At 37.1% G+C, this 288,358-nt stretch overlaps 14 protein-coding genes, 1 long non-coding RNA gene, 2 other non-coding genes and 2 pseudogenes across 30 annotated transcripts; 9 read left to right on the forward strand and 10 right to left on the reverse strand.

The window, feature by feature from the left end:
* Nucleotides 1-295: 295 nt before the first annotated feature.
* On the forward strand, nucleotides 296-51,157 carry LOC128029087 (ephrin-A2-like). Its single transcript, XM_052616590.1, has 4 exons — nucleotides 296-1,657; nucleotides 43,102-43,394; nucleotides 47,988-48,062; nucleotides 49,855-51,157. Exons 1-4 carry the CDS (start codon nucleotides 1,548-1,550, stop codon nucleotides 49,977-49,979), a joined length of 603 nt encoding a protein of 200 aa, XP_052472550.1. The 5' UTR covers nucleotides 296-1,547; the 3' UTR covers nucleotides 49,980-51,157.
* Nucleotides 51,158-62,174: 11,017 nt separating this feature from the next.
* LOC128029096 (geranylgeranyl transferase type-2 subunit beta) lies at nucleotides 62,175-65,392 on the reverse strand. Of its 2 annotated transcripts, none has more exons than XM_052616637.1 (9): nucleotides 65,270-65,392; nucleotides 64,888-64,995; nucleotides 64,591-64,788; nucleotides 64,396-64,501; nucleotides 64,249-64,301; nucleotides 64,037-64,147; nucleotides 63,822-63,947; nucleotides 63,185-63,334; nucleotides 62,175-63,039 (listed from the first exon to the last, which is right to left on the reverse strand). In XM_052616637.1, exons 1-9 carry the CDS (start codon nucleotides 65,270-65,272, stop codon nucleotides 62,899-62,901), a joined length of 996 nt encoding a protein of 331 aa, XP_052472597.1. In that variant the 5' UTR covers nucleotides 65,273-65,392; the 3' UTR covers nucleotides 62,175-62,898. The 2 variants fall into 2 exon arrangements, with proteins under 2 accessions (XP_052472597.1, XP_052472587.1); XM_052616627.1 differs by having other exon boundaries at nucleotides 62,791-63,113.
* Nucleotides 65,393-66,048: 656 nt separating this feature from the next.
* On the reverse strand, nucleotides 66,049-69,916 carry LOC128029104 (medium-chain specific acyl-CoA dehydrogenase, mitochondrial-like). The gene is made up of 12 exons (XM_052616650.1): nucleotides 69,790-69,916; nucleotides 69,173-69,281; nucleotides 68,995-69,092; nucleotides 68,828-68,897; nucleotides 67,978-68,078; nucleotides 67,762-67,842; nucleotides 67,519-67,649; nucleotides 67,327-67,435; nucleotides 67,065-67,205; nucleotides 66,881-66,976; nucleotides 66,502-66,750; nucleotides 66,049-66,411 (listed from the first exon to the last, which is right to left on the reverse strand). Exons 1-12 carry the CDS (start codon nucleotides 69,802-69,804, stop codon nucleotides 66,340-66,342), a joined length of 1,272 nt encoding a protein of 423 aa, XP_052472610.1. The 5' UTR covers nucleotides 69,805-69,916; the 3' UTR covers nucleotides 66,049-66,339.
* An 818-nt stretch (nucleotides 69,917-70,734) lies between these two features.
* Nucleotides 70,735-77,860, forward strand: LOC128029112 (E3 ubiquitin-protein ligase HECTD3). Of its 2 annotated transcripts, none has more exons than XM_052616672.1 (21): nucleotides 70,735-71,385; nucleotides 71,627-71,787; nucleotides 72,145-72,237; nucleotides 72,516-72,651; nucleotides 72,755-72,873; nucleotides 73,155-73,268; nucleotides 73,525-73,607; nucleotides 73,894-74,059; nucleotides 74,155-74,236; nucleotides 74,433-74,615; nucleotides 75,163-75,215; nucleotides 75,323-75,387; nucleotides 75,462-75,565; nucleotides 75,690-75,803; nucleotides 75,896-75,985; nucleotides 76,370-76,576; nucleotides 76,730-76,859; nucleotides 77,109-77,183; nucleotides 77,285-77,366; nucleotides 77,452-77,523; nucleotides 77,634-77,860. In XM_052616672.1, exons 1-21 carry the CDS (start codon nucleotides 71,038-71,040, stop codon nucleotides 77,716-77,718), a joined length of 2,562 nt encoding a protein of 853 aa, XP_052472632.1. In that variant the 5' UTR covers nucleotides 70,735-71,037; the 3' UTR covers nucleotides 77,719-77,860. The 2 variants fall into 2 exon arrangements, with proteins under 2 accessions (XP_052472632.1, XP_052472623.1); XM_052616663.1 differs by having other exon boundaries at nucleotides 70,736-71,385; nucleotides 72,752-72,873.
* A 2,332-nt stretch (nucleotides 77,861-80,192) lies between these two features.
* LOC128029132 (40S ribosomal protein S8) lies at nucleotides 80,193-83,432 on the forward strand. Its single transcript, XM_052616693.1, has 6 exons — nucleotides 80,193-80,253; nucleotides 81,937-82,043; nucleotides 82,279-82,378; nucleotides 82,585-82,760; nucleotides 82,962-83,091; nucleotides 83,274-83,432. The coding sequence occupies exons 1-6, from the start codon at nucleotides 80,250-80,252 to the stop codon at nucleotides 83,381-83,383; spliced, it is 627 nt and encodes a 208-aa protein (XP_052472653.1). The 5' UTR covers nucleotides 80,193-80,249; the 3' UTR covers nucleotides 83,384-83,432.
* LOC127940135 (small nucleolar RNA SNORD46) lies at nucleotides 82,095-82,200 on the forward strand. Its single transcript, XR_008148944.1, has one exon. It is a non-coding gene; the product is annotated as a small nucleolar RNA SNORD46 (small nucleolar RNA).
* Nucleotides 82,807-82,876, forward strand: LOC127940124 (small nucleolar RNA SNORD38). The gene has a single exon (XR_008148943.1). It is a non-coding gene; the product is annotated as a small nucleolar RNA SNORD38 (small nucleolar RNA).
* A 1,680-nt stretch (nucleotides 83,433-85,112) lies between the features above and the next one.
* LOC128029126 (bestrophin-4-like) lies at nucleotides 85,113-87,944 on the reverse strand (annotated as a pseudogene).
* A 3,351-nt stretch (nucleotides 87,945-91,295) lies between these two features.
* LOC128029134 (leucine-rich repeat-containing protein 52-like) lies at nucleotides 91,296-97,255 on the reverse strand. Its single transcript, XM_052616707.1, has 2 exons — nucleotides 97,122-97,255; nucleotides 91,296-93,997 (listed from the first exon to the last, which is right to left on the reverse strand). The coding sequence occupies exons 1-2, from the start codon at nucleotides 97,132-97,134 to the stop codon at nucleotides 92,802-92,804; spliced, it is 1,209 nt and encodes a 402-aa protein (XP_052472667.1). The 5' UTR covers nucleotides 97,135-97,255; the 3' UTR covers nucleotides 91,296-92,801.
* Nucleotides 97,256-102,248: 4,993 nt separating this feature from the next.
* On the reverse strand, nucleotides 102,249-110,656 carry LOC128029142 (nucleoporin NDC1-like). 2 transcript variants are annotated; one of them, XM_052616720.1, is made up of 18 exons: nucleotides 110,492-110,656; nucleotides 110,092-110,212; nucleotides 109,033-109,134; nucleotides 108,742-108,916; nucleotides 108,258-108,387; nucleotides 107,723-107,831; nucleotides 107,582-107,633; nucleotides 107,340-107,472; nucleotides 107,143-107,235; nucleotides 106,746-106,827; nucleotides 106,502-106,666; nucleotides 106,102-106,362; nucleotides 105,754-105,866; nucleotides 105,473-105,523; nucleotides 103,497-103,560; nucleotides 103,301-103,401; nucleotides 103,041-103,201; nucleotides 102,249-102,907 (listed from the first exon to the last, which is right to left on the reverse strand). In XM_052616720.1, the coding sequence occupies exons 1-18, from the start codon at nucleotides 110,537-110,539 to the stop codon at nucleotides 102,844-102,846; spliced, it is 2,025 nt and encodes a 674-aa protein (XP_052472680.1). In that variant the 5' UTR covers nucleotides 110,540-110,656; the 3' UTR covers nucleotides 102,249-102,843. The 2 variants fall into 2 exon arrangements, with proteins under 2 accessions (XP_052472680.1, XP_052472689.1); XM_052616729.1 differs by lacking the exon at nucleotides 105,473-105,523.
* A 603-nt stretch (nucleotides 110,657-111,259) lies between these two features.
* LOC128029154 (uncharacterized) lies at nucleotides 111,260-112,417 on the reverse strand. Its single transcript, XM_052616742.1, has one exon. The coding sequence runs from the start codon at nucleotides 112,105-112,107 to the stop codon at nucleotides 111,361-111,363; it is 747 nt and encodes a 248-aa protein (XP_052472702.1). The 5' UTR covers nucleotides 112,108-112,417; the 3' UTR covers nucleotides 111,260-111,360.
* A 3,170-nt stretch (nucleotides 112,418-115,587) lies between these two features.
* LOC128029161 (transmembrane protein 59-like) lies at nucleotides 115,588-118,969 on the reverse strand. The gene is made up of 8 exons (XM_052616755.1): nucleotides 118,743-118,969; nucleotides 118,453-118,558; nucleotides 118,250-118,344; nucleotides 117,980-118,132; nucleotides 117,781-117,853; nucleotides 116,895-117,027; nucleotides 116,680-116,797; nucleotides 115,588-116,227 (listed from the first exon to the last, which is right to left on the reverse strand). Exons 1-8 carry the CDS (start codon nucleotides 118,896-118,898, stop codon nucleotides 116,072-116,074), a joined length of 990 nt encoding a protein of 329 aa, XP_052472715.1. The 5' UTR covers nucleotides 118,899-118,969; the 3' UTR covers nucleotides 115,588-116,071.
* A 748-nt stretch (nucleotides 118,970-119,717) lies between these two features.
* Nucleotides 119,718-138,641, reverse strand: LOC128029167 (U2 snRNP-associated SURP motif-containing protein). 3 transcript variants are annotated; one of them, XM_052616763.1, is made up of 26 exons: nucleotides 138,487-138,641; nucleotides 137,427-137,525; nucleotides 136,993-137,104; nucleotides 136,391-136,512; nucleotides 136,238-136,305; nucleotides 136,062-136,150; nucleotides 135,874-135,909; nucleotides 135,668-135,750; nucleotides 135,408-135,573; nucleotides 133,592-133,803; nucleotides 131,595-131,638; nucleotides 129,850-129,954; nucleotides 129,403-129,469; nucleotides 129,151-129,323; nucleotides 128,864-129,026; nucleotides 128,695-128,774; nucleotides 128,516-128,603; nucleotides 128,294-128,431; nucleotides 128,013-128,193; nucleotides 127,729-127,803; nucleotides 127,543-127,606; nucleotides 127,132-127,288; nucleotides 120,837-120,947; nucleotides 120,642-120,763; nucleotides 120,371-120,538; nucleotides 119,718-120,225 (listed from the first exon to the last, which is right to left on the reverse strand). In XM_052616763.1, exons 1-26 carry the CDS (start codon nucleotides 138,529-138,531, stop codon nucleotides 120,087-120,089), a joined length of 2,907 nt encoding a protein of 968 aa, XP_052472723.1. In that variant the 5' UTR covers nucleotides 138,532-138,641; the 3' UTR covers nucleotides 119,718-120,086. The 3 variants fall into 3 exon arrangements, with proteins under 3 accessions (XP_052472723.1, XP_052472732.1, XP_052472739.1); XM_052616772.1 differs by lacking the exon at nucleotides 135,874-135,909 and having other exon boundaries at nucleotides 138,487-138,639; XM_052616779.1 differs by lacking the exons at nucleotides 131,595-131,638; nucleotides 135,408-135,573; nucleotides 135,668-135,750; ... (5 more) ...; nucleotides 137,427-137,525; nucleotides 138,487-138,641 and having other exon boundaries at nucleotides 133,592-133,780.
* Nucleotides 138,642-143,771: 5,130 nt separating this feature from the next.
* LOC128029181 (alpha-tocopherol transfer protein-like) lies at nucleotides 143,772-148,340 on the forward strand. 2 transcript variants are annotated; one of them, XM_052616801.1, is made up of 5 exons: nucleotides 143,772-143,973; nucleotides 145,898-146,051; nucleotides 146,134-146,327; nucleotides 146,544-146,654; nucleotides 146,742-148,340. In XM_052616801.1, the coding sequence occupies exons 1-5, from the start codon at nucleotides 143,872-143,874 to the stop codon at nucleotides 146,949-146,951; spliced, it is 771 nt and encodes a 256-aa protein (XP_052472761.1). In that variant the 5' UTR covers nucleotides 143,772-143,871; the 3' UTR covers nucleotides 146,952-148,340. The 2 variants fall into 2 exon arrangements, with proteins under 2 accessions (XP_052472761.1, XP_052472752.1); XM_052616792.1 differs by having other exon boundaries at nucleotides 143,776-144,060.
* Nucleotides 148,341-150,450: 2,110 nt separating this feature from the next.
* LOC128029192 (aspartyl/asparaginyl beta-hydroxylase) lies at nucleotides 150,451-171,685 on the forward strand. 5 transcript variants are annotated; one of them, XM_052616843.1, is made up of 11 exons: nucleotides 155,657-155,882; nucleotides 157,612-157,767; nucleotides 157,891-157,935; nucleotides 159,995-160,063; nucleotides 164,732-164,803; nucleotides 165,466-165,531; nucleotides 165,780-166,090; nucleotides 166,205-166,838; nucleotides 168,203-168,247; nucleotides 169,151-169,195; nucleotides 169,663-171,685. In XM_052616843.1, the coding sequence occupies exons 1-11, from the start codon at nucleotides 155,837-155,839 to the stop codon at nucleotides 169,668-169,670; spliced, it is 1,497 nt and encodes a 498-aa protein (XP_052472803.1). In that variant the 5' UTR covers nucleotides 155,657-155,836; the 3' UTR covers nucleotides 169,671-171,685. The 5 variants fall into 5 exon arrangements, with proteins under 5 accessions (XP_052472778.1, XP_052472795.1, XP_052472803.1 ...); XM_052616818.1 differs by lacking the exon at nucleotides 155,657-155,882 and adding an exon at nucleotides 150,451-150,618 and having other exon boundaries at nucleotides 165,780-166,838; XM_052616811.1 differs by having other exon boundaries at nucleotides 155,663-155,882; nucleotides 165,780-166,838.
* A 1,420-nt stretch (nucleotides 171,686-173,105) lies between these two features.
* On the forward strand, nucleotides 173,106-175,229 carry LOC128029230 (inositol monophosphatase 1-like; annotated as a pseudogene).
* Nucleotides 175,230-176,015: 786 nt separating this feature from the next.
* On the reverse strand, nucleotides 176,016-185,875 carry LOC128029219 (uncharacterized). 4 transcript variants are annotated; one of them, XR_008187316.1, is made up of 22 exons: nucleotides 185,427-185,875; nucleotides 184,442-184,532; nucleotides 183,598-183,663; nucleotides 183,325-183,491; nucleotides 183,069-183,235; nucleotides 182,841-182,932; nucleotides 181,684-181,854; nucleotides 181,488-181,592; nucleotides 181,010-181,249; nucleotides 180,824-180,915; nucleotides 180,550-180,732; nucleotides 179,683-179,862; nucleotides 179,499-179,597; nucleotides 179,307-179,396; nucleotides 178,815-178,929; nucleotides 178,625-178,743; nucleotides 178,429-178,542; nucleotides 178,267-178,330; nucleotides 177,915-178,008; nucleotides 177,641-177,809; nucleotides 176,987-177,068; nucleotides 176,587-176,735 (listed from the first exon to the last, which is right to left on the reverse strand). XR_008187316.1 is itself a non-coding variant. In XM_052616864.1 (21 exons), the coding sequence occupies exons 1-21, from the start codon at nucleotides 185,469-185,471 to the stop codon at nucleotides 176,565-176,567; spliced, it is 2,628 nt and encodes an 875-aa protein (XP_052472824.1). In that variant the 5' UTR covers nucleotides 185,472-185,875; the 3' UTR covers nucleotides 176,016-176,564. The 4 variants fall into 4 exon arrangements, 2 of the variants coding, with proteins under 2 accessions (XP_052472824.1, XP_052472814.1); XM_052616864.1 differs by lacking the exon at nucleotides 176,987-177,068 and having other exon boundaries at nucleotides 176,016-176,735; nucleotides 177,915-178,010; nucleotides 178,275-178,330; XM_052616854.1 differs by lacking the exon at nucleotides 176,987-177,068 and having other exon boundaries at nucleotides 176,016-176,735; nucleotides 185,427-185,874.
* A 6,020-nt stretch (nucleotides 185,876-191,895) lies between these two features.
* LOC128023981 (uncharacterized) lies at nucleotides 191,896-192,843 on the forward strand. Its single transcript, XR_008186039.1, has 2 exons — nucleotides 191,896-192,029; nucleotides 192,618-192,843. It is a non-coding gene; the product is annotated as an uncharacterized LOC128023981 (long non-coding RNA).
* A 51,069-nt stretch (nucleotides 192,844-243,912) lies between these two features.
* Nucleotides 243,913-246,239, reverse strand: LOC127939939 (serine/threonine-protein kinase pim-2-like). Its single transcript, XM_052536137.1, has 7 exons — nucleotides 246,101-246,239; nucleotides 245,848-245,942; nucleotides 245,659-245,709; nucleotides 245,189-245,567; nucleotides 244,930-245,106; nucleotides 244,669-244,790; nucleotides 243,913-244,215 (listed from the first exon to the last, which is right to left on the reverse strand). The coding sequence occupies exons 1-7, from the start codon at nucleotides 246,237-246,239 to the stop codon at nucleotides 243,913-243,915; spliced, it is 1,266 nt and encodes a 421-aa protein (XP_052392097.1).
* Between the last annotated feature and the right edge of the window lie 42,119 nt (nucleotides 246,240-288,358).

A 288,358-nucleotide genomic window follows, 5' to 3' on the forward strand; every position in this document is an offset into this window, starting at 1 on the left:
ATTGGTCAGCTATCCAGTGTGTTGTGATTGGCAGAATACCTTAAGCATGTGATGGAAATGTTACGCCCCTTATAGTGATGCCCTGTACAGCCTGAGAAACGAATATGAACATGATTTCTAGTCGTGTCCTTTTTTGGAACAAAGTAGTTTCACTTTCACACACAGCATCTACACAACATGGTGGAGATGTTAGAGCATGCTCGAATGAGCCATTTTAGGAGGGTGTGGATGAGTCTTAACTTTTTTAAAGAATAACTCCTTGGATTTTAAACTTTAGTCTTTGCAACTTTATGGGTCTACTTCATGCCCCAAGAGCTTTTAACACTCCAAAGACAAAGGAAAAATTTAAATGGCGTCATATGACCCCTTTAAATAATTTACCTCCATATTTTCTGCTTGATATATCAAATGTGTAAGGTGCAAAGGGGAAATGTAGTTCGTTTATTCTTTCAAGGCATTTCATTATAAAGCAGAAGTTTTTCCAGCAAACATTCGAGGGGACTGGGATAGTTCGCCCAAAAATGAAAATTGTCATTATTTACTCACCCTCATTTTGTTTCAAGATGTTTCTTTAGTTTAAGATATTTTGAAGAATGCTGATAATCAGTTGATGGTCCCTAATGACTTTGATAACTAGTTGACAAGTTGATAACTGATGAAATTCTCAAGAAAGTAATTTAAAGACGCATATTAGTAGTCTTGAGATGACCAAGTAAATTGCAGAAGTGAGTTTGAAGAGAGCTCGCTCAGGCCCCGCCCCCTCCTGAAGGTACACCGCAGATGATAACTGTCGCACACGAATCAGATTCAGGATGAATTATGATGAAGTGCGCGAGTTGGATGCCTTAGAAAGCTTAAACGATTTTGGCGATCGAAGCTAAACATTTATCAGATCCGAAAAGCTGATGCAAAGATTGAGATATCTGTATAAGGCAGAATGGGGCAAAATTGCCTTTGTTCCTCCTGGACACAGAGGTCTTGTGCAAACGGCGTGAGATGTGCGTAGGATAGCTGCTTTTCAGCTGGAGCCAGCCAGAAACAACACGATACCGCCAACAACTAACATAACTTGTGCACATAAGATGCCTGGGAAAAGGCGTGCGTTACAGACGGGGATGCGTTTCATGTGAGTTTCTCGCGCAGACCACATGGGGTAGAGGTATCTGGAAGTTGCAGCGGTGCAAACAGGGAGCATCGAGACGCGCATCTCACTGTCCCGCGTTTAGATGATGGACGGATTTCTGACAGAGCGCTAGAAAACGACCTTGGACCACACTGGAGACTTTTGAAGCATATAAAACAACTGTAATGGATTTCCCCCTAAAAAGAACATCAAATGCGTGCAGTTTATGAAGTACGCGATAGAAAGTGATGCTGCTGGTTAGCTCGGAAGGAATGAAAAATCGCCCTGGATTATACAAGCCTTGTTATGATGTTCAAAGCTGCGTTTATACGTTCACTCAAGCAAGCAGGTATTTGAAAAGGTGTCTCTGAAGTAAACCACCGTGATTTTTCGTTTGGAGGTGAGGACTAATATAACAACTCAAATGGAGTTGCCGCTGGTGGTTTTTACGGTAGTTTGTTGGGTCTCCGTCTGGTCGGACGACCGGATCATCTCAGACAGACATGCGGTCTACTGGAACAGTTCAAACTCCAGGTGAGTGTACGCTATGGCAGGCTCTTTTAATATTTAGTGGTTAAAACTAGCTGGTATATGTTACTGTACATCACGTGTTAGTTAGCCTATTATTTCTTTGGTAATTTTTTTTGACCAGTGAATCTGTATTTGTGTTTCATGTATTTTTTAAATGTAAATGTATTAATTTCTGCCTAGTCCGATTGTTGCTGATACTGCGTGTTACTAGTAAAGAACTAGTTACTTCTTAAGTATGCTTATAGTGTCTAAATAAATATTTATGATACATTATCTTGATATTTACTGTGACATTTCTCGCTAGATATAATTTGCTTGTTTATTAGTCACATTTGTAATGACTAGTCAGAATGGCTTATTCATTCTTATTAGCAGGATTGTAACTAAAGCGATATATGCTAATAGGAAAACTGGAATATATATATAAAGCATTTGAGTAATTAACTAGAAGCTAACTAGTAGAATAAGAAGCTAACTCAAACGTTTGAGTACCTTAATAGTTATTAGTTAAAATTTAGTGCCAGCAACTATTTGAATACACACTATATATATATTATATATATATATATATATATATATATATTATATATATATTGAGTGGAAAAATAAATTTTTCAAAGGCAAAAGTTGCAATTACCAGAACTATTGGGATACTCACTTAAAACAATTGACCTCTAGATATAATAAATTCTAGTCACTAGAGACTGTTTGAATACACTTGCCTCTAAAGAATTATTAGTAATTAAAATAAGTTCTACTTAGTTTTAAGAGATACACTTTAAATTTGCCTGCCATACTCTGTTCAGACCCCAGGCCATATATTATCATTGCTATAAGGCACAGATGATGAAGATTGGCATTTCTTGTGTTTGCAAGGTATTACATTTATAAATGACAAGATGCGGGCTAAGCTACATTTTTGTGTGGATTGTAGAATTTGTGTCATTCATCAAAGATTTGTGACTGAGTGTGGTTTAGCACTTCTTATCCTCTTAGAAATTACTCAGGTTTGAGAAAAAGCAAGTAGTGATCATATTTGCCAGGATTTGTTCACTCTTGCTGATGCTGTCGGAGCTTGGTACCGTAACATTTTCTTAATTGATAATAACAGTAGCAACACTTTAGCTTAATCCTTTGAGATGCCAGAAAAATACATAATAATCATGGGTGCACATAAGTGGTCCGCAGTTCTGCATGTGCGACCAAAATAAAAAATGCATTATATAAATATGTTCTGACAGTGCATTTGCGTACAGACATGGTTGACAGCTGTTAATACACAATTACAAACTGTAGTATATAAGTTTTATTTTTTTTTAACTTGAATTAATAAATCTAGGCTATGCCATGGCGTTTCAAAGCATGATGCAAAACTGTGACATTCATCCACTGACACTCTTTAATCAGCAGCAGTGCTAAATCCGGAAGCGCGTATACTTACTTGCCAGCAACCTGCCAAAATAAAAGCATGCTGATTTTAAGTTTTTAATACGATGAAAGCGCTTTCATTTATTTATTCTTAGACTCCTTTATCCAAAGCGACTTAAAATTGGGGAATACATAAAGTGATTCTTCTTAAAGAGGCAAACAAAGTAGTAGTAAATAATAGCATTTTATTTTTAAGTTTACTATAAAATAAATGTATTTGTATTTAATACCAGGACTGCCTTTTATTTTTAATAATATTGTCACACACTATTATTTAGTTTATTTACTATTATTTTATTTAAAAAAAACTAAATAAATAAAGTGCAATAATATTACAACTAATATTATAACTAATTATTAATTCATTTTTTTAAATAGTTATACTTAATGGGTCACGCTATATGCAGTGTGAGGATCAAACCAAATCTCCAGGTTCTCTTATGAGAACCAGGCTTAAAAAAATTATGTGCACCCCTGATAATTATGCTCCATGCATGCAGCTGGAGCTAAAAACTCATGGTATTTTTTCAGAAGCTTTGCATGAACTGAATCAAGAATTTCAGCTATTATCTTGATGTATTTTTGTCAATCAAGAGATTCATGATGAGCAGCGACCCCAGACACTTTCACAGACTGACAGGTTTTGACCTGATAGGTTCTCTGTGAAGTTCCTTGACATCGCTCAGTCCTCCTTATTTCAAGGGTATCTGTTAGCAGGGCTCTCTCACTGGCTTGGAGGGTTTGCTCAGGGGATGTCAGCCTAATGGCTTTTGACATGCAGCTCCTCAGGTAGAGCTTGGCTAGATAAATAAACACGGTGAAGGTGCTCTCACGGCTGAATTAACAAAGTTAAGAGTGGCTGTCGTGCAGTACATCAGTAGTCTGCCGAGGTTTCAAATATTAAACAGGCTCAGAGGAAGATTTCTCCTCGAGCTGGGTGCAAGCTCTTCCACCTCAACAAAAATATAGGGCTAGATTTAATTTTTTTATTATTTATTTATTTGCATCGAAAAACCACCCTAATGGATTCAATCTGCATTAATCATTATTTAGCAGAATACTTTACCCTTTTCCCACTCTTAGGATGATAAATGTGCAGAGTCCCTAACCCATTTCCCTCAAGTATGCTTTTGTTTGATTTGATAGATTTAGCTTACAGTATGTTTGTAATATATTTATACGCTGCAGTAGTTTTCAGAGAAACTTCCCCAAATGCATTTCTTAGCCTGTAACCCGGTTGCCGGCGTTCACAAAGAACATGTATTTCCATTATTTTACAGCGACTCTGGCTCAAAAAGAGCTACAATCCCCCACCAAGGTATTGTCTGAGAAACAATCCAAAAAGAACACCCAGGGGTCAGCTTTACTTTTCAGTGTGTCCTGACCTCCCTTCTAGTCCTCTCGCTGTATTGTAGTCACAATCGAGGTGAGCTTTTTGCAGGGCAATTCACCTTGAGCATTAAAAGCTTGCCATGAATCATATTTTCTCTCTCCTAAGCTCCCTGTCAGGGGTTTTCTATTGAAGCCCACGCTGAAAAGAAGATGGACATCCCCTCAATGCCAATATGGCTGGCCTCTTGGGGGTCCAGATTAAAAAAAGGGAAGATGCCCAGCTCTGTAACCCAAGAGGATGGACTAATCTAATCCTGTGGTTTATCCTTCAAAAGGCCCTCTCTTCTTGAAAGCTTTGAGGTTCTTAACAGAAGTCCCGGCTCATAGCCCCTCGCTCAAGTTGTGCTGCGGTTGGCTGGGGACAGCTCAGTGCTGGATGTTGTCTCTGCCTTCGCAAAGGAAAGAAGAGAAGAAGAAAAAAACAAGTGGAGCTGAGGAATCCAGTGCTCACAGTGATTCATAGATGGCTGCTGTCATTATTCCCTTGACAGCTCACACTGCTTTTTTCGGAGACACTCTGCGGCTGCCTTTTGGGGCCTGCAGTAGTGCTTTCTGTTGAATCCTGGCACGGCAAAGCAACTTAGGGTTATTTGCATGCAGGTTTATCTCCAAATTATTACCATTATGGAAACAATGAATATATGAAAAGGTCTAGATGGAAGCCACGGATAGCGTGGGTTCTGAGAAAGGCTATGAATATCTTAAAGTAAATTGCCTGCGCAACACACAATGCATCGACGGGGCCAGTTTGCAAGTCATTATATCAGCTTATTGTTATTCGTGATTGAATTTAATTAAACATAACCTCTTGTCTGGTTGTTTGCTGTCAGGTGGAGTTGCACAACCCCGTCTAATGATTTTGACGATCCACAGCTGTGTTGATGATGTAATGACTTTGAAATACTCGACTTTGAGCTCTCTTTACAACAGGGAGAATCTTAAGCACCAGATTTGTACAACACTCTTGACTTGGTCAGTTCATTTACTCTAGTTGTTTTCAAGTGGAATTAAATTTTTGAAATGAAACTCATTTATCTCTTCATGCCCGTTTTTCCTTATGCTGAGATACGGTTCTGAGTATCCAAGCACTATTACATTTTCTCTCGTCAGACAAAGCAGAAGCTCAATTAGCCGTTTGCGCAGCAGAGAGGTTTAATACCCATGCTCTGATTTGTCATTCCTGTCTATCTCAAGTTCTCAACCTTCGTGGCTGAAAAAAAAATATTTTCAAGATGTTTCACCCAGCTGTCTTTGCAGAGGCGGTCCCGGTATGAGGCCACAGTGCTGAAATGTTTCACCAGGCGAATTGCGCTTTCAAAACACAACACAATCCTGTCAGGAAACAGGAGGCTTTTGTAAACTGCGGTGGTTGTTCGTTAAGTCTCTTTTTGATTTTACTACACTCACCAGGTGCTTCACCAGTGACTCATCGTCACATGGGAATACGTCTTGAAATATGTAGGTTCATTGGTTAAAGATTCATCCCCTTTGATTTTTTTTTCATTTGGTTGTTATGCGTTAGAGTGCTTTGTTCTGTTTTTAATTTTAGCCCTGATTTTGTCTCATTAGTGGTAGTTACTTATTTTTGCATTGTGAAAGTGTTTCAGTTCTTTAGTTTTCACCTACTTTTACCCTAATTACATCTTAGTATCTGTTGTGTATCAATCTAGTTTCATGGTTTACCCAAGGCTTAAACATTTCAGCATGTGAAGCAAAAGTGGATGTTTATCTGAGGACTACAGAGTAAAATGTGTATTCTGAGATAGACATGGTCTAAATGTAGCTATTACATAAAAGTGATGCTTTTAAACATTTAAAAATAGCACAAGGTGCAGCTTTAACCCTGGGGCTGCAGTAAGATCTGTGTCAAACCGCTTCATTAATGCGTGTTTTTCATGCTGGGGGGGGGACTGGTCTTCTTCAATAAACTTCATTAACATGGCTAGGGTTGTGAATGTTGTGGATGTTGCTTTTGCTTTATATCTTGCCTTCACTGCTTGCACAGTAAGCTGTGTCTGTCTTGGGGATACAACTCAAGGAATTTTTCAAGCTTTCGGAAAACACATGGTGGAACAGAAGCTCGGCATTGTTTTAGGTTGTGCAGTTTCAGACCTGACACATGCTTGTTCAGCAGTCATTGAATAGAAATGTAAAAATCTGATTGCAGGATTCTTGTGCTGATGGAAAGGGATTTGTTCTTTTGTGATTTATTTCTGTTAATTATCACTTCTCTTATGTTGCCTTCACACTGCAGGGCACAATAGCTGAAGAGGCAATGTACACAACAAAAAAAATGCATTGGCAGTCTAATTCTGCACAAAGGATGCATAAATTATATTTTTGTTATGAAATTAATATTTTTCAAGTATTCAATTATTCATGGAGTGTAAAAAATGATTTTTTTTCATTAAGTAAATACTCTTTTATGCCACATGATATTCCATTTTGTTGTAAAGTTGAATTAAAAATGTTGTGATCATTTACTCACCCTTATGTTGTTCCAAACCTGTATCATTTTTCAAGAGTTTTTGGCCACTTTTTTCCATATTATGAAAATGAAAGTGACTGAAGTTGTCCAGAAACTCCCCAAAAATCGAATTGACTTCAACCAGTATACACTACATCAGGTTTGATATCAGATAAACTTTTTATGAATATTATAGTGGTTGTTGTCACTTTAAACCTTGACAGTCCCAGTCCCCTTCATAAAAAAAAAAAAAAAAAAAAAAAAAAAATTCCTCCAGAAATTAACTTTTTTTTTTTTTTTTTTTTTCAACGAGAAAGAGAAAGTCATGCAGGTTTGGAAGAATGACATGAAAGTGTTTGAAGACACCTTTAGACAAGCATTTTGGCATAAAGCTGAACCGTATCTCTCTCTCTTTGCTTTCCCAGCTAATTAAGTCCACTCAATAAATTGTGATAATGTCCTTCACCTCGTTTTAGGTGAAGAGCGGGATTCATGATAAAGGATCCAATCACTGAATCAAGGACTGAGTGTTTGCAGCTCATCAGCCCTCGCTGATTAATAACATCTCAGCGGCACTTCACATTATCGGCATCATATAATGAAGCGTCTATATATCTCTCAGGCACTTCTGCACACCAAGCGGGATGTGTTCTTCCAGCCAGCCAGTGTGCTTCTTTACATGTATTAAGGCAGGTTACAGTTTTCACCCAAGAACATTTGTGATTTAGAGTTTCCTTACATAGATGATTTGCTGTGAGTTAGGTAGCGTGAAGTTCTCATTTCTGTTGCCTTAAACCAAGCTATAACTCTCCATTGTGCTCAGCACTGGAAAGTGGTTGTTCAATATCAAGCCCACTGGTGTCTGTGTTTTTCAGCCCCTCGCAGACATGACCACAGTGGCTCTTAATTAAGAATGTTGTCACAGAATAAAACTTCAACAGATTGGTTATTGATTGAACCTCCTTTCTTTGGCAACAGTCTCCAAATCCCCCATGACTTTTTTGCCAGTGGTAGCTGTTACACATAAGCAGTAGGTACTGCATGTTTAACGCCAACATTATTCTCCAAAGCCATTTTGTGTGCTATATTTTGGTTTGCCCATTTATCAGATTCTTCTAACTGAGGGTTGAAATGGGTTGTAGCATAACTCCTAAATACATTACACACAGCTCTGCTTCGGTCTGTGCGTTTAAAGGCAGTTTAAGATATTAAATGAGATAAAAGCAAGATACTAAACCTGTTTGCTGTCCTTAGGCCTAGATTTCAAGGTGTGGCATAAAATCCCTCCCCGAGGCTTGGTCTCACATATGATTAAAATATGACACTAGTGTGAGATAAGATATGATTTAACATTTGTGTTTTAGACCTCGGCTAACCTCAATGATTAGCACCCTGAAACCTACTCCAAAATGACAAAGATGCCACATATATTTAACATGAAATGTTTAAAATAATAAATTCCTCAGATTTGATCTCTTCTCTATCCTTTGATATATTCCATATTAATATATATATAGTTCTGTGTTTAATTTGTTTCATGGAATGATTCATTTGTTATTGATTTGAATCAAAAATATGGCATACATGAGAATGTGTTTGTTGAAAAGTTGGACTCAAAAACATAAAATGCAGAATTTTGGGGGTGAAATTTGTTTAAAAACACAATAGCCAAGTACATTTTTAAAAAAAAAACTATAGCACTCCAGTGAGGCTTCAGGAATTAGAGAGGGACAATTATTGGCCCCTTTTGCCTCCCTTTACTCTCTGTCATGCTCTTTCTGGTTTTAATGCCAAATGTACTGCTAAGAATATCAATGAAGTGGATGACGGAGAGAGATGGATGGCATCGCTAATTTTCAATGCCCTGGGGAATATTTTATGCATCATATCAGAAAGAGCTGTATAGTATTTGATTGATTGGATGTACATTAAACACAACAGTGTGGAGGTTTCACAAAACATGCAAGTGTGTATGTTCATGTGTCTGTCTTTGAGTCAATGTTGAGTCAAGAAATGCTTTTTCATATTTTGTTTTTCTCAGCGGTTAAGGATCCAGAGAGATCTCCAGTGGTAGCCTGTGGTCAGAAATGCTGCATTTTGCTTTAAACTGAGTGGACTAGAAGGTTCTTTCGCCTGCAGGCAAGTGCCCCAATGCCACACAAGGTGCCAGACAAATTCTTACCCATGGGACATCTTTGCCTGCTCAGATTAATGACCGTGATGTTCTCTAATGGACCATAAGAGCTGGTTCCTGCAATGCACTCAGTGACCTAGTAATCATTTATTCACCTTTTGCCAGACTGTTTTAAACATTTGAACATTTCTCTAGCGATACATGCCAACAACTCTGCAGCCATTTTTTGGGAAGTTTTCCTCCACTAAGCATGTGCCTACACCCCCCAGAGAACTAATTAATTGACTGAAATGGTACTTACCTCGGTTCTGTTTTCTAACAAGATGGGATGTAGGCCTACATTTGTTGTAGGAAAAAGTTTATGCATTTGGAAATCCATTGGATGCAAAACACAACATGAGTATTTCCAGAATTGCCGACTTTTGAGTCAAATATTTATTTGTTTAGACAAATGACATATGAACCTTAAGCCAAAAAAACATCCACCCAGTTGTTTCTCTTGTGCAGTTTAATTGTAGGATGCAGATTGTGTTATTTAAGTAGAATGTATTAAATTGCCAGTAGTTAAGTACAGAGAAAACATATTAACTAGCTTTACCGGTCTCAGAGGTTAGGTGATTAGTCAACAGCATTGGGTAAATAAACAGTTCCCGTAATTTTTTTTCTTCAGTGGCCTGAATAATATCAGCTATCAGAAATGCAACTGCCTTTGTGTTTTGCATCAATTTGGTGTGTGTTTATGTGTGTGTACCTGTGTTTGTCGCTCACAGTGTGTTTGCTCTGAGCTCCTGTCCCTTTCAGCTCAACGTTGGGGGAGTCTCATGGTGCTCACTTTAATTCTGAAAGGCAGGCCTGTATAAATAATTCATTTCCCCTTTGCTAGCCTTATTTCTGCATGTGGTACAAGTGTTACTGGCAGTCTGCAGGGGAGGGTTTTTGGGGAAATGCAACAAGGCTACAAAGAATGTAAAAACAGGGGTTGGCAGTCACTTTTCCTCTGCTCCTGCTTCACTCTTTCTCTTGACTCCCTTTCCCTCTTTCTCTAGCTCCGTATGTGTTTTCTTTTGTTTACACATTGTCTTTGTTCAACATGTCACCAATGTGCAGATTGTTTTTTCTGGAGCCAAGAGCGATCAAACACTCAAATACTTTGACGCATGAAATCATCAGAGCCTTACAACATTTACACACAGGTCGCTAGCAGTGAACATTTTAGAAACCTCGCCTTTGAAGAATGTGAAATGCCGTGTTGACCTTTAAGGAGCTTTCAAGTTAATGTTGTCAGAAATAGCAATGCTCTCAACTCTTGTCTAGTTTGGTCACCAGAAATGTTCTGCATTAATAAGGGAGGACAACTTTCAGTTTAATGGATAACCTTGCAATCACTACATCATTTATTTGCATTGATAATTCACCCAAAAATGAAAATCTGACTGGTTTTAGACCCAACTGACTGTCATTGTACAGACAAAAATGGTTGAAAAGTTCTTCAAAATATATTTTGTCCTTTCCACAGTGTTATATTAGGTTAGCTATTATTTTTTAAATGCATATTTAGTATTTTGAGCTAATTTGTATGTGTTCCTGTCACTCAGGATGTAACTAGAAACACAGAGGTCAAGGGTTTGTTTCCCAGGAAACCTACATACTGATAAAACATATGCCTTGAATGCACTGTAAGTCACTTTGGATAAAAGCATCTGCCAAGTGAGGGAATGCTGGCATGCTTTTCCTCTACAGAATGAAGTGTCGCCGCGGTCTATATATGTCATCCCATACCTGCTTGTAAAGTATAGTCCACCTCTGTTCTACCTAAACCTGAAATCGCTCCCACAGAGAGCTCTGTTAGCTTCATACCCACAGAAGAACTGCTCAATAACTCCATTCCCTCTTTGGGAATTGTAAAAGGCCTCTTTTAGAAATTGTGTTCCCTTGAAATCTGCTTGCAGAGATATGTAATAGTCCCTGTATTCTTTCTATTCTAAGTCCGTGCTGAGTGTTTAAAGCAGTGCTTCTCACCTGGTGGGTCACAATGTTGGGTTGCAGGTTTGTTCTGTCCTGTTCTTGTCAGTGAAAAAAAAAAAAAACTTTCTAAATGCGAATATAATAAAATGCAACTAGCCATATAGTTAGTAAAGCTAAATAAATAGACTCATTAACTTTTAAAAAGGAGAAACCACTTTCTATATATTTTGCTGTTAACACCATGCAACTAATTTAAACTCCACATTATTCTGGTGCAAATTTATTTGATAGCCAGCAAATGAGATGAGTGCCAACATGGAGATACTGCTTAACATGCATTCATCCTAAAAAATGTATAAATAAATGAAAATGATCTAAGGCAAGAAAAACAAAATGTTGTGTGAAATAAAAATTGACTTAGACTGCATTAAATGCAAGTTATGTTATTTATGCATTTATAAAAGTGTCCGTTTTTCTATTCGGGATATGCTGGTGTGCATGTGGACCTTTTGTATTTCATGGTGATATTATTGCATTTCAGTGTTTGCTTCCTGAAGTAACCAATTGCGAACCACTGCCAAAAAGATCAATGTTTTCAATGATCAATGTTGACCCGGACTACAGTCATATGAAATTGAGTCTTATGTGAAAATGTTGTAATGCAAAACTGTAAATGGGGAATGTCACTGAATGTGCACAGATGGCTCCTGCTATGACTTGAAGCACATTAGCTGTGATTGCTTTTAAACGATAAGTGTCATTGAGAAGCCACTTTCTCAAAAAATTGCCTTGGCATAAGCAGGGACATTGAAGAAAAAAAAAAAGCAGTGCATTGTGTGGAGGGAACAGTGTGCGGTTTACAGCTTTTGACTTTATAACCAAATATCTTCCCTGGACACCCCCTGTAACAGACCCTGCAGTCTGTGAGGCTGGAAGAAAAGCGGTTTTCCCCTTGAACCCGCAAAATTACTGTCTCGTTATGGTCTATTTGTGTTGGATAGTTTTCCTCAGTGCTAATCTCTGCCACAGAGGACATTGATGCAGTACAGTGATAGCGATGCATTATGTCCAGGCCCAATCCTGCACCACCTTGTCTCCTTAGAGGGTTATTTCCCTTCCACTCTCCCCTAGTTTAATGTCGCTCCATACAATTATACAAGCCTTTCATGCACACAATGCTCTGCCCTGCAATTTCAGCCCCATTTATGATATGGGTTATTATGCAGGCTTAGAGGTGACTTGCAAAAACTTCTGCTGGTAAACAGGGCCTGAGTGGGAACACAACGCGCATACTTTTTCTCAGGTTCTTCGCTCAGCGTTGACATTCAAGAGTCTGGCAGGGAGTGTGGGTGGACCGCTGGGCCACAGGATATAGTTTCCACAACTGCTCAAGCTCACATTTCAAAATTCAGATATGGATGCTGCTATAAGACATGGCACTGTTTTCTCAAGCGGAGCTGCTGGTGGTCTCGGTGTGCGTGGGGACATCTTATATACGGAGGTTATTGTAAGAGTGTTGTTGTTCTGTTGCAAGAGCATGGCTGTTCTGTTCACCTTGAAGTTTTACAGAGCTGAAACATTCGTCTTGATTACTGACAGATTTTATTGTGTTTTTTTTCTGTTACACTATATGTTTCTTTTGATGTTGCTGTTTGAGAGTGTGCAGAACACTAGAAGTGGCACTTAAGAATTTAAGAAAAATGTGTTGTTTCAAACAAATACACTACCATTCAGGCTGAAGTTTGGGATCAGTTAATTTTTTTTTCTTTTTAAATGAATCGTTTTATTCAGCAAGGACACTTTCATTTGATCAAAAGTGAGATTAAAGACATTTACTTTGTTACGATTTCTATTTCTATTTCAAATAAATGCTGTAAAAAAACATTTAAAATATTGAAAGAAAACAAATAAAAGCCTTTGATCTGTAGACAATTTAACTGTTTATATGGAAAATTATTAAAATTACATTTGTTGCAAATCAACTATTACAAAGTCATTTTAGACATAAAATGCTAGTTAAACTTAATAATATACTATGTTTGTATATTTGCTTTTAACATGAATTAAATGAGTTTTAAACACTCTAATACTTTATTTATTTTAAATATTTTTAAATACTTTAAATGCTTTATTTATTTGATGATTTATTTGCTTTTTTTTATATTGAATTAATACATTGACGACTGATTTATTCATTTTATTTGTACGTGGCACTTTTAGTTCTCCATATGCCAAGGACCTCATTAAAGCTAACAAGGTGCTTGTGGACTAACCATCTTGTCTTCAAGGATTTAAAGGGTTTTTTCACCACCCTAGCAAAATCAATCCATTGCCATTTCTTCTGAAAATAAGTATTGACTCTTCTGAATTGGAGAAAGCACTCTAGTCAGCAGATTACAGTCAAGTATGGTCAAAAAGGGTTGAAGAGGATCTTTAAGGAGTGTGCATTTCAGAAGAGCTTGAACTTGATAATTTCTCTTCATGCTTTTCCACTGATGTTTTTTTTTTTTTTGTGGGATGAAAGAAAAAGCAATCACTCTATATTTGCAATGCATTTAACCAGACTGATTAAACATGAGAGGGCTTACAACATCTGTCACATCAACCAATCAGGATTTGTGTTTATATAGCGTTTTGGATGTCTTTTGACTGTTTGTCAAGAATCTTATTAAATCCTCTGAACACCCTTTGCAAACGAAACACGTTCACCGAGTTTTTCAAAATGATCTGAGAAGATTTCAGACCCCAGTGTTTGTGCTGATTCATGGCATTCATCCGTCAGCCACTGTAATGAGCTTCTTGAATCAATATCAATAAGCGGAGGATGAGAAATGTGATGAGGACGAGAAAGGCCGATTTAACACTGCCTTCTGCCTTCTCACCGTTCTCGCTCACCCATTTATTGTATTAGATTGGAATCATCTGTCCATCACTGACACCAGCCTTAACAGACTCTCGTATCGTTTTCTCAGACAAAGAAAACACGATTGAGTGCTCTTCAGCCTCACTTAATCTTGCAGAGTATTCATACATATAAAGCAGGCGTGTTTTCTTAATAAAGATATCTTTCTGTGCTGGGATATAGATTATACCCAAAATAAAGTGGAGCTGATTTGTAAGAGAAAACTGACAAATATCTTTGTTCATTCCTCTGGACTCTCTAGCAAAATGCTGACCCGTGGCACTTCTGTATTATTAATAGAACTGTAATTGTATTGATTAGAGGCTTGTGCCAGAAAGTTCTGATTTTTCTGACATGTCCTTGAAGATGAGTTATTTTATCCATGATTCAAGCGTTGCGGCACAGGTACCTGCTGAATTCCTGGGTTGTTTTAGTAAATGTCAGGCTGACTAGCTTTACAGCAACATGCGACTCAACACGCGGCCCTCGAGCCTTTGTTTTGGTGCTCGCTTGATGTCATCAACTTGGCAACCTCAACTGCAACAATCACAAACATGTCGTCTCAGCAAGGTAATACGCAGAAGGCTGTATTGCATTATAAGGAAAGGTAGAAATGTTTCAGGTGCCAGAGATTGTGCTGAACAACCTGTTGGGTTATGCACACTGTCAAGTGAACACTTCAAATGTAGACAGCTTTGTTGATTAAAATGGGAGTGATTTAGTTTTCACTTTCAGCCTGTGTCCTGTATAAAACATGAAGAAAATGTAGCGGGGTGTTTATACTAGGGTCCGGGGGCCTGTTAGGGGGTACATAGAAAATTTAATAGAAAAGAAGAAACATCTTTAAAAATTCATTTTTGTAAGACTGTCAAAGTTAACTATAAATCTGCCCTGGATTTACATTTATTGTGAGAAGTGTTAATGTTTTAACACAAAATAAAAGTTTATGTTTTTTTGAAAGAACAAAATAATTAATTATTTTAATCAGCAAGGAAGCATTACATTTATCAGTAAAGACAAGTAACAGTAAAGACATTTATAATGTTTATAATGTTTCCTGTTTTAATAAATGCTATTCTTTCGAACTGTCTATTCATTCAGAGAATTATCAGCTTCCACAAACTGTTTTTAGCATTGATATATATATATATATATATATATATATAAAATATATTTTATTTTAATAATTTGTTTGACTTCAGTTCAGTAACGTTATAAAAGCCTAAATATTTTTTTCCCACACAAACATTATGTTTGCAAAAATTGAAAACCCTTGTTTAACAGTATTTAATTCAATACAGTATTTAATGATGTGCAGTCACAGGTGTGTTTATATATTCTTTTTTTTTTAAGTGTTTCAAACATGGCTCATTTAATAAAATTTGTAATGTATTACGGTTTGGAGTATTTTAAGTGTTACATAATGTGCAGCTGTTTTTGCCCTGATGCTAGGCTTAATTAGCATCTATTAAGTTTTAAAAAGGGGCTAATGAGATGAAGTGCCCTTCATTTTGTGTACTATTTAATTCACTGGATAATCAGACAATAGGTATTAATTCATGGTTATGTAACAACATAACATTTTTGTGCAGCAAGAAAAAAATGATATAATGAGATATACAATTAATATAATACACATTTTTGGTGTTGCATACTACAAACAGTAAGAAAGAATTACAAATGTGGCCCTAGAGGCTATAAAGACCTGCTTTGTGCCACTTGAGTTTTCCAAAGTAAAGTAAATATAACCCCAGAGTAAGCAGTGGATAGAAAAATATTTATAATTATTTTTGGATGGAAAGAGGATTTTCCTCCAAAGCAGGGGCAGCAATAGTAAACACACCTCCTCGGAGCAGGCACGTGTAGGGGATCAGAGAGCATGCTGATGGCCCATTGGTACATTGTGTGGCGAGTATATTCAAGGCCCCAAATCTGGAACAAGGGCCCCTCTTGGCGAATAGTGGGTCAGATCCTAACAGAGACGGCTTTCCACTCTGAGTGGGCCTTGTTTCCCCTGGCAACATCACAATCCAGGAGGTCACAAAGAGCTGGGGGAAAGAGGCTTTAGAGTTCAGTCCTGATGCTTATTTTCTCCCCTTGTCTGTTAGATGCTGAATGAGATGGGGATCTGGGATTACACTGGACAATTCCTCCCTCTCTCGCTCCTTGCTCTTGTAATGTGCATTAGAGCGGCAGTGAGAGAAAACGTACACGATCTGCGCTTTTTGTTTCCGCCTTCTCGCTCCCCGCTGAGTATGGACCACCACCAATTCTCAGAGCCGTAGTGTGGAAAGCGGGCGAGGGATGTTTCTGTTCTCGCTCATTTCAGTCCTCTCATTCTCTAACACAGAAACAAATAGGCAGAGAACAAGATTTGATTGGCTATTAGAAGAGTTTGCGTGAGTCGGGACAGGAGTGATGGAGAAACGATGGCAGACTGCAGAACTCTGAGATAAAGTTCCTATGAAACTTTGAGGTTAAGCGAGCTTGAGCTAATGCAGTCTGAGAACAAAACAACAGATATAACAAATGATCCTCCCTTTGAGCCTCGAATTCGGCAACATGCAGGGGTGTTCATTAAGTGCAAATAAATGAAATCCTCTCAAATCCCCCTTTCTGCTTTTGTAGAGGCGTTGAAATACAGAAGCTAATGCTAAAAATTGAAAAACAGCAATAGAAGATGGCGATGAATAATTCATGAGGCGTAAAGTCACCGTTTTGTGTTCCTGTTTATACTTGGCTCTCTGGAGAATGAGAAACAAACATGAACGCCAAATGCATGTCAGTTTGCTTATTGGAATCACTTACATTTATTGTAAGTGCATTTGTTTTGTCATTTTGTTTGACCTCCTGGGAGGAGAGATGAGCTTGTAAATCTCTGAAAACATTTCGCTGAACTTCATTCCCATGGGGTGTGCACTCAATTTACGCGATGAGCTTTTAGAGACCTTTGCATATCAAATGAGTCCTACAAAAAAAAAAAAAAAAATATTGTTGATGTTTAATTGTATTTAGTATACTCTGCTCTAAAGATAACAGTGGTGTCCCTTCAGGCCTCCCACAATATCTAACTGTTATTCTCATCAAATTGAAAATACTAATAATAATGATGATGGTCGAACCGGAAGTAGTCAGTGGTCTACATAATGTTCTGTCTTAACCAAAGTCTGTGTTAAACAAGGGGAAATGATTTAGGAGATTTAATCTCATTGTTCTGCTGATGTATCCAGGAGGTTTAAAAATTATGCATAACGCCTGTGGAGTAAAACTACTAGAAGTTTTGGCCATAATTGTCCTTGCTTTGGATTAAATGAGCTGCTTTTGTAGATTTCCCAGCAGCTTCTCTTTGTAGACGCTGTCTCTGTAGATTTTCTTTGCTTATTGAACCATAGATCAGAGAGCTCACCCTGGATAGAGTGATGCACTGCTGCTTTAAAATGCAACAAAAACAGCGACCATGTACATGGTGCATCAAATGTGACCCATTTTATAGCAAAATGATATAATGGGTAGCCTATGGTTTGTGAGGCCAGACTTGTTGTATTAAAGGGTTAGTTCACCCAAGAATGAAAATTTGTCCATCTGCTACTCACCCTCGAAGCAGATGTATGTGACTTTTCTCTTTCAAAATAATCCAATCGAAGTTATATTAAAAATTGTCCTTGCTCTTCCAAGCCTTTCAATGGGGTAAGGGGGTGTTTGTTGTCAACAGTTCAGAAGAATTGAAAAAAGTGTGCGCAATAAAACGTGAATTAGAAGCACAAAAACATCTGTGGATTTGAAATAAGTAGAGAGGAGACTGGTTTTCCTTTGCTAAATTAAGGAAGCCTTATTTCCTTTGCTCCTACAGTTCAGAGGTACACGCGTAATGCACATGTCTTCCATCTTCCGCCTGCACGTCTTCCGGTTCAATGAAGCAGAAGTGAGAAAAAAAGTGTTTGTTACATTTGAAATCTGGATATTTATCTTATAAAAACGCATGGATTCGCTACAGGAGGCCTTCATTCACCCTCCGGAGCCATGAGAGGGAAGTTTTATTTCAGATGTGCTCACTTTATTTCACATCTTCTGAACTGTTGACAACAAACACCCCATTGAAAGACTTGGAAGCAATTTTTTATATAACTTTGGTTTATTCTGTAAAAGGAAAGTCACATACAACTAGGATGTTTAGAAGGTGAGTAGAAGATGAGTAGAAGACATTTTCATTCTCGAATGAACTAACACATTAAGGTTATAAGGGCCCTATTTTAACGATCTGAAACGCAAGTGTCAAAGCGCGAAGCGCAAGTAAGTTTGTGGGCGGGTCTCGGCGCTGTTGCTATTTTCCCGGCGGGATAAATGGCTCTTGCGCCCGGCGCAAATCTAAAATGGGTTGGTCTGAAGTAGCTTCATTATTCATAGGTGTGGTTTGGGCGTAACGTGAAATAAACCAATCAGAACTTCATCCAACATTCCCTTTAAAAGCAGGTGCGCAAGTTCAATTATGGATTGCTATTATTATGGCGTATTTACCAGGCGCACGCCAGGAGCGGTTCACAGCCGAGGAGACTGATGTTCTTGTAAGAGCAGTGAAAGACAGAGAAGTTGTGTTGTATGGGGATGGGAGAAACCCACCCAAAATAGCGTCGGTTAAACAGGCGTGGGAGGAAATAGCCACAATTGTTTCATCGATTTTTTTTCCTGGTTCTTGACGGACAAACCAATTTGTCAGATGTCCTTATATACATATATGTCTTGCCACTATTGGTCAAACAGGTCTGATCCTTAATTACTACAAGTAGCCTGAATAATTTGTAAGCTAGATTTATGCCTATTTTTTTCACATCTTCGTGGCACACCACAATGATTTCCGTCATCTCATGTGTTAATATTTTTTTAGTGTAACAATTTATGATTTGCAAAAATAACTGTTTCATCTGTGTAGATTACATGAGCAAAGTGTATGTGCGTTGTGCACGCTATACATTATGGTCAAGCATGCGCCCTTAAAATAGCATAATGAACAACGCGCAACGCGCCACTGACTTTAGACTAGGTTTTTTCTGGTCAGTGGCGCAATTGTTTAATGGAACAGCAAAATAGCACCAGGGATTGTTTGCGCCGGAACACGCCTCCTTTTTTGCGCTGAACCGCCCAGGGAGCGCAAGTTCATTCACTAGTTTAGCGATGTGCTTCTGTGGAGGGAAAAGCGCGCTTTGCGCAGGTGCAAAATAGGAATGACACATGCGTCGGTGTACAAAGTCAATTGCGCTGGGTGCAAGATAGGGCCCTAAGACTACAATTAACATTATCTTGCAATTGAACAAAAAAATCACATCAGTTCTCTTTTTTAAAGCAGTTGGCAGATGCTTTTGTCCAAAGTAATGTAAATTATGTTAAAAGGTAGAAATTTTCATTTTTCGTGCATTCCCTGGGAATCGAACCTGTGACCTTGGCTTTGACGTGCTGTACTCTTTGAGCCACTGGGTTTGTTTTGTTTTGTGAACAGCATTAACAAAAATAGTTGTTTGGACACTATAAATATTAAAAGATGCTATTAATGGCACATTTCCTAGCATGAAATGAAATTAGACCGAGAAACAAAGTGAGGGGCAAACGTTTTAGGGAGCAGGACATGACAATTATATTGATAGATGTACAGTATTTACATGCTACTTTAAAAGTATGATGATGATGATTACAATATTTATTACAAACCCTTCTGGAATATTTTATTCTGGTCAGTTATGACATTCTGTGGTGAATGGTATTAAATAATGACCGGTTGAGCTGTGTAATGACCATTGTCACTGGCAACCATGAATTCATGTCTCTTGTATCACTTAACTGCCTCTTCTCATATGATGAAGTAATTGAAAACTCAAATCAATGTGTCATGTCCATTTATTTATTTATTTGGTAAGTAGACATGTAATAAGCACAATAATGAACATCCAGCTTGTCCTGATCTCAAAATAAACCACTTCAGGATTATACAAGACCCTCCTCTTTGTGTCAGGATCACGGCTCGCTTTACATAACAGCTATTTGTTATGCGATCAAATGGCACGACTTCTAGCATGAAATGAAACCATGGAGAAATTCAACATCAAAATATAACCATCAAAAAAGGAAAAAACCTCAGAGAACAAGAGTTGAAAATATAGTTATTTAAGGAGATATGTTGAATTTTTGCTTTTTGAAAAATATTTTTTAGAAGCTATTTGCACTAAGTAAACGGAAATTATCATTTTTACTAAGGGAAAATAGTCTTAGCAGTGTCAGGCATGTTGGTCAAACTTGCCTTTGTCAACAAGGTCAGCCTACTTGAACATGGTCCAAAAAGACTCTGCCTTTTTTTTTTTTTTTTTTACCTTTTTGACACATTTTGCCAGGTTTGAACCTTAAGACTGTTATATGATGTGGCAGAAATATTCGATTCACATGGCAGTAAGCCTGCAGGCTGAGACATGTCTCTTCCACAGTTTTCCCATCAGTTGAGCTACAGTGTGTTTATCAACCAAAGACTGTTTTTTTTTTTTATCACAATCATCTACTGGACTTATACACTTAAAAAAAATGGTGTCAAGGTCACCAAAAATACAAGTTTGACCAGATAACCGAAATGACATATAGATTTTTTTTGCATGCAGCAACCATCGTGTGCAGCACATCAGTTCTTGTGTGATTCCATCTGCATTTATTTGAGGGACTGTCAGAATCTTCCTAGCAAATATTACATGTTTCTGTCGAAGGCATCAGCGCGATGGTCTTCTGTATCATTCAGGACGTGAAGTCTGACAGAACGCTGAATACCTCGCATGAGTTACCGTGTCTCTCGCTGATTTGTATCTCGCCGTTACACTCTCATCCATTTTGTTGTGAAGGTTAGAGAGTTGGCAGTAGTCCCGTGAAGCTCTCCGGGAGCAAACAGCAATCTTTCCTGAGGCCTTTCAAACATTAAAAACAAAATGCCAGTAGGATTTGAACAGTTCTGTCAATAACACATGCTCCCTCTCAATTCTGTTTTGCCAGTCTGCATCCACACTTATTCCAATACCATTAGTGCATTAAATGAGTGGGGTGTCACTTTATTGCAATTCCATTATTTCATCCATCCAAGTGTAAAGACAAACATCACAGGAACTGATACACTGATCTGGTAATGGAAAAGAGGTCAGTGCTCAATATGTTATTCCAGCATGCCACAGAGTAGCAATCAGAGCCCCCCGTTCAGCTTCTGTTGTTGACAGCATCCTACTTATGAGATGCAGTTGGTACAGTGACACCTGTTTGGAGTTTCTCTCTCTCTCTCTCTCTCTCTGCGTGGTTGTGTTCCCTTGAGTGTTCTGAGCCCCAGCTGTTGAGAGTCTCTCATCTGAGAGATGATTAATGAACAGGCATACAGAAGGCTGCCCAAAGAGCTCTTCAGGACCCCTCCAGACCTCACAACAGCTCTGCTTTGTAAATCATCAGTTACCGGTAGCATCCTGCTGTCAGTGCTTTAGTTTTAATATGTAAATGTGTGATTCGTGCTTGTTGGAAATCATTGTCCGTGGAGGATAATGTATATATGTTGATTTACAAGCTGTTTTCTGATTCTGTTCCAGTTTCAATTAATTTCCAGTAACTTTACACTTGACGTTGATTCAGCAGCCATTATCATAGTACATTTATTACCTGAGAGCTGTATCAACTACTATATTTGCAAAGCGCTTAGAAACAGCTTAAAACTACACTACAAAGGCAGAGCAGAGAGAACTGCTCTGCAAATTCCCTTGACATAAAGGAAAAATTGTTAAGAGTGCAAAAGACTAAACATAAAAGTGCTAAGGTAATTCTGTATGAAGGACAGGTGAGAGCTCATGGGAAAGCTGGTTATGTTAAGCTATCCCAGTTTCATCAAATGATTGCTTTGATCCATCTGGTTCTTACATAGAATCAGTTTTTCAGAGGAAATGTGAAAACACAAAAATCTGATATCTGCAGTATTCATTTATTGTAATTTTTTTTTAACCAGCGTTTTAACTGTGAGTACTGTATGCTTGTCTATTAGTGCAAACAACTCAAATACTAGGCCTATACGCATAGTTTATTTAATCTTTATAGGTTCTGAAGAGTTCTATGTATTGAACATAAATGTTATGTTGACAAGCAGGTAGGCAAACTCGGTGTGCGCCCAGCTTCTTGAAAAAAACAAAGGAAAGGAAAGACATTTACTAGAGTGTTTCCCACCTGGCCATTTCCTCTGAATTGTTCACTCTCTTCCTGTTTCTGTGTATCTCATATGCTCTCGTGTGTTCTGGAGTGTAACAGTCCATCTGTTTGACTTGATCACACGGGGAATGCATTGTGACTTCTCTCGTGCAATTTATTACAAGTGACATTTAAAAAGCTAGAATTTAATTTGCCAGAATCCTGTAAATGCTAACAAAAAAAAAAATCGAGCAGAGTCACCAAATGTGCCCTACAGCAGTTATGTAAGACTGTCGTGTCCCTAATGAGTCAGTAAGAGTCACTGAATCACTGAGTCATTGCACATTAGATTGTGTGGGTAAATGTTTGTTTAAGACCACATCACCACCTGCAACTGAAATGAGTTTGAACTTGCAGGTGGAGATTTGGTACTAGAATACATTAGTGCCTCCAAAATTACTAAAAGTTATTTCATTCAGTTTGTACCTGCTCGAAGCATTAATTCAATGGTATAGTTTCTTCAGCACTAGTGGCAACAAATGGAATTGCAGTCTATTTGTTTCACTGGCCTGACTTGGCTAGACATACCAACTGAACTAATAGGCTCAATTAATACATTAGCCTGAGTTGGGCTACCTGTCTGAACAGTAAAGAGCGGGGGATTAATTTGAAATGTAAAATTACACTCTTTATTAAGTTCAGACGCTATGCAAAGATCAGCTTGTTATAAAATGCATTTTTCCTTTTTATACTGATAGGATGAACAGTTCAAAAATGTGACATTAAGCCCAGGCTCACTGGAAAAACATGCCTTTGGTGACATTTCTGCAAAATTATTTTACATTGCTTCTTGCACATTTCACAAAACAAAGTGAAATGTCCAGTAAATGGCTCTAAAAGTGTTTTCAGTTATATTTAAAACAGATGAAAATAAGTAAATTTTGTATAGCACTTCATTATGCTTTTATAGCTTTTAAAGTACTTTATTAATGATTGGTTGGTTGGTTGGTTGGTTGTTTTACAGGACTGGTACCCTAGTGCTTTGCAGTGGTGTACCAGGTGAGCTACTGAGCAAGTTTACACTGACAAAAAAGTCATACATATGGAGCTGGTTATGTAATGCAAATGTATTCGTTTACTCAGTAGAAATAAGTCTTTATTGATCAATAAGTCATTTATATTTTTGTGAAAGAAGTAAGCAGTTGAAATTTTACTGCCATAGTGTAGACCTTATGTGTCAGAGAAACAAGTGTGCAGCCATTTTTAGAAATTTTGTCTTTGTACTTCCATTTTTGCAGTAGCATGAACTGAATTTACTTATTGTAGAGTTAACAAAAGTTCTCGTGTGTATTGGAATGTTTGAAGCAGATGTCATAAGAAACCTACATGCAGTGGAAATACAAATGAAAGAAAACAAAGAGCACAGCTCTGAAAAGGGGCAGAGCTATATATAATTAAATTTTTAAAGGTTACATAAAATAGCTGATACAGACACAGCTGTAGCCTCACGTATTCCATATATGCTGCCGCTTTGGTGTTCTCGGCTTACCTATAATGTAAAATCACTATAGTGCATGATCTCTTGTGGATTAGCACAAGAGATCATTAGCTTTCTTAAAACAAAAAGTTTAAGGGCACTGAGTCATGCATAGTTTAACATTTTGCCTATAATTTAAACTCTGGTAGGCCATTGTACCTTTTGCCCAACAGAACCATTAGACCATTATAGGATGAGGCATAAAATGTTGTCTTAGATCACTATGACAGATTTTGTGCTATGTGCTAATGTGGACCTCTTTGCCCCTAGCACTTAGCTTCATGAATGTGAACTCTTGACAGCTGCTGCCAGTAATAACACTACACTCACACAACAGTATCGGGACAGATCCCCCAAGCATAATGGTCTGTAGGGGTAGAGATATATTACAGTAAGCCTCATCAATGCTAATAAGCTCCAGAGGGGCTCTCAATAACAATTAGTTTCATCATCTGATCCCCGAGCTATGTGGCACACTCATGAGAAACTCTGACACTGCTGTATGCCAACAACTGTAGATATGTGTGCTCGATGCAATGGGTGAAAATACCATGGCATGGTCATTAGTTGATATTAATGTTATTCTTCACACTGTCACCAGGGTAATAAAGAAAATTCATTTTCTCAATTCCTAGAGATTATGTCTAACCATGATGATCATTTACGGTTGTATAGAAACAGAAAACAACACTGCAAGTGCAGTGAGGGTTCAAAAGTGTTAAAGTGAGTTTACAATTTAATGCAATTAATATATATAGAGAGAGAGAATGAGAAATATTATAAGTATACCAATTTGAGTGGGAAGTTTAATTGAAAAATTTTATGGAATTATGATATTTAGTATTGTCCATTTTTGCTTTAATGACAGCAAAACTCAAATTGCATTAACTGCAAAACCTGCTGTTTAGTTTTATCACAGCAATGCTTTACAAATGTTGTAGAATATCTGACCGTCTCTTATAGGTTTAACTTCGATTTGGAATCCAAGATTCAAATTTCTTCAAATACCATATTAAAGGGGCTGTCATATTAGTGAAATTTGGGCTAAATATTTCGTACAAAAAGGTCCTATTTTCCATCATGTACTGATATTTGAGGCATAGCTCACAAAGATTTCACTTAATTTCCTTGTCTCAGTCTCAGACGTCACACCCACAGACCGTTGGCTAAACATCTGATACATAAGGGAAACAAAAGTGGAAACACGTCAGTAGCATCAGTCTCAAACTAGCATCAGATTGGTTGAATTCTACAGGATTTCTGTTCAGAATTAGTTATTTTGAAAATCCAAAAATGCACAAAGTTTCCTGTGAGGGTTAGGTTTAGGTGTAGGGTTGGGGTAGGGAAATAGAAAATACAGTTTGTACAGAATAAAACCCATTACGCCTATGGAGAGTCCCCATAAACCACATATACCAACATGTGTGTGTGTGTGTGTGTGAAATAGAAAATGTCCCTTCCCTTTTTAATTTGAGTTAATTCAGTGAAGTTCATGATGCATATTGATTTCATATGTAATCGTTCATTTTCAAGCACCTTTTGATGTGCCGCTACCCCATGGGCTAATTACTACAATGTATACATTCATTCTCCCTAAACGCAAGAACAAGCTTTTGTTTTCTTCAAACAATGGAAGAGAAAAAGCATCTGGAATCGGCGGAAGGCTGACAGGTATTTATATTTCAAATTTATTTAAACAATATTTCCTCAAATGACTCCACACACTCAGCCACAAGCAACCTGAGATGAATCCTTTCTCCGCTGCCTCCATAACCACTGAGTTAAGTTTCTTCTGAGCGGCATCAAGGTGAATTTTGGGTAGAAAAATGCTGTGGTTGTGTTTTGCTACTCTGTGTTGTTGACAGGCTGGTCAGGTGTGGGAACTCTTGAGGGACAGTGCAGACACCCTGGGTAACTCTAATTGGCCTCTGGTGAATAGTTGTGTCAGCGAGAGAGAAGCATGGGAGCTGTAGAGGGCCCTATGGAAGAGTTGTGCACTAATCAGTGAGATTGAGAGGGGAGGATCGATCACGATAACAGATTCACTCATATCGACTTGGGGGAAGTCATGACCTAATGGTTAGAGAGATAGAGTTGTAATCCAAAAGGTTGTGAGTTCGAGTCTCTGGCCAGCAGGAATTGTAGGTGGGGGGAGTGAATGTACAGCGCTCTCTCAATCCTCAATACCATGACTGAGGTGCCCTTGAGCAAGGCACCGAACCCCAAACTTCTCCCTGGGTGCCGCAGCATAAATGGATGCCCACTTTTCCATCTGTGTATTCAGGGTGTGTGTGTGTTCACTGCTGTGTGTGTGCACTTTAAAATGTATGTCTCTTCACTTTGCTAAGTGTCACATATCAAAGTGATTATGATGACTGTGAGGAGGATCGGAGGTGGAGCAGTTTTTGGCTAAAGCCAGTGTTGTTTGCTCTGCTGATTAGCTTGTGATATCACTGTCACCATAGTTCATCATGATGCCACTTGATGGGATGAGTATGAGTAGTGTGTGCTGTCACAAATGAGGCCTGTTTCACTCTGCATAAAAAGTGCATTAGCAAAAAGCTGCAATCTGACTAAAAACATCTCTGGAGAATGATAGAGCTGCGACTGTATACAGAAAATAAAATGATTTCTGAAAAGAGAATTCATTAAATAACAGGTATAAATTATGGAATGTAAAGATACATGGCACATAAATGATGGAACCATTCTGGTTGATTGTCCATATCAATCACTTAAAGTTAATATTCAAAAAGATGTATTGCTTTAAGGGTTAGTTCATTATTCATTGTCGTCATTTGCTTACCCTCAAGTTGTTCCAAACCTGTATGAATTTCTTTTTTCTGCTGATCAATTACCTGAATTATGGAGGTAACCAGTTTCTGGTCCCTGATGAAGTCAATGGGGACCAGCAACTATTAGGTTACCCACATTCTCTTCTTTTAGGATCACATGCTGAAAATTCAGCCTTACTTAGACAGAAAACAATTTTTATTACTTTTTTAATAAAATTAGGTCAAACAAATGCATTGAAAAAAACATTGAAAAAGTCTTACAGACCCTAGAGTTTTTTGCATTATATATGAACTTAGTACACATTATAATGTTGTGGAATTTAAATGAATTTAATTCACTTTAATTTACTCCTTACTCAAACAATGAATAGTTTGTGGTATTTTGTGGAATGTCATAAAAATATTGCAAAAGGTTGTGTTCATAAATAATTTTATGTTAGTTATGTGTTCACAATTAGTGCATTTTCAGTGTGTTTTCTCCGAGCTATTTAGTCATGCTACTTACGTGAACAGTGTGAACACTGTGACCTGTTAATTTCTGATTCTGACATAGGTGCCAAAATGCATAAACGCTGCTTATGTGCTGGTGTAAAAAAGGGTTGAACAGAAGAAGAAAATGAGCTTCTCGCTTGAGCATCGATTTTGGGGAGGTAGTAGGCAAAATCAATTTGCCTTTTTTTTCTCCTTCTTTTTTAAAGATCATTTATGTGCCAGAGGTGGGGTGAAAGGTTGTTAAAAACTGTGAAAGGAGGTGGAAATGAGCAATATTGTCAAACTGGAGGAACTTCCTGAAGGTTGGCTAAGATCAACTGAAAAGCTTCTCAGGGGAATTAAATCAAAGCTCGGTTCAACATCAGCTTCAGTTAGCCTAACATTCTTTAAAAAGCGCAGCGCAGTCAGGCATCTCATTTTGAGGAGACTAAACCATCAATCTCTTTTATCAGCAAGTTTAACCTACACAACAATTAACATGCTACTTTCCTTATGATGACTAGCATCTCTGGCTGCTTTGATGTGGAAATGAGTGGAGGTTGTTCTTTTTTTCTTTTTTTCCCATCACAGAGTATGTTTACATAACGCAGAGCACTGGGAGCCAATGAGAGGCAGCGTGCCAGTGCTGCCAGGAGAGGACCGATAGATCTCAGTGTCTGATCTCCGCTTAGCCATGGGCACTAGGAGGCGGTGGGAGAACCCGGGAATACATTATCCACTCAGGGAATTTTAAAGAGGGGGAGAAAGGTGGAGGATGGAAGAAGGCGAAAGATAAATGGGGGAAGGGGGGCTATTGGGATGGGAAGGAAGAGGGAAGATTCCCACAGACCATTTGGCTGGATTCACCCACCCAACCCCCTTGCTCTCTCTTTCTCTCTTTGCTTTTCACTTCTTCACTGTATGAATTGCTCCATCTAAGTGCTCACTAATGTACTGTACTTTTGTCCTCATTCCGTAGTTTGCTTTTACTTTATTTATTTACCGTAACAGGAGCTTCTATCCGCTCAAGGTCAAACTCACTTAAGTACCTCCATCTGCATTACGTAACCCCAGTAAATATTCTCTTTGTTTCTCTTGCCTGACTCGAATACTAAATCGCGAACCAAGTTGTGCATGCTGATTTGGAAAGTTAGAGAGGAATCTCATCTTGCACAGCTGATTGAAGTTTAGCACCGCTTCTAATTAATTCGATTTAAATATTTCATACACATAGTCTGATTACTGGTGCAGGCGGAAACTTACGTAATCAGCCTCTGCTTCATTGATTACCCTACTGGGAAGACCAGTTCTGAGCAGCTTTCATTTACACGTTACAAGGGATGGTTTGGTGTTGGACGTTGTTGGTTGATAAAAAAAAGCCTTGCTAGTTAGTCCAGTGACGATATGTGGTTAATCAGGGTTTGTTTGGTTTGCATTGCATAGTTGGATCCTGGAACTACACCACCTACATAAAATAAAATACTGGCAGTTTACTATTTAGTTTGATTCAAATAGATTTTATTTTTAAATGTTATTTTATTTCAAGCAATATTTAAATTGGTAATATTTTACGTTAGGTTTTTTTTTTGTGGGGGGGGGGCAGTGCACTTGTTTTTCTATTGAAGGCCTTTCAAAGGTCAGATTATTTTATACTATTTTTATTTTCCAATAAAGTTTGAATTATTAATATTTTGCATTATGTTTGTTTTTTGTTTTTTTATGGCCAGAATCAAAAATAATTTATGTTGGATTTTTTTTTTCAATACATTAATTGCTGGCTGTATTAATGGATGTAGAAATTCTATCATATATTTTTTTTTTTAATCTTGAGGAAATTATTGAATGGAGGCTATTTCTAAATATTCTTAGTTGAATATATATTAAGAGATTTGTATGTAAAAATCACTTGTAGGGAATGTCTTCTAAATCACATAAAGTGAAGAGAAATCCTGGAGTGAGGAGAGTGTTTATGGAAAGTGCTGTAGTGGGGTGAAAAAAAAGTGTCTCAAAGTGCAATACTTATCCCAGACCTCGATCATTTGCTGGACACAGACCAAACCTCAGAAACAGCACAGCACCAGGGACACGGAAAATCAATCGATGTGACAAACTGCTTGCCATCTGTATAGGGGAGTCTTCCTCCTATGAAACCACCTGCTGAGGGGCATTGATCTCTGAGACTTGTTCGGGAGATCATTAACATTATTTTTGGACTATTCCAAGAATTAGCTTATACAAAAACTTTTTAGTTACTTTTCTGTGATTGTGGTACCATGGTATTTTGTACATGGTACTATTGTATTGTGACAATAGTTATACTATAATAGTTTACTATAGTTATACTGTATTTTGATTCTTTACCGTGCCATTACCATAGCATTTTAAGCAGGTTTTTGTGGCCATGCATTTAAGACATCTTACAATAATCTTGCCATGTTTTTATTACATGCCCTTACAAAAAAGTTCTGTGGCATTAATGTGGTACAGTAATGGTATCAGATGATAATACCATAGTATTATTTATAATACTATAAATATACTGCTACTAAAATGTATGCTATGGCACATGCTATGCTAAATCAACGTTACTATGTCTAAAAATTGAAATAGTTTGTGGTATTGTATTAAATGTGGCCATTTTTAAACAATGATGTAACCAAAGGTAATACTATAGTACTGTGAACCATGGTATGACTATATGACTATACCATGGTACTGATATTCACATACCAAGAATTGGTTCACTGCTGACCAATGAGTTTCACTCTACAAATTTGTTTCTTAATTGTTACAATTTTGGAACTGTTGGATCAGAAGATATTTTGAAACTGGTCATGCCTATGAATCCATCTACATGCCTTTTGGATCCTATGCCCCCTGAGGTATTGAAACAGTGTGCAAGATTCCTGGGGCCCCTCTATTACTGAAAACTTTAACAACTCTTTATCTACTGGAAAGGTTTCTTCAGTCCTCAATCTAGCTGCCATTACACCAGTTCTAAAAAACAACTGACTAATCCGGAGGATTTGTCAAACTACAGGCCTATTGACCATCTTCTGTTTTTAGCTAAGGTTCTCGAACGAGTTGTTGCCGGCCAGCTACAACAATACCTATAAACAATATCTTAGATCAATATCCCTTTCAATCCAGATTTAGATCAGTTCATAGCACTGAGACTGCTCTAGTCAGGGTTACAAACGATCTTCACATTTCTGCTGACATGGGGGCTGGTAGTATTTTACTCCTATTAGATTTTACTGCTGCTTTCAATATAATATCTCATGCTGTTTTTCTTGAAAGATTGCATACATGGTTAGGCATTTCTGGTATTGCACTTGAATAGTTTAAATCCTATTTTACAAATCACTTTCAATTTAATTGTTTGGGTAAATGTAAATCTAAACCAACATTAGTACAGCATGGTGTTCCACAGGGGTCTGTAGTTGGGTCTATCCTGTTTAGTATTTATATGTTGCCCCTGGGTCAGATCATTCGTAAGTATGGGTTGGGGTTTCATTTTTATGCAGATGATACTCAGATCTGTCTCAGCACACACCCTAATCCTCATCTTGCTGTCACAACACTTACTGCTTGCTTGAGCGAGAGTCTGGTTGCACAATAATTTTCTCAAGCTCAATGAGTCAAAAACAGAACTTTTATGTATTGGTATGACAGCAGCTTTACATAAATTAAATAGTTCTGATGTGATTACTGATTGTGGCTTCACTACTCTGTCCAACCAAATAACAAAACCTTGAAATATTTTTAACTATTGTTTGATGGCCATATTAAAATGGTTTCAAAAACTGAATTTTTCCACTTAAGAAACATTGCAAGACTCCGTACTTCTCTATCATTGCCTGATACTGAAATGCTCATTCATGCCTTTATCACATCAAAGCTTGATTACTGCAATGAACTTTATGTTGGTCTCCCTAATAAGTCTATTAAGAAATTACAATCTATTCAGAATTCAGCTGCTTTGGTACTAACATATACAACTTCCCGCCAACATATGGGGAAGTCGTGGCCTAGTGGTTAGAGAGTTTAACTCCTAACCCTACTGTTGTGGGTTTGCCTGGGGCTGGCAATACCATGACTTAGGTGCCCTTGAGGAAGGCACCGAATCCCCAACTGCTTCCCGGGTGCTGCAGTATAAATGGCTGCCCACTGCTCCGGTGTGTGTTCACAGTGTGTGTGTTCACTGCTGTGTGGGTGCACTTTGGATGGGTTAAATGCAAAGCACAAATTCTGAGTATGTGTCACCATACTTGGCCGTATGTCACGTCACTTTTTAACATATTACTCCGGTATTACATTACTTACATTGGCTTCCTATTCAAGCGCATATTGTTTTTAAAAATCTGATATTCTATCGAACTGCCCCTGCCTATATATCCAGTTTAGTTGCTCCTTATACTCCTGCTCGCTCTTTGAGCTCAGGAGGGTTGTGTATCCTCCAGCAGCAGCCTGCAAATAAATTAAAAACTATGGGTCGTAGAGCTTTCTCTGTCTCAGCTCCACAACTGTGGAATGCTCTACCAGCCGGAAGCAGAGATTCTCCAACTATGGATTTTTTTAAGAAATCTTTAAATACTTATTTTAAAGTTGCTTACAGTAACTGAGTATGTTTACAATGTTTTTTATTGTGTTTATTGTTGTTATTTTATTATTCATGTTGTTGAGCTATGGGTTATGAAACTTATGCTTTTTGTTGTTATCAATGCCTGTAATTGTAGCGCTTTGGGATAAGAAAAGCGAATGATAAATAAAATGCATTATTATTATTATTATTATTATTATTATTATTATTATTATTATTATTATTATTATTATTATTACAATCGTACCATGAACAAAAAAAAGTCTTTTTTAGTACTCTTCAGTAAATGTGGTACCATGGTATTTTGAACATGCACCATACCTATTATAATTTATTTATTTATTTATTTTACATTTTACCATTGTGTGTGTGTTTGTTTCAAACCAAAGTCACGGTGTGTCTATCAGTCATCTGTCCATTAAGTGACAGAAGAAATGAGGAGTGAAGGAAATGGAAACAAGCTCAGCGGGCATTAACAGAGTGTGTCGTAAATTAAATTAGCATTATTTAAGCTATTCAGTTATCCTTCAGAGGCCTCTGAAAAGACCCAAGCATAGATCAGTGATACAGTATTAGCCATCCTCTTTCGCTGAGCTCTTATGCCTATCTGTCACTGTCCTGTTTTCAAGTAGCACACACTTGTACTTCTTCCTCACAGGTGTGAGTTAGGAGATAGCAGGACACCACTTAATTCAGATGTTTCCCCTCACAGTTATCTTACTGCGATCAATGCAACATGACAGTGCTGCTTTTATCAGGGGTATTTATAGGCCAGGCCCTGGTGGTCCATCCCATCCCCTGACACCACAAACTCGTTAAGGGCCAATCAAAGAGCTTCCACACCTACAATCTAGAGTCATGGTAAGTGAAAAACCGTGTCTGTATCTATGCAAGCCTATCAGTCACCTGACTGTCCTCGCTGTGATCATGTAAAGGATCTGGAAGGACTCAGTTCATACTGCAGAGTGTTAGTCAGGCATGAATTGCTGCGAACTGATTGAATGCTTCATTGAAGAAGATCATTCCTGACGTCACCCTCACGGCTCATCCCTACTGAGTCAAATGTTTGTTGCTTGAAAATAATTCCTGCTTTGTTTACTGAGAGCCCATTACACATGCAGTTTTAGAAACAACAGCGCATTCACAAACCAAGTCAACCAGTTAATTAAAAAACAACAAAGACTTTGACAGTTTACATTTAGAGTTGCACGTAAAGTGTCAAGTATTACATATGTTTGCTGTGGCTAATCCACACTGTACACTGCAATGGCTAACAGGGCTACTCCCACAGATATGTGGATATCACAAATCGGTTGCGATGCTACTTTCAACGCATGCCAAACATCTTTTTACGCTTCTCTTTACAGGCTGTTAAACGGGAGGAGAAGGATCGGCCCTTTTTGAGTCTAATTAGCTAATGGCATAGAACAAGGGAGCGAGGGGCTAAAGGAAGGAAAATAGGACGAGGAAAATAGCAGAGCTAATTAATGAACTTCAAAAGAAAATATTAATAAGTGAGTTAGACCAGGAGCAACAGTTTGATTAAGTGAATAATTTAGCAGAAGTGCTTACCCTGGTGCCCACATTTTTGTTTTGGGATGTATACTACGAGGCTTTGTGTCTGCGTTGTTGTTAGCATCAGTTTTAATCTGAGGGATTCAATTACTATTCAGAAGTTAGCCTAGCATCAATGCTAATACTCGAAAGTCACCTACTGTGTGCTAACTAACATAAAATTATGTTTGTTGAGCTTTTATTTGAATGGCTGTCTTCCATTGACCTTGATATAAATAGATATAAAAGTCGGCGAGTTCTTTTGTTGTTGAGTCACCTCTTTGACAGCTATTCCCCTGCGTTTGCGTGGGAAACATCAAAAATTGATGTTTGTAAAGGGACTCTTTTATTTTGAGCTGATGCCCCTTCATTCTGTACTTCTGGATTTCAGTAAGCAGTCCTCTCATTCAAACAAAAGGAAACAAAGCATTGGCCCTTCAATGTAAGTCAAGAGGAAGCTAGCAGAGCCACTGTTAAGGTGACTGTGGTGAAGTTATTAAATGAAACTAAGATGTGAATGACTGAATTTATTTTGTTGAGGAAAGTCAACAAATTTATGAGATGAAGAGAAGATTAGGGAAATTCAATATTCATCACCAAATTATTTATCTACATATGTTATGTTTTGTTATATTATGTTACATAATAACATAACAACATAGCAATAAATCAGAAACAGCTCGGAAAATGGTGTTATGTTTTATCCACATTATGTTTTGCTGATATTTTCAGTAATGTAGTTTTTGTATTCTGTTTATATAAGGAGTACAAAAGAAAAAAAAAAAAACATCTGTAGTCTCAAGGCAGCGATTTATTCATTTGCTTTAAAATTAGGCTATTGCAGGAGCCGTTTTCCCCTGGAGTATGTACCTATTTCAAGAGCTCTACGAGGGTCAAGGTTTGGTCAGTGGAGGAGAAAAATAGCGGCCTCGTTTAAACAAGACCAACTGCCACTTTAGAGCCCTGTACTTGCAATTTAGAGATTAGCCAAACCTCCCACAAACTGCTGTAGTGACAGCGCCAACACTCCAAAGACCCCATCTACAATAACCAGAGATAAATAGAGAAATTATTCATGCTTTAATAGGGCGGTTGACATGACACGTTGCAGATATGTGACAAATACAAATCTTGAATCTTGAAAATTTTAAACTTTAAACTTTAAACATTAATCTAACATGTCTTATATTGTATTAAAGGCTTGTTATATTTGTCAAGAGTGATTTATATTAAGTTTTCGTGTGTGTTTGTTTCTATTGTTGCTGCAGCTACTGAAGGACTCTATAGATTTAATTTAGCTGTTTAGGTCCTTAAAGCACTTGGTATTCCGATCACTTTCTATACCACCTCTGAAGTTTGTAGCCTTGTGCCTCTGTGTTAAATTGACCATTCGGTCTCAGACTAGTCATGCATTTCACTAGTGAGGACAGTTTTCCACAGGAGCCCTCCTGATTAGAGCCAGTCAACGGAGAGTCGATGGAGGGTGAAAGCAGAGCAAAGTACTGTTTAGAGCGTACACACATTCATCTGGAATTTTCTGAAGCTGTTCGGACCGTGCCGTATGGTCGCTCTTTTTTATGTGTGCAGCCGGCCCGTGTTCGGCACACTCATTTGCAGCAAAAGGAGAGCTGGCCGGGTCACTTACCTCACAAGAGATGGATCTCCCATCTTCCACCCGATTTTTCAGCTATGTTTATGAGACACAAAAGAGAAATGAGGAAAGTGGTCAATTGCGTCTAACTGGCAGGACTGCTGAACACATGCTGTATTTGTTGATTAATTCTTTGAAAAAGGCAACAGATGGTAATGTTTTGCATCTGTCAGTGCAATTTCAAAATCTATCAACCTATCCTGACCTTCACTTCAAATAGTCCTAATTTATTTATCATCAGTGGCATACGGGTTGCATAGAAAAATTTGTTATATTTACTGAAGTATGTTTATTTACCTCATGAGAGTGACAAAGATGTGGTATAGAAGATATAACCAAAGTTTACTTCATATCTCATTATATTATCTCACCTATAAAAGGGTTCTCTGTCCATCTGAATTTTCAGTGTTTTGCAGTTAAGGTGCAAAGCAGTTACTAAATCATCTGGAATATATTGCTGCTTTATACGATCACAGTTACAGCTGGCACATAAAATAGCTCCTAACTCACAGTACTCAGTTTCTGGAAGCTTGACATGTATAATTTAAGGTTTGTGCCCAATTTTTGTTATTTAGTTTTTTTTTTTGTTTGTTTTTTTTTGTGGTTCATATGTTACTTATATCTGTTCTTTCAAACCACATATAATCTTTTATTTTCAATTCTAATTTAGGCCGCCTCCATATGTGGTATTAAATCAGATACAGGTCAGATATTTTGCAATGTGACCAGAATTGTATCCAGAACATATGAGAATTTTTGCAACAGTTACATTGGTCACAGTTCTACACTGACAGGAGTCACTTCAAATATTTGTCATATATCTTCAGTCACTCAGTTGATATGGAGTGATGCTGAGAAAGTATTCAGTGGAACGATGCTGAGATGTTCGAACTCATAAGTTTTATAGTGTCAGCTCTATACAAATAAAACGAAAGCAAAAATTTGAATGTAAGTCTTCTGTAAACGGTTAGAAATCGAGAATGTTTCTTCCCCCAACTGTTTAATTACCAGAATTTTTTTTTTTTTTTAAATAGAAAACATTTATTTGTGTATTTGAAATCTTATAGAATCTATTTGAGATGTATTATATACTGTTAAAAGCTGAAATTTGTTTGCAAACACTTAAAAACTAAAATGAGAATAGTCTAGAATCATTATATTTGGACACATTTTAGTTTGGGCACTAACTCTCACTTTTAACTATTATTATGCTTCATTTAACTCCTAATGTGTTGCTTATTGATAGTTAGTACGGTAAGTTAGTTGTTAAGTTTAGGTATGGGGTAGGAATTAAGGGATCTAAAACATGTTCATGCATAATAAGCCATCAATATGTGCTTTATAAATACTAATAAACCACCAATATGCTAGTAATATGCATGCTACTATGCAACTACTTAATAATGTGAATTGAAGTGTTACTTTAATTTTCCATCCCTGCATCCTTGTTTATCTTTAGAAATTTAGCAATTTCAGATTAAATCTTTAAATTTGACAGCAGCGGTTGTGTCGAGCCACAGTGTCTTGTTTATAGGCTGTTTTGGCATCAGCTCATCTGTGTGGCCATGTTCAGACCACTCAGCAGTCACCTTCACCATGCTAGTCCCTCTGAGTGTAGAGGCAATCAAGGTAGTCATTCTCTCTCCTTCTGCACAAAGTTACAATCATGTGTTGTAAAGTGGGTGATGATGGCTGTCGGGTGAGCTGTGTGTGGGGGCACGGCCTCATTGGAGTCCTGTCAGTGGAGAGAAGAGGCCCTTTCACTCAGTTTTCATCCAGTGTGGGAATTCAAGAGTCTTGCCTAGTTTCAGACATGAGTGTAAAATCCACTCCACGACAGCTCTGAGCCTTGCTTTGCAGGCGGCTTCATCTGTAGGACTCTCACGCAGAGGCTGAGTGTCTCCTCTGTGGACAGCTGTCCAGCATCATTAGGTTTCCTCCATCAGGGAGACACGTGACCTCTGCAGGTGAAGTGAGACGAGACTCAAAACCTCTCGGATCCCTTCAGCAGAAAGCCTTTGTTCACACTGCATGCAAATCCGATTTGGTTTTCAAATCCGGTCTGATCTGTCCACCCCATCGTTGTGCGTGTGATAAAATCTGATCCGTTTGTTCAGACTGTGTAGTCTATATCGATATATATATCTGTTCTCTGTTGCTACAGTATGTAAGCGTCAGCACAAATCTAAGAGACTTGCATTTAAACAACTGGGGGTAACTGTCAGTGTGAAAGGAGAGGACATAAAACTGGAAATTACGCCTCTGCTCATGTCCATCATGATATCTCGCTGCAGAGCCGAACTCATGAAGCACATCAGACCACATAAAATGGAAGTGTTTTATGCATATAGTTTGGCCAAAACTGCTGACACTCTTGCTCATTCTCTATTCACTGCATAATGAATGTCACACAGTCGATGCATGATGAAATAGTGAGCAAATAAGAGTGTATTCAAGCTCCAGTAGTGTGTACTTTGTGTTTTTTTGCATGTATGTCATGTATCGAATAAGAAAAAAATGACCTGACACTTGATATGACTGTTAAAACCGAGATATTTGAAATTAGATAAAAAATACAAATCTGCTTTTAAACCACATATTGGATCAGGTTTGTAAACATTGACTTGGTTTTGCAAACACAATAGTTTTTTTTGTTGTTGTTGTTTTTTCACTATACTACAAAAATCTAAATGACTTTATTAGTAATAATAAAATGAAGAATAATAAATGTATTGCTGGATGTCTGAACAAAGAGACTTGTTTTTTCTTTTGATGTTTTCACCATTACTTACTTGAAGATTACAACAGTACACTACAGTTCATAAGTTTGCAATCGATAAAAAAAAAAAAAATATATATATATATATATATATATATATATATATATATATATATATATAAGTCTGCCATGTTCACCATGTATTTATTTGGTCAAAAAATAATATTGTGAAAAAAATTGTAATTGTAAATGTAATTTATTCCTGTGTTGGCAAAGCAGCGATTTAGCTGTCACTATTCCAGTTTTTAGTGTCATTTTCGAGTTTCAGTTTTCAGACTTCTGAGCCTTCAGAAATAATTGTTGCTGTTTTAGTGCTCAAAAAAACATTTTTTTTTTGTTATCAATGTTGAAAAGTGTTGTGTTGCTTCATATTTTTATGGAAATCGTGATGTGTTTCTGTGATGGATAGAAAGTTCCAAAAGAACAGCATCTATGCTAATCTATTATAGAAATCTTTTGTAACATTATAAATGTCTTTACTGTCCCTTTTGATTATTTTAATGCATCCTTGCTGATAAAAGTATTCATTCTTTAAAAAAACAAACAATCTGACCCCAAACATTTGAACATTAGTGTACATAACATAGACATAGCTTTAGGTTTTTACTAAAGCAGTGATTTGCTTTGTTCTTTTTTCCGTTGATGGATTTTCTTATCCATTATTACTGTTCCCTCTTTATCAGCAACCCACGTGGCTCTTGACAATTTACAGACAAAAAGTACTATAATTGTCCCCCTTCGTGTCATAATCCATATTGTAGTCTATTAATAAGACACTTTTGGACTGCTTCTGTTTGACTTGACATTCTAAGATTCATTCCATGAGAAAAGAATAAGAAAATGATGCATTTTTCATCCCCTGCCCTCTGTAATAAGTCACACAGGAGCCAAAGCTTCGGGTCCTGCCTCCAGTACCATGCTAAAGAGCGGACAAATCTCCTCGTTGTGACTTCCGTACGTGAAAGCTCATAATTTCACGTTTAAAATGATTACGGCCCCTGCGTGGTTGCACAGACTCCCCGCAGGCGTTTCGCTCCCTATTCAGTGTCGTAGCCAGCCGTGCAAACTGAGCTGCCTAACAATGAGTCGGATATTAGGACCGACGCTGCCTGTGGTAAGATGCCACACTCCCAACCCGGTAATTGTATCCAAAAGTATTATTTCTTCCCATGGAGATGGTGCAGTATCCCTGCTGTGTTTCCGTCTGAGCAGAGGGGAATAATGAGGCCGGCTGTATGCTGCGAGGAGGCTGTGGATGGTCTTCATCATCAGGATGGGTCGCTCCCTCCAGAGCCCAGGAGCCTGGCTGCAGATCTCTGCCATTGTGACCAGGGGCAGAGTTGCAATCCAGACGCCATCTATCATACAGCAGCCTGCTAAAGCAGTCGATGGCCCTGATTAATCACCTGAGCTGAGCATTGCTATAGGAGGACTGATTGAGACTGGATATTAGGGCTTTATTTATTTTTGTACACCCTCCATCAATGCCACGTTATAGATTCGATTGCATCTTGCCTGGATTCAGTCACTCGCTGTGATGTGCGATGTAAACTCATTGAGGATCCTGCTAGAAAATTTCTGTAATTGGGTCAATTATGTATATTAAGAGTGTCCACGAGAAATTAAATGAAAAATCTTTATACACCCCTGCCAAGTTCTTAGAAATGGACTATTTGCATTTATGATTACAAGTCATGTGGTGAGATCAAGTAAAACCTTTTTTAATATATATTTTTTCTTACACCTTGAATACATATCAGCATGCATGTTTAAAAAAAAGTTTTATAAAATATTGCTTAAAATTAATATAAAAAAATTAAAAATTAAATGAATATTATATTTATATATATATATATATATATATATATATATATATATAATTTTTTTTTTTTTTTTTTTACGTTTTTGAAACACCAGCCGCGGTGACATCATGAAGGCTAGATTTGGCTCTCTCATCCAGCATGGATGTCACTTGGTGAAACTTGTTTAGAATGGCAGCACTCTCTCTCTCGCTGTCCCTTTCTCTTTCTCTTTTGGCAGCACCAGTACATGCTCGCTCCTCTTGACATAACAAGGTCCGGTTCCCAAGCCCCCACATCAGATGCGGGCAGCAGATAGCTCCAGCGATAAGTGGCTTTTCTCCTCTCTTTTATCTCGCATGGAAGAGCTTTGCCTTGGAGCTTTGCATTCACAACATTGTGGAAGCCCCTTGCTTTTCCATATCATTAAAAGCCCCCAGTGTCTAGCAGGGCTGGCATGATGGCAAAAGGCCTGCGTGTGGCAAGAACACAATAAGTGGGGCTGGAAAGTCTCCAGAATCACATCGTACCGAGCTGTGGCAGTGCCTCACCATAATGTGTAACGCAAGTGTGTGCAATGCCAGAGATTCAGATCCACCACCTTCGGATTTATGGCTGTGTGTGTGTGTTTGTTTGTGTGTGTGTGTGCATGTGCCTAAAGTGATCCTTTGGTACAAAGACTCGGGTAAAAAAGTATGCAAGACTTCCTGTGAGGCTTAAATAAATGCTCGCATGCTGCCGTCTCGACTATTAATAGCAAAATCTGCAAATTCACTGAACTCTGCCATATGAAAAATGTACTTGCTTTTGTGTGTGTGTGTGTGTGTGCATTTATGAAATGTATTTTTTTGTTGTTGTTGTTGTTTTTCAATTTCATTTTAAGTCAATTTGAATTGTCAAAAGTTGTCAGAGAAATATATTAGTTTAACCCATTGATGCATGGTGTCTATTTTTAACCTTTGAGGTTCTGAAGTAACATTCAGAAAACCATTGATGGTGACCTTTGACCCTTACTTATAGATCTATATGTCTGTCTTCTTTATTGTCTTTTTATTTTTAATAACAAATTTAACATGATTGTTGAAAGTGGTGAATTACCTCTTTAATATTTTCTGAAATCGTCTACTGCAGTGAACTCTCTCAAAACACATTACTTTGATATAAGAAGAACATTGAGAATAATTAAAAAAAAAATTGTTTTGAGGGAAAAAAAGTAACATGATGTTTTTCTTCTTTTCTTGTGACTGAATTATTCATGCATCGCAGGGTTAAAAATGAAAACACTGGACGTTTTCTACCAGTGCATTTATGTCCTTCACAGTGCTTTTGTGTGTGAGCAACGTTTCAGATTTTCTCAAACGATGTTTACCAGAATATCACTGTTCATCTCCAGGATTGTTGCATATTTTCTCCAGTTTAGATCTGTCAAGGTCTCTGCCTAAAAGCAGCTTCAGATAGTTGAATGTGAAGATCTTCTGAATATCAAAGTTTTAAGAGACAAAGGGAAGACGACAGCAGGTGTACGAGGAGCGGCGTGCTGTGAGGAACTGAAGTGTGTTTGTTTAGAATTCTCCATGATGCTCCGCCTTTTTGGGAAAGCAGGAAAGTGTGTGTGTGTGTACATGAGAGAGACATCTTTTTGATATTTCTGAGCACGAGCATCAGTCTGTTTATGATTCAGCTGTCTCCTCATCATGTCTGTTAACACCCGCCCGAACCAGCGGTGCAAAAAAAATAAATAAATAAATAAAAACCCCAAAATCGATTTATTGTGCAATCATGTGTTTGGCGATGGAACCAATCAGCGGTTATTTTTGATGAGGTTATGGAAGCCACTGTAAATTCGCAGATCGATATTTCACCATGAACCATAAACAAGTTCCTGATGTGCTTCAGGAGAGTTTGAGAAGGTCAGAAGCAACAGGAGAAATGTGTTCCTGGAAAGATAGTGAAGGATGGGTTTCAAGCATGCGCGCACACACACACACACACACACACACACACACACACACACACACACTCACACAGTTGTGATCTCTCAACATATGCTGGGATGTTCTGCTCAAACTGATATACGTCCCATCAGTAATCTGTTCATGCTTGATTAGAAAGAAATATCTCCGCAGCGTTTACGTTGAAGGTCAGGAGCTCCAAACTTTCAGGAGATTTATTCCTTTTGATAGTATAAACAAGTGATTAGACAAACAAGTCTCTTGGACTTGTTTGAAAGGACCTAAAATAAATTTGTCCGCTTAATGTAAACGTGGCTGTGGAGAGATGGAATTGAGGTAACAGTTTGGGAGTGTGGCTAATCTATAACAGGTGGACCTGATTTAGACTGTGAGAGCTGAATTACAGTAACATATCCAGAGATGGTCTGCCACATGGAAGTCATTTACGGCACGTTTTATGGTACGTGAGTGTGTTTGTGTGTGTGTGTGTGTGTGTGTGTGTGTGTGTGTATGCATGTAAATGAGAGTGCAAATATCTGAAAGGGCTGTTAACCGAGGACAAAAAAGCAACCTTTAAGAAAGCATCTGATGTGTGTTGCACTGAGGTAATGATTGTGAAATAGTTTGTCTAGTTAGAGGACAGACAGGCAGGTGCTGGAGAGGGCAGCTCATCTAGATGAGAGGTCAGGACCTTCTACTGAACACTGAAGGCAAATGGACCAGTGCCTGCAAGTGCTTCCTCGCTTACAGAGGTGTGAGTGCTTTCTCCTGTTCTCACTTAGATAAATGTTGCTTTATAAATAATTAAAAAAAGGACTTTTAGAAAATATTGTGCTCTTGGTTAAATTTTATTTATTGGATGGATGGATGCACCTCACAAAAGCATGTTTTTATCATATTTCATCAAAACCTATACACACACACACACACACACACACACACACACATATGTAATTCATTCCTTTGATGGCAGTCAGTTGATCAGTTAATGCAAATGAATTCTTCCACCCAAAAAAAAAAACTTTTTTTATTTTGTCAACCACCATTTGTTTTGCAGTCAAAGGCATATACTCACAGGACTCATACATTCACGCATTCGCAGCTTCTGTAGGTCACACTGACTTTCAAACTGATTCACTCGTGCTATCTTTTGCCTCTCCTCCTGTTCTCTCTCTCTCTCTCTCTCTCTCTCTCTCTCTTTTCCTTTCTTTTTCTTATGCTCTGAATGCTGCATTCTCATGAAACGCATACTATGTAGAGAGAAAATTGAATGCAAAGCATGTCAAATTCTTTTATGGTGCAACTGTGTTCAAAGCTTAGATTAAGGGAGCAATTAAGTTTATGGTTTATATGGAATTAACTCACTAAACAAAATTATTGTTTTTTGTAAGCATGATCAACTTTTTTCATTGATAACTGTTGCTATTGCACTAACCCAGAGAAACGAACAAATGCAAACTAAGTAGTTTTTAAAGAGATCTATTTTAAGCCCTGAGATATTTTTCAAACATTCCCCTTCTCACAACAGTATTACAGTGTTTGAGAGTTTGGTTTTCCGTGTGTTCTGGTTTGCTATTCTCTCTCAGCATAATGGTGACCTAGATAGAAAATATGCATTGTGGTTATTCGTTCCAGCTTATTCTGTTGTGTTCCCTATGATTTTCTGCCCAACAGATTTAGCCTTTGTACGTTTAACATTGCTCTTTGCTGCTGTTCGGTTTGAATAGAGGCCAAATAAAAAGCTGAACTACAGAATATTTCAATTGCCCGTGTACAAGAGTTATGTCAGTCATCCTCATGTTTGGCTTCGGCAGTCTAATGCTCTGGATCTCTGTTGCAGGTTCTGGCAGGGCGAGTATACAGTGGCCGTGAGCATCAATGACTATCTGGACGTGTACTGTCCGTACTACGAGAGCCCCCAGCCTCACAGTCGCATGGAGCGCTACATCCTTTTCATGGTGAACCATGATGGTTACCTCTCCTGTGAACACCGCATGAGAGGCTTCAAGCGGTGGGAGTGTAACCGGCCCCAGAGTCCAGACGGACCCCTGCGCTTCTCTGAGAAGTTTCAGCTCTTCACCCCCTTCTCACTTGGTTTTGAGTTCCGACCTGGACACGAGTACTATTATATATGTAAGTGTGCATTTTCAGTGCTGTTTCAACAGTGACTAATTGGTTATGATTAATTTCTGAAATGAGAAGTCAAAGTCTGTTGTCACAGTTAAATCCCCATTGTCCACAACTGTATACAAACCTTCATTTCTTCATTTGAAGAACTGAATGTTCTTCAGGGACCCCACTTTTTTTCAACCAATGAATTAACATATTTTTTTCAGTTGTTCATGATTTATTGGATAAGGACTAAGCAAAATTAATTGTAATCTTTTTTTCTTTCTTTTTTTAAAACTCACGATTTCAACCCGCAATCAGTGTTATTTTAGTGTAATAGTTTTTATTATTATTTAAATTTTTTCCAATGTTTTTTCATTTTTAACATAATTTATATTTATATAATATAAATATATTATATTTTCAGTTTAAATTTTTTATTTCCCTTAATAATTACTTTTTTTTTTAGCTTTTTTCATTTCTATATTTTTTTAAATAGTAGGTTTTATTTTATTATTTAGATTCATTTCAGTTAGTAATCTTAGTACTTTAGTAGAACATTTCTAGGTTTGTTTTATGAAACAATGAGGTTTTCAAGTAATAATTTAACATTTCAATTAATAAAACTTTTTTTTTTAATCATTTTTGTTTTAGATAATAACACTGCCACATATTTCCAGGTTGAAAATAAGAATGAATGAATATATGAAATGTAAATAATTGAGTCATCTTTTGGCCCCCTTAGAGGTTTGCTGGGGCCCCTTAATGTCCCCCAGACCCCTGATTGTTTTCTTTTAAGTCCAAAATAAATTCAAGCTCCATTTCCATTTGATGTTTACTACATTTTGAGGTAAAAGGCATATTTAATGTAATTAATGCTAATATTATTTTTTATTTATATTGATTGAAGTTTATCAATAAAAATACTGCAATTAGGGATGTAATGATTAACTCAACTCACGATTCGATTCAAGATTTATTTATTTTTAACAAAATTAGATTTAAGACAAATTATCCTTTTATTATTGCTTGGACAAAATGCTGCACATTTCTTTGTGAAATTGAAATATAACACTATAATAATAATATACTAATATAGCACTTGCATATTATTGCTCTTTTGTTGGTTTTGATTGCTTCTTTTGTCCTCATTTGTAATTTGTTTTTGATAAATGTGTCTGCTAAATAACAAAATGTAAATATAATGTAAATGCAAATAACAGATTGAAAATTTAAAACAAGCCCCAAATCAAATACATAAGTAACACAAATAAAATAAATCTCTTCATATAAACAAAATAAGGCTTTGTCTGTGCTTTTAAAATTAGAGGCAACCCCTGCATTTTAATCATGATCCAAACAAAGATGCAGCATACATACAACATGAGCAAATTAGACCGTATAATTTCAAAATCTGAAGCAAAAAACCAAATGGTTTGTCTTCAGTTTTGTGAAACTATATATAAAAAAATCTGCATGAAACAGAAACAGCAGGTTTCTCCTGTAAACAAAGCAGCCCTGCACTTATGAACTTTAATGTGCTTTATACAGAGGCAAGATGAAAAGAAACTAAACTTTTCTAAAGCAGTAAATTCCCCTCAGTCAACCAATTTGAATCGTCACATATTTGAATTGATTTTCAACCAGCTTGCGATTAATTGTTACATCCCTAACTGCACTAAAACATGAGCACATTTGTGTAGTTATTACTGTCTGCAACTAGCTGTTTATTTATACATTTATTTATAGTCAACAAATGCTTGATAAACTATATTAACAGTCATAGGCACAGAGGTACATCTTTAATTAAATCAATCTGAGTGATTACTATACATAATTCCACATTTATTTTGATTAGCGTATGAGTTTGTTTACTTTGTGATTAGTTCATTTCCACCACACTGACCTATTCATGTGGATTTGTGGACCAGCTGTGAACACATCAGGCAGGCATTATCACACTGACAGGGTCAATCAGCCAATCACAGAGACTTTCTGTGACTTTTCAGACTCCCTTCATGTTCATGATCTCTGAGAACACAGTGAGCTCCAGGGAAGCAAACTTCATCCGCTGGTGAACTTTAGAAAAAATTGTGCTTTATGAGTGCTTTGAGCTTCTATTTCATACTATTTGTTTTGCTATTTCTGTTCTGTCATTTGAATTTTTTTCTTACGTCCTCAGAAAAATATTAATAGTTTATGCGAAGCAATAGAAATTAAGAAATAAAGATAATTTAATCTGAAAAGCTTCAGCGTTTCCTAAATGAGAAACGTCCAACAGCTCTTTCCCATTAACCTCACAAAGCTTTAAACTGGTATGTTCAAATGGGAAACTTGTCCCTCATGCGTTTTGACAATTTGGTGTGGCTAAACCAAAAAAAAAAAAAGCATATTTATTTATGTCAACCGCCTAGTTGTTTTAATAAGATAACATGGAAGACTTGTATCAGGAAGATGCCGGGAGAAAACAGGGAGAGGCAAGCAAATCAATAATTTATATGGTAATTACAATCCCTGACATGGGAGGCTGTGGCCGGGAGCCACCTGTGTACAGTACAGAGACCCTGGTGACTTTGAGCTCTCGCCGGCTTTGTGTCGCGGCCGCCATCCCCCATCTGCACAGCGGCTGGACGGGCCTTGCTCTCTCCCATGGAGATTGCCACAGATCCTGCATGCTTTTCATTTGACTGCTGATAATTCCCTGATTGACAGCTCAGACTGAAAGGGAGTGAAGCAGGCGCAAAGGGGGCGTCGTTCTGAGTCAACATCCCCTCCACCCAAACCCCCCTAAATCAGCAGGGCATAGCGCTGCTTATCATACATGCACAGTGTTGTCTCCGCACACAAGAGAGAGAGAGAAAGAGAGAGAGGAACAGATGCCACAAAAAGCAGGCAAAAAAAGTTCAAAGATACCCTTCAACTCTGTTTCTGCCCCTGTCCCCCTGAACTGATTTTTAATGCATCTGCTTCCTAGCTTCCAGCCTGACCTTGCTTTGTAAAGGCTTTTGTTTCAGGGCTGGAAAAAGGCCTTCGGACACCCCCGCTCCCCCACCAAGGCAACTCCATTCAGCACCCGAGCCACTCCCTGAGGATTGTTTAGATACCGGTAGCTCTATGGGTGTCAGGGGATTGATGCTTTGCAGTGGGTCGGTGGGGTCAGTGGTGAGAGATGGATGTGAGAGGTTATCACTGGGAAGAGGGGGCTGATCTCGATTGTCTGCTAGTAAAAGAACACGTCCATCAGACCTGGTCAGACTTACCCCCGGACTTCCATCTCTCCGCCCGTATTGATCGGCTGTGATGACATTTTGACAGGCATCTTCTACACAGCTGCCGGCGGTTGAGGTTGGGTGCTCTCCAGTGAACCTAGGAGTCGGTGTGGTGAACATGCCACAAGAATACACAATGACCTGGGATGGGCGATGGGGCACTGGGGGGGTGTAGATGACAAACACTAGACAAGAGTTGGATGGTTTTTATTGTATTTTATTTTCAGGAATCTATGTAAAATTTAAGTAGAAATTCTAAAATCATCTAACATTATAATAGAGGTTAAAAAACAGATGCATTATCTACTTAATATGTAAAATAATAATAGTAATAGTAATCATTTCAATTTAGAAGAATAATTTGATAACCTTTAATTATTATTTTTATTTGTGGTGATAATACAAAATATATACTATAAATAAAAGCCAGTAATTTATTTTTTTAAACGGTATGTAATCTCTTTATCACACTTAATTAGTTTAAATAAACAACAACAAAAAAAGGTAAATATAAACAAAACAAAAACAGAAGTTTGGGGACAGTAAGGTTTTTTAAAATATGTTATAAGGAAGTCTTTCACTGAGGCTGATTTTATTTTTATTTTTATAAAAATATAGAAAAAGTTATAATATTACATGTTAGTATTATGATTTGTAATAAATGTTTTCTATTAAAATATATTTTAAAATGTATGCTTTCGCTGAATAAAATTATAAAAATTTTAAAGTGTTACAGACTCCAAAATTATTTAATATTACACTTTACATAAAATTTATATACGTTTTATCTTTAAGATAAGGTAATAAAGGAGATGGTGAAGGAAACACTACTACAAAAGCTTGAGAAGGACATTAACATAGGCGGCTTTCTTCATGTGCTGGGTTTTCTTGGTGGACAAGTTCAAATAAATGATTTCACTCTCCCCTTCTATCTCACCAGACCCTTATAAGGAAATAAGCAGTAGATGTGTTGTCTGTAGAACCCAGATGAATGAAGTAATCCATCAGAAAGCTGAGATGACAGTGTTGCTGATGTTCTGTTGGCTGACTCAGAAGTGACTCTTTGCTCTCAGGTCACTGAGTGCTATGTGGGGTAATTTGCTATGGGAACATTGTGTGTCACAGACCATTGTAACTGGTGAGGGTCACAGCAATTTCGTCTGAATGAAGAAAATCTCAGACTTTGTTCTTGGTTTGGTTGTCAAGGGGTCAAACTCGCTCAGAGGCTTGAGAGAGGTTCACAAGTGTCACCAAGAGGATCTTAACCAGATTTATTGGCTTGTTGAATGATTCTGTTTGTCACAAGCACATTTAGCTCATTATTTCTCTTCAACTTTCTTTTCAACAGCCTCTCCTCATCCTAACCACGCTGGCAAGCCGTGTTTAAAGTTGAAGGTGTACGTGAAGCCCACAAGTAAGTCATGTTCTAACTGTTTTAAAAATAGTTTTACATGCCAGCCTTCTGTAAGACATAGCAGGAATGCAAATAAGCAGTGTTTGACGCATTTTCCAGGAACATTGTGTTAATGAGATGTCATATTTATTTTCAAGCTGCGAAAATGTGTTCAAGTGCAGTTTACATCCATCAAAACAGCAGCTGAGGTCTAATGGGAACCATTTCAATTTACCTTTAAATGGAAACCTAATATTAAAGGGTTAGAAAAAATGCTGTCATTATTTACTCACCCTCATGTCATTCCAAACCTCTATGACTTTCTTTATCATGTAGAACATACAGGAACAGGAGATATTTTTAAGGAAATGTCTGAGTTTTTTGGGGGGTTATGTCCATATGATGGAAGTTAGTGGTCATTAAAACAGACAAAACATCATCTTTTGTGTTTCACAGTCTTACAGGATTAGAACAACAAAAGTGTGAGAAAAAATGATGACAGCATTTTTATTTTTGGGTGAGCTATCCCAAATGCAAGTCAAATTTGAAAAGAGTGTCAGATAATGGCATCGTAAGTTACATTGCTAGTTACAACTGTTCTTGTTTTCCACATTTTAAAAATAACAGCTCAAACAACATTTTTACTTGTTCACAGGGTTATTGTTTCTGCCAGTGATGTAATCGCTGGTGCATAGTTGCAGTATTGTTGGATGCTATTAGGGATTTCTTCCCAACTACATTATATAGTACACTTGTAATGTGGATAAATATTTTATCTTGTAAGAAAATAAGTGAATAAAGTAAAATTGAAGCAGTTTTACTTAAATTCTTAATCTTTGTTCATGTTAGTTAATGAAAGTACAGTCATTCATTGTTTGTTCATGTTAGCTCACAATACATTAACTAATGTTAACCAGCACAACTTTATATTTTAATAATGCATTCATGTTGAAATTAACATTAACTAAGAAGTAGCATTAACTAGAAGTATTGTTCATTCTTAGTACTTAACTAAAGTATTTAACTAATGAACCTTATTGTAAAGTGTTACTGGTACTGGTAATAATTGGCTGAATAACCTACTCAGAGAAGAAAAATTAACTTTTTCTTCTTTTTTGTGTGTATGTGTGCCAATTTCTCCACATATATATCTCCATAAATCTCTTTTGAACACAATATAAAAAATGCTACTTTATTCACTTATCTTCACAAATCATACACTACTGTTCAAAAGTTTAGGGTCAGTAGGTTTTTTAAAGAAAATAATTAATACATCTATTCAGCAAGGACACATTATATTAATCAAAAATGACAGTAAATTCATTACAAAAATATACTTTTATATTGTTTTAAAGAATCTGTTGAAATTAATGTTTTCTGAAGAATCCTGCGAGTCTGAAAACTTTGCATCACACGAATGAATTACATTCTAAAATAAACCGTTATTTTAATTTGTTATTTTTAGTTTTAATCAGTTTTCACTGTATTTTTGGTCGAATAAATGTATTCTGGGTAAGCATAAAAAAAAGAAAAAAGAAACAAATCTTAACAATCTCAAGTTTCTGAATAGTATTCTTGTCTCTTTGTCATTTCAAATAGTTTAGAATGACAGCACTCCCCTTTCCAAGTGGAAATCTAGTGTTTGTTTGAAATGCATTGGCACAGATACGTCAGGTCCGTGTAATCTATGAAAACGGGATGTGTGAAATGTAATTAAACTCTAATTAGGTCAGTGCTATGGGCCCATGCTGCTTTGAGTAAAGGTATGCATTTCCTAGCGCTTCCTCTCCGCGTGCTGTCTCTCTGTGTTTGCCTGTTTCAGATGGTTCGGGCTACGAGTCTCCAGAGCCATTCCTGACTGATCAGAGCCAGCGCTGCAGGGCAGACGGCCCGTGTCTAGCTGTGCTGCTGCTGTTTCTGGTGGCCTTTCTGCAGGCCTGCGTTTAAGAAGCTCCGCCGCTGCCCAGACTGCCTACCGCTCTCCCTCCATCCATACTCCCTCAGGGAAGCCCTCTCATCCAGACCCCCGGCTCACAGGCTAACACGCAGTCGGATTCACCTATCTTTTTTTTTTTTACTGAGGACAGAGACGTTCGCCCTGCTTAGCGGCTGATGTAAAGCTGAACACCTGGAGTCTGTCGTGGAATGTGACCTTTTATATATGCTGTCATGTAATCGAGGCTTGTATTCATGTGCCATTTAGTCACGTTTCAGGGCGTCGTGGTTTACAAAAGATTTCTGACACTCATTTGGATAGCTATAATGCCCCCCACACCGTCTTTACACCAGAAATAAAGGGAACTTTATCCTCCTAATAACAAATGACACCAAAGGACTCTCTTCAGAGTTTTAGTTTTATTTTCCATTTGAAGGGAGAGAAGAAATGTTTTGTGGTAGCCAGCAGCTGGGGAGTTAGTGTTAGACATTCACACGCATGTGAAACACTGTGAAACAGAGAAAAACTGACCTTCTTACAATAGTAACAATATATTTTTATTAGCAAAAACAAAACAAGAGTAGACCTTCTAGCCGCTCTTCTGGTGGAGTTTGGATGCAGCCAAATGTCAAAACTGTGTGTCTGCTGGCGGGACAAGGACTCCGAATCTCTGAGACTGCTTTGGTGCAAACCCAAATGCCGCTTAATAAAACTCTGCATTGGTTTTTCTTTCCAGCTCTGTGGGACAAACAAGCAATGGAACGCAGTGTGCTTAAAAAAAAATAAAAAAGAGATCTGTGAGGATCAGAGACTAATTCACCGATGCACGCACTGCAGGCATGGACAAAAAGGAAATGGATTTTTTGTATTCTATTCCATGTTATTTTTGTAGCATTTAAAAGCAACATTAATTATTCATGTGATACGAGGAACGGTTTCAGCGTCTTGAGTGGAGATACAGCGTGTGAGTCAGCATTCGGACACATTCAGAAGAGCCCACTCTCTCACTCTTTACTGTTGTTATTGTGATCTTGTCAAACTGTGTTCAGTATTTAAAGAGACAGAAAGCATTTCTTCCCATCTGATTCAACTGCGTTCTCTTTTTCATGTGACGTTTTGTACAGCCAACATGTTCTGTCAAACTGAAGAAACATGCTGAAATAAAAAAATAAAGCTTTTTTGTCTACGAGATGCTCAGATAGAGGCAGTGTCTGAAGCTACCAAATGACATTTTGGCTCAGCTTTGTATAGCATAGATGTAAACCCTATTAAATATTTAGAATGGGATGCAGACATCAGTGCTAAAGAGCCCCTTCTGATTTTCCCACCTTCCCAAATAACTAATTGGCAACAAAAACCACTACAGCATCCAAACATTGATTTGAATTCTGCAACAATTTAGAAAAATATGCACTTATGAGAATACCTGATATTATTGCATATATTTTGAGACAAAAAAAAATATTTTCACTTTTGTTAAAGGTAAATAAGTTCTTCAGTGGCCCTCTTGTAAGAAATGAATACTTTTTTTTAGCATGGATGCATTAAATCAATCAAAAATGACAGTAAAGACAGATTATAATGTTACAAAAGATTTATGTTTCAAATAAATGCTGTTCTTTTGAACTTTCTATTCATCAAAGAATCTTGAAAAAGTGTCATGGTTATCACAAAAATGTTTTTTGAGCATCAAATCGGCATATTACAATGATTTCCGGAGGATCATGTGACACTGAAGACTGGAGTAATGCTGCTGTAAATTTAGCTTTTTTTAAAATATGGAACTTTTGTTTTTTACACATTTATTTCATTGTCTGACGTATGTTTACGCCATTTATTTATACAATATAGAAATTGTACAACCATTTTAAATAACAAAAACAAATAATGCTAATAACATATATATTGTCATATCATATCTTTTTTTTTTTTTTTTATCATACTTTGAGATAAGACATTTTTTCATAGCCCTGTTATGCCCAACCATTATATATATATTTTTTTTTCATCCACTGTCCCGAAATAAGACCAGCTTCTACCTAAACAATCTCCTAAATCATGTAAAATGTGATGAAACCTAACATATTTAATACTTTAGCAGCAGTTATACAGAATATCACACTGACATTTAATATATGATTGGCATTTGATGTCGTGTTTTGGGATGCGAGACGGCTGGAATGAGTCATGGTCATACATGACTTGACATTTAGGCGGGTGTCTGTTGACACCGGCTCTGGGCTTTGGCCTGGATGCTCATCCAGCTATTAGCTGAGGGATCAGTAGCCTAGCTGGGCTCAGAAAAGTGAATGTCCTATCTGAATATTTTATGCTATGTAGACTATGATAAAAAATACATGCGTTAGAAAAGCATCAGTGTAGGATATGCAGACTTGGAGATGGCACTGCAGATGCAAACCAAACAGCCAAACAGTTTCAGGCGGATATTAGTCACAATGAAAATGATCATTACAGATGATAAAAACTGCTTTATGGTGAGTAAAAGATTTATGACTCGCATCTTCAGTCTGTGTCACAGCATGATGTGCCTTATGCTGTCATTTGTCATTATTATTTTACATAATTTTAATGTAATGTTAGACTCAGGATACGTAACACAGCATGTCTATTACATGATGATTTCCCAGTGAACAATAGCTGTCTGCTGCCCCCTTGTGAATGAGACCTTTTAGCACCATTGGTCTGTTTTGTTCATACTTGTATTGTCAAAGGTAAATTTGACACATATAAAAGCTAATATCTTATAGAACTTTACTTTTGAATATTTAAAAGAATAGTTGACAATTCAATCAATTGTTTACTCAACCTCATGTCATTCCAAACCTGTATGCATTTCTTTCTTCTGCTGAACACAAAAGAAGATATTTTACAGAATGCTGATAACCTAACAGTTTCCGTTCTCGTTGACTTCAGTTGTAGTCATTAGAAGTCATTGGGCCTGAAACCATTTTGTAATTAACTTTTTTCAAAATATCGGAGGAATATGTGTCATCATTTACTTACATAAAGGGGTGGACTGTTTCCCATTAACCAATCACAACTCTTGTCTCTCTTTTGCCTGTATCTCTGTGGTACATGGCTTCCCACAGTTCCCTGAGGTACAACACAAACACACACGTCTCAGGGCTCTTGAACAGTCAGTACATGTTGAATCGGTCGGAATCATGAGTTCTTTGAAAGCGAGAAAAACAAACACATCGAGAGTCGAACATCTACAGAGAGCACACTTCAGAAACTATTATGAAATGAAAAGGTTTGTGGAAGAGCGGGAGATTCTGTGCAGAGATCACAGGAAATCGATGATTTTGATCAACAAAGAAATACAAGAGCTTCAAAAGACCTTGATAGACATTAACCTGATAAGCGGATACTGTCATGAAGCCTACGCTGTTCATCTGAGATCAGTGAGTACTGCCTTTTCAACTAGTAAAGAATCCAAGAAAGCAAAGAAATATGGTAACATTGATTTGAATGTTGAAAGTGGCAACTCAGTGAAGTCCAACTGCATGTTTGTCCAGAAGAATGACGGTCTAGCTGATGAAACCTCTGGTGATTGTGAGAGGGATCTGTCAGAACTCAACCAGCACGCACCGACTCCACATCAAACATGCAGCACTAATACCTGTGTTCCACCACATAAGGGTTTTAAAAACAGAAAGCATGATTATTTCAAAGCCTCATCGTCTCATTTTGAGTTATCCTCAAATGAATGCAATGAAAAAGATGAGGATAAAAGTGATGGATGCCTTCAGAAGACTTCAACCAAGAACCCTTCACATATCGCAAAGACAGATCTGAAAAACAGTTCCTCGCCTCCTACACATTTCTCCCTTCAGAGAAGAGCAAAACAAGCGCATCAAAGGCGACAAAAAGTTGCGCTTCATATGCCTCCTGTACTGAGGACATCCTTAAGTGAGCAGAATGGTTCTTATGATATGGGTATACAGCAGCAAGACCAACATGGCAAGACGTTGTCAACATACTCACAGAAGAAAGACAGCATGAACAATGGCAGAAGTCACATATCGAAGGCAGCCATTAAACACAGCCTTGAGCTGCTTATCAAAGAATACAATTGTTCTCAAAATGCTAGAGTTTTGAACAACAAGCAGAGGGATTTGCATGAGGAGGTGTCTAACTTTGTATCAGAGCGTTCAGCGATCAGATGTTACGTGTGAAGTTTAGTAGTTTGGTTCTTCTGTCTTCAGAACTAGTACATCATAGCATTTCAGATACCTGTGATAATCATCATCCTGAAGTACATTAGAGCAATCCATCCCTTGTTTCATGGGCTATGGGGTCTTGAATTTTAAAAGCTTCCCATACTGTTATCAAACCCATCATCCTCTGAGGGATTCGATTCCTTTCTATCTGATTCACAGTTCATGGATAGACATAATGCCCTAAATTCAGTTTATCAATAGAGGCATCAATACTTTTCTGCAATGTTTCCAGGCTTGTAAAAGAAGCAGAGACACTTTTTATGGAAAAGATGTACTTGTTTTACAACTTTACACGAGAGGCTGCTGCTAATAGGATGTCTTTCCACATGGCTTGTAGGTTAAGAATGTGTGACATTTAAACACAAGATTTATTTATTTATTGCACAGTGGTTTCTACAGCAGATTAACATGCTTTAAATAAAGCATGTTTGAAGATAAGAATAAATCCAGTGCAGACAAAGCTAATGTACTGATTTCACCATGTCTTAATTTGTTGTCATAATCCGGTAAATCTCGTACTGATATAAAGCCAGCTTAACATTTTAAAGGTGTGTAAACATTAGGTGAGAATTATGTAGAGAGCAAACTTTCCTTGGCAGAGAAACCAAACAGATGAAATCTTGGGTAATGCATTTTAAACACATCTTTGTATCCCTGTCACACACCTCAAGGTTGACTCTCAAGGTTGACTCTTTGACACTTTTAAAAACAAAGGATTTATTCATTGATGCCAAAGAAGAAACTTTTGGTTCCCCAAAGCACCTTTCAGTTGTTAAAAGAACCAATTTTCTTAGTGTGAAGAGGTTCTGAATAGTCTAGTAGGGGTGCGCGATAAATATCGTCCGATATTACTACATCCTGTTACTACAAGGAGCCGTTGTTAACTGACAAGCTGTGCAAATTAACACTGATAATGAACTTGGATTTGCGCAGCTTCTCGGTGTCACATCCACACAAGGAGAGGAGAAGACGGGTAAGTACTTTCGTGAAGTTTTATTAACATAGGATTTCAACAGAGCAGGTAAGTGTGGTCACAGACGGTGAATCTTCAAGCACTGATCAATAGGTGAGTTCAAGCACAAAGCTAGGCCTGACAACAAAGAGTCACTTCCCTTAATCGCTGTAACTGAATCTCCACAGAGTCATAATGCGGTCCACAAGAAGCAGGCAGAAGATCCACAAAGAGCGTCCATGTAAGCTTGATTCCAGCCGGTGAGTGAATGAGTGAGGTGAGTATTTAAAGGTGTGGTGATTGCTGGTGCAGGTGCAGGTGATCAGTATTCAGGTGACGGTTCACGTGAGCGGTGCATGGGAGATTGAGTGGATGGTGACTGGCAATGGTGACTGGGGCTAAGGGAACGAGCTGAGGGTGTGACACTACCCCCCGCCCCACGGGTGACTCCAGGCATCCTAGAGCGGCGACGGGGACGACCACGACCTCTGGGAGCCGGGCGGTCCGGGTGTTGTCGGTGGAAATCTTCGAGGAGAGCCGGATCCAGGATGTCATTGCGTGGTATCCACGACCTCTCCTCGGGACCGAACCCCTCCCAATCTATGAGGTATTCCAGGTGGCCGTTCCGCCGCCGGGAGTCGAGGATCTCTTGGACCTGGTAGATGTTGTCTCCGAGGATTTCGGGTTGGTCTGGAGGGGGAGGCGGTTCTGGTTCTGTGGAGGAAGGAGAAACTGGATCAGTGTGACGTTTTAGCAGTGAGACGTGAAACGTGGGTGAGATCCGGTAGTGTGGTGGTAGGTCCAGGCGGTAGGTGACGGGATTTATCTGAGAGTGGATGGTGAACGGCCCTATGTAGCGGGGACTCAGCTTTTTGCAGGGCAGTCGGAGGCGGATATCCCGAGTGGAGAGCCAAACCTTGTCTCCAGGTAGATAGACGGGATTAGGCGATCTGCGTCGGTTAGCGGTCTCTGTATGTCTCCGAACTGCCCGCTGGAGATGGACGTGAGCTGAGTCCCACACCCTCTCGCTCTCCTGGAACCAGTGATCTACCGCGGGCACTTCAGAGACTTCTCCTGACCAGGGAAACAGCGGTGGCTGATAGCCTAAAACACATTGAAAAGGGGTTAAGCCTGTAGTGGTTTGGCGAAGGGAGTTTTGGGCATACTCAGCCCACGGCAGATACCGGCTCCAGGTATCCTGGTGTTGGGAGCAGTAAGTACGGAGGTACCGTGAGATCTCTTGAATCTTCCGCTCGGTCTGGCCGTTGGTCTGAGGGTGATATCCAGAAGATAAACTGACGGATGTTCCGAGGAGTTGGAAGAACGCTCGCCAGACCCTGGAGACAAACTGAGGTCCTCTGTCCGAGACAATGTCCTCTGGAGTGCCATAATTCCGGAACACGTTGGTGAAGAGGGCTTCGGCGGTCTCGAACGCTGTGGGAAGACCCTTTAATGGGATTAGTTTGCAGAATTTAGAAAAACGATCAACAACAACTAGAATGGTAGTGTACCCCCCTGAGGGGGGAAGGTCAGTGGCGAAATCCACCCCTAGATGGGTCCAGGGTCGGCGAGGAATGGGTAGTGGTTGTAATTTTCCCACGGGAAGTTGCCGAGGTGTGGTGGTAACGGCGCAGACCGAGCATCCGAGGATGTACCGGGTAACGTCACGAGCCATGTTAGGCCACCAGTACTTCTGCTGGATGAGCGAGAGGGTTCGCCTGCTGCCAGGGTGTCCTGAGCCAGGTGACGTGTGCGTACTTTCCAGTAGGGGGAGTCGCTGGTTGGTGGGCACGTACATTAGACCCGTGGGTACCTCCGGAGGTGCAGGCTCCTCGAGGGTGGCGGCTCGAATTTCCTCGTCGATCTGCCAGAGGATAGGCGCGAGGAAAACGGAGGGTGGTAGAATTGAATCAGGCTTGTCGGTGTCTGGATCTGGTGAGTACATACGGGACAAAGCATCTGCTTTAGTGTTCTTGTGACCGGGTTGATATGTGATCTGGAAATTAAAGCGAGCAAAGAAGAGTGACCACCGAGCCTGACGAGCATTGAGTCTCTTGGCATTTTGCAGATATTGGAGATTTTTGTGGTCGGTGACAACAGTGAATGGGAACTGAGCTCCCTCTAGCCAGTGCCGCCACTCCTCAAGGGCGAGTTTAATGGCCAACAACTCACGGTCTCCGATTCCATAATTGCATTCGGCAGGAGAGAGTTTCTTAGAGAAGTACGCACACGGATGGAGTGAGCAAGGTTCACCAGACCTTTGAGACAACACGGCTCCAATGCCGTGATTGGCCGCATCAACCTCTACGACGAACGGCTTGGACGGGTCAGGATGTCGAAGAATGGGTGCCGAGGTGAAGAGGTGTTTAAGATGGCTGAAGGCCTCTCGAGCTTGGGGTGTCCAGCGCAGCCGGCGCTGACCTCCTTTTAGAAGGGATGTTAGAGGAGCCGAGTGCAGGCTGTAGTTCTTGATAAAGCGCCGATAGAAATTGGCAAAGCCAAGGAAACGTTGGAGTTCTTTCACCGTTGTGGGCTCCGCCCAGTTGGCCACAGCATCTACCTTGGCTGACTCCATCTGAACTCCCTCCTCAGAGATCACGTATCCGAGGAAGGAGACGGTAGTGCAGTGAAACTCACACTTCTCAGCTTTTAGGTAGAGGTGGTGGTCTCGAAGTCGTTGGAAGACGTGGCGGACATGGGTTTGGTGTTCTTCTATGTTCCGGGAGTAGATCAGGATATCGTCTATGTAGACAATGACGAATTGGTGGAGATAATCACGGAATATTTCGTTCATGAAACTCTGGAAGATGGATGGACTGTTAGCAAGCCCATAGGGCATAACCTGATATTCGTAGTGCCCGGCAGGGGTGATGAAGGCAGTCTTCCACTCGTCTCCCTCTCGGATACGGATCAGATTGTAGGCACTGCGGAGGTCGAGTTTGGTGAACACCTTGGCTTCCCGCAGTTCCTCCAGAGCCGCCGGAACGAGTGGTAACGGGTAGGCGAACTTGACGGTGGCGTCATTTAGCACTCGGTAGTCGATGCATGGTCGAAGTCCGCCATCCTTTTTGGGGACGAAGAAGAAACTGGATGCAGCTGGAGATGTGGACGGCCTGATGAACCCCTGATCGAGAGCCTCCTGGATGTATTCCTCCATTGCCACCTGCTCAGGACGGGAGAGTGGATATATTTTCCCATGAGGTAGCTTGGCACCTGGCAGCAGGTCGATACAACAGTCCCAGGGCCGGTGTGGTGGTAATCGGGTGGCTTGTTCCTTGCTGAACACATCGGAGTAGGAGGAGTAAAGGGCAGGTCTACCCATGGAGGTGGAGTGCAATTGAAGGTGCGGCGGCGCAGACTGTGAATTCTGGACTGGTGGATGGTGAATGTGACTCTGGCATCTCGGGTCCCACGCCTGGATCTCCCCTGTGCTCCAGTTGATTTGTGGGTTATGTTGGGCCAGCCACGGCCTACCCAGGACGACGTCAACAGTAGCGCGAGGAAGTACGAGGAGGGCCAGTCGTTCCCGATGTCCGTGGGGCAGAACGAGCTCCAGCTCGTGTGTCCTTTTAGTTATTTTGCCACCGCCCAATGGTGATCCTTGGATGGTAGTGATACGGTAAGTGGTCTCGTTCTGGACGATGGGTATACGGTGCTTGGTTACGAAGTGAGAAGAGACGAAGTTGCTTGCGGCTCCGGAATCCACCAGGACATGGATGGAAAGATTGTGTGAGTTAATTGTGATCTGGGCTCTGATATGAGGTATGTGAGATACAGATGGGGTAATGGAAACTGTACTCACCATTGGGCGAGGCGGACGGACCGGGCAGGCGTGGATCAGGTGAGTGGCCTCGCCACAGTATAAACATAGCCGCTGCTGAATGCGGCGTCTCCGTTCAGAGGCATCTAGGCGGTAGGAGTCGGTGTTCATGGGTTCCTCCTGGTCTCGTTGGGGCGAGGGCGTTCTGGCTGATGGAGAGATGGTATATGAGGCCGGGGAGGCACAGGCCGAGAGGTGTTGAGCAACATTTATAGTTTTTCTGATGAACGTTTCGAGATTGACATTATCGTCGTAAATGACCATTTGCTTTCTGATCTGGGGCTTTAAACCTTTACGGTATGCAGCTAGCAGGGCAGTTTGGTTCCAACCACTGGTGGCGGCTAATGTCCGGAAACGGAGAGTGTAGTCATGTATTTCCGTGGCTCCCTGGCGGAGATTTAAGAGTTCATCATGGGTTGAAAGAGGAGTTAGAGCCACCCCGAACACTTCCTGGAGGTGGGTGACGAAGGCGTCGAATGAGGATAGAACCGGACTCTGGGAGTTCCAAAGGGCCTCTGCCCATTGTAGCGCTCGTCCGGTGAGGAGAGAGATCATAAAGGCGACTTTGGTGGCCTCATTGGGGAATTTACTGGTATTTGCGTTGATGAACAGTGAGCACTGCAGAATAAACCCACCGCAGCCACTCGGTTCACCCGCATAGCACGCGGGACGTGCAAGGGGCGTGCTGTTGGTGGTGGTAGCACTAGTTTCGGTGGGTGGTGAAACTGACTGTAATACTTGGCGGAGAGCAGTCACCATTTCGGTGAACGGGTCCGAAGCCGCTCCCTGAGCAGCAGCGTTAACATCCATGGGAGATATGAAGTTCTGTTTTTCTGGGCTGGAATCCTGTCACATCCACACAAGGAGAGGAGAAGACGGGTAAGTACTTTCGTGAAGTTTTATTAACATAGGATTTCAACAGAGCAGGTAAGTGTGGTCACAGACGGTGAATCTTCAAGCACTGATCAATAGGTGAGTTCAAGCACAAAGCTAGGCCTGACAACAAAGAGTCACTTCCCTTAATCGCTGTAACTGAATCTCCACAGAGTCATAATGCGGTCCACAAGAAGCAGGCAGAAGATCCACAAAGAGCGTCCATGTAAGCTTGATTCCAGCCGGTGAGTGAATGAGTGAGGTGAGTATTTAAAGGTGTGGTGATTGCTGGTGCAGGTGCAGGTGATCAGTATTCAGGTGACGGTTCACGTGAGCGGTGCATGGGAGATTGAGTGGATGGTGACTGGCAATGGTGACTGGGGCTAAGGGAACGAGCTGAGGGTGTGACACTCGGTTAACAACGGCTCCATGTAGTAACAGCTGCTCTATGTGAAATCATGCACCTGATGGAATTTACCGTTGAATAGATAACGGCTTTACTGACGAGATGCGCATTAATTATTGGACGATATTTATCGCACCCCCACTATACACTTTTTTAAAAATTATTATTATTTTTTTTTTTTCCAATGTTGTTGTAGATGAACGATTTTGGGTTTTCCAAATAACTTTTCAGTGAACAGTTCTTAAAATTACCCTTTTTTTTCTTCTTAGAGTGAAGAACATTTAAAGGGTTAGTTCACCCAAAAATGAAAATTGGCCCATAAATTACTAACCTTGAAGACATCCTAGGTATATATGACTTTCTTATTTCATACAAATCCAGTCGGAGTCTCTTTTAAAATGGTCTTTGATCTTTCAAGCTGTTGGATGCCACTCAGCGGGTGTTGCACTCCATCGGTTCATGAAACGTTTAATAAAAAGCAAAGATTTCCTTCCTTTATCAAAATACTCCAATATTCTTATTTACAAATCCTCATTTTGTACTTCTAATTAGTGACCGCTGCGTTTCCGCATGTGTCACTTCTGACTGGTGTATGTGCAAAACTGACCTCATACATTAACTGTGACCGCAAGCTAGATTAAAGTAATTATTACATTTTGAATATGGATATTTTTCCTACAAAAACACAACGATTTGCTACAGGAGGACTTTGTTCACCCCCTGGAGCCATGTGAGACAATTTTATTCAAATGGTTGAGTTTTTTATTAAACTTCTCATGAACCGATGGAGTGCAACATCCGCAGAGTGGCATCCAACAGCTTGAAAGATCAAAGACAATTTTTTTTATAACTCCAACAGAATTCATCTGAAAGAATAAAGTCATGTACACCTAGGATGACTTTAGGGTGTGTAATTTATTATATATTTTTGGATGAACTAACCCTTCAAATAATCTGAAAAACCTTTTCGCAGTATAAAACACCTTTTTGGAATGGAAATGTTCCATGAATGTAAACATTTCTTCATTGTTGTAAATTGCTATTTGTTAATATAAATACAATTAAACAAAAGTTTGCAGAAGCCCTTGTTCTAATTACTTGTGCTTAAATGCATTAAAATTGTTTTACAGAAAAAATTATATTGTGCCTTTTGATGAATTTGTTAAAAATGTTAAATGCACATTTGTAATGAGTTGGATTGAAAGTAAAGTGGCCCAAAATAAAAATGAATTCCAAAATTGCCTTGTTTTGTCCAAAACAAATGTGATGGCATATTTATTCATTAAACTGATCATGTCTTTACTAAACTAACAGAGGCATTAGATGGTTGTGTGTGTCTGTGCGTGTGTGAGGTGATTTAACAAAAACACAAGTGCCAGGAGACTGCGGTGACATGTGGCACATCTCCCACACGCTGAACAGGTTGTAATGAGAGCCGGTGGGGTTTCACCGTAACCTAACAACTCTTGTGTTTGTTTCTGCAATCTGTCAGGGGTCTGTAGATTGCTGCTCTGATTTGATTGCCTCTTCACTTTTCCAACTACATGCTCATCTATTGAAAGTTTGGAGCTTTTTTTTTTTTTTTGCTTTTAACTAGCAAATATGAATATAAATTTAAAAAGCATATGTGAAAAGCCTATTTTGAAGTGAATTTTAGTAAACACAACCTCATAAGATAATTGGTGACATTCAAAGCTTGATTGACTAACACTGGCACTCTCATTGGTTTTATGAATCTACACCAAGCAAAGAAATGTACAAGCACTACGGATGAACATCACGCATCAGCATGCCAAAATCGTTCATCATAATCAGTGTCAGACGCTCTTGGGGTGATTAACACTTGATTCCTTGTGAAGAAAACCAACAGTTTACCACCTGACATTGAATAATCCAAATTACACCTTGTCGTTTTTTTATATTAAAGTCATGTTTATTCCATCCCACATAACCGGCATCTCACTGGCAGCAATGCCAAAGAGAGAGAATTCATTCACACCGCAACAGAATTAACCTATCACACCTATTATCCTTAAAAATAACAGCAATCGCAAAGAAAGCATGACTTTTAAAATGGTTACACAATAGTTATGAATGCTTTAGAGATGTAAGGACCAATAAAACATTGACAAGTGATGTGAACGAAGGACAGTAAGAGAATTTGTACATAAAAAAAATATCTCATGCATAAAATCCATATTTATGATGTTTAAAGTATGATGTAACATTTAAATACTCACTTTGGAAAAGCCATCAGAGAGGAGTGAGTGACCTCTCCCCTCAATGAATAAACACTCTTTATTGACACAACGAAAAGTAACCTGCTGAATTAATCATAAAAATAAAAAGTTATGTTTTAATACACAGTGAAAGCTGTAAATAGCAGTTATCCCTCTTCGAACCGTATCTTTAAATAAAGAAAGCCCACTAACAAAAGCAAGCATTGTAACACTGTGCCTAAATGATGATGAGAACAATTTCCCCCAAAAAATGCACACAACGTTAAGGGTCTTTTTAAAGTCCTTGGTCCCTCTAAACGGTGTGCCAATCATTAGTTGAAGATGACAGCTTTCCACGGTTTGCTGGCTGTGGAGGGGTAGGAGAAGAGGAAAATGGCCATGCTGAAAATGTAAACTCAGTTCAGCAAGTCTGGTTGGAGGCCAATCCTCTGAAGCACATCCTCAGGCATGCAAAACACAGGGTTTACTGGTTTGATCTGCTCATCTCCCAGCAAAGACAGACCAGCCACACCAAACAGAGTGTGGAAAGGATCCACCTGGATGGAAATATGGAACACTGGCAAGAATGTACCACAGATACTGATGAACTCTGTATAAAGAATGGCAAGTCCTAGAGAAATGACATGCAAAATATTTATGCATATGCAAAATTTTATGCGACCAATCCCAAAGAGAGCTTACCACGTCTCCAGGCCTATCAGCGAAGCCTCCAGTCTCTTCATCCTGGCAAGCAAGAATAAAACTGCACAGCTTTGCTTTGTCAATCCAGTGAATTCTGCCAATGATCTTCAAAGAGGCAAGAACCCACCAGGAATAGCAGACATCAGGCAGCTGAAATTATCAGAGACAAAACAAATATCATCCACAGATGTGTTTGTTCTCTCATCAATAATAACTCCTTATAAATAAATGAATACAAATTATAATAATCTAGTATTAAGTTTTGAAAACATTAAATAATTTCTTTTACAATTTTGTTTATTATTTATGGTCAATTTTAATTTGGTTTTAATATGTTTTATGGTTCTCAAACAGTTTTAAATGAATCTATATTTTAACTGCTATTTAAAAAAAAAAAAAGTTTCATTATGCTAATCATTTTAGTTTTAATCTTTTACATCTTCAGGCTGTACCATTTATGATCCAGCTACACTGACGGGATCAGATGGTCCCTTAATGAGCACAAAACACTGTTAGTCAAAAATCTGACTTGGGATTCAATTAAATAACCAGCACCATCTGAAAATATAACTAGTTTTCACTCTTTTAAGTCACACTTTTTAATTTGTTGATGTCTTTGATTTAAAGGACATCTCACCTTCTCTGGCCTTCCATTCAAGCCTCCTGATGGTAACTGTCTTTCACAGAGCCACCAACCCAAAAGATCTGCATTTACTTGATGAAGCTGCCCAGTGATCGACAAGAAACCTGTGCAGCAGTAAATCTAGAGATGGGGAGAAAAACATCTGATTACATTGTGTGGATACACTAAACTGGTTTAAAGGTGGTCATAAAATACCTCAAACACCTCACCTGACCAGCATGGGACTCTGAACCAGGCCTACAACCAAACCCACCATCAAAGTTCATACAGGACAGCACAAACCCCACGGCCTTGTCCATGTTGATCACATCCAACTTGCCCTGCACAGAAATTTATCTCATGTATTTAAACCCTTGAAAGTTTGCAAGAAACACTATAAAAGACAATAGAATACAATATTTGAATAGAAAGGAATTCAGACCAGTAGTGCCAATGTTGCAACCGCACAAAAGGAAAACCGTGTATCTATTTCTCCTGTTAAGGAACAAAAGCGAGTATTCATGAAGTCATATAATACTTAAAACTTTTTAGTCCAGTAATGACTGATAAAGCAAATAAATAAATGTACCCCATTTGTCTCCTGCGAATGAGCCATCCTCTTGCTGCAGTCCTTTAACATAGTCAACCACTTTGTCCACATCAATGGCATTAATGCTGTCATACAAGGACAGGATCTAAAGGTAGTAAAACATTTTTTTTTTAAATATATAACCATTTATTAATTATGATGATTGCCTTCTTGATTTTGTAGATTCCTGCTGACCTGTACAGCACTGAGGGTGTAGAGGAGGTGAGGGTCATGGCCAGTGCTGGCGCTGATGCCTCCACAGTCGTGCTGACAGGACTTGATGAACTCTATGATCTCCTCGCGGTTCATTCGGGACAGTTGACCCATCAGGTCCATTACTGTCAGGCCCCAGTAGATGCCACTCATTCTCAAGTACTCTGACAGCGTGTACTCCTGCAGGAGATGGTGCAGAATACATGGGAATTAACCTAGAATTCTATTCATTTTTGGAGGAAACCCATTTTTGCATTTTTTTGTAAGCCATCAACTTACATAGTCATCCTTCTTGGAGCCATAGGCTGCAATATAGTCTGCATGCTTGTCTAGGAGGAGCGTGTGTGGTGCATCAGGTTTAATGACCACGTCTTTAACCTGGGTCCCCTGCAAAATAAAGTTGTCGTTATCACTTTCTAATAATAAGCTCAAACCTGCAGTCGGACACATTCATTTGAGCCCAGGCTGTAAGCTGTGCTGAACTGACTGCGCGCGGGGGTGACATGGTTCAGCTGCTATCGTTCTCATCTTTTGATGTGTAACATTACTTCACAACCTTCACAATCGCAGTTGACCGCATGCTCTTTCTTTATGGGGAAAACATGATCACATATGATATGATTAAATAACTATAAAAGCAAAGTAGTGTATTTTACATTACCATCCTGACGGAGAAGCAAGAGAGTGGACTACAAGCGGACTTCAACAGTCACGCACATATTACGTCATCACATTCCTCGTCGTTTCTACGGATGCCAGTAAAGGACATTATAGACGTGTTATTATCATAGACAGTAAAAGAAAAAGGTTATTATGGGGAGCTAAAGCGCATTTAAACAAGGGAACCTCAATAGAATATTTGCTGGTATGACATGATACAAATTACCTCAGTCACCACAACTGCATTTTTTTTCAAAGATACATAAATGCAGTTAAAGCCAGATCTATTTGGATTTGAAAATTTGACTGTGAATAGTGACTAAACATAACTTTTTTTTTTCCAATATATTAACTTTAAATATATTAAAAGTTGCATAAGTATTATCCAAAATTAATTTTAGCCCAATTTAATCTATCACTCAGTATGAACTAATTTCTGTAGTTCTGTAGACTTAGTCGGTTCAGTTGCTAATAAACATATATTTACCATAAATTAAAAAATACTATTTATTTGTGTATTATTTTTCAGTAGCTTGGTTAATATAGTTTTTTTTTCTATTTAATGTAAAAAAAAAAAAAATAGAAAGGGATTACAATGATACAAATACTTTGTGTAGGTCCAAATTAAGTTGCTTAGATGTTTTTTGTATTGGGGGGAATCATGAAATCACACTCAAAATATTAAATTTTGTCCTATATTATAACATGTAGGGTAATTCAAATTCATTAATAGCATTTTGAAAGTGGGGTATAGATATTTGGGCAAGAAATTGACAGATGTTTTCAAAGTAGATTATTTATTTTGATTTTGAAGACATCAGTTACAAAAAGAATATGAGGACGTGCTGTGTAACTATGTTACGGTTCAGTTTAACATTTGATCAACACAGTTGTTTAACACAAAGACGGCAAGGCATAGATGATATGACATAAGGCCACTGGAGCTCTGTGGAGGCAATTTACAGTCCGTGAGATACAATCCTGAGATCTATTGATCAAACGCATCAACATGTAAAAAATACGATCTAACAAACAATTGGCTTATGGCATGGAAGTCCTGGGTTTACAGGTTCACTGTTTGAATTTCCCAAGGTGTTCTCTTGAGATGATGAGCCTTTGGATTTGTGCGGTCCCTTCATAAATCTGTGGATGCAGACAATAAGACATTCAGCACATTTTAGCACATTGTTGGTACCAATTCAAATAAACAGGGTTTGTGTCTACAATCCTTACCTGGTAAATCTTAGCATCTCTCATTAGCTTCTCCACAGGATATTCACTATTGAAACCGTTCCCACCAAAGATCTGGACAGCATCAGCAGCACACTGGTTTGCAATATCTCCAGCAAAGGCCTTGGCAATCGAGGCATAGTAGGTGTTCCTGCGGCCCTGATCCACTTCCCAGGCTGCTCTCTGATAGGCCATCCTGGCAAGCTCCACTTTCATGGCCATCTCAGCCAGAAGGAATGCCACTGCCTGGTGCTGGGGGTCAGAAGACAAACGCAGTTTATTCATTAATTACGCGAGTAGATTTATTTTAGAATTAACTGTCTTACTAACTTAATGGAATCAGTTTGAGTTGTTAAAAATGTCTACTGAAACAGACACCTACCTCAGCAATAAACTTGCCAAAAGTCTTTCTCTCCAAAGCATACTTCGTGGCCTCTTCCAGTGCTCTCTGTGCAAGTCCTGTAGCACCTGCAGCCACCTGAAAAACATCAGGAGATGGTTGACATGACGTGACGTATTAGACAACTGCAATTTGTTAGCAATAATAACTGCAAAAAATCACTTACTGGTGGTCTTGTCTTGTCAAATGCACCCATGGCTATCTTGAAGCCAGCTCCTTCTCCAATCAATACATTCTCCTTCGGGATTCTTACATCCTCAAATGTGATGCCCCTGGTGTCTGAGGATCTTTGGCCCATGTTTAATTCCTGGTGAACAGAAGAATGTAGACATAAGCAAGTAGTGCAGAATCTTATAGTGTTAATATAATTAATATAGTGTATAAGTATTGTCTAAATGCATCAGACTGCAGTTGACAGCAGATTGTACCTTTCTGCCTGGCTGGACTCCTGGGGTATCAGCTTCCACAATAAAGCCTGTGAAAGCCTTGCTAGCAGGGCATTTGGGATCGGAATCTGTGCGGGCCAGCAGGAAGTACCTACAAATGCAAACAGAAGGGTTTATAATGAATCCAAAACACAGTTATGAATTACTGAAGTGAAACTGAAGTAGTTTACCAACCAGTTTGCTTTTCCTCCATTGGTGATCCACATTTTCTGACCACTGACCACATACTCGTCTCCTTTCTTAACAGCCCTGGTCTTTATCCCAGCCACATCAGAGCCTGCTCCTGGCTCAGTCACACAGTACGCCTGTTGACAAAGTAACATATTAACTAGCAAAAGTGTGTGCTCATGTACTGCTTTCTGAATGTTATATAAATCCTAAAAATATGGATGATTGGAAAAACGATGACACACTTACACACATTAATGGTTCTTCCGTCATTCTGCCCAAATATTTCTTCTTCTGGGCATCATTACCAGCAATAATGACAGGCATTTGCTGTATAGAAAAACAACATTAAAATTAAAACATATAACAGTAAGTTCTGGAAAAAGTCCTATGGACAAATGACAATTTAATTGAAATATTAAATGAAGCCTAGTTAAAAAAATATGTTCATAAACCCCAACTTACTCCCAGAGAGTTTGCCTCAATGGCTGTCTGTACTCCAGTGCAGCCAAAGGCCAGTTCCTCTGTGATGAGACAGGCATCAAATATGCCCAGACCCAAACCACCTGGAGCATATGGCAATATGGTCAGAATTAAAGGAATAGCTGTCCTCATGTCCTCAAACTCCTATGACATACTTTCTACCATTAAACACAAAGTGTAAATTTGTGAAGAATATCTTAGGGACTCTTTTTACTATCATGATGAGAAGGAAGCCTGAGGTTGCCTAGTCTCAGTCTAATGCATCAGACGTCCAACCAAAATAGCAAACACTTTGGGAGTTTCAAAGTTGTCATCTGATTGTTTGAATTCTACAGGATGTCCGGGATATCTGTGTGTTACGTTCTTTGAAAGCCCACCTGGAAACAAAGCCTTAGTGAGCCCAAACCCCCTCACAAAAGAAGAAAGCTGTCGTGTTTATATCTATGACAATGAGCGCTTTGGCAGCCCTTGGCTAGTGAAAACTGCAATGAGTCCCGACATTCTGCGATCAGTCTGAAGGCCTGGCTTCGCAAAACTTGACACTGCCAAGCACTAAAATGCCATAAAAGGGTTTCATGTGACTTTTGTGCTACATTTCAGCTAATACCATCCTAAATATCAGTCTGTTCCCAAGCTTTCATGTGGTTTCAGATATGATTTTGTAATCATATTATTGTAATTGTACAGAAACAAGCAATCAGTAGTACATTATTAATAATCTACTTTTATGTTTCACAAAAGAAAGTAAGTCATGCAGGTTTTATAGTTACATGAAAGTGAATAAATGATGACAAAATAATCATTTTTGGCTATCAGTCTTTAAAGTACCTACCACAGTCCTCTGGAATATGTCCATTCATTAGACCCAACTCCCATGCTCTCTTAATGAGAGGAAATGGATACTGCAAGGAGGAAATCAGAGATGATTATGATTATTATTTTACAAATCTAAAAATATGTTAATGCAAAATGGTGGACATATGGATTTAAATAACCTACTTCACCACTTTTGTCATATGACGGGGCAGCTGGGACAATCTCCTCCCGTGCAAACTTTCTTGCCACCTCCTGGAACTCTTTCTGCTGGTCAGTTAGTTCTGTTAAATTGAGGAATAGTGTGTTGGGACGGTGTAACAATGCTGTGGTATTTTTAAAAATACAGGATCATTATACACACCAAAGCTGAAGCCTCCATGAGCTTCTCTCGAGGCAGCAGCTGCTCTGGCACCGGCTTGAGGGCCAGTACTCTGAAACCTGCGTCCAGCCTGAAAACCTGCCCTCAAAACCTGTACACAATTACAGATCATTACACATTCCTGCACTGACACAACTGGTTTAAAGATTTACCACAGTGCAGATAAAGTCATTCTACAGTCATCAAGGAAATGTTCATTATTGGACTTAATCACTTTTATTTTTTTTTTATTGTACAAAGTAAAAGAATAATAAAATCGTATAAAGAATGAATGTTACAGTATAGCCTATTTATGCACAGTATGACAACATGAGGTTAAGCACTTTTGTTTATAGGCAGGGTTACAGCAGTCAAAGTGAACCTACGAGCAGGGGAAGAGCTAAAACTTTCTCAACTTCACCAATTCACGTTAACTCATCACATTTAGGATAACTACATAATCCCAGATGCAATGATTTTCTCACTAACACGCGTCTAGACTAGCTGTGGGAATTCCTAGCGCTAGGCTAGCTATCTCTTAATATGACATTATTAAAAATGGCAAGTATGTGCAAAATAAAAACCGTTTAACAATTACGTCAACAGAAATGCGTATTTACCTTATTAAAAATCATCTTAGTGACAATGCTCAGATCCTTCAATGCCCTTACAGCGTTCACCTCACAGTAAACATGAAGGACCAACCAATCATCGGCCTCCGTTTTATCACGTGATTAAATACCGTCGTTCTAGTGACTTTTGCCCTACTTTTATTATATAACGTATATATATATATATATATATATATATATATATATATATATATATATATATATATATTATTATTATTATTAATATGTGTGACCCTGCCTGTGAACACCCAGCTGATTTTTTGTTTGTGTGATTTACTTTTTCTACATAAAATCATCCTTTATAAAGATCTAGAAGATTCTGTGAAAATGTACTTTGTAAGGCCATGTCAAAGATTGAAATCAAAGTGAAATTAATGGTTGAAATCAAACGTTGATTTTTGTTATCTCATAATTAGATTTTGAGACTTTAGCTTTGATTTCACAGACAGGAAATGTGTCCGAGGGTCAAATTTTGTATAAATAAATACAAATAAAAATCTCTTGCTTCAACCTACTTTTCTGTTTTACAATAAACATCCCACTGAATAGAAATTAATTAATTCAAAGAGTACAGTATACTACTTTTAATTAATTAACGAACTTGAAATATACAAAATATGTAGGCTTATGAGGGCTTGAAAACTCTGAGGCCCAATCGAATATTATTTAATTATTTTAATAATCCTAATACTTATGTAAAAGGTAGGATTTTTTAAAGCAAATATCATGACTTAAAATAAGACAGAAAGAAAAACAAAAATATCAAATAATAAGAAACTCCAAATATAATATTTATATTAGTGTATACTATGTTAATAATCAAAATGGAAATAAAAGATTTCGACATTTTCAGTGAACGTTTTATTCAGTTTTACTCTAATTTAACTAACAGGCAGTGTATCTATCCAGTAGGGGGGATGAGGTAAACACACATCCGCCCTTTAGACCCGTTTTATTCTACAGTCTATGGTGGAGATACATAGCTGTCTTGACAGATGCCAGTATCCGTGAGAAAGCTCTGGCGGGAGTAACAATGTTCAACTAACAGTGTCTAGACTGTTGTCGTACAGGTCGTTTATTACATCGGATCTCAGTAAAAGCGGCCAACCCGGGAATAAAGGGAAAGTCTCTGTGAGTGTAATGCTCGCTAACGGCCGAGCCGCTCTGTCGGTCTTGACACATCCTCAGCTAGCTCTCCGGCTAAGTTAAGTTAGCGCACTCAAACTTGAGCAGGAGATGTCTCGGGACGACAACCCTCACACCCTCCTGGGAAGGATACGGTTTTTAAACAAATGCATTGAATGTTTCCGAAAAAGTGAGCCTCTGCCGGAGTCCCTGTGTTACGTGCCGAAAGAGGTTTGCTACAAAATCTGTAAGGATTCGTCGTCGGGCTCCGCTTCCGCGTCCTCTTCAACAACTGGCAACTCCGGCGGCAAGAGTGTGGTGTCGGTGTGGGAAGGCCCACATCAGGCTCCACACAAGAAATTGTGCAAGTGTAACATCGAGCCTAAAAAAGGGACGTGTATACGGACAACGGGGCAAGAGTACTGCAACAGCCATGGCCTGTGGGTCAAAATAAGCAAGGTATGGATTATTTGTATGAGATGTTGTCGAGAACTGGTGTCAGGAGGGGTTTTTTGATTAATCTGCTGTATCATTACTGCTACCCGAATACACGGGACTTCCTGGTCCGTGACGTCACGGCAGTAACATGTTGCTCTGTTTGTGGCTCTCAGAATGTTCCACTCCTCGGATCAATGGGCACGAGGCAGCCTATCTTGTGTTGTTTGTCACTGTGATTGTGTGATTCGTCTGTCCATCACAGGAGCAGCTGGAGGAGTATCGTCCTGGTCTGGACATAGAGGAGGGCTGGATCCTGGTGTGTAAACACACTGAAGGTGGAGACAGGCTTGTGCCAGTGGAGTCCCCTGAAACTATCAGCAGACAACAGCAGCTGTTTGGATATGACCACAAGCCTTGTAGCAGGTCTGTGTCACCCTCAGCCCAGCATTCTCCAATTCACTGATCCATGATGTACATACTTCATTTCATTGAAAAGACCACAAAACCATTTCCTACTTTAAAGCAAATGCTAAAGTTTTTAGAAAAGCTTTTAATGCTCACCGGGATTGTATCAATCAATCAAAAATAAAATAAAACAATATTATTGTAAAATATTATTGCAATTTAAGCTGCTATTAAAATTTAATTAGGCAGTCTGACATATTCAGCTTCGTGTTTGAATTCACAATTACAAGATATTAAACTATTGATTGTAAATAACTGTATCCTGACAATTTATTGGATGTCAAGTTCCAATATTTTTCCTGAATTGCTTTGTAGGTGGGAGCAGGTGGTGGATGTGGAAAACTGCTTACACATGGGTGTCAAACCCAAGGTGGCAGAGCCGGACGAGGGCGCTGTTCGAAAGCTGAGGTGAGTGGATGCTTTGACAGAAATTTACAGGTAGAAATTTTCTGCGTGTTTGCACCATATGACTTGTATTTTTGGCGAACAAGAGTCTAATTAATATATTGTAATATTAATAAGCAGTAAAGCAGGTTTATAATTTTTCTTCATTGTAGCAGAGGTGTATCTAACTGATTGCATGTACAGTATGAATTGCATTTTATAAATTAACCAGGAAAAAATTATGTTATTGACCTGGCTCTGCCTAATCCTTTGATAGACTGCATGCAACCTCTGTTTTCTAGGTATGTACCTCCTACATGGACATTTGAATGCGATGAGGACCTTGTACACTACTTCTATGACCAAATTGGGAAAGAAGATGAAAACCTTGGCAGTGTGAAGCAGTGCGTGACTAGCATTGATGTTTCTTCTAGTTCGGTATGTGTGGGCTTAGTATTGTTCTACGTTATAGTGAAGAGCAGAGAGCCGTGAACACATCAGGTGTTCTGGACTAGTAAGTGAGTTTTCCTGTTTGAAGGAGGACCCCAGTGGTGGTGCAAGCTGCCTGACAGATGGAGACACTGAGACATACTGGGAAAGCGATGGCATGCAGGGACAGCACTGGATCCGGCTGCACATGAAGAGGGGCACTGTGGTCAAGTAAGGAGAACTGATCTGCTAGCCACTCTATTTATCATGGACTTTGTTCACAATGCACCAAATCCGACCTTTGGGACTGACTGTCTGAACTTTCATTCTGTAAGTGATAAAATGAGAACAATGTTTCTAAGTCATTGTATGAAATCGTTCAGATTTTGGGGGCATTTCATGCCATTTGATCTGTCTTTTGCTCATCAGACTACAGAAAACTAAACCGATTTGAGTCTGATTGAAAAAATCTGATCATAAACAACATAATTTATTATTTTCTCTTTCTTTAGCAAACTGATATTAACAGTGGACTCAACAGATGATAACTACATGCCCAAAAGAGTGACTGTTTATGGTGGAGAGGGAGACAATCTCAAGAAATACAGTGACGTAACAATAGATGAGTAAGTCGCTTTTTATTATTTAAACTTAACAAACTTTTTGGGTGCAATATTTTGTCTGGAAAATGTTTTTCTTCTAAAATAAATGTCACTTTGATATTTTGTTATCTAATGTAATAAGATTCATGCATTTTTTTTTATTACTAATTACTTTCTGGGGGGGCCAAATACCAGAAGAACTATTTTCAAGTTATATATATATGTAAAGGTTATATAAGATTCTGAATATTTGCAACAGCATGGTTTATTTCTGTCACAGCAACTTAATTGGAGAGGTTTGTGTTCTGGAGGACATGACATCCCATTTGCCTGTTATAGAGATCAGAATCGAGGAATGTCGAGGTAAGGTTTATCTGACATGACGGGGTGTCAAACTCAATTCCTGGAGGGCTGGAGCCCTGCAGAGTTTAGATTCAACTCTAATTAAACACACCTGATCCAACTAATCAAGTACTTCATGCTCAGTTGTAAACTACATTGTATGTGTAATGGAGCAAAACACTGCAAGGCTCCGGTCCTCCAGGAATTGAGTTTGACAGCCCTGTGACATCACATGCACGCTGTCATCTGAAAGAGAAAGTCATCTTGATTTATAATGTTTCTTTTCTATAATTACATTTTGCTGTAGATGAGGGAATTGATGTACGGATCAGGGGTCTAAAGATCAAATCATCCTGCGAGCGTGACTTGGGCCTGAATGCAGACGTGTTCCAGTCTCCCAACCTAGTGCGCTACCCGAGGTTGGAGGGCACACTGCCTGATGTCCTTTATCACCGGGCACTGGTCATTCAGAGGTAACACCCACCAATGTCTGACATAATAAGGTCTGTTACGTGAGCTTTTGGCAGCTCTTAGTGGTGTTGTTTTTTTTTTGTGTGTGTGTCTGTAGGTTCATTACACTCCTGGACAGTCTGTTGCCTCATATGGTGCCTGCATGGGACTACAGCCTTGGAACATTCAACCAGATCAAAGTTAGTACTCTTATCTTGGGCAAATTTATCTTGTGCCATTCTACACCTTCAGTGAAAAGTTTGCGTCTATGTGTACGTGTTGTCCTTCATCTTTCCCATCAGTCACTTAAATGATCAAGATGAAGTTTGCACTTTCTGCCCTAATTTGTGCCCCCCCAAAATATTCTGTTTCCTCAAACTGTGTTCTGCCCTTTAGAGCGTAAAGCAGTTCCTGCTGTTGTCAAAGCGTCGCTCTGCCCTCATCACCCAGTGCCTGAAGGACTCTGAGACCAGTAAGCCTAACTTCATGCCCCGCCTTTACATCAACCGTCGCCTTGCCATGGAGCACCGTGACAATCCCACTCTGGACCCCACATGCAAAAATGCTGTCTTCACTCAGGTAGTACTCAAAACAAGTGTCAATACCCTTGCAAAATTAATTGTTCTGTGGTTGCGTCAAACCGTTCGAAAGTTGGTGTCAAATAATTTTTTTTTTTAAGAAATGAATGCTGCATTGTTCAGAAAGAACACATAAAATTGATCAAAACATTTAAATGTATTACACAGTACATTTAAATTTTAAATAAATGCTGTTCTCTCTATTCACCACACAATCCTGAAAAATGATGTCCACACAAATATAAAGCAGCACAACTGTTTTCAATATTGATCGTAATAAGAAATGTTTCTTGAGCACCAAATCAGCACATTAGAATCATTTCTGAAAGATCATGTGACAATCTAGCCTTGTCAACACAGGAATATTACAATATTTTCAGTAAGATAAGTCATTTTAAATTGTGATCATATTTCACAATATTATAGTTTTTTGCATAAATACAGCCTTGGTAAGCTTAAGACATTTAAACAAAAAAATAATAATAATCTTCTTGACCACTACCATTTGAAGTGTAACAATGTACAGTGAATACTCCAATGTTATGCAGGTTTATGAGGGTCTGAAGCCGTCTGACAAGTATGAAAAGACTCTGGACTACAGGTAGTTTTTTTTATTGCATCTATTCTTTTTAAATAGCCAAAATGCGCTATAACATACTAATTATGATTGTGAAACCAATGATACCAATATTTTTCTCTTTCTTACAGGTGGCCAGCACGATATGACCAATGGTGGGAGTGTAAATTCATTGCAGAAGGCATCATCGATCAAGGTCATATAGAGATAAGCGTCCTCACACCCACTCAATAAAACACAGTATCCTCACCTGAGATCTCCGTCATGTAGGTGGTGGTTTTCGAGACAGCCTGGCAGACATGTCTGAAGAACTTTGTCCCAGCTCATCAGAGTGCCCCATGCCACTTCCATTCTTCACGAGAACTTCTAACCAGGTAACAACTAACTTGACCGATGCAGTCATTTTCTTTCTATAGTCCATAAGAGTTGACTCTAATGGAACTGACGATGTAGTTGTTCACTTATCATTATATAATGATTAAACTGTTTTTGGATCAGGGGGCTGGAGAGGCCAGAGACTTCTATGTGCCAAATCCTTCATGCCGAGAATTCAACAAGTTGGAGTGGATTGGGCAACTAATGGGCGCAGCTCTGCGCGGAAAAGACTTTCTGGTCAGTGCTGGTCTTGTGGTGTAATTGCAGTGGGACTTAGTGTTAATCGATCGTTCTGTAAAGAATATGCTTTCATAATATTTATCCTTTAGGTTCTGGCTTTACCAGGGCTGGTGTGGAAGCAGCTGATTGGAGAAGCGGTCAGCTGGACCAAAGACTTTCCTGCAGTAGATTCGGTGATGGTAAAAAGCCAAAATATCTCTCCCTCAGTCTTAACTTTGCATCTTGATGCTGACCACTCTTTTGCCAGAGGAGAACTAGTCAGTCGATAGAGCCTTTTATTTTTTCTTCGTTTCTGTTACCTAATGGAGTTTGAGTTCTTTGCCACTATCTTCTTTGGCTTGTTTAGTTGGGTTTTAAAAGACAATTATTATAGTTTTATTATCAATTTGACTTTCTGAGACTATATAAATTGAGAATAAAACATGAACTGAATTGAGCTGAATTATGACACTTGTCTTCTGTATAGCCCAATTAAAATAATTTGTATTGAATAAAGCACTATATAAATGAATGTGACTTGATTTCTGTGGAACTGATTACACATGTTTGGTTTGATTTCTTAGGTGAAGCTGTTGGAGGCTATGGAGCATATGGACAAGGAGACATTTGACTTTAAGTTTGGCCAGGAGCTTGTGTACACCACACCCCTGAGTGACGGCCGGCTGGTGGAGCTGATCCCAGGAGGCAGTGGAGTGGTGGTCCGATATGAAGACCGCATGGAGTTCATCCGCTTGGTTCAGAAATCCAGACTAGAAGAGAGCAGAGAACAGGTAATACTACACTACAGAGTGTATTGAGACTATTATAATTGGGATTAACAGGAAAAAAAACAACATTCTTTTTGAAGACATACTAAGCATATGGTTTGTTTGGTTTTTTTTCGGTCATTCAGTAAAATTCTGTGCTGTGTTTCTGCACCACAGATTGCTGCCATGCAGGCAGGACTGGTGAAAGTGGTGCCGCAAGCTGTGCTTGATCTCCTGACATGGCAAGAAGTGGAGAAGAAAGTGTGTGGAGACCCAGAGATCACAGTGGAGGCCCTTAAACGCCTCAGTGAGTTATACAACAGCTGTGACATGAGCATTAAATAATTGATGTTCTCTGCTTCAGGCACTGGAGCGAACAGTGGATGAAACTGAAAATATTACAGCTCTGTACACAAGTCATTCTCAGCTTGTTTTACTTTAGGTCCCGAATTTCAAGAGGCACATTTCCAAAAGAATTAGTTTTGATTGAATTTTATGTCAATGTTTGCTAATATAGTGCATGTATACTAATATAAAGTGTTTTTCTATTTATCAGCACGATATGAAGACTTAGAACAAACAGATGTCAGAGTGCAGTACTTATGGGAAGCCCTGATGAACTTTACCAATGGTTAGTAACTTAAGGATGCTTGGTGTACATGAAATAGCCGTTTCTAGTAATTTGCAAAATTAAGTATTTAATTTTCCCATGTTTATTTCCACTTTAACCAGAGGACCGCAGCAGGTTTTTGAGGTTTGTGACTGGCAGAAGTCGTCTTCCTGCTCCAATTTACATCTTCCCAGACAAACAAGGGTAAGTTATGGAGAAAATAACACTGAGATCACATACATTTTGGTTGTGGTCTAAATAAACCTTAAACAAAAGCATTTTTGTCTAGATCTGAAACCACAGATGCACTTCCTCAATCTTCTACATGTTCCAGCACCCTTTATCTACCCAAATACCAAAGGTGTGATTATTTAATATAATATGTGTAAGAAATTGGTCTCTTCTGATGCATAATAACTCAAAATGTTGTCACCTCTTTTTGACTGCATTGTTATGGTGTTTAATCCGCAGTGCTAAAGTTTGTGAAGAGAAGCTTCGCTATGCTGCATATAACTGTGTGGCCATCGATACAGACATGAGCCCTTGGGAGGAGTGACCTGATTTTGCCATGTTTACGAATTTTACACACCGGGATTTTGGCATAAATTAACTGTAGCCTCCAGCACCGTGCACATGACCATGACTACAATATTGCCAATTACATCTGTGAGGTATAAATAAATATGTTATAAACAGTACCTGGTTTGCAGTTCTTTCAAATTTATGGCCATAAAGTCTGAGACCACTCAGGAACATTTTTATTTAGTAGGTTTCAGCATTGATAGAATTCTATCAATATTATTAATATATTAAGATTTCAGCATAATATAATGATTTCTGAAGTATCGTGTGACACTGAAGACTGGAGTAATGGTGCTGCAAATTCGGCTTTGCCTCACGGAAATAAATTATATTTCAAAGTATATAAAACATTTTATCAAATAAATGCAGGCTTGATGCAAGAGTCCATGAACTTCAAGATCCATCATGATCCAACACTTGATCCAAAGAGCATCTTGTGCTTCAGTTCAGAAGTCAGTCAGAACATTTTTCAAGGGCTTGTTATGACCAATAACAAATATTAACTTCTGGTTAATTACCTTATTCTGGTAAAATTCATATACATAAACCTAATTACTTGAGAATGAAGTCTAGGTTTTGTGTGTTTATAAGTGTCTTTCTTATACAAGAGCCCTCAAAGTGATTGATAAAAAAACTGCAATAAAATGTCTTGCCATAATAGGATATATATATATATATATATATGTAACGGGATAAATATTATAGATGAGGGTTCTTTAATTAAATCCTGCTGTAATGTGATCGCGCTTCCTATTGGCTGCGCTGGTGGCGCTATAGCGCACGGAGTTCGAATGAAATGCAGCAGAGCTAGAGGGAACTGCTGTGGGTGAGTCGTTTCTGTTGCAGCTCCACAATAAAAGTCTGAACAGATGGAGCTGTATTAGCGTGACTCACAATTCTCTTCTTTCCACTGCTCTGTGTGCAGGTAATTTTCATAAAGCATTTAAGAATTTACATATGTTTAGAATGTTTATTGTAAACTGTATTTTGTAGAGCTCTCAATTCATTGTTTTACTTTTCCATTAAATTTTATTCTACTATTACCGTAAAATGGATGATTATTTTGTACTCTGTATATTATATGATCACAAAACATTACATCTAGAAAGAGTATTGGAAAAAGTGTGTATAATTTCCTGGAGAAATTACATTTCAAAATGTATTTTACTTTTGTTGTTTTAAGTAACGTACAACAATTTGAGTAAACCGTTATAGACGGTTTCAACGGCATCAACATAAACAAACGTTAATGCGCGTGAGCGCTTTTGTGGACCTAACTTAACTTCCGGTAGACTCCAAACCTGGCCGAAATAGAGTCAATAACAACAGCCAAGTCCCTCTAGAGTAGATCTTTTTTGATAACAAACAAAATGTGTTTTCTGTGTGGATCAGGCGGACTTAATGAAAATGCTAATTCATTACTTGCCAGCAGGAGATGTTTTAAAGCACAGACATAAAGCGCGAGAAATAGAGGTTTCCCCAGTAACAGCTGTAAACAAAGCAGAGCTACGCTCACACGCTGCTTTATCAGGCATATAACATGCAAATTTTCTTTCAGAAATACAGCGATATAAAAACACCTGTGCCTCGTTTTGATATTTAAACATAAATGTAAGGAATTATTGTTATTAAACATGCAGTACGTTATGCAACGTTACTTACTCATGTTTATTTAACGAAGCCTTTTTGAAAATCGATCAGTTTTAAAATTGTGGCGAGTCTCCAAAAATAAATAAATGTATGGGAAACACATCCAGCAGCACAGCCACCTGAGCCCAACTTCAGTCTACTCATCACCTTGCCTTTAACTGCGTTTGTAGATGGCACCGCAGCCAGACCGATATACACAACACAGACCGGAAGTTAACTTAGGTCCAGACGCGTGCGCCCGATGAAACCGTCTATACTGAGAACAGCAGAGCTAGAGGGAACTGCTGTGGATGGAGCTGTATTAGCGTGACTCACAATTCTCTTCTTTCCACTGCTCTGTGTGCAGGGAAATAAAGTAAAACATCATCCACAATCTGAGTGTGTGTGAGTGCTGTGGAAGAATGGGGCAAACCGGGCCAGATTAACCAAAGGTTACATATATATATATATATATATATATATATATATATATATATATATATATATATATATATATATATATATATATATATATATATATATAATTGTGATTTACAAGAAAGGACCTGGCCCTTTCCTTTTTATGCACCCGATCCTACTGTTGCAAGAATATATATTCTTGTTGTCAAGTTATTTGTACAAACTTTCCAATAAATAATAAATAAATAAAAATGATTATTCATTATATATTTAGCAGATGAGTTACAGAACACTTACTACGTTTATAAACTACTAAACGCGTGGTGGCAGTCAAGTGTTTTCCCACTGAGCCCGAGGAACCACTCTCGCGATTTCTCTAGTTATTCTCGCGATATGTGGTTGCTTGAAACCCGCCCATGAGCGTTCGCGAGTTCTCTTTCTAGCCGGCGCCTGAGAATGGGTACGTGTTTTGAGATTGTGGTCGCTGGAATAATCCGTCTTCATCTGTCCTGTCCGATGACGCTTTTGATAAAATTCACTCAGTGCTGTATCACAAAGACCGACTGCAAGCGATATAGTCGCAAATTGGGAGTTTCGATGCCTTAAAAAACATTTTTACGAGAAGAGATGGGAAAATTGGCTGGAGACATTTTTCTCAAGATGGCTGCGCGCACTATACTATCAAACAGCGTTTAGAGTACTAATGAGGCCTGTAGGTGTACTCCGAGACCTGCACAATTCGGGTTTATTCGTAGATAAAATCATCTTTGTGGTTGAGTATATTTTAAGTGAGAAACTGATCAGTGTGAGGGGCTAAACGGTTGATAGACGCATGTGTCCGCTACTGAAGGCTGCATGGCTAGCTAACGTGAACTGAAAACTAGCTTTGGTTATTTATTTTGTTGACCAGTTGTCGTTTACTTCGTGTTTCTTTCGTCACAAACAGAGTTGTAAATAACATTAAAAACGTTTTTTTCTGGAGGTTTGTGATGTTATAGCTAATGACGTCTAAAACCGTTAACTTATTGCTAATGTAAATCTCGAGGCATTTGTTGCGAATCTGCTGTTTAATATCACGGTGTTTAATATCACGCACTTTACGTACACAAATTAGAAAAAAATTGTATGTACTGCACCACCTCATGGTCCAAATCTGTTTCATGTGACTTTCATGAAGCACAAAATTGAATTTTAGGCCAGATGACTCGGGGTCGTGTTCTAATGGACAAGTCGAACTAGTGTGGAGCAAACGATGTTAGCTTAAGGTGAGACACTGCAGGCAAAAACACTGTTTTTTCAAGCACCTGTCAATTTTGCGATTTTGGGCTTTTTGGTTTTTCATAAAGTGCTTTTTCAAATTAGTGGAAGGAAAACATCTAAAAGACACTGTTAAGTGTTTCTTTTATAGCACTTTATCTGTTTGTGTCAATAATTTCAATTACAAAACATATTTTTAAAGGCCGTTTTCTCAAAATGAGTTTTTTCTTCAACATTGAGCCATAAATCTCCACTTCAGTAGCACTTACACACACCAAACTTGACATTTTTATTCCTGTCTATATTCTGAAGGTTTTTACAGAGGGATTTGTTCATATATATTTTCCTTGATTATATACAACATTTTATTCCCCCCAAAATTGTGAAAATATATTGTTTTCTGGCTGTTCAAAGTATTTTCTGAATTATGGAGTGACAAAAAAAGATAACCAGAATTCCCTCTGTAAAAACATTTGACTCTAATATGTCAAAAAAATTAAACAAAAATTTTGAAACTGACTTCATCTAGTGTTCAGATTTTTGCACTAGAAATTTATGCAAATTAGCACATATTTCATTAAATAATGCCTCATTTGCATATTTAAAAATAACATTTTTGAAAACTTATAATACAAAAAATGTTTGCAGTAATCAAGGTAATCAACTGGGTAAGTAAGGTGATAACTATTAGTTATTTTTTTTTTCCTATTCACCTGCAGTGTCTCACCTTAAAATGTTTAAGCTTGAGTGTACATGATGAATCCTATTGCTGAATCCGATTATTCATGCGGATAAACCTTGGAGAACTGAACACTCAAGTATGCTGTGGGAAGGAGTAGCTTAATTTCACTCAGATCTGTTTCTAATGCGTCTCTGTACTCAAAAGGTATCTCAAGGGACAACTGGCACAAACGCCGCAAGACCGGTGGCAAACGCAAGCCCGTCCACAAGAAGAGGAAATATGAACTCGGGCGTCCTCCTGCAAACACCAAGGTAAATCAAACTAAAATGTGTTTCGCTTTCTCTTATGTAGATCTTTCCGACAATGTGGGTGATGAAAACACGTCCTTAGGTTGGTCTTTTTTGGCCGTTTTGGTCAAAGCCTTTGACCTCCCAATGTTAGGATTCGTCATAGTTACACTGACACATGGACAAGCTCAAAAGTTTGTCTTCAAGGGCCTTTCTGTTCTCGCTTTACATAAATCTACAGTTGTATGTCTCTCCATAGATTGGACCTCGCCGCATCCACACAGTAAGAGTCCGTGGTGGAAACAAGAAATACAGAGCTTTGAGGCTTGACGTGGGCAACTTCTCATGGGGCTCAGAATGTAAGTTTCTGATCAATGTTTTGTGCTGCTTGTGCAGGTGCAGCTTTCTGTGAAGATAATCTGTCCAGTTCTGCTACTGAATTCGCTTGATGGATATCATTGTTCTCTGAGAAAGACATGTTCACCCTGTTCTTCAATGCATTTGCTGAGCTTTTGTTGGATGTTTCATTATAAGTAGTTTTAATGTGGTTTAAATGACATTTCAGGCTGTACCCGCAAGACCAGGATCATTGATGTGGTCTACAACGCCTCTAACAATGAGCTGGTGAGAACCAAGACCCTGGTGAAGAACTGCATTGTCCTTGTGGACAGCACTCCTTACAGACAGTGGTACGAGTCTCACTACGCTCTTCCACTTGGCAGGAAGAAGGGTGCCAAGCTGGTAAGTTTTCTTTATTATAAAGTCTAGGTTGCTTTTAATGATGGTCTTTCTTTGATGATACCATTGTCCAGTTCTGCTACTGAATGAAAGTGATGCAGTTTAAGACTCTGAGGAAGACTTGTATCTTATAAACTCTCTTGATACCAGAAACCTGTACTGTAATCAGTATAAAGATAATTCTTGTTTGATTTGTCAATCCAGACCCCTGAGGAAGAGGAAATCCTAAACAAGAAGAGGTCGAAAAAGGTCCAGAAGAAGTTTGATGAGCGCAGGAAGAAAAGCAAGATCAGTCCTCTGTTGGAGGAGCAGTTCCTGCAGGGGAAGCTTCTTGGTAAGTCGTGTTACGCGGGATCTTAATGTGACATTGATGTGATCGTGATGAAACTTTAACCAGTTCTGCTACTGACACAACAGTGCTGAAGCTATACCATTTCTGATAACCACTGAAATGCAGCCTGCAGCTCCACTGTCCTCCAGTTGAAGTGTTTAATCTATGGTTCTGTTTTTCCTCAGCCTGCATTGCCTCCAGACCAGGACAGTGTGGCAGGGCTGATGGCTACGTCCTTGAGGGCAAAGAACTGGAGTTCTACCTGAGGAAGATTAAAGCCAAGAAAGGCAAATAAATGTACAGCTCTTTGATATGACCATTAAAGAAAATACCCCAACACTTCACGTCACTACTGCTGTTCTTATTTTATACAACACTTTAGTTGTCATTCCAAATCTGGCTTGATAAGAGTCTCTCCTTGTCTATCTTGAAGAAATTATTTTAATGACTCAATTTTTTTTCTCATACTGTTTTCTATCATACACTTTATTGGAAGGAGGATTGAGAAAGTTGAGCAGCATTTTTTTTTTTTTTTTTTGGTACTGCATTAACTGGTTTCTAAACTAGGGAGGGAAAAAAACAAGTGCTAAAGTGCTCTCTTTTCTGTATAAAAGTATTAATTGCATTTTTAATATTGCAATTAATATTGCAGTATTAAATGAACGTATATATTTTTTAGATTAAGTTTAAAAGAACAAAATTAAAAACCCAACATAATTTCTTAAATGTCAGTTTAGAACAATTTAGTGCAGCTTTAAAGAATGAACACATTTGTTTAAAAAAAAAACATTCAGACCCCAAAACTTTTTGAATGATAATGTATACATAGCAAGTATCCTCTCATCCCTGATCGTCCCAACAAAAACATGCCAAGTAAAATCTGATCGGGCAGTTGCCTATTTTTCTATGGGTCTTGGTTTGTCTGTCCTGTAGTTTCAGGCGACCAAGTGGACCATCAGGTTTTGTTGCCGCTGTGGTGATGGGATGATGGTTTTGGAAGGCTGTTAGAGTTGTGAGCACTTGCCTTTACATTTAAATCTGCAGCAAAGGCATAAGCTCTTGTTCTTCTGCTTTTATTTGTGTAGTCGGCCACACGTTAAAGGCAAGCATTTGTGTCTTGGGGGCTGCTAAAGGTTCCTCGTTATCCTCAAGAATCCTAATAAATACAGAATGCTGATCAATATTGTAAGAAATCCCTAAGAGAGTAAATCACATTTTCAAGGATATATACATTAATTTACAACATACAAGTTTCAAATATCAATTTTGTGCATTTGATTAAGTTCGCTACTTCGTCAGAATGGTAACAAATAACTTTAATGCCATTCACTATGTGAAAAAAGTGGACTTGTTTCCAGGAATCTAAATGAACTTGTTGTTCGAGGTAAAAAAAAAAATAAGCAAAAAGTGCACAGAAATGAAGGTGACACTTTATATGAGTGCAAAAGAGACCCGCACACTCACATATAGTGTGACTGTAACACAAAGCATGTTCTATTCATCAATTCAGCCACAATGCAGTACAGACACCAAGGAAGATGTTTTCTGAAACATCAAGAGTACAAAAGGGACACAAACATACACTCACTTACAAAACGCACTATTGTACACACAAATGGACTGATGGGGCTGTAACAATATGGCAAATTTGAGCCAGAAGACTCAAATAAAAGGATGAAATCAGATTTATTAACCTCTGATAAAGCATTCTTGTTAATTTTTTGTTACATTTTTGTTGAATCTTGATATGGGTAACAAAATATTTCTTTCTGTGTTCAGGTTTGACTAGTAAAATTAATGCAAAAACTGACATTTCGAACAAAAAAATCTAAACCTTTACAAAAAGTTCTAAATATATATCCAAATCCACAAAGTCATAAAAATAAGGTTTTATAGCTGAGAACGGCTAGAATTTATAACCGTTTTTATATCGAGTCCTATCTAGTGGTTTTTCTTAATTTACTTCCGCCAGATGGCACTAGACTGCCTTCAAAACGTGATTTTTTAAGGCATCGTCTCTATTTTATCATGAAATACTGCCATAGTTGAAAAGAAATGTAATAGAAAAAATATATAATTATTGCATGATTATTAATTAGTATCATGAAATTAAAAGAAAAAATATTGAACAAAAAATAAACGACTTTTTTTTTTTAAAGTTACATTTCAGGTGTTCGGACTAATGACTGTGAGCAACACAAGTGTGCCCCCCAAATGAACAATACCGGAGGATTAAACAAACAAATATTGCATACTTGACCTGTACATTTGCTTATTAGTTAAAGTTAAGTGACCAACGACTTTCATGACTGGAATAATACATTGAATGTCGGCAGTATAAACATTACATATCTTTTTTTTTTTTTTTCAAACATATTAATCTAGCCCTTTGATATTTACACATTTTAAATGTTAATAAATTATGGACAGGAGTTGCAGTTCGTCATAGTCATAGTACCTCATGTCATGTGTGGAACCCATGAAGACAGGCTTCATAGTACCTGAAGGATATGAAGGACCCTTGTCCTTCCAGTATTTGTCCTTCTCAAGGAGAGGAGGATTTTGAGGCATGTCATCTACAGCTAGCATGGACACCTAGATAAAATCGAAAACATTGCCACCTGTGGTTATTATCCATTATTATGCATACTTTGAAACGGAGTATTGATTTACTAACCTGAATGTTTCGATCTACGAGTTTGTTGGTCTCAAAATCATTGTCATCTCTAAATGTTTTGGTTGATAATAAGTTTGCCTACCTTTAAGAACGTGTAGCCTACCCTTAATTTTAGAGAAATCAAACCAATTTTGTTGTACTCTTGTATTCCCAACCATACCTTTAACCAGCCAGTGTAAAAGTGAAGTGACATTCAGCCAAGTATGGTGACCCATACTCAGAATTTGTGCTCTGCATTTAACCCATCCGAAATGCACACACACAGAGCAGTGAACACACACACACACTGTGAGCACACACCCGGAGCAGTGGGCAGCCATTTATGCTGCGGCGCCCGGGGAGCAGTTGGGGGTTCGATGCCTTGCTCAAAGACACCTAAGTCGTGGTATTGAAGGTGGAGAGAGAACTGAACATGCACTCCCCCCACCTACAATTCCTGCCGGCCCGAGACTAGAACTCACAACCTTTCGATTGGGAGTCCAACCCTCTAACCATTAGGCCACGACTTCCCACTGAAGAAAAAAAGAACTCCAGTAGAGTGAAAAGGGGGACATAAAGGTCCAGATGAAATTTGTCTTCATCAGGTTTCACAAACTGGTGACCGATTAGGCAGAATGTAAAAAAAAGAATTACACAGCCACGGTCACTACCTGCATCCAAACAGAAGTGAAATGACCTGAGGTGCACACACTGAGTCAGAGATCTGTCGGATGAGCTTCACCAACGGAATGCTGATCCAGTCACAGTGGAAGAACATGCTGCATTTTGATCTATAGTTGTTTTGCTCCTGGCAAACAGGAAGAAAGAAATGAATTATTCTGCTTTTATTGCACATATGACAGTTTAAATGCACTCACATCCATGATAAGTCGCAATGCTATATCATCTTTCACACGCCCTTCTTTTCTCGCTTGTGATGCCAGATTAGCAAACCATGCAAGTGACATCCAGTATTTGTTAATGGCAGAGTACAGATGGTTTAGTTTCTTGAGCTCGTCTGCGTTCATGAATCCTGCAAAAAATAAAATAAAAGCAGTGTCAAATAAATGGTTTCCAAATATTATTCTGACAAATGCACTGGTTTGGAATAAGTGGCTCAGTATTTCTTACACACTTCACTTTAAAGGCAAAAGAAATCATATTTTTCCTTAGTCTGTATTGAATGCAATGGTAAGAAATGTCTTCCTATTGAATTGTCCTTGCAAAAACAAAACAAAAAAACAAAACATAAAATGTGAGCACAGAGTAGTCTAATTCACAAATAATTGATTCTTATTAACTGGTGATTTTTGTTTTCCTTGCACACATTTTCTGATGCAGAGTTCTTACCAGCCTCCACAATGTCCTCCAGATTTGGGAATCTCTTGCGTTCTCGTGATGGAGCGCAGGATGAGGACAGACGACAGGTTTGCATACCCGATCAAAGTTCTCCTCAGCAGACGGCCGCTTTCATCTGTGCTATGGACATTCCCAGATATGACCATCATTTGGCAGGGGAAAGCTTGTATACTGACCCCACCAATGCTGAAACGCCTGGGTGACATAGAACCCTGACCAAGACCACAGACCAGTTCAACAAGGAACACAAGGAGTCAGTAATGTTGCTATGGTCAGAACATATATGCTCACCAAGAACAAATGACATAGGAATGAGTTTAGCAAACTTGTTGCAATGGCTTGCGAGTCGCTCAAACACCTCTTGTTGTTTGTTAGTGAGGACACACCTGTAATATAAATTGATTGAGTTTTTGAAGGACAAACAATAACCAAGGCCATTTATATCCTCAAACATTACTTAAAAATAAATGTCTCTACTTTCTACTAAATATAATTAGCATAAAATTTGTTTCCTACAGTTAATGTTAAAACTTGGCTTTGCAGCATATACTGCTGGCAATACAAAAAGTGGCATCTCTTTATGACTTTGCACTCGTACCATAGCTTGCTTGTAATTTGCTCTGGATAAAAACCATGAGCCAAAGAAAGTGCAACTGTTAAACAATGTTGATTTTGGAATGTCATTATACCTGTATAGAAAACTGATGAAGCCGTACAGTAAACAGAAGACCAGAAATACTCTGTAAAGAAGCTTGTAAATGCTTCCTTTCCATCAGAAAAGCAACTTTGAGAAGCCTCCAAACTTAGCATTGGCCACCTTAAGTGTGTAGGATACGGTCATAGTGGAATGCTAAAAAACAACAACAACAACTCAAAGAATGGAGACGTTTTCACAATTCAGTGACACATATTTTATGCACAATTGTCCCTTTTTTTTCTTACCTTAGTGCTTCAAGCTCGTCTTCTTTTAGAAAGAAAACACACCTCTTGTTTTCTTCTTTTATATCTCTATCTTTAATGTGGAGCTAGCAATCATTCCTCTGGTTTATGGTTTGGGAACCCAGTTTTAAAGAACATGTTCATGGTCAATGTCAGTGTCACACAGGTCTGTCTCATCATTATGAATGATTACTGTGGAAAACCAACATTAGAGGTATAATTTACGACTATAGGTATTTATCTATTTGTCTTTTAAGTTAATCTATAATTGTTTTATTTAAACAAAAAACTTTTTTCTTATTGTAGTGATTCTATAGAACCATTTTGGGTTCCCCAGAGAACCCTTAGTGGACAGTTCTTAAAAGAAGCACTTATTTTCTTAGTGTAAAGAACATTTGAATGATCTAAAAAACCATTTGTGCAATGGAAATGTTCCATGGATGTTAAAGGTTCTCAATGGAACCATAGATGCAGCTAAAGAATAACCATTATTTTTGATGAGTGCATGCATGTTAACATTGATATTAAATAACAGCGAGTATATACAGTCTTGTTCAAAATAATAGCAGTACAATGTGACTAACCAGAATAATCAAGGTTTTTAGTATATTTTTTATTGCTACGTGGCAAACAAGTTACCAGTAGGTTCAGTAGATTGTCAGAAAACAAACAAGACCCAGCATTCATGATATGCATGCTCTTAAGGCTGTGCAATTGGGCAATTAGTTGAAAGGGGTGTGTTCAAAAAAATAGCAGTGTCTACCTTTGACTGTACAAACTCAAAACTATTTTGTACAAACATTTTTTTTTTCTGGGATTTAGCAATCCTGTGAATCACTAAACTAATATTTAGTTGTATGACCACAGTTTTTTAAAACTGCTTGACATCTGTGTGGCATGGAGTCAACCAACTTGTGGCACCTCTCAGCTGTTATTCCACTCCATGATTCTTTAACAACATTCCACAATTCATTCACATTTCTTGGTTTTGCTTCAGAAGCAGCATTTTTGATATCACCCCACAAGTTCTCAATTGGATTAAGGTCTGGAGATTGGGCTGGCCACTCCATAACATTAATTTTGTTGGTTTGGAACCAAGACTTTGCCCGTTTACTAGTGTGTTTTGGGTCATTGTCTTGTTGAAACAACCATTTCAAGGGCATGTCCTCTTCAGCATAGGGCAACATGACCTCTTCAAGTATTTTAACATATGCAAACTGATCCATGATCCCTGGTATGCGATAAATAGGCCCAACACCATAGTAGGAGAAACATGCCCATATCATGATGCTTGCACCTCCATGCTTCACTGTCTTCACTGTGTACTGTGGCTTGAATTCAGAGTTTGGGGGTCGTCTCACAAACTGCCTGTGGCCCTTGGACCCAAAAAGAACAATTTTACTCTCATCAGTCCACAAAATGTTCCTCCATTTCTCTTTAGGCCAGTTGATGTGTTCTTTGGCAAATTGTAACCTCTTCTGCACATGCCTTTTTTTTAACAGAGGGACTTTGCGGGGGATTCTTGAAAATAGATTAGCTTCACACAGACGTCTTCTAACTGTCACAGTACTTACAGGTAACTCCAGACTGTCTTTGATCATCCTGGAGGTGATCATTGGCTGAGCCTTTGCCATTCTGGTTATTCTTCTATCCATTTTGATGGTGGTCTTCCGTTTTCTTCCACGTCTCTCTGGTTTTGCTGTCCATTTTAAGGCATTGGAGATCATTTTAGCTGAACAGCCTATCATTTTTTGCACCTCTTTATAGGTTTTCCCCTCTCTAATCAACTTTTTAATCAAAGTACGCTGTTCTTCTGAACAATGTCTTGAACGACCCATTTTCCTCAGCTTTCAAATGCATGTTCAACAAGTGTTGGCTTCATCCTTAAATAGGGGCCACCTGATTCACACCTGTTTCTTCACAAAATTGATGACCTCAGTGATTGAATGCCACACTGCTATTTTTTTGAACACATCCCTTTCAACTAATTCAACTAATTGCCCAATTGCACAGCCTTAAGAGCGTGCATATCATGAATGCTGGGTCTCATTTGTTTTCTGAGAATCTACTGAACCTACCGGTAACTTGTTTGCCACGTAGCAATAAAAAAATATACTAAAAACCTTGATTATTCTGGTTAGTCACATTGTACTGCTATTATTTTGAACAATACTGTATGTATTTAGAAATTCATAGATACAGCTAATGCAATAAAACACGAACTTCCCAAAAGACCTTAAGTCATAATTAATTGTAATAGTAGATGATATCAAGTGCAAACATATTTACATAACTGGTAAATATAGCTGTGTTATAAATTCACTTTGTTCCCTCCCTTGTTAAAAAACAAAACAAAAGCTTGATCACATTTTATTATAACACAGACTTCCCATTGAGAAATTGTTTACATATCCTGTTTTCCAGCTGAATTCATTAGTTAAGAAGAATTATGATAACATTTTCTTTAGGTATCTATCGTACATGTATTGTTCAAACATAAACGATCCATTCTTAAATAATAAATGAATCAGTAAAATGCAATAATACATGAGAACCTTTTACTCTTAAAGGAACATGTATTCTTATTCTATTGAATTGCTATCTTAGTTTGAAGCGGTTCTCCAGGAAACATTTTTTTTTTTTTTTTTCATTTTAGCAAAACCCTTATGGTAATCCCTAAATTAATGTATTTGCAAAAATTAGCAAAACTGTGACAATTTTTATGAACTAATAAATTAAATGAAGGCATGTTCATAATTGCAGTGATGGTTTAAATAATTAGATCGCCAAATAAAAGAACAAGCTTTTGGTCTCGGTGGTTGTATCTTTGTATCTGATCAAGCAAGCATTAAAAATGTAAATTTAAAAATTAAAGTGCCCACAGAGCCCAAAATATAAGACGGTGTCCCACATGTCCGTGAGGGCATAACAGCTCTGCAGGTTTTACTGGGACGGAGTAACCCAATGATATAATTACAAACTCCCACACAGGAGGAAATCAGAGCTGGCTTTCTGTAACTGTTGAGTGATTTCAGAACAGGCTGGGGCCTTATGGGGACACAGAAGCAGATCTTGTGAAGGCCGATGTGAGACACTGGAAGGGCTATATTCATTTCATACTTGGTCCCTTAGGATTGAGTAAGGACTGATAAACACATTTGAAATGTTTTCACAGCTCAATGATTAGAGCCTGCAGTCCGATTAAATAACACTAAAAAGTGTTAAAAATCTCAGAAACATGCAAAACAAAAACTTCGTGAAAAAATAATTTATTTGAAGCCAAGATTTAAATATAATTTCTTCTTTCCACAGTTGTTTGATAATGTCGCAAATTATAATAATTTCACACAGAAAGTCCAGTGTAACTCATATAAACCCAAGATAACAAAAACTGTGTGTTTGTTCAGTGGTGTTTGATTATTACTTTTATTGCTGTCCTCGATAGGAATTGGACTAGATTTGTCATTTTGTCAATATAGACATGGACCGTGTTATAATAATAATACTTATATACTGTTATTGTATTAACTGTATGTAATGTAGTTTTAATGTTGTCAGTTTAATTTCATTTGATGTTTTATGTACTTCTGTTATTTATATTAGTTTATATATATATATTACTGTTTAATTTTCATTTATTTATTTTTAGACTTAGTAATTTAGCGCTTCATCTTAAACCTATTTTACTTCAGTTACAGTAAATGCCATGGCAACACTTCTCATTTTCATTTAATATTTAAATTTTATTTGATATCAGCTTTATTTCAATGAACAAAAAGACAGTAAAAGTCATTTTATAGGTGAAAGTTGAGTGTTATTTGTTCTGTATGGTGTACACAAAATCTGCTTTTTACTTGCGGAGTCAGCCTGATCTTATCTGAAAGCCACTTCATTTTACTAGTTTAGCAGTTTCTGTTTATTTGATTAAACGAGTTTTTAACTGGCTAAGAATAAATTAGTTTTTAACAAGGTCAAAATAATGATTACATCAGCTATGGCCAGCTGAGGCTAGATACTACATAGTTACATAAACAGTAACCCTCTGAAATTCTATATAGGAGAGAAATGTTAAGTCCATTATACATCAATATTTCTGTTTAATGTTCTCTTGCTCTTTACTGTTACTTTTCTTCTTCATGATGATATATATATTATGTGTGACACCAAATACATTTTACATTGACACTAAACACTGTAACTGAAGGTGAAACACAAAGTAATATTACAATCATAAAACTTCCATCTAAGTTACAGTAGAGGACAAAGATATAAAAATCTCAATATAATGAAAATATCCAGCTGACAGCTATATGATAGCTTATCCTGGCAACAGACTGAGACTTTATCAGTACAATAATTCACTCCAATTGTATGCAAAAATAATGGCTTTGGACTGGTGCAGTGACTTCCTTTAACACCAGTGTTCACAGTGCATTTGCAACCAAAGGGAACACGTCCTGACCGGAGGTGCTGTCACATTAGCGAAATTTCAACAGCATTTTGTGTGGTCCATTGTCAGTAGTGCTGCTCACACAGATGTCATTGTCTGTCGGTCAGTCAGGAGAATTTATGTCGTCCACTTGAACATGAGACGTCTGTTTCGCCCTGTTTTGCAGATTCTTATTGGAATGACTGGATTCGCCCATGAAATGTCACCAAGCGATCTGTAAATGTGGCTGCACCTTCAGACTTGACAAAACTCCAGTGTACTTGATAGAATCTCTGCGTGTGTCAATCAAACGCATCATTTCCTGTACGGTCACGAGAGGTCCACACTCTCATACTCTCCATGATCGGAGTCCTCGATCTCAATCCCAGGAACCAGGCTGTAGTATTCAGTGGATTGGGTCAGGTACGCCTTCTCCCGATCGGCTGAGTCCTTCATCACTTCACTCACACTCACCGTGTCCAGGTCTTGCTTTCCCGCGGTCCCTTCTGTGGAGCAAGTGGACGGCGGAGGGGCCAGAGAGTCCACAGAGCCCAGTTTGATCTCCACCTCCTCATAAATATCATGTGTGCTGTCCATCAAGTTGGATGAGGGCTGAAGCATCAGATGGTTCCTCAGGATGACCTCCTTTCCACCGTCTACAGACACTGCTGAATCCCCAGTGGGCAGTTTGGCATGTGGCCACCGTCCGTTGCAATGGGAGTTGTTGGATCTGTTGCGAGTCGGGCTGAAGGATGAGCTCGCTTTCCTCTTCTTCTTCCTCCCACAGCACCAGCAAAGCACCAAACTGAGGAGGAGGAACAGGGGAAGCAGGATGAAGAGAGCGGTCAGGTTGGCCAAATGGCACACGTCACTGGTCTGCAAAACCCAAACCGTCTGTCCTGCAAGATTCTGAGGAGAGGCACAGGTCAGATTACCTACGAGGTCATGAAGGCTGCTGGAGTTGTCATGCAGACCACCTTCGAGACCCTCCCACAGCGAGCATGTGCAGGCCCAGGGGTTTCCGGTGAGCTCCAGACGCTCTAGTGAAGGCTTAAGCACTGAATGAGGAAGAGCGCTCAGCTGGTTCCATCCCAGGGTCAGCGCTCGCAGATTGTTCGAGCTCTGCAGAAATTGCTCAGGCAGATGTCTCAGATGATTCACTCCCAGATCCAGTACTTCCAAACTATAGGCTTTAGCTAGAAAGTCTGCTGGCAGTGATGTTAGTCTGTTGTGGCCAAGATACAGCTCTCTCAATAAACTGACAGCATCGCCGACCTCACTGTGATCAATGTGACTGATATTACAGTTAGTCAAGTCCATAACCTGCAAGTGTTTATGTGACAAAAAGGCTGCCCAGGTCACATGGTTGAATGTGGATCCGGAGTAGTTCAAGCAACAAGTGTCATTGGGTACCTCAGATGGAAAGTGAGACAAAATGCTGGCAGCTGGGCACCCACATTCCTTAGCGCTTCCTTTAGTCACATGCACCATTTGAAGAATCACCAGCCAGCATAAAAAGACAAGTCCTATATATAAAAAAAAAACAAGGATTAGAAAAAGGTTCATACTTATCATATATTTAAACAGAGAAGCATTGCAATACACTCCTAAAACTGAAACATTAATTTACTCACATCATCTAAAACAGGTTGAGAGATGTAGGCTACAAATGTTTACAAATCCTCATAAAATACCTAACTAATAGGATGATTGCATTGTATTATTATGTGTGCCATCAGATTTACCTAAACCATTTAAATAATTTGACATTATAATAGTTTTTTTCTATGTGGAATCCTGGTGCCATTCAATCATTTATTTTCAAAGAATTATATTATTTTGAACAAGCTTTAATATGGCCTAAAATATAATTTTAATCATTATTTATTACTTTTTTTATTTGTTTGCAGTGGGACAGCTATTTTTTATAAACTATTGTAATATAATTATATATTTTATAAATATATAAAATGATCTAAATCTTGTTGTTTATTGACTTTTATTTCAGCATCATTGCAAGTAAGGATGCTTCTCATTAAGAAACACTGAATAATTTTGCTGCTACCACAAAACACCAATACCATTCAACCTCAAAATAACTGCTCTTTTAAAACAGAGTACTGATCTAACATATGATATTTCATATTATGTAATTTCTAAAACCCTTTATCATTTTAAAATCTGCACATATAACATACAATAAACATATAATACAATATTTATGTGTTTTACTAAAAGATTGAAAAGTTGAGAAGTTTTTAGGTTAGGGGTTGAAGACTCCAAAGATTTGTTTTATTGTCAATAAAACTGATGCTGCCAATAACATTGGACGTTTCAATGCATATCAAAGATGATCAGAGATAATGCCGACACATCGGACCACTAAAGCAAACAGTCTTGAAAGTGCTAACCAAAAGTAGAGTTTACACAGTCACCCAACAAATGACTGATTCTACATCTTAAGAGTGAAATAGCACATGCACACTTATTATGTTCTCTCTCTTTCTGTTGTGTTCTAGCTCGACCTCCAGGGATCTGCTCGCTCAGGTTGAGCATGAAGAGAGGTAAAGATCCCGTGTGCATAGTAACATGGCTGGGGCTTCGGCACTGTTGTCATTTGTGTGAGAGTTGGCATGGCAATGAGGTGAGTCTGGGATCAGGAGTCCACACTTCACGGAGAAACATCTTATCTGGCAACCAGCCAGCTCACGGTTGATTGGGAACTGAACAAATATATCACACACATCCTTTGTTGGCTGTGCAGCAATAAGTGCTTTCTTGTTCATGTAAATAAACAGAAGTGTGTAATATAATTTCTGAACCTTTTAAAAAAAATGTATGCTCTACTTTTATTAGTAGAGAGACTGTAGATGGTTCGCACTCTGAAAGACTAGACAATGTCTAGTCTGTCTAGTCTTTCAGAGTGTGAACCATCTACAGTCTCTTCAACATTTTACTGGTTTTCACGCACCTGGACTTACAACTAGCTTTCATCTGAGCGCAACAATATTCCCTTGTCTACTTTTATTAGTAAAAAATAATACTTTTAGGTTTTAGACTACTTATTTGTTTTATTAGTAAACACTTTTTCATGATTCGTTTCACAAAAAAAAAAAAAAAACTAATTAATCTTCTGTTATCTTTAAGAGAACTTTGCTCCAATATCTCTTCCCCTGTTGTGGAGAGGACTACACGTTTTTGTTCCCCTGCAAGTATAGGCCTGGCATCAGACTTTCCTGATGTAAACAATGGGAGTGGAATGTGCAAACCCTCTGACAACACAGACTATCCAGATCAGGAACGAGGGGTGAGGAACCAGGCCAACCCAGCCTTGCATCCAAATACTGCTGAAACACTCATTTTAGTTCAGATATCATCAACAGCTATTTATTTACCCAACACTGGCCAAGAGATTTTAAAAGTCTACTGAAATTAAAAGCCTATGTTTATCTGCACCACTGACGAACATCATAAATCTAGATTAATACAGAAAAACAACTATTAAGTTAATTCTATAATGAAGTAATGATAGGTAATGGAGTATAACTGTTGAGAAATTTGCAGATTTATTCTGAGATGCCCAAATCCACATTAAGTCCTTGATAATGTGCTCTAAATTCTTTGACTGGAGAAACAATACTGGCTTAAGTTCAGCAAGTAAGCCTTAATAAAACAATCACCTACATTTTGATCTCAGTAGATAAGTGCCGATCTCTCTCTTACATGCACACAGGTTGGTTTTCAATCACGATGGAACATTTCCATCAACTTTTATTGTTTGATAGTGAGCTAATGATATTTTCTATCCCGTAAGCATAAACCGGAGCATCACAGAAACCTTTCTGTGGTGTGCAGGTTCCAACAATGTAGGAAAAACCTGACCCAAACAAACAACTGGATCCTTTTAGCTATGACTGTATTTTTTTTTTTTTAACTAACTATTAATAAAAGAGTTCCGGTCTTTGTGTTTCCCTTCTATTCGAATAGACAGTGACAACAAGAGAGAAGTTGAGGGATTCGTTCGTTTATTAGTAAATTTAACTGTACTAGTCCTGCTCACATAAAAAGAAAAATGACTAAAAATTTGGTCCTCTAAAAATAAAGATAGCTTAAGCTTTGTAGAATAAAGAGACAATTTCTTTAAAACCATGACAGTCATTTTGACTGACTGATTTATCCATATATTGTGAAAGGAAGATCAATTCAGTGAGGTTAAAGGTACAAGTTGGGGTTGTTCTTATACTATATGATGTGCATAGGCTACTAAAAGTTTTCCTTATGCACAAACTAATGTATTAAGCGATGGGTATGTTTAAACCTATCCTACATGATCTCACGGCAGAACAATGTGCTGTTACACCCAGTTCCAGCAGTTTCCTCTCAGATAGCGGATCTTTTATTTTACTCAAGCGCGCAACTTCACAATGCGTCTGCTCAACAACATAACATAAAACAACTAATCAATACAAAACACTATCCAGTATTGAATGCAAAGCAGAAACGGTCAACGTATTTATTGTTCATAGAATTTGACTAAAGGAGCTCTCTCCACGTAGTCTTCAAAGTATTTTATCTAAGCAATTTTAAGTTCACTTAAAATCACATTGGTGCAATCTTACCGGAGCAAGAAGTGTTAAAAGAGATTCTTACCTTCACGTGTCATTATTGTGATGTGTTTGTTGAACTGTCATTCATTCAGATCACCGCGACACAATGCGCGCGCAGAGCAGCAGTCCCATCGCTCTCTACTGTACAGTGTGTGTGTGTGTGTGTGTGTGCGCGAGCGCTGGGTGTGTCCTGATCAACACAACACAGGCTGGAATTGTGTGGAAATTCTGCTTCCTGTGTGTGTGTGTGTGTGATGCGGAGGGAAAGTGTGTGAGTGAATAAAGAGAGGGAAAGAAACTTAGTCAGACCTCCATCATTTACTTGTCTGATCCCCTCATTATTGGCTTGAATGGTAAGGGAGAGGAATATTTTAAAACAGCATGTTCATTTTACATAAGACTGCATAGGATGTTCATCTCAACAGCATTTTCAAACACATATGCAGTCATCCCAAAAGTTAGATTTAAGTCCGCAAACCATTGTGTTAAAGACGCTCGCTCGCTCTCTTCCACCGAAGAGGTAACCATAGCAACATCACGCATGCTGTGTACCTTGACAAAACATAACTCCCGCTAGTCAGAGTATTTATCACTTTATCATAAGTAAATGTTTATTTTTTTATTATTTACATCTTTGAGCGTGATAACGTTTCGCTCGTAGTTCACGCCTTCACGGCGCTGAAATTCACGTTTTTACTTTTATAGTGTTTTTCCTTTGTATTTGTTGTTTCATGGCAACTTAAAAATCGTACCAAGAGCTGAAAAACAATGTTTTACGAATAATATAATAATAAGAGATGGTTTTCAGTTTAAAATAAACATAAACTAGCCTACTGTTTGAGTGTAAACAAAAAAAGGACAAACTTTACAGGCGTTATATTCGAATTAACAACCACAAGATGGCAGAGCTAGCATTCTAGTCAATTCTAGTAGCATTTCTTCTGTTAGTCTGCAGACGAGCAAGGTCAAACACCTGAGAGAGAGATACAGACAGATAGAAAGATGATGGGCATCTTTAAAAATATATATAAATAATAGTGATTTGCATACAGTATAAATAAATGGTGAGGCACTAATAATGCAAGTGCTTTGTAAAGAAATATCATGCAAAATTTAGGTTTTAGAAATGGTGTAAAATATGGTGACAAAGTTTCAGCTATTATGGGATGGCATATTTGTGCTTGTATTACTTTATAACCATATATTTCATGAAATGAAATAAATATACAATTTTATTTAAGCTATCATTTGGCATAGTTACATTATTTTACAGTAAAATGTAATATGTGATGCTCAGTTAAACTCAGTTAACAGTTTTAGCTTTATCTATAAAAATAAATTATATATATATATATATATATTAGGGGTGTAACGGTTCACAAAATTCACGGTTCGGTTCGATACGATACACTGATGTCACGGTTCGGTTCGGTTCGGTTCGGTACGTTTTAGATACAGCAAAATGCAAAAACATCTCAACTTTTCAGAATGCCGCAAGCGCACCGCGGGTCATGTGACAAGAACTAACCAATCAGCTTCATCCTTTCCCGTAACAACGTTGAAAACTCAGCCAAGATGAAGGAACAGCTGATTATAGTTGTATATGGATTGCAATTTTGAAATAAATTTAGTAGCAGAGCTACTGCAAGCGATTTTTAGAGCTGCAAATCCATTTATCCTTCGCTGAAATTTCCGCGTCTCATGGAGAGAGCACGTCATTGTTACTTAGCAAAGGCAGACGCCTCATGAGCGCTTCTGCCCGAGCGCTATGGAAAGGAGGAGAAAGACGCGCTTAGCGTTTTCCACGCGTTTTTAGGAGCGATATGTGAACGGACCCTAAGGCGCTCGCTCACTCAGCACGCGCTGAAGGCTCATTGCAAAATGTCTAATGCATTTAACAGACCAGAAATATAAGATCCTAAAATAACCAACAGGTCTGGTGTTTGGGTGCACTTTGGATTCCCTGTAAGCTATAATACTGGTGTCTAAATGCTGCAGGCATAGTTTGTTGCGTGCATGTTTCTCCTTTTTTTCGTCTTTTCCCAGATACTGACACAATAAGGTGATGTCAGCGTAAATGAGTTGACATGTTTCAAGTATTCACGCTGGTGTTTTTTTTTTTTTTTTAAAGCAACGAAGCAACCGCGCGAAGCCCTCACTATATAGGATTTTAGATAGAATGCAGAGCACTAGTGTAGTGTGCAAACTTACCACAGTGTGGATTTCAGAAAGTGTGCAAAGACTTCACGTGCACACTTACCATAACATGGATTTACAAATAATGTTCTAAGGAGGGGCTCTCATGTCACTCTGATCGAGCAGCTCATAGATGGAATCATGCATCTCAAACAATATGTTTGAGAGTCATCTTCTTTTTCTAGTCTGTTAAACGCATTGGCCATTTTGCAACGAGCCTTCAGCGCGTACTGAGTGAGCGAGCGCCTGACTGAGTCATAACATAACATAAACATAAGTTGGTGTTTTTTTCTTCTTCGGGAGTGTCAGGGGCGTTGCCTGTTACGTCGTTTGGGTTATTGGGCTACCTTGTTGAACGCATATCATTATATTTCTCTTTTTTTTTTTCAAATATAATTAATTAGTCCAACGAACCGTTCGGTATGCATAATGCGTACCGCGTACCGAACCGAAAGCGTCGTACCGAACGGTTCAATACGAATACGCGTATCGTTACACCCCTAATATATATATATATATTAGGGGTGTAACGGTTCACAAAATTCACGGTTCGGTTCGATACGATACACTGATGTCACGGTTCGGTTCGGTTCGGTTCGGTACGTTTTAGATACAGCAAAATGCAAAAACATCTCTACTTTTCAGAATGCCGCAAGCGCACCGCGGGTCATGTGACAAGAACTAACCAATCAGCTTCATCCTTTCCCATAACAACGTTGAAAACTCAGCCAAGATGAAGGAACAGCTGATTATAGTTGTATATGGATTGCAATTTTGAAATAAATTTAGTAGCAGAGCTACTGCAAGCGATTTTTAGAGCTGCAAATCCATTTATCCTTCGCTGAAATTTCCGCGTCTCATGGAGAGAGCACGTCATTGTTGCTTAGCAAAGACAGACGCCTCATGAGCGCTTCTGCCCAAGCGCTTTGGAAAGGAGGAGAAAGACGCGCTTAGCGTTTTCCATGCGTTTTTAGGAGCGATATGTGAACGGACCCTAAGGCGCTCGCTCACTCAGCACGCGCTGAAGGCTCATTGCAAAATGTCTAATGCATTTAACAGACCAGAAATATAAGATCCTAAAATAACCAACAGGTCTGGTGTTTGGGTGCACTTTGGATTCCCTGTAAGCTATAATACTGGTGTCTAAATGCTGCAGGCATAGTTTGTTGCGTGCATGTTTCTCCTTTTTTTCGTCTTTTCCCAGATACTGACACAATAAGGTGATGTCGGCGTAAATGAGTTGACATGTTTCAAGTATTCACGCTGGTGTTTTTTTTTTTTAAAGCAATGAAGCAACCGCGCGAAGCCCTCACTATATAGGATTTTAGAAAGAATGCAGAGCACTAGTGTAGTGTGCAAACTTACCACAGTGTGGATTTCAGAAAGTGTGCAAAGACTTCACGTGCACACTTACCATAACATGGATTTACAAATAATGTTCTAAGGAGGGGCTCTCATGTCACTCTGATCGAGCAGCTCATAGATGGAATCATGCATCTCAAACAATATGTTTGAGAGTCATCTTCTTTTTCTAGTCTGTTAAACGCATTGGCTATTTTGCAACGAGCCTTCAGCGCGTACTGAGTGAGCGAGCGCCTGCTGAGTCATAACATAACATAAACATAAGTTGGTGTTTTTTTCTTCTTCGGGAGTGTCAGGGGCGTTGCCTGTTACGTCGTTTGGGTTATTGGGCTACCTTGTTGAACGCATATCATTATATTTCTCTTTTTTTTTTTTCAAATATAATTAATTAGTCCAACGAACCGTTCGGTATGCATAATGCGTACCGCGTACCGAACCGAAAGCGTCGTACCGAACGGTTCAATACGAATACGCGTATCGTTACACCCCTAATATATATATATAATATATATATATATATATTTTTTTTCCCCCTCACAGTGTGAATGGGGAACAATTTTTAAAAGCCCGGAATGCATTTTCAATGTGCACATTGAGTTTTGCTACATTCATTGCGGGACACCGAATGAAAATGCAATCGTAAGTGTCTTGACTGTGAGTGTTAATGCAATTAAGAAAAATAGCATTTAAATGATCATTTTGCCACAGTTTTTGCTTTAACATGTTAGACATATCTAATCATTTCTGTAATACATTTTCATTTTAATTTTGCAACTTATAAAGCGTTAAAATTAATATTCATTTTACATTTTAAAACTGGTGTAGTAAATGGCAAATGAAAATTATGTAATTTAATTTTCATTTTCATTTTGCACCAAACGTTGCACAAATGTATTGGAAAATGTAAATATAAATACAGAAATGCATTGCCATTTTACATATTGCATTGTCATTTTGCATATTACATCCCAAATTGAATAATGCTACCCATATGCTTCCATACTAGTCATCCTTCCCTCAGTGTGAAAACGGACCCCAAGCCCCAGCAACTGCTCAAGCTCTTAAATTCCTTCTTAAAAACGAATGAAAGTGAAATATAACAGCCTTCACATCCTTAAAGCGTGTAAACCAGCACAAATGTAACGCATAAAACTGACAAAAACAAGAGCTCATCTTTCGAAGGATCTTGAAGTGTACGGATTTGGCGGACCATCGACTGCTTTCGGCTCATTTTTATGCACAAAACTTCACGAACTACGAAACTTAAGTCATGAAACTTCTATACACACTTTCGCAGGAGACGTTTAAGAAATCAGCGTGTGGACGGTGGGTCAGCTATCACTATTTCATGTTACCAACGAGTTTGTGGGGGGGGGGGGGGGGGGGATAGCTTTTATAATAAACAGAATCATAAAATCTATTTTTAATAGGAGTTTTCTCTGCATGAAATGAATATTAAGTGATAAAATCCAATTTGCAATTTATATTCACCATTTAGTCAAACGTGTAGCGAATCATAAACTGCCGTCGCGCTGAATACAGAGACATCTGCCGGATATCGGAGGAAATGCACATTTCGCATGCAACAAAACTTTGTCTGCACCCATTAATATAACATTTTAGAAAAAAAGTTTATTTAATTATATGAAGATTTCAAAATGTGTAATATTTGACATTAAACAAAATCGATTCTCTTTTGGCAAAACATGTTTATGGTAATCAGAATAATGAATGGATTGACGTGGAAGCAAAGATCGTTGAAAAATTACCATCCAATCAGAGTGCTATAAAACATCACATACGTGAACAATTAAATGACGCAAGATGCAAACGTTGGACCCCCATTTTTGTAATATGGGAGCATAATACAAATTAAATATACTGAAAATGAAGTGTAACAATGCCTTAAACATTTACTTAAGTCCCATCATGATTTTGAAGTCTAATCACATTGTAGTTCGCAGGCACATACAAACAAAATTCCCAGTTTATGAGAATGACTGTTATTTATAAGGAACATGTAAATGTTACTTAGAATGTGACTGGGATTTCAATGGGACATAAAGTGCAGCACTTGGCTGTAAAGTAAGGCCTTGAGTGACAGTGCTGAACCTCCAAATCAGACCTTCTGAAGAAGCATATTGTCTCTTTCGTCTCCTCCTGACACACACATATCCAAAGCTATTGAGAAGAGCTTGTGTGTTGCACTATTCCTTAAATTCCAAGAACTGCTGAAGCCTTTTTCTATGTTCTGTTGAAATATTCACAGCACTGTAAACAAAGATTAAATCAAATTAATTTGATTGAGGATAAACATGTACCACTGCACTGTGATATGAAACATACAGCAGGTGCCCAAAACAAATGTATCCTGTAGATTACTGCACATTATGATGGGACTTACTTCAAGTGCTCTCCAAAAGATGTAGTTATCTTGTAGATGGCGGTCTTCAGCGCCGCCCTCAGTGCAAACCTTAGAGTTTTGTATGTGGAGTCACCCATACTGCAGATAGTCCTCCCAGGTTTGCTGGAGGCATGTGGCAGTTTAAAGTGTCTGTCAACAGCCTACAATCAAAAAGTAAGAATAACCAAATGAATTAGTGTCTACATTTGAATTCACTGACTATCAGTTTAACTCTTGTGCAAAAATGACTTTTGTTTGACCTCTAGCAAGACCACCAAGCAGCTAAGGATACTGGGTAATGTTGTCTGCACAACTCCAAACTGATCCTCAGAGAAAGAGGCAGCCACCAGATGAGATAGTCCTTAAAAACAGAAAGCAACACAAGGCAAAATACATTTTTTAAATGAATAAACATAATATAGGGCCTTTCTGAATAATTAATCACCATATTCTGACCTTGGAGAGCCCAGATATGAGCCTGGCTGTCAGCAAACAGAGCTTGGCTAGAGGCTTCTGGAAGCTGTACATTAGAAGAAGACATTTTACTATGGGAAAAATCATGATTCAGACCTTCAGACGTTAGACACCAAGCATACGGACATGGTCAGTTTGTACCCTTGGTAAATATGATCAAAGTTGGCTTTGAAAATAAATCTGCTTTTGATCCATTTAAAAAAAAAATCTAACCTTTCATTGAAGAGTAAGAATTTAAAATGGAAGGAAATATCATTATGAAATAAATGTTTTTCTCTAATACACATTGGACACAATTAACAGTACCCTTTTTATTCAATACTTTTCGAAACCTCTATTTGTCAAAATAGTACAGAAGTTTTCTCCTATAAAGCCTGATGAGGTCAGAGAGCACCAGACACCATTCCTTCATCCAGAATCACTCCAGATCCTTCAGATTCCCAGCTTCATGGCGGTGCTTCTCCTCTTCGGTTTTTCTATAGGGTTCAGGTCAGGGAACTGGGATGGCCATAGCAGAAGCTTAGTTTTGTGCCCGGTCACCCATTTTTGTGTAGTTTTTAAGGTTTGTTTTTGGATTATTGTTTGGTTGAAAGATCCAAACATGTCCCTTTATAAGATTTTTACATTTTTTATCTGTTGGTATTTGACAGAATCAATGAAGCTATGTGTCTAAACAAGATGTCCAGGATCTCCATCAAAACTACAGCAGTATATTTCATTTTACACATGGGGTACTTTTTATCAGTGTTCACCAAAAAAGGACATTTTTTTAGTTACATCTGACCATAGAAGCCAGTCCCTTTTGAGGTTCCAGTCGTGTCTGACAACTGAATAAGCTGGAGATTGTTTTTTGGTAGAAGCATTTTCTTTTCTTGAAGCCCTCCCAAACAACATGTGGTGATGTAAGTTCTGTTTGACAAATGTTTCTGGACCAGAGACTATTTTGTGCAATTCTCCAGCTGTGATCTTTGGAGAGTCTCTGGCCACTCAAACCCTCTTCCTCACCGTGCATTAGGAAGATATAGACATTTCCTCCTCCAGGCAGATTCATACATTTTCTGTTGATTGGAAATTCTAAATTATTGCCCTGATGGTGGAAATGGGAATTTTCACTACTACATCTCTTTTCTTAAAGCGCTTTTCTAATTTGTGAAGCTCAATTATCTTTGGTTGCACATCAGAAATATATTTAGTTTTTCTCATTGAGATGGCTGATTCATTTGGAACTTGTCCTTTGTTTTCCCTCCTATATATATATATAAGCAATATCTGGATAATTTCATGTTCATAATCACCCTGGTGTGCTCAAAATTGTGAATATGAACGGGAATACATTTTACTCTTAAGAATTTCTAGAGGTACCAGTAACTGTGTCCAACATGTATTTATTTCATAATGATTTCTCCCCATATTTATAATTCTTATTCTCAAATGAAAGGTTAGATTTTTTTTTTTTTAATAAAAGTTCTATACACACACACACACACACACACACATACATATATATATATATATATATATATATATATGATTTTTGGAGCCCTTCACCTGACAGCGCAGTGAGAGAGAGACAAGGACCCAGTTAACATAAAGACCCAGTTTATCTACAGTTCCTCCAATATTGTTATTAAATGCACTGTAAAATAAGTAGATAAAGATTTAACTGATTTTGTATAAAGTAAAAACTATAAAGCATAATCTTTAAAATTCCACACTTTTATTTATTTAAACTGTGTAAACTGGGTCACTATAATCTAACACTACAATCTAAACACACAACCTTAGACAGAAACAGAACCAGAAGACAGGGGAGACGAACGGTGTTGATGTTAATTTAAACATGGACAGAATCTAGACACATGCATTAATGATTCCTGTAACTAAAAATCTGTGGTGGGAGCATGCAACAAGTAGCTGTAGACATATCCTCCATTCATCTCATTTCTGCTTAACCTTACCTTGTTAAATAAAAACACTATCAGCACCCGCTTTGCCAAAAAGCTTTTAACCTGAGCAGAACAATTGAGAGTATGACAGGAACATGAGTTAACAGGTGTCCCTAGGTCATGTAATGGTATCACAGTGAAACGTGAACTGTCTTTTTTCCCCAGCAACAGAACTGGACACTCAAAAGCTTGCCCATTTTGGTTCCTATGGATACACATGCTTGGAAACCAAGAAAACAGTATGAAACAAAGGAATCATTTACAGCTCAGGTGTGATTAGATGAAGATGCTACCTGCTCTCTCCTGTTCTGCAGCCACTGGGCCAGGAAACTGGGTTTCTGATCGGCTGCAGGAGAACTAGGAACAGTGGCAGGGGAGGCAGGAGGACTGCTATTGGATTGTGACTCTGAAATAAGGACAAAGAAATAAACCAGATTATTTTAGAGTATACAGGTTCACAAGTGTGTGGATGCTTCTCACAGTATTTACAAAAAATACAGGAAAACCATAAGAATAATCACAAAACCATATCCAAAAACAGTAGCTAATTACATTTAAAATTATATTTAAATAGATTTTAATAAAGAAAATTATATTTTTTATATGTAAATGTGATTTTATATGTAGTCTTGACGTCTCACCTGTGGAGGCACTCCACAGTTTGGGCCCTCTCCTCATGACATGGGGGCTTTGTACTGTACCGAACCAGGGTGACCGGGGTTCCTGTTGGCCAACCAGACGTCTGATAGCAGGGGAAGAGAAAGGGCTGTCCAGATCTGGGGTGAAAGGAGCAGTCAAAGCACTGTGCCAAACCCCCACCGATGACCTGAAGACTGAACCAGGGGTCCTTAGCGGGACACTGAGTCGAGGGCTCTCAGCAATATCCTCGGTTCCTGACACCACTACAGATAAGACAAAAAAATAAAATCAACCTCTCTGGAGCAGTTTGATTCTTCTAGTATGTCACCGTGGGCAGTACTGGACTTCATATTTGAGATTAGATTTTCCCTTTGCTGGATCTCATTATCTCATTGGCTTTACCTGAGCTGCTTGAAGAAGCTGATCTGGTGTCACTGCTGGCAGACTGAGACTTGACTCGGCCATTAGAGGCAACCGCATCCTGATGAGCCACCAGTCTCTGTGTCAGCTCACTCAGCAAAGACAGACATTCCCCACTGATGGCATTCCAGTTATGAGGGTGACCACCTACAAATGCAGGTTGCATTAGTTTACCAGTCTTAAAAAAAAAAAAAATTAGAATTCTCTGAGAGTATTTCATTTGTACCTGGCTGACTCAGACTGAAGACTTCTAGTCTGCGTGAGAGAGAATGTTGTGATAACAGAGCCAGGTCTTGCAGAGCCAAGAACTGTAAAACAGTCAGTTAATCAGTTAAGGAACTGTAACATCTTTAAACAGGTATCAGTGACATTTAGGATCTGTTTTCAGCGTTTGACAGCATGCTTTGACAAATTAATTTATGAATTCCCAATTTTTGATGATGACTGGCTAACAAATTTTTAATGCAATAAAATTTACAGAGGTTGTTCACAAAAAGCAATATTTAACAGGTAAGTTTCATTTAATGTATATTCACTATAGACATTTTCATAATCCTAGAGATCATTTGAAAACTTTCTGACCCTAGATTTCTTTGAAAAAAAAAAAAGAAAAAAACCCTAACCTTCATGACTAAACTGTTCGTCCCGGGCAAAACTTTGGGAAGACATTGCGCTGCATCCTCAGTAAATGTGGACTGCACCGGAAAACTGTAGGCCTGAAGATGCACAACCAGCCATCAGGGTCATTTTAAAAACAGGTACTAGAGATTATGTCTTTTGCTTTGATATTTCCTACAATAAAGCCTTCAAATTTAAGTACCTCTGTGACATAAATCCTGAAGAGAAGCACAGTGAGATACCAGGTGAAATACAGGAAAGAGCCACTGATCGACAGGTGATAAAGGAGGGAGAAATCTAGAAGTCCAGTCAGTGCATCCAGTGGTTGGACAGAACTATAAAGTTGTGAAAGCGGTTTAAAGATTTATGAATATGGGTTCATGTTCCTTTAATTCACATTAGTTAAACATTCCAGTTTTGGCAGTCTAAAGTTCCCAATCTGACCTGTCTATCTGCAGATGAAGTGTGCTGGAGATCCAGGTCTTAGGAACATACCCTAAGAAAGTTAAAACAACATTTAAAGAGAATCTAGCAGGAAAATAGATCATTTTAGAAGCTTTATCTCTGATCATCAGTGTCACTTACCAAAAAAGAAATAGAGAGCAGCAAAATTCCTGGCTGAATACAAGGACTGAATAACACTGCACTTAACCACCATTGACAGACAGCCCTTGAACCGTGGATATTTGTATTGCTTCACAACCAACATGTGAGGGACAAAAGAGATTTGCATTAATAAATTATTCGTGGAAGTATAAATGATTCAAGTATTTCACATTCAGTCCTACTATGGATACTACAAAGTGTTAGACTTGTATACTGATCAGCAGTTGAACCTAGGGATTCTTGTTTTCCTAATTATTTATTACAAACAGACTAATTTTCTAAATATTTTGAATTATTTGACTAAATACTGCGGAAAATAAATATCAATAACATTCAGCATTTGCTTCACATGTGTTCTATGGCAGCTTTAAATTAAATAGTGTAATATCATATATTGGCCATATCTGCCACCCTGCTTCCAAAGACATAAGTATCAGCCTTCAAAAAGCAAAAACCACATCACTCAAGCACTGTGTGTAACATTTACAATTGATCTGAATAGCCAAATACTTACTTGTATGGGTTGAAAGGACACATAGTACATATTTTGAACCACTCCCAAGAAACTATGACTGTATCCCATGAAGGCCCCAGCCAGGAGAAGAAAGAGATGATACTCATTCAGACAGGCCACTACTTCACCACTACAGAAGCAAACAGAAAATAAGGGACAGTTACTTTTCACATATTGTTGGAAATTGCATAAAGCAACAATAGCATGTCATTAAAAGCCTAACAAAGACAGAGACTGAATTTCATCTGTATTTTAGAGGTGCACTTGGCCTATTTTATGGATAGACTGACCTTCCGGTAATTTTGAGATAAGATTACTCACTCAGAGTTAATTAAAACAACTTAAGATAACTGTATGAGTGTCAATCTCTTGGCCTGGGGTCGAATGAACCGCAGTGCCTGGAATGCAATTAATGAAACCCGAACCTCCGAGAACGTCGATGGATCAGCGTTTGTGGGACAAACAGATTCAGGTCATAACCCACCTCTCACTTTGCCTGCAGGGAATTCCCAGAGTGCTGTAACGTCCACCGATTGTAACAGAAGCACACCACATCATCAGCATGCCCATGCTGCAGTAGACCAAAGAATGGACACATTGTCGTGGGTGAAGCACCGTCCCCAGGAGAGCCATGCGTGAACAAGGAATGGAGGGAACCACTTAATAAAACACAAAGAGTGAAATAAATAAATATTCAGCATGAGTGTAATGCAATGCAATAATTGCTAATTTAAATATTTTGCACATCCATAAAAGACTAATATATTTTACTCACAAGTGTAAAACTCCAGGTTGAAAAGGCCAGTGATCAGAACTACTCCACATAGCAGCACAAGGGAAAAGATGGTGCTTGAGGCCGTAAGAAGATGTATGCATTCTGAAAGCAATGTTTGAGATGCTGACTAATGTGCAATTCACAGATCCATATAAAACATACATTATCATAACTGATATATGAATTTCTAATTTAATCAACATGATCAGAACTTTGCTGGAAAAAATGTCGCTGATTGATAGTATGTCATGTAACATTTCATCTGATTGATAGTTTATATTTTTTATCAAGTAAAATCCAAAAAATGTCCCCCTTTAGGTTGTGGTACACATGTCTATTTGTTGTGAAGTTTTAAATGGTTTATATAAAGTGAACATAAACACTTTTGTATTGTTTTAATTTTTTCCATATTGAATCGCCTTTGGTTTACTTGATTATTCATGCATCATGTTTTATAAAAACGAATATTACATGTCAATGATACAACAGGTTTTTGAGGAAAATGTATTTGTACATCTCTGTCATTATTGTATTGCATATGTTTTACACACTACAATAAAATAAAAATAAAAGACAGAGCTCTGATAATAAAAACTAAGCATTTGAATATCATTAAGACATATTACTAGTTTAAAAAGAGACAACTGATATTTATATGCATTTTATGTATGTAGTCTATTCTACTGATATAAAGATCTCTTTGATTTACAATACAAGCCAAAATAAATTAATCATACTATAAGGATCAAATGGAGTTCTGATTAATCAAATATGATACAAAACATGCAAAGTTTTTATATATATATATATATATATATATATATATATATATATTTATATATACAATCTAAAGAATCAAAAAGTCGTTCCATTATAAAAAAAAAAACTGATTTCTCACTGTTATTTTATAAATCAAAGTTTAGCACAGTATGTATATTATGTCCCTTAAGGTCAGAACTACCGCTTCTATAAATAATGCATTCACACTCGAGCACGTCTCAGTATCAGTAACTTATTGTAATTATGCATTTTGTTAGACACTCGAACTTGTTTCCTCACCTGAAATCCACTGGATGGGGTGAAACAATCTGAATCTACTCAAGAGCACAAATACTGCAGTGGTCACGGGCAAGAGAAGCACTGACCATGCAATGCTCGCCACTGCCCTCCACATCACCACCTGGACATAAACGAGATGAGAATCATGTGGTCTAGCTCAGGCATCTTCGCTTGTCATTAACTCTAATTCCGCACAAATAAAAATAAATTTAAATACAACTGATCAAAAATCACTTTATCATAAACGGACAAAAGAAGACAATACATGTCACTTTAACAGTTGAATGATAATGTTCAGAAGTATTTTATATTCACTGTCGAATAAACACTAACTATCTAACTTTGGTGGTTAGTTCCCGTCCAGTTATTTAAACACGGATTGTATTTAACCAGTCCTTACCTTTCTTATAAACCAACAATTTTGTTTCGGCGAAAACATTTTTATCATTCTTGTTTCAGTTCAGCATCACTTCAGTAAAATCCATATCAACATGCCAAAAGTGTGCAGAGGTCCCGCGCCACACATTCGAAGGACCTCAAAAGGACCACTGCGAGTGCGTCTGATTTACTGCCTGAATACAATCACACGTAAAAGTAAAGGGGTTCACCTCAAAATTAAAATCGACTCAATTATTAACTCACCCTCGTGTAGTTTAAACCCGTATGACTGTCTGTCTTCTGTAGTACATAAAAGATGATATTTGGATAAATATATCTTTTTTTGTTATTTGTCAATGGTCAACGGTAAAACAACTTCTTTTGTGATCTGCAGAAGATCAGAAAGGTCCTACATTTTTGGAGAGACTTTATACGTAAATGTTGACTGAATTTACATTTGTGGGTGAACTATACCTTTAAAGAGATAAAGTTAGTTCATCCATAAATGTAAATTCTGCGCAAATTTATAGCCGTTCTTTTTAAAACTATAATAACGCTACTATCGTGAAGCATATTAATGACATTTAATTAATTGTATCACTTAATTACATAATTATCCTAATTAAAAGTAAATAAATGAATAAATTTCATTTATATTTAATGTTACAGTATTTCATTATACACAGTGTTTTGTGGGCATTACATCAAACGACATTGAGTCAATACGTTATAAATAATGATATACTCCTTAATTTTCTATCATGTTGTTTCTTAATGATTTAAACATACATACTGAAAAACACAATACATTTATTTTAAAGCATTATAGGCACGGCGCAGCATAACGGGGCATATAGACAGACACAAAAATGTTTAATGAAAAAATAATTGTCAGTTGTGTATTCCTTTCGCTTCGTTCTGAATGAAAGCGTTTTTCTCTCGATGAGTGCCGTTTGCTAAAGTGAGGTTGCGTCTCTCCAGACTGGTTCTGCTTTTATCACTCTCTCGGCGGGTCTTGGTCTCAAAAGCGTTGGTGGGTAATATCTGGGTTGAACTGATGGACATCTCCGTCTGCACGCCTTTATGCAGCAGCGGTTTTTGTCCGGGTCTGTGCGGTATCGCGGGCAGAGACAGCTGCTCCCGCTGAGCCTTCCTGTCCTCCCAGAGCTTCAGGAGACGTCGCTGGTTGTTGGTCATGTCCTTCAGGTTCTGTTGCAGGGACTGCACCTGGTCCTCCAGCAGAGTCTTCGAGGTCACGGTGTTGGCCAGTTCAGAAGTCAGTTCATCAATCGTCAAACTTAATTTGCCCGCTTTTTCAACTAGTGAATTGCACTCGCGCTCCTTCTCGTGCAGGTCGTTGATTATATCCTTGGTGGTTTTCCCGTGAAATTTAGGACTGGACTCTAAACCAATTTCAGCCCGCAGGACTTTCACTTGTTTCCGCAGCTCCTTGTTGTCCAAAATCAATTGCTTTAATTTCTGTTTGAGCGCCTCGGTTGATCTAATTCGAGACTCGTATTGTCTCATTTTCTCCCTCATCATATTCTCGCGGTGCAAAGCATCGTCTCTTTCCTTCCGGCACTTTTCCAAAAGCTTTAAAGTTTCGTATTTAGACACCTTTTCTACTTTCCCAGCCATCCTTCATTTGCAGTCTTAAATCCAATGTTGAAAAGACATGTTCCTTGATACAGGTCGTTGGGTCAAATCCTCTTTAAATAGGTTTTCCATTTGCAGGTCATTAAAATAACAATGTCAAGAGTGCAGTATCCAAAAATCAAGTCTTCTTATTTTTGATCAACTTCGTGAAGGGAAAGGGTGACTTGTGAATCTTCACAGAGGTTATAGGTTTGGGAGGCAGCTTCGTGTAACTCTAAGCTAGGGCTAGAATGACCATTAATTAGGACACGCCACACACTGGCACAGTTTCAAGTGACACACATTTTCTGTTTGTTAATTTGGAAAATGTAGCTAAGCATAAATTTATAACACCAGTGCCTGCTCAATAATAATAATAATTTATCTAATTAATCTAATGATTTGATGAATAAAGGTTGAAAGTAATCTGCTGATTTTGTTCTGATATATACCTTGCACTGTATCAGATACTGACATCAAAGACGAGATATATTTGATCTATAACCTTTGTTTGTGAATCTTGATGATGCAAAGAATTAAATTCTATGATCTGCTTTAAAAACACTCGGCTATCAATATCATCATCAATCACTGAGGCATTATACATGAAAAAAAAAAGAAAACACAATTTTGGTCTGTATTTGTGTGCATGTCATTTTAAAAAGGACCAGTTCAGTATTGCAATGTGACTTTCTAGGCATTGGGTTTTATCTACAAGAATCTTGTTTAAAGAAAACGTACAGATCTATTTACAAATCTCTTAAAAATAGCGACACAATATAAAAATAAATAAATACAATTAATTGGCCACCACAGAGAACTGAACATTTATAAAATATTTCATTAAACTCTAACTTTGCTTTCCAATTTTAATAAAACTGAAAAATGTAAGCAGTTTCTGTGTGCATGTGCAATTCAACTCATATTTTATTTTATTTCCCCCCCAAATAAGCACATTCATCAAGTTTTAAAACATTTTATGTACATGTACACGTTTCCAAAGTGGTAGAAACAGAAGAGTGACCCTTTGAAAACAATCTCAAGCTCAATTATCAGATTAATATTTAAAGCACAGCTACACAGTATATCCATGTCCTCTACTTTGTAAACAGTAAAATGTGTCTGAACCTCAAATCAGAAAACATCAAACAAAATGTTGTAGATGATTATCTCCTGGTTTCCCTGCTCACCTACAGACATAATCATACCATCATAAAAGCTTTACCTTCACAGACTAGAAGATGAAGAAATCCAGACAACCCACAATCTCATTATCAAGATACCTGATTCTCTAATAAGGCAATGGGAGAAGCTGCAATTACAGAAGAATAACAGTCTCTTGAGGAGCACAGATTATGTACAGGAAGTCTTTTCTCATGTTAACATCTCGTTAAATGCAAATGTCTTATTTTCAAGCTATCAGCAGCTACAATCAAATGATACATGGCTCATCTTAAAGTGCTGGCATTTCTATGCAATTTCATCATTATTAAAACAGTGCAGCAGTCAAAGCAGGTGAGTGCCTGTCATCTCACTGAACTCTGGTGTTTACCCAAGGCTGTACTTCAGTTTGCTTTTGTGGATGAAGTGTTGGTCGCTGACAACGGCTCATTGTGAACCTTTGATGAATCCATCTCATATGTACTGAAGAAACATGTCTGAAAAAAGAGAGACGGCACAAATCCTTCAGATTCTGACAGCACTTTTGTCCCCTAAACACTGCATTCTCTAATTAAATTAAGGTAACTGATGGCACATGATAGCCATAAGGACATGGTTCTGCTCTCAAACTGGCATGTTTCCAAGCCAGTCATTGACTGACTACTGCTAGTGTTTCCAAGAACACACCCCTCCACTGAGGAAACAAATATGACACCAACCTGTTTGATTCTTTAACACTGCAAGAAGTTATGCCCAAAATGCTGACATTGAGTTACTAGTACAGCTACACAACTTTGCAACAGATGCAAAAAAAGCTGCATTTTAGTCAAAGTTTCAGCTAACATGTTTTACTTGTATTGTTTTAACGAGGGCATAATCACGTGCATACATGTTAGGGATGCAAAGATATTACAATACAGATAAGCCAGAAATTATGGTAAAATTATTTAAAATTTATTGTCTAAATAAATAAATTACAAAATATCCAATCATTTTAAATGCTACCAGTCAATCTAAGCATAATATTATTATAATGTATAGTATGAAAAAATATATACTTGTTTTGAGATTTGATAAAGATCTTAACATTTAACAGTGTTATTATTTTTTTATATATATAAAAAAAAAATAGTAAGTGTGTATTAGGTGCCAGGAAAGCTAATCTAAATGTAAAAATAAGGAAAAATGACCATACAATACATTTTGATTATTCCCTTTTAATTTTTTTAGATGGAAGAGAAAAGTTTGTCCGAGAGACATTAAACTCCTGGTCTGGGACAAGTGACATCACAAAGAAAGACAAAGTTGTGACCATTCACTCTCATAGGATTGATCTCTGTGGCACGAGTTCAGCAGCAGAACACAACACACATTCAGCAACAGTGGCAGCCGTTCAGAAGGGCAAGAAGAGGAGACTATCAGCAGAGGAAGAGCAAAGTTCAGCTCCTCTGTCTAAGCGTCAGTCTCTGTCTGCAGAGGACTCGGATCTGATAAATAGATACGGAGTCGACATGTTTGCAGTGCATTCCTCTGTGAGGAGCGTGACACTGAAACACTTTTAGTTAGGATTCTTCACAATTAAAAACAAACACACTGGCTGGCAAACATGGGAATAATCATGGAGTAATTCCAGAACAGCTTTGAAAACATCAAGCACTTACCAAATGGTTACAGAAATAACTCTAAATGACTGAGGATCAAACACTACCAGACTTTCAAGTCATTGTTAATGCAACAAAATGCAGAAACGTGTGTCTCAGGTAGACTTACCTTTTATTTGGGTTCTCTCTAATTTTGGGATAACTGACTGCATTTGTTTGAAAAATAACAATTATTATCAAAATTATTTATATTGGTTTAAATATATGTATTCTTCTCAAACAATACAGAAGAATAGATAACATTTCTAATTCAATTAACTGTCATTAAAGTCCTATTTAGCCTAATTTCCTTACCTGAGGTTATGTCCTGTTGGGTTTCACCACAAAAATATTTATTTTAAAATATGACCATATGCAATTCTTACATCTGGTATTCATAAATTTAGAAGCCTATATAAATGGTCAGAATATGGCAACTTGCCAACAACATCAGCACGTAATATCTTTGTTGTCAGTGTTGACATGCCCACACCGACAAAGATCATGTCAGGTTTGACTAGTCCAAACAAATGACAAAATACACACTAAAACTGTGCACAACAACATATCTGATTTTCATCTTTCATCTATTTAAATATATCAAATTATTACTGAAGATTGTTTTCATCCTTTGAATATTAAATGGACAATAAAGTGACAAAATAAAAACATGACGAGAGAACAGTTTATTAGGTTTGTTTATTAACAATATCATGGTGACATATGAGAGGTCACAAAATCTCTTCATTTACAATGCCTTTTACTGGCTTTACAACTGTCTCTATGGCAGTTAAAAAAAAAAAACACCCACTGCAGCAGAGATATTTGTACTAAAGCATAAATCAAAATGTTAATGTTTCATTGTGCAACACATGTTGTACCCCAAATCACAAGCTGTTATGGATCACACTCGAAAACAAATAAAAGAAACAAAAGTTCTCATCTCTACAAATGGGCAGTAAACTGAAAAACGGAGATCCTACAGAGCTTTCATTGAGATAGGTAATGCCTTTAAAGTGCCAAAAACATCAACAGAATATATTCCCCACAGTCCACTCTTCTCAAATTTTAAAAAGGAGAAACAAGAAACCCATAGTCAAAGCAATAATCACAACTTTGAGAGAGAAAGCCAAAATATCTATCGGTTTCTCTGAATGTTAGACTGGTTAAATGTTAGACTGATCCAGATTGACCTTTGATGGAAGGGGTCCGGCTTCCTGCTCCTCCACTCCTGGAGATCTGATGATGACCAGAGAGGACTGGAAATACGGGGTCAGTTTCTTCTCCTTCATGTACTCCATATCCCCGTAAATGCTTAGCTTCTGTTGAAAGGAGGAGAACAATGTGGACGGGATAGTTAAACATAACTTGTCTTAAAAGGACTTTGGTTATGTCACTCTGCGGCCATCTTTGAAACACTTCTCAGGCATGCAAGTGCAACTCCGATCTCTCTGAACAGGGAAACAGCAGTGTCATAAATGTTGTTACTTTTGCTCATATAGTGTCATTAAAATCTTGTTTTTCAGGCTAGATCAGCCAGTGCAGTCCTGAGCACGTTTCAGAACCGCAGCTGCAGTGCTGCTTGGTGACTTTACTGAACACACCGTTTGGCTCTTATTCAGAAAGCGGGGCTTACTGCGATTGAGTGGCTATTTTGAGCATTGCATTTTTCCTCATTCAAAACTATATGAGTGACATGTTTTTGGTTGTTCTATAGTCTTTGACATAACCATCTAATCAGTAATTGTGATCGAGTGAATGTGAGGTGGTTTACCTCAGCAGGGACATACTGCTCAGCAGCAGTGGACATTGTGGCACAACAGATCCAGATCAGAACCAAAACGGACAGAACGAGAGTGGTGGTCAGGATCCAGCCAGGCAGCCATGGGTTCCTACCGGGACACAAGATCAAGATGCTTCATATTTAACAAGATCAACGGACTGCAACAAATCATTAGAGATCAAGATCCTGGTCAACATGTGACCGACCTTGAGAGACAGCTGAAGAGGTTGTAATCGTCCTCGGAGATGCTTCTATCGACGAACATGTCTCGGTCTCTCTCCTGAATGAAGCTTCTTGGGTAGTCTTTATAAACAGGGCTTTTCATTCCCTGATCTACAACTATTAAAAATACAAGGGGTCCGATATCAGTGTTGAGATCTTGAAACTAATTTTTGTTGAGAGAATGATGCTGTGGAAAGTGACATGGTTAAGTCAGCCTTTGCTGGCCAATCTTGACTGTTATTACATATTTACAGACTTCATAACATGACATCTTTAAACTAAAGTGTGTAATTTGCAGTGGCAAAACATACGTTTCTCTAAATAAAATGACCTGGCCAATTAGTTGAGCAAATGCTGGTGTGTTGGGCTGCCAAAACATTGCATTCTTGGTTATATTAATGGCACAGATCATGAAATGGTTTCTCTTAACATATGCTATTGATCTTATTGTAAACAATTCATCCATGCATTTTTTTATTGAAATATTCCTGAATCTTCTCTCTCTGACATATGCCAGATTCTCAAATCATTAACAAATCGCTTAAATCCCATGCCTCTCTTAGAATTAACCTTAATTTTGCATTCAGATTACCTTCATTCAATCGACAACCCACGGACAGAACCAATTCCCAGCCCTACTGTTATCTTTTAGTTTGATTAGTTTGATTAAATTGATTAAATTGATTAAAATCAATTTCACTTGGATGTAAGAAGATCAGCTGCTACTTCCATTACACTGCCAATTTAACATATGCTATTATGATTATTAAAGGGTGGAAACATGTAAAACAGTCATACAGTGTCACACTTTCCAAATTTTGTTTAATTATCATAGAGGAAAACATTGTGTGTGTTATGTGAAGTGCTCACAAGTGCTCTGTGACTCCTCAGTCTCGTCGCTCTGGAATTCAAACTGAGGGATAATCTGAACTTGTGGCTCAGACTACAAATGAGAGAAAGACAAAATCCTGATCAATGACACTTAGAAATAAGCTTTTCTCCTTACTTTGCACCAGAGGTGCCCAAACGTTTTACTATGAAGGGCCAAAGCACATTATCACCACATTACCTGGAAAATGACCACTTTGCCATCATCTGCCTGGAGGTAAAACGTCCAGGATGAAGTGATGAAACTGTGAGCTTGGCTCATCATGTCTTCCCAGAAACCCCTCACCAAAGTCAGCGGGTACAGGACATGGATTCTGGGTATCATCATCAACAACTTCCCACCAAAACAAATGAACAACAAATGATTTCAAAGAGCAAACTGGTGAAATTCAAGCAGAATTTATGATCGAAAACTAAACATGTAAAGAAATAATTGAAATGTTTTCCACACCTGCTCCACTCTTTGCTCTGCAAATGGCTGTTGACTCTGGCATCCTAGATTGCATGCGTACAGCTCATCTGACTGGGTGTAGGCTTCTCGACAGGCTGCAGGAAGTCAAACACATTCAACCGGTTGCATAACAAACACACTGTTGTCAACACAGAGATAAGCGAATGCTGTAAGAATTCAGAAAGACGATGCTTTAATATTACCTGACTCGCATTCAGCTTTGGTTTCGTTGAGATCCTTGCTGTCCCCAACAAACTGACAGATGGAAAAGAGACGACATCCTCTCTGACAGGCGTACAGCGCCTCTTCCTAATCACAAAACAAACGGGCCAAAATGAAGTAAAAGCGTCTAATTCCGCTTTACTAATTGTTATTGTTCGAACTTTGCACTGCACAAACTCCTAATAACACAAAATTAACGACTGGCTAAAAATCTCAACAGCGTTTCTTTGTTAGTAAACAAGCCTTAAGCGGTTGAATGTCTCGCACTCACCCGGGGATAAGTGTGCAAACTGTAAGTCATCTGACATGTGTCATGACAAGAACCCGTGTTACCCAAAACCCCATCGAAGACGTCGGAAGATGCATATGTGCTCAAAAGTATGCAGCAAAAACTCATCAAAATCCCGCAGAACATCATCGAGCTCATTTTTGAGGATTACCAAACATCGGCTGAAAGACTCTTCCTTGTTTGTGTACTCGCGGAAATGTCGTGAGATTGACGCGTGCGCACTTCCTACCCTGCGCAAACGACGTCACCGTGGTGAAGACACCGCATAAACAGTTTTAAAGACTGACATACAATAACGCTTGAAGGGAAACAGATTATTACATATTTTGATTGTAGTAATAGAAGTTTATGTAATATTGTAAATCTCTTTATTTTACTAGGTAAATTCCATTTTCATAAAGCTAAATTTTCCAAATCAAGACCATGTTTTAATTTTTTCCAAATTGAAATTGATATATATTTTGAGTCTCTTAAATTTGTAAAAAATAAGAAAGCTGTGTCAGTAATTGATATATACTCAAAACTTTTCAATTGAAACTAGAAATTTATTTTATTTTATTAAAAAATGAAGTCTGTAAAAAAAAAAAAAAACACAGGGAACACATGATAGTAGAAAATTGTTAGCTTGAATGCAATTTAAGTTGCTTTGGTTAAAAGCGTCTGCTAAATGCATAAATTTAATTTAATTTTATATATATATATATATATACATATACATATATATATATATATATATATGTATATATAAATATATACACATACTAAATACAGATGGAGGGAACGAGGATGATCATATTTGGGGGTCCATGGCATTCATAAGATTGAAAGACCCCCCGAGTTAAAATGAACATTTAAAATTGATAAAATAGTTTAATATTATTTTGCTATTTTGATACACTAAGTTTAAAATGTTTATTTGGGATGCACACACAAAAACTAGGACATTTCAAAGAGAAGTCACATAAATTGTGTCTTTATTGAAAAGCAAACATCTATACAACTGAAACTTACACTAGTTTAATTTAAAGTCAGTTTCAAGGGATCTAAAAACAATGAAAAAAAAAAAAAAAAAGAAATGATAAGACAATAGTTTTCATGTTGACGGAGTTCTGTTTCAGCCACTGCAGTTATCTTCTTTTGGGAAAAGGAAGCTCCTAAATGACATAATAAAACACCCTAAAGATGGCCCTTGAACACCGTTCTTCTGCCAATGAGAGTGAGCTTCAAAAGGAGGGGTGAAAGAGGGAATGTCCTTCACACTGATTTACAGGACAAATTTGAGGCACAAAATACAGCCCAGGCATCTTCTCATAACAGCCAGAAGTCTCAGTGTTTACTTTTTTTTGACTTCTTGTGAGAACGGTGAGGCGATCGTGACCGGGATCTGGATTTCTTTGAGGATTTTTTGGGTGTTCTTGATCTGGACCTCCGTGTCCTCTTGGGTGTTCTTGGAGGTGAAGGAGACCTTAAAATAATTTTTTAAAATGACACTATTAGTTTAAGTTTCTATAAACATGCATGTACTGAAAGCTCAAGACAAGAAAAGCAAGCCACAGGATTGAGTTTTTAGCTGTGAAAATTAAGATTAAGATATGATACTGTTAGTTTACCTTTTAGATGACCTGCGGTTAATGTCTCTTGGAGAGTCTTTATAAGATAATCGAGAACTGTCTTTTGTGTGGGATCTATCGGAGCGCTCTGATCGTGGTGAGGGCGACCTGCAGCGCCTACTGCTGCTACTTCGGGTGGGACTCGGGGAGGGACTATGCCTCCGTTTTCTGGGGAGGAAATAAATTTATTTGAAGACAGACAAACACAAACCGAATGCATTCAACGATATCTCCACTTCTTAAATCCTAAAGAAATGTTGAGGTATCTCACTTTTCTTTTCTGCCCGGTGTGGAGTCATCTTTGTCCTTCTCTTTGTGGGACACATCAGATTTCTCTTTGTCTTTTCTCTCTTTTTCTTTCTCTTTGTCTTTCTCGGTCTCTTTCTCCTTCTCCTGAAAAACGTGGTTTCTATCAGAATAGTAACACTAAATAAATGCAAAAAAACAAACTAAATTTCATACTAACCCTCTGTAGTAACTTGTCCCGGTAAAGCTCTACTTGTTCTTGGATACTCGGTCCAGATTTTTTGGGTCGTTTTCCAGATTCAAGCTCATCTTGAAACTTCATGACTTTAAGCTACAACAGACAAAAAAAATATATAATAATTCACTGTGATCTCTAAACTATGGAAGTCCTAAGAGGCAATGGATTATTAATATTTTTCTTATTTTCTCGTGATCTAGACATAAAGGAAGTATTTTTTTTTTTTTTTTACAATGATTGTTTGATCTACTGTTGCTATAGTAATGAACAACGATGCTCGTCTGATTGATAGATAAACCGTGCGCTCTTACTGTATGTCGTGGATATTTCAGCTGATTTTTCATCGCTTTGTAATAACATCTACAATAGATAAAGGCTGATCACTGTTAATATTTCCAGAGAGTACACTAAATATTTTGTTTGTGTAATTAACATTGAAATGGTCAAAATCTTTTAAAGCTGCTTGGATTCAACTCAGTTTAAATTTTTTGCTTATTTTAAATAAAATTATATACCATTTGTAATTTTTAGTAGTCATGATATGCTGTGACAGATATGATGTGCGTTACAAGCTTGGGATGGCGTTTGAAAATAGTGTTTGTGTACGTGGGTGTGTGTGGTTTCCACAAAGAAATGTAGAAAACAAAAGATTACAACACTGTAAAACGGGTGCCCAACCCTGCTCCTGGCTATCCACTGTCCTGCAAAGTTTAGCTCCAATCCTAATCAAACACACTTAACTTCGGGTTGGAGCTAAACTTTGCAGGACAGTCGATCGCCAGGAGAAGGGTTGGGTAACCCTGCTGTAAAACATCACTGAATTAAATTGGCCTTTACACCAGGGGTGGTGAACGTTGGTCCTGGATATATGGAGCCAGAAGAGTCTCAATAAAGATAAATGCACACACTACAGTCACATATGCACACATAGGATTCATACATGCACACACATAATTCATAAATACACACAGGATACACAAATGCACACAAAATTCACAAATGCACACACAAAATTTAAAAAGCACAGAAGATTCACAAATGCATACAAAATTCAGAAATGCACACAAAATTCAGAAATACACACACAATTTAGAAATGCAAACAACATTTACAAATGCACTCAAGATTCACAAATGCACAGGACAAGATTCAGAAATGTATTTCTGATGCACACACACATATATCTTGATTTACAAACTGCTTGCGGTCTGTGAACTTCACTGCATTTGTGTGTGAATTTTGAGACTCCCTTGACTCGGCTCGACACACAAATGCCTTTTTTTAAACAGGGAATGATCTGCAACCAATCAGATATCTCCCTTGTTTTAGCCAATCACAAGAATGCACCCCACGTGGGGGATTGTTTACTTATAAGCCAATCAGCGAACGACTCCCTTTCCTCAGCGAACGACTCACTTACCTCACACAGCCGGCGACTCACTTTGCGCAGCGAACGACTCACTTTCCTCACGAGTCACGCAGCGAACGACTCACTTTCCTCACGAGTCACGCAGCGAACGACTCACTTTCCTCACCCAGCGAGCGACTCACTTTCCTCAGCGAACGATTCACTTTCCTCACGAGTCACGCAGCGAACGACTCACTTTCCTCAGCGAACGATTCACTTTCCTCACCCAGCGAGCGACTCACTTTCCTCAGCGAACGATTCACTTTCCTCACGAGTCACGCAGCGAACGACTCACTTCCCTCAGCGAACGATTCACTTTCCTCAAGCAGCGAAGTTGAGCGAACGATTCACTTTCCTCACGCAGCGATCAACTCACTTTCCTAAGGCCTGGTTCACACGGGACGATTTTAAAATTGTCGGCCGATTTTCCAAACCTGAGAGACCCCACACACGGCGATAAAAAATCACGGGTCTAACAGTTTTGGTCGTTCAGTGTGTGGTGTGCAGCCACACGGCAATATCAACACATCACACACGAACCGATTTGACTGCCGAGCATTCCCAGGTAAGACGGGAAATCTCGCAAAATCCCTCGAGATCAAACGTGACTTCAGAGTAAACAATCAAGGCGGACGAAGAGGATGCAGTGGCCGTAGTTTGTGCTTTGTTTTTAACGGAAAAAAACATAAGAAAAACAAGAAAAGGCGATGGTCAAAGAGGTGGAGACAACGCGAGCATGGACTATACTTGCTACATCATGATATGGAGGAAAGTTGTTGTTTTATCTCATAGAAATGTTGTTACGTACTACACAGATTAATCGTTGAAATAAACATTCATATATTCGTTTCCATGTACTCTGGTGGACTGCAGCTGTGGATGTAGTTATGCCCATCGACTTTATTTGTATTTGTTATATTATATACGCCGGCTGTTTTGATTTTGTTTCCCGGTACTTACTTCCTCACCGCCTTGTCACCTCACTTTCTATGGAGTGAGTTTTGGTTCTTTATTACATGCGATAAAATAAAAGATCTGAGAGAAAAAAAAAGTTTGAGAGAAAAAGTTATCACACTGATAGCAAAAAAAACATTTCATGAGAGAAAAAAGAATATTTGAGAGAAAAAGTTTTCATGCCAATAGCAAAAAATAATTATATTTGAGACTAAAAAAAGGTTTGAGAGAAAGTATTTTTTCATAAAACATAAAAAAATATACATTTGAAATTTTTTAGATTATTTCTGAGAAAAAAAATCTCTCTCAAAATACTTTGAAAAAAACTCTCAAATATATATTTTTTGCTATCAGTGTGAAAATATTTTCTCTAAAAAAAAAAAAGTGTTTCTCTCGAAACGCTTTTCTTTGCTCTTGATGCATTTTCTTGCTCTCGCGTCAGGATTTTGCTTTCACTGTGAGAATTGTGTCATGGGCGGGGCCACGTTCCTATTGGCCAGTCGGGTGAGCATCGTCTTGTCTTGGGAGTCGAACTGAATCATTACACCATTGTTCGGTTCACCTGCATAGATGCAACCTCTGCCTTATGGCTAGTTGAGTTGAGCAGTGAGCACGGACACTCCAATGTTTGGGTAAGATGATGACACACAGCTGGCTGAGCAAGTTCAGTATCACTGAAGATTTAACATTAAAAAATAGCACTCATATTCATGAATGAATGTGTATTATATTATTTGCTTGCTAATCGCTAGTAAAGCTAACCAGCCATCATGCTAGGTAAACTTGCTAACTCACCTGGTTTATACTATGTTTAAATCAAATGCCAAATTAATGTTTTGATTTAGATAGTTTCACGCCTTATTTAGTGAGTAATGATTGATATACCGTTTGAAAGTGTCCCACCTAGTTTTGTTTAAAATAGTCTTTGTATGGTTGTTGCACATGTTTAGCTACACTGCATGTATAGCTCACAAACTCAGCTACACGGGGCTTATTCTAAATATTTTTTACCATCTAGCCGAGGTCTAGAGCTGACAAGGTAAATTGCAGGTCTAGGACTAACTCTTACATTAGCAACCCACAAATATGTTTGTGCCTGTACTTTCATGGTAATTATTTTTTTATTTTAAATCTTTCAAACGGTATATCAATCACTGTCTAACGTTAGCTAGTTGTAGGGTTGCCACCTTCCATGCATACTAACGTTAGTTGAAAGTTGTACCGGAGGTTGTAAGAACAAGCAGTTACTCTTCAGGTGCTTTGAGGCTAGCAAGTGCAAAGGTAGAAACTAGCTCACTACTCACTAAATAAGGCGTGAAACTATCTAAATCAAAACATTAATTTGGCATTTGATTTAAACATAGTATAGACCAGGTGAGTTTGCAAGTTTACCTAGCATGATGGCTGGTTAGCTTTACTAGCGATTAGCAAGCAAATAATATAATACACATTCATTCATGAATATGAGTGCTATTTTTTAATGTTAAATCTTCAGTGATACTGAACTTGCTCAGCCAGCTGTGTGTCATCATCTTACCCAAACATTGGAGTGTCCGTGCTCACTGCTCAACTTAACTAGCCATAAGGCAGAGGCGGCATCTATGCAGGTGAACCGAACAATGGTGTAATGATTCAGTTCGACTCCCAAGACAAGACGATGCTCACCCGACTGGCCAATAGGAACGTGGCCCCGCCCATGACACAATTCTCACAGTGAAAGCAAAATCCTGACACGAGAGCAAGAAAATGCATCAAGAGCAAAGAAAAGCGTTTCGAGAGAAACACTTTTTTTTTTAGAGAAAATATTTTCACACTGATAGCAAAAAATATATATTTGAGAGTTTTTTTCAAAGTATTTTGAGAGAGATTTTTTTTCTCAGAAATAATTTTAAAAATTTCAAATGTATATTTTTTTTATGTTCTATGAGAAAATACTTTCTCTCAAAACATTTTTTAATCTCAAATATTATTATTTTTTGCTATTGGCATGAAAACTTTTTCTCTCAAATATTCTTTTTTCTCTCATGAAATGTTTTTTTGCTATCAGTGTGATAACTTTTTCTCTCAAACTTTTTTTTTTCTCTCAGATCTTTTATTTTCTCGCATGTAATAAAGAACCAAAACTCACTCCATACTTTCTGATTGGCTACACGCCACAGTCCACAGGCTGCGTGATTGTTTGTCCTCGGGGGACACCACACACGAGAAGAAATCGGGCCAAATAAATCCAACATGTTGGATATCCCCGATTTGAGATCGGAGCGGTCCCGACGTTCTTCCGAGCACAGGAGAGCGGTCTTAACACACCACACACGGCAGGAATATTTGATCAGATTATTTTACGATAATCGGAGCATCCTAAAATTGTCGGAAGGGGTGAATCGGGGCTAAAATCGGCCTAATTATCCTGCCGTGTGAACCAGCCTTAAGCGAACGACAGCCGGAGACCCACTTTTCGCAGCCAGAGAGCCACTTTCCTCTCGCAGCGGACCACTGACTCTCTCTTCATGTAGGGACTGAATATTATAATTAAAGTGACTTCTATATTGCATCCAAAAGAATATTTAGATATATTTAAATATTCAAAAAGGTTTAAACATTTTTTTTTTTTTTACTTTCATTAAAATATTTCAATAAAATGAAATAATTGCCTATTGCAAATTTATGAATACATGGTTAACTTTTTTTCTGCAGTCACTGGGCTATATGTATTGAGACATTTTTAAATTTATATTTAGTAAAAAATAATAAAAAATAAACCTGAATTGTAATCTAAACATCTGTATTTTCATACAATTTAATACAATTGCTGTGTGAACAGGTTCATGTGATTGGCTTATAAGTAAACAATCCCCCCACATGGGGTGCATTCTTGTGATTGGCTCAAACAAGGGAGATATCTGATTGGTTGCTGATCATTCCTTGTTTAAAAAAAAGCATTTGTGTGTCAAGCCAAGTCAGGGGAGTCTCAAAATTCACACACAAATGCAGTGAAGTTCACAGACCGCAAGCAGTTTGTGAATCAAGATATATGTGTGTGTGCATCAGAAATACATTTCTGAATCTTGTCCTGTGCATTTGTGAATCTTGAGTGCATTTGTAAATGTTGTTTGCATTTCTGAATTGTGTGTGTATTTCTGATTTTTGTGTGCATTTCTGAATTTTGTATGCATTTGTGAATCTTCTGTGCTTTTTAAATTTTGTGTGCATTTGTGCATCTTGTGTGTGTATTTATGAATCATGTGTGTGCATCTATGAATCCTGTGTGTGCATATGTGAATGTAGTGTGTGCATTTATCTATATTGAGACTCTTCTGGCTCCATATGGATAGCCCCAGACCTGCAGAGTTTTGCTTCAACCCTAATCAAACACACCTGAACAAGCGAATCAAGGTCTAAAGGGTTGTTAGAAAGCTATAGGCAGGTGAGTTTTAATTAGGGTTGGAGCTGAACTCTGCAGGGCTGTGGCGCTCCAGGACTAAATCAATCATCACATTTAAATTTATCCAAAGCGACTTAACAGTGCATTCAAGATATCAATTTTTACTTAGAAGTATACTGATTCAAGCATTTAACATTTATGAATTAAATGTCAGTAATGAACAATACTGCCCAAGTTATAGCGATCACGAGGAAGGTCCTTATTCGGTCCCAAAAGCGTACAGTAAAGTGGATATACAGTATACTACACACCATCAGTTTTCAGTTTTATACTGCTACCGGTTGGCAAAGTTGTGTAACTTGGAGAACAACTTTCGTTATGTTGAGATCACAAGAAAATTAAGTTGTGATCACGACAAAACAAGAAAGAAAAGTATAGAAAAAGTATATTTCATGGCCTTTTGAGACCTCCATACTAAACAGCTTTCAAGCATGTGAAGAATTACACTTAGCACATTTTGCATTTAGGTATACCTCGATTTCTCGTAGCTTGGCACGTTTCTCTTCACTCATCTCAGAAAACTTCGCAGACTTTGAATCATATTCTTCTCTAACAGGATTACTATAAGACTGCTGGTCTGCAGTGGAGGAACTCTTGAGAGAGTCTTTATTCTCAGTTTCATGTGTAGCACTATGACAAGAATGTGAAAATGAAATCAAAACATGGCAAAATGTCATCCTGAAAAAAACCAACAATTCTGACACCTATTTAAAAAAAATTCTGAAATCATTTTATACAGATTGCATTCACAAAAGCAATTTCTAGCCAATGAATTATTTTAGAGCTAAACTTAGCTAGAACAACTTATCACTATGAAAAATATCAAGACATTCCTATGACCTTTCCATGAGATTTCCAAACTTAGTAGAACCAATAAAACTTACCCTGTTTTACTTTTCTCAGATTCATCTGGCAGATCAAAGATTTCCCATTTTGACGTGGTTACAGCTAAAACAGTGATGTGATCAAGAGATAATCATGATGTGATTTCAAAATGGTCAAATTTGTTGATGCGTATACAAGGTAGAACCTACGGTTTAGACAATGTCTTAACTTTCATCTGGACTAACCTTGAGCCTCCAAAGCAGTACCATCCACTTCCTCCCATTTTGATGGGGCTACCTTAAAGCCTGGTTTTTGATCCACTACAAAAAAAAAAAAGTAATTGAACAACAAATTTATTTTAGAAAATATGCCATGACATTCAGCAACAGTAATGTAATTGAAAAAGCTGTAATCTTTTTGATCTTTGAAAAGAGTGATGTGTCAAATATACCAAGCAGGATACTAAATGGGAGTTGAGTGTATGAAAGGTTAAAATTTTTTTTTAAATAAATGTTGTCAGCATTCTTACAAGGAACACCATCCAGATCATCATCCGTTCCCTTGATGGGCATTCCGTCCAGGTCATCAAGTGGTGCACCATCAATTGGCAATCCATCTATGGGCATGCCATCAACATCATCCAAAGGAGCACCATCCAGCTCCACCTCCACAATAGGAGCACCATCAATGTCCTCCGACCTCTCTGGTTGCTAAGAAAAATTAATGTTCAGGTGAACTGTGACTCAACTCAAACTTGACCACTGAAAATGATCAATCATAACTCAATCAGTCAGTCTCTACAAAGCTAACCTCTGGAAGCAGGTCTGCAGTCTCCTTCTCAGAATCGAGGCTGACGAGTCCCAGGAAGATGTTCTGAAGTTTAATCAGGAATGGATCAGGATACACTGCCCAGTCTTCCCATGCACGGAAACAGGACATTACTCGTTGCTGTGAGGACCAAAATAGAAAAACATCAATTCCAATCTTAAAGTTAGAAAACTACTGTGTGTTAAAAAGAGCAAGATGGCGCACCTTGAAGTTCTCGGATTGTAAATGGCCCTGTATTGTCTTATAAGTGGCATTCAGGTCAGAAAATATCTGGCAGAGTTTTGTTTCAAAGCTGTAAAATAATAAAAGCAAAACAGATTGAATAAACCGACAAACAAGAATGAATTCCTTGTTTATGCACTCAGGATAATTGTGAGACTTACAATTTTCTGTAATAGGAGGCATTAGAAACTTTTGCAGATGAGTTATACAGCACATCTGAGACCAGATATAACCTTGCAATCTGAGGGAGGGAGGAAATGCACATGTAAACAACAGTGATGAGACATCTAAAATTCTTTGTTAGTCGTAATTCTGCTGTGTAAGAGTGACCTTCTTTGGCAGAGGTGTTTTAAGTATGGACAGAGACTCAGCGATGCATTCCACAATCTCTTCGGCCGCATCAGCACGCGAGAGGCAGAAAAACATGGCGTTAGCTATGTCGCTTTTCCTTGGTGTAAGACCTCGGAGTAACTCCTCCAGTTTATCCCTCTCACTGCAGAAGAGGAGAATATTAAGTTCACATAACCAACAATTTTGCCTATGGCCAAAAGCTTAGTAGCTCCCTTCTAGAAGAATCAAATATCTCCATAAACTCCAGATTTTGATACGACACATACTCGTCTTTCAAGGAGCCCTTCTTGCTGGTTTCTTCATCTTCTTCTTCATCATCATCATGCTCCTCTTCTTCAGGAGTGCCATGTAAATATGGGTTAAGAGGTGGCGGTCGCCAGAGGGATCCATTCTTAAAAATTCTGAAGTCTTCCGTTTTCCATTTAGTTGGAGATTCGCCCTGTAAGTGGGGATTTTGCATTATTTCATCTGAACACATTTTAATATGTTTTTGTCAAAAGACTAAAAAGAAGTCTAACCTGTAAAATGGTGTATAACTTCCACCTGTAATAAACATGAGCAGGACCCTGATTTTCAAATAAAAACCTGTTGAAGTCAAACAAAAAACAAGGTTTGACTTAAAGACATTCTCAGAATACAACTAAATTGGAAAAATCTCTTCCGCATGACTTAAATCACTTGAGATGATGTCAGAACCTTAAAGTTGTGATGAAACAAGACGCGTGAGATCTTTTATATTGTGACGTACATTTTAGTGAAACATTGAAAAACAATGGGACATGGTTCGATTCATTTTATGTTGATTGGATAGAGGGAGTTCTTAATGGGAGATTGCAGTCAAAAGGGGCAGCTTTAAGATGAGTGAAGAACTCTTTAAACATGCATTTATAAAACAGATTGGGTGAATTTTTATTTCATACCTACCTTAAAGGCTTGGAGTCAAAAGAAAGACATAATGTTCTCACCTGTAAAGCGGATTGTTGATCTCTCGGTTCATGATCATAGCTTCAAACATTGGACCTTCACGCACAACAAACTCGATCATTCGATGGATGAGAGAGAGCAAATTCCTACGAGAAAAACACAGTTAAAGCGAAACAGATTCAGCGCCATCACCAGCCACACCTAAACAACTTCTGCTACAATATGACATCTGATGAAATGCAACATCCTTGCACTTACTATCCAGGAGTCAATAAACATGTTTAAGCTTTTAAGATTTAAAACTGACTGGCAGTGTGACAGCTTTAACAATGAAAACATTTAAATACTCTCTACATCTACATCTGAGTCTCAGCCATAGCATTCTGCCCTCATAACTTATAATTGGACGTGCTACTTAGATACTAAATGTGAGGCCAAGTAACAGTGATCTTTCTTGCTTTTTGACAATAGACAAGTGTGGATGGAGAGGGATAAAATCATGTATGCACTTCTAGAGTCAGTTAAAGGATAGGGACAACAAATGGCTTCCTGACTGGCTCGTGAAGTGGCCGATAAAAATCAACAGATGATGTTTTTCAAATGTACTGAAACACATTTCACAAGTATTGGAGCCGATCATACCAATGTCAGGCAATCATTCTGTATACTTTCCCCAATCCATCCTGTGACGCTTTCTGGTCCCTCGCTGCTGCAGACAGTTCAACTTGTGCTGCTCACCAAGGCCAATGTCAAAGGTCACTGAGACTATGGGGATTGGGTGCCGCTTTTGTGCCATGCTACTGGGGCAGCTGAAGTGAGCAATAGCCAGAGGGCTGTTTTTTTTTTGTAAAACTGACACTAGGTGAATGTGTGTTGTGTAGCGTTTTAGTAGCTAAATTAGTAGTGTAATGAGTGCAATCAAATCTGATGTAGTCTGATGAAATATGAACAATTCTCTCTAAAACACCCAAACTAGTGGAACGACCTGTCAAGCATGCTCCAACACTGACATCTAGAATAATTATGTCCAAAAAGATGGACAAACACCAGACTGAATTAAATCAATGTACACTACTGCCTGAAGTTGGGGGCTGGTAAGATGTTTTTGAAATAAGTTATTATGCTTTTTTATAAAAATAGTAAAAACAGTGCTAGTGATTTTTTTAACACATTTTGAAATGTAATTTATCCCTGTTATGGCAAAACTGAAATCTCAGCAGCCATTATATGCCTTATATATTCAGTGTCACATGATCTTTTAGAAATATTCCAAAATGCTGATTTGGTGTCCAAAACTGTTATCATGGGTTAATATTTTTGTGAAAACTGATATTGTCTTCAGATTCTTTGAAAAAACAAAGTATAGAAAATCAAAATCTTTGCAACTTGCCTTTACTGCCATATTTTTATCAATATAATAAACTCTTGCTGAATACATTTATTCATACATAATAATAATAATAATAATAATAATAATAAAAAAACTTACTGATCCAAAACTTTTGAATGGTAGTGTATATCAACAAAAACAATAAAATCCACAGAACTCTCTCTACTGATATGAGCGTTTCTATCAGAGCAGTATGATGCAAACCCTTTACAGAGAAATGCGATGCATGTGTGTGCCTTGTATCTAGTAACTGTTCCTTATTTTCATGCAAGGCCTCAACTATTGCTCACTCAAACCAGCCTCTGGTAGCATGGATATGACCAATCTTTCAAACTACAGAGATGGGATAAGTTCTCTACATTTCATAAGAATTTGGAAAAAAAGAAAAACATGTACCTTTCTGTTGGGATAACCACTTTGACTATGGCTTGCGACAGAGTCTGGATATGAAGTCACATCAGATAATAAACATAGAATATATGTGAGTATTGTTAAAAAGAAACAGGCATAACACTAAATGCAACATACTCCTACAACAACAAACGTGTTCTACTGTGTCAGCTTTAAAAACTTGACTGAACACATTCCTTAAAGAAAGAGCAGTGAAATCATATATAGTGGGGGAAATATTTATTTGATCCTCTGTTGATTTTGTAAGTTTGCCAATTTATAAAGAAATTAAGGGTCTGTAATTTTTTTGGTAGGTTTATTTTAATGGATAGAGACAGAATACCAACAAAATAATCCAGAAAAAAAAAAAAAAAACATTACATAAAGGTTAGAAACTGATTTGGATTTCAATGAGTGAAATAAGTATTTGTTCCCCAACCAACCTCAAGAATTCTGGCTCCCACAGATTGGTCATGTGCTCATGTGGAACACAGATTAGTCCTGTCACTTTAAGAAGTTACTCCTAATATCAGCTTGTTAGGTGAATAAGACAACTGTCCACACAATCTGTATCTTCCATTCCAAGAAGCTTGGTGAAGAGGAGACAACTGTTGGTGTGATTATTCGGAAATTAAAGAAATACAAAACAACCATCAATCTTGCTCCGTGCAAGATCTTGCCTCATGGGGTAAGGATGATCGTCAGAAAGGTGAGGGATCAATCCCACACTACACAGGAGGAGCTTGTTAATGATCTTAAGGCAGTTGGGACCACAGTCACCAAGCAAACCACTGATAACACACTACGCTGCAATGGACTGAAATTGAACAAGGTCCCACTTCTCAAGGCGGCACATGTACAGGCCCGTTTAAAGTTTGCCAAAGAACATTTAAATGATTCAGAGAAGGCTTGGGAGAAAGAGCTGTGGTCAGATGAGGCCAAAATTGAGCTCCTTGGCATTAACTCGACTCGATTGAGGGGCAAATGGACAGGGCATTGTACTGTAAAATCTTGGACGAGAACCTGCTTCCTTCAGGCTGAACACTGAAGATAGGTCTTGGATTGGTCTTCCAGCATGACAATGACCCGAAACATACCGCCAAGGCAACAAAAGAGTGGCTCAAGAAGAAGCACATTAAGGTCATGGAGTGGCCTAGCCAGTCTCTAGACCTGAATCCAGTAGAAAATCTGTGAAGGGAGCTGAAACTTTGAGTTGCCTAATGACAGCCAAGAAACAAGTCAAGAAACCTTAAGGATTTAGAGAGAATCTGTACAGAGGAGTGGATCAAAAACCCTCCTGAGATGTGTGCAAACCTGGTGATCTACTACGAAAAAAAAAAACATCTTAACAAGGGTTTCTGCACCACGTACTAAGTCATGTTTTGCTTGGGGATCAAATACTTATTTCACTCACTGAAACTCAAATCAAATTCTAACTTTTATGTGTGTTTTGTTCTGGATTTCTTTGTCTTTACATATTAAAATAAACCTACCATGAAAATTCTTAACCCTTAATTTTTTTTGTAAGTGCGCAAACTTACAAAATCAGCAAGGGATCAAATAAATATTTTCCCCACTGTATCATCTGCATCCATTATATATATTTATTTTAATCTCTTTACATTTCTTTCAAACAGACAATATTGAAAAAGTATAGCTTCATCCTAACTAGCAGCCAAAACCTATAAAATGTCTTGTGCATTGAATAATCTATACTCCAGAACACTTACCAGCACAATCAGCATGGTACATATGCATTTTATATGAATTATTATTATAATTGTTTTTTTTTTTTTTACAAAAATTTCTAATTTAACAAATGCTAATATAGTAAAACTGCAAGATTCTCTATGGGCAAAATGTTTTTCACAAAGAAGATAAAGCCGAAAACCTCTTTCACACAAACAAATAAAATACATATATAAATATATAAACAAATTACTTCTAACTACTTTTATTACCATGCTAACCAAAATCTTTTTGTCCCACATATGCCAAGTTACCTTCTCAAACTCCTCTTTGCACTTTGGAGGGGGAGGCATAGGAGCATTGGGGTTCTTCAGCCTCTCTTTGGGCTGGGCATTGAAGGGCAGTCCAGAGGGTGGAGGCGGGAGGGTGTGCTCCATCATTGAAGGTGGAATGTATATGGGGTGAGGAGGAATTGGTACACCTTTGCCCCATCCCAGTTTCATTTCAAAATTCATTATCATTTTGCCTGAAATAGACAGCATTTGGCAAATTATTCATGGATTTTATGGGAAGGCAAATTATTTTTACAGTATCTTAGAGAGAAGGATGGCCAATGGCCGAGATAAAGCACCTGATACAGACCTGTTAACACTATTAATATATGTAAGAATCACTGGCATAATTTTGGCAATTAAATTTATATTTAATATTTGCTTTAATATTTCCTAAAAACAAACTATAAAAAACTGATTTGAATAAATATGGGGTAAAAAATTTAAATAAGAAAGAAATCTGTAAAACAATCAAGATGTAGATTTTAGATAGCAACTTCTTGATTTTGTAAAAATGATTGTATTTTTCACAAATGAAGTTAATAAACATTAATATGAAAAATAGTAATATTAGCACTAGGGCTGCCCCCTAATATCGACGAGAAGAGGCTTGGCCAACCAAAATTTTATTAATCACAGAAAAAAAAAAATCCACAGGAAGTGGTGAGGTCACGCAGTCCACAACGGACAAATTGTTAATGGCTGGATTTTGTGTCAATACAAAACATTCAAAGCACCTTTATCATTCATCGACCTCAAATATGGCTTATCAACTGAAATATGTTAGTAGTAACTTTACATGGCCGTTCAATCTAATGTTAACCCAGAAAGATGTGCGCGATTCAAGTGTCTGTGCGGAGTATGAAAGCTGAACAGTAGCGTGCTCACAGCAGGACAGATGCAGGCGCTGATGTGGTCACTTGCTCTGAAAGTACTCCGTCATTTTGGTCATCCGGATAAGAGTAATACAATACATCTGAACCTTTAAAGCCTATAAGTTTATTTGTGTGCACTCATTATAACAAAACATTGCACTTTTGTAAAATAAAGTCTACTTTCAAATACCCCCCCACAAATAAAAAAAACCCCTAACATTCTTAGATTATGTGATCTGTTTGAAACTTGAATGCAGGCACATCCACTACTGTAGAGATGACAAATCAAGGCGGTCGCACACCGGACAAGAAAAGCCACATCGCGCCACATGTAGGACAACTTGAGGTATCGCACACCAGACGCGCACATTCTATACGGTGGAGCTCAATATGGAATCAAGTTTTGAGCAGCAAGATGAATGAGATTTCATTCATTTATTATTTTAAATATTATTTTAATTGAAAACAGCTAAGTTTTGAATGTTAATGAATGAAAAGAATCAGTGTTATACACGTTTATGGCTTCCTCATGTTATCTTTGAAGAACCTATTGTTGGTTGCATACAATTCTTGTTATTTCCCTGCATTGTTGATTCATTTTTCATCTTTTGCGGTCCACTACTCCGCTATTTAAATGACCTGAAGAGTGTTGTGATGGCTGTGACCTGGTAAATCCACTAGGTGGCTGCCGACGACATTGAATGTAATCACGACAGCCAATACTGTAATATTTTGCATATGTAATAATGTCTCAAAAGAAAAATAAAAGGTTAGAAGGACTACGTTTATTATACATTTAATTATATGTGTTCACATTTTAAGCTGTAAAACTAAAGGAAGTAGTATTTTCAGCAGAACATCAGCTGATTCATCGCCTTGCATCAGTCAACCACTAGACAACAATAAACAATAAATATATTTACCATTTAAATGTTTAAGTGCACGTTCAGCATCTCTCCTCGTCATGAAGGCTACAAAACCACAGTTCCTTTCCCTGGCCCTTTCCTCATCAGTCCTGGGCCACATAATTTTCACACTGGCTAATGGACCATAGCGACCGAATTCTTGACAGAGCATCTCCTCATTCATCTGGAGCATGAAAGGAGTAAGTTTTAGCATAGGAAACTCTGGGTTTCAGACGTTACCTAAAAACAATTATCAGTAATAAAGAAAGACCAATTACCTGAGGATTTATGTTGCCCAAATAGAGATTTGTAGTTGTCGGATCACCAACATCGTGTGAGCCAGGTGCAGATTCATCCAAGACTGAAAAGCAAAAAAAAAAAGAGCTCTGAATAACAACTGATGTTTTACCATCTCTTCTTCCATGATGGGATACAGAAAAAGCAGAATGGCCATTGCATTACACAGTATATAAAGCAAAATTACCACTGGACGGACGGTTTCTTCGTGAAGAACCATCCGCTAAAAGCAGAAGAAAAGCAGTGTGAATTTTGTTTCCTGAACTTAAAAAAGACATGTGGGAGGGGCACAAACTTCACTGGGTCCATGAGTGAACATAGGGGGAAACAGACTGTTTTGGTGAGAAAAAATAAATTGTTGAATAAAGAACTTACCGGAACGCCTTCCTTCCATTGTGGGAAGAGGCTCAAAACGACTGACTCGGCCCTTCAACCGGTGTCGTTCATCACGCTCCTCTTGTATCCTAAAAAACAACAACAGAGCATTAAACTTCAAATTATCATTTTAAAGGTGCTGCCATTTATTGAAAAAGAATTTAAAGAAAACCTACTGTTTCAGTTCTTCTTTGAAGAGTTCAAGGTTGCTCTTTTTCTTTTCTTTGTCTCCCTTCTTTGATGCCTAGGTAATAGAGAAAGAATGGCTTATATGACAAAATACATGCTTTAAAATGAGGTCAGATGGAAATAAATGACAAAAGGCTCACATTGCGTTTATCTAATGCTATAAACTGTGGAGGAGTTTCCAAAGGTAAAATGCTTTTAGTCTCCAAAATCCTTGATTTTGGTTTGTAGAGCTTTCCTTTCTTCTCATCAGCTGCCACTTCCTCTGGAATAGATATGCAACACAGATATCAAAGCAGAGACAATTAAGAAGAACATAAAATAAAAATATTTGCCATTTTGCATAATAAAAATAAATAAATTAAGAAAAAGTGATCAGCTGTTCGAAAGTTTGGAATCAGTACGATTTTTTTATGCAGCGAAATGTATTCATAACAAATACTTTTATTCTGCAAGGATGCATTAAATTCATGAAAATCAACATTTTAGAATGATTTCTGAATGATCTTGTGACACTGAAGTCTGGAGTAATGGCTGCTGAAAATTCAGCTTTCCTATTACACTTGTGATTGAATATGTTATATTTTAAAAATATATTTGAAAATTGTTATTTTAAATTGTAATAACATTTCACAGTATTATAGTTATTATTGAGTTTTGAATGAAATAAAAGCCTTAGTGAGCATAAGCAACATATATATATAAAAAAAAGATCACAGATAAAAAGATCAAATAATAATCTTACCTTTAGTAGCATTAGCGATCCCACCACGAACAAAGGTCTTTACTTTTCCTTCACCTCCCTCAAAAGCAGCGAGAAATTCCTCGTAGATCTCCGCAGCTGCCCTTTCATCCTCCTGTGAAAATCAGATCGTGTTAGATTATGTATCAAGGTGATCTAATGTTAATCGTGTGTCATAAAGCTAGGAGATGAAAGGCAAAATGAAAACAATGTCTTCTAAAATAGGCCAAAAATATCAAACATTTTTGATATCCTGGAATCATAGTCTGACATTAAAAATCACAGTCTGTGTCCATCATACACTATGCAATTCTCTGTGAAATCTGTCTACTCCAGCCGGCCAACAGCTTTAGACTGGATCTGACTTTCGGCAGCTAGTGTCGACTTCAGACCCTAGTCACATAATGAAATCCAGCCTTTAGACCTCATCTGCTTACCTTCTTCTTGAGTTCATCCTGTTCTTTCTTACTTAGTGTTCTTTTTGCAACCGCCATCTTGCCAATACTGAATGCCTTTAACTTACTTTCCAATAAAGCCTGCAGGAAAATATGAAAAGAATGAATTACACAAGAGATGACACGAGTTTCCTCTTGTAATATAGACATTTGGTTTCTTGGCTAAGGGAAAAAAAGTAATGTTAATGCACTTATATACAGTCCAAAACGCATAAAAACCAAACGCAAAAAAGTAAGGAAGAATACAACATGAGGACGGAAATAAATAATTAAAGTGTCCATATTAGGTAATGGTTTGTTTAGGCTATCTGAATTAAAGATGTAACTGTTCACCATGAATAAAGTGGTGCACTTTGCAGCAATCTTTCTTTGAGTACATAACAGATGAGCTGGAGTGGCTTATATAACACCAGAAGTAGCACGATCGTATATACTACACATATAGCAGATGTGTTTCCATTTCTGTTGACACGTTCACGTGGCTAATAACGCTAACTAACGTTACTAGCGAACATGATTATGTTAGCTGGTCAAAGCAAAACCAGCAAGTTCACCACAACTGTGCAAACACAAATGCGCAATTAAGACATTCTTAATGCTAATAAACAAAGTACATCTCCTCTCTATAGGAGTAAAACGTCCGGAAATCAATGTAATACAGTAATGTTTGTAGACTAACGTCATGCTCGTGTTAGCCCTGTCATCAAACAATGAACTCAAATCAACTTATTTCACGTTCTATGGTGGTGTCAAGGGCATGGTGAAACATAATATAAGAAGATCAAATTCGGCATATTTGGACAACAGATTTTAGTCTGTTAATGTGTATTATAGAAATGAAATCTGTGCAGCCGCTGGTTGTCTAGCTAACCGCACTGCTAGCGAGTTAGCATCACAACCGAGCAGCTCAATGGACCTTTCTCCGTAACACACATCGACACACTACCGAATGGAATTCAGTATCATTACGCTTTTATTATCGTTAACAAAAAATATTGATTTTAATATATGGATGTAAAGTAGAAAAGTAAAAGAAAAATACCTTCGAGTTAGCTTTCTGCGCCCCACCTGGCGTTTTGTCCGCCATTTTGCCCGACACTGTGCGCGAGGCGCGTTCGTTCACTCTTTCCCTCCGAACGAGTCTATTGACGTCTGTTACTGAAGACCGATCTGAGTGAGTCTGACAGTCTATGTACTGGTATATGTGTGAGTTTTGTGAACTGTTATTGATGCACAAGACACCGGAATTCAGCATGCACTTTTAAAATAATTATGCAGTGCATGTGGAGTCTGAAGCTGGCCTTAACTCTGCTGGTAAAGATTGTCTTAGCTGGTTCAAGCTCGTCTCCTAGACTGCCCAGATGAAAGCCTGACCAAGCTGGGAGACCAGCAAACCATCTAACTACCCACTTTACAGTGGTTGCACGTCTTGAACTGCTGTGCTTATTGATTTGCAACAAGACATGACATGCCAAGGTATTTCACCTTTTGCAACTGTAAATTCATTTTCAGTATACTAATATTCATAGGCCTATATTTACATCTATTGACTTGTAGCTCCAGATTCTATATAAAGATGCAATAATGCATATAAGTACCAGGGCCTACTAAATAATGGTAGCTTAGCCCACCAGAAGCTTTGCTTCTCTGTAAAAATGAAATGCAGCATCAGCCTTCAACTTGGCAGCATTTCACGATTTTCTTTCATAATTTAGAATTCAGCATATAACATTTCTGCAGCAGTGATTCCTGCATTCATGTATGCAACCTCTGTGCAACATTAATCAGTGCACTTTCTTATATATTTACACACACCACATTAGATGCATACTATGTGCAGATGGTAATAAAATATTAATCATTTCAACTCACAAAATAAATGTAAATATGTCATTCATGTAGACAGTGAGGTCGATGTTGTCATGCTGTAAGCTGACAAAGCTGAATTGCTTACAAATTTCTCCTTTTATGCAAAATATTTCACACATCAGTAAAGGATAGCCTGTATAAGAACTCCAATGAAACTGATCATATTAGTTGACAACCAAAATGTATTCTGTATTTAAGTTACTCAGTTTCGGTATATAACCAGTACTCAGTTTAAACAGTTCTCTGTTTTAATATTCAGGCATAGACTTTATTTGTTTTCCAGTTGTTTTCTGGAATCATGTTGTAGTTGAGGTAGCTGACATGATTGAAAAAAAAAAAAAAAATCTAACGATGAGCTTGAAACTATTTATTCTTTATAGGGCAACAATTCACTCTCAAAAACACGATGCACAAGTAAAAAAAAAGAAAACTGTAGAATTCACATTTTGACACATTTTTAAATGATTTTATTATTATACAATTGAAAACATAATCCTATCTGTAACATAATATTAAACAAATACACAATACACTTTCATTGATTTGTTTCATTGATCTAATCAGCATGAAAATTATTTTTTCTTTTGAAATTTCACCAAATTTAGTACACTTGATAGTGGTAGGCAAACTAGTTTGTAAAAGAAAGTTTGCTAATGCAAACAGACGACTAAAAAGCTTTTTCCAGTCACCATGTATTCTCACCTACCTGTCTGACTGAATGAACAGTACACGCTATTGTAAATAGAAAGAGTGTATGAATATTATATACATGCTTTTCAACCTACATTTAAAGAAACAACATTAGAATAGTAATAAACAGGCATTTGTTGAAGGATATGTGGCTTCGCTCTTGGCATTCACCGCGTGCCTTAATTGAAATACATTAAATCAAGGTCCACTGTGAACACGGACAGCGAGGCTAAAGTGCAAAGAGAGATTCATCTGGGCCTGAAGAAAATCTGAATCATCGTACATCATGACTTGGTCCATCCACCGCAGGCCACACAAATCGTATTCTGCCAACTTGTGAATATTTTCAAAAACCTTACTTAAGGCCTATTTATTTATGAATCTCATCCTGATTAAATAACGCTGACTGTTTCCTTATCTGCTGAGCCATACTGGAAACCTGTGTTCTGACGGTCAAAGCACACAGCCGGGGGCAGTGCATTCAGAATGCTTGCACATCCAAGGCATCCAAATGCAGCCTTCCATCCCTGTAACCTATAAACACCAAAAACATAACCGTTATGGTAACCAGGCCTATTCGACATGCAATACACAGAATAACGTCGAACATTAGACAACACACGCAAATAAATCCCCAAATATATGCCTCATATAAGCATTAAAAGTAATACGGATTATTGATCCAAATATTCGCTAATTAAATCGTACCAGAATACGCAGTATTCATAAGGTTATTATTTAATCCCACTGCTGTCGGCAGGAAGCATCCGCTTTAATTCCCGCATCACTGCATCATCCCACAAAGGTGAATAAGACTTATTTATTATCGACGTTTGTTTTAAGATTTTGCAGTTCATGTACATACCTCCGCGAAGCCATGCAAACCTGTTCATATTGCTGCATAATACTAAATCGGACTTTCAAATAAATGACGAGCCAACGAAATATAAATATGGAAACTGCGCCGAGCGCTACATCGCGAGGGAGGCGCGTGACGTCACCATGCAGCCAGATGTTCAATCCCTGCGTCCTTGAGTTTAGCTATAGGCTATGTTAGCCAACAAATGACGTGCCAAACGATTGATTGATTGATTATAACCCTTAAATGACAATACTACTACTACTACTACTACATATATATATATATATATATATATATATATATATATATATATATATATATATATATATATATATATATATGTATATATAGTGTTATTATATATATAATAACACTACAAACAAACAAAACTAGAAAAAAGTCGCTGGATGGCATTAGTGATTATATTTGAAATACCTTTGGGAAGAACGCATTCAACATCAAAACATGAAATGGAGAGCTGCTATGATTATGTTATCTTTACTGAAAACATCCAAATCTATAGAAATCTATTTATTCCAGCGTGTCATTGCGTATATTAATTTCGCTTTTTTGTGCTCCGTGTGGAAAGGCCTTGGTAAGCTAATCGTAGGTCAAACTAATTCCTAAAGGCCACACTGAGCGCGAAAAGGTATTTGAGAACAGACTTCTTCTAATAAGCTCTTTATACAAAATAACTTTAATTATCCACTGAATTTCGAAATTCTTCCACGTGCGTGAGTGTGATCAGTCAAAGCCCATTCACATCTTTTTCTTCACATGAAATGTGAAAGCAAATAGACACATGATTGTGACCAGTATATTTTATGTATGTGTTTTGTATGCAGCTCGTTGTATTTTTTTTTTATAGCAATAAAGGATGTTAATGACAAATATTAGTGTTATTATACAAACCCAGTAGAGTGCATGCGTCTGCTTATTAATCAAAATCAATTATAGACCACAGTTGGAAGTTATTACAAGCACTCGAAGATGGTTTAAAGTGGGTAATCAAATAGATGAATACTTACATTTTCAAGTGTTAGCTTGAAGCTAATTGTACTTCTAATTATATTTTAGGATGTAGACTTTTCTTGTAAACATTATATATATATATATATATATATATATATATATATATATATATATATATATATATATATATATATATATATATATATATATATATATATATATATATGTGTGTGTGTGTGTGTGCATATATATATATATATATATATATATATATATATATATATATATATATATATATATATATACATATATATATATTGTTTCTCGTGTAGAACCTTTTTTGTCTTAATGTAATGCTGTATGTTGAGCAGCAGATGATGTTAAATCCATTTACGTGATACATTTCTGATGAAAAATGCATTGTTGGTCGGCGCCACCTAGCGTGAGGCGTGAAGTAGCAGAAGAAGAACAATCATTTCGCCTTCGGTGTAAAAGCACCGTTCGTCGGCGATTCGCCTCGCGATGAGGCTCATTATCTCTTGGCTAACTGCTAGTTGGTCAAACTAGTTCTTAAGACACAGTCTTAATGTAGTGGCCATGTTTATGTAACTGAACTCTGTCTGTGTGTACATGTTCAAGTGATATTCAGGTAGGTGTGAAGTAGTGTGTGTGTGTGTGTGTGTGTACCTCCTTAACCATATTTTGGGGACAAATTTGTACCCAAAAGTGAGCTTAACCTGACAAAATCCCTTTGAGGGCACCCTCAGGTTTAAAACTGGTTAAAAAATAAAGTAAACAGCTTTTTTTCTTTTTTTTTTTTTAAATGGAGAAAGTTTTCTGTAAGGGGTAGGTTTAGGTGTAGGGTGATAGAATATATGGCCTGCACAGTAAAAACCATTATGGAATGTCCCCATTTAGATAGCTAAGTAAACGTGTGTGTGTGTTCAAGTGAATGTTTGTTAAGTATTCCAAGTGTGCATCTGGATGGGCAGGTATGTCGTTATTTGTGTGTGTCTGTTTGTACAGTACATGTGTTGTAATTTATACGTGACAGAGAGAGGGTAAGAGACAAGGAAATTAATCTATAGCTATCAGACTCTAATAAGACTGATTTTTTAAAAAGCTATTTACTTAAATTAAAAAGGGGAGATACCAGACTATTGAAATTGTTTTTTTTATTAATCCATAAAATTACAGTTTTGTTATGTCATGGGGATGACAACCTTTTACATCAATGTTGTGATTAGGGACAGCATGTTGGGAAAGTTACAACAACATGTTGCAACTATACTGACCTGATAAAACTTGCTATGCCAGCTTCGTCACGTATGCTAGCTATGCCTGTCAGAAGCTAAGACACACTGAATAAAAATGGTATGACTTTGCAAGCTTCACACAAACAGTTTAGACAGTAGGACAAATAATTATCTATACCTTGAAAATGTTATTTATTTATTTGCAGAAGAAATGGTCAAATTTGGCTGCTTTTTTCCAAGAAAGGATGAGGGGCTAATTGAGCATGTGCAGCATGAATGCCATTATGGTCCTTCACTGATTAAAGGAAGTTAATCTTGTTGCAACCCTCCCTACTTCTCTCTCTCTCTCTCTCTCTCTCTCTCTCTCTCTCTCTCTCTCTCTCTCTCTCTCTCTCTCTATCTCTCTCTCTCTCTCTATGTATATATACTACACTGCTGTTATAGACGAATATATGCCTAATATGCGGTATGACAAGATGCCCCACTATTAGTTCAATTCACTATATTTATTGCTGGAAGTGGAAAGCAATATTATTCATTAATTTATCTCAGTTTTAAAAAAGGCGTGGGTCTTGTGTCTGTTTAAGCTGGTGAGAGACGATTCAGTCTACAGAGATTCCTTGGTTAATGTTTGATAAAACTTGACCTGTACGAAGTTGAAAAAAAAAAAAAAAAAAACATTAGCTGTCATTAGCTGAGATGTGAGGGGCTCATTCCCTGCCCCCTTTTACGCAACACCCTGCTCAGAGAACATGACATTCGATCGACTCGCGTAGATATGAAGTCTGAGGAAGCTGACAACATCGAAGAATTAAATAATTTACCCGTGGATTCTATTCGGATTGCACCGTATTTGTCTGAACTGAAAGAAAAAGCAGAAGTAAGCATTCGACACTTGAATCTGTCGGCAACTTTTTTGATACGGTTCCTGCAGGCGAGAGACTTTGATGTGGCTCTGGCGCTCAAGGTTTGTTACTCGACTGATATTAACTTGTAAACCATGCCGCGTGATTTCTGTAGTATAGTGATACTGTTGGTGATACGTGATTTGATTAGTTATTATATTTACTGGCGACAGGCCCATTGACACAATTAATGCGAAAGAAAAGAATGCATGATGCATTTCCCAAATATATCATCGCAATTTTGTTTTTTATAACTGTTGTTTTTACATAAGATTTATGATTACTGAGTATAGTTTGCTTATTTTCTTCATTATATTGTGTTTGTGTACTTGAGTTTATTTAAACTGTACGTTATAATCTAGGTCCGGGGTGTCACTCCTTGCCAGTTGTGCAAAAAGTTCTGAATTAGAATGATCTGGATTTGGAAATCCCATGTTTTGATATCTAGGATCAGGAAACCCATATTACTTTTGTGCCATTTTTTTTTTTCTAAACTGGATTAGATCACCCTGAACCAGATACACGCTATTTCAGATTTCCAATGCTGCATTACTAGTGTTCTACGGAGCCCCTAAAGGGACATGCTGATAAAAATAAATAAAAACATGACACGAAAAAAGAAGCCATTGTTTTTGTTCTAGTTTTGCGTTGCATTTACACTGGTCCATCTCGGATGATTGTAGTTTACAATCAGTGATTAAAAAAAAAACACAAAAAACTTTCAATTAAATTTTTGTTTGATATTGACAGCAGCTGTTTGGTGATGTAGGCTTATACTACATGTTACAAATGTTGAATTTTTTGGATCAGTTTTACAGTTTAATTACATTTTATTTTGTTCCTGAAATCCACCCTAATGCTGGGATCAGAGTAATCTTTTTTTTCTTTTTTTTTCTTTTTTGTGGATCAAAAGTATCCAAAATGTTTTGAACAACACAAACTGAGGATGGATTCCAGATCAAAACCAGATTGGATTCAGATTTAATTTTTTTATTTTTTTGAACAGCCCATTTTCAAGATTTTATCCAATCTGATGGCTACAATCTGATCAGATTACTTTTGAACAACTGGCCCCTGGAGGGCAGGAGCCCTGCAGAGTTTAGATTCAACCCTAATTAAACACATCTGATCCAACTAATCAAGTCATTCAAGATTATTTGAAAACTACATTGTATGTGTAGGAGCAGGGTTGGTTCAGGAGTCCGGCCTGTCAGGAATCGATCTTGACACCCCTGGCCTAGAGTAACCTATTTACTGCAGTTTTCTGCCTCTTCATTTTTATTTATTGTGAATGTAAATGTCTGGTCCACCAACATGTTCTTTCTTAAAGGGTTACTCCACCCCAAAATTAAAATTTCATCATTGATCACTTACCCCCATGTCGTTCAAAACCCATAAAAGCTCAGTTCATCTTCGGAACACAATTTAAGATATTTTGGATGAAAACCTGGAGGCTTGAGACTGACCCATAGACTGCCAAGTTAATAACAGTGTCAAGGTCCATAAAAGGTATGAAAAGTCATTGTCAAAATACTCCATCTGCCATCAGACGTGCATTCTGGGTTATATGAAGCGACGTGAACACTTTTTGTAGTGTACTGTAAGTGATTAATGACAAAATGTTCAATTTGGGGTGGAGTAACGTTTTTAGCCTAGAATTTAGATATTTCAGCAATGTTAGCAATCCGATTTACACTAATTATTCTACACAACTGTATATATTTATAGCTGACATTCAGATGCATTCAGATGTCAACCTAACTATAATCAATGTAATGAGCAATGCTTCTTTGTATTAAGATATGTCTTATTAAGATTTTGTCCCAAAAATATTCTTAAATTTAAAAAAAACTTGAGACTAACATATCGCTGATTTTGTATTTTTTTTTTTTTTCACAGCTTTTGATTAACTATCATAAGTTGAGACAAGAATGTCCAGAAATAACAGCTGATTTGCGGCCATCATCCGTCATTGGACTTCTGCAAAACAATTACCATGGAGTTTTGAGATCCCGAGATGATGCTGGAAGTCGAGTTCTAATTTATCGGGTTGGCAAGTACATAGACCAACCATTTTTGAAAAGTTGTTTGGTTCATTATAATGGTGAATATCACAAAACTTCTAATGTTTTCAGGTCAGTGGAACCCCAAAGAATTCACAGCTTATGAGGTTTTCCGTGTAAGCCTCATTACATCAGAGTTGATTGTTCAAGAATGGGAGACTCAAAGAAATGGACTCAAAGCAATTTTTGATCTCCAAGACTGGTGTTTTGCACATGCCCTGCAGATAAATCCTTCTTTGGCAAAAAAGATATCTTCTGTACTTACAGTAGGTATCCATTAAGAACATTTTGATGAAAAATGTATAAGACGTCACTTATTGAGATTTCTGTAAAAGACCGCTTTAACACCCTTAAATTACTCTGCTAAGACTTGCTTATCAATGTCCTGTATAGTTTTCTTGTGATTATCTTTCTCTTATAGCAAGGTTTTAATATCACCTAATAGAAAATGCATTCAACAAAATATCAAATCTATTTTGCAGGACTCCTTTCCTTTGAAAGTACGTGGCATCCATTTGATAAATGAGCCTATTTTTTTCCGTCCCGTCTTTGCTATGATCCGTCCATTTCTTCCAGACAAAATCAAACAACGGGTTAGTCCCATTTAAGTACATATATGTGTGATTTTACGAGTTTTCACTTTAAAAGATTTAGTATCTGTGGTGTGTTTTTATTTATAGATTCATATGCACGGGAGTTCATATGCCCAAAGTCTCTGTGATTACTTTCCGAAAGCTATCCTCCCTCCGGAGTATGGAGGAACCGGACCCATCATAGATGAAGTGTGCCAAGATTGGACTGAGTACATCATGCAGTCTGAAGACTATCTTCAGAGGCTCTCTCTAGACTTAGGTGGAGGAGATGCTTCTCAGTCGTCTGCCTGTGAGTGATTACAATGAAGGCATTTCTTACCATGTTCTCGTCGTTAGATGATGTAACAAACTCCGCTGGGGCAGGTTACATACAGTCTCTGAAAATTCACCCAAAAATTTAAATGCACTTGCCTTCAGGCCAATTAAGATTCTCCACTGGAACAGATTCTTAGAAATGTAGCAGTACATCACTACAGTGAATGGGTGCCATCAGAATGAGAGTTCAAAGACCTGATGAAATCATCACAATAATCCACTAGTAATCCATGTGTCTCCAGTCCATCAATGAACATCGTATGAAGCAAAAACCTGCATGTTTGTAACAAATTATTATTTATTTTTTTAATCTATCCACAATATTGCTTTCTCCAGGGGAAAAGGCATCTAATATGAATAAGGAGAGAAATAGATTAAGCTGTGTTTATAAGTGAAAAAAGTTAAAACAATTCTAAACAAATGTATCTGTGGATAGCCTGAGAGTGAGTACATTTTAATTTTGGGGTGAAACATTCCTTTAAATTGTAAAACATGTTAGTGTAAACATATTTGCGTTGCTTATATACTTGTACTTTTTTTTCTCTCCATGTTGTACATTAATTAATAGTGCAACTTTTTAAATGGTATGCCTAGCTCTCCTAATATTCCAGACTGGAAAAAAAGTCATCTTTTTTTAATTCTTTAGCACACAAATATTCACTGCAAATACTTGGTATACCTCTGAAGTTACAATATAGCATCAGATAGCATATTTTGTGTTTACTTTCAGAAGGATTCCACAGTCACTTGTAAATAACTCAAGTAGTGTACAATGTTGTTCTTGACCAAAATATCAAAGTGCCTTCTTTTCTTCTTTTTCTTTGGGAATTGTATTTATTGTTGTATTTTCATAACAATGAACATAACTCAGGATGTTAAATAAGTCTCTGTGCTTCTAGAAGTTAAATATCAGTTATCATGAACTGCTTCATTATATTGTTGCTCTTCAGTCAAACTGCAGCATTTATTAGCCTTTGCTGGATTTTAAATAAATAAACAGCTGAAGACATGTCCTTGTTTAGTCTAAACCAAGTGAGATTACAAAATTGCACTTTGGTCTGCTGCCTTTTGCTCTGACTCTTAAACAAATATAAACAGAGACTAATGACCTTACTGGAGCTCTTCATGTTTACAGATTTTACTAAAATGTGAATTTCTGAAACCATGTATATAAATTAGTTCAGTTTGTTGCATTCTTTCTGTCAGACAGTGTGTCTTAAGACAGAAGAAAATGACTGTTTTACATTATTGTGCTGTCCTCACTTATTATCAAACTATGACTATTGTTTTTTATGTTAATAAGTTATATACAGACATATCAATACACAATATGCAACTTAAAAATAAACTTGGCAGCCAAACAATTACAAAGTTCACTGTGTGAAATTCTTTCCCCAATTGATTTTTGAAAACTTTGTTATTCAGTATCTGCAATCCAACTGGGTCAGGGGCGTAGATTACGCAGGGGACGTGTAGTTCCTTTTAATGAAGTCTCTTTTGTTCACCAAGCCTGCATTTATTTGCTCCAAAGTACAGCAAAACAGTAAAATTTTGAAATATTTTTAGTATTTAAAATAACTGTTTTCTATTTGAATATACATTAAAATGTAATTCATTGTGATTTCATTACTCCAGTCACATGATCCTTCAGAAAACTTGTTGATATTCTTATTGGCTGCTCAAAACACATTTATTATAATGATGATGCTGAAAACATCTAGATTTTTTTCAACGTTTCTTTGATGAATAGAACTTTCAGAAGAACAGCACTTATCTGAAACAGAAATCTTTTGTAAAATTATAAATGTCTTTATCATCACCTTCAATCAATTTAAAGCATCCTTGCTAAATAAAATTATTTCTATAATTTCCGAAAAATAAAAATATTCTGACTCTAAGCTTTTGAATGGTATAGTCAGTGTATTATGCTACAAAAGCTTTTTATTTCACATAAATGCTGATCTTTGGATCTTTCTATTCATCAAAAAATTCTGAAAAAAATTTACTCAACTGTTTAAAATATTTTTTTATATTTTAGGCAATATTTACCTCTGCTGGTAAAAAAAAAAACGCTAGAACATTTTTTTTTTAACAGCATGCCACACTATACAAAGCACTACTGTGCAACATTATATAGTGGCAACTACCACTTTAAAATGTATAGGCAAATGTATCCTGAAGATAAACACTGTTGATTATAATGTCAAATGGTAGGAGAAGCCCAAATGGTTCCCACACCTCACTATCCCAAGCATCCATCTAAGAATTTCTGACGCCAACACAAGAAGAGTATTGTGCTATGTTTATATTTGAGTAACAATATACTAAATGTGTTAATATAGTTATAGTTAGTTTGCACACAGAGCTGCAATCTTTAATCCAGTTTGTAAATTACTGTTATAATAATTATCTTTAACTTTAATCTTTGTCAAGAAAACGTGGGGCAAACTATTCCTCAACTGTTTTGTTACTTAATGGTTGTTAAAAAGGATAGAAAATAGGTTTTACTGTTACACTGATCTAATTAATTATACATAAAGTTAATCTTGCTGTATCTTTATCTTTTATCTACTTATCTTTCAGTTACTATGATTGACATGCATGAGTGGTGTGGTGAGGTTAGAATAGTTCAAATTCAATGAAAGCTTTTTGACAAAACATGTAATTACAAATAAATGTGTTCAAGTACACTCATATATATATTCTTAAATGGTTTGTGAAAATCTTTCAGAACAATTGTTTGAAAAATCTTAAGTTTCTCCTACATGAATGTATAACAGTTTGAAAACAAATTAAAGTTTCAACAGATTGAAAACTCATTAGTATAAAACTCCCCTCTACTTGCTACAGTCCCTTTAGGATGAGGTGGACAAAAGCAGAAAGGGGGCGGGGCACAACTTATAGTAAATGGAACCATTTGTTCCAAGACAAAAGTACATTGTTTTCGTTGTTAATTTCACCCCCTGTCAATATAAAGCATTATTAGGACGAATTCAGTTGCACTTGTAAAGTAGTTTGATAAGACTAACGTACTGTGCAACTGGACTGTTTCCTTCATCGTTTTCTACAGGCTAATTTTTCAAGCAAATTATAGGCAGAAAAGATCTCACTTCCAGAGTCCAGGCAGCAGTGATTGTGCAAATCACAACCTACGCTCTATATAGTTCACACATAACACGACAAAATCAAAGACAAAAAAATTATGATCATTGAGTGAATTGTTTTGCATTCACCGCAATGTATGAAAAACTATGGATTGGATCATCAACATTAACATTTATGATCTCGCGATAAATCCAACCTTCCATCTTGCCACGTTCCAGTGCTGGCAGAAAAACACAGAGGCAGGACTGGGCGGTCTTACCTCGCAGGTATCCACACGATTGAATAAGCCATAGGCTACTGCTAAGCGATTGGATGACATTTTCATTTGCCCCGCCCACAGCGTATTTCTCTGGACAGTATTGGTCGAATGTTCAGTCAATCAAAATGGGGACGGTTTATTATGGGCCTCGGTGTACGTACGGAGGCATAGATATTTGATTTCGCAGGGCATCCGTACCAGAACGCAGTCAGTCAGTTTACAGAAACGTCGAAGAACTTTTACTTGCAATGGCTAAGAAAAACGCAAAAGGAACAATTAAAAAAGGTGTGTATGTTTACATTTTCCTCCCGTCAAAAATACGTGCATTTCTGTGAAGGCCTGAAAGTTAATCGGGCGACAAGATTTTTATCTAATTTAAATGCCCTGTACAGAGATTATAAACAAGCAAAATAACGCGAATGGCCCCAGTGCATTGTGTCGACTACAGTCGTGATATATAAACTGAGTTAGTTGTGTTACACTGTAACCACAAATAGTTCTTGAATCGTTCCTAACGTTACATTCTGAGCGAGTAAAACTTTTTTTATCCGAAACAGTCCGAGAGGGGTGTAATAAACCCCACTGAATATGTCTGTGCACTTGGAAAAATAGGACGAAATGGTTGCAGAAATTCTGCATGCGTTTATTCTTACTGGCACCACAAGACCTAGTTTATTGCACTGTTTGTTAATTCCGACAGCAGCAAATTACCTATATTTTTGTATATAAATGTTTGCACATCGCTGGAATCAGAGTTGCCCCAGACAGTGTGAGCTCTTAAATGCTCACGTGTCAATATTGGGAGAGCATGGGAGGGGTTAAACGTGGCCTCTAGGGTCCCATGTCCCCACCGAAAGTCTTCAGGACCCCGCTCCTGGTTAATAACGTCCGGGCGTGGGGTTTAGCTATCTTGCCATGATTTTTAACTTTAGTAACTGCGTGGTTATTACGCAAGATTAACTATCGATTAGCTGTTGAAGGAATATGAACCCCCTCAGTTACATTTTAGAAACGCGTGTATAGAGTTATCATAAGGGCTGACTTTACACTGTACTGAGGGTAATTTTAACTCAAAAACTGTAAAATGTTACCGTAAAAACATTTAAATAGGTTAACTGTAAGTTACTTCACCATATACGATGAAAGTATGTATTTACACGACAATACGTGCAATTATATAGTAAAATTGCTTTCAGTATTTAGTGTTGTGTACCTTACCTTGTTATATTTGATAGCTACTGTTAATGGTAAAGCCTATTTTCTTCATGCAAAAGATTAATTTATCATGTGGCCTGAATTATTATGGTGGTTAGCTCTATATTTTGAGTCAATAAAGCACACCAAGCTGATGAGAATACATGCAGTTATCAATTGTATACCTGAATACAGGAATCAAATGCCATCATGTGATACCTGATTTGTAGGCCTATATGTTTATTTATTTATTTATTAATATGTTGGTGTTAGTGATGTATAACACTATGTATTCCATTTATCTCCATGAAACCATTTCTTTTTACAATGTTAATCCATTATGGAAAACTTTTCATGCAGTGATAATAATCCAGAGCCACACCCATTTAAATGTCTACTGAAGGTTAGCAATTTCAAAGCCATTATCCTCAGATTGATGCATTTCTAACGCATTGCTTTGTAAAGGTAATTCAGCTGTTCATAAATTGGTGGAATGCTCTCTTTCATCAAATGTCAAAATCATTGCTTTCAGGAATCTTTTCAGCTGCACATAATAACTTGCTGAGTGCAACAGGAATGGTAAAGGAATGACAGTCTATCATGACATGCTTGCATTTAGTTTTTTTCTCAAGCAGTTTTCCAATGATTGTACTGTTCTGTTCAAATAACCTAGCATGTTTTTTTCAAGGGCATTTAATCCAATGCAATTCACTGTCATATGTGGCAAATATTTGATTTTAGTAAATGCAGAGTGCATATCACAATATTAAACATTCTGTTTCATACAAAAAATGAAGAATGCATTTATGTGTTTAACAAGTAACACTGTTTAGTCCAGATATTCTAATAAATTAAAATTATTTATAATATATATATGTAACATTTGAACTCCTGTTGTGACATCAGACAACCCACCGGATTTGTGGATTGATCAATTATGATAAATTAATCAAAATTATGAAGTACAATCTATTATTCTAAAGCAGTGTCAATGTGCTGGTCATTCAAGATTCCAGTCGGGGTAGTATGCGCTGGAATGGCTCGATTATGGCAAAAATCATATTTACGATTTTTTTGATCAATATTTTAGTCACGATTATTTAACGCGATTATGAGGGGGCCATATGACCAAAACTTTATATGAGTGATTTATTGAAATATAGTGATGCAAATCAAATACACATTTCCTGTATATAAGGTTGCTATGACATATACATTGTAGCGACCAGCGGAATTGCAAACAATTCCTCAAAAACAAGTCCTCAAAATTATTGAAAATAATTAAACGGTCAGTAATAAAAAAGCATAGGACAAATACAATAGAAAAGATACAAATGGAACAAACTGTGCTTAAATTTTTTGTTTTATGCAAGTCTCAAGCAGTATGATTATTTCATTTATTCACTATACTGTTTATTATTAATGTCATTTTAGTTTGGCCTTAGTTTTGTATTTATTTTAGTTTATATAAAAAGTTCATGTAGCGTGCTACAGCCTTCTACAGAAATGAATAATGAAACGTAAAATAAAACACAGCCCGCTGTCACTTTAAGAGCCGCATGGATCCAAATTACTATAACACGCGTATTTTCATTCTCAACTCTTAAAGTTCATTTATTACATGGCTGATGAAGTCTAGGTACACTTGAATAATCACCAAGCAAAGAATTTTGACAAATTTTTGTCCGTATTTGACCGTTTAGGTGCGCACCTTGAGTTAAAAGATGACTTTACATGTCCATGTTTTGTTCAGTCTCTTTTGTTCTCTTTGATGCTTTTAAAAAACATGAATAAATATACTTCGATAAATCAAGTGTCACATATGGAAGTTCTAAGCGACCAATGCTTTATTATTTTTTCCTACTTGTTTTCTCGTTATCTCGACATAATGAGAAAATTAAGTTGTGATAACAAGAAAACAACTTTCGTTAAGTCGTCATAATGAGAAAATTAAGTCGTGATAATGAGAAAACAACGAGAAAATTAAGTCGTGATAACGAGAAAACAACTTTCGTTAAGTCGTCATAACGAGAAAATTAAGTCGTGATAACGAGAAAACAACTTTCATTAGGTCGACATAACGAGAAAATTGTCGTGATAACGAGAAAACAACTTTCGTTAAGTCGTCATAACGAGAAAATTAAGTCGTGATAACGAGAAAACAACTTCCATTATCTCGACTTAACGAAAGTTGCTTTCTCGTTATCATGACATAATGAAAGTATTTACTGTTGCTATAGTAATGAACTCAACGTTGACAGGCATCTGATGGACAACCATGCAGGCGCTCTTACTGTAGCCTATATTTCAGCAAATTTTGCTTCACCTATGTAATAATGTCTACAGTACATAAACAAAGGCTGATCAATCAATGTTGATTTTTTCAGAGACCGTACACCAAACATTTTGTTTTTGTAATTAACATTTAAAAACAACACCGCAAACACAGGCTAAACACCTTCAGAAGGATACAGAACTATTCTAAGATCTTTAAGAGCTGCTTAGATTAAGCTCACTTTTAATTTTCCCTTTATTTTAAATACATTTCTATGTAATTTGTAATTTTTAGTAGTCATTATATGCTGTGACCGATATCATGGGCATTACAAGCTTCTGTTTGAAAAGAGCATTCATGTGTATGTGCAGTGTGAAATAAAAGATTACAACATTATAGAACAAAATTTAATTCAATTAGCCTATGCACTTTACATATACATCACATTTCTCATCAATATGATTAACAATAAAGGTTAATAAAAAGGAAAAGAGGCACATCACAAATAGCCTACATCGTTAAATCCCATCCTACGGTGGATAAACGGAACATATCTGGTTATTAACTAACAATCATGTGCCTCAAAGAAGCACAAATAAAGATATAGGTGCAAACAGAATACAGTGATGTCAACCTTGGTTTTGATAAGCAGTTATTTTATGACACAGAACGCGTTGGTGAAACGTATGCATCTAGCAACACAAATAATCATATAATCAAACAAAATAATCATATTGTTTCAAGCATTTAACATTTATGATTTAATTAAATGTCAGTAATGAACAATACTGCACAAATTATAGCGATCACGAGGAAGGTCCGCGTACAGTAAAGTGAACAGTGTACAACACCCCATCAGTTATGTTCAGGTCTATAGTGCCACCTGCTGGCACAGTTTTGTAACTTCTTAGAGAACAACTTTCGTTATGTCGAGATAATGAGAAAATTAAGTCATTATAATGAGAAAACAACTTTCGTTATGTTGAGATAACCACAAAACAAGAAGGAAAAAAATTGAATTCAAGTGACGTTACACGATTTTACTGATTTGCACAGAAAATTGGGCTTTTATGGAGGAACAAAAGCGCAGCACTGCAAAAGGGGGTAGAATGGGGCGCAATAATCGTTTTATCCCGATTATTGCATTTTCATAATCGTTGGAGATCAAAATCAAACCATTTTTCCGATTAATTAAATAAAAGATAATAAAATATCTACTTTTTAGTAAGGATGCTGATAAAAGTATTAACCAATATAACTGTTTTCAAACTGATAATAAGAAATGTTTCTTGAGCACCAAATCACCATATTTAAAATGATGCTGATAAATAAATAAATTTAACCGTAATATTTCAGTGTTATTGTTTTTACAATATTTTTTTATCGAACAAATGCAGCCCTAGTGAGCAAAAGAGAGATATTTTTGGAGTAAGTGAAATTCTTGATTTTGGTAATTTCACTTTGCTGATAATGTTAGCTTGATGCAGGTTTTTCTGTTTCAGCTATATGGCTAATTAGTTTTTGCCAAATCCAAGCAGAAGACACCACTTACATGTTTATTATTTCAACAAGAAGCTCGGGAGTCTGGTCCTTTTATGGAAAATAAATAGCTCCGCGTCAAGAGAGTCGCTGTAAGTTTGCCAAGATTTAAATGCTCCTTTGCCTGGAGGCTGAAAAACACCTCCAAAGTTTGATTTGCATGTCATTAAAATGCATGCATGTATGTGACGAAGCAGTGTATCCTCCATTGTGTGCTACTCTTTTGTCAAGTATAGTCATTTGGGTGACCAATCAGCCATTTCAGTTTTCGTATGTGACTAAAAACAGCGGGATGGAGTGGGATTTGCTTCTACCCTTTCCTACGAGGGCTTGAGATTTTCTGGCTTTCAAGTGGACTGTTCTAAAAATAATCCATTTGCTGGTGGAGTTCCATATTAAGTTCTGGCTCTATTCACAAGGAACAAAAAGGCAGGAGACCTGCTGTTGTACAGGGGTTTGGGGTAGGATCTCTTTTTCCCCACTGTGCTTGGAGGAATGGGGGAACCGAATGCAGAGGTCAAAGTGGTGAACGAAGAAACCGGTATTGTATTTTTATGATTTGGAATAACCTTTTATGATGAGAGATTATGACCTTTAACAAATCAAGGGGGTGTGAGAGAAAACCTTAACATTTGAAAATTAATATATAATATTATTTAATACTTCATTTTTAGGTTTTATTTTTATTTTTTTAAATATATATGAACAGCAACAATTGATGGTTTTTTTTTGGGGGGGGGAGGGGGTCCTTAAGTGCCTAATGTATTGTTATAAAGTTTTACTGTTTAATTTAGTTTTTATGTGACACCTGAACAAACTATAAAAATATAATTTATTTTGTTGTAGAACTTAAGTGTTGTTGTTGTTGTCTGTATATTAGTAACTAACGTTTGTGGAGTGCGTGTGTGCATGAACAAATGTGTGGCTTGACCTAGCAGAATGTAGCGGACAAAACACCTGTTCATTCTTCCCACTAGAGCTCCGTATGCAGATGTATTTATACCACACTTCCATGAGAAGTATCAACAGACCTCAGAATAACTGCACTCTTTTAGAGTTTTGTCACCTCACCTTGAAATTAATTTAGATTAGAGGTTGACCGATATTGAATTTAAAATGGATACTGAAAAAGAAAAAAAAAAACTAAAACAGTGCTTTATTTAAAAAAAAAAATGCATGGAACCATACTAATAGTAATAATAACAACAGTAATAGTAAATATTAAATGTTGAAATTACCACACTCTAATCGGGCCCTATGAAATGTGTTCAATTTCTTTCCTAAATTCCATTTTATTTATTTTCAAATTCTGTTATTTACATTTTCTGCATTCTGTTTTTTCCATTTTAATTTGAATAAATATGTTGACCAAAAATAAAACATATCATAGGGCCCTAATCATGTAATTATTTCTTAAAAAATAATGTTTGTTTCATTTTAGTAGTAGAAGTAGTAGTAGTAGTAGTAGTAGTAGTATGCAAAATACATTCTACTGAAAAAATAGACTTCAAAACCAGACTTTTATTTTGGCTGGTTGCAAAATAAATGAATAAAATTTTGTGCATGTGATATGATGATATGAAGTCAAATGGTCAGATGTTCATGAAGTGTCTCTCAGAGCAGTTCTGGAGATGTTGTTCATGTGTTTTTCGTCCTCATTTAGTAAAACGGCAGATGCTGAAATCACCGTGAGCGTCACGCGATCTAAACTTAATTCCATTTTTATGAATGGTTTCCGCAACTCTGTCCTCGTTTTCTGCATCGCGGGAAAACAGAGCCCTACAATTATACCAGCACAATGTTTGAGCACTTCATCTGCTTCTATTCTTGAACACTTAATGATTATCTAATCAAAATAAAAGAGCAGCGCTGAGTACGAGAATTCACCTGTGTCACACACACTCCGGACACGTCGCGTTCAACTCGAGCAGCGCTCTAAAACAGTTTATTCAGAACTATGTGAATGGTGCTATATAATGAAAACCGACCCTTCTCAGCCGCTTCAGCAACGGACGAAACGCGTCTAATGTTACATAGTCTGTTGACTAGTGGCCTTGAGTGAATACTTGTGTGTACCGCAATACTAAAGAGCTAATCTTACTTTTAAAGTCATGGTTTAATTTTGAGCATGTATTCCTCATTCACACAGGGTTTTTTGCTTTTGCTGTGCTGCACTGATTTGATTTTGTTAAATAAATGCATCTTAAATTAAATAACTTTACATTTGATTTTATTTGTTCCTGATATAATCTTATTCTTTTATCCTTCAGATGCCAAGCCACAGCAGGTGCATAGGAATGGAAAGAAAGCAGAGGTTGGAGGAGGAACCTCGTTTTTCACCTGGTTCATGGTTTTGGCTCTCCTGGGCGTCTGGACCTCTGTAGCCGTGGTGTATTTCGACCTTGTTGACTATCAAGGTGTAATTGGTGAGTCTTTGGTTTCTCTTATTCAGATTTTTCGTATAACTTAATTGTAGTGTTTAAACTTACTTACTACTTAAATGTTATATGTAATTTCTTTTTGTATATCTGGCCTTAATTTGCATGCAGCAAAAGCAAAGGACTTGCGCTATAATCTTTCAGAGGTATTACAAGGTATGACATCTGAACCACAGAATAGAATCACCACCATAAACCTCATTTGTTTGAACCTACCATCTTCAATTGCAAACTGGGGAAGTAAAGCTGCCATTTACTTGTTAGTTCCGTTTTAGTCTCATTTTCCATACTTTAAATATACACTACGTTTATATAAATAAACTCTTAAGGTTTGGGGCTAATAAGGTTTTTTTTTTTTAATTAATTTTATTTGGCAAGGATACATTAATCAGGGATTAGGGACAGTAAAGACATTTATAATGTTATATAATTTTTCTATTTAACACACACACACACACACACAAACACACACACACACACACACACACACACACACACACATATATATATATATATTAGGGGTGTAACGGTTCACAAAATTCACGGTTCGGTTCGATACGATACACTGATGTCACGGTTCGGTTCGGTTCGATACGTTTTAGATACAGCAAAATGTAAAAACATCTCAACTTTTCAGAATGCCGCAAGCGCACCGCGGGTCATGTGACAAGAACTAACCAATCAGCTTCATCCTTTCCCGTAACAACGTTGAGAGCTCAGCCAAGATGAAGGATCAGCTGATCATAGTTGTATATGGATTGCAATTTTGAAATAAATTCAGTAGCAGAGCTACTGCAAGCGATTTTAAGAGCTGCAAATCCATTTATCCTTCGCTGAAATTTCCGCGTCTCATGGAGAGAGCACGTCATTGTTGCTTAGCAAAGACAGACGCCTCATGAGCGCTTCTGCCCAAGCGCTTTGGAAAGGAGGAGAAAGACGCGCTTAGCGTTTTCCATGCGTTTTTAGGCACGATATGTGAACGGCCCCTAAGGCGCTCACTCACTCAGCACGCGCTGAAGGCTCGTTGCAAAATGTCGAATGCCTTTAACAGACCAGAAATATAAGATCCTAAAATAACCAACAGGTCTGGTGTTTGGGTTGGATTCCCTGTAAGCTATAGTTTCTAAATGCTGCAGGGATAGTTTGCTGCGTGCATGTTTCTCCTTTTTTTCATCTTTTCCCAGATAGTACTGATGCATATATCCCAGATATTCCCGCTGGTGGTTTTTTTTTTTTTTTTTTTTTATTCCCGCTGGTGTACCCTGTCATGTTGCAGATGCGACATACCGTTGTTTTTTTATCCACCACTCTCTTGCCATCACCATTATAGCTTAAAGGGAATCCAAAGTGCACCCAAACACCAGACCTGTTGGTTATTGGAGGATCTTCTCATTTCTAGTCTGTTAAACACATTGGCTATTTTGCAACGAGCCTTCAGCGCGTACTGAGTGAGCGAGCGCCTGCTGAGTAGCCTAACATAAACATATAAGATGGTGTTTTTTTCTTCTTCGGGAGTGTCAGGGGCGTTGCCTGTTACGTTGTTTGGGTTATTGGGCTACCTTGTTGAACGCATATCATTATATTTCTCTCTCTCTCTTTTTTTTTTTTTTTTCAAATATAATTAATTACTCCAACGAACCGTTCGGTATACATAATGCGTACCCGTACCGAACCGAAAGCGTCGTACCGAACGGTTCAATACGAATACGCGTATCGTTACACCCCTAATATATATATATATATATATATATATATATATATATATATATATATATATATATATATAATATATGGATTTTAGATTCCACAAATCCGCAATCAAATCCGCATATGATTTCTGAAGGAGTAATGATGCTGAAAAAACTGTAATTTTTTATTTTGATTATAATTTTTATAATAAATAGAATATAATATATTATATAAATACTTTAAAATGTTTTATTTCTTTCCAACACTTTTAAAAACTGAAACTGGGAGTGTATATTTTCTAACTATTTGAATATGATAAAATGTTAATGTAATTACTACGGAATTTTTTAAAATAGGATTAAGGATATTTCTTAGTTCTGAGTATTACAGGAAATCTTGTACTATTTGATAGAAGACAAATAAGAGCAATTTAAAAGTGCTGTAGGACTTTTAGTTCCATATATGGCACAATTGATTATTCACAACCCATGTCAAAAGACTAAATCAGATTCTCTTTACTTTCTAGGTAAACTTGTGTCCTATGATGCTGATGGTGATGGAGACTTTGATGTGGAAGATGCAAAAGTACTACTAGGCAAGTGCTGTGATTCCAATGAAATTTTACCAGATGTTTTGCATGACTGACTTTGGTTTACTTTTGTGCAGTTTCAAATTAAATCAGATGCACGTGCATGGTACCTTTTCATGCTTTTGTAATCATCATTATATTCAAACAACATGCATTTTGAAGAAAATTGATGAGAGAATAATGCCTTATTGCATGCTTTTGTAAATCAGACCAACTTGCTAACATTATATTTAAGGCAAAGTCATGTAGTAAGGAAAGAAGGTAAAGAGATTTAGCATGTAGTTCACAAATAACTGAGCTATATATTTATCAAAAACAGCCCCATTGGTCCTTCTCATGCATGTCCCATTTCTCCTTTACCTCATTTTACACTTTAAAAGCATCTTTACCCTTTTTTTTTGTAATAGCACTGAATCTTTATCTACTAAACCTTGCAAACAAACACCACCCTCTCTCTATTTTCTTGCTCTCCCACTGTTCTTTCTTTCTTTCCCTCTCTTTCTCTTTTTCCTTATTCTCCCATTTGTATAGGGCTGACCAAAGATGGCAGCAAAGAAAACTCAGACTCCCTTGAGGAAGTCCTCGATATTTTAGCAGAAGAGGGCACTGATTGGTTTCAAGGTTTCTTCACCTTCCTTTATGACATTATGAGTCCTTTTGAAACGCTAGAGGATGAAGAAACCGAGGCAGCAGCAGAGGATGTTGCTGGTGCGTCACAGACTGAAGGGGTTCAGGGCCAAAAGACATGCGTTATTTTAGGCCTTCAAAATCAATAGTCGTGTTTTCTACCCCAATTGTGACGGAAGCACTTTATTAGAGGAAGACATGCTCCTTTGACAACTTGATTCTGTTCCCAACACTTGAAGAAATATTTTGTTGGGAAGATCGCCAACACAGTCACTTTGGGACTTGCGAACTCTTGAGAAGATGATTTCATTATGAACATTTACATATTTGTAAATATTGAACTTGTGTAGTTTATGCTTCATTGCAGCTCTTTTGCAACGGTTGTTTCCAACTACTAATACCCTATTTATCTTTTGCATATGACTTTTACATTATCACTTTTGCTGCATGCCTCAGTTCCCTTATATCATGAACGACATATGTATTTCTATTTGAGTGGTGCAGTTTAACACTGTACATAAGACATCTTGTTTATAATCTGACTATCACTTCCAATAGTTTTGAGCTATTTAATATTACACAATAACTGCATTTTGGGATGATTTGCATCCTCAGCAACTCCTGGAGATAGATCTTTTTTTAGTTTTATATGTCCTTTTTAACCTTTTTTTTTTTTTTTGGTACTGCTCAATACAGAATAGGTAGTTTTATATATCACTGTCAGTTACGTTGTTGTGATTCTTCATTGTCTTGTGAGTTGCCTTTGCTGTCCTTCATCAGATATTTGGAGAATTAGATAGATATTAGATATTGATAGATTAGATACACAGCACCTAATATATATCTCTCCCCTCTTCCAGTATTACCTCAAATAACAAAAGTTATGCACGAAACTTGGTCTAAACCACTGGTATTCAAACCGGTCCTGCAAGCACCCCCAACACTTCACAGTTTCTATGTCTCTCTCTCTCTCTCTCTCATCTTTCACACCTGATTCAACTCATTAGTAGAGACTGCAAGACCTGAAATGGGTGTGTCAGATATAGGGAGACATACAAAATGTGAGGTGCTAGGGGTGCTTGCAAGACAGGTTTGAAAAAACCTCTGGTCTAAACGGGTTTATAGCTGATATAATCAAGAGATTGCACACAGCTGTCAAATCAGGAACTTCATAAGTTCATCAGCCAAAAACTAGTTCAGTGGCATGTTTAGGAGATGTCTCCTGAACCCCTGATTTCTGTAACTGTCAACAATCAGTTCCTACCTGCCAATCTAAAGCGCCTGATAAGTAATATAGTGCTTGTATATGGCTTATGTATTACTAGGTGGGAATTGCGAAGGCTATGAATTTGTATACAAGAAGTACAATATTTACTGCTGATATCATTTAAAAAAAGGCTTCTTTTGTGTCTGGAAATGTATTTTAAGAAAATTAAGTGCGTGTAGAGTTAGGAATTTAGTTTGAAAAACAATGGTATTATTTCCTTCATTACCACTTTAATACCACTTATGTCACAATTTATACCTTTAAACATTTCAAGAACAGATTTAGTGTTTATTTTGGTAAATGATTTTGCAATTGTTGCCATATTTTTCAGTTATCTGTGCCGTTTGGCTTTTTGTTGTTAACAAGATTGCTTAACCTCATATATTGTACAAAAAGCCACTTATTGTAGATAGTGACTTGTTGACACACACTGATTTTTTTTTTTTTTTTTTTATCAATAGCATCTGGATTTTCTATAATAATTCGTCCGCAACCATGATGTATTTTACAGAGCATTGCACATGATTACTCAGACAATAGATTCAGGGCAGACATGGGAGAATGGGCTGTATACTCTTTGACATCATTAGTTAAATGTATGAAGAAGACCTCACAGGACTTTATATTGTACAACTGTTTTAGATATCAGTCACTGAATTTATTTGTCTGTCTCGTTTACACCAGACGAAAAGAAAGATGTTTCCAGGAGAAACGGAGGTATTTTGCATACTTGGTCTGAGTGCATGCAGCTGACTAGCCTCTAGTGTGGTTTGGGATCTTGAAGGATTTACTTGATTGACTTGTTTGTTTCCATTTGCCTGACTTAGCTGAAATAGAATATTTTGCTATGTATTATTTTTCTGTTTAACCAAGGAGTGTTTTACTATACTACCTTTTGTAGTTGACTTTTATGAGTCTGCATGGACAACGATGACATGACAAAGAACTACATGCACACGTAATTCTGGTGTATAGTTTTTCCAGGCTATTTGCAAATAATATTAGGGAGCTGTGGACTTGTTATAAACATCCTAAATACACCATCTTCTAATATAATGTGTACAGTAGTGATTCTCAACCTGGGAACCATTGCAGACTTCTATTGGGACACAAGACTACTTAAATTATTTAAATTAGGTTTATATATATATATATATATATATATATATATATATATATATATATATATATATATATATATATATATATATATATAAAATGTGTGTGTATATGTATTATATGCACACAGTTTCTTAAACTTAAGGAATCGCACAAATTATGTTAAATTAATTTAACATCAAGGCTCAAAGTTTCTTAAAAAAATGAAGCATCTTTGTCATAATTACCGTAGAAACACTTGAAGTATTGTAGCCTGTATGGTAGGCCTTCGACTATGCCCCAGCAGGCCATTAAATAAGTTGAGAACCACTGGTATAGAGGATATCTGAAACATACTAATGAGGGAATTCTAATGTGAAATGATTTGCATCATGCCAACTAATTGCGTTGTGGCTTGAGGTGTGTGTAGTTATGATTTAGTTACCATGACCACAGCATCAAACAAAGTCTCTCCCCAGAGCTTTCCCACGCCAAAGATGTTGGATTGAAGCTAAGGGAAGCTCTGAAACAGCAGCTCACCATCATTCACGAAAGAGTGGAGGCTAGGAAGATAGCTAAATTGGCACTGGCAGAAGTGAGGGACATCCTAGCCAAAGAGGAGGAAGAGAGGACCCTGAACCGTATCAGGGAAGAGTCGGAGGCCAAGGCTTGGGAGAGGGCTGAGGCTCGGCTGAAAGAGGAGGGGGAGAGAATAGAGAAAGAGGATGTGGAAAAGGCCATGGAAAGAATTAGAAAGGAGAAGGAGGAAAGGGAGAAAATGGCAGAAATTGAAGAAGCAAAGAAGATTACGAAGGTGGAAAATGATGAAGTGAAGAAAAAGCCAGAGGCTGAAAAGAAATCTCTTGAGAAACCTGCTGCTGATGATGATGGTAAAAAGGATGAGAAAAATGGAAAAGGCAAAGAATCCAAGAAGGCTGCAGCTAAAAAGAAGCTCTAAGGCAGCACATCAGCTACTGTTAGATATTTTGTGTACATTTGTTAACATTTGGCTAAATTTAATCTCATTGTGAGTCTTCAGAGACCACATCTTATAAACCGAAGGCAAGACCTTTTGTCTCTATGAGAGATAACCAGTGATGTTAATAACATTGAGATTAGTAGAAGCAAAAACAGAACAAGGTGCTATATGCCGATCGTTGTGAGGAAGTTCTTTATTTATCTTAAAAATGTTTTTATTTGAGGGTAGAATTTTGGTTTACTTTTACAAAATGCTAGCTATTATCGATGTTTCTCTGATTTTTTCTTTCATTTATAAGAAATATAACAGCTAGCATTATTTTACTAAGTGAGAACATTCTTGTTATCAATAAACTACATGAATCCCCTGATTTGTTTTATCAGTGCTTTGAGTGTTTTTTTTTGCCACAAGAATACTTTGCTGTTTCCAAATAATATCTATGAACTCTTCTGAAAATTTTCCTTTTTCTTCTCCTCCATTTCCATATTGGTCTGTTTTAAACATAAAATGCATACATTTGTACCTGTAAAACAAACTACAGAAAAAGCTCTAGTGCAAAAGTATACCAAATGTCATAAGGTTGTTATGGAAATCCTTTTTTGAAAGTGTAAAGGTTATTTAATGCACTTCATAGAGGGCTTGTTTCATGTGACTGTATTCTACACTTGCCTCATGTATGCACATCCACATGTAAAATCCTCAGGGCTGAAAGAGAAATCCACTACTGAGACCAGTGAATCAGCTGAGGGAACCCCTGCTGAACCTGTGGAAGAAGGTAAAGAAGAATCATACATAGCAGTTTTATGCAATAAACAAGGGTGCAGTGAGAATTTGATGCATATAAATCTTTGTCAATAGAGGTCAATAAAATAAGATGCAGGATTTTATAACATAAATTGAAATTTAATATGATATGCAAGTAAGGAAAGTAAATGTACAAGCTACTGCCATTATTACATGATGAATTTCCATGATCCTGAAATTAATAAAGATTTTTTTTTATGTAAACAAACCTATATTTTTAGTAGGTTTGTTGGCCTTATCTAATGGATCATTAAACATTAACCGTGTTTATAAGGATGGTGTTCTGTGTGTATATACGTACCATCTGTGTTCTGTGTAGAAATTACTTTATATTTCCACTTTAAATTATTCTGATGGACAGTTTTGTAAATGAAATATATGCCAGTGATGAACGAGTCCTACCACATACCACAAAAGTTCATAACGTAACATGAGAGTAATCGCATTGACCTGTTAGAGCAGACTTATAGTATAATTGAACATATACCTTCAAATCTTAGTAAAGCATTATTGTACAAGTGTGTTTTTGACAAACAAAGGCTTTCAGTTCAGAAAAACAGACTGTTTTTCTTAAAACAATGGTTTAAAAAAAATGTGTTCTTTTTTTTTATTTTATTTTTTTTTCTTATTCAGCTCCTGAATCTATTGAGGAATTAATCCAAGCCACTACAGTTAAAGAAGCAGCTCAGCCACCACCGGGTATGGCTTTTATGACCTTTGAAATTACAATATACAATTGTTGCTATTTGTTTACTCATACATATAACTGTATATATGTTTGTATATACTACAAAACAATGGAGTATAACTAGACCTATCCTCTGAACTGGTGCATTCACAAAGTTATACACATCTCCCACCCCTTACATGTTCATCTAGGAAATATATTGGCACCTAACAATACAGTCTGTTTAATAATTTACTATAATTATTTTTTCCCCTTGCAGAACCAGAGACTGTGGAAGAGGAGCCTGTTCCTGTGGAAGAAGAACCTCTGGCAGTAGACGAAGAGCCCACTTCAACAGAAGATGAAGTAGCTGAGGAGGAACCAGAAGTTGAAGAGGAGCAAGAAGTTCCTGAGGAAGAACCAGAAGTTGTGGAGGAAGAGCCTGAGATTACAGAGACCGATTACAGAGACCAGGCTTTTGAGGAGGTAATGGAAAAGCCTGCAAAAGAGGAAGAGGTCATACCAGTTGAAGAATCGGTTGAGGAGGCTGCATCAGTGAAAGAAACAGCTGAGGAAGTGTTGGAGGAAGAGGCTGCACCAGTAGAAGAAGTAGTAGAAGATGCAGTGCCTAAAGAGGCAGTAGAAGAAGTAGCTGAAGAGGTTGCACCTGTGGAAGAAGCAGTCGAGGAAGTGTTGGAGGAAGAGGCTGCACCAGTAGAAGAAGTAGTAGAAGATGCACTGCCTGAAGAGGCAGTAGAAGAAGTAGCTGAAGAGGTTGCACTTGTGGAAGAAGCAGTCGAGGAAGTGTTGGAGGAAGAGGCTGTACCAGTAGAAGAAGTAGTAGGAGATGCACCGCTGGAAGAGGCAACAGAAGTAGTCTTGGAAGAAGAGGATGCACCAGTGGAAGAAACAGCAGAGGAAGCCACACCAGTAGAAGAAGCTGTGGAGGAGGTTGTAGCAGTAGAAGTTGTGGAGGAGGTTGTACCAGTAGAAGAATTTGTGGAGGAGGCTGTATCGGTAGAAGAAGGTGTGGAAGAGGTTGTACAGGAAGAAGATGATGTTGAGGAGCTTGAACCAGTAGAAGGAGCTGTTGAGGAGCTTGAACCAGTAGAAGAAGCAGTAGAGGAATCTGAACAAGAGGAGGAATCTGAAACAACAGAACCAGTGGAAGAAGTAGAAACACCCAAAGAGACCGTTGAGGATTCAGTCTCTGAAGAAGAAACCGTAACAGAAGAGGAAGTTATAGAGGAAACAGATGAGCCAATTCAGGAAGATGAGGATGTACAAGACTACACATCGGAGGAAACCGAGTTTGAGGCAGAAAATATGGAAGAAGAGGGTAAGTTTTCTTGTTCTCTCAAGTTCACTCAGATTGTTATTATACAGCAGCAAAAATAATACCCACAATTTCTTGTATAGTGATCAACCGATACATCGCCAAGGCCGATATATCGGCAGATATATATATAATTTTTTATTTTAAATATTGGCATCGGCCATTGCGTTTTTCTGCTCGGCCAATGTGTTCAAAGTGGGACTTTTATTTTGACGGTGCTGAGGGGGCGGTAGCGCCTGAGCACACAGTGCTTACATTCTCCCTCTTGTTTACTTTCGTTGTTCCTAGTTCTGTCTAAAAACGGATAAAGGTCTGTCTAATAATAAGATGGAACAGTTAAACAAAGGAATTAATGTATACAAAATGTATTATGACGATTGCTTTTATATTATTAGTAATAGAAATTTATGTGATTTTAAACAAATCTTTAAATAACTAATGAACTAATTAACTATTTTCACAAACCTTGCAAATCCAGCTGTGAGATCTTGTGAAGTGTGCATGTGACCTGCATGATCACATGTCCTCTTTTTGATGGTCGGCCCATGTGAATTGAATGCTTTAGACTTTAAACTCATGATTTCAAATTATGCTGCACTTTATGCTTTGCCCACTGTCTTATTCATGTCATTTTCTCTGTGTGCGGTATGCAAAATGAGTGCTACCCTGGCTTTATTTGAAAAATTTTGTTCCCAATGCAAACAAATTTCCCAGAATACTGAGTGCTGTGTTGGCTACAGTTTACTTCCTTTTATTTATATTTTTATTAAATATTTATTTATTTGTGAAAAATATCTTGTTAACCAAAGTATGTTTATTATACACATTTAGTTTTGAAACTATTGTCAAATGATTTCAAATTTCTTAAAAATGTAAAAAAAAAAAAAAAAATGTATTTATTATATTGGTCCCCTGCTTTCCAAGATATTGGCATCTGCTGTAAAAAAACAAAAACAAACAAAAAAAACAATATCGGTCGACCACTAGTGTTTACTTCCTTTTTAAATTATATTTGTATTAAATATTTATTTATTTATTTGTGAAAAATACTTTGTCATCCAAGGTATAAGTATGTTTATGTTAAACATTTTTTTTTTTTAATCCATTGGTAATTATTTCAAATTTCTTAAATATTAATTAAAATAATTTAAAAAAAATATATCGGCTACCACCCAGCTTGCCAAGATATCGGCTGTCAGAAAGAAAAAAAAACAATATTGGTCTACCACTAGTCTTGTATGTTAAAATAGTACAGTAAGTACAGTAATGTGGATGCTAACATTATCTATTAATATCAGATACTACACAGAGACAACAGGAAATTAGTTATATTTGCTTTGTTGTGAAAAGTGTCTGTCTTGTTACAGAGGATGCAGCTGCTGAAGAAGAGCAGGCTGAGGAGGATGAAACAGGTTGGTAATGAAACTTTATGGTTATATAAAAGATAAAGAATGGGAAGATTTCCTAATCTGTACAGAAAGTTGTTGAATAATACAATCTATGCTTAATAATGGTGTTTTTGTTATTTATTTATTTTTTTACTATATTAAAGGGATACTCCACCCCAGAATTAAAATGTTGTCATTAATCACTTTGCCCCCATGTGGTTCCAAACCTGTTAAAGCTTCATTCGTCTTCGGAACACAATTTAAGATATTTTGGATGAAAACCGGAAAGCTTGAGATTTCAACCGTAACGTTATAAAGTGACAAGAATATTTTTTTTTACACAAATAGAACAAAAATAATGACTTTATTCCACAATTTGTCTCCTATGTGTCTTTACATCACCGTAGTGCCATTTTGGAGAATATTAGTTGAACACAGGCAGCTTACCCTCTTCTGTGTCAGCCGCACCACAAGGATAAGTTTTCTACATGTAGTTATGCTTTGATTTGAAAGAAAACAGATCTTCCTTGTGGTGTAAGCTGCCTGCCTTCAGCTCATATTTTCCAAAATGGTGCGATGGTGATGTGGAGAGACACAGGAGACAAATTGTTGAATAAAGTCGTTATTTTTGTTTTATTCGCCTTTAAAAAGTATTCTCGTCACTTCATAACATTACGGTTGAACCAGTGATGGCAGATGGACTATTCTGATGATGTCTTTCATAATTTTCTGGCCCTTGACAGTGTAATTTACTTGGCAGACTAATGGACAGTTTTCATCCAAAATATCTTAAATTGTGTTCCGAAGACAAACAAAGCTTTTCCCGGGTTTGGAACGACATGGGGTTGATTAATGACAAAAATTTTGGGTGGAGTATGTCCTTAATGTGTAATTGTATTTAATTATTGCTTATTATTCATTTAACAGAGGATATTAACCAAACAGAAGAACAAATTGAAGTAGAGCCCACAGGTAATCAACATTTTCAAAGTGATATTCATTTTCATCACTATGTTTTTCTCATGCAGTTTAATTCTCTGCTCTTTACTTGAATTTGCATTTATATTGTTTCTGTCTATTTATCTATAGATATGTTTGTCTTATTTTAATAATTATTTATTATAATAATAATTTGTTTCTGTATGTGAGTATATGTACGTAAAATTTCTATAGCTGTGTTCAAGGAAAGCCTTCGTATGGCTAATTTATTGTCTCAGCAGCCACATAACCCCACCAAAATCTGACAACAATGTGGTTCCATAAATTTTGCTTAAGCTCAAATGTATGAGGAAATCCAGTTAATGCACATTGTAGAGTAAACAAACATTCACATATGTACAAATGGACTGTCTCTGCCTTATACAGCATCTCCTTCAACTGAAAACAAAACATCATACAACTGGTTAAGTGTCTTTAAAGCTGATAATTTTGTTTTACAGAAACATAAAATATTAGGCAGTAAGATGCAGAGAGGACCAGCACCACATGGCAGTCCACTAGAAGTGTGCAGCTGCCAATTCCCACCATGGAGTAAAAAAGAAAATAGCTACATTTCTATTTCACATACAAAGTACAAATACATGTTTATTTGAATGTTTTGTCCACTTTCGTTTGGTGATTTGACTCCTACCCCTTTTCTCTTTTGAATCCTTTTTCTTTAATTACAGACAAAGCTTTTTTCCCCATCCTCTAACATAGATGTGAAGTAGCCTTTTTTTGAATTATCATTGATGATAGTTTGGTTGTATTTTCTTTTCTTGCATGTAAAAACACCTTAATGTTGCTTTATAGCTCAGAGATCTTTATATTCCAGTCAGCACTGAATTCATCAGTGTTTCTTTCTTCATCAAATCTGATGTTTTGCTTCATTGTGACAGTACTATGCAAAGCTGCACTGATCTTTTGCAATTTTTTTTTTTTTTTACCCTTTTTGTACTACCAATATGTATTGAATCTACATTTCCAATGTTGCATATCAAGGAAAAGTTTATGCTGGCAGGTTAACCAAGATAATTGCTAAGTGAACGATGTATAGAGTGAATGGGCGTGTGTGTGTGTGTGTGTGTGTGTGTGTATGCATGTATGTATGTAATGAAAATTCATGTTTGACTTTGCGAAAAATAATTTCTCACTAGTACGTTTTCACTGTTTTCTTATGCAACTTCCAGCATACAGTCAACATTTTGGTACCTCTGTTGTTGTTGTTTTTTCCTCAATACTGTAACTGTTTTGCTAAGAGTTTTTGCAGTTCTTCACATTTAGGAAATTTCGAAACTCAAATGCTTAGTGTTGCCCCCATCCTGTTTTTTTTTTCAATATATACTTGTCTTTTTCAGTAAGTCATGTATCGCAGGCTCATGATTTGACAATCTCTGTTTCAGGTAGACACTCCACTGCTGTGCAGTATGCGTATGATAAACAGTGTTTTACACCGTTTACTACTTTACACCGTTTTATTTATTTTTTTATAGCAGGGTAAAGGTCTTACCTAGTAATTTTTGTGGGACATCACAAATCAGTATATGCTTATTAATTGTCAAATGTAATGAGCTGGCTATGTACTGACTACAAGGTGGATTTATTCTGCCCCTTTCAACTGTTGCAGGCACATCTATAAGAATACAAGAAAATTTTGTCATTGTACATTCAGAAAGAGAGATGGTTATTTTGTCACTTTAATATCATAGCAAGTCAACATTAGTTTGCTTTTACCATCAATGTTGTCTTGGTTTTTATTACAACACAATGTAGCTTTCATCCTTGACGCAGAGTAGTTGGTTTAGAAATTGAAAACTTGTTTGATCTTTTGAAAAAAGTCAAATTCTGGCCCCCGTATTGTTTCACTGTGGAATATATATATAATTTAATTGTAATGTTACACTGTGGTTTTATGGGGCCTGCCCAAATGCTGCAGATCTCTTCAAAATAATGGTTTCATAACATATACAAGTGGCTGAAATATAGATTTAGGGTTTCTTTTTCTACAACACTAAAGGGCGTTTTGGACCCCTTATACTTTTAAAGTCAATGTGAATTTTTAAAGTGTATTGATTTAACTTTTTTTTTTTCTTCTTCTTTTAGGATTTTTAAGGATTTCTTTTATTTAGGATTTGACTTTTTATGGTCAAATTAAATGAATTTTATGAAAGTGTTAACTTATCAAAGCCATATGTGAAAGGTTGGATATAACAGCCTTAGTAAGGTTCAAGGGACAAGCACCTCACAACCAGCAATAACACCATTTGTGAAGAGAATTTTTTTTTTTTTATTGAAATCCAGATATAAACAGAGATTTACTCAAGGCTTTCTATCCAGAGGTTTACATGGAATCCTGCTGTATAGGATAACTCATTTTAAGTTATTGAGGCAATGCAATTTAAGGGAGTTTTGGGTGACTTTTCACGAATCTGTAAACAATGTTTTGTTTGAGTCCTGCAATAAAGGTTGGGTTCATTAAAATCACATAGTAATGATCCTTTTTATTTTAGTTCGGAAAACCATCCATCCCAATATACACAATACAACAAAATACAACAAAAAGAAGTATGTTCATCTTCATGTTGCTTTCTTAAATTAATCTTATTTGGTTTTATCATTTATTTATTTGGTTTTGTTTAATATGACTTATGTTAAAAAATAAATAATCTGTGGACTGAATGACTTATTTTGACACCGGTAAAACGTTTTTTAAAGCTTGTAGGTGGTAAACATTAAATTGAAATTTTTACTATTTATCATACATATAAAAATGAAAAATGGGATAGTTCATTGTACTATGCTTCGTTAGTTTTCTAAAAACAGCCAGATGTTTTAGGGTTAATCTCGTCTGGCCCTCCAAGAACCCGAAAACTCAACAATTTGATAGCCTGACTTTATTTCGCCGGTCATTGATAAGAATTTTGTCGACTTGTTTATTTTTTCGTCAAGTTTGAAATGTCATCATATACGTTATGTGCATAGATCATGATGCATTGTTTGCACCGCTTTTATATTTGGCTTAACCATAAATGATCCAGTAATGAACGGAAGCAGATTTGTAGGGTTTCTCCACTAAAGATTAGCTAGAATTCATATATCATATGTTATTTGTGAGGAAAACGTAGCTCAGACATGTAGTTCATGGACTATAAAATACTTAAAATGCTTAATACTTAGTTGTTGAATGTTTATTAAAGCAAATTTAATTATTAAAGCTATTATTACATTTCAACTGATTGTCTAAACAAAGTGTAATAAGTGTAGACCATTTATGAAAATACTTTGTTGAACTTTACAAAAATTAGGAGTGCCCCTAAATTGTCCAAGTTTTTTTTTTTTTTTTTTACATTGAAAATACATACGGTATACAAAAATACGGTGAAAATGACACTTTGATCCTTTTACTAGGCACAAATGTCAAAATGGATTTGAAATGAAAGACAGATAATATAATAATTATCTGATAATAACATAATAAAATCAGGTTCTGTAGGTTCTACAGCATGTAATTTTTTGGTCAGAGAGAGTTGGAGACCTATGTTAATAGAAGACTATATAAAGAGTATATGCAGGGATTAAGGAACTGCCAGCAAAGTGGTACAAATAAGGAATTAAACTGAAACATAAACTGCCTCCTCCAATAAAATAAGGTTTTAGACACAGCCTTTATCGAGTGTGACTCTTGAATTGATTTACAGTAACAACATTGCAGCATTTCTGTAGCTGCTGTCTGATATTGATGAGAATATATAAATTAGTTTTTTATGTCCGATCAGAAAGGGGGTCCTTACATAAAGGCACAATGCCTGCCCTTTGTCAGGATGCCATGGACCATGCTGTGATTTTGGCCAGGAAAGCAGGAGAGGTGAGATAGCATCATTCTTTTTAAATTGATTTTGTAATTCGAGGTCACTTTTACAGAAACATTTTGATCTCTGTTGTCTTCAGATCGTGAGGAACGCTTTGCAGAATGACCTGAAGATCATGTGCAAAAGCTCTTCTGTCGACCTGGTCACTAAAACAGACCAGAATGTGGAGCAACTTATTATTATGTCAGTAAAGGAGAAGTTTCCTGGACACAGGTATTGAGTCTTTCATACTAATACAGTGTCAGAAGAGCTTTAAACCTTCTTATTGACCTTAGCTCCGCCCCTTTTTTTGTATTCTGGTTTGTATTGTAAAGGTAAGGCCATACGAATTTATGAATGAACTGCTCGTTTTAAAATCTTCCCAGTCTACTGACTCTTGACATCTGCTTCGAACATTACAATGTTCATCATAACCTTCATTACCTCTACAGTAAGCAAATCCAGCTGATTACTCTTTAACAGTGATGCTACAGAGCTACTGCAAAAATAGAAGTTCAGAGACAAAAAAAATCGAGTATAATGTAATATTTCAATTATTTTAAATGACAAATATAATTATGTTAGTGAAACGGTTATTTTAGCCAGTATTTCTTATTACTCATTTTCAGCCATAACTTTTCTAGCATGAGCTATACAAAATAAATATGTTTTTCTTTGTCCAGATATCCATTTGTTGCTATATTCATTGGCTTTGCTGTCAACAAAATGGTAAGCATCGTTTGCTTCGAAATGCACTCTCTTTAATTTTAGAATAACAAAGTGACCGCACTGGTAATGGTTCTTTTGCGTGGGGAGATGAAATCAGAAACTGCCGCTCTGCTCCCACTTTGTTTTTTTGCTCATTTATCATGCATTTAGGAAGGTTGGAAATTCATCCAGTGGGAAGAGCACGCGTCAGACTCATTATTCTACGGTTGCAGTTAGAGTTTGGTGTGGTTTATAGCTGCATAGAAGACAAGATGTACATGGTTTGAAAAGGGGAAGAGTGCATTTTGCAATGAACAGCCACTGCAAGTGTCGGACCAAAAAGGTAACCGTTGTTCTGAGCATGTTGATCCAGTTGCATTCCGTGTATGTCTGTTGGCGATCATCTTAACTCTCTCTAATTGTTTCCATATCATTGACAGAGATTAACCAGTCAATCATCACTACAGAGTTTGGCTCTGATAGAGATCCTGCTGCTGTTGACAAGATTTTCTCTAGCATGAGGAAAATCTTATTCCTGCCAGTTCATGAGTATGTGCCAGGTTTCTTCCACACAGCCTCACTGGAACAGATTTGCCCTTAAATCTAGTATTATCTAATACTATGTATGTACTTTTCAATTATACTGAAATGTGCCTTAAAAAATATCTCTTGAATATTCATTTATTTTCCTTTTTAGAATATGTGGTGTTGGATCTGCTGCTATTAACATGTGCTTGGTAGCATCTGGTTGTGTCGAGGCCTATTATGAGATTGGGATCCACTGTTGGGATGTGGCAGCTGCAGCAGTCATTGTCTCAGAGGCAGGAGGAGTTCTCATGGATGTTGAAGGTGAAGAGAGCTCTCGGAAGTTGTTACATCATTTTATTTAATGACTGCTGTTTTAATATTTGTAAGCTTTTATATTTCTATTTTTTTGTTTTAATTGAGGTTTTACTAATGTTGTTATGTGCGTCTGTCTTTATTCAATTTTGTTATATTCTATTTAGCTTTCATTTATATTTTTATTTCAGTCATTTTAGTAGGCCTACTTATTTTATGTCAGTTTGTGCCAAGGGAACATTTATCATTTTTACATTTCTTCATCTAATATATATTGTTTTATTTTATTTTTTTTCATATTCATATTCAATTTTTCATAATTTCCGTTTTAGTTAATAATAACAACACTATTATATCAATATAATTTCTTAATTTTTTTTGAGTGGTTTGTTTTAAAAAATATGTATAATATTTAAGAAATAACTTTAAATTTTATTGAATTTGCAGATTTTATTTTTCTTTTAAAAAATGTCCTCAGATGGACCGATGGATCTGATGTCTGAAGAGTTTTGGCAGCTAATAACAACATAATTGGAGAAAGAATCATTAAAGAGATTGAGGCATTTCCAGCTGTTAGAGATGATGAACATGTAGACTTTGTCAAATAAACCTTGTTTTAGAGAAAAACGCAATGTGCTATTGAAGTCTGGTCTATTACATTTGAAATAATGTATCAATATTTCATTTCCCTGCCATCTTTTATGTTGTGTTAATGATTTTCACTTTGTTGCTAACGTTAAATGCAAACGGTAAATTACAAACATTTTCCCAGGTTGAGCTACTGAAAGTCAATGTCCATTGTTTTTATTATTAGTAACGTACAGAAGCTCAATAAACAAGAAGTTCAGAATGAGTAACTTACCTTTCTCCGACGAAGGAAATAATTTCAAACAATGCCAACTGTCGCTAGATAACGTTATGCGCAAATTAGCATATTTTTGGAGTCATTACATTACGTAACAGCCAGAGCCGTTGAGAAACAACGCCGTTCACCCTGAATGATTGAGTTAAGTCAGGGGTTCTCAAACCTCTCCATGAACAACCACTAATAAGAATGACATGCTCAGAATAATAAAATGACTGATTCATTATACAACCTCCCACCATGGCATAACGATTTACAGTAATTTTGCATACGCTTTTATCTAAAGCGACTTACAACTGGGGGATACATAGAGCGATTCTTCTTAAAGAGGAAAACAGACACAGGAGTTACAAGTGCTTGTAATACCAAGTTTAGCCTTCCACTTAAACTTGAGTGGAATTAGGAGGGTGCTGAGTCTATGAGTCTGCCAAATAAGTTGAAATACGAGACAAGAGCACAAATATTAGGCTGCTGCTGAAAATACAGACAAAACCTGACAGGCTAGGTTTTTACTGGTCTGCTCTTTCGTAAACAGAAAAAAATGAGACTGTGAGAAAATAAATGTTTTATATTCACAGTTATTCACACGGTAAAATATTCATATCAGCAACAGATTTCCTCGCACACCTTATGGATCATGCTAATACCCACTTCACAAGGGCCAAAAGTGCAAACTTGTGCTTAGTATGATGCATATAGAAAGCTGATTTAATACACTATTAATATAAAACAGTTAGAACAAGTCTGAGTAGATCCTGCCAACAATTAGAGAACTTGAGTAGTTTTGAAAGCCACAAGCTTTAACAGAAGTAAGCTTATGTAAAGTGAGAGACTATAGTAAGCATGATACACAAACTTCAGTGCTCATATTGTAAAAATGGATAAAAGTCTTGCATCATTGCTGGTTGCTCTGCTCATTCTTAAGCATAATTTCCCTCTGGCATTACATTAAAATTGTGTAGGGGCAAGAAAGACTTCCTTTTTTTTTCATAATAATATAACCTTTTGAAAAACAATTTGGCTGGATCCAGAGTTGTCTCTCCATTGATGTTAATACTGACAGCAGAATTGCATATAAAGTCTGTGTGCTCTTATATGCTCTTCAGTCAGTCAGCAGCAGTAGTTGCTGGGAGTCCTCAGATACGGCCCGGCTCATGATGGAGTACCACGGAGCTCCAGCCGCAGGAGGAGAAGCAGGGGACGGTGTGGGAGGAGCAACTGCCTTCAATCCAGGAGCTGCACCGCTGGTCAGACTAACCCTCTCTTTTAAGATCTGAAAGGATGCATCACTTTATTTGAAAAAGGGCAGTTGCAATCATCACATTTATTTTAGCTGTCATGCACATACATTGCAATATCACAGTGTGAGCTTTTATGTATTTATGATTGTACTGATTCTAAGACATTGCAAACATACTGATAGGTACAAATAATACCATTTTACTTTTTAAAATTAGTATCCAAGTATAAATGTTTAAAATTAAACATTTTAAAGGTGTGCTTCTCCCCCTCCTGTTATTTTACCATGTTGAAATGAAGTGTCCTGCAGTTTTCCACTTAACGTGGGAGAAAATCCTCATGCTTCCTTTTGTAGATAGGCTAGTAGCTTAGTGTTGTTTGGTGATATGAAAAGCATAAATTAGAAAAACAAACACATTTATAATTGTGCTTTATCAGTAGAGACAACGGAATCGGTACCTCTGCAGCGGTAAAAATAAAAAATAAAATTAAAAAATGTTGAAACCAAGGAAAAATTGGTACGGCTTATACAAGTTGATGGAAAAAGTAATAATGGCAAAGTAGTTTTTTGTGTTAGACAGGTAAGTGAAGTAATTATTGTGTAGGAAGTTCTATGAAACCAGTACCAGTGTAATGTACAGAAAACTCCGATACACATTGATAGATGGCAGTGAACTGTTGAGGGTATAAGAAATTAAAGTATGACAACAGCAATTCTACAGTAAGCTAAGGAACAACAGAACGCACCTTTACGTTGGTGCAATGAAAACCACAAAAATATTCATTCTATTGCATACAAATTTTCAATTAGTTAAGTCCCTTAATAAAAAATAAAAAAAAACAGCAAAAATGTGATTTAAATGACAGGATATGTCAGTGCACAAATTATGCTTTACTCTACATAGTAACAGGAATGATTTGATGCCAGTATGCACTAACCTGCCGAAGTCTGTCCTCGTATCGTTGATCTGGTTCTGAAGGTTGTTTTTCTGGGACAGGCACTTTCCAGCGCTCCATTTCTGCCTTCAACTCTGCACCACCTAACAGTACCACAGGGTCCAGTGCATTGCTGTTTATTAACTCCACCAGACACTCTTTATAATGTACCCTAAAAGGGAGCATAACATTTGAGAAAACTTCTTGAGTTTGTTGTGTATATGGAAGGATATAGTTCAGTGAATGCTAATTAATTATCAGAGCAATCATTCCTTACATGCAGTAACCACTGTACTCTGGGAGAGCTGTTCGTCCACATGGCTCTTCCTTCAGAGCTCCTGATTCCTGGAACTCCATTACACCACAAATACCTACAAGGAACACATTTGAACATGTACTGTATTTTAATTTTGGTATGAAACACAGAAACTGAACACTGTTAAAATGCTATCGGAGAAATGGTAATTAAATATCTCTGTTTCGGCCCAGATTTAAGTCCTCCAAACCAAAACCAACTAAACCAGAAGTGGCTGTTTTTGGACATATTTTCAGGTGCCACAATCTTGGTGCAACATTAATCTGAACATAGAATATTCACATGTAGGCATATGTCAAACCAAATGATGTACCTTTAGAGTGTCTCCCTGCTGTATTTTTGGGGCTGAACATGAGAGGATGTGATACCCCATAGTGCTGAAAAGATAAATAAAAGGAGTTTAGCCAGTTTAACCACGGCAGGGTATGATGTCTGCTTCCTGTTTGTGCTAAACCACAGTAAAGACATCTATAACCTGCAGCAGGGTCCTTAGTCTTGGGACACTCCAGTCTCTCAGATGATACAGGCAGTTTCGAGGGTGATGAGCATGTAAACCCTTAGCTCCACACTCAGTAGAAAAAGTACAGGCCTGCAAGGACAACAGATGCTCATTAATTGACACAGAGCTCTGTGGTAATCATAATGACGACTGTTGAGATAACAAAACTTACAGAGCCTTGTTTAAATGGCTGACTGCAGCCACCGCAGAATTCGTGCTGGCACTGAGTGCATTTGAAATGCAAACAGCCTCCTCTGGCCAGGAAGAAGCGAAATTTGCATTTTGGACAGTCTGAAAGGGGACGGATACGGTTACAACCAGGGAAAGTTCCAAAAAGACACTTTGAACCAACTTTGCTTTACCTATTTTGTTCCTGCTGAGGAGCTGCTCCAGCCTTGAGTTCTGGTACTCGGGGCTGTTGAGTTGCTCCCACTCTTTGAACTTCTCACATGAGATTCCTTCATGTTGTGGAGCCCACTAGACAACAAACATCCAGAACAACGGCTTCCATCAATATGAGATTTCAAGCACCAGCACAATGCATGGGCTCAACAGTAAGAATTGTTGAGTTCAGATGTTTACTTGCTGGTCAACATTTTCAATGAACAAATTGAAACAAATCTACAAATTCTACATTTTATTTCTAAAATATCTGTTTAGTATGTCTCTTAAATATTTATTAGATTTTTTACATTTATATAATAATATTATAGATTATAGTAACATTTATTCATATATTCACCACCATTCAAAAGGACGGTAATATTGAGAAATGTTATTTTTTATGTTTTCGAAAGAAGTATAAGTTAAGGTATATGATGCAAAGCATTGTTGTTTGTTAAGGCAAAACCTACCGGCCTTTTACACTGAAAGCATGTGCTTTTCCCACAGCTGGGGCAATCCATCCTCAGCCTGTTTGCTTCATGAAGGAGCCCAAAGCAGCACTAAAAAACAAAGACAACAAAAATATAAACAGACATAAAATCGCTATCATGCTCAGACCTGAAATTAAACCACACAAAATATCTGCGAATAACAGAACTTACATGTGCACACCAGCGGAAGTTGGGCATTTCCTGAAGTGCCTGGTCTCTGAGCTTCCTCTGGAAGAGCTCATGGATCTGGGGGTCCAAATAATACTTGATCTACAAAAACACAATGATTTACAGTTAGTTAAATTCAATACTAAATCTTATATGGACCAAAAAAACCATGTTTAGAGCTCCACACCTGTGTGTCGAGTAGACCGAAGTACTCCATAGACTCCTCCCTGCGGCCTCTTTGTACATCAGGAAGATTACAGAGTGGACACACAGCATGTACTATATTCTTCTCCTTAATGACAGAGGAGAAGTACTTCTTAAAACAGCTCTCACAGAATGTGCAAGAGCAGTGTGTCATGGTGACCATCTGAAAAAAGAAAAGAGGGGCACATCCTACATTTATGAATGAAAGACTTTTTTCAAATTAAAGTTTTTAAATATACTTTTATATTGCAATTATTCCACAAATTTTCCACAACAATCTTCAAATTAATTTAGAAGCAACATAAAGAGAGTATATTTTGTCAGAAGGCAATCAGCCAAGTATGGTGACCCATACTCAGAATTCATGCTCTGCATTTAACCCATCCAAAGTGCACACACACAGCAGTGAACACACAGAGCGGTGAACACACACACACACACACACAGCGGTGAACACACACCCAGAGCTGTGGGCAGCCATTTATGCTGCGGCGCCAGGGAGCAGTTGGGGGTTCGGTGCCTTGTCGGGCACCTAAGTCGTGGTATTGCCTGCCCGAGATTCGAACCCACAGCCCTAGGATTAGGAGTCAAACTCTCTAACCAGAAATTGAATAAAGTTATCAAACACTAAATTCTAAATTAAATATAGAGTCCTTAAAGCTCTTTTTTTCTTTTATTCTTCGATTAACAGACATCAGAGCAGCTGGGTTATTACCGTAGGTTATTTTGGCTGTTTTAAGAGCTGCCGCTGCTAAACATGCTGCGGAACTCTTTAAAAAGAACTCTTATCTGTTCAAATTTGATGTGGTCCCATATGTTTAGGTCAAAAACACAATTAATTTATTCTCACCCTATTGAAGGACACTTGCTCCTGGCATATAGGGCAATCATGGCAGAGATATTTCAGAGCAGAGGGGAAGTCTCGGCATGACTGCACTGCTTCCAGAACATCCGTGGAGCTGAAACTGCACCCTTCCAGACTCAAGATGCTCCTAAACACTTTAGCTTTCTCACCTTCAACACCACCTGGGAGCTGAAAGTAGGATCTTTCTGTAATGCAATCCTGTACAAAATGAATGAGTAAAAAATAGGTGACGTGCTATCCTGATTTGGCCTCCTCTTACCTCCATGTCCTCAAACTTCTTCAGCTGAATAAGAAATGGCTGCTCATTAATGGTAATCACCCTGTCGGGCTGCCTCAGAACATACTCTGCGTCTGAAAAACAACAACACAAAAGCGAACAGTAAACTTTTCAATTAAATAGAATCTTTTTTGGTTAGTGGAGGTGAACAGTTATGTTCTATTTTACCTCTTTGGCGTCTGAAGAGCACCCAGGCCTGGTCTGGCAGTGCTGCAGGGTATTTGACATCTAGAACCTCTCCTCCTGCATTCTGTCTCCGCTGGAAGAAGATGATGAGCTTGTTCTTCATCTTGCTGGGAGAGACGCCCACAGGAAGCCGGCTTACCACAACCTTGTGACAATCATCCACTAAGCTGGACTGAACTCCACCACCACAATCCTGCCACACTCCTCCAGCATGATGAACATCTTAAAAAAAAAATGGAGTCTTTTTTAGTTCAGTGTATTATCTGCATTGTTTTACACAACAGTGTTTCTCACAACTGAACCAAGACTGACTGCTGAAAAAGTGTAAGGGCACTATTAAACTCCTGAATCATTATTATGGAAATAATAGAAAATAATGGACATTTTCTCTGTAGAGATTTTTTCAAGTCAAGACATTCATCAAGTCTTTAAGAACACTGTTAAATGTTCTGCTATTTACCTTTGTCCCTGTTGCTCAACTGGTACATGTTGACAACTCTTTGTAATTGAAGGCTTTTGAACAGGTCGTCTATGTCATCAACATTAGAAGCATTGCTGGTGGGAACTGAAGCAGAGAAAATCCTTAATTAATTCAAAATTCAAAATATTACAACTGAAAAAAAAAAAACAAAAAAAAAAAAACCCAAACCTATTACCTGAGGCAGGAGAAATAAATGGGTTTGTTTGGTGGTTAGTCTCCAAAGCTTGAGCACCAAACGTGATCCCGAAATCCAGCAGCTCTTGCGTGTATGATCTCCTTACCCCGCTCATATCTGTTTCACTGGCTTGATTCAGGTTCATCTGGGACTTTGTACTCTTGGGTAGGCCTAGGAAAAGAAACCTAATGGTTAGCCAAGAATAGAAAAGGAAAGTCTGAAACCATTAATGACACTAAACCAATGCATTTAAACAGTGTTATTAGATCAGCATGGCTTTTGCTAACAAGAAGAAGATAGCAGCTTTGGCTATCAACCCACTAAAGATCATAAATTCACACCTGGGTTGCCAGGTTTTCACAATAAAACCTGCCCGATTGCTACTCAAAAGTAGCCCAATCACGTTTCAATGGGGCATCCCCAGTAAAAATGCAAAAATGGTAAAATATATGTTTTAGTGGCTAAATATCACAATATTGGGGACGCTTAAACCTGTGAACAAGAAAAACAACCTGCGGCAACAGTGTTAAAGTAGCCCTATTCCACAGGAAAACCGTGGACTTGGCAACACTGATTCGACATGCTCTGACACACTGAGCTGTGGCAATCAACTGACACATTACAGCACAAATGAAACAGGTTACCATCTCAAAACAGCTTCTACTTACTGAGATTAACTTTTTTGTTAATAAAAATAAAATAAATCTTAACCAAAATAAAAAAAGAATATAAACCTAATTATAAAATATATTAAAGAAATAACTTAAACTTACTTGAAAAATCAAATGAAATTGCCATATAGGTAAAATTTAAAAAGTTAATATTTTTATATATTTTATTTTATTATAGCAAGTTGCAAAGGCAACATTTCTCATTTTCATTTACCTCAATTCGATGTACTAAAATAACTAAACCTTAAATAAAAATGAATAAAAACTGAGAAAATAAAAATAAAATGGAGAAAAAAAAATACTAAAACTTTAGCCATAATAGACAACATAAAAATAAAAACTAATTTAAAATATTAATAGAGACTATAGTAGTATTTCGGTGACACTAAAATTGGTATATACGGAGTATGAAATATTCATAAAACTGAAAATCTGAAGAAGTGAACAAAATGCAAGACTAGTATTCAGCAGAAAAACAATGTTTACTGTTGCTGGCATGCTGAGGCACAGATGAGATGGACGCTCCATGTTGAGCTGTTGACATTTTTTGCACTGAACTGCTGCCCGTATGTGGCCAGCTGCGGCACAAACAAACAAAAAGAAGACTTCAATTACATCAGTATCCACTGTTCATCAAAAAGGGGCTAAACTGAGAGACTAGTGTCAAAATCTTTTCATAAGAATGACTTAACTGAAACTCAAACAAGCACTGACCTGCCATAAGACAAAACAGGATTCGGTTGAACTACCAGTTCAGCTTGCAGGTGTTTTGCTTGAGGATGCAGTGGAGGGGTTTGGACTGGATGGGTTGCAAACAGAGGAGTTTCACGCTGAAAGGCGGCAATCATCTCTTCCAGAACTATCGACAAGTTCGACCAGCCCTAGAAATCAAACATTTAAATCCAGAATTAAATATATACATCAATGATTTCAAATAAGAACATGTACAATAACTATAAAACTGACTTACAATCTTCCAGTTGTTGAGGCAGTGGAGAAGGATGCGACCATTGGCATCAACATTTCCGCTTTCAGCGTTGATGATCATGGAGGGTGAAGGGCAAACAAAACACCTGGGTGGGTTTTTGGGATGGGTCTCATGGATCCAAATACAGACTGGAATGTTGTACATAGTACCTTTGTAACAACATTATAGATATTTAATGAGTTTCAGTTGGTGGAAAGCAGTTACAAACACTGGGAGGCATTATTTATAGGTTACAGTAAAGCTACTGATAGTTACCTTCATATGTAACAGGAACGGTGCCACCCAAATAAACCAACTTCTTCTTATCATTGTTTGGATAGACTGTAAAAAGAGAAGAGAACTGACCTCAGAAAATACACATGCAAGAAATTGTGCACAGTAAGCAAAAAGTCGACATAGCAGCATTGTTATGGTATATATATATAGGAGGAGACAGACTTGTCACAGTCTGTACACCCATGAATATTTCACAGTGTATAATTACTTTTAAAATTATATTTCAGTTTAGACACAAACAAACCCATTCTTACAAAAAATGAAAACCATTATGATAACTACATTACCATTCAAAAGTTTGCAGTCAGATATAAAATAAAATAATTATTCAACATGGACCCAGATAATTGCTCAAATGACAGCAGAGACATTTATTATTAAATTTGATCAATTTTATGTATTTATAAATAATCGGATAATCAGTTTTAAATACATGCTGTTCTTTTAAACTTTTTATTCATCAAAGAATCCTGAAAGAAGCATTAGAACTTGCTGTTAAAATGATGCTGTTAAACATAGCTTAGGGAAAAAGAAACCACTTGTGGGGTATGTAGACTCTAAACAATTCAGCAAAATATAAACAGTGATTAAGACACACAAAAGAAATTCATGAAACAAAAAAACATGCAAAATGCAACATACAGAAGTATGTAGGTTTTGTTGCATTCACTGTTATTAAAAAAGAAAGAGAAATGAAAAAAAAATTACTGAAGAGAAAAGAAAAAAGATTACTGTAGTTTCAGTTCAGAACTCACAAACATTTTAGAGTTGTAAATAAAAAAACTGTTTGAAAATTCTGGTGTGCTTTCAAAGATAAACTTACAATAATAGTCCACATATAACTGCAGGTGAGGGAAATTCGTCGACACGTCTTTGACGTCATTAAGCACCTCCTCAGGGTAACAGTAATTACACTATTGAGAAAATATGAAGATCGTGATCAGTAAACAATATGATCCTCATGCACCACAACCTCAACAAGACACATTTACCATGGTAACCAATCACATTTACGATGGTTTCCGCACAAATAAATAAAAAAAAACGTTTACTATATTGTAACCACAAATTAACCATGGGTTTGCTACACTAACCATAGTTTAACCATGGTATTTGTAGTAAAACTGCGGTTATACAAATAGTAATCCAAACGCAAAAAAATTATAAAACAAATAAAAATTAAAAAAATTAAATTAAAAAGAAAAACAGAAAAGAAACCCTGGTTACTAGCCTTATTTCAACAAAACCATGGTTAATTTTCGTATGGGCAGTTACGAGAGCCATTGGGTTTAAAAAAAACAATGTAAACAAAATGACAAGATAGCAGAACGCATATTCTTTATAAGGGACGTCGTTATGATTTGCGACTAGACAGCTACTGAAATATCTAGTTCAGTATGTCATCCTTAATACTGTAGTACCGGCAAGTGCGTAACTTTGGGTCTACCATTGGGGGGGTTAAACTCGCGGCATATGAATAATTTTCTTGTGTAAAAGGTAACATGCTAATTTACACTACAGATTATTTAAAATATGATACTATCTTTCTTGCTGGCAAATGAAATTAATAAAGAAAACAAACAAAATTACAAAAGTATTCATTCTGAATATTTCATATTATTTTAATCTGAATGATGTTATGATATTAAGGGGGTTATATTAGTTGGATCTGATTTTTGGGGGGGTCATGACCCCCGTAACCCCCCTGCAAATTACGCGCATGAGTACCGGTAATTAGCTTATTAGCTCTTAAACATTTACAATATGGTAAACCATAGCTGCCTCGGTAGTGTTGACAGTAAACCTACCTCGAGAAGTGTTTGATACTTCAAATCAGCTGTAACGCGCGACATCTTTAACTGCACGAGCACCGCTCATGCGTTCAGCGTCAAGTAATTTTACAATAACAGCTGGAAATCATATTTGTTACTTCTTCCATCGTTTTAGTTTAAATGTCATTCAACCAGTTCTGGTTCCTTTCGTCCATGAACATCACTTACGTCTCACTGACACCGATACGGAAAGTTCAAACCTGGTTGCAGTAGTCTGCCATATTGAGTGTGTCAGGAAGTAAGCTGTTTGAGTTTTACTTTTGTCTTATGTCCCGGTATTTGCTTTTCAAACGCTATTTATTTTTCAGCCTAACTGAATTTGTGTTCTAGATAACCACACGCAGAGACACATATTAAAACGATAATCCTGACTGTACACATATTGAAACGATATTCCTGATTGTCGACCCTGGACGTAAACAACGTTGATTGATGCAGTAGCCTACCGCTGGATGTCAGTATAACACATACAATCTCTCCATCACTGCACTGGCGCTGCTTCCCAATCCACCAAGAGAAAGAACAAGAGAACTGTGAAGTGCTGAGCGCTTTAGAGTCACTGTATGTTTATCATTTATCTGGGTCATTGTAGAAGGTTTTTTGTAAATTTTATTTTTTATTAATTAATCTCTTGCTTTTGTAGGACTTGGCAGTAATGTATCTTATGTGCATATATATGAAATATAGTTTTGTGGTTTGGGTGTGAATAATGGAATTTTGATGAAATTTAGTAAAAATGTAATGAAATGGATATATTTTCCTTTTTAAAACTTTAAGGCAAAGGTGTAGAACATATCCCCCCCCCCCCAAGAATCAATAAAGATCATGCTTCTTTAAACTTTGTAATTGTATTTCCAAACTAATCTTCATTCATTAAACAACTGTTCAAACATTATAAGAAAGAAAAAGTCTGATTCACGGGCCATCTCATGGTGTTAGACTGTCAGACAGCATCTAGAATTTAAGCCACATGTAGTTCGGCAAAACAATCTTGTGCTACATCCTATCGAGATAACGCTGACTAATTTTCGTGCTTATTTCCCATCCTCCGAGTTTTTCGGATCCCATGAGGTGACCATGAACACAGGACTGAGTGTGTGGACAGACAGTCCATAGAAAAAAAATCCAGTGATTTATGATGGAGAGGTAGAGATAAGAAAAGAAGTGAAACGAATGTAGTTGTCACTCAATTGTGATGGCATTACCTGGGTTTTTGCTGATGACAATGTGTACCTGCCATGTGTTATTATGTTATAGTGTGAAGGTGACCCCCAGGAGAATGAGCAAGACCTCTGAAAGTGGGGCAATGCATTGGGGAAACAGACATTCTGATTTTTTCAACAGGATCAGCAGTCAAATATTTCCTACTATAAGCAGCTGCCGATGACAACTTTATTTTTCATCACGGAAATAAGCTATTTCCTGTGTGACTTCTGATGAAACCTCACCAAAGTTGCTATGGGTGAATAAATATAAAGAAAAACAAAGTGCAATAAATGTTAAAAACATTTGTGCATCAAACCAGATTGTTAATTTGTATGATAAGAAATTAATACAACATGATATCAGATTACAAACTGCAATATCAAGCACCATAACAGAATATTCATGTAGAGCAAATATAACTGGAAGCGGCTGACACCGTTACACAAAGTTACAAAGGGTTGTCCATGTGCTTGTGTTAAAAAGAACTGTTACCGGAGCTACTTTCATATCTCTTGTATTACATCGCAAACTCATTTTTACAAAACACAGCTTGCACCAGCTCAGTTATCGATTCTAACATGAAAATAATGGTGCTCGTCTTGATTTATGATTTATGATCAACTGAAGGTACATTGTTCATGACATATTTCAGCACATTAAAAATGTAAGTGAGCCTACTAACAAGATTGCTTTTTGCAAAGCAATCAGGACACCACAAATGTAATAGTTCCCCAGCAGACACACTCTCAACATATTTGTGTGAATCGCCTGGATGTAACATAACAGCTTTCTCCAGCCAAGGTGAGATGGTCTCTCAGGTCCAGGCCTCATTGTGCCACTGCCCTACTTCCAGACAATGGAAGCACACTTCATTGCACAGACTCTCCATGCATTTCACTTTGGCAACAGCAGGCCTTCTTCGGTATTGCCCCTGGAGCAAATTTACCCCAGCTGTGCATTAAGCCTTGTAAGTCCCCCTCATCACATACATGCACACACACAATCACAAAGTTTACACACAAGGCTTCACAGTCTTTATTGGTTCAGGGTTAGACTGTACACAGCTGCTGCACACACTTGAATCCAGACTTAAACAGACCGATTCTGTCTGAGGGCCCATTTGAAAACCTCTCTGAGGTTCAATAATGGCAACATTACTAGCAACTAAGTCTCTTTGTCACATGTGAAGTTTTCCACATGAAAGTGGGCATGCATTGCACACTCCTGCCTGGAAGGATATAAAAGTCCCACAGGCATCAAGATCCCTTCAAATTAGTAGATGTGCAAGACTTTGCGGGATTGAGAAAGCAATGCTATTGGTCCTGACCAAATAGCTCTAATTAAAACCTGGTGCAGGGTGTAGGGCTGTCAGGGTGGGACTGTGAAGTCAAAGTAATCCAAATTGGGAGGGGGAGGGGGGTTATTTTCCTAACAAGGTTTTCAATCTACAAATTTTAAAATAAAACAGAGAGATAGCTAGTTTCATGCATTGCTTTATTACGGATTGCACAAAGACAGTTTCACAATTCAAAATCTACACTTGATTACAGGTTCATCTCAATAAATAGATAGAATGTCATTTATTTCAGTAATTCAACTCAAACTGTTTAACTGTATTAAATAAATCCAATGAACACAGACTGAAGTAGTTTTGTTTCTTTTTATTGTGATGGTTTTGGCTCACATTTAACAAAAAAACCCACCAGTTTAAACAAATTAGAATATTTGAAACCAATAAAGAGAAAAAATTGTGAATTGATGGCCTTCTGGAAAGTATGTTAATTTACTGTACGTGTACTCAATACTTGGTAGGGGCTCCTTTTGCTGTAATTACTGTCTCAGTTCAGCGTGGCATGCAGGTGATCAGTTTGTGGCTCTGCTGAGGTGGTATGGAAGCCCAGATTTCTTTGACAGTGGCCTTCAGCTCATCTGGATTTTTTAGTCTCTTGTTTCTCATTTTCCTCTTGACAATCCCCTGTAGATTCACTATGGGGTTCAAGTCTTGTGAGTTTGCTGACCAGTCAAGCACACCAACACCATGGTAATTTAACCAACTTTTGGTGCCTTTGGCAGTGTGGGCAGGTGCCAAATCCTGCTGGAAAATGAAATCAGCATCTCCAAAAAGCTGGTCAGCAGAAGCAAGCATAAAGTGCTCCAAAATTTCTTGGTAATGCAGAAGCTGTTTTCCACGAGTGTGTAAGACTTATGAGCTGCTCTATTACTAGAAGAATAAGTGCAGTAAATAGTAAAACTATTTGTGCTACAAACCAGTGTGTTTATGAATATGATGTGCATTAAAGTCATATGACAAGAAATACTAGATTGCAATATCAAGCAGCATAACAGGCTGTTTTTGCATTGTAAAAATAACTGAAAGCTGATTACCGGAAGCTTTGTGCAAAATAAGGTGGCTATATAAACCAGACTGTGCACATATTTGATAGTATGGAAATATCTTAATGTTGCTGAGTTTCTGTATAAGTGTATTTACCAAAAGGATTTTTAATGCTTTTTTTTGTGCTTTTGAACTGGTTGAAGGCTAAAGAGGGCTTGTCAGATCCACTCCAGCCCAGAGAGGGGGCACTCTAATGGGGTTTGTCATCTGCTAATGATAGCTCACAGCCGTGAGCCGCCAGAGGTTTAGGGGAGCTTTGCAGGAATGGAAGGGATCCATAATGATTTGCCATCTCTTAATGAGAGCCAGTGGGCATCACTGACCAGTGCTCAGCTTGCATTACTACAGGGAAAAGGCAAGCGAGAAACCCCCCACTGGAAAAGAGCAGTCGGCCGTTAACCCTTCAGCCTGCCGCAGCACATTTTCCTTCAGCACCCATCTAAAGCTGTCCATGCCTGCATTAACCCTTTAATCATTTACACAAGCTATGCTATTAGGTCAGAGAAACATGGCATTCAGCCTGAAAAGCAATAGCAGTGTAACATTAGGCCCATTACCTAAAAACATCTTTTTTACATAACAGATGGCCAACAGTAAGCTACACTTGATACGAACAGGTACTACATTAATAATGAACCAACCTGTTAACTGCCACTCTAGATATTTTGCTTTTAATTCAGAGCCTCATGTTTAAACCTTTGCATAGTTTAAATGGCAGAATTTAATTAAATAAAAACAAATTAATTTTAAGCAAAATCACACAAGCAAAGGTGCTGTTGTTCTGTAACTGTAACTGCCTTTAACTATCATATTGCATTATTGACACACTGTTTTCCAAATGAATGTTGTTCAGTGCTTTGACGCAATGTATTTTGTTTAAAGCACTATATAAATAAAGGTGATTGATTGATTGATTGATTCTGAACATAAAAAGTTGAATATACAACATGCTACTACTCATGTGTCTATTTTCTATATATATATATTATATCGTTGTGCATCTCCAAGCTGTTGTTCATTCAAACTCCACTTTTGTTTTGTACGAGGAGTCAGACTAACAGTCACCTGAGAGTTCAATGAATAAAATATGCTAGACATTGTACAGACTAGGCTACAGACGATATTGCATCATGCTTTACTGCAGCTTTTGCACAGATAAAGTGCAGTTTAAACATGAAGCAGAGTAGCACCACAACCATTTGATAAAATACAATAATCATGATTTGAACCCAGGCCATCTCAGGCCATTTATAGGTTAATTATACACTTGTAGATTTAAAATTAATTCTGTTGACCGAAGTGAACTGCTGCTCCACCAGTGAATTTACTGTCTGTTGTGCTGATTATCTTTGCAAAACACCCTGATTATTAGTAAAAACTATTTTCTGATGGTGCATGAAGAAATGTGTGTGATGTCTTCCTTTCTTTCTTTCTTTCTTTTTGTAAGTTGCATTTATGCTTTTTTGTTTTATCTAGGTTAATTACGTTTATGTTTTATTCTTTTATATTGATTGTTTGTTTAATTTCATCCTATGTATTATGCATTGCTCTCAATTAATTTACTCTATTTTATGAAGAAAATCTTAAGTTCTTTAACACATAACATTCTTTTGATCGCACATGTTTACCCTGAAATGAAAAGCCAGTCATCATTTACTCGCTCTCATGTTGTTCCAAACCAGTATGAATTTATTTTGTGTTCAACAGAAGAAAGAAATTCATACAGAGTATACGTCATTCCCCTGGAACTGTGAGCACAAGCTAGATTAAAGTGATTATTACGTTTTGAATATGGATATTTGTCTTACAAAAACACATCGATTCGCTACAGAAGGCCTTTGTTCACCCCCCAGAGCTGTTTGAGACACTTTTTTGTGTGAGCTTTATATTAAACTCCCCATGGGCCAATGGAGTGCAACACCTGCTAAATTGTATCTTACAGCTTGAAAGATCAAAGACAATTTTTAAAATAACTCCAACAGAATTCATCTGAAAGAAGAAAGTCATATACATCTAGGGTGACTTTAGGGTGAGTAATTTATGGCTTCATTTTCATTTTGGGGTGAACTAACCCTTTAAAGCTGGTCCACATCTATAAGTGAGATTACATTGGACTATATCATAAATCATAGTTAAATTTGGAGGTTCCACCAATAAAAATAGCGGGATCTTTCAGATCTTGTGATGGACAGATTCAATTTGTTTGTAAGTGCTATAGGGATGACATGCATCCAACATGAAACATGCAGGATCACAGAAGTAGGTTTCTGGCAAATCTTTAGTATGAGCTGCTAGCAAAAGTGAGCAGACACTTTCATGAAAATGCTGTTCAATGCATATATTATGAAGATTATTTCGAACATTCTCAAAAGTATCAAGGTTGTACCAAGGTAACACACAGACAATGTGAATGTTAATCCCATCAGTATTTTTCATATGCCTCCCCCAGTGTGCTAATCCTGTCGATAGAGAAGAAATTAGCAAGACTGCTGGAATTCTACAGAGAAATAAGAAAAAGGCTTGAAAAAACTAATGTGTGTATTATTTTTATTAATGTTATCATTTATATTTTCTAGCATTTACATTCTCAATGCACGATCAAATAGTTATCTATAGCCTAAATTTAAATGATTAATCACCTTATTATCATCTAGTGTGCCTTTTTGCTATGCTTATGCATTGCTCCAGCCCGGCAACCCTGAAACTGATCAGGATTGAATTAAAACTAATTTTAATCACCAAAATTTGCACCCACTGCTATTTTCTCAGTTTGCCTGTCAGGTGATCAGTCACCTGGCAGGAAGCAGGAGCACTATAAGAAGAGCAGCATGGCAAACAAGCATGGAGGCCATTAACAGTTACTTTTACTGGACTTAACTTTCCGGACACTTACAGCCAGTTGGATTTCACTCAGATTGGATCGTGTATAAACACTGCTGGACTCAACAACACATGGGGATTCTTGGTCTGTTTTAAGGGTATGGTTTTATTGTGATGTTTTAAAGTCTTTTATTGTGAACCTGTGTAATACACCAAACCGTATTTCCAGTTTGTCATTCATGTAACACATTTAAAATTTCACACAGGAAAGTCAGATCCCATTTATGCTGGGCTAAGTGTTACACAGTATTTGTTAATCCAGTTTTTAGGTGTCTCGGTAATAAGGATGGATTGTGTACTTGGAATCTAGTTTAATTTGAGCTGATTTGTACATTCTGAGCCAACTATATTCTCTTTCAATTTTACAACACAGTTGTTAAAAAAGGAAAAGGCATTTTGTTATGTTGCTTTAAATGAGAGAAAAACACAGCATGACATTGTATGTTTACAATAACAGAATAAAATACTTTCTATTAAAAAAGGAATGACTGCATTGACTGACCTTTTTTTTTTTTTGACCATCTTGTAGGATGTTAGTTTTCCCCTCAGAGATCAATAAATTCTTTCTTTTTTTAGTATAACCACAAATTAAGGCAGCTATAGAGCACTCTGGCTAGAAGCTGGGCTACTATAATACTCATAGTTTGCTGAATGGTCTTTGAGTTTAATATTTCATTCATCCCTAGGTGGCTTACAGACATGAAATATCCCAGGTTTCCATAGTGACCTACCACCCTCTTTCCTGCAGATCTCTATGAGAGAAACTGGGCAAGACAGCAGCAACTTCTGCAAAGTACAAGCATTGCCCCATACTTGGTGGCTCTGTATTCTGTCCTATAATGTATTTATAGCACTAGTATTTTAGGAAAATAACTACAAGAATGAAATAAATATATCAGAGCTTTCCACTCATATCCTGAGAGGTAAGAGTTTATTAATTTAATAATTTTCTCACTTAACATCTGTAACCCACTGCTTTGCTAATCTCCTACACCTCTTGAACTCCTCTTAGTAGGATCTTATCACTCCTTACTAGGTTTTATGCGGTCAAAACAAAAGAAACGCTTGCAGAGAAGAGATGGAGGCATTCCTTAAGAGACCGATTTAATTTATTTCCAAAAACCAGTACAGTAAAATGCAAAAGATGACCTACTGTAAAGGAATAAAGTGTGCTTCTGAAAGCTCACTTTGAATGTTGCTCCTTAAAAAAAAAAACAGAAAAAACAAGACTTTGGTGTTAATAGTGCTGAAAAAAAAAAATCATTAGAATTCATGTGAATGCAGAAAAAAAAAAAACATTAGGTAGACGCTGATTGAATTTTGGGACAATATAATAAAACATTCATCTATCCAAGATATTTTTTTTTCTTCTGGATCATGCTGCTTTAATACTTTTTATTACTTTTAATGAATTTTTTATATAAAAGCTGTTCTTTTTAAATTCAGTTTATTTTAAAATTCTATCTTAAACCGTTTTTAACACTTATATAGTAAGGAATTATGTTTGGGCAGCAAATCTGTATATTCAAATGATTTCTGAAGGATCACGTGACACTGAAGACTGGAGCAATGCCTCCTGAAAACTATGTGAAAATTATGGGAGCATAAAACAGTTTGCTATATTTAATGCTATTTGACATTGACAGATTTTACCCGACAGTTTTCTTTGCATTTTGTAAAATTATGATAAAGAATATTAGCTACAGGGCTTTCTCTCCCACCTCTAATCAGCATATCCTATGAAAAATCCTAAAAGAAATGCCCTGTGGATATTCTTCATTACCAGGCAAAACTGCTTTGTAGATGTTGTGCGAGACATGTTCTTCTTCATTTTTACGTGTGAAAATTCTGTGTAAGCCCGGCCCATGGGTTCAATCTTGGTGTGTAAATCGTGCTGTAAACTGATCACTAACACCTTGCAGAAGCTGTTGATGCAGCTAAGCTCCCATCACCAAGACTCTTACTTTCTATAAACATGTTCACAGCAGCTCATGGTTATGTGCCTCACAGACATCATCTTTTTTTTTTTTTGCTTAGCAGGATTGAATTTTTTTTTTCTCCATAGAAGCATTAAATACCAACCCAACGGCATCGGAAGAGATGAACAAACTCTGCTTGTTTTTTTTTTGTGCTTTTAATTTCCAGCCTATAATACATCCTGCCTTCCCTGGTGAAATTTTGGTTAAAGGTGATTAAAAGTTTTCTTCTCCTCCAGCTTCCATCATCCATATAGTCTCCCGTTCCCGTGTGCCCGTTTCCCGAGGCCTGGCCCTTCCCACCTCAGGGAATCTGCCATAATGAGATTTTACTCACAGGCCAACGCAGGGATATGTGACAGGGGCAAGCTTCATGGAAGGTGAAAACAAGAGCATTATGAATTTCTAATCCCTGATACATTATTCATTCATATTACAAGCCCAGAACACAAAGGCGGGCAGGAGAGCACTCACTTCAAACGTTTCTCTGATATCTCGGTGTGGGTAACCGTTGCATTCTTCAAATGAAGGCTAAGTCTTTAAAACGCATATATTAATGTCTGAAAATAACTGGCACATGCCATGTAGCTCTACTCCTGTAAGGGGGATGAATGGAGTCAAACAAAAAGGGGATGAATAACAAGAGGTACAGTATCCCATCTGTCAGGAATGTGATTCTGCTGAAGAAGGATAGATTCAGGGAGTTCTTTTATCTCCTTTTTCAAAAACGGCCAACTCTTATTTTTACCTCAGTCCTGACTTAGCATAGCACACATTGCTATTTGAACCCTGTCATTTTTTTTTTTTTTTTTTGAATGGAGAATGTAAAAGAAGACTTGGTTTTCGGATAGGAACAGTCTTTGAACAACTCTGAGGCACTGAAGCTAGCAGGACAAAGTTAGTTGGATAAGTTTAGAAAGTGTTTGTAAATTATTTGATATGACTGTAATGTACAGTATGTCATTATATATTTGAAAGACATGGCAGATATTATATAAATGCTGACAAGTTGTTGGAGAAATGAGGTTAAGAAATAGAAAAACAGAAATAACCGGTGAACAAGGCTGGACTGAATTATGATTAGTTTAGTTCAAATCAGGTTACAGCTTCTGACTAAAATAAATTAATACATTTTTCAGCTGGATCTCGAATCAGTCAGTCTTATCATTTCTACTCTTCTCCCTTGCCAAAAATCAAATATGTAATGTGATCCTTTATTTTCAAAACTGAACTAACCAATGTGTTTTTTCTTATTTCTGTCATTGCAAGCTTTAAAATAGAAAAAGCGAAACATCTTTTAAGAATAGTGATGAAAAAGTGTGGACCTGTAATGAGAAGGATGAACACGGACGTGAATCTGAGTACTGGAACTCTTTGAGGTATACCTTTCCGAAGAAGCGAGGAACAAATCGTACAGCTTTCTCTCATCTTTTATATTTGATGAAGAGAAGATTAAGTGGTCGTTACTGATTCCAAGAAACCCAATAATTTAAGCCTTTGATGTCCAACATCATTCCATCCAGGTGTGTTAAGGCGAAAATTCTGAACAAACCAAGTATGAAATTTATGATCAAAATCTGTTTTAAACAGCTGCATTAATGCCAGTATTATAATGCAAATCATTGAAAATCATATAATGATACAGCATTTAAAGCTAAGTTCAACAACAGTGGGACTTTTCACTGATCGTATCATTCCGCTTGTCGCTCAACATACCAGTGTTGTGTCCTGTGACCCTAGTTTTGGTGTTTTTTCAGCATTTCTTTCTGCAGGTCACACTGTTCAGTCAGTAGGTGGTGACAAGTATCCATCTTTACCAATGAATCATTTCAATCATTCACTCAACTGATTTGTTCAAAACACTGATTAATTCAGGAATGAATCTGCTGTGTGTTTCTCAGTGACACATAAGAGGCCGTGTTTCCATTCCATTGTGATACTTTTCCATTGTTTTAATGGATATGGGGTCGCCAAACTCGGTCCCGTAGGGCCGGTGTCCTGCAGAGTTTAGCTCCAACCCTATCAAACACATCTGAACCAGCTAATCGAAGTCTTAATAGGTATAGTTGAAACATCCAGGCAGGTGTGATGAGGCAAGTCGGAGCTAGTTGTCTGGGCATTGCACTCATGTTCAACTTGTTGTTCCCCCATTTCACTGCCCGCATCTCACATATTTAAAATAAAAAATGAAAAATAGTTCCTAAGAAAGTCAAAGCAGAAGGAATTGTTCATGTGCTATGTGAATGGCCCCTAAAAGTTCCTTCTGCTTTGACATTCTTAGGAGCAATTTTCCTTAAAATAGACAAAATATGTATACATCCAGTATATACTTTTACTATAGCTGGCGATATTGTAGTTTATGCAAAAGGACCACTGTATTTTTTATGAATTTTGGACATGGTACCATGACAATGCCATGTAGTACCATGATAATCTATGAATTACTTATAGAAATACTATGGTGCATGAATATGTTAATAATTCAGTACCATGGCAGGTGAAAGCTCATGTTACTAGAGTAGTGCCAGTACTTTTTACTTTGATTTGTTTACTAAAACAATTTTATAGAGAGTGTCCATCAATTACTCTTCCTCATTACAACGGCATGCTTTAAAGCTCAAGCTGGGATAGTGGGATTTAGAAAACAAGCAAGCACGCAAAATTATTTCTATACAATTTACAATAACTAATAATAAAGCAACACAAACAACTTCGGAAGTAGTACATCCACAATTAATGAAGCATGTAAAGACTTCCATGTTCGGCAAAGGCCCCTAATCGCATTTTGTGTTATAAGATGTTTACAGTTTGAGGGCTAATTGTGACCATCCTTTGTGTTAATCTCCCTGGTTATTGCTGTCTGTCTGTTAATCCCTTGAAGGAGGACGGTAGATGAGGCGTGCACAACGAATCCTCTCAGGGTCTGCTAATGCATGCTGATGACTGCACCTTGACAACACCTCCACAGGACCCTTCCACTGTTTAGCCTGATTTAATTCTATTAGTAGACTACAGAAAATGGCTGAAATGGGGGGAAAATGAGAGAAAAAGAAATCAATTACCTTGAGACTCCCTCAGAGGATGCGTTACACACTGTCAAATAACTCTGAGACAAAAGCGTCCCTTTTTTGTGAGTGATGGGTCTTTTGTTCTTCTCTTCTGCAATCTTACTTGCTTGAGTGAGACATTAAGTGAGGTCATTGGATGCAGATGTGTTGTGCAGCAAAGTGTGAAAAGAGAATCTTAGGGGAGGAAAGGCCTCCAAGAATATTGCAGAAAATATGCCTTCACACAGACAAACACGTTTTGTCACCTCATTTCAGGAGTCCAGGTTGTCATATTGCATGCACACACACCCACACACACACACACATACACAAGATGTGCAAATGCAAACATCTACAGATTTCACACACACATGCATTTTTTGCCATGTTGATGGAGAAGTGTGTTCATATCTCTTCCGTATGGCTGTCAGTCATCATGTCAGTGCCTCATCCATCCAGACCGCCTGCATCCACAGGGTTCCCCTTGAGCAGGAGTAGGTTGGTCAACTGTTTTAGGGGATTGAAAAGACTTACTATTTAGCTGACACTGTATACTTGCTTTATAGGTATCTTTTAAAAAAGTGCACTCCGGAAAATTATTTGGCAAACAGTATTTCTATGATAGCACAAGTACAAAACTGATTCAGTATGTTAGGCCTGAATACTGTGGCTTTATCTGAATTGGCAGGTAATTTCAGGTTTTCAACATTCATCTTTGCATGTGTATGTCATGTCCAGTGTTGTTTTTGTTAACTGAAACTGTTAAAAATCATTTTCAGTAACTGAATTAAAGGTCAAATAAAATTCAGTGTAAATATTAGATGAACATATAAAAATGTTGCCTTGGCAACCAGTGGTGGACGAAGTACACAAATCAAGTACTTGAGTAAAAGTACAGATACATATGGTAAAATATTACTCCAGTAAAAGTAAAAGTACTCCTTTTTCAATTTTACTCAAGTGAAAGTACAAAAGTACTCGAGTTTTTATGTACTTAAGTAAAAAAGTACTGCAAGATAGATGTTTGCAATTTTATATAGGCTACTTAATTTAATTTTATATTAGCACATATTCTTTTTATAATCCTACTGCTCAAAATACCTTGGATTTTTTCAAAATAACCACTATATGGAGTCAAGATATATTTTTGTTGTTGATATGGACTACGCTGATGAGAGTAATGTTCACTGTGAAGCTTACACTGTGATGGTCCCCGAGAGAAAACAGAGATGACCATCTGATTTTCACCAGTAAGAAAAAAGTATTTTAAAGTTTGTTGTTTTACAGAATATCAAAGTTACAGTAAAGACCAAAAGTTTGGACACACCTTCTCATACAAAGAGTTTTCTTTATTTTCATGACTATGAAAATTGTAGAGTCACACTGAAGGCATCAAGGGCTATTTGACCAAGAAGGAGAGTGATGGGGTGCTGCACCAGATGACCTGGCCTCCACAGTCACCGGACCTGAACCCAATCCAGATGGTTTAGGGGTGAGCTGGACCGCAGACTGAAGGCAAAAGAACCAACAAGTGCTGAGCATCTCTCGGGGAACTCCTTCAAGACTGTTGGAAGACCATTTCAGGTGACTACCTCTTGAAGCTCATCAAGAGAATGCCAAGAGTGTGCAAAGCAGTAATCAAAGTAAAAGGTGGCTACTTTGAAGAACCTGCAATATGACATATTTTCAGTTGTTTCACACTTTTTTGAAATGTATATAATTCCATATATAATTCCACATGTGTTAATTCATAGTTTTGATGCCTTCAGTGTGAATCTACAATTTTCATAGTCATGAAAATAAAGAAAACTCTTTAAATGAGAAGGTGTGTCCAAACTTTTGGTCTGTACTGTATATATGACATGATAATAAGGCCTGAAGTTAGGAAGAACATTTTACGGAAAAAAATAATAAAAAAAATTTAAATAAAGATAATGATTTTTTCCTTCTCAAATCTTGTCTGTGGTTTAAAAACACCCCTGGCCAAACGGGATGCATCTCTTCCCACTGATAATTACTGTAGTTACCATGTTCTGAACATCACATCCTTTTTTTTCTAACCAGATGTAAACTATATTTTATATATATATATATATATATATATATATATATATATAGGTGGCTGAATAAAAATATTTGGACATTATTTATAAAAATTACATCAACTTAGCACCAACAAGCTTGTTAGCTAGACAGTTAGCATCAGCTAACAATATTTACTTATTTTCAGTACGATGAACATTCATGTCTGTCTACTCGTCTAGTTAATCCAAACAATATACATATGTATAACGTTACTGTCGATAAACAATATAAAAACAGACGTAACATAGGACATTTTAATAAAACTGTTAACATTACGGCAGCGGGGAATTTGAACGTGCACGAGTTATTGTATTTAATCTGTGTTATTTTATGGGTTTTTTGTTGTTGTTGTTTTTTACCTAGAATTGATGTGTCTGCATCGTCTGCACTCGAGCATTTCAGTGGGCTTAAATAGATCACTCTTTACAACGGATTTATTTTCCAAACAACTGACAGTTTTGACCTAAATATGATTTTCAGTTACAATAATTAATCCAAAATTTCGACATTAATAACTTACTTTTAGCAACGTCAGACGCACGCGCGCTCACAAGATCTCCCGGTTCTTACTTCTGGTGACTCGCACTAAGGTTCATTTGAATCAGTGAGGTGTCGACTCCAGAACAGCTGCAATCGGATCATTCTAATTCGTAAACGAATCGTTTGGTGTGATTCGCGATCCGATTTAAAGGTTTATTTTGAAAAGACTCGGTTCGTTCATGATGAATCAGACACCGCTTCTGCGTGTCGGAGCACGTGATATTATAGGGAGTAACGATATGTTTTATGAAATGTAGTGAAGTAAAAAGTACGATTTTATGCTTTGGAATGTAGTGAAGTAAAAGTAAAAGTCGCTCAAAATAAAACTACTCCAGTAAAGTACAGATACTTGAAAAATGTACTTAAGTACAGTAACGAAGTAAAGCTACTCCGTTACTGTCCACCACTGTTGGCAACTAAGGGACATGTTTAAATACAAAACTAGAACTGAAATAAAGCTATATAGAAATATTTGTAAAATATGTTCAATATTTGAAAAACTAATACTTATACAAATGCAAACTTTAACTACAATTAAACTGAAAACTGAAAATAGAAAAATAAAAGTGAATTCAAAAGAGTAATAAATATTCAATTCAATTCAACTTTATTTTATAAATATTATACATACTTATACAATAAATATTATGGAAGGCTACTTCCTTCGTTAAACCATGAATGATCACATTATGACATACCAAGTCATGATTATAAGATAAAAAGTCAAAATTATGACATAGACAAAGTTATGACTTAAAAAGTTGAAATTATAAGATTTTTTTTATTGATTATTTTTGTCATAATTTTGACTTTTGTCATGTTTTTTTTTTATGTCATAATTTTTATGACTTAGTATGACATGCTTTTGACCTTCTCAACTATGATTAGGTGTCTCCGAATTTAGACTTTTCTATGTCATAATTATATGACAGACTTTTTATAGTTTTATAGTTTGGCTTTGTTCAGTCAGGGATAAAGGGCAGGACAGAGTTGAGTCCACACTGGTGGGATGTGTTTTTTTTAGCTTGAAGGAGTTGACAGCGCTGCAGCAGGTTGGAGTGGTTTGTCAAACAGTTGGGAATAATTTGCTGGGAGGACTTGTTACTAACAGGCACAGATCCCTCAAGGTGAAAGTCACAAGTGGGACTGCCAACATGAAGTGACAAGAGGGAGCCCACCCATAAATCTGCTTTTCGCTTTAATTAGCCTCAAAAGGCAAAGGAGGGCAGAGGAGAGCAACAGGGATGAGTCCTCTTCCCTCAGGTCCAGCTGAACTCTTCAGAGCTTTCAATCTGATCAAAATGAGAGTTTTTTTTGGCTTTTTGGTCATTTAGATGTTAGTGTGACCCTAATATTCACATTTATGTACAATTGGTAACACTTTATAACAACTTTTATTATTAAATCACTAACAAACATTATATAATGCTTAATGGATCATTAGTTAATAAATATTCAAAGAGTTATGGATGTGAGCTAATGTGCTTGTTAATGTTTGCTTAATAACAATAACATTAGATAATGTTTCAAGTTAAAATGCTTACAAATGTCATTAAACTTTGAATTCCATATGATCAAGTACTTGTGAAAAATCTACAAACTAATTTAACAGGTGTTATAAAAATAAAAAGATGTTATATAAAAAGTTTGTTAATGATTTATAAATGAAAGTTATTATAAAGTCGTTCCCCTGGAATTATGAGGTTCTATCTGACATTTTTGTCAAAATTGAGTTATTCACATATTCTTATTCTGTGACAATTTATTTACATTATATGATGTTTTATTTTAAGTTGTGTACATTTTGGGATTTTTTATTGAAAAAACAAAAAGGTTCTATCTACAGAAGTCTATGGAACACAAAAACTTTAAAGCTCATTATCTCAAAACTACTCAGAACGCAGATAGAACCTTATAATTCCAAGGTGACGAAGTGTTACCGTACAATTTTTCTCTTTCGGGAAAATGGGCTAAAAATAATGGTGACTGATCCTGCACTACACCGATTTCTGGCCAATCAAATGCTGTCTAGAATGAGAAAGTCCTTCCCACCAATGACATCTGAAACCAACTAGCAACAAGTACTGTACATGGATGTGATCTAACTAATTTGCTATTTTAAAAAAATGGATGAGCACAGCCCTCCAGATTCAGTAAGAAACAGATCCATGGAGTGGCTTTGTCTGCTTTGCAAAATCCCATCTAGATGCATCTGGAAAATCTATACAGGCATATGATTAAACCATCAGGAAATTTTGTGAGCTTTGAAAAAACTGGGAAAATACATTAGACACAACTTCTAAATCACATCATGAATTGTGGTTTATGAGATGTTTCATTTAATATTATTTGCTCCTGTGTCTCACTATATTGCAAAATATTTGTTTTGCTCCCAACTAAGTCCTTTCTCTTAAAAAAAAATATATGGAATGGCTTATTTCAATATAATAATAATAATGATAATAATAACAACAATAAAGCACCTGATTCTAGCACATAGGTTCTGGTGTATGAATCATAACTGTTCTTATGAAGAAAAAAATACACGCTCTCAAACTGTTGAATACTGTCCTAATGAATACAATTTATATTCTGGCTGTGGGAATATGGTGCACAGAGAGAGGCTAATTTATTGCTTTAAAAACAACCTCGATTTGAGCTTCCTTATGAAAAACAACAAATCAGATTAGACATTATACAGGAATAGATGTAAATATGTGAAATGAATATTTGTTTTTAGCACCATGCACTATTGTCAATCCATGATGTTTATAAGCATCTAACTTTTTTTTATCATCCATAATTATTGAAATAATCAGTTCTCTGGACTGTAAATTATTTAGTAATATTCCAATGTTCTTTATGTCTTATTAATGTCAGTTTTTTTAAAAGTCTGCCTGAAATCCAAATTGACATTAATTTTCTCATTGCATGTTTCTGGCCTTATCTGCATATATAATTACAACGCGAAAAACAGAAATGCTTTGTTAAAGTGGATCCTCTTTATTATATCTGTTCTTTAAACTGAATATGTGGCAACAGTTATATTTACAAACTGTATTTAATGTTCTAATAAGTAATAAGAAGGTTCTAGAACAGGGTTGGGGAACTTTGATCCTGGAGAGTTTAGTTCCAATCAAACACACCTGAACAAGCTAATCAAGGTCTTTAGGATACAGGTTTTTTTTTTTTCTCAGGGTTGGAGCTAAACTCTGCAGGACAGTGGTTCTCTAGGGTCAATGTTCTCCACCCCTGTTCTAGAAGGTACGTTGAACTCACATAAAACTCAGTCCAGAAGGACAGACTTTCTAAAATCATCCGAATACAAATTTTTCATTAATAATAATACTTTGTGTTTTCAGTTGCATGACCCCCTTTTTCCATAATAATATTTGAATATACCATATACACTTTTAGTAAAGAATCTTATTTTTAGGACTACATTTGGTCTTATCCTATATACAGCAGTATAGTAAGACTGTTCATAGAGAGCAGAGGTGTTTCTTCCTTTGCCCCAACACCATCAGAAGGTGAAGGGGATGATTTTGTTCCTGCCTCACCGCAGGAGTGCTCCGCTGCAGAGCCTGCAGGTGTGATTCAGAGAAACAGTCGTGCTGAGGACCTACAACCTGATTCAGAGCCTGGTGCTCACCAGCTTCCTAATCTCACCAATACCCCCTGTTGCTGTTGCCTGGTAACAGACCAAGCTCGGCTGCCTCTAATTAGCTGTTTGGGTGAGTCACATGAGTGACAAGGAGATGCCAAGATAAGGCACTCCAGCCCTGTTCCTTGACTTTAGACCTTCAGCATAGCACCCCATACGTACTCTTACAGCACTTTTGTTCTGCACTCCACGTTTCTGGAGGTTTAGAGATTTTATGTTATTATAATGAATTACTTTTTGGATTTAATTATGAAGTCAGATGAGATTAACTTAAAAAAAAGTATCCAAAAATGATTTATCACATGAAGTTAGTGGAGCATTTAAACTTTCTTTCTTTTTTTTAATTTGAACTTTTTTATTATAACAAACATAACAAAATATTATTGAGAGAGTGAAAAAAAAGGTTCCATCTTCCAAACTGTGACTTTCCCACTTTGATAAACGAAAATTAAACGAATATTGATTTCTTTCAGAGTCATTGGGGCAGATTTTGCAGCTTTAAAGGTAGCTTTGGCTACTCTGGTGTGTGTGTATAATGTGGGAGTAATGTGAAGCTGAAAGTTAGTTTTCACAAGTGAGAAAATTTGGCCATGGAGAATTCAAATGGCAAACTTGTTGTTGAAAAAAAAAGGGAACGTGACAAAGTATGTAATAAAACCTGAATTAACATTGTCTTCACTTTCAGAGCTGGAGAGAACTCTGAGATTTTAAAGGATTTAAAAATGACCCTGATGGGTTTTCTTCTTCTTACCGAAACAGATAAAATATTTAATTGAACTGATATATTGATTATACCAATAGGAATATAGAAAAGCTGATTATTTAAATTTATTTTGTAGCTGATGTCTGATTTCTTACCATTTTCGTTTTTGGCTTGCTGGGTTGTGGTTTAAAAAGACCCTTAATTTTCAGCAACATCATTATTTTGATGGCTCTATCAGATTTGAATAAAACAAGATTGATCTGAATAAAGACACCATTGTCTTCTGCTTTACAGTTGAATCCAGTTTGTTCATAAGATGGATTTGGAAACATTGACAGTTATTGAAATGACTTGAATCAAGACTGAACTGACACAAGCTGAATAACGACACTACTGTGACTTGTTAATGAATGAACTTGACTTGACTAAATAAAAATAAAAAACTACTATCAGTCATTACAAATGCTACAAGTAAAGGCGTCACTAAAATATCTTGTATGGTATAAAAAAAGAAATATTTATTTTGAGATTTTTTTAAGTTCACATTTAACTGTTAAATTATTACCATTTTACTATAACATTAAGAGAATGTTAGATGAATGTAAAGGTAATGTAAATGTAAAATTAGAGGGATAAAGCACAATTAAATATCCATTATTGGTCAATACCTATGAAATTAATGATTATATATATCTCATTTCAGCTCTATAAAGTATAAAAGGAATAAAATAATTTATGTCACTTAGATCTGTACATGTCCAACCTTAAACGGGGGGATGAAATGCTTGTTTTCACTCAATATCCTGTTAATCTTGAGTAGTACTGCATCCTTCATAACTCCAAAAAGACTTTAGTTTTATTATATTCATAAGAGAAAGATAGTCTGTACCGATTTTTCCCGGAAAAACACGATCGACTGGAGGCGTGACGTGTGGGCGGAGCGTTTTGCGTTGAGAGCGTTTGGAAGCTGTGACATTATCGTGAGGAAAAAAACATCCAAAACAAACCATGGCTAACAGTCAGATTCGGCTTATATTTATGATCCAGAATCAGATCCAGAGGCTGAAATTTAACAAGAGCAGCATCAGCAACGACGTCTCTATGTGGTATGTACTGAAACTGTATATATTTGCTTAGCGGTTTTGGAAAATGATTAAGTTCCACTTTATGTCGTCTTTTTTAAAAAAAAAATTAAGCTGTACATGTGGAAAGTGCAGTTTGATGACAACATCGCATGTTGTTTACTTGATGTGCTTACGCGCCGATAGCTAAGTTAATAACACAGAGATATTTGAAGCAGTTTTACTCACCGCCTGTGGTTCCAACACACGATCGTGACCCTTTTTCGTTGGGACTGCATTATCCTTAAGAAATAAACGATGTGCAAATCCGGGCGTCAAACTGGGCCTTGTTTGTAAAACAAGCATCTTCCAAATGCAGGGAACAAACACAAACACTTGCACAACTCCGTTGATGCTCTGTAAAAATAAACTCCATCCACTGGTCCCTTAATGCTGTTTTTTCTTTGGTAATCTGTGCAGGGTTACCAGTCTCTCGCTCTGATCAGTGAAGTCTGTTGTGCTCTCAGTGCTCTGCTATACGGGAGCGCGTGCTCTTCCGATAGAAGTGCCTTAGGACCCATATAAGGAAATTCCGCTCCATCTAACGTCACACAGAGCCATACTCGAAAAAAACTTTCCGAAACTTGTGACAAACCGGAAGGAGTAAAAAAAAAAAAAAAAAAAATAGCATTTCACCCCCCCTTTAAACATAACAGAAACAAAATAAAAAATAATGACATTTTGTGGCTGCCAAATTCTTATTTACTCCTTGTGAGTAACATGAAACATACAGTTAGACTGAAATGTTCCTTCGCGTTACAGGTGGCTGCTTTCAGCATTGAAGGGGTCAGGGACTAATTATTGAAAGTTGCACCCTTCAGCACTTGGGACAGATTGTGCAGCCAGTAATTACAAGTGAATGGCTGGAATAGCTATAAATAGCTTGATTGTGTTTAATTGGTGGCCAGTGAAAAGGATGGCATGTTTTATTTTACCCTCAACTAAAGAACCTGTTATTTGATACAGCCAAGACATTCCAGCCGCTTTAACTATGCATGGAAAAATAAAAAAATATCTGGAAAGAATTTCTAAAATCTCCCCCTCTACCTCCACAGATCTGTTCATCTACCTAATCTTGGAAGTGATTAGCTCAGAATAACCCAAACTAAACAAACAGCGCCTCCCCTTCAGATCATTTGCATTGTTAGGTTAAGTTTATGTAAAGTACACGCAACACAAGAAACAAATTCTCAGTGGTGACAAAGTAATGACAGCTTTTTAAATGCTAGATGTCATTAACAAACACATCCCTTTGTGGCGCAAGCTTTAATTGCACGCACAAAAGCATCAAGAGAGAGAAAGAAAGAGTCCAAGCTCAAACTATGCGCCGTGTGATATTCAAATAATGGGGTGGTGCAGCCATGTGCAAAACAACATCAAAGAATGGTTTCTCTCTCTCTTGTCTCTCTCTGCAGTTCTCTCTGTCAATCTAATGTAAACTTTTTAAAAAGCAGATGTATAAAAATAAGTACACCGTTAAATGCTGCTGGAATAGCAGTCTTTCTGCGAAACAGACCTGGTGAATGTCATAAATCAGCAGTTTCTCGCATTCAGGTGTAAAAAAAAACATAACTGGGTCATATCGCAATAGTATTTTTTTATGTCACTGTTATAGAAGCAATAATATAATACTGGATGAAATATTAATCTCTCAGTTCTGCACAGTGAAAATCATATTAGTTTTTCATCAATAAACTAATTTACTGCTTATTAATAGCTGGTAAGGTAGTTGATACTATCTAAAATATGGTCATGCAGAATAAAGCATTAATATGTGCTTTATAAGTACTGATGAACAGCCAATATGCTAGTAATATGCATGCTAATAAGCAGCTAGTTAACAGGACTTAATCATCATTATAAACATTTTAAAAATGTATATATAATTAAACTGAAGTTGACCCTTCTTGTAACTGTCAGGGACTTTAGCTCTTCATTTCAGTCCTATTAGGCTTCCTGTAAATCATTTTTTTTTTCTGACATTTTTTAAACAAGTGGGTTAAACTGCACAAGATTGACCTGAATATATTTAAGGAAATCTGATATATCCTAAACAAAACTGAAAGGCTCATTTACGTTTTGTGCTGTTTCTGGAGGATCAAAAGAACCATTAGCAACAGAAACCTACAGTACATTTCTACATGACCAGGAAAGTCAGAAAATAAATAAATGAAATAAATCCGTGCACAGTCAGTTTGTCTCAAAGCTCATTCTGTATTTAACATTTGTTGATTACATTTTCAGAAAAAATGAATGCATCCTCTGAACATTTTAGATCACGCAGCAGAACAGGAAGACAAGTGGAAGTTTGACAGAATGAAAACATTTTAAAAAATGAAGCCGACAAGGAGAGGATGAAGGGGAAGTTGGGGATCTGATGAAGAAGGTGGAGGATGGAGAGGTGGATGGGGAGCAGGTGCACACACTGGGATGACAGGTGATCCTCCCTTCCTCTGTGAAGAAGAGCAGACGGGGAAGACACTTGGGACCAAGCCCTATTTGATCTGAACCAAACTTTTTAGTCTGAGCAGAGGAGAAGCTGCAAGGAGAATGATGCATTATCTTTATGAGAAATTACTCTCATGATCCATGTTTTCATCCTCTGATACAAGCACTGCTTTTAATGTGCTTCAAAAGCTGCATTAAAAGAATACTATTGGAATTTTTTTTTAAATTACCAAAAAGATTTTGGCGGGTTCCCTTTGTAATAAACAGGAATGATACACTTACAATAGAAGCACCTCAGGTCAAAAATGTATATTAAAATTTGGAAAACTATTACAATTCCAATTTGAACTGTGATATGATAAACAATTCAACATTTATTATCGCTGCTTATTAGATATCCAGACTAGACAAATATAAAGAGGCACAGAAGCTTAGAAATGTTTTTTGTCTTTTGATAGTTACTCACACCTTCATCACTTCCAGATTTGATTATTGCAATGCGCTTTATATGGGTCTCAATCATTCATTGCTGAACCGCTTGCAGTAAGGTACTAAGAGAAGAGAAAGCATTTCTCCAGTCCTAGCATCTCTTCATTATTTACCAGTGCAGCATAGGATCCACTTTAAGATTTTATTGTTTATGTATTAAGGGTTAAATAATCTAGCCCCATCATACTTGTCTGAACTTCTCAGCTGTCATCAATTCTCTCGCTCTTTCAGATTCCTGATAAACTTTTCTTGCATATACCCCGCTCCTGCTTGAAATTTAAGGGGGATCAGGGTTTTTCTGTAGCCTGTCTGGAACAGCTTATCTCTGGACATTAGATCTGCGTCTTCCCTTTCTGTTTTTAAATCCCACCTGAAGACTTCTCTGTATTCCTTGGTTTTTTAAATGCATGGTTGTGTATTTTAATGTGTTTCTGTATTGATTATGTGTGTTTTTTTCTTTTATTCTCTTAATCTCTACTGTATATTTACTGTATTTGTATAAGTTCAACACTTTGGCAAAAACTAGCTGTTTTTAAATGTGTCCATAGACATTCATTTGAAAATAACCTGAGATATTCTAACTGCTTCATTTACTGTATACAGACAGGAGCAATGTGAGATACCGTACACAAGACTCATGTCTGTCTCTTCATTGGGTTCATTAAGAGTGGCCTAGAACAGCAGACAGCTAATTATGTTTTCTTTGGGAAGTTTAGTGCAGTTAGCTTATGGCTATTATCAGTTGAAGGGAGAAAGTTGCCAAGGTAATGAAGGTCAGTCATAATAGTGGCTGTAGGAGTACCCCATATTCCCTCTGTTTTTGATGGTTGCAGTTTGTTTGATGAATGGACCTTATTATAATTTAGACATCTGATACATCTGGGGGAGAGAATGTTTTATGCTTCACTTGATCAGTTTAAGGCATCTGTTAGGGGACAAATAGTGCACCTTTCCTCTCTTAGAAATGCTGGGTCATTAAATGGCAGGCTTGGGTGCCATGAAGGTACAATGTGTGTAGGTCTTTTAACTGCACATTTACAAAGTTCACTTATATTGTCAGGATTGGATTTCAGTTTTATTATAGCTCCATGCTTAATCTGACACCAATTTCAAGGTAGACTGTATTTCTAATTAAGAAATTATCACAAATATCAATTATGCATTAAATGCATTGAATATTCCATACATTTAATTATTTGTTCATCAGGGATCCGATGTCACATTTAAGTCTCATTTCATCCGTACATGGATCTCACGATCACAAACTCACCAGTCCGATTTTAGTCAGAGGATGTAGTTTGACTATTACCTTTACGTCGGGTGCCTGCTGCTTGCTTTTGCCAAAAAGTGTAATTTACTCATTTGTTTCCCATAAAACTTGCTAAATCAGTGATGGACAGAAATCAAAAGGTTCCTGATGACATGCCTACTGCTCCATTTATCCAGGACCCTCAAATTTACTCTATACTGGCCATAAATTTAAGGTAACTTCAGTCTACACGTGATCTACTAGTCATAACAATGGAGGAGAATTCAGAATTAAAGTGAAAGGTAAAAATGTATCATGCCAATTACATAATTAAGCAATTAGAAGCCATTTCAGAAAGGATAATGCAATTTTGAATCAAATTGTAGACACATGGTAATTCTATGCTCCTGTACATGGTTTACATAGCTGTATGGTGTTTGATATTGACCGGTTTCAAATAAATTAAAGTTAATACCATATATGCTTGAATATAAAGATGCTATAAGATTAGAAAGCACCTGAAATTCTTAAAATGATATTGATTTAAAATGTAAACAAACACCTGACTTTGGTTTATACTGAGAAGTAAACTAGGTGTTCACAACTAACCACAGGTTAACGAGAAGGACCACGGGAGTGAAGAGATGGTTTAAAACCACAAGGAGGTCAAATAAACACAGATTATACAGTAAAGTTGAAGAGTGCAAAAAGAAGAAGACAGTGTAGGAGAAGACGGAAGGACATCTGGCTATTGAACACGAGTCACAGGGACTGATAATGAATTGTAATCTTCCAAAAAGAAGCATAAGAAAATCTGAAGAGTAAATCACCCTTCAGATGCTGCTTGCATTAAGTATGAAGGATACCTGATACAACATCTCCAATATTACTTTTTAAAGTTATAGAGTTTGATTTAGAGTTACATATATATATATAATACATAGCTTAGCTGATTTTTATATTTACTTTTGCATTCACTGCTTCGTAATTTAACCAATAAAATAAGTGGTTTTATTGTTACAATTGTCTACTGAGAGACTTTACTTATAACAACTGAGCTTCAAACAAGGAGACAAAGACTTTCAACATACTGTATGTCACACATGCAATTTGAAATTGCTGGACAATTTTAGTGTCACAGTTAATCAAATTTTACAAAAGACACATGGTCTAGAATGCATATAGCATCTACAAAATTACCTAAGTATTTCCTACAACACTTACACTAAAGAAATCATATGTTTAAAATAATAAACTCAGCTAGTCTATGTGCACAAGTATTATCACGGTTTGTGTTGCAAAACAAGGAAAAGGACACAGCAAGTAAAGTCCAAAAATGCTTCAGTTTAATAATGGACTGCAAACTCGGGCAGATTAACAAAGGAAAACACAGTTTAGTACAACAATGTCCGAACCGAGAGTGACTGAGAGGGAGCTACTTAAATATAGACAGATTGATGGGAAAACACAGAAAAACGGGAAAACACAAAAGCAAAGTGTCCATAACAACTAAAAGGGTGACAACTATAATGTGTGTTCTTTGAGCATAATGTGTTTTTTACACAATTGCCAATTTGAATACAAAGAAATGGATTCCTGACACACACAACAGCATACGAGAGATCTGAATACACTGTTAGACTTTTTATCGTATTTTTGCGGTAACTTACTGGCAGCACTATTGCCAGTAAGTTACTGTAAGTTCCCCTTTACAGTAGCTTACCTGTAAATGTGTTTTACGGTAAGATGCCCTTACCGCAATTTCATTTTACAGTAAGATGCCCTTACCGTGATTACATTTTACAGTAAAATGCCCTTACCGTGATTTAATTTTACAGTATGATTCCCTTACTGCAATTTCATTTTACAGTATATTAGTCATTTTATTGTAATTTATTAAAAATATTTTAATATTTATATTTTACATTAATGCTATTGAATTTAACAAATTCCCAAAAAAGTGACTTGAGTCCATGTACATCAACATATTCTTTATTGTGCTTTTTTGTCAAACAAAATATTTTATTTTAAACAAATAATCTAATTAAAACAAAACTAAGTTACAAAACAAAACAAATAAAATAAAAAAAATCACAATAAAAATACACTTCAGAAACAGTTCCAAACTTCTACTCCACCAATCACAGCAGATCACTGGTGTCAGATGGCATCAATTCCTTTCTGCAAGTGGGATGTAGAGAGAGAAACAGGGAGAAAGGGGAAAATAAATAAATAAAGAAAACAAAACAAAACAATTACATCCTTGGAGTAACACACTCACACAGCAAGTTCTACAGATTGTAGCACCAACACCAGATATAAGATATAACTCGCATCAGTCCAAAAATACGTCATGACGAGGAAAAAAAACATATATAAGTCACACTGGACTATAGGTCGCATTTATTTAGAGCGCCCTCTCGCGGCTGGATACGGTAATGTTTTCTCTTGGTTCATCTCTCTCGGTTCATGTCAAATTAATTTTGATAAATAAGTCACACCTGACTATAAGTCGCAGGACCAGCCAAACTATGAAAAAAAGTGCGACTTATAGTCCGGAAAAATACTATATATATACGATCAACATTCTTCAAATTATCTTCTTTTTGTATTACAAAAAAGAAAGTCATACAGGTTTGGAATGACATGGGGTGTGAATACATGATATACATTAAATTTAATTTTGGGTTAACTAATCCATAAGTAACATAAGTTTTTTTGTGGTGAATTACTCACCTCTGTACCGTCTCCAGCGTAGTGGATGCTGGCTCCTGATACTCCAGATTGAACACATAAAATGAGCCGAAAAAGACAGCGAAAGCACTGGCAAAGTTATGAAGTTGGTTAGCTTCATAGAAGACCTTCCCCTCAATTCTGACCATCCAGTAGATTGCAAACAGCAGACTACTCCCTAAAACAAAGGCATCTTCAGCTAAATTGTTTCTTGTAATAGAATTCTCAACAATTATTTCTCATACCTAGCATGATCACCTGTGGTGTGGTAGGCAATGTCATCTCCTGCTCAACCGACTTCTTGGTTGAGGTTGGCTGAAAGAAAAAAAAAAAGATTCTCAGATATTGAATGATATATAGATGGAACTTTTATTTTTCAGATAATGTTTATTGCAAATATTTTGTATTTTAATTCCTAAATATAAAACAATATACAGTCAGACGCAGTCAATAATACGAATCTAATGTTGTGATGTGAGATACCAGCGGTCATGTGACAAAAGAACGAAGGACTCAAACCCGAAGACTCGAGAGATGAACGAATCATTTCTCTTTCCGGTATTGACAGCATATCCTCTATGGGACTGAGGAAGAACGAAAGACTCAGACCTGAACCCGAGACTCGAAAAGATTAACTAATCGTTTCTGTTTCACACATGGCACAGGCCAGCAGACAGATCAGAGTCAGACACTGACGAGCAGACAACTAAACAAACTAGAACAAACGTGATAAATATGAAGTTGCAAAGGAAAGAACGTCTCGGATCAGGAGGTGAGATGAACTAACAGAGTCAGACTGCAATAGCCTGAACTTAAGACCTAACAACTAATCATTAATAAAACATTTTGGTTTCTTATTATTTGGCTTTGGCTGCATTAACCTATAGTTTATTTTGTATTCTTTTTACTAATGTAATCAACATTTTCGTAAGTTCTAGATGTGTTGGGATATTTAACATACCATTTTATTTATATTATTCCGAAATGAACGAAATGACTCGAAAAAGATTGTTTAATTTTGCTGAACGAGACTCAAATATCCGAGTCAGTAAAATGATCCAAACTTCCCACTACTACACAGCGGTGTTTCGTTTATGAATGAATCTGCCTTTTCAAACAAATTTAGTGAGTCAATGACCCATTCAAAAAGTCGCTTGCTTTGTTCCTGAATAAATCTGCCATTTGAATGAACTGACTGAATGAATCATTCAGTGACAAAGACAATGACTTGCCGTCCCTTACTGGCAGTTTTAGTTTAATTTTTAAAGTATTTTTTCAGTTATTTAAACCATTTAATATTTCTGTATTCAAAACCTTCCATTTAAAACATTAAACTCATAGCATATTGTTATCATAAATTTAAATGCATTCTTGCCCCTTCAGAGCCTCATTAAAGTCCCAGTGAACAGAAAGTTGCAAACAACTTTTCTCCAGTGTTGTGAAGTATTTCCATGTGAAACTGAATATTAAATAGAGGGCAGGGTTTTACTTTATTTTTTATTTAATTTTTATTAAGGTTAGATAAAAAATAAAAAAATAAAAATGACCTAAGTGCTCCTAAAAGGAAATGTAAGTGTAAAGCCCTGCAAGTTATGCATTACAATATGTTAATCACGTAATGCATCTGATAGTCAAAACATATACTTACAAAGCCAAAGATCCTCAGTGCTTGTGGCTCTTAAAAGAGCCTTCGGGCTGTAGTTAGCTCCTGTTGACACAGGGAAAAGAGAAAAAGAAGAAACATTATTTTTCGTCAATGGTTATTGGCTAATGACTATATGAACATGTTAAATCACAGATCTGGGATCACTTACACAATCAGATGACAATCAACACTGAAAAAAGGGAGAAGAATATCAGTTTTACCAATAATTAGCATAGAATATCTAAAATATTTTGCAATTAATATGTTTCAGTTAATCTATTGGTCTGCCTTTACATTGCTTTAAAAGCATTACTATTTTAACGTCATATTTCTGTCACGTGCAGAGTGAATCGCACGGTGAACCAGACAGTTTGCAGCATTCAATTGGCTGTCGGTCAAAAAAACCTCTTACATCTTGTCTAGACTTTGTTGATGAGAGGATTCGCGAGCCTGCATAATTCGGAACTGAATTAAAATGGCGTTATGAGCAGTGAGTAGATTCTGACTAACTTGAACACCTTTGATAGGTCATTGCGTTCAAGAGACCAGACAACTAACGTTAACGTTATGTCTGTGAATGGCTACATTGATGCTCACCGCAGCAAAACGCGTTGTAAGATTAATTTGCCATTCTCCAGAGAGTGAACTCAAATAAGCACTAATATACACTGGAGCGTTTGCCAAATCTATTGCGCCAATACATTATTTCAGTATCAATTGAGTGTTTTGCTCTTGCTTGCGGTGGACTGGGGCAGAGAGACTGCGAGAGAGTGCGTTTGAGAATTCGCGCCAACGTTACTTTAAATAGCCTAACGTCACACACATTTAACGGCATTCATTTAAATGACGAGTAAAATATACCATAACTGGTCGTAAAAAAATACGGAAAACCATTGTTTGTGTAAATACTACATTGGGTCCAACTGGAAAAGGCAGTCAGTTAACTGTATGACATAATGGGATATGAAAGCGGCAGTTTTTGAGGAAAACTAAAAGTTCCTTCAGACTGTCCTGTTAATAATAGCCTATTAGATTGTATTATTTACTTTCTTCATAAATTTAGCTATATTTAACTGATATTGGTAATGGTTTACGTTGTTAAAGTAACTTATAAAATACATTTGTTAAGTAAAAGGTACTTACCTCAGAAAATCTGGCAGCTGGCGTCTAGGTAGTGATCCACTCTGAGAGACGTCAGTTTTGCTCGCACTCAACACGTCACACAAACATCAGTTTACATTCTGCCAGGTTGTTGCGTGGGCTTTGCTCGTGAGCAACAATTTAAAATTTGTGAGGTTTAAGCAAAGTTATTATGATTATTATTATTATTATTGCTATTTAAATATCACCACACCTGTGCTCTTTTACCTTTTTTACCTATAAAAATAAAACAAAAAATGCCTAATTTGCCTCTATGGGAACCAGTTGTCCATTACTATTATTATTAGGGCCCGAGCACCAATGGTGAGAGGACCCTATTGTTTCTGCTCCGTTTATTATTATTATTATTATTATTATTATTATTATTATTATTATTATTTATTTTATTATTTTTTATTATTATTATTGTTGTTGTTTTTTATTGGAGAAAATGCTACTATTAAAATTAACATCCAGTGTGTGAAATGAGAATGATTTTATGATTTTCATCTGCAGAACAAGACAGAAAAAACTATAAAACATTATCATATGACATTTTAATAGGCCTAAAATACAAGTTGTGGACACAATGACAAAGGCAGTGATTACAATTTAATTGTATGTATAGAAATCTGTCTTCTTCATTTACAGTAGCACTACTGCTTTTGCGTAAACAGTAAAGTACTGTAAATTACCATATACAGTAAGTTACTGTAAAATTCGTACAAAATACCCACAATGCAGTGCATATTACAGTAGTTTACCGTAAATAATATAAATGGTATTTTACTGGGCTTTTTTGCTGTAAGTTACTGTAAAATTGCGGCAAAGTCTAACAGTGTAGAGCTCCAGAGATTCACATGAATGTTTTGCAACTTATATATCCAGACCATATAAAAAAAATCTCAATTAGTTCTAGAAACATAAAAGACCTTTTAGTTGACCTTTCAAATTAGGAGTACATTGAGGCAAAAGTCATAGCTAATAGTTAATAGTGAAGATTGCACCAAAGTGTGACTGTATATTTATAACACTATATTTTGTATTTTCTTACCTTGGCTTTAAATAACATAAAACTGGTTATCAATGCTGCATGAGTATGCTGAGGGAGTGCTTTCTCTGTTTTGACCAATGTAATCAATCTCTTATCACCCCCCCCCCCCCCCCCCACTTTGTAAATCAAATGCTATTGTGGATTTTTTATTTTGCTACGGGGGTTTTAGTTTCCGTTCAACGCTATATAGATTTACCCAACTATGAAGACTTCTGATAATCCTGGAAATGTGAAAAGAGTCCCTGGAGTTGCTTTAAGTCATTTGATATAAGCTGGACAATATATATATTTTTTTATATGTTGGTTATTATAATGCTTTCAGCTGTCAATAAGAGAAAATCCACATAACACATCCTCAGATTTCCCCAGGTTTCCTGGTAAAATCAGAGCAGAAAATGTGGAAAAAGACCCCATCTGTGCCTAATGATCTCCGAGAAAGAGTTTGTCTCAATAGTTCATCTGGTTAAAAAGCCTAATATGCAGACAAACAATCCAGATGTCTTGTGTGTTGAGGAGACAGGCTAACGTACAGGTTTGAAGCAGTTTCACGTGAATCTCTTCCTCTTTAGCCTCCATTACACTCATTCCCCACTTTCTCCAGACTTTCTCTAACCCCCACCAGCATTTACCTCCCCCCTTCCCTCTAGTCATTCCCCCATCACGTTTTCTGCTTGGTTATTGGAGCTGAACATGATTCAATCAGAGTTGCTGATGAAGAAAACATTTTTTATTGAAACAGGGAAAGTGGAAACAAAGGAACGCATCAAGTGAAAAGGTGCATCTGGAAAACAATAGCCCAGATTTATAGCCCAAGGGATGCTGCAAGAGACCACCGTGGTTTGCTAGACTCAAAAGAGTTTATATTATATTAAATCTGTGAGTGAAAGGCCATATGTTCGCAGTTTACAATATAAAGTCTCTCTTGCATTGACACCATCTTGTTTTCACCATTTATGTCAAAGTCAGAGTAAGTTTTTTTTGTGGTCATTTTTTTTTCTTTGCAAGGTAGATGGAAAAAAAACAAAACTATACAGTTTCCCAGGTAACCTTGGTGGTAATATTCAGCCTTTAGAAATACACAATTGCAACACAGTAGCAGAATGTCACGTACAATATACAGACATGAGAGACTATATAAATTAAGCATATTAGCAAATTGATAACAATGACATACAATTAAAGAGCAAAAGTTTTTGAAACTGGTTCATCAGTGATGGACACCATATTGGATCCTGATTTATTTAATATTCATATTTCTTATTTAGCGGAGGAAAGGCATACGTTTAATGGTGGTGGAATAATGTAATTATAATGTTATAATGTAACATTTCTGTGCATAATGTAATATCATTTAAAAGAGTCAACCTGTTAAGTAATTTGTTCAGTGGTTATGTGTGGTAATCACAGCACAGATGTATTTGCTGAACAGCTAGGTTTAATACAAAGGGGAAGAGGTAAGGATTTGATTCAAATTCATCATCGACGTATCTTAATGAGGGGCATTAATAAATGAGTGGAAGTTGCAGAGCTCAACAGTCTGTGTATAATGATACGAAGAGCAAAGAGCTTTTTTGCATTCCCATTTGAAATATTCAACCTCACCAAAATCTTTTTTTTCCTTCAGGCGGCTCATTAAACGTGTTGCTGTCCACCTTGCTCGCTTTTTTAATCAACCTCCCTCTGTTACCGACTTTCAACAAAGAGGGGTGGATTTAAGAGGGCACCATCAATGAGTGGCCCTCCCCTACAGCAAGGAGCTTCACTGGATGACATTTCTGAGTGCCAAGGTAATTAAGATTAAAACCGCAGACTTTAGTAGACTCTTCAGTCATCTCAGGAGAAGTGTTACTGAAGTCAGGAGAACAAATGAATCATAGCCAATGTCAAAAAGAGGATGCTAGAATCATTGCCATGCTGTGCTTTTAAAGTGCTTTCAAAGAGTCATCAAATGTGATGTAACGCTCCATTTTGACATTTATATTGAGTGTTCAACACTGGAAAATGACCAGATTTCTGAAACGACTACCGGGAATATTTCTGGACCAGTGGTCAATATGACTTTGAAATGTACTGTTTTTAAAAGGGTGACAGCTCCTAGTTTTCTGAATTCGGAGTTCTTAAGCTTTCTTCCTGAAACTGGATGCAGAATTTTAATTAATGTATGATGATGATGATTGTCGATGATGATGATTGTCAATGATGGTTTTTTTTTTCTGTGCAATGTCTAATATGTGCATTACCTGTATCTTCTTGTAAGTTAGTAGTGACAATATTCTATCACATTCATTCATGAGATGACTGAAGTAAAGGGGGACACAGAAGAAGAGGAAGCATCAAGCACAATAAGCGTCACTCACAAACTGCTTTAGAATGTGCCAAGCATCTTAAGCAATCTGGTTCAATAAACGGATCTGCTGACTTTCAAAAAAGTTTCTATTTTATAGTAGAAACAAAGGGATTTTATTAAAAATCAAAAATAACATTATTATCATTTACTCAACCTCATGTGGTTTCGAACATGACCTTCCTCGTTTTTGCAGAAAACAAAAGAAGATAGAATGTTGGTAACAAAATATCCTCGGCTCACATGGATTTCCATTGCATTTTCTGTCCATATAATGAAAGTCAACAGGAATGGATACATTAAGGTGAGTAAATAAAAACAGATGTCTTTAGTGAGCACTTGTTTGATGCTGTGACCATAATTGAGATCCTCATTGTGACTTGGCCAGTTGAAACCCACTCTTTCTTTCTTTATTGATCTCTACTGGGGCGTTAGGACTCACACAATGAGCATACCCTGTCAGCCTCACTAACACTCTTTCAACAGCAACATTAGATTTCCCAGGAGGTCTCCCATCCCAATACAGATTGGACTCATCCCTGCTTAGCTTCGGTGGGTGTGCAGATAACAGCTTCAGGTTGAAAGCTGCTGGCTTGGAACTGAAGGGCTCCTCTGCCCCACTCCTTGCACATAGTTTTCCAGTCTTAAACTTAAAAATTTATAATACCAGATCTGTCCGGCTCCTTGCACATACTGCATGAAGCAATAAATAAAGTTTTAAATGCATTAATTGTTCCTTGTAATGCACCTTATTATGTATTGTATGGTCTCCTGAATAATTTTAACTGCATTTATAAAGCATTCTAATACATATCTAATATCTAATACATATAATATTTATTTATTAAAAGTATAATGCATTAAAATACATGACATACAACCAGTGTCAAACTCCAGGGTAAGATCCATAGTGTGGCAAAATGACAATGTTATAATGTGTTGCAGACAGACAGGCAGAGAACTGATTCTGTCTCAAACTAAAAGTCTTAAAATCCAAAGCACACATGCAAACAGGACAGGAGGCATAAACCAACCCTATAATGTAAGCGAGACCATACAGTGAACACAGGACAAGGAAGAACTTTGACAGAAACAAGCCTCCAGCTCCAACTGCACTGAGTGCAGTTCTAACATGTCCTCACCTGCATTACTAAGATAATGTGTGTGAGAAGAGTGTAAGCAAGATTAGCGGCAACAGGCCATGAGCTAGTATAGCATACTCAGGAAATCAAAATAAACTGGTGATAGTGTTGTAGAATATAATTGTATATGTTCACACATTGTATAATTTGCAATAATATTAACTTGATTAGTTAATATGCGATGGTCAAAGTAGCCTAATAATGTAATCTATGCATAAAAATTGTGGGTGTCATGCCGTAACATATTTTTAATACGACAGACTTTATATTAAATGCGAATTTAACACTGAAAGTTAATGTGAAGGAAACGTTGTAAGTTAGACTACTTCATAGCTCAGAAAGAGAATACAGAACATGTCCATTATCAAAGAACATTTTAACTGACAGTCTAGAGCTCAAGCACTCTCAAAAATTCCCATTAAAATTGCTAAAGCTGTTAACACTGTGAAATCAATATCTTACTTACAGATTCGTACACACATCTGCACTTTGTTGTTTCTGACGAGAATTCACCAGAAAGAGGTATTCAGTCAGCGAGCGAGTGAAGAAAGCATCAGCATTATAGCGATGACTCATCTGAACACCTCTGATTGGTCACTGCATTCATAAGCTCAACAAGGTTGTGTGCAATTGGTTATAATTCGCAGCGCTTTAAAAACACATCTTTGAATTTAGCAGCTGATGAGCTGATGACTCGCTGAACATTCTCACGCCGGTGCTATTGTATCAAATATAGAATATATTAATCTGCTATTTTTTGTCTTTTGAAGCTGCATTAAAATCCACTTGGCTCAAAAATCTGAGGGGGCACGTGGCCCCTCACTTTGACTGGGCATGACGCCTCTGCATGCACATCACTGTCACAGACAGGCGGAGAGTAGCAGAAGTGAATCCTTCTGTCCCTTTCCAGTCGTGTTTGTTTTGCTGTGGAGGCGAGTGGTGATGATCAACAGACTAAGCTACCTGTGCCTCCAATTTACAGCTAATTATCCAAAAGTTAATTTGTCTCTCTTACAACCACGATTAAGAAGAGCTACCATGTAAGTTAGCTAAAGTATAGATAAGGCAATGGAAAGTCTAGCTGGGTTTCAGTTTCTTAAAATACATTTAGAATGATCACAAAATTCAAGAAATGGGAATATATATTTATATCATTTCATTTAGTTAATCAGTATCATGTGAAGACTGAGTTTTTTTCTTCTTCACCAAAACCAGCATAAATACAAATGTGACAAATGTTTTATACAGCAGTTCAATAAACAAGAATTTAATATTAAGACACTTACTTTTGAGACACAATATTGACTGTTTTTGCTCTATTTTGCCAACAAATATAATATCAGTTTGCGTCTCTCAGCAACATGACTGTTTTGAATGAATCAATTGATTAAATTATTTGGTTCAGTCGCAATGACTCACTTATTAGCAGCGACTTGCTGTCACCTACTGACCATTTTAATTTCACATTTAAAGTATCTTTTCATATATATATATATATATGAAAAGTTTGGTACCAGAACGCGATAATGCCATTTTGAAAACAATTGAGTTTCCGCCAAAATCAGTATTGTATATGTTTGGTATTGAATTTTTTAATTTTACGCAAAATGTGATATTTGCAGAGTTATTGGGTAATTTTTTCCCTTTTCTTCTCCAAACTGCGACAAAAGCCAGTATCCCTTTTTTGCAGAATGTTATATATCCGCTCAACCAATCACAGCACACCATTCCACACACTTTAAACAGTAACAACCAATCAGAGTACACCATTTCACACACTCTAGACAGTAATGGGTGTGCTCTGAATTCACCCGGCATCCTAATTTTCCTCGTCTACTTTGTACTTTGTAATCAACAAACATGGGTTGCACAATTAATCACATGTGATTGTCATCCGCATCTCGTCAGTAAAGCCGATTAATAGTACCGCTAAATCTCCATCACATCCTTTCAGATGGAAATTATTCAGATGCATTTAATACACAGAGCCCTAGATCACTGACAAGCTATCATGTTTATTAGATGAATCGCATTGGATTATGAATGCGATATTGCGTAGCTTGTCAGTGATCTACGACTCTCTGTGGTCTAATGTGGTATTGTTCATGGTCTTGTTCATGATGAAATTTTATTTTATTGCTGTAATTAATTTATAGCATTAACAAGACGACCCTTTGAATTCATTTTGGAGGCGATGACTGATGAATGTATTTTTTAGTCCAGTGCCTGTGTATAAGATTAGTATTGACTTGCAAGTTCAGAGGCTGTCATATGTGGATCAACTTACTATGTTGTGAATTTTCATCAGTTTAAATATGAATAATAACTTTCATATTTATTCAATGGATTTATTGCATTTTGAGAAAAAATTTCATGGATTTGTTGGTTTTTGAGAAAATTATTAAAAATTATAAAAATCAAAACCTGAATTAGAATTTTTTTATGTTATTACAATCTAAAGATGTTATGTGAAAGTTTGAAACAGAAAATAGTGGTTTTCATCTTGCCACTTTCTTGGTAAATGAAACACATATTTGCTCAAATTAATCAAAATAGATTTTTTTGCGTTTTGGAACCAAACTCTACACACACACACACATATATTAGGGCTGGTAATTTAACACGTTATTTAGATTAATAAATTATGGAGAAAAATAATGCGTTCAAATTATTAACGCATTTAATGCACTTGCCCCGGCCCAGACCTATGTGAATCATCTGCAATTTCATGGCACTGGCACTGCACAGACCGATCAGTGTATGGCATCAAAGTTTATATATAAATATTAGAAGTGCCATTTTTTTCCAAAAAATTCTGCCCCTCAAAATGTCCCTGATAACATACGTATGACACTAAATTGAACATACTGATTATTGGGTAACACTTTATAATAAGGTTCCATTAGTTCATGTTAGACTTTAGTTAAGTTAGTCAGCATTTATTAATCTTAGTTAATGTTCATTTCAACATTTATTAATGCATTATTCAAATCAAAAGTTGTGTTTGGTAACATTAGTTAATGCACTGTGAATGCATGAACTAACAATGAATAACAGTATTTTCATTCACTAACAAAGATTAATAAATACAGTAATAAATGTATTGTTCGTTGTTTGTTCATGTTAATAAATACATTAACTAACATTAACTAATGGAACCTTATTCTAACGTGTAACCGTTTATTGATTACAATACTGATGCAAACACTTTTTGTGGAAGTAAGCCTATGGGCGAGACTTCCGGTTCATTAGACGCAGTAGGGAAATAATGTGAATAATGACAATGTGCAGTAAACGATAAAACTGTTTGCACTACAAACCAGTGTGTTCATAATTTAGATAATACATTAAAATAATATGGTAAGAAAAACCAATTTGTGAACAGCAGTGAAGTGAATCAACTGACACTGTAGGTCACATGATAATGATAACATGATAAATATAGTACATCCAGATTATAATCATACTATATAATACTTTTTTAATGGTCGTAAAGTAAGCAATTATTCAAAAGAAAGGCCTACTCAGAGAGTATGAGATTTCGGACATAGCCTATGTGTTTTATAGCGAATGGTTTTAAATCTGTCCTAGGAAGCTGTAGACACGACTGTCGGTGCAGTCGAGCACGCAGGCGCAGCGTGAGGGAGTTATTGCAATTAATTAAGCTGGGAACAGATGAACCCTGTGTGTGTGTGTACAAATGTAAGTGTGTATGTGAGTGAAGACACAGAGGAGTGAGCACTAATTAATTAAGCCAGGTTTTTGCAGAGGTGTGATCAGATGGACCTCATTACGTATGCCCTGCCCACATTCAGAGTCAATCATGATATCCTGCTCTGAGGCTAACCCGTGATGTCCAAACCATCCATTACAGGAAACTCCATGAGTATGATCCTACACAGCATTACACAGCAGGGCGAAACCGCAGGAGAGGCACACATACAAAAGCTTCCATGTCATTGGAATTACTTTATTCTGTAATTCTCACACTACCATGATTATTTATGTTCTTGCCTGCAGGGCAAGAAATGGAACAAATGAACAAAGAGCCACTCTGGTTATATTTATAATGTTTTTATTTCAAATTAGTCATTTTGCTTACCTTTTTTTTTCTATATTAGTTTAATTTGTACTTTTAGTGATAATTTTCATATTTAGTAAATATATGACAAGTATTACAAATATTAGATGATAACAACAGACATCTTTGACCATTACAGAATTTCAGCCAATCCAGTGAGACTTTGTTTATAAAAGCGGTGCATTTTCAGGGTAAATGCATTATTCAGTGTTCTAGAATACTTGATTCAGATTTGTCTATTGTGGCATTCAGCGGTTAATATTTTATTACAATATTTGGGGTTATCTATGGTAAACAATGGCTGCATCTCAATTGTCTGCATCTTAGCAAGCCTGCCTGCCTATAACAGCGTCAAGCTCTGTCGAAGGCCATCTAATTTAGAAAGATCCTTGGAAGGCAGCCTTTATTTTGAGGCCTTCGTAAATTTTATGAAGGATGCACTGTGCATATCCTTTGCATCTTACAATCATCCACAATCCTTTGCACATTTTCCAATAAAAAATACAAATAAACAATTGGTGGAAGATGAGTCAGCTATGAGCTCATCCAATTGAACTGTTTGGCAAACCTATTTTGGCAAAAATAAATAAAAAATAACACAATGCTAAACTGTTTATTGAGACTGCAGATTATTGTCTATATAAGATTATTGTCTATATGAGTCACTGTATTACATTAAGTGAAAGTCAGAAACCTTTATGATGTAGAAATTAACACTTACTAAACCAATCTCTTGGGAAAACATAGCCAATTTCTCACTTCACGAAAATGTGATAAAAAACAAAAAAAACAAAAAAAAAACAACAACACAAAATAGAAACAAATGTCCACCTCTAACTATAAATACACTGGGGTGTAAGCAGAATCTACAAATTCATACAAAATAGCCACAATTCACATTAAATAGATTTACTTTTGAGGAGGAGTCTAGCCTAGAAGCCTCAGAATGACTGGACCAGCAATGATGCTGTCATGGTCTGGTGCACGAGGGAACAAATGAGGACAAAGATGAAAATACAAAGTCTTTAATACTTCACAGAGAGGATAAGCCACAGGGAGACAGGCATGAACACATATACACATTGACAATAACCAAGAAACCAGAACACAAGAGACAGGAACTAATATAGGGCAGATAACGAGGGGCACACAGGTGAGCACAGTGAGGTGATTAACTAATAATGAGAACAGGAACAACCAAATATGGACACAGAGAGAGAAACCGCAATCAACAGTCCACAGGGGTGTGACAGATGCAGCCTTGCAAAGAAGAAGCACCCACAATATATTACATCATGAATTTGGTACTTTTGTGTCTCTCGCATTACACCACAGACTCTCTTTTGTTTCCAACAAAAACAACTGCAAACAACTTGCACCTCAGTTATCAAAGTAATAATTATAAAAATCATTACTTTTATTATTATTATAATTGTTATGTAGACAGCTATTATTTAACTTTTATGCATTTGGCATATCCAAAGCAACTTATACTGCATTTAAGGAACACATTTAAATGCTTATCAGTTCTTTCTTTGCCTGGTATGCGAACCCATAACCTAGGCTTTGCTAGTGCCATGCTCAACTACAGCCCCATTTTTTTTGTCCTGTTGTGATTGATTTTGCAGTAAGTTAATGCACTTGGTGGCTTTTATTTATTTATAAAAAACAAAAACAAATGTGTGTGTGTGTATAAGACTTCAACTTATTCACATGTGAGGTGCTGTTCCTTGCTCAGAGTAAAAGAAAAGATGAGTTTTTAGTTGTCCGTAATGATGTTTGGTGAGGTGCTTTAACGCACATGGTGTAAACATTGCAGTGTGTGACAGAAGGGAATGAAAACTCATGTGGCAGAGGCTTATTTCTTTATTTTATCAGAGAGCTGAGATCACTGGTATGTGAAAAAAAAACATTGTTTTTCCATACTTTCATAATATGTATGGAATTTCACACTACAGTAATGCCTTATATACGGTTAACAGTAACAATGACATCCACAGTACTGAGTTGTGTTGCCAGTATTGCATTAATATATTGTTTTTTTGTTTTTGTAACTTTTGTTTATTTAGATGCATTTTTAAGATTAATGTTTTAGATTTTGGTAAAAAAAGTATATATATATATATATATATATATATATATATATATATATATATATATATATATATATATATATGTATGTATGCTGAATGTTGATATTTATGCATATTGGCTTATATTAGAAAATAGCAATCATGCTAATCACCACCCACTCATAAAAAAAAAAAGTAAATCACTGAAAACAAAATCTTCCTGTAGCATATATATATTTACTTTTAATACTGCAAATAATTGTGTTCTACAGTGGCTGAATTTATACACACTATTATTGTTTTTACAGTCATGTATTACCTGAATTGATTTCATAGAATAAATGTAAACATTTACTTTATTGAAAAAAAGACTATTAGATCTTGGTAAATTTTTTCAAGTTCTCACAGCGTGTGTGTGTCTCTTCCACTCCACAGACTCGTCACAGAACTTTTCCTCCTGACATCCCTCCTGACTCTCGCTCCTGACACTTGTCTCAGGTTGTGCTCCTGTGAGGTGGAGGTCCTCAGCTGGGTCGACTGCCTCTCACTCATCTTTTTCCACCTACAGCATCTCTCTCAGTCTCTCAGAGATGCATATATGCAGATTTCACGTTATTTATGAAACGTGGGATAAAGTCCCATCTCGCTTCAAAGCCTTTTGTCAGCACTTCTTTCTCATTCTCTCTTCTGCTCCCACATCTCAGTGCAACATTCCAGAAACCTTCTGTGGATCAAACGTACCTACTGCAGAAATGTTAGAAACAGCTACGTTTTTTAAACTCTAGCCAAATCTTAGATTAAGCAAATTCAAGGATAAACCCACTCATTTAATGTTAAAAGGATAAACCCACTCATTTAATGTTTTATATGATGCCATAAGTATTTAAAAGTACTCTTATCATTTCACAGCAATGTATACATTTTTTATGCATTATTAATATTGTACAAACAGTTACATCTTGTTGCTGTATTTATCGATTAAATATAAAACAGCTGCAATCTTAAAGACTATCTAGTCTCTCTTTCACACAAATTATTATTAGCTACATCATCTGAATATATATAACCTGCTGCTTAATTTCAGACAATTTTTCCCCCGTCAAATTCAAATATGGTTTAGCAGAATAATACTCATATTAAGCTTTTTGGCACATATAACTGGCTTTCTGCCTCTCTGTCATTTTGAAAATGGCATACAGCCCCTAATTGTGACACTTCAGAAATAATTTCTGCCGGGACTCCTATTTCTGTCAAGTAAATGCAAATTTAAATGTATGCTTAAATATATGTCTCACTCTGTAGATTTATTTTATACTTGAGGTTTATTTTATTACGTTATGTAAGGTGGTTTCAATACAGTGATTCTTGCTGTATGAATGCAGACAAGAAACAGAATTAAGGTATAAAACTGCACACATTCCTTCCTATTTCCACCCTCTGGTACTTACAACACTGCCAGAAATAAGTGCAGTGAGAACAATTAAATACAGAATATGAGAAAGCACTGTGAATTATTGAATCAAAAGTCTGGATTGCATATACCTCATAAAAGTAAGGAAATACTGTCTTTAGGGTTATACTTGAAATGCTGACAAGTAAATGTATAAAATGGTTACCAGTTTGAGATATATTGTGAAGTTGATTTAAGACATGGAATATTATTGGACTGATGAATGAAATGGGAAATGGGAAGAAAGTGCTCACATGAACTGAAAGAATAAAAGAGCCATGACACAGAGTGCTTGAATCTGTGTTATTTTAGCGATATTTATATGCTATTATATAATATACCAAATACTTTTTGAATTAGCTGTTATATTTTTTTGTTTTTTAATTTTAACTGAAGTTTTAGTAATTTTATGATGCGCTTGCCATTTGTTTTTATATTTCAATTTAACATTCATTTATTTTTATTTCCGATTTATTTATTTTTTTTCATTTTGAGGCCAAGGCAATATTCATTTCTTTTTATTTTAATTTAAATTTCTGATATTTATATTTTATTTTATTACAACTTTATTTAAATTACTAAAAGTGAATTTTTTTTTTTTTTACATTTTTAGTTCACAGTAACAACACTGGCTTTAATCTGTCCTAAGAAGACAATCTAAACTACAGTCCTAAACCCCATACTTATCTTACTCTCTTCACATTTAAATAGATCAATTACTGCAACATTCTAAAGTTTTCCAACAAGTAACAGTGTAGCCTGAAAAAAACAAACACAAAAAAAAAAACACTTCACATCAATGTCTTTATGTCACAATGTATTTCACACATGGCCTTACAACCGAGTGAGCTAAGGCCAACGAAGTCTACAAAACCAGTAGAAACAATAATTACATTAACGTCAACCCCTCTCACAAATGCAGCCTTGGAATGGCTGATAAATTCAATTGAATCAGTTGTTGAAATGGATACATTCGGCCCTCTGGACTTTTAGAAAAAGAAAATCTCCAAAAACATTTATAGCACATATAAAAGTATGTATTGTGCTTCTTAACACATGGAGGAAATTATTGTGGTGGACACAAAAAAGTTTTTGTCTATACAATGAAGGTCAAGTGGTCCCAAACAAGAACGCATTGTCCTACACTAAAATATGAGTCTTCTGTCCATAAAATTGTCTTCTCTTGTGAAAAAGTTGTCTTGTCTGAATCAGGGGTGAATTGAGGTGAAAGCAGTCCAGAAGAGTTTTAAACAAATATGGCAGTGGATTTTGATGTGAGAGGACAACAAGGGAAATACTTTTTCACTTGGGGAAATTATTGCCTACATTAAAAAGGCCTAATGGGTCTTTTCTAAAATCATGAACTGAAATCATGTTGATTACTTGTGCATAACTGTGAGGCACCCATTTACTGCAGAGGATCCGTTGGTGAGCAAGTGATGTAATCCTAAATGTATCCAAATCTGCTCCGATGAAGAATCAAACTCATCTACTGTACATATTGGATGGCCTTAATGTTCATTTTTGTGTGACCTATCTCTTTAAGTACATATGAAGTCTTCTTTTCTATTAATGTCATCACTCCAGGAACAAGCACTCAGAGTGGTGATTCTTTTTCCTCCGCTCCTTTTTAGAATTCATTATGTAAAACTGTGTCTATAAATCTGATGCACTGATACCTGTAAGATACATAACCTCTAATAGCTTAGCGTCACGCTGGCACATAGATTCTGAGCTGCGTATTCAGAGGTCTAATATTCTTAGATACTAATTCATAACACCAGTGTCTGCATAACTTCCCTGTTAATGCAACTACCTTGTTAGAGCGGCAAAAATGTCCTCCTTTTGGAGATATGCTCAGGGACTGCTCTTAATTAACATCAGGGAAATTTATTACCATTGATGGTTTAGAGAAAAATAATTACCTGCGGATCAATTTATGTGTCATTCCAATTAATAAGAGGTGCAGTACTGGCTGAGTACATCTTTACCCATATACTTATTTCCGGTTTAATTAAGAGAATGCACTTGCTGCAGTTTCCAATGTGCCATAAGTCACACATGAACATGACGAGGGTTTGACAACATGTAGCCTTGGGTGTGTTTTACATGGATTAATGGGCACATAAACACATGTGCCGCGAAAAACACTGCAAATCAGATGGTAATGTGAAATGAGTGTTAAAGAGACTGATGTCATCAAAGCAAACCAGAAGACACTTAATACAGCAGTTTTTTACCAAATTATACAATGCTTACTGGATGAATTGTAAAGATTATTTAGCAGTTTTCCAGAAATAAAGAAAAATATGCAACACTGATAGCTGTCAATGCTCAAATGCTGGAAAACCAGGAGTAGGATTGCTTAACAGACAGTAGCTATAACACTTGGCAGTCTCCCAAGGTGTAAGACTGACAACTAAACATGAACTACTGAGAGAGCTACCCAGGAGAATTTAAGGTAGTCACACATTATATTGTGGTAGCATAGTATGAAAATTCCCAGACAAGCACAATTCAGTGTGTGTGGTGGGTCAACAGCGGCAGAAGTTGAACTTGTGTTGCGAGAACACTCGTGAAAGATGAGAGGAGATAAGAGTGAGGGACATTATAGCTGTGTTTGCATCCTCTACACAGCTTATCAGCCATGATTTGGAGTCGCAGCATATTCATCTGAAACAACAATGGTTCAAATGCCAGCCTGCTCAGTCATCACGATGACATTTCACACGCATTGACTCTTTATCCATGTGCTTCTCCATCCATACGGCTAATCCGATTTCAATTCTCTTGTGTTACTGTCGCTTCATTTACATATTTAGTCTGGGTGATCAGTCTGAGCATCGTCACCTATGCTGTGCAAGTCGCATTTGCAATCTGATGACATTTCATTTGTACTTTGATTATTTGCGTGTTTATGTGGTCAAATGGCATGACTAAGGTTAGTGGAAATTAAGTGTGCAATGATGACAACTTTGGGTTAGTAACCACATGAACACGACCTGACTGTTTCATGCTAAAAGTAATAAAATGAAATAAAAAAATAAACAGATACAAATTTTATTTATTTGCGCATATTGTACCAAATCAAAATTGAACATTTCACATTCAATGCTTAGTGTAAGCTGATAAAGTAATATTGATAGAAATACTGATTGTTGTTTAAGACGGTAGAATTGGGGAAATAGATGCGGACAGGATGGAAGCTTGTTTCTGTAAAGTAAAGTAAAGTAAATAATAAAACTGGTCATATGACTTTATGTCTTGCAACTTGTCTAATTGCAACTTTATATCTCGGAGTGACTTAACCTCTCACAATGTGACTTTAAATCTAGAAATTTCAGTTTTGTTTCTCATAATTCCAGCTTTCTGTCTCACAATTGTGACTTTACACCTCACAATTTCTTCTTTATTTGCATAACTACAACTCTTTCACACCCACATAAACTTCAATGTGCGTTTGATAGCTTTTTTTCTATTAATCACTTTGCCGCTGTTAAGCTGCTCTGCCTTGAGCAGGAAGATGTCTCACTGGAGGAACATGTGGATGAATTCCTGGGTCTTTCACATTAGACCACCCAGACAACTGCCTTTGCTTGTTCCTACACGAATATCGTCAAATTAGCGCAATTGTCTGGGGAGGGTCCTCAAGTGAGTATTCGCTGACTATGTGGAGTGGGTGCTGGTTTCTACTGGATTAGCATGCACTGTTTACGCCGACGCCAGCCCCATATACTACTCAAAGCCCAGACAGCCATCACCCAGCTGTACAGAGCATCTACCTGAGCCCACCGCAGACAGAGAACCATTGCCCACTGCGACTGAAGAGCCAGCGGAAGAATCAGTGATTGAATCTGCCATCACCTTGGAGCCTGATACGTCTGACCGAGTGTATGAGACAGCAACACTGCATGTGCCAAAGGGAGTAGCAGTGAAGTACAAGTTGATGGAAAGAAGCCCTGCTCAGACTCCCACTGTTGAGGGTGAGCTACAATTATTGGATAATATTAAAGTGGGTAATTACTTGTATTGTCCTGTATCATTTGTCTTCCTGCTGTTTCCGTCCAGCTCAGCCTTGGCATGATGACCCCCTAACCGCCTTGTCCCTCCATCCCTGTAGCTCCTCCTGGGTCCTCAGTCACTCCAGCTCCAGCGATGGCCGTCTGTGAATTGTGGTACTGAAACGGGACGTTTGATATCTCATACAGAATAAAATATTTTACATTACCATATGCATGTGGATGCCCGAGCATCTTGTTTGTTGAGCAGTTAATGGCAAATCCATGAATATTAATAAGAAGTTGGAAGGACTTCAGTAACAGCATCAGCTCTTCTGGGATGCTTTCCATTCAGACACAAGAGCCAGACAAGGCCAGCCAATGATATTAAACTTTTTTTTTTTTTTGTACCAGAAAAATATTAAATCCTAAAATAAAATTTAAGCTTTATTGAATAAGTTTCTTAAATGTGTTTGCTGTGAATAACAATGACTCAAGAGACCCAGACACAGAGAAAAACCCTTTAAACACCATCACATATTAGAATCACACAGCAGCACAGTGCGACCAATAACGCAACTCCCCAATGCCTCTGGGACGGAAACGTCCTTCAGGTAAGTCACATGATCAGGCGCTGGACCTTGACAAGTTTCTATCCAGCACTGATAACTTTCATATACTCTCTGACAAACTCTGTTACTGTAACCTGGGAGACCCCACGAAGGGAAGGAGCATGGAACAAAAGGCTTGAACTCAGACATCAAAGGCAGGCAATGCAATGAAATGTCTGCCTCGACACTGTGATGTTCTGTCAGAGAGTGACACATCTCCCTCTCCTCCTTCATTTGGCTCCCTATACCTCTAGCCCTCTCATCCACTTTTTCTTCCACTCCTTGCTCTTTTGCCATATACCCCAGAGCTGGCTGTCCTTCAAACGTATCAATGGGCGATGCCGTTGTGAGCAAAGTAATTAAAAGTCAGCCACATATCTGGGGAGAGATAAGTGCATTGCGAGCAATGTGTAAAAATGTGGGGTCGGGATAATAAGGGGTTTGGGACTGTTGGGCTGGTTTTAATCAGGGGGACATTCACAGCTAATTGGAGATGAGCTGAACTGGCTCAACCTGGAGAGACACATCAACGTGCTGCAGCTAACTGTCCCTCAGGACACATGGGGATGTCACAAGCCTCCCTGCCCTTTCTTCTATCTTAATTGCCATATTGAGTTATGTTAATCATTTCCTTTTCTTGTTAAAAGGTAGTTTTTCCCAACTAATTCAAAGTTGGCAGATGCTGTGCTGGGTTTTTTGCGAGTTTCAAGACCCAGAGAGAAAATATGGCTAAATTATTGCACACCCGATAACACAGGCACAATAACACACTGGCAGGGTTTGAGTCAATTGGCCCTAATGAGAAAGCCGAGGACAGATACAAATACAAGATGCAAATAACCAACTCAGATCTTAGTCAATTAGTTACAAATGCAGGCTTTTGGTGTTTTGCCTTTTCGTGAATCTCTTTGCTATGGTAAATCACTTGGATACAGCTGAACAGGCACATATTTGTCCCCGATGTAAAACATACATTGGTTATACTGTTATGACTCCAAAATTATTGTTTATTATTTGCCTTCATCTTTCACAGATACATGAAACCTACATAATACACAGCACTGTAACTGTCCTTCCCGTGACTTACGCAAAGATAATCACAAGCACTTGGATGCGTTGCAAATGTGGAGGCCAGCATCAATGTACTTTTCCTTGGCCAGCTGCGAGCTGAGGGAATATTTAGAGGCGTCCAAACATGGCGAAGCTCTAATGATCAGTCTGCAGTTCACCTTGCCTGTGGTCTGACAAATAAACGTCACCCTTATTATTCTGACAAATGACCTTTGTCATCTCTCTGACACATGCTGCTTCTGCAGGCTGGGAACGATAGATAGCATTTGAAAACAAGTCGCTACATGTCATTCACTGTTTGGTTGGCAGGAACAGGATGGATTGACTCATATGTTGAATAAATTAATTTGGTATGCAAATGGTGGGGAAACTCTTGTGGTCACGTTAAAGTAATAGTTTATCCAAAATGAAAATTCTGCCATTCTGCCACTGTTTACTCACTTTCATGTTGTTCCAAACCTGCAGGGGTCTTGTATGACCCTGAAGGGGATTATTTTGTGGTAATGGCCTGCTGACTGTACATTATACCATTAATTATTCAGCAAACAGACATTAAATATTTATTCAAACTGAAGTTAATTCATAGTTTTACCTGTATATTAACATAAAGCTTCTGCTAAGAAATAAACATTATTCAAAATCAAACTGATTATAAAATAGAGGACGGGGCCTGATTTAAGCACACCTAAGATTATGACTAAATATTACAAAAACATTTTTTTCCTTTTAGTTTTAATTGTTCACTACAAGATTAATAATGTGTGCTAAGAAAGTAAATAGAGTCAATTTTGAATTCATGCAGACTTTAATACTGAAATAAACTGAGGTCATTTTCATTAATAACTGATATGCAAGATGGTGACAGCAGCGTTTGCATGTAACAGAATATGAAAAAAAGTTTCAGTTTTCCGGCAGAGGACTATAGCTTTGCTATAGACAGTGGTGAGTATTAGGGAATATTGATGCAACTGACCAATGAACTATTCCAGACAACCATATAACAAAGTCATCATACACTAAAGAAAACCATGTTATCATTCTGTAAAGGTGCATTTGCACATAGTCTCGATTCATTGGAATTGCATTTAACATATGTAACCAGTAAAATTCTTTCAATGTTTCTTCATTTGAGGTCCAAGGAAGAAATTCCAATGCATTTGTTACAACATGTTTTCCAAGTGCCAACACACTACACTGTAAAAATTTTTGCCGTTAAATAACAGTAATTTTCTGGCAGCAGGGGTGCCAGTAAAGTACTGTTAATTTACAGCTCTTAACCATTAATTTACCACTCTTATTTTTTAACAGTATTTTACCGTAAATTCTACCATGGAAATTAACTCCACTCCCACTGCTTCAAACAGTTCGAGTTTTTAAACTAGCATTCCTACGATGTTAGTACTATGAACTTATTTCATTTGAGTCCAATGAGAAGGAATATTTCTTACACTTAATGTGCAGTAATAAAGTAACTAAATACATGACTTTTACTCAAATCACTGCAGCTCATTGTCAGCTATAGCACACATGTATGTGCTGAAGTACTTAACACAGAGATCACCACTGTATCAGCGACTCCACATTTACTGCCTTTATATAAAGCAGCAGAAAATCAGAATTTGTGGCTCATCATTGACTGAAGCACCGGCTCTACTCTACAGCACAATGGTGAACAACAAAACTACATTAAACTAAACGATCTCTCTTGTGCAAACACACATTAATACAGTCAAGTTCAGTATTTACTCTCATTATCAGTGTATGACTTTGCCTAATTTTTTTTCTATGGATGTTCACAAATATTTTAGTTAAATTAACTTATTTTTCATTTGGTAAATCTGACGTTTACATTTTACAGTATATTACTGTTTTTCCTTGACTTGACGGCAAAAAACTGTAGAAAAACACTTTTTTTTGCTGGCAACCATTAATTTACGGCAAGAAACTGTAGAAAAACAGTTATTTACTGGCAGCAGGGGTGCCAGTAAATAACTGTTTTTCTACAGTTTGTTTCCTGTAAATTAATTACAGTTTATTACTGTTAAATTATGTTTCATTCTGTTTTTTCTTCATCTTAAATCTTTAACCCTTTAAACCCCACAAGAAAATCCTCAGTTTTAAATGAACACTTATAATGTGTGCACACTACAGAGTGTTAGAGTAACACTGAATCAGTGAAGTTAATGAGATAATTCGGTGATTAATTGATGATTGAGCATTAGTGATAAACACCTGCAGAATCACTGAAGGAAAGAGAAACACAAGAACTACAAATGACTTCAGCCACAGCCTTAGATGAAATCAACTGAATAAAAGAATACATCAAATCTCTCAAGATCCGATTAAACAACTACTAAAACAGCTTCACCAGATTCACATTACTAACCAGACTGACTTTATTTCTGTCAGATGTCTACAGAAGAACTTATGGAGAGTTAAATAGGTTTAGGTGTTTTTTTCACTACCATGATGGAGATCAGTGTTTACTTTAGTTGGGCTCTTGAACGTGACTTTTCAACAACTAAGTTTTTTTTTTTTTTCATGCTGTAACAATGCGCCTTTGGAACCTGTTATAGCAAAACAAAAGTACACAGAAGAAAAAAAATCTGATATTGTTGTTTATAGATTGACAAGAACAAATACTATTATTTCTGATCTAATCCCGTATCTCTTCTCTTATTGAATATTGATACTACAGCATGAGAAGGAACACTGCTGAGCCATAAGTTATGAAAGACTGTTAAGAAAATGTCACTCATAATAATAAAAAAAAAAACCTTTGCTGAAATTTAGACAGAAATATCAAGAATCAGCGTATGAATCACAACAATGGTGACAATCCACAAAATAAATGAACAGATCAGTTCTGAACATCACAACACATGCTACTAAAACTTAAAACAAATGCAAAATTATAAGCACATAAGAATTCAAGAAAATAAGTGAACAATTCAGGGGCATAATTTATTCATGCCGCAATGCATGCTGGGAATCATGGATGAGTTTTATCCTGTGCTGGTACCCAGCATGCATTGCATCATGAACCTTTTGATTGTCACCATTGTTGAGATTCATATGCTGATTGTTGATTTCTCTCTTTGAGTGTTGTGGGGACTGCTGCCCGAAATACTTTTTAACTAAAACTAGTCGTTAAATCCATAAATACTGGTTATCACACTACTTTTCAATCTTACTAAATTGAAGTGTCATTCACTCAAATATTTCAACACCAAATTAATATTTGATTATTATAGCAACACTTTAAGTCAGTCTAGAAGATCATGCCTGTTAGAAACAACCATAATAACTTGACTATCAAAATTAATACTGCTGTAACAGATGCATCATAAAGATACAAATACAGCAATAAAACAAAATGTAAAGTGTAAAAGTCAATGGTCAGGAGCCCAACTAAAGCAAACACTGATCTCCACAATGGTGACGCTAAACGAAACAGTAACATTATCATCTAAATCTCTTTAATTCTCAATAAGATCTTTTGATCTCTGTTCTCTGATCTGACAGAAATAAAGTCAGTCTGGTTAGTAATGTGTGAAGTTGGTGAAGCTGTTTGTTGATTGTTTAAATCTTCAGTTGATTTCATCTAAGGCTGTGGCTGAAGTCAGTTGTATTTCATGTGTTTGTCTTGTTATGTTTTTTCTTCTTCAGTGATTCTACTCATTAACAGCAGCTGTTGATCATTGTCTGAATTCACTCATTAGTGTTCATTCTCTCTGTCAGGTGGACTATATTAGTAAACTCATGTAGGGAATAGTGAATGAGGGTGTAGGGTGTGATTTGAAACACAGCCGCTGAGTGTCGAATTTGAACGTTGTTATTTTACGATATATATCAGCAGGCTACTTCTCGAAAACAATGAATATTACCCAGAATGCACTGTTTAAATGAAAAACAGTATTTTACTGTCGAAATTTGGCCGTTTTTTTACAGCGATTTTTAACAGTGTAGGACTGGTTCAAACAGAACGCAGCTTTACATTCCACTACACCACTTTTTAATTGTTTTTCTATGTAAACTTGCGCTACAACACTTTTGACAGTTGCACTAGCTGCTTGTTCAATGTACCATCCATAGGCAAAAATTGGCGGTCTTGTTCTTTAAGACACTGTGTCAAGTTAAAATAAGTTAAACTGTTAAACACGAGAACTATTAAATATGTTTTTTTTTTATGTAAGAACATGTTCTACACAAGGAATGAAAAATCTCTTTGGCATTAGTAGCAGCAGCAAATGTGGTCAGATGAAATTGACAAACCTCTAGTCTTTTCCCCAGACTCATGTGTTTCGTGGCCGAAGGCTCTTGGGCAGGTTATTTAAGCACACTTTATTGCATTGATGTTTAATTTCCTCTCATTAGAACTATATCCGTATCTGGCTGCTGCAGTGGTTTTATTTGACTGCAGTCACTGTTTGATGGGATAGAGTGTCTTGCCAAAATTGCCATTCATTAGTAAGCAAACTATTTACCCTGAGCACATAAAAAAACACAACTTAAAGCAACAGCCGATGGCATGAATCAAAATCCGATAGGGTAGATCTATCAAAAGCAGACTGGCTTCCTTTAATCAGTGGTGTTTTCAGTGCGAAAGCAATCAAGCCTTTGCACACTCCACCACTGGTAATTAAAATAAACAGTCTGTACACAAACAGAACCACTGACAAAAAAACAGGGACAGATGAGCTCTGCTTAAATGATTATGAGTACCATCTTCAACTTTTTTCTTTATATAGCTAAATAAGTCAATCGTTTTATTTGCTGGTATCAATTTTGAAAACATAAATTGTAAGCATGTATTAAAAGTCTCCAGACTCTCACAGTCAGCTTTTTTTTTTTTTTTTTTTTTTTCTGAGAAAACAGCATGTTTTAAAATACCTGATTTAAATTAGTAAACGCATACACATAACCTCACGCTATTTTAATTTACACTGAATAATTTCGGAAGGTTTGAAGGCTTTAAACAAATGCCTGTTGTGACTGCATTCAATCCTGGTGAAAGGCTGAAAAAATTTTTTTTACTGAAAACTACAGCAATCAGCAAAGTCATGCTATAAGGGCCATAATTCATGATCAGAAACCACCATTTTAGTAAGCTATGGGTTGAAAAACACAGAATCTGTCATTTAACCTTTGCCAATCTCCTCCAGTCAAGGCTGATTTAATTCCTGCTCCTTCAAGCACACGTTTGCAGCTGACTGACCGTCAAAATCAATGTAGCCTACTTGTAAAGTCAACATCGTTTTTTCAGCGTCTACCAATGTTTTATTTATTTTTTCTGCCATTTGTTATGCATCAAACGGGAGAATGCTGAAGGAGCCGATGACTGAAAACAAGCTCTCCAGTGTCTATCATCATCAACATCCTGCTTACATGACCTAAGCTACTCTATATTGCTCTGACACTTCAGTTCATGAACACACCGAGTCTTAGCCGACTCTCTGATATTTGTTGATTTGGAGCAACATTACTTCGGGTTAGAAGTGTCTTGGTCTATTAACCCAAGAGTCAGCCATTCAATTCTGGTTAAATCTGTTAAGTAACACTTCAGTGATTCAGAGCCTTCTGTCTTTCTCTGCTCCACGTATCTGTCATGTCTGGGCCAATAGGTGTTTGATTTTTTACTTGCAGCAAGACAGGAAAGTTTAAAAAAACGTATTGAGTGAAGATTCAAATTTTGAAATTAATTTGGGCTAAACCTAATACTCTGACATATAATACCTCGGGCCGTGAAACTGCATGGTTCGTTAGAAACGACTGCTTTGATCCTATATAAGAATGCAAAGCATATCTTAGAAGTTATTTAATTGTCTCCAGTTATTTACAGGTCAGTTTGGAAGCTGCTGTCATATAACTGAATTAGACCTGCAATAATGATTAATTAATGGACATTATACACGAAGGAGAACTTCATTATTCTACTACTGCCTAAACATCACCTATTACTTGCAAATTACTTCATTAATCTTTCATAAACATGCTATGGGAGTTTCTAAAAGGGCTCCGTTGACATTTACAAAGATTCCTCTAGGAATTACTGGGGTGCAGGAGTGTAGATTCGGATGTGAATTTAAATTTTCTCATACATACCTCCCAATTATTATGAAATAGTACATGTGTTATTGGTGTTAAAACAAGCATATTTACATTCACAGCAGTTTTATGAATAAGTCTCCCCAGCACTGTTTGTAATTACATGATATGTTTTTTTATTTTTCAGCGTTAAGTACAGTCAGGATTTTTTTTGATGTCAGCAGGCGAATTACAGAGAGAACATTGAAATATGAAAACGAATAGTCACCAACAATTAGCACTCCAGAATAATGTCACTCACACAATTACATAATTACACTCAAGAATAATGTCCCGGACAGATCCACATGACGCTGGTGTTGAATGAATTCCATCGCGATTAAACGTCAATCATTGTGTCATCTGCTCTCATGATAACTACAGACATAATGAATGAAGACATTCATCGGTAAGATTCTCACAGGGCTGTTAATATTGCATGACAATATGTTTGTTTCTGTTTTTTAGTTTTGTGTCTGTAGTATATTAAAAGTGTGGATAAAGACTGCAAATAAACAAAAGGAAAACAAGGTACGCATATAGTACGAGAGAGGGAGAAATGTCAAAACAATAAAGATATCAAAATCAATAAACTAAAAGCAAACAAAAGGTCGTTGTGAGGGAAGATTAATTTCATACAAGAACAAAAAAAAATATAACGTTATCTCTTAACTCTTTATGTAAACTTTAATATATTTATTTAAAACAAAACCTCATGATTTACTCTTTAATTTCAGTCTGATTTGTAAACAAGTATACTATTTTTTTCTGGAAATGATGCAACAGCTAACAGAGTTCTAATTTTGGAGAAAAAAAATATTGCGATATATTGAAAGGGTTTATGAATATATTAGTCTCTTTTATTTAGCGTTAAACGTCATGATTCATAATTTTATAATGAATTTTATTAGCTCGAGATTGAAAGTCTTGTCAAGGACAAGGGTAAAACAATAAATTCAAGCAAATAATCTTAAAACGTTTTAATGTGACCTTCACAAACAGAAGGAACAGTTGAAATAAACTGAGTTTGATATATCAACTCCTTTGACATATATAATGTTGAACAAAGAACTAAATTGCCAAACTTTAGTTGAACAACATGTTACCCGTTCTAAGTGTAGTGTTATAATCAGCCATGTGTGAAACCAGAGGAGGCCTGATGTGTTCTGTCCCCCATGGCTGAGGAAACTGCTAGGGAGGCTTCATTAGCATGTTGATTGCACATAGAACAGCGGTTAAGCAGCTACTGAGCCATAATGAAGCCAGGTTATGGTGAAGGCACTGCACCACACAGTCCAGAGCCAGAGCCGACTCACATACCCGCTGAAATGCTCGGGGGAATCTGATCAAAACAGGCCCACAGGTCATCAACTCCCCCATCATCCCTTTAATTAATTACTACGGGCTTACTAGTAAGTGCTCTCACTTGCACATGTTTATTACTGCTAGCTGTCCTTAGATGTTAAGCTCAGGATATCCAGTGCAAAAAAGCTAAAGTGAACTGTTAGAAACTGACATGCTTTGCTATGAGGCCAAGAACTATAGATATAATGCAGATTATATGAAAAAGTTGAAAAGCAATTTGATGGCTGTATTATTTGGACCAACTACACAACTCACACAAAGCTGTTTGTATTTGTATTTAGAGGGGGGGTGAAATACTCGTTTTCACTCAATATCCTGTTAATCTTGAGTACCTATAGAGTAGTACTGCATCCTTCATAACTCCAAAAAGTCTTTATTTTTATTATACTTATAAGAGAAAGATGGTCTGTACCGATTTTTCCCGGAAAAACACGAGCGCCTAGAGGCGTGACGTGTGGGCGGAGCTAAAGAATCACGAGCGCCAGTAGGCTTTTGAGTTGAGAGCATGTGGAAGCTGTGACACAGATCCAGAGGCTGAAATTTAACAAGAGCAGCATCAGCAAATGTGTCTCTATGTGGTATGTACTGAAACTGTATATATTTGCTTAGCGGTTTTGGAAAATGACTAAGTTCCACTTTATGTCGTCTTTTTTTTTTTTTTTAAGCTGTACATGTGGAAAGCGCAGTTTGATGACAACATCGCATGTTGTTTACTTGATGTGCTTACCCGCTGATAGCTTAGTTAACAACACAGAGATATTTGAAGCAGTTTTACTCACCGCATGTGGTTCCAACACACAATCGTGACCCTTTTTAGTTGGGACTGCATTATCCTTAAGAAATAAACGATGTGCAATCCGAAATGCAGGGAACAAACAAAAACACTTGCATAATTCCGTTGATGCTCTGTAAAAATAAACTCCATCCACTGGTCCCTTAATGCTGTTTCTCTTTTAGTAATCTGTGCAGGGTTGTCTTGCCCTGGCAACCAAAAACACACTTCTTTTGTGACTTTTCGCGACGCTCTCGCTCTGATCAGGCTGTGCTCAGCCTCTCAGTGCTCTGCTATACAGGAGCGCACGCTCTTCCGGCAGACGCGCCCTCAGGACCCATATAAGGAAATTCCGCTCCATCTAACGTCACACAGAGCCATACTCGAAAAAAACTTTCCGAAACTTGTGACAAACCGGAAGAGGATTTTTTGGAACAAAAATACTCCTTCAAACGTACAACTTAATTTTTGAAACTTTGTCCATGTTTAGCATGGGAATCCAAGTCTTTAACAGTGTAAAAAACTCAGTATGCATGAAATAGCATTTCACCCCCCCCCCTTTAAGGATGTTTTGTCTGGTATTTTCACTTTTGAGAAGCAATATGGAAATGTTTACTTTCACTGCAAATTAATTTTATCCACAAATGTAAGGTTATGAAAGTTACGCCCCACTTCCCTTACTTTAGAAGATATTAAAATGTATATAAAATCTTTATCTACCTCCTGTAACAAAAACATTGAATGTATGATCACTTTTTGGTGTCTTTGTATAATTTATATATGACTATTATCTTATGGTTTTGAGGGAAGAGGAAGGTTTTGGTTGTGTAATCTGTTTTCTTATTCATTTTTTATTTTAGCTTTTTGTATTTTTTTTTCTTATTTATTTATTTTTCTACTCTTTCCTATTTGATTTGTAATTGTTTGGTCATCCTTGAACCCCTGGCTCTTTTACTTGGCATATGTTATTTTGAATGAATATTTAATAAAAAATAAAAATAAAAAAATATATCTCACTGTGATATGATATCTATCCTTTAGTTTGAGACAGTGACACTTTCTCCGTCACTTTAATAAAAGTACAGATATGTGGGGAAATATTAAAAAAATACAACCGAGATCTCACCACCAACCTAAAACCTTGACATGGGCACCGGAATAAAAAGTGTCTATATGCTTGTTTACATTGTAACTTAAAAACAAGGTGTATTTGAGTGTAGGTAGTGTTTTAATAAGAAAACAAGACATATCATGTGATTCAGTTTACCCAACAGACCACTCAGCATGTACTGAAACAGCTTCGTATCTGGGCTTTTTGTGTGTACAGTAGGACTATTAACACTGGCAATGTCACTCTTGAGCCATGTAAGTAAAAACACCTGTGTGTGATCAGATAATAGTTGAAACAGTCTGAGCGCAAAATATTACCACTAGAAAATAATAATAATAAATGAAAGAATCTCCTTAATCTAATAAAAGCACAACAATTTGGTTGTATTCCAAAGTTTTAGCATTTCATGCACTGGGAAAAAATTGGTGTGGAAACAAATTTTACTCAGAAGTTACTAGAAAATTTCACAAATAATGTTAGAATGGTGTTGGTCCATTGTGTTTTATCAAGTCCAAAGTCAATGCAGCCATCTTACCAGGACATTTTGGAGCACTTTATGCTTCCATCTGCTGACAAGCTTTATGGAGATGCTGATTTCATTTCGCACCTGCCCACAGTACCAAAACTAATTCCAAGTGGTTTGCTGACCATGATATCACTGTGCTTGATTGGCCAGCCAACTCACCTGACCTTAACCTCACAGAGAATCTGAGGTATTGTGAAGAGGAAGATAAGTAACATCTGAAAACAATACAGAAGAGATGAAGGCTGTTATCAAAGAAACCTGGGCTTCAATAAGACCATCAGAAGTGCCACAGACTGATCACCTCCATGCCACACAGCATTGAAGCAGTAGTTCATGCAAAAGGAGCCCCAACCAAATATTGGGTGCATAATTAAACCTGCTTTGGAGATCTTGAACATTTCTGTTTTGTAAATCTCTTTTTGATTGATCGTTGAGAAAATATTATTATTTTTTTTAGATATTGAATTTTGAATTTTCCTAAGCCGTAAGTCATAACCATCAGAATTAAAACAAAATACTCTTGACATACTTCAGTTTGTGTGCAATGGATCTAGAATTTAAGAAAGTTTTATTTAAAAAAAAAAAAAAAAAAAAAACTTTTCGTTGATATTAAACATTTTTTAGATGCCCTTTTATAGTAATGTATAGTAATGTCTACAACGGACTCGTGTGCTGTCACGGCGCGACAACAACAGCTAAACGTTGTCTAATGTGGCACGGTCTCCCGGCTGCACTAATAGTAATGTGGCTTTCCTCTGTGTACACATATCCATACAAGTACAATTTTAGCTGGATTATTTGTCTCTCCTTCAAAAATTGCTCTTGAAAAAATTATGTTTATTGGGCTTTATTTAGGATAACAATAAAATACCTGAACGAAATTATGGCTGATTATATTATTATCTTACATCATGTGCATATCATTCACAATGTGATAAAGCTGATTAAAGTATATTACGGGGCTGGTGGAGGTGCACAGAGATGCTTCCTTCTGGAGGACATGAACATTTTAACTGTGATAAATAGTGATGCTGTCACAATAAAAATACAAGATGTAGAAAATGACATAAAACCATAGGTGATAAGTAGACCTTTTAATCTTTCCAGTTTAAAATGCAAGCTGTTTTTCTTCCTTTCTGACATGAGAAAAGTATTTAAAGAGCAGATGCAGCTATTACAGACAGGGGCGTCGGACTTGGGGTAAAACCAGTACTGATCACCAGGGCCCCAAAGGAAGAGAGGGCCCTTGAAAAAGTCTGGAATATATATTTTCAAGAGGGGTGGGGGGTTGGGGCATTAGGACTGCCTATGCTAGGGCCCGGGATCTTGTGCAGCACCCTGATTACAGAAACTTCTGGGACCCGGGGCATCTATCACATGGAGCAGTGCATTTGAGACAGCCATGAGAAGAACATCTGAGACTGGACCGTGCCATGAACATCTCTGAGTGGCCAGTGTTAGAACCTCTGAGACCCAGCTGACTTTGCAGGGACCTCACTATCCAGGTCAACTTTTGAGAGCATGCAGTCATGACAAGGAGTTGAAGACCAGGTAGCCACTACAGGAAGTTCTGGTACCAGAGCAGCAAGACTGAGAGACCTGGAGCACCGTAGAAGGAACCTCTGGGACATCAAACCTTGGACTTGTGGGTAGCCATGAGAGGAACCACTGAGGAACCAGGGCAGTGGAGCTCTGAGACGAGGAAGCCCATTACATGCCTTTAAGCTGTCCATGGCAGGAACCTCTGGTCCAGCAGCATTCTGTGCAGAAACATGGGAAAGACATCTGATTATGACCTGAAGCTTTTAAATTTGCGCTATTTAGATGTGAGGTCTACTCTGGAAGAACAAATGCACTGTGATTGGAATAAGAGGTATTTTTTATTATTTTTAAATGAAGATCTAACCTTTAGACCATGCAGGCTCTGAGAAAAAAATTATATACATATATACACATCCCCAAGCAAACAGTAATGGCAGATATGGCAAGTACTGCTGCTTCAGACCATAGCATAAGATGCAACCATGGCCTGCCGGCTCCACAAGATGCAGAGGATTCACAGAGGAATGAACAGTCTTCCTGCCAGCCGTCAAGATGCAAAGCTGACAGGAGACTGGGAAATGTCTGGGGTCGAAGCTCCTTTTCGCCACGACTTATATGGAGACCTGAAACAACACACCAAACAAAGCATTAGCCTAAATACATAACACTACTAAAGCAAATGTGGCTGATCTCAGGCTCAGTACCTGAAACCAGTCGTGTTGAAGGATCTTCCCCAGACCGAGCCGTCGCTTAGTTTTATGCTGGAGCAGACTACAGATCAAACTGCAGCAGTCTGTGCAGAAACATGGAAGCAACATCTCATTATGACCTGAAGCCTTTACATCTGCACTATTCAGTAGTGAGATCAAATCTGAAAGAGCATTTGTATGATGATTGGAATCAGACTTCTTTTTATGTGATGAACAGCTCACCCTTTGACAGTCCAGGCTCTGACCAAAGGTTTAGTTCGGTCTTCTGCAGGTCATTGTCAGTTGGAAAACGGCCGCACAGCATTGTTAACAAGATGACCCCAAGAGACCACGACATTGCAGACTTCGCATGGTACTTGCCCTTGATCCTGTACTCAGGAGGGTAGTACTCCATGGTGCCTGGAGGAAAGAGATTTCATCTCGCATGCAAGTTCGCATTACCAAAGCGTTCCCTCTGTCAGTTTTGAGGGATAATACATACCATACAATGTCGTGTAGGCAGACTTTCTCATGAGGTCCCCACACCCAAAGTCGATCAACTTGACCTGCAGGGTGTCCTTGCTCACAATGAAGTTTTCCAACTTTATGTCTCCATGGAATACCCCACGGCGACAACATGTGCGAGCCGCCCGCGTTGCCTGCCGCATGATGTGCCGAACTAAACCTTCTTCGAGTCTTCCTCCGTGGCCCTCCAAGAAACTGACTAAGTTCTCACACGGTGACGGACACTCGAGGACCATGATATAGTTGTCCCGTTGGTCCTGCCAGTCCAGCAGCTTTATAATCTCTGGTGCGCTGGGTCCCTTGTTGGCCAAGAGTGTAAGGGCGATCTCCACTGGGAGGGGGTTTGGATGACCAGGCTAGAAGACAGACAGTTTTAAAATGGTTTGTTTACTAAAAATGTCTCTAACTGAGATGTTTTAAATGAAAATAATGAGTGAGATGCCTTACAATAGTTAGATATTCCATGTCATGGGTCTTCATGACGTCTTTCAATGCCACCTAAACAACAAAACATAAGTAAAACAGTTCACATGTGTGTGGTCATACAATTCCACTCATTAAACCTGAAGACTGTGGACAGGATGTGAAAAGGATGAGAAAAAACAGTTGCATAAGTTCTCATTTATTTGTACTGACCTTAAGGCCATCCTCCACACGACTCGCTTCATGAACGACGCCAAACCCGCCTACCCCCAGACGATCACCGAGCTCATAGCGGCACATAATGTCATCTATTAAAAAAAGAAATTATTGCATTTGACGCATTTTGACATGTCTATTTTCAAGGGGACATTAAATAATTTGAAGGAAAGCACAAAGGAAAAAATATGCAATTCATGGATACTCTTATCAAGTTTTTTTTTTTTTGTCACACATTCATATCATTTACCATCAGCGCTGCTGGCTGGCGATGGTAGCTCAATAAGCTGCACCTCAGTCTGACTCGGTCGGATCACCTTGAGGTGTTTTCTGGCAGCTTTGAGGAAAGAGGGCAGCCTCCAGAACTTCTTTTTCCTCTTCTTCTTCATCTCCTCCTCCTCCTCACCCCATGCCTCCCTCCGCTCCTCCTCCTCCCTCCTCTGGGCGTCTCCCTCACCGGCATCGACAGGCGGCTCATCGCACGGATGGAAGTGTTGCTCCGCCCAGTGTTGCCAACTTAGCGGATTTGTCGCTAGATTTAGCAACTTTTCAAACCCCCATAGCGACTTTTTTCCAAAAAAGCGACTAGCGACAAATCTAGCGACTTTTTTTTGACAGACCTTATTTATTCTCTGAGACTCTCCAGTACTGCCGAACGAGCACAAGCGCTCGCGCTCTCTCTCTCTCTCTCTCTCCCCCCCCCCCCCCCACAGGCAGCGCGCGCACACGCATCTCTATCTGCCCTGTTCAGCGAGCAGAGAGGAGCAGCACTTTCAGTTAAAAAAAGATATTCTGTTGCTTCAAACTCTATTTTACATACAAGTACAGTCGAAATCACAGTTCAACCATTGTCTTAATCTTATGTGTATGTTATTTCATAGTCGTGAATAGGATTTTAGTGCACAGATTAACATCTTTGAGAGCTGGTATGTAGTCTTAATGGACCGCGTTTCAGTCATTATAATATTAATTCCGTTGTCTGACAACAGAAACATTAAAATATAATAATAAAAAACGTTTTATTGAGAATTTTTGCAGCATTAAAATGCAGTACATGAGCACAGAAAGGGCGAGATAATATGACGCACCTACGTCATGAATATGGTAATTACCATATGACGTCATCTAGCGACATTTAGCGACTTTTCAGGCAGGGTTTAGCTACTTTCCATTGAAAGAAGTTGGCAACACTGGCTCCGCCTTGTCGGTGTCGGGTGTTGGGGGTGTACTGGGATGGTGATCGTACACCGCGCCATCATTTACCGGAATAACACGAGAATTTCGCTGTCCCATCACTGATAACCGCTAATAACTCTCGTCTTCGACCACTACTACAAACCAACAAAATGTTTCACAAAATTCCATCGCTTTATATACCGCTCGCGCCAACATTCTAAACTTTTGAAATGCGCTCTATGGCGTCATAATAATGGATACCGTCGCGATGGTAATGACTTCAGATATGTCAAATAAAGTTAAGTTAAACTAAATTAGATAAACCCATACGACTATATACTATATATGTGTGTGTCTGTGTGTGAAATTCCATATTTAAGGGGGGGGGGGGGGGTGAAATGCTCGTTTTCACTCAATATCCTGTTAATCTTGAGTACATGTAGAGTAGTACTGCATCCTTCATAAATCCAAAAAGTCTTTAGTTTTATTATATTCATAAGAGAAAGATAGTCTGTACCGATTTTTCCCGGAAAAACACGACCGGCTAGAGGCGTGACGTGTGGGCGGAGCTAAAGAATCACGAGCGCGAATAGGCTTTTGCGTTTAGAGCATGTGGATGCCGTGACATTACCCAGAGCCGTTGAATAACATATTAAAGGCTCTGACATTACCGTGAGGGAAAACCCATCATCCAAAACAAACCATGGCTTACAGTCAGATTCAGCTGTTTATTTATGATCCAGAATCAGATCCAGAGGCTGAAACTGAACGAAAGCAGCAGCAGCAACGACTCGCTCCGAGCGGGGCTCGAACCCGGGTCTCTGGCATGGGAGGGGACGCACTAACAAGGAGGCAGAGATATTTGAAGCAGTTTTACTCACCGCCTGAGGTTCCAACACACGATCGTGACCCTTTTTCCTTGGGATTGGATCATCCTTAAGAAATAAACGATACGCAAATCCGTCGTCAAACTGGGCCTTGTGAACAAGCATCTTCGAAATGCAGGGAACAAACAAAAACACTTGCACAACTCCGTTGATGCTCTGTAAAAATAAACTCCATCCACTGGTCCCTTAATGCTGTTTTTTTTTTTTTTTTGGTAATCTTTGCAGGGTTGTCTTGCCCTGGCAACCAAAAACACACTCCTTTTGTGACATTTCGTGACGCACTCGCTCTGATCAGTGAATGCCTGTGCTCTCTCACTGCTCTGCTATATGGGAGCCGCGCTCTTCCGGCAGACGTGCCCATATAAGGAAATTCCGCTCCATCTAACGTCACACAGAGCCATACTCGAAAAAAACTTTCCAAAACTTGTGACAAACCGGAAGGAGTATTTTGGGAACAAAAATACTCCTTCAAACGTACAACTTAATTTTTGAAACTTTGTCCATGTTTAGCATGGGAATCCAACTTTTTAACAGTGTAAAAAACTCAGTATGCATGAAATAGCATTTCACCCCCCCTTTAACAAATAATATCTAATGACCCCTCATCTAACAAAAGGGTCTATGGACCCTTCCCCACAGAATGCAACTATCACCTCAAAAAAGGCAGAACAGGCCTCTGGTTCCCTTGCAACCAAAGGCACACTATGGCTCCCAGGAATGTGCAAAGCAACTCTTAACTAAGGTCTCTTAAAAACAGACACATACAGTAATGCACATAAAAAGGTACTCGTCTCTAATTAATTCACAGAAAAACCTTTAGTTGAATGAATTCACATGTACTTTAGGGCATTGTGGATACTGTTCTTGTATATTGTCTTTTTTTGTACTGTATATGTTTTATGCATGCTTATGATGGACCACTAGTTCATATAACCTCATCTATATGATGTTTGGTATCTATGAGTTCATATTTTCATGATCTAAATGAGAGTGTATATTATATGTTGATACCTATGCAACACATTACCATTACCATGCAGTACCACTCCTCATTGGCTCATTCAAATCCTAAGCAGCGTGACATTGTCACCCTATATACAGGCGAAATGTGAAAGTATCAAACTTAGTAATTGATACATTAAGTATCATACGCACATTTTACAAAGGTGTGTTTGAACTAAGAAACTGATGTTTTCTTTCAGGCTGTAGATCTGCTGAATATCAAATTGTACCATAGTTTTTTTTCCTCAACTCTTTCCTGCTTAAGGTTGAACCCTTTTTCCTATGCCCACTGTATGTGTGTGTGTGTTTGTGTGTGTATGTGTATGTTAGACTGGTTTAAGTGTTTATGTAGTTAATAAAGTCTTATTTGTATCACACTTGAGGTTGTTCATTGTTTGCTCATAACTGAAGTCCCTAATCATGCAGATTTTTGCTACATGCTCTGAGTAGAATTGTACAGTAAGAAAGTTATTTTCCTTAACCAGGAAATTAACGTTCTTAGAATTGACAGACAGTTGACACTGAGATGTCAAGTAAATACTTACAGCGGTTATAATATTTATAATTAATCCTAACTAGTTATGATTGATCATTCATAGTTCCCCTTTGTGTTGATTCGCTACATGGCGCATCAAAATGAGACACTGTTATGATTATAAGTGACTGTGACATGTTTTGTATATTTACACATCTTAGATTATTTTCCCCTGACACTTCTTGCCAAGAAACACATACATTATTAAAATCGACAAAAATAGTTAAACGTCTTTGAAAAGGTGAGAAAAGCCACTGGGAAAAGTTTTTAAATGACTATAATCGCATTTTTAGTAGAAGACAGCTGCTTGGCAGGGACTTTGTATTGAAACACTACACAGGCTTTAGTTTTTAAGCCTCTATTATGCAAAAAAAAAAAAAAAAAAAAAAAAAAAAAACATGATTCAGTTAAATTGAGACTTAAAACCAAGGTGAACAGTTAATCACCAACCACTAGTCGCTATTGTGTGATCCTTTCCACAAACAAACAAACAATCAAACACCATTATCAAGCTTTGGAAAATATAAATAAAAATACATATAATACAATAAATCAAATAAACTGAATTAAATTCATAAACAAATACAAAACAAAATCCATTGGATTCAATTCGACGATTAAAGTTGGCTTTGAAAATGTACATGACCTTTTACCTTTAGAATTTTAATGTAATGAAAATTATACTTATAAAACCTGCATAATGAATCGTTAACATGTTAACACATTTTTATTTTTTTTATTTTAACTAATCACAGACCCCTAACTGAATACTTGATAGAATGAAGCACTGTAATTCAGCTTTACATAGCAACAGACAGGGAGGACCACTTCAGGAAAATAGAAATTCAAAGAGCAATAATCTGCCAAATGGAACTTCCAAAGTATTCTTTGATGAAAATACGGGATGTGTACACACTCTGACAGCAGTTGTTAACTTAGGAAAGGTCATGTGTAATGCATGATCTTAGATAAATACCCAGTTGTCCTCCTCATCAGCATTCAGCATCACTTGTCTAACTCTCAGTTTCTATGGTAGTGTGGATACTACAATGCGGACATGTTTCCTTTTTATTGCTAAGCTGCAATTAACAAAATAAATCTAAAGGTACACCATGCTATTCAAGATCGCAGCCACTGAGCTAAATTCTTTCTAACAAAGCTGTGCTCAAAATAAAGATCAGCAGAGAGATATCAAAGTGAATGCCTACTGTGAGGGCTGCATGAATTATTTTTTCGCTAATTACCATGGTGAAGACTGGCTCTTGTTTCCCTATTGTTTAATTTACTGTAACAGTGAAGAGTCCACTGAGACCCAAAATCTTCCTCAGAAAAAACATGTGAAAGATAACCTTTTTTATATGCACGCTCTTCTTGTATCACTAATTCATTTTGATGGGACTGCAGGGAGCTAATCAGATTAAATATTTTTCTTTTCATCTCTATGTTGAAACAGTGAAGGTAAGCTTTGCATTAAATATGACACTTTGCACCATACATCATGCAGATCATAGATGGAATATATGAAAGCTTGTTTCCATCATGGGCTAAAAAGCAATTCTTAATTGATTTAAACTTACAATTCTGAGAATAAAACAAAGTCAGAATTGTGAGATAAAAGGTCTCAGGCACCTTTTGAATTTTTTTATTCTGGGGTAGAAAAAAAAGTTTTGATAGAATCTCTGAATTCTGAATTAAAACTCAGAAGTACAAGATGTAAACTGAATTCTGAGAAAAAAAAAAAAAGTCTGAATTGCAAGATGAGGAAAAAAGTCAGAATTGAGAGAGAAACTCAGAATTCTAAGAATAAAAGTCAGAACTGTGAGATGTAAACTCAGAATTACAAGTCAGATATCTGACTTTATTTCTCGCAATTCTCACTTTTTTCCTCAGAATTTTGATCTTAAATCTCACAATTCTGCCGTTTTTTCTGAATCGCCAGAAAACTTTTTAGATTAAATTTTTTTTTTTGATAAAGACTCATAATTACCTTTATTTATTCATCAACTCGTCCATCCATCCATCCATCTGTCTGAGCTTTCATAGAAAACAATAAGACAGCGTTATGTCAGTGGTTTTGTATGAATGAATCAGGAGCTTTTCCAAGTATGTGTGTTTTTAAGAAGTACCAGAAAAATAACCTTTTGCAGATGTATTTTGCATAAATACATACTGGAATGATGTCTACATCACAAACATGTAGATCACGCCCTGAAAACTCCACTAACGGTAATATTGAAAAGATGTTATGCAGGTAAACTATTATTACTGTTGAAATTGGGTGAAAAAATGATATTCTGTGTATGTCATTGATGCTGCTGCATAAGTGGCAGTAGTTCCCATGTGGCACAGAACCAGAGTCACATTTATTATTACCATCACACAGCATGTCCTTTCCCTTGTACTTTAGCTGATCCTTGGCCTGTATTTGCATTGCTAATTCTGCTCTTGTCTCTCTCTCGGCTCCTCTGCGATAAATCAGCTGAAGCAGATGGTCTTTAATTCCAGTGTTGAGTCACTTGCTTGTTTTGAGGCTTTTGCTCATTCAAGTCTTGCGCTGTAACTTTCACGACTCTGCATCTGGTGCTCTATAAGCAAAGGTTATAGGCTGGTGTGGTTTAATGCCAGCTGAAAACAATAGAATAATACAAAGGTCTGCATGAACTTTAAATAAATGACCGCCAAATTAACTAGTTCTATCCAAGTCAAAAATGTTATTTAATATGATGGAACTTGAATCCCTCATGTTACACTTGTCACGTGGGGGTGCGGGGATGAACTCAGGTGCAGACAGAATGCACTACACACAGGGTTTATTAGTGACAAATAGGGGAAAACAAAGCCCACGAGGGGGAAAACAACGACTAGGGAGTAGACAAATAACTTAACAAGACTAAGACTAGAAACAAACAATAAAACAAAAGACTCTTCACTATGGAACTCACACTACAGAAAAACAATCCACAGGTCTTACAACGTTTAGTCAAAGTGTAACAATGAACTGCACTAGATGGCAAACACAAGGGGATTGAAATAGGGAGACTAATGATAACATAACAGGTGACACAGGTAAAGCAATAATGACAGAACAAGGATAACAAGGGGGCGGGGCAAGGAAACGAGACAACACAAGCACATGACCCAAAGACAAGGCCATGCACACAAAACACGGGGCTGTCATGATCCTGCCTCAAGACTAGAGAAAAATCAAGGACATGATGGCAGAATCATGACAACACTAATACTTTTTAAGTAATTTTAAGGGGGGGGGGGGACAAACTGCATGTTTTCACTCTTTCCTAAAAGAGTTTCTTAAAGGGATATTTCACCCAAAATGTAAAATTTGTAATTATTTACTCAGCCATAAGTCATTCTAAACCTGTATGACTTTATTCTGTTGAACACACACACACGCACGCACACACACACACACACACACACACACACACAAATACATTTTCAAGAATCACTGAGACATTTAACAAAATATATTTTCATGTTTGCACAAAAGGAAGAAAGTCATATAGGTTTGCAACTACATGAAGATGAGTAAATAATTGAAGAAATGTCAGTATTTATTATTATTATTTTTTAAAGGAACTATGCCTTTCATTTAAATTATAAAACATACATAATTCTGGCAATAAAAAAATGAGCCATTAAAAAAGAATGAAACAATTAAGCAATTAAAGGAAACTTAATTACAGATTAAATTTATGTATGGTTTAAATATACAAAGGTTTTCTTAAGATTTTAATCTTTGGAATTAAACAGTAGAGAACATAATGTAATTAAGGACCCATAATCAAATTATTAAATGTGTACAACTGCATGTCATTGTCTATGTACTGTGCTCTACACAATGGCATTAAAGTCAAGTCTAATCTAATTTAATCTAATATAAAGATGCTGTCAAAAATGGAATCAATGGAAAATAATTAAACCAACTGGACAAATAAATATTTTTTATCTTGTAAAAAATGTAAGTAAACAACACAAGCAATTAAAAGAACAAAAAGGGAAGGAGCAAGTCTGTCAGCAAAGAACCTGTAATAATAAAAATGTCAGAAACAGCCCAGTTAGTCATCAATCTAACAGAGAAAGACACACAGCTGAAGCGCACCCAGCGATTCTGTATCAAGTGCAACAGACAAACAGAGACAGAGAGAAAGACAGAGAAATTAACTTCAGCTCAACATGAAAGACTCTAAGAGAAGCAAAGGGAAAACAAAAAAGCATCCGGAAGACATCCAGAAGAAAATCTTGAGGTCATAAGGGATTTCGACCTGCGAAACAGCAAGAAAGACAAGATGTTAAACGTTCATTCTGAAATGCCGCAGTAACAGAGCAGATTTATTCTGACATCAAGGGACAGGCACAAAGACAGAACACTTCTGTATTTTGCATGGATCAAAAAGCAAGAGCCCAAATCAGTCTAGGGAGGTCTGGATTAGGGGTTAGAGCATTGTTATAATACCTTATCGCTCTGACACATTCTCTCAGAGTGAACACTTTGCCAGGCTTTTAGTGCACTTCCCTCATTGCTAGTGTGTGTAATTGCACAGTTGACTCCCCAAATCAGTAAACTTGCTCTGTGACTCCACTGTCATCTCAGAGTTCTGTTACTCTACTTTCTCCATACCATAATTTCTGCATCCGTGTCTTGCTGGGGAAGAGACAGTGTGTAATGTGTGCCACAGATACGCTTCAGCGATTACTGATGCAATGTGTTGAAGGCTGATTTATTGTGATAGCAGAGGTAGGTGCACTGACTTCCAGAGCGGCACAAATCAGGGCCAGTAGGTCACTCTGTGGCCACCGTGTGTTCAAAAAAAGATATGTTTCAAATGTTCAGAAGAGTTTGCATCAGCAGAACTGAAATCATGACTCTCTAATAATATAAGCACCTTTCTATTAAACATTTAATGGATTGTTCACCCCAAAATATTGTTTCAAACCCATATGACTTTAGACTTTCTTTCTGCTGTAAAGTAAAAAGTAACTCAAACAGTATCCAAAGAATATAATGCTGCAAAAAAGGACAAAATAAAGCAACATAAAAGTCCCTTTTGTCTACTGAAGCCATATGACAGCTTTACTGTATATTTTTTAGTAAATGAAAAACTCACAGTCTGCCCAGTGCAGCCTAATTCCAGAAAATAAACAACTCTAATGAGTCTGTTCATTTAATGAATTGTTTTAAAGAGTGTTTAAAGTCTGATTTGATCTATTTTGACAGATCTGTAATATTTTCTTCTATTCAGTTATGGTGAAAAAAAATGATTAAAAGTGACAGTAAAGATATTTATAATGAAATATTTATATTTCAAATATAAAACTTTTAATTTATCATAGAAAATAAATGTTTTTACTGTAGTGTTTGTACTGTATTTTTGATAGATAGATGCAGTGAGCATAAGAGACCTCTTTCAAAAATGTAAAAATATATTGCCCACTCCAAACAGGTGCATCTCAAAAAATTAGAATATCACGGAAAAGGTCTTTATTTTTTGTACTTTAAATAAAAAAGAAAACTTTCTTATATTCTATTCTTAGATTCTTCATTGCACCAAACTGAAATATTTCAAGAGTTTTTTTTATTCTAATGGTTGCGACTTACAGCTTAAAAAAAAAAAAAAAAAAAAAAAAAAAATATTTCATTTTGAGATTTATTAGTTTAATTTTGAGTATAAATACTGGGTATATCTTGAGCTAGTTTAGAACATGCAATCACAATTATGGGAAAGACTACTGACTTGACAGTTGTCCAGAAGACAATTATGAACACCCTCCACAACGAGGGTAAGCCACAGAAGGTCGTTGCTGAAAGGGCTGGCTGTTTACAGAGTGCTGTATCAAAATATATTCATAGAAAGTTGACTGGAAAGATAAAGTGTGGTAGGAAAAGGTCACAAGCAACAGGGATGACCACAGCTTTGGGAAGATTGTCAGGAAAAGCCAATTGAAGACCTTGGGAGAGCTTCACAAGGAGTGGACTAAAGCCGGAGTCAGCGTATCAAGAGCCAATACACTCAGACGTCTTCAGGAAAAGGGCTACGGCTTTCACATTCCTAGAACTAAGCCACTTCTGAACCGGAAAAAATGTCAGAAACATTTCACCTGGGGTAAGGAGAAAAAGAACTGGACTTTTGCTCAGTGGTCCACAGTCCTCTTTACAGATGAATGTAAATTTAGCATTTCATTTGGAGATCAAGGTCTGGAGTCTGGAGGAAGACTGGAGAGGCACAGAATCCAACCTGCTTGAAGTCCAGTGTGAAGTTTCTGAAGTCAATGATGATTTGGGGTGCCGTGGCATCTGCTGGTGTTGGTCCATTGTGTTTTATGAAGTCCAAAGTCAATGCAGCCATCTACCAGGAGATTTTGTAGCACTTTATACTTCCACCTGCTGACAAGCTTTATGGAGATACTGATTACATTTTGCCGCAGGATTTTAGCACCTGCCCACAGTGGAAAAAACAATTACAAGTGGTTTGCTGACTATGATATTACTGTGCTTGGTTGGCCAGCCAACTCACCTGACCTGAACCTCACAGAGAATTTATGGGGTATTATGGGGATCCACGCGCGTTCCCTCAGATGAGATGCTTGGAAAACTGGGGGGGGAATTGGATAACCCAAATGGCATAATCAGATACTCAAAATGCCCCTTGGGGGTATTAAACGCGGTTTTCCACTCATCCCCCTCTCTTATGCGAACCAAATGATAAGCATTACACAAATCTAATTTAGTGAAGATAAATGCTCCCTGCAACTGCTCGAAAGCTGAAGACATCAACGGCAAAGGATAAGTATTCTTTACCATGATGTTATTCAACCCTCTGTAGTCAATGCAAGGTTGCAAGAGGCCATCCTTCGTGAAAAAAATCCTGCCCCAGCTGGAGAAGAAGAAGGAGGAATGAGTCAAGCTGCCAGAGAATCAGAAATATATTTCTCCATGACCTCCCTTTCAGGAACCGAAAGTAAGACTGATCGGATGACTGAAGCGGATGACTGATCGCACCCCAGGAGTCCGTGGGGGAGTACTCGGAAAACTCAAGGCCCCGTTTGTGCTGACTACGCTGATCGCCCTGTTGAAGGCGTGAGTCCACACAAAGTGCTCAGTCCATCCAAACCCTGAGGTAACTCCAGAGTAAATATCTCCCTTTGGATGCGACCAGCCAACCAATGCAGGAACATGTCCCACTGCGCCTCCTCATTCCACTTACACTCCGCTTCTAGAGTCCAGAACTAGATGGAATAGAAGGAGACAGACCGCTCTCCTTGTTGGGGATCTGCTAACCTCTGCGCAGCCTGTCACCGCACAATCGAAAACCCTCATCATCTCCTGTTTGAGGGTGCGGAACAAGGCACAGCAGGGATGTCGATTCTCCCACACCGCCGTTCCCCATAGCGCTGCACTACTAGTCAGCAGTGTAAGCACCAAGGCCACCCTGGATTCCTCAGTGGCAAATGTGAGAGGCTGGATTGAAAAAAAAAAACATAGAGCATTTGGTCAGAAAGGCTCTGCAGAGATTAGGTTCCCCACAGTACATCTCTGGGGCAGGTAGTCTGGGCTCACGCTGGTAAGTGTTGTCTCTGGCAGTGTTAATTTTGACACTAAATTTTAATTTAGTTTTAGTCTTAGTCTTTTGACTATAATTCTTTTTAGTTTTAGTCAAGTTTTAGTCATCTGATTTGTTTTAATTTTAGTCTTATTTTAGTCGACTAAAATTGCTTGGTATTTTAGTCGACTAAAATTGCTTGGTATTTTAATCGACTAAAATTGCTTGGTATTTTAGTCGACTAAAATAAGACTAAAATCAATAACAGATTTACTAGACAATTTTTTACAGCTGGTATAGGAAACAAACTTAACCAAAATATATAAAACACAAATTCAACTTTATTTCAACACAACTGTGTCTTTATTTCGATTCAAAAGGTTTTATGCATCAACAAACACTATCATGATAATGTAAACAATAACTAGCTGCCAATTGACCATCAATAAAAGAAAAATAAAGTTAGGTCCAGGACCTTAAAGCTTACAGCTGAGCTGAACAATAAGTGCATACATTTAAAGTAAATATTTAATAAGTTGGCAGCTAGGTGGATAAAAAAGTAACAAGATTTTATAAGGTATTCATTTGTCTAGCAATATTGTATGTTTTAAATACTACAATATTGCTAGATTTGTATGTATAATGATAGGATGTGAACATTCATGTTTCACATGACTTATATAGAAATATTTGTGATATTGTCAACAAGTAGAACATTATAAAATATACTAAACATTAGTATTAATCAAATGTATTTATCATGATATTACGTATTGGTATTGTGCTCTCATCTAACTTGAAGAAGGGGCTATTTTACATTACTTTTCAGTTCGTAATATTTAATGCTACAACATCTACGCACTGCAGTCTTCCAATTTTGCTTAGCTCAATAAACAAAAGAACATCGTTGTGAAATTACATTTGAGAAAATGTCCGGGTGGCTCGTCTGTAAATGTCTTTTCAAATTGGTTGTGTTCTTGCCACGAATGAGCGCTCCGCCTGCTTTACGCTTTGTTTTGTTTTGTTCGTTGTCAAACGTGAAGTGAGCTGTGGACATTTTGTCGCTCTTTTAGACATCACCTCTTCGAATGCCGTCTTCCCGGGAGCTCATGAAAAAACTGAATAGCTTCGCTTCACGTCTCAATAAGTCAGGCTCGGATTGGTTCTCTTCTCTCACGCAGTCTCGTCTGTTCCATTTTGCCGGTTCTTTTGCTCATTCCTCGCATCTCTCCCGTCTGCTGATTTGATTTTCGTCACAGTCTATTTTCGTCTCGTCCTTTATTCGTTGACGATAATGTCAATCAATTTAGTCATAGTTTTAGTCTCCATCAGTGCCTTCTGTTTTAGTTTTCGTTTCGTTTTCGTCCGCAAAAATATATTCGTGACGAAAATAATGACGAAAATATTTAGTCAACGAAATTAACACTGGTCTCTGGTGTCGAAGGAACGAACAGTGGGAGTGGAGGAGTGGGTGATCTTAATAGCTGTACCTGGGTAGTGAGCTCGGACACCTGTGCTACAAGTACTTGCATTGCATGCCCAGTTGCCAGCTGGAACTGATAGCTCGTCATGTTAATCAGCCACACCCACTCACCACACTCACACACACACACACACACACACACACACACACACACACACACACACACAGAAAACAAAGCACAGATGAGATCGTGATTCCATGAACCATGGCAATTTTTTTTAGATGTACCTGTACATAAACAAAACCAACATTCTAAATCAAGTATACATTACTCTGAAAATAATTTAAATCAGAATCAAACTAAATTGAGAGAACTGTTAATCTGAATCAAGTCGAACCAGGAAATCAGTATCAACATCCAGCCCTAAAGCACAATTTCTTACACTTTCAGTTTGTAGCAGTTCTTGTCAGTTTGGAGGGCATATAAATCCTGATAGAATTTCCATTTCTGGATGAAGTACTCTTTCAAACAGGTGAGGAAGGCAAAATTCAAGTTTAGATTGAAAAAAGAGAGTACTTGAGGAATCTTGCCAGGCTGAATTAACAAACTGTCACAGACCCCTGTCACCGACCCACTGTCTGTTTTCATTTCCCTGTTATTGAATCTTGTTCAGACAAATTTATTACCTTGACATATGCATTATCAATGATGAGGACTCGAACTGGTCTCAGGCTGAGGCACACATGAAGTAAAACATCTCTTCAGCTGGATTTTGGGAAATGTTCGTAGGCATCAGCAAAACAACCAGGAACATGTCACTGGACCTGCCATGTCAGTTTAATGTCATAAACACTGACATTTTCTCCTCAGGGTAAAAGGGGATGACATGTTATTTCCCCTGAAATGATGTCGAAGATGTCTCATTTTAAAGAAAGACTGGCACAATATTGTGAATCTGTAACCAAGATGAGCTTTTTGACATGTTTACAACAACTATACCCATAATACTCATAAAAAAGTAGTTTTTTAATGGATCATCTGTCTATTTCTTTTCATGTTGGGTTTATAAAAATAAAGAAATTACCCTAGAGAGTTTTGTTTTGCTACATTTATTATTGCAGTACAGTTGCTCACCGTGATGTTGCACTCACCTTGGGATTTGGCCCATGAGGTAAAACAGGAGCCCAGACACCTGTTAATTACAAATTTTCAGATCATATTAAGTTATAAAAAATGATATTATTCATTTTCATCGACAACGAATAGGTATAAATTCGGCCTGAAGGGGGCAGAATTACTTATTTTTTTCCTCTTAATTAAGATATCAGGAAAAAAGTGCTGAATTCTGTTTTGTGGGCACAAAATATTTATTCATAACCAAATTAAATGTTAATGTCCTTTTTTTTATGAGTACATGCAGAAAAATGCCCTGAATGTTTGACCTAGTACGGAAAAAAATAGATTGTTTTGGGAAATACTCAAAGGGTTTATTTCAGTAATGGGGAATTTCTCTCTCTCTCTCTCTCTCTCTCTCTCTCTCTGTCTATTTTTCTCTTATTTTAAAAAGCACTCATGGTTATGAAATTTTAATCCACACTTCTAAATTCTCTGTTGGTGAAGGTTGATTTGTTAGCCAAGGGTCATGCAAAAAACACAAAGTCATTCCCAGGTTGGTTCCCAAGAGCCCCCAAGGCCTAAAACGTTCGATCCTTTGTATACTATTCACAAGAAAGGATGCATTCAGAGCAAAAACACTGTCAAGTTAGCAAGCAGCATGAGTTCGATTTAAACGAGGAATTCAGCTTGCTGTGCACAGATCCTTCACCCTGCTGCACTTTTGCCTAAGAATCTCAAGGAAAAGAATAAGTGCTCTTTTTATCCATGGTTTAGACTGCCTAAGGGTGAAGGGCAGTTCTAGCTCAGCTGTCAATACTGCGTCCATCTCTCAAGAGTCAAACAGACTAAGGTCTTACTGGCCTGCTCCTTCAGGTAGTGTCCTCAAGGAATTGAAGCTAAAAGCTCCTCTTTAACTTCACTAACAGGCTCTCTCTTTAAGAGATTTATGTCATTTTTGCACTTGGTATGTTTGCTTGAGCCCAAACTCCAACATCCTCACTTCAAAATACTTAACTACTGTATATCTTCTCAGAATTTTTTTTCCCTTAATGTCAGGTGCACATAAAATTTGTATAAACTTATGTTCGCTAGTGAGGATTTAAAATAAGTAATATGTCAGGAGAATCAGACGGTGAGTAATTAAAAACTTCATAAATTACCTGCAACTTATATATACATTGACATTGTTAAATGTAAAACATTGACATTATGCTAAAGCTATTAAATTAATAGTACAGAACAGATAAAACAGGATTTTTTACATTAAAAGCTTGCTTCCAGGCATATGGTGGAAGATTGAGTTCAGATTACAGTAAAGTAAACTTAAAGTATAAATAGCAATATTTGGTACCTCTTGTGAAAAAGTTGCACACCACACACACGTTTAAAAGTAAAATAATCCTTGGATATAAGAACGAATTTAAAGTGTGAACTGGGTGTTGGGCTAACAGGGACTTAATTGCAAGGTAATTGCAATCAAATTAAAATTTATTAAAATTTTAATTTATATTAAATGTACTTAGGTAAGTAGGACCTCTTAAGATTCCCATATTCACATGTAATTTCATAGTTTCAAGTATTTACTGTATGGTAACTGTTATACACTTAAATGCAATTTCTATTTAAACTTGTATGTCATGTAATTAAATATATTTGACACAGTTGTAATGATGGTGCAGTTTAGTACATTATATATATAAAAATATATTTTCGTTTTCTTAGATGATACATGAGTGAACTGCCTAAATGAATCAAACTGAATCACCAACAATTTCAGACCTTTTATGTCAGGATCTGGTAAGGGAGGAACTCAGGTGCAGACAGGGATTCTCAAACAAAGGGTTTATTACAAAAAGGGGAAAACAAAAACCCACGAGGGGGAAAACAAGGGCTAGGGTAAGGACTAAATAACCAAACAAGACAGGGCTGACCAGATAAAGACACTAAACACTAACTATAAACAAACACTCACGGTATACAGGATACAATCACAGTCACAAGTGTGGAACACATCTGAGAAACACATAAGTAACACAATGAACCGACGCAAGACAGAGCACACTAGGAGATCTAAATAGGGGGAACAATTAAGACACGACAGGTGACACAGATAGGACAATCACGGCAAAACTGGGATAATAAGGGGGGCGGGGCAAGGGAACGAGACAACACAAGCACATGGCCCAAAGACAAGGCCATGCGCTTGTACACAAAACAAGGGTCTGTCATGATCCTGCCTCAAGACTAGGAAAAATCAAGGACACAAGGGCAGGATCATGACATTTTATCAAACCTGACTTTTTGGGTGAACCATACCTTTAACACCTAAACCCTGTAAATGTCAGAAGGTCTCACTAACAAAGGAAAAGGGCTTGGTCACTTCTGAATGGAACACAGGAGAAATACAGTTCTAATCTTAATCTGGCACACTGTATTTTATAGATAGGTTGCGCATCAAAATTTAGCCTGTGTTATGTTTTTCCGAACCACATGTGAAAAGCAAAACACTGCTGCTGTCAAGCTGAAAACTATAGGAAAGCTGTTTATCACTGTCGCTCATAATCTCATAATTTTGACATATGTATTTCTCAGTGCTTACTTTGTATGTCATAATTATATGATCCCACAATGTCATAATATGATTTAAATCATGGCAAAATTAAGATAAAAAGCAATTTATGTTGCAAGTAATTTTTCCCTCCAAAATTATGAATTATTCTCACAGTTTCAACCTTTGTTATAATTTGGACTTTTTTGTTGTAACTGTGACCTATGTCATAATTTTGACATTGTCATACATCAATCTTTCCAAAAAAGGAGATAAAAAAAAGATACATAAAGGTTCATCATCATGTTAGGATTATTTTAGGTCATCTTAAAATGCAAACTATGGCTCCTTATGAAGGAAGCCATTAAATCATGGATAAACATTGCCAAGCTTTTTCATTTTGTTGTCGAGAAGTCCAATTTAGAGACTAAACTCTAGCCCAGAATTTAGACAATGTGCATTAGGGAGGTCTTCAGTGCATGCAGCAGTCACTACAGTACTTTTTCTCCACTGTCCCCTGTGGGAATCTTATTGTATGTGTTCAGCCTTGACTTAGCGGTCTGTACAAATCTTCTCCCAGCCAGTGCCCACTCACCACACCACCATATTCTGTGTGCATGGTGCAGCTGCCATGGCAACCAAACCTCCCGCTGCTTTCTCGCAATCGAAGAAGGAAGCTGGTGAGAGCGGCTGATCGGTACAGGAAGCTGATTTTCTAATTAAGGCCAGTCTAAAAATGTTTAAATCAGATCATATGATATTAATTATGATCTGTTGATTGTTGACATATCAATAAATTAGTAATTTGATATTCTTATTTATTTTCCCATGGGTAATAAGCAGCCTGAATAACTGCTTCTCCTGTTTATTTTAAGCATGCAATGACTGATAATGATAATGCCATAGATTATGATTACTTAGGAAATGATTGTCTTTCCCCGTGTTTTGTTATTCAGACATCTGAATAAGTCTTAGCATGTGTCACCCGGTGTGTGTCTCGCACTTGAGAACAGTTGTGTGTCTTTCCTCACACAGAGCTGGCTGTTCTTCCTGAATCTGGACATGCGTGAGTCTTTCACTAGCACTGATGGCTACATCAAATCTCTGTTAATGTGATCCCTGTCTCCGTTTGATTGACAGGCTGACCTGTCCCAGAGGACCGGTGGAAGACAACACATCGACAAAGTGATTTAAGGAAGGCAAAACAGATTCTTGTCATTATGTGGTCTTCAGATGAAGGTCAAATACAATTTTGTGCCCTAGTTTTGTCTTCTCAGTCACACCCCTCACCACTCAAGAAGGCCATGTAAGATATTCATGACAAAGGGCTGGCATTCAATGCTTGACTAAACACCACAATTAAGATCCAATTTACTTAACTCGACCTTGGCGCTTTCTAACAGTTACTTTCAATTTTCCAGCCTTTACCAGACATTAAAGAAACTCTCAAGCACCTCATTATTTGAATATTAATAGTGCATTATGCATGCAATAAAAAAGCATGTGTGAGCCTGTTTAATCAGGTTTTATTTAGCCACTCTAGCATGTATTTGTTAGAAAATACTATTTCTCTACTGACGGTGTGTAATACTGAAATGAATGTCCCTGGAATTATATATATATATATATAGCACTGGGATTGCCCCATTAGTTCATATTGTGAGACTTCAATGCTCCATTAATTCAGAAACAGATCCTTCAAATGACAGGTCTCATACTGAGGAATGCCATTGGAGTAAAGTGGAAAAGAACACATTTTTACAATTCAGGGTCTGAGTCGAGCAAACATTTCTTGGGTTGAGTATTTGCCTTCCCGTCGTCTCCTGCCTGAAGCAAGCTTGGAGGATTTTATGTCAAAGCCTTTTTTGTTTATGGCTCTATCTTTAACAAAGACACACTGATAGAGTGTGATGGGGATTTTATGTGGAACTAATTCTATATGCACCCATGGAAATGAAAGATTGAATGGACAGCAAACGATGCAATATTTGTGTGCACTACCATGCACTACACACTTAGCACACACACGCGCGCGCAGCACTTCACGCCATTGACTTTCTGCCAGCACATTTTGCTGCCACTGCAGGACTTGACATTTAATGATCTTTAGACAGAGTGATGTCACATTTATCAGTCTTCATCAGAGCAGACAGATCCCAAACCCCCAGTGTAAAGACAAGCCCGCGCAGCACAAACACACTCACACATGGACACAGCCACACATCTCGCACCTTGCACACATGCATATAAACACAAAGTAACATAATATAGATAATTATCATTTACACCTCAAATTGTAGTGTTCATCTTAATTCCTTTGAAGGCAAAATGTGCATAGAAAATCAATACAGTTTAAGACAGAATTACATATTTTGTACAGTGTACTGTATAACTGAACCTCATCTTTTGCTTTTTTTGTACGTTAGCTTACATTTCATAAATCAAGCACTTAGTGTACTATTTTAGCTTATCTGTTAACAGATTAACCTGCTATCTTAACCTATAGCCTACAATAGATTGTTTGCAAAGGAATTTCAAAAATATTTTTTAACCCTAATCAAAAAGCAAAAAAGAACTACACTGCGAGTATATCAAGGGCTTTCAACATTGATAGCTTATTTTCATTTATATGTAAACAAATAATGAATATATTGATGTCAAATTATGAGTGTATTGAACTGCCAAAATACAGACAGCACATTACATGTCCTACCAGAGACTATTATATACTAGACCACTGTTAAACCACAATAAATTATGCTCTCTGATCACTGTTTGGTTCATCTTATACCGACTGCACATTTAAACTGTATTTATCCAGAGTGAGGAAAAGGGCTCAGAAAATCACTCTGGATCCCTCACATTAAAGCCATCTCCTTTTTTAACTCTTGCTGCTTGCTACACAGCACCAAACACCCATTAGTCAACAGTGCGTACACATTGATGTATGTGTTATAATTGTGTAAGAACAGTTTCATGCAAAATGTGGGATCTACCAAGTTGTACTTAAATGTAGGAATGTGTGTAAATATAGGCTCTACTCCCAACTACCGAAGAGTCTAGTGGTAGAATGGAGATAGTACAAAAGAAAAGTGCCTCGGCATGTGTCCTGTGTCCTTTAATTGCAAATACTCAATTAGTAATTTCATAGTTCAAGCTAGATTTTTGCATAATTGGTGTGAAAAGCTATAAAAGACAGCTGGGAGCTCATTTGAAATGTAGCTATTGTGTCATGGCTGATCTTGGTCTGCTGGAAGATTTGGCAAATCCTGCACTGTGCAGAGAACACATTTTCAAAGACTGCACTGGTCTGTTAGGTGAGAGCAAGAGGTCTTCATGGGTCCACTTAGATCCGAAAACCCAACCCGATGAGTTCCTTGGACAAGGGGCTGGGTTCAGTATTAGCAGCCTCAGGTTTTGGGTAGGTAAAATAAATGTGCTTTTTCTAAATGAACCCCATAAGAGACTAATTCTTTGCATGTTCATGTTAAGTGAGAAATGCACATAGAAAAGGAGCATACGTTTTTAACCTTGAACACAGAAATCCACTCGCTTCATTATGCTGCCTGTTCATTCAGGGCTTTTCTTTTTTTTGTGTGCGCAAGCCTTTCACCTGAGATTAGGTTGCAGACAACATTAGCGAATCCATGAATTATTAGGCTATTGATTTAAATTTTAACAAGCTATCACGTTTGTTCTTTAAATCAACTGGCAACAATGACAGCCAAACTCAGAAAAACGCTAACTTGTATCCATTAGGCAGGTAATAATAAAAAAAATTAATAAATGTTACATAAACAAAGTAATAGAGAAGCGGCCAAATCATTCAGTAGAGATTAACATCGGTGGAAGTGAACTTGAAAAATGGTGTGTATTGATGCCTTTCCACGGTTGAACCAAGATACTTTCTGATGTTCATTTATGTTTTTTTTTTTCGTGCTATATAACTAGTAAAGACGAATATCTAAATATATTAAAGAGCCACAAAACTGTATTTTTTTTTTTTACAAAATTTGGAAACTTTGACTTTTTTTCATTCTACAAGTAAACTGCTCTGTCTTGTCAGCAGCATGCTGTCAGTGTCCTCTTTGCTACACAATGTATTTTTCACAGTGTGAGAACATGATGTGCAGCTTGACAGAGCCATGGCTTGTTGGATCTAGCAACAGTAAGGGAGGCAAGTCTTTTGGAAGGGTCAATTACAACTCGTAAACTCTGTAAACTTGTACCACCTGACCACTATGATGTCATGTGGAAACTCTCAAAATGTCAGCAGAATATATTCAAAATATTTTGAATATTTCTGTTTAACCCTCATGTTGTGTTTGGGTCATTTTAATCAGGAGAAGATTTTTTTTCTAACAAAAATGTTAGTTAATGTTGGGCTAAAATGAACTGACTTTGCTCACACTTCCCCTGCAACAATTTAGTTAGAATGTACTGTACATATAGTATCATTGTTTTTTTTGTAATTTTGTATGTTTTTTTATTTTTAACTTGTTACACTTGTGGTGTTCCATATAAAAAAATAGCTTATACATCTCTTGTTGTGCTATATTATCACCAAACATGTTATTCAATCTTTGTGTCTTTTTTTTTTTTCTTTCAATAAGGACTGGCTTTGTTTTTATTTTTGGAACCTATTTATCATAGGCCAAATTAATCTTATTTCATGTACCTTGAGTGAAAAAAAAAATATTTGTGGATAATTTTGTCATTATTAAATTAATATTAAACTGTCAAATCAATGTTAAACTCTTTTTTGCACTAGTATACTTTTTTTTTATTTAACCAATGAAATTTGTTTTCAAATGCTTATATACTGTAAAAATAAATAAATAAATAAATAAATAAATAAATAAAGTAGCACAAAAGAACACTTGTGGTGTTCCAGGTCAAAAATGACCAGGCAACAAAAATAACTTAATATTTTTATTTTGTGACATATTATCATATTATAAAGTGATATGCAGTTTTGTATTTAATTTTGATAGTGGCTGATTGTAAGGCCTTATTGAGCTGAGCTTATATTGGTAAAAACATGACCGTCCATTTAAAATGAATGGGGAGATTGTAAATATGATAAATATTTAGTGTTCAGAAGCAAAAACTCACAAAAAAATGCTAAAAAAAAAAACAGTTAAGGGAATGCTTAAATCACATATTGTCTCTCAATGAATGCAATATAACATTTAAAAATCGGTATTTACATACATTATATAATTTGTTACAAAATTACAACAGTCAATGAAAACCAAAATCATCAGCACACGGAGGGCTGGATTCAAAATCACACAAGTTACAGGCTGAACTTGCATGAGGTTTATAACAGCGACTATCGAATGCTCTAATACATAATATCCAAGAGGTTCTCAATTGGACTCAAGTCTGGGGAACTTGAGGGACAGTCAATAGCATCAATATCATCATCCAAGGATATTCCTCCCCAGACCATTACTAACCTATCATCGTAACAGTCATGCTGGATGATTCCCCATGGCATCTCCAGACTCTTTCACATTTGTTACGTGTGCTCAGTGTGATCTTGCTTTCAGAAGTGAAGAGAAAGGGATGCCAATGGCAGGCCTACTAATTCTGGTGTTCTCTGGCAAATGCCAGTCAAACTGCATAGTGCTGATCTGTGAGCACGCATTCCACTACGGGACATTGGGCCCTCATGCCGCCCTCATGAAGTCTTTTTCTGACAGTTTGGTCTAAATGTTTGGTCATTTTGTTGCCCTTCTTTGTCCCTGTCCAACTCTCCTTGTGTAATGGCCTGTCTCTTGGTGTCTCCTGCATGCTCTTGAAACTGTGATGGGAGACACACCAAACCTTGTGATGGAATGAATGGATGTGCCATCCTGGAGAAGCTATACCTTTACAACCTGACTGGGTTTCAGGTAGTGCCTTATGCTACAGATATTGACAAGAACCCTAATAAAACCTAAAACTATTGTCCATTGCCACCACCTTCAAAATCAATCCCTTTTTGGGGGATGTGTCACTGTTGCCTCTCTTCAGTGCACTTGTTGTCACTTTCATTTTCACCAAAGAAGCTGAAACTGATTCACAATCACTTCCTAAATGGACAGTTCCATAAAACACATTTTTTTTTTTTTTTAGCAGTGTATAAAGATCTCGGCTGTGTGCTTTGTGGATGCATGCATTACCACACACACACAAGCAAGTTTATGTACACAAACAAACTATTTTGAGTATTATAGGCTTTTTCTGTAAAACTGTAAGATCAATAAGGCTCAGATCAATGAGGCCTAAGATCAATCAGTTCCTAAAATAAATACAAAACCAGTTCTAAGATTTATCCACTCTGGGACCCGGTAAAAAAAAAAAAAAGTGGTTTCAGGCTCCCAAAATTGATCTGGACGAAATACTGATACGATAAAAACTAAATGCATCTCCATGTGGACCGGCTCTGAATCCAATATTAGGTGATGCTATAGCATAGAAAGTAATTTATATTCTTTTTTTGGAAGCTGGTCATTTTTGACCGGAAACGGTCAAAATTTCTTTTTTTTCTTTTTTTTTTGTACAAAATAAAAGCTTTTCAATACAAACCTCCTGGTTAATCCTTACAGCAAACAGTGCATATTAAAAAAATTATAATAATTATATTGACAAGATACTCCGCAATAATTTTTTTTTTTTTTTACTAAAAAACTGTGGTACATATAATCGGATTAACTGACAATAAATCAGTTCCAAAAATAAATTAAAAACCAGTCCTAATTGAAAGGAAAAAAGTTGAGAAAAAGACTGAATCCTATATTTGGTGATATCATAGCACAGGCGATTTATAAGCAATTTTAAAAGGCCTGTCATTTTTGACTGGGAACACCAAAAGTGTTATAGGGATTTGAACACAAGGGTTAATAATTCCTAGTGTTGCTAATGTCTAAATATTGAAATGAAAATAAACATATGATACAGTTTAGCATAGCTAGCAGAGTTTAATATCCAGTGTCTTGCTAAATAAACTATAAGTTTATTAATAAGACATTTGTGTTTTGGCTTTTTGCATTGTGGTTTTATTTAATGATCACATAAATTACACATATTAATTTTGGTGTTAATAGTGTTGCCACAGAAACTGATGTCCAGCTCAGAGTAGAATATGAAGAGTAGAAAGCAGCATATTATCCCTGGCTAGCTCTGGTCACTGTTAAATCTCATTGGTCCATATTCCCGCTCCTCATAACTGTGCATTAAGCATCACATATTTTCTGATTGGCTTGTCACACTGACCTGCACTTTTGCAATCAGGGTGTACAGACAAATTGCTTGCAATGTACACAGTATAATGTAACACAAGTGCCAGCACTTCGATTTTTATTCAGCACAGCAGGGAAAGGAATTAACAGCCACATATTTCCTAGTTACAAAGTGTCTACACAATTATGGCAATCAGTTTGGTTTTTGCACCACATCAAATTCATCCCATCACGTAAATGAATATCCTCATAAACAGAGACATCAGCGGAAAGCATCAGTCTGTACATCATCACAGCCATAATCTGGTCTTTGAAATGGAAAGTTCGACTGAAAGCTTATGCCCCTTTAATTATGTTTGAGTAAAACATCCGATGCATTGATCTCCTCGAGTAATTCATCTATTAGAAAATAAAGTCGTAAAGAGAGTCTCACATTAACGATCTGGCAGAGCATAATAGTTTAGATTGATTGGACCGACAGACCAGCTTTTTATGGGCCTTATTAGCCCTGCTAAGGACAGAGGATCCAAGGCAGACATGGTGGTGCGTTCTGCAGATTTATGGGAGAATAATGCACCTTGGCCCAGGCTCTTTTTGCCCTCGACACCATATCCTATTAACCTTGGTAATGTTTATCAATTTAAGTATGGCCACGAGCATTATACTGCTGAAATAACGTTATTGAAACATTGACCTATGCTGGTGACCCAAGCTGGAATGTGATTGCTCACATTGGTTGAGATGGGGCTGGAAGACAAGAGGACACCCAAGACATTAACTCTCCCCTCTGAATCTCTCCAAATACAGTAGCAATCTCTCCCTCATCTCATCTTCTCTTAAGGAAGTGTGTGGACAGAAGAGTGGACAGAGGTGCTGGCTTCATTTAAACATTGGGGCGGGGAGACATCATGTACACTCACAAACACAACATTTACAGTGTTTTTGCACTGCGGCAACAAAACCTCAGTGCCACTCAACATGCTATAAAGATATCAAAGATGCAGATCATAATCTAAAGGTTAACAATTTAATAGCATCAGAATATAAAGTGATGTGCAGTTGATATGTTGCTTTACATACAATCACGTTCACCACACATACATATTTACTTTAATATACATTACAGTACTCAGTCCCAAGTATACAGTCATAAATCACAATTCCTACTCTTCTGCCAAGGCAGCACTGCTCAGGGTAAAATACACAACATCAGCCCAGTACACAGTCATGCTCGTAAATTCAGTGTGATGAGTAATGAGAGCCGTGGGCTCCCTCCCTCTCTCCTTTCATCTTTTACTCCGTCATTCCACGGTGACCCAACCACGGCCCAGTACAGGCGGTCAATCTCTGCTGCTCTCATAAGAGACTTGATCTATGTCCGACAGTGGATTGCATTGCAGTCACATTTTTTTGTATCCAGAATTAATTATGCATTAAATTACCAAGCTGATTAGCAGCATGTGAAGATCCTGAAAGCCAAAGGTCAGCGCTGAGTGAGCTGGAGGTGGAATGTTGAATCTTACTCTGCAATTCTTGCCCCACATTATTAAAGAAATAGTGTATTCAGAAAGGACTTTTTTTTTGTATAACACAAAGGAGAAATGTTGGCAAAAGTATTGGCCATATAGGGACAATGAATGAGAAGAGTTAACAATTTAAATAAATAAATAAATAAGTAACACCACAAAAGTATCCTAAAAGTTGTCTATACGGCTAATGTACTGTTTCAAGTGATCTGAATAGGTTAGTGTGGGGAACAGTTTGAAATGTTAGTTATTTGGAATACAAAATCAGCCCATCAACACATCTGATGCAATTAAATTAAATTAAATTAAATTAAAGTTTTTTTTTATAGCGCTCTTCACAATAAAAAAAAAATAGCAAAGCAGCTATATAATATACAGTATTGTTCAAAATAATAGCAGTACAATGTGACTAACCAGAATAATCAAGGTTTTTCGTATATTTTTTTATTGCTATGTGGCAAACAAGTTACCAGTAGGTTTAGTAGATTCTCAGAAAACAAATGAGACCCAGCATTCATGATATGCACGCTCTTAAGGCTGTGCAATTGGGCAATTAGTTGAATTAGTTGAAAGGGGTGTGTTCAAAAAAATAGCAGTGTGGCATTCAATCACTGAGGTCATCAATTTTGTGAAGAAACAGGTGTGAATCAGGTGGCCCCTATTTAAGGATGAAGCCAACACTTGTTGAACATGCATTTGAAAGCTGAGGAAAATGGGTCGTTCAAGACATTGTTCAGGAGAACAGCGTACTTTGATTAAAAAGTTGATTAGAGAGGGGAAAACCTATAAAGAGGTGCAAAAAATGATAGGCTGATCAGCTAAAATGATCTCTAATGCCTTAAAATGGAGAGCAAAACCAGAGAGACGTGGAAGAAAACGGAAGACAACCATCAAAATGGATAGAAGAATAACCAGAATGGCAAAGGCTCAGCCAATGATCACCTCCAGGATGATCAAAGACAGTCTGGAGTTACCTGTAAGTACTGTGACAGTTAGAAGACGTCTGTGTGAAGCTAATCTATTTTCAAGAATCCCCCGCAAAGTCCCTCTGTTAAAAAAAAGGCATGTGCAGAAGAGGTTACAATTTGCCAAAGAACACATCAACTGGCCTAAAGAGAAATGGAGGAACATTTTGTGGACTGATGAGAGTAAAATTGTTCTTTTTGGGTCCAAGGGCCACAGGCAGTTTGTGAGACGACCCCCAAACTCTGAATTCAAGCCACAGTACACAGTGAAGACAGTGAAGCATGGAGGTGCAAGCATCATGATATGGGCATGTTTCTCCTACTATGGTGTTGGGCCTATTTATCGCATACCAGGGATCATGGATCAGTTTGCATATGTTAAAATACTTGAAGAGGTCATGTTGCCCTATGCTGAAGAGGACATGCCCTTGAAATGGTTGTTTCAACAAGACAATGACCCAAAACACACTAGTAAACGGGCAAAGTCTTGGTTCCAAACCAACAAAATTAATGTTATGGAGTGGCCAGCCCAATCTCCAGACCTTAATCCAATTGAGAACTTGTGGGGTGATATCAAAAATGCTGTTTCTGAAGCAAAACCAAGAAATGTGAATGAATTGTGGAATGTTGTTAAAGAATCATGGAGTGGAATAACAGCTGAGAGGTGCCACAAGTTGGTTGACTCCATGCCACACAGATGTCAAGCAGTTTTAAAAAACTGTGGTCATACAACTAAATATTAGTTTAGTGATTCACAGGATTGCTAAATCCCAGAAAAAAAAAATGTTTGTACAAAATAGTTTTGAGTTTGTACAGTCAAAGGTAGACACTGCTATTTTTTTGAACACACCCCTTTCAACTAATTGCCCAATTGCACAGCCTTAAGAGCGTGCATATCATGAATGCTGGGTCTTGTTTGTTTTCTGAGAATCTACTGAACCTACTGGTAACTTGTTTGCCACGTAGCAATAAAAAATATACTAAAAACCTTGATTATTCTGGTTAGTCACATTGTACTGCTATTATTTTGAACAATACTGTATGTGTACACATGGCAGAAATGTACGAAAAAAATCAATAAATGACACAATCAAACAAATTATGAACACTATTAACAACAATTATTCGGTCGGAGGCCCCTCCCATGATTGTTTGATTGACAGCAGCGTTTCAGCACAGACTGGACTTGTGTCTTACCTCAGACCCACCCTGAGTGAGCCGTCATCAGTCTGAGATGCAGACAAGCATGACTCCTAAGTGATTGAGGTGTTTTGTTGCTGGATGTAAAAACGAACATAGCAGTAGTCATTTGCTCCCGACATCTGAGCGACTGAAATCGCAGAGGATTATCTTACGTTTGGATCTGAAAGAAATGCGCCCTTGATCTACTTAAAGGATACATAACATACACAGTTTCACCTAATCTCATTGTTACTCTTGAGTACCGATAGAGTAGTACTGCATCCTTCATATGTCCAAAAAGCATTCAAATATTTATCATATTTATAAAAGAAAAATACAGCTTTCCGATCATATCCGGATAAAACTGAGCTCCTGGAGGCCTGCCGTGAGCAGAGGTATAATACTGATGTTTTGTGTTGTTTCCATTAACATATATTCACTTATGTGCTGATTTCCAACAAAATACAGAAATCTGATGCAATTGTACTTACACAAATACGGTCTTTTATCACAGGGACAGCTCCATGTTTTAAAAGCAAACCATGTGTAAATCCAGCGTTGACTTGCGCCTTGTTTATAAAACATTTGTCACTCAAATGACCAGAACACACAAATGCACTTGATACACTCCGTTGATGCCCCGGAAAACAAACTGCATCCACTGTTCATGTAACGCTGGGTTCTTGTGGAAGCTGAATACTGTAAACTTTCCCTTACATCCAAAAATGCACTTATTTGTAGGTATTCTCGAACAAATCCTATGCAGCGCTGCCGATGATTTTGAAGTGTTTTTCCCGGGAGAAATGCTCATATACTGTAAATACTTCCATTCTCATTTATGTCATTGGAGCCAAAAAAACAAAAAAACAGCCGAAACTTGTACCAACCCAGAAGTACGATTTTTGGCACAGAAATTCTCAGTCATTCTTCTAAATTATTTTTTTTTACAACTTTGGCCATGTTTAGCATGAGAATCCATCTCTTTAACACTGTGAACAACTCTGAATACACAAAACATTATTGTACGCCCCCTGTATATGCGTTTATGTTCGTGCAAATCATTCATGATCCAGCCTCACCTACAGAAGCAGTGAGTATAATGTATTTTAATGAATCCTAATAATGTGCTAATTAGCAAGTTTCAGTATGAATGTGGCTAAAATAAACAGTCTCTCAGAGAGCAGATGGAAGAGAGGGGTGGGGTCAGCAGAGCTTATTAGCATTAAAGGAGAATGCCACAAACCAGCGTGTTTTGAAAAGAGCTGTTTTTTTATAGGGTCAAAAATGTGTTTTTTTTACACTACCAGTGAGAAATTTTAAACAAACTATGTTACAGACTTTTCATTAAGAGCCTAAGGAATCATATCAACTTGTGGAAAATAGGCATTATATGACCCCTTTAACCCAAGCTAAAGAAAAGTAATGTGCAGTTGATCAGATATAACTGCATTACAAGATTATGAGACGGATTATTGATTATTTGAATGCTTGGCTAAAGAGACATTATCAGGAAGGCTATTCAAGAGTTTGGGAGCCAAATGTGAAAAAACTTTATCTCCTTTGGTGGACTTTCAATCCTAGGTACTACCAAAAGTCCAGAGTTTAGTGTCCTTAGGGAGCAGGGTGGATTGTAGCATGGTAGAAGACTAGTTAGGTATGTAGGAGCTAAACCATTAGGGCAAAACCATTGGATGAATGCTGTTTTTGTAACATGGGAAATATGTTTTTCAAAAGACAAGTTGCTCCCTAAAATAATACTTAGATTATTGACTGTAGAGGAAGTAACAATACATGTGTCTAGTTGCAAATTGTAATACAAGTGATTCTGTGTACAGTTTTTTGGTCCAATAAGTAATATCTCTGCCTTATCCAAATTTAATAGTAGAAAGTACAGTAATTGATCATCCAATCTTTACATTTTTTAACACACTCTGTTAGCTTAGATAAGTTTTAAGTCTCGTTGAGATATATAGTTGAGTATCATCAGCATAGCAGTGGAAACTAATCCCACATTTTCTAATAATATTACCAAGAGGCAACTATGAAGGTATTTTTGGTGCAAAACAACAGTGGAATTTGTAGTTGTAGAGAATCTGTACCAGTAAATTTGAAGTCTCTGACATAAGTTGCAGAAATTTTTTCCTCTTCCACAAACACAACACAATAGCTACAACTTCTCGAATCCTTCACTACAGGTGCACAAATCCTATCCTACGTATCACAAATCAAGCAACTCTTACACTCATGTGTTTTGCTACTATTGCTGCAGTGAATATGGTTCAAAACACATTCACACAACTGCATTAAAAAAGTCATGGACAAATTTTGTGCCTCTGCAAATTAGTATGTGAATTCTTGCAATGAGATTTACACACTTGTAGAATGTTTTCTTATATATATATATATAATTTTCCTTGGATGATTTTTCTAGCACAAACACAAGTGCATAACGACAATGGCTTGGATCTGCTGCCATGAGTCTCAGAGCTGTTTTTCACTGGCAAATTACAAGTTTTGCACGCTCTCCCTTTTGCAATACCTGTATAGTTTTGTAATTAATCTATGAGTATGTCATGATCTATGATGTTGAATGCAGCACTAAGCTCTAGGAAAACTAGCAATGAGATGCAGCCTTGATCTGATGCAAGAAGCAAGTCAAATGTAATTTTAACAAGTGCAGTTTCTGTGCTATGGTGGGGCCTGAAACCTGACTGAAATTCTGCATAGAGATGTTTTTTATTTTTTTTAGCAGGAAAGAGCACAGTTATGCAGACACAACTTTTTCAAAAATTTTTGACATGAACGGAAGATTTAAAATGGGTCTGTAATTTGCCCGTTCACTAGGATCTAGTTGTGGTTTCTTAATAAGAGGCTTAATAACTGCCAGCTTGCATGGTATTGGGACATGACCTAGAGATAACGACTTAAGTTAATAATATAGAGAAATGTTTTTTCTGCTACAGGAGTCAACTCTTTCAGGAATTTAGTGTGTGAAGAAATTTATAAACGTTGTTGGTTTAGATGCAGTGATGAGTTTATTTAGCCCTTCCTGTCCTATAATCGTAAAGCACTGCAGTTTCTCTTTGGGTGCGATGGATGAAACTGGAGTATTAGATGTTGTAGAATCTACATTTGTTATTGTATTTCTGATGTTATCTATTTTATCAGTAAAGAAATTCATAAAGTCATTATTATTAAACTGTGAGGTTGTCGCCCAGGGCCTGGCTCACCTCTTCTGCTTCTGGTGCACCCAGAGTCCAAGGTGGTGGGAGTGTTAGCGGCTATACTTACTATACTATACTTACCCCGGACTTGTGAGTGTCAGCCAGGGAAGTTTCCAGCGTGGCTTTACCCTCTGTCAGCTGTGCCTGCTTCTCCACGGCCTCCAGCTTGAGCTGCACCGAATGCAGTTAGAATGTGTAAATAATGTGTCAAAGGTAGACACACATCCACCATTAAAGCAAGTAACAGTGAGTAAAAGTGGCAACCACATTGGCGATGCTAACAGGCTATAAGCTAATAGCATACTCGGGAAATCAAAATAAAACTACTGATTACAAGGCACTCAGATTGTTTTTGTTGAAGAATACAATAAAGGATATATTCACACGTTATAGAAACCACAATTTTGGTAAATTGAATTTATATTAGGATAAAAAATAGACAACAAAGAATTAACTTGATGGAGATCAGACTCGAAACACACATCAAATCCAATTCTCTAGTCTGATTAATATAATTGCACACCATATTTCATTTGAGAGCTGCAGCATATTTTCAGCGAATAAAGACAATCAAATCTATCATATCATATGGATATAAGAATTAAGCAGACGCCATATTCGACTGCTAGTATGATAAGTTTTTTTATTTTTGTCATTCTTTAAGGTTGAGAGCCCAATTCTTTTTAATTAAACAGAAAAGGTTCACAGGGTATTTTTATTTATTTATTTTTTAACTACATATGGACAAATGCCAAATTAAAGAATAAGGCCAGCAAACAGGCATTACACTTCTTACTTAACAGTAATATTCCAATATCACAACTTTCACCAACAAATAACTTACTTGAACACCCATTTCACATATCTGCATAGTCTTTTTGAGTAATTTAACCCAATCTTGCATAAACTCACCCAGCTACAAAACATTGCAGCACCACACTATGTGCTTGCAAGCATTAAGAATTGGTTGACGAAGGTTGCTGGATCAGTCAAACAGCAGTACATGCTAACAATTTTGACCTGCCACTCTGGTAATGGGCTTTACTCATAATGAAAGTTTAAAACTTCACTGAAGTCTGTTAAAGAGGTTATAAACAATCTCCTATAAATTTGGCATGTGTGAAAAAAAAAAAAAAAAACCTTAAGGAATGCAATAAGCAAATGTTATTTTTAAACCGATTTCTCTTTGCACAATTTAATTAGCTCAATTAAAGGTGACAGCACTTCCACTCAGTAAACAGCTATGTCACAGAGAGCACAGAAACAGATGTCATCGATTCATTTTCTGTGTCACAGTCTCATACAATCTGACAAGGAATCGGTGACTGTTGGCCTCTTTTTATGTCTTGTAGATATTTGCCAAAGCTCAAGAGAAAAGCCAGGGCTGAGAGTGAGAAAGTGTGCATCTATTCTAGGCTTGTGAATTTAAGTGTTTAAGAGGTTGTGGTGTGACAGGAGTCATGCTGTGCTGGGATTAATCAGGAAAGAGAGGAAGTGTTAGAACAACTTACTTGTGTTCTTTCATATATGTGGGAGATTGACCTGGGTCTCACATACAGAGTTTAATGAACATCACTCAAAGTATAATGACTTAGAGAATTTCTGTTGCAGAAAAGTTGCAGACTTCCTAACAGATAAATTATTATTAGCATGCAATAATATAAATATACCTGTTTTACCTAATTATACCTATTATATAATCCAAAATCTAAAGGACAGTTCACACAAAAATGAAATTCACTGGTTTACTCGCCCTCATGTTCTTACAAACCCATAAGACGTCTGTTCATCTCCAGATCAGAAATTTCAATATTTTAATATTCTCTCATAATTTTTGTCCGTCCAATGAGAGACCACACAACCAAAACTTGGATACATCAAAAATTAATCAAGGGATTGTAAAAGTAATCCACGCATGAATCCAGCGATGACATCCAAGTCTTCCGAAGACACACAATTGCTTTATATGATGAACAGATTTCATTCAGGCTTTAAATTCACTCTTAATTCAAATGTATTAACATACATAGACTTTTTATGTTTTATATGTTTACAAATAAGCTACATATACTATAATTATAAAAAAGGGGGTTTAATTTTCAATGAAATTTATTATCACATTATTAGCATCTTATAAACTCTAGTAAATTGGATAACTGATTTTGGTTTTATTATATGTAATAAAGTATATATAATATTTTTTAAACTTGACATATGTCTTAATATCTAACATCAGAAATAATATTGTTAACATTCCCCCTCTGTCAAAACAAACAAACAAAGAAAGAAATAAACAAACATTACATTATGGTCCCACAGGTCGTTTTTAACTATGGACATATATCAAGTTAATTGCCAGTCAGGTGACAAAGCCTTGTAGATTCCTCCCCTCAACTGTATGAACATAATTTTAATTAGAGATTGTACAGCATAAATTATGAAAGTGGATATAAAAACGTCTTGTCCTCTGATAACAAAAAATATTCTCAAGAACTGCCAACCAATGATTTGATTTTAATCATTTTATTTCAACTGATGAATAAGGTCAAATGTCCAAATCACAGGTTCCTCAGTTAAGACTGTAAACTGTAAATCGCTCTGATGTGCATGTGACTGATATGCATTATTTAGTCAACCATGATTCATTTGTTTTGATGCAAAGCGTGTGATAGTGTCTAATAAACAGGACTAACGCAGTCTCATTGGCTCATTTTTTTAGTGTTAGTTTTTTTTTTCCCTCTCTGTTGCAGTTGCAGGTTTATTGAATTACAGCGTAATAAGGGTTGTGACTAATGTTTCACAGGATTCATCCCCAAGAGCTCCACATAGTAAAAGCAACACTATACCAGGTGAGCAACCGAGCAAGTTTACTATGTCCAAAAAGCTATACATATGGAGCTAGTTATGTGATTTAAAGATTTAAGTATTTGCTAACAAAGCATGCTCTGAGGTAGAAGTCTTGAGGTCATAACATAGCATTGTGCAAAGAATCACAAGAAAATGTGTCTTTATTTTTTGATAATTTGCCCAGTAATCATAATTTGTGTGAAAAGGAATCAAATTAGTTGCCATTGTATTAATTTTAGTTTCAATTTCAGACATAAACTTCAGTGAAATATATGCATAGGTACTTTTTTTTGCCAAAAATGCGGGCAGCGTCACGTACCTGTATTTCTAATGAGACTGGGTTGAAACAGCCAGTAGTATTCGACTGGTCGCACGATTTCAACATGAGACAACCTGCTTTATTTAAATTAAATCAACTTTTATTAGACTACTGATATGTTGGATTAATCTTATTGAGTGCATCTTTAACTATTCTACTTAGTTCAAAAAGACATTTAGCAGAAATGAGAGGACATGCAAAAGCCAGATGTGTATTCTACTGTATCTGGTTTAAAGACAAAAGAGATGTATTTCTCTCTGATTTGTGTTTGATGGTATGAGTATATCAACAAAATATGATATGCTTAGTGTCACAGAAATAAGGACAGCACAGTGAGAGAATAATATCCCTGGTGGGATGTCATAGCAACATCCCAAAAAGAATTCGTAACCTTTTGTGACAAAACCAGTGGTGGGATTAACACATTTACAATATCATGTCAAAGTTAAATATACCACTGTCGTCTAGAGCTTGACTAAATGTGGACAGAAGAAACACAAGGGAGACGGTAGGAGATGATGATCGGTGCTCGCATGGTTTTCAACACACACACACACACACACACACACACACACACACACACACACACACACACACACACACACACACACACACACACACACACGCACACACACACAGACACACACACACACACACACAGAGTTACAGGAGTCATTCCAGTCTGCTTCTCTCCACTGGAGAGAGATATGTGAGGTAATGGAGCACAGTGAGGACTCTGGAGCAGTATCCTGATCCCAGTGAGGGGCCGATGAATGTCAGAGGAGGCCAGCATTTAGCATCAGCAGGCCTCAGACTTGTGGAAAGGCTTCTGTTGAGGAAACAGAGGGGGTTGATATTTGTCAGCTTGGCTGTGGTTTCTCACCCCACAGGTTGCCTGTAGTTTGAGGGAGGCAAGTGCATAATCCCCAAAGATCTGATAGGACTTCTATAGCAGGGGCATTTTGCCTGGCGAGTCCTCCTCTAAAATGTTGAGATGAAAAAGTAATTGATCGTATAAAAATATAACTTAAAATGTTATGAAATATGAGATCAAATAATACTTTTTTGTCCTACAGCGAACGCTCGACTGATCACTAAGCCTATATGACAGCAAGCATCATTACACTTGTGCTATTTACTGAGCATTTGTTGACCTAATGGTTCAAAAGGATAATAATAATATTAGCTGAACAACATGTGGGAATAAAATATTCACAAAAACGGCTAATTCCTGTATTATTGTAGTTTGTCATTTTTATTCAAAGTTAAAAATGTTTACTTATAGAACATACATTTGGCATTTAAACCCTTTTAAAAATCAAATGCAATCGGCATTTACACTAAACTAATAATGCAATAAGGGATTTTGATGTCTCGTTTCAGGAGATACCCATACAGTATGCTTCTGTTCTATAGGATACACAGGTTGTCTATAGCTAAATAATCGTTGAGCTCACTGTCAAACTCGGCATGTTGACAAAACTCAGTGGTGGTATTGATGTCATCATTGAAGATCCTATTTCTCAGATTACTATCTTGTCAATGTGCTGAGTAGTTTTATAAATGATGTTTTGGACAAATGTACAATCCTCTAAAAACTTGTAATATATTCAATACATTCTTTAAGTTGTTTTTGAATATGAACTAAAAAGATTTGTTTTGCTGGCTCATACTTGTCCCCAAAGTTTTTTTTTTTTTTTTTTTGGCAGCCAATAATTCACTGGGGGAAGAAAAATGCAGTTGCCACAATGTTTATCTTCAGTAAAAGTGAACCTATATACTGTATAATTTAGTATGAGTTTTCTTTAACCTTGCAAAGTTTAATTTATGGTTTCCAAGGTTGAGGACATGTCATGCAGCCTGTCCATGTTGGCATCTGTCTGTTTTGGCTACTCCTACCAAGTGACAAATGAATATTTGCCAAAATTCAACAAAGTCAACATGACATAGAAAGCATTTCCTCCGTCCTTTTAAAAGCTGATAAGACTATTTTTTTTCTGTCCTATCTATTTGGGAGCAGTTTATTATTTTCATTTAGCATATGTTTTTTCCCCCTGGTGCTGTGTCTGAGATCCCCTGTCTTATTTTTAGGTCATAACCAGTATATTAAAATATCTAGAGTCTTCATCTTACATAGTCTTATCTCATTTTAAGCGTACCAATCAAAGTTATTATTCACTTTATTTCTTTTTATGGCAGTTGTATGCCTTTATTTGAAAGTCAACGTGGAGATAGACAGGAAACATGAAAGAAGAAATGACATGGAGCAAATAATCTGGCAAGCTGAACCTGAGATTCGAACCAGCGGCTCAGTGCCCTAAATAATCTTTACATGTAAAACTTTTAAAGAGAGACAAAAAGACTGAGCACACCTTTACAAGTCGGTATCTGTGACATTCTGAAATGAACTTCTGTTGTAAACAACCTGCGACATATGAGACAATCTCAGGTGTTTTATTTCATTTTTTATTGAATTTCACATAGTCTGGATGTTCTTGATCACTCAGCGGACTGAACAAGTGTTTGGCAATATCCCTCTCTTTCTATCTGTGACTGCTCAAAGAAAACACAAGAATGAGCTGAGGTGCGCTGTGACACTAGCTGCTGTGTATATGCTCTTTGGAGGCTGATATTGTTTCATCTGGTCAGTCAAGCATATCGCTTTACTTTACATACATCCCAGGAGTCCTCTACGGCAGCGAAGACACATTCACACCTGCTGACCGATATTACATATCTATCAAACCAGTCCGAAGGGCCACCACATCATTTTGACAAAAGGAAGAAATCAACACACACCCACAAAGGTTCTTTTCTGTCCTAGTGAGGACTTTCCATTGACTTCTGTTGTTGCTATACTGAGCTAACAATATTTTCTACCCTCACAGAAGCCTATTTGCATGCTTGCTTTTTTCATTAAGACATTATTTTGTATGTTTATTAAAATATTTTCCTCATGGGAGCCATTGTGATCCCCTCAGTGTAGGTGATTTTAGGTTTTACTATCCTCATGGGAGCATTTTGTTCAAATGCAGGCAAAAACAGACTCGCACATCCATACATATTACCCTGGGTTACACACTTATACTTGGTTTGTATACTCATTTGATGGTAAGTGAATATGCACCTGAATAAAAAAATAAAAAAAACATCTAAACATTAGGAAATCATTAATATATGCATATTTATGTAATTGGAAAAGTATCTACAGTTTTTTCTAAATCAAACAAAATGTATTCAGTCTTTTTTTCCCCAAAGCTAGCACACCTAACTCTCTATAGCCTTACATAACATATTAGACGAAAAGAAATGTTTTGCAATGGAACAGAATATTGAAACTTTAGACAAAATATATTAGTTGTATAACATTTAATACATCAGACTTTATGGCCCACATAGTATTATAAAGTAAGAATATGGAGCCCATAGACACCTCAATTTAACTCAGAGGCACAAACTGTGCAAAAATAGGCAATTTGGTGAATTAGTTGTAATTTATGCGGTTAAAAATTAAGATAACATTTTGATAGCAACATTAGCTTGTCACGTAGATCAATCTGATTTTATAACAGTATAGCATACTGTTTGAACATAAATATAAGCTGTCACTGTATATCTCAATTAAATATATTGGTAAGATGATACAGTATTGAAATTCTTAGTTTTGTGATTAAGTCTCTGACGTTTTAATTGTGCAAAACATAGACCTACATCCTTTATTGTAAAGTTTTCTCTGTCAATAGATCAACAGCAAAAAGACACGTACTCCACAACATTTTAGATTCATAATAAAAGGTATTTTAATTGCTAAAATACGAACTATTAATCCGAGTGTAGAAGGCTTGTAGTTGGTTGCGTACAACAGTTTTTCAGCATAGCATCGATCATGTTGATAATTTAGAAGCCTTAGAAAAACATATTTCAAAGGTTTCAGGTTGATTGACATGACTGGATTCACCTGAGACTTTGTGCAAATTCAGATGTAAAGAAGGCTCTTACCTCAAGATGTATTCTGCAAATCAGATGGAGAAGGCCTTTAATGCGCCTAATGTATGATGTGAAACAGCTCTGAGATCTGAGGCAGACCACAAGAGGCTGCGTTGTAGACTCCACAGAGGCCTCCGACATACACCTGATACAATCCTTCAGCAGTCATTGTCCTCACTTTGGAGAGGTTTGTTTGTTCCTTTAGTGTGTAATAACAGCCAGAGACTCCCACAAATATTATTTGTCTTGATGCTCATTATACATCTTCACTACCACCTGAGGGAATGCATTTACATTGCGAGATGAATATTAATGTTGCCATCAGCTTTTAAAGTTCATACAAAAGTTTTCAGCAGGATCATTTGAAATGAGGTTCAGCACAGGACCGATCAATACCAGATGTATGCTCATAACAGTTTGATTAATGTCCCACTTGATGTGATGTCACAACTGTGAAATGACAGTTTTCATAGCCAGACTAATTAAAGGGGTCATGAACTGAGAAATCAAATTTCCCTTGATCTTGTGACATATAAGAAGTAATTTCACTATGAAAAGATCCTGTAAGTTTCATAACTAAAAACGTCTCAGGTTACGAATGTAACCATGGTTCCCTGAGAGGGAACGAGACACTGCGTTCTCTTAGGGGACACTATGGGGAACACCTCGTCGTGACCCGTGTCTGAAGCATACTTTGAAATACGCCAACGTGTTGGCCGGCGACAGCCTCTGACGTTACTACCGGCGCGACTATAAAGACGCGCCCGTAGGACCCGTCACTTATCTTCTTCGTGAAGCTTGCGTCCGAAGCATGGAAGGGAGCTAGAGGACGCAGTGTCTCATTCCCTCTCAGGGAACCATGGTTACATTCGTAACCTGAAATGTTCCCTATCAAGGTAACTTCGAATTGCGTCCTCTTATGGGACACTATAGGGAACAGTATACCCACACCGCCATGCTGAGGGGAGTGCAGGCCAGAATCATGGCAAACACTAAGTACCAACTCTACCATTTCACCGGGAGTCGCCCCTGGAACGGTTCGACGGCTGTCCATGACATTATCCCTTATTGCCAAAGGCCTACGCTACATACCCAACTTACCTGTAGGGCCTCGGCCCGGGGTAGAGCTGAAGGCTTGGAATCACGAAAGATTCCTTTAAAGGGATACGGCTAAGAACCTAGCATTTCCTTTACCAAGTCTTGCCTGTCACACAGGAGCTACCACTAGCTTTCGCACAAACTTGCCGAAAGAGCTCTGTCCCAACAGTTCTCTATTAGCAACATCCTGTTCTAGATAGGTATCAGAGGATACCTGGGTGGAGTGGTGCCCAAGATGAATGGGACTTTAACTGACTCAAGAAAGGGTATGAAGCAGCCACGCGAAGCCTTCACCATATAGGATTTTAGAAAGAATGCAGAGTACTAGCGTGTGAACTTACCACAGTGTGGATTTCAGAAAGTGTGCAAAGACTTCACGTGCACACTTACCATAGCATGGATTTACAAAGACTGTTCTAAAGAGGGGCTCTCGTGGCGCTCTGATAGAGCAGTTCGTAGATGGAATGGCCCGGGAGCAGAGCAATTGGAGGAAGGAATGTACAGATGAAGCCTCGGCCACGCCTGGACCATGGCGTCCAGCCCCAGTGGAGCTGGATGAGTCAGAGGAAGCCAGAGGGGATAGTGCGATGCTCTCTCGAGCCGCAAAACTGATCCACCCAAGTCTGGCCAACCTCTCCAACTCTGCTTCATCACCTTGGTGCAAAGGTGTCATTCCCCGAACTTCAGCCCCTGCCTCAGCAGGATGTCTGCTCTCACAGTGCGTCTTAAAAACAGTATGTAGTACTGGAGTGCTCCGATGAAAAAAACGAGAATTCAGTCTCCTATAAGAGGAGGACTCCGAGCTCAGAACAGCATGCTCATAGGCGATCCTTTTTCTTTTAGAAAAGGGGAGCACTGCTAAACTACCACGAGAATTGCCCACACAGCCCCTCATGTTGAGGGAAGCGATGCTTGGGGTGTATAACAAATACACCCTAGTTGAATGAAGCCCAAGGGCTAATCATCTTAAGAAAGAGAACGAAGCGGAGTGCGTAACCCCGACCGTACAGGATTTCAGAAAGTGCGCAGAGTCTTACGTGCACACTGACCACCAAGTGTTTTTTTTTTAGAATTACACAGGCTTAGCGTGTGCACTGAAAGGTTCCTAAACATCGCAGAAGCACTGCATCGCACGGGAGAGGCCAGCTCCAATTTTCCAAACTGACCAATTTTTATTGTAAATATTAGTAGCGGGTGCAGGACACTATAGTTAATTTATGTAAGTTAGTAAAGCAAAACAAACTGTGACATATTATACCCCAAAATTCTTCATACAGTGGACTACCAGTAAAACATATAAACAATTTTGGACTAAACATTATTCAGACACTTTGACCTGACCATGTTTTTCTGAAGTGTTTTCTTTAATTGCTAATGCTACCTTTTTACACCCCAAACTGAACAAAATTAAGCATTGCTTGGTAACTGGTTGACTTAAATTGGTATAATCTAATTGTGAACTTAAATTTGATTATTACATATCTTTCAATTAAAGTTATCTGACATTATCAGGATTAATTTGTTCTAACACAGTTTTAGTTCTTGTCATATTTTATTACCATTTACTAAACTATAGCGAATAAACTGTAATAATAGTCGTGGCATAATGGTTAGAGGGTTGGACTCCCAATCGAAGGGTTGTGAGTTCTAGTCTCGGGCCGGATGGAATTGTGGGTGGGGGGAGTGCATGTACAGTTCTCTCTCCACCTTCAATACCACGACTTAGGTGCCCTTGAGCAAGGCATCGAACCCACAACTGCTCCCCGGGCGCCGCAGCATAAATGGCTGCCCACTGCTCTGGGTGTGTGCTCACAGTGTGTGTGTGTGTGTGTTCACTGCTCTGTGTGTGTGCATTTCGGATGGGTTAAATGCAGAGCACAAATTCTGAGTATGGGTCACCATACTTGGCTGAATGTCACTTCACTTTCACATATGAGAAATGTTGTCTGATGAAATTTTGGTTTGACTGTATATTTAAGTTTACCATACAGTGTTATTTTACATTTGATTATTCGTTTCTGTACCTAGACACCTACAGACTTGAAAAAACTTAATTAAGTTGTACGTTTGAAGGAGTATTTCTGTTCCAAAAATACTCCTTCCGGTTTGCCACAAGTTTCGGAAAGTTTTTTTTCGCTCTTTGTGACGTTAGATGGAGCGGAATTTCCTTATATGGGTCCTGAGGGCACTAACCAATGAGAGCCGCCACTCAAACTTCCATTTTAGGTGCTCTAGTCTTCCAGTCTCCATAGAAATCCATGTTAAAGTTGGGTAAAATGATAGACTGTATTAACAAATTAACAAAAGATGTTGATCCAGGAACATTTCTTACTTACTATATATATATATATATATATATATATATATATATATATATATATATATATATATATGTATATATATATATGTATATATATATATATATATATATATATATATATGTATATATATATATGTATATATATATATATATATATATATATATGTATATATATATATATATATATATATATATATATATATATATATATATATATATATATATATATATATATATAAGCAGTATTTCAGTGGCATTCACTTCATCAACTAAAAAGAACACAAATGTTATGTCTGCCTTTGTCTGTATAGATTGCTGGTCCACTATAAGAAGAGGGGTGTCTTAACAGCTTTTTTGATCCCTTCCCTGCTGCAACCACCTACTCCAGTCTTCTTTCAAGGTGAGGAGCTCGACTTCTGAAATAAGCCTAGTCTCTTTTCTTCTGAGAAAAAAAAAGACTCACCATCCCCCCCCCAATTTTTTATTTTTTTTGTATTGGTGTTTTAAAACATATAGTGCAGTGAAGATAAATCTATACACCCTTTATGTTAACATGGAAACTGCAAAATATACTCACAATCACTGGAAAGGGGAAAAATAACTTTTTACAATAAAAAGATTACCTTAAAAGTCCACATATATTGGCACCAGTTCATACTGCTGTTAACACCTTATCTGAATGGAATGGAATGAGACTGTTTTTCTGAATATTTATTTATGGTTATGCAGTACCACAAGATGGTTTTGTCTGATTGACATGTAGGTGACTATGCAGTTAGCTGAAAGTGTTTGTTGACTCTTCAAAATTATTCTGTGTTTGTCTACTTACAATGCATGAATAAGCTATGGAAATTGAGCATACACAAAATAACCTGCACAGTAGCATCTATCAAAATAGTGTTTTATTCATACTGTGCTTCAGTAATTTTTTTTCATGCAGTATTGTATACATTTACAATTATACAAACACACAATGCATTTTAAACTATGCTGCTTGTTACTTGATGCAATGTAAATATTTTATATTTACCTGAACACACCAACCATTTTAATAAAAAAATGGTTTTCTTTGTACATTTTTGCATTCACACAAATCTCTCCTGTGATGGAAGGATAGTGTAGTAGATGTGTCATAGAGTCTGTATTATCCCACTTATCTGTGTGACATTTCAAGGATGAAAGAGACCCTGCAGTAGACTTTAATAAAAGAAGTATATATCTGCTTCAACAGCTCTGCCTCAATCATAAATGCAGACCAATTTGTCATTTTTTTCAGGGCTCTGGTTATTGGGTCGAGTCCTGTAAGCTAAGATGTGAAATTATTATGAATTAGAATTTGATTATTTAATTTGCCAATGCGGCAAAGGACATGCACAAGGTCTTTCTGTATTAGTAAGCCGTTGTATACTGTAAAATCAATTTTTTAGGTTGAATTCAAATCAATACCAAAGTTGATTTTTAGGAACAAATATTTTAGGTTAGTGTTAGGATAGGTTAGTGACAAGAAAGTATTACTGTAAATTAGCAGTAGAGTAAAATCAGCCATTTTTAATTTTTAGAATTT

Source organism: Carassius gibelio, chromosome A2, assembly GCF_023724105.1.
Source record: "Carassius gibelio isolate Cgi1373 ecotype wild population from Czech Republic chromosome A2, carGib1.2-hapl.c, whole genome shotgun sequence".
NCBI classification, from domain to species: domain Eukaryota; kingdom Metazoa; phylum Chordata; class Actinopteri; order Cypriniformes; family Cyprinidae; genus Carassius; species Carassius gibelio.

What these genes read in the sequence shown, in the direction of transcription:
- LOC128029087 (XM_052616590.1), top strand. Translation starts at nt 1,548, where the DNA reads ATGGAGTTGCCGCTGGTGGTTTTTACGGTAGTTTGTTGGGTCTCCGTC. An exon ending in TGGAACAGTTCAAACTCCAG is followed by an intron (nt 1,658 to 43,101) that starts GTGAGTGTACGC and finishes TCTCTGTTGCAG; the next exon opens with GTTCTGGCAGGGCGAGTATA. An exon ending in GAAGCCCACAAGTAAGTCAT is followed by an intron (nt 48,063 to 49,854) that starts GTTCTAACTGTT and finishes TGCCTGTTTCAG; the next exon opens with ATGGTTCGGGCTACGAGTCT.
- LOC128029096 (XM_052616627.1), bottom strand. An exon ending in ATTCGCAGGAGACAAATGGG is followed by an intron (nt 64,302 to 64,395) that starts GTACATTTATTT and finishes GTTCCTTAACAG; the next exon opens with GAGAAATAGATACACGGTTT. An exon ending in TGAATGGAAGGCCAGAGAAG is followed by an intron (nt 63,335 to 63,821) that starts GTGAGATGTCCT and finishes TGATAATTTCAG; the next exon opens with CTGCCTGATGTCTGCTATTC.
- LOC128029104 (XM_052616650.1), bottom strand. An exon ending in GAGTCCAGCCAGGCAGAAAG is followed by an intron (nt 67,206 to 67,326) that starts GTACAATCTGCT and finishes TCTGTTCACCAG; the next exon opens with GAATTAAACATGGGCCAAAG. An exon ending in GAGATGCTAAGATTTACCAG is followed by an intron (nt 66,412 to 66,501) that starts GTAAGGATTGTA and finishes CTGCATCCACAG; the next exon opens with ATTTATGAAGGGACCGCACA.
- LOC128029112 (XM_052616663.1), top strand. Translation starts at nt 71,038, where the DNA reads ATGTCTCGGGACGACAACCCTCACACCCTCCTGGGAAGGATACGGTTT. An exon ending in GACCACAAGCCTTGTAGCAG is followed by an intron (nt 71,788 to 72,144) that starts GTCTGTGTCACC and finishes ATTGCTTTGTAG; the next exon opens with GTGGGAGCAGGTGGTGGATG. An exon ending in TGCGCGGAAAAGACTTTCTG is followed by an intron (nt 75,804 to 75,895) that starts GTCAGTGCTGGT and finishes TTTATCCTTTAG; the next exon opens with GTTCTGGCTTTACCAGGGCT.
- LOC128029132 (XM_052616693.1), top strand. An exon ending in GGAAGAAGGGTGCCAAGCTG is followed by an intron (nt 82,761 to 82,961) that starts GTAAGTTTTCTT and finishes TTGTCAATCCAG; the next exon opens with ACCCCTGAGGAAGAGGAAAT. An exon ending in CCTGCAGGGGAAGCTTCTTG is followed by an intron (nt 83,092 to 83,273) that starts GTAAGTCGTGTT and finishes GTTTTTCCTCAG; the next exon opens with CCTGCATTGCCTCCAGACCA.
- LOC128029142 (XM_052616720.1), bottom strand. Translation starts at nt 110,539, where the DNA reads ATGATAAAAATGTTTTCGCCGAAACAAAATTGTTGGTTTATAAGAAAG. An exon ending in TGTCCTTTCAACCCATACAA is followed by an intron (nt 107,832 to 108,257) that starts GTAAGTATTTGG and finishes TTGGTTGTGAAG; the next exon opens with CAATACAAATATCCACGGTT. An exon ending in GCTTGGTGGTCTTGCTAGAG is followed by an intron (nt 103,202 to 103,300) that starts GTCAAACAAAAG and finishes TTTTGATTGTAG; the next exon opens with GCTGTTGACAGACACTTTAA.
- LOC128029154 (XM_052616742.1), bottom strand. Translation starts at nt 112,107, where the DNA reads ATGGCTGGGAAAGTAGAAAAGGTGTCTAAATACGAAACTTTAAAGCTT.
- LOC128029161 (XM_052616755.1), bottom strand. Translation starts at nt 118,898, where the DNA reads ATGAGCTCGATGATGTTCTGCGGGATTTTGATGAGTTTTTGCTGCATA. An exon ending in GCAAAGTGGTCATTTTCCAG is followed by an intron (nt 117,854 to 117,979) that starts GTAATGTGGTGA and finishes TCTCATTTGTAG; the next exon opens with TCTGAGCCACAAGTTCAGAT. An exon ending in TGAGGAGTCACAGAGCACTT is followed by an intron (nt 117,028 to 117,780) that starts GTGAGCACTTCA and finishes TATTTTTAATAG; the next exon opens with TTGTAGATCAGGGAATGAAA.
- LOC128029167 (XM_052616763.1), bottom strand. Translation starts at nt 138,531, where the DNA reads ATGGCGGACAAAACGCCAGGTGGGGCGCAGAAAGCTAACTCGAAG. An exon ending in AAGGGCTCCTTGAAAGACGA is followed by an intron (nt 129,027 to 129,150) that starts GTATGTGTCGTA and finishes CCTCTTCTGCAG; the next exon opens with TGAGAGGGATAAACTGGAGG. An exon ending in GCCTCCTATTACAGAAAATT is followed by an intron (nt 128,604 to 128,694) that starts GTAAGTCTCACA and finishes ATTATTTTACAG; the next exon opens with CTTTGAAACAAAACTCTGCC.
- LOC128029181 (XM_052616792.1), top strand. Translation starts at nt 143,872, where the DNA reads ATGAAGTCTGAGGAAGCTGACAACATCGAAGAATTAAATAATTTACCC. An exon ending in ATGTGGCTCTGGCGCTCAAG is followed by an intron (nt 144,061 to 145,897) that starts GTTTGTTACTCG and finishes TTTTTTTCACAG; the next exon opens with CTTTTGATTAACTATCATAA. An exon ending in AGATATCTTCTGTACTTACA is followed by an intron (nt 146,328 to 146,543) that starts GTAGGTATCCAT and finishes TCTATTTTGCAG; the next exon opens with GACTCCTTTCCTTTGAAAGT.
- LOC128029192 (XM_052616811.1), top strand. Translation starts at nt 155,837, where the DNA reads ATGGGGGAACCGAATGCAGAGGTCAAAGTGGTGAACGAAGAAACCG. An exon ending in AGCAGCTCAGCCACCACCGG is followed by an intron (nt 165,532 to 165,779) that starts GTATGGCTTTTA and finishes TTCCCCTTGCAG; the next exon opens with AACCAGAGACTGTGGAAGAG. An exon ending in AGAAAATATGGAAGAAGAGG is followed by an intron (nt 166,839 to 168,202) that starts GTAAGTTTTCTT and finishes GTCTTGTTACAG; the next exon opens with AGGATGCAGCTGCTGAAGAA.
- LOC128029219 (XM_052616854.1), bottom strand. Translation starts at nt 185,471, where the DNA reads ATGTCGCGCGTTACAGCTGATTTGAAGTATCAAACACTTCTCGAG. An exon ending in CCTCAGCAGGAACAAAATAG is followed by an intron (nt 178,744 to 178,814) that starts GTAAAGCAAAGT and finishes GTCCCCTTTCAG; the next exon opens with ACTGTCCAAAATGCAAATTT. An exon ending in GAGTACAGTGGTTACTGCAT is followed by an intron (nt 177,810 to 177,914) that starts GTAAGGAATGAT and finishes GCTCCCTTTTAG; the next exon opens with GGTACATTATAAAGAGTGTC.
- LOC127939939 (XM_052536137.1), bottom strand. Translation starts at nt 246,239, where the DNA reads ATGAAGAAGAAGAGGAAAAAGAAGTTCTGGAGGCTGCCCTCTTTCCTC. An exon ending in GTGTGGAGGATGGCCTTAAG is followed by an intron (nt 245,710 to 245,847) that starts GTCAGTACAAAT and finishes TTTGTTGTTTAG; the next exon opens with GTGGCATTGAAAGACGTCAT. An exon ending in GATCAGCCACATTTGCTTTA is followed by an intron (nt 244,216 to 244,668) that starts GTAGTGTTATGT and finishes GTTTCTGCACAG; the next exon opens with AATGCTGCTGGACCAGAGGT.